This window comes from Chelmon rostratus, chromosome 16 (genome assembly GCF_017976325.1).
Source record: "Chelmon rostratus isolate fCheRos1 chromosome 16, fCheRos1.pri, whole genome shotgun sequence".
Taxonomy (NCBI): Eukaryota; Metazoa; Chordata; class Actinopteri; order Chaetodontiformes; family Chaetodontidae; genus Chelmon; species Chelmon rostratus.
Genome location: NC_055673.1, coordinates 2,424,634 through 2,710,331, shown reverse-complemented (window position 1 = coordinate 2,710,331; position 285,698 = coordinate 2,424,634). Strand labels below are relative to the sequence as shown.

General features: G+C 43.0%; 11 protein-coding genes, 1 long non-coding RNA gene, 2 pseudogenes and 4 gene segments (V, D, J or C); 11 read left to right on the top strand and 7 right to left on the bottom strand.

Annotated features, from left to right (window-relative positions):
* The first annotated feature begins 4,649 nt into the window (after nucleotides 1–4,649).
* Nucleotides 4,650–14,571, top strand: LOC121619701 (C3a anaphylatoxin chemotactic receptor-like). Of its 2 annotated transcripts, none has more exons than XM_041955563.1 (3): nucleotides 4,650–4,825; nucleotides 10,093–10,270; nucleotides 11,139–14,571. In XM_041955563.1, exons 2-3 carry the CDS (start codon nucleotides 10,100–10,102, stop codon nucleotides 12,030–12,032), a joined length of 1,065 nt encoding a protein of 354 aa, XP_041811497.1. In that variant the 5' UTR covers nucleotides 4,650–4,825; nucleotides 10,093–10,099; the 3' UTR covers nucleotides 12,033–14,571. The 2 variants fall into 2 exon arrangements, with proteins under 2 accessions (XP_041811497.1, XP_041811496.1); XM_041955562.1 differs by lacking the exon at nucleotides 4,650–4,825 and adding an exon at nucleotides 9,332–9,434.
* Nucleotides 14,572–28,241: 13,670 nt separating this feature from the next.
* Nucleotides 28,242–37,896, bottom strand: LOC121619527 (chitin synthase chs-2-like). The gene is made up of 22 exons (XM_041955303.1): nucleotides 37,868–37,896; nucleotides 37,028–37,163; nucleotides 36,662–36,850; nucleotides 35,670–36,549; nucleotides 35,082–35,265; nucleotides 34,796–34,885; nucleotides 34,202–34,360; nucleotides 33,911–34,085; nucleotides 33,685–33,786; nucleotides 33,429–33,570; nucleotides 33,092–33,292; nucleotides 32,871–32,986; nucleotides 32,575–32,743; nucleotides 32,226–32,405; nucleotides 31,817–32,095; nucleotides 31,519–31,696; nucleotides 31,392–31,426; nucleotides 31,216–31,280; nucleotides 30,748–30,858; nucleotides 30,444–30,658; nucleotides 30,262–30,352; nucleotides 28,242–29,595 (listed from the first exon to the last, which is right to left on the bottom strand). The coding sequence occupies exons 1-22, from the start codon at nucleotides 37,891–37,893 to the stop codon at nucleotides 29,470–29,472; spliced, it is 3,849 nt and encodes a 1,282-aa protein (XP_041811237.1). The 5' UTR covers nucleotides 37,894–37,896; the 3' UTR covers nucleotides 28,242–29,469.
* A 10,422-nt stretch (nucleotides 37,897–48,318) lies between these two features.
* slc39a7 (solute carrier family 39 member 7) lies at nucleotides 48,319–54,618 on the bottom strand. Its single transcript, XM_041955875.1, has 8 exons — nucleotides 54,497–54,618; nucleotides 53,029–53,596; nucleotides 51,983–52,151; nucleotides 51,438–51,515; nucleotides 51,168–51,302; nucleotides 50,932–51,045; nucleotides 50,112–50,308; nucleotides 48,319–49,772 (listed from the first exon to the last, which is right to left on the bottom strand). Exons 2-8 carry the CDS (start codon nucleotides 53,584–53,586, stop codon nucleotides 49,518–49,520), a joined length of 1,506 nt encoding a protein of 501 aa, XP_041811809.1. The 5' UTR covers nucleotides 53,587–53,596; nucleotides 54,497–54,618; the 3' UTR covers nucleotides 48,319–49,517.
* Nucleotides 54,619–55,361: 743 nt separating this feature from the next.
* On the top strand, nucleotides 55,362–69,652 carry LOC121619993 (annotated as a pseudogene).
* A 36,387-nt stretch (nucleotides 69,653–106,039) lies between these two features.
* Nucleotides 106,040–115,080, top strand: LOC121619093. 2 transcript variants are annotated; one of them, XR_006007511.1, is made up of 3 exons: nucleotides 106,040–106,433; nucleotides 113,221–113,283; nucleotides 114,564–115,080. It is a non-coding gene; the product is annotated as an uncharacterized LOC121619093 (long non-coding RNA). The 2 variants fall into 2 exon arrangements; XR_006007510.1 differs by lacking the exon at nucleotides 106,040–106,433 and adding an exon at nucleotides 112,988–113,023.
* Nucleotides 115,081–126,237: 11,157 nt separating this feature from the next.
* LOC121619092 (major histocompatibility complex class I-related gene protein-like) lies at nucleotides 126,238–130,033 on the top strand. Of its 2 annotated transcripts, XM_041954687.1 has the most exons (7): nucleotides 126,238–126,376; nucleotides 126,537–126,803; nucleotides 127,848–128,108; nucleotides 128,251–128,574; nucleotides 129,001–129,102; nucleotides 129,318–129,335; nucleotides 129,478–130,033. In XM_041954687.1, exons 1-7 carry the CDS (start codon nucleotides 126,328–126,330, stop codon nucleotides 129,525–129,527), a joined length of 1,071 nt encoding a protein of 356 aa, XP_041810621.1. In that variant the 5' UTR covers nucleotides 126,238–126,327; the 3' UTR covers nucleotides 129,528–130,033. The 2 variants fall into 2 exon arrangements, with proteins under 2 accessions (XP_041810621.1, XP_041810623.1); XM_041954689.1 differs by lacking the exon at nucleotides 129,318–129,335.
* A 3,854-nt stretch (nucleotides 130,034–133,887) lies between these two features.
* LOC121619992 lies at nucleotides 133,888–136,688 on the top strand. The segment is given in 3 exon segments: nucleotides 133,888–133,931; nucleotides 135,327–135,382; nucleotides 136,215–136,688. Coding segments are annotated over 3 exon segments (438 nt in total).
* Nucleotides 136,689–137,502: 814 nt separating this feature from the next.
* LOC121620052 lies at nucleotides 137,503–138,207 on the bottom strand. The segment is given in 2 exon segments: nucleotides 137,503–137,936; nucleotides 138,153–138,207. Coding segments are annotated over 2 exon segments (360 nt in total).
* A 3,810-nt stretch (nucleotides 138,208–142,017) lies between these two features.
* LOC121619991 lies at nucleotides 142,018–142,621 on the top strand (annotated as a pseudogene).
* A 3,867-nt stretch (nucleotides 142,622–146,488) lies between these two features.
* Nucleotides 146,489–146,962, bottom strand: LOC121619989. The segment is given in 2 exon segments: nucleotides 146,489–146,820; nucleotides 146,911–146,962. Coding segments are annotated over 2 exon segments (384 nt in total).
* Nucleotides 146,963–147,142: 180 nt separating this feature from the next.
* On the top strand, nucleotides 147,143–148,605 carry LOC121619986. The segment is given in 3 exon segments: nucleotides 147,143–147,158; nucleotides 147,326–147,403; nucleotides 148,151–148,605. Coding segments are annotated over 3 exon segments (429 nt in total).
* A 1,650-nt stretch (nucleotides 148,606–150,255) lies between these two features.
* LOC121619589 (pro-opiomelanocortin-like) lies at nucleotides 150,256–151,881 on the bottom strand. Its single transcript, XM_041955402.1, has 2 exons — nucleotides 151,755–151,881; nucleotides 150,256–150,783 (listed from the first exon to the last, which is right to left on the bottom strand). Exons 1-2 carry the CDS (start codon nucleotides 151,872–151,874, stop codon nucleotides 150,256–150,258), a joined length of 648 nt encoding a protein of 215 aa, XP_041811336.1. The 5' UTR covers nucleotides 151,875–151,881.
* Nucleotides 151,882–155,979: 4,098 nt separating this feature from the next.
* LOC121619813 (angiopoietin-related protein 7-like) lies at nucleotides 155,980–162,167 on the top strand. Of its 3 annotated transcripts, none has more exons than XM_041955717.1 (6): nucleotides 155,980–157,413; nucleotides 158,266–158,500; nucleotides 159,347–159,451; nucleotides 160,736–160,952; nucleotides 161,307–161,502; nucleotides 161,644–162,167. In XM_041955717.1, exons 1-6 carry the CDS (start codon nucleotides 156,781–156,783, stop codon nucleotides 161,788–161,790), a joined length of 1,533 nt encoding a protein of 510 aa, XP_041811651.1. In that variant the 5' UTR covers nucleotides 155,980–156,780; the 3' UTR covers nucleotides 161,791–162,167. The 3 variants fall into 3 exon arrangements, with proteins under 3 accessions (XP_041811651.1, XP_041811650.1, XP_041811649.1); XM_041955716.1 differs by having other exon boundaries at nucleotides 159,317–159,451; XM_041955715.1 differs by having other exon boundaries at nucleotides 158,266–158,521; nucleotides 159,317–159,451.
* Nucleotides 162,168–163,304: 1,137 nt separating this feature from the next.
* Nucleotides 163,305–166,076, bottom strand: ndufb9 (NADH:ubiquinone oxidoreductase subunit B9). The gene is made up of 4 exons (XM_041955747.1): nucleotides 165,945–166,076; nucleotides 164,734–164,926; nucleotides 164,330–164,443; nucleotides 163,305–163,719 (listed from the first exon to the last, which is right to left on the bottom strand). Exons 1-4 carry the CDS (start codon nucleotides 166,031–166,033, stop codon nucleotides 163,588–163,590), a joined length of 528 nt encoding a protein of 175 aa, XP_041811681.1. The 5' UTR covers nucleotides 166,034–166,076; the 3' UTR covers nucleotides 163,305–163,587.
* Nucleotides 166,077–166,330: 254 nt separating this feature from the next.
* tatdn1 (TatD DNase domain containing 1) lies at nucleotides 166,331–172,134 on the top strand. The gene is made up of 12 exons (XM_041955656.1): nucleotides 166,331–166,409; nucleotides 167,653–167,718; nucleotides 167,795–167,844; nucleotides 168,298–168,361; nucleotides 168,523–168,666; nucleotides 169,367–169,409; nucleotides 169,883–169,968; nucleotides 170,059–170,099; nucleotides 170,280–170,356; nucleotides 171,267–171,337; nucleotides 171,602–171,728; nucleotides 171,858–172,134. Exons 1-12 carry the CDS (start codon nucleotides 166,331–166,333, stop codon nucleotides 171,958–171,960), a joined length of 951 nt encoding a protein of 316 aa, XP_041811590.1. The 3' UTR covers nucleotides 171,961–172,134.
* A 486-nt stretch (nucleotides 172,135–172,620) lies between these two features.
* rnf139 (ring finger protein 139) lies at nucleotides 172,621–181,905 on the top strand. The gene is made up of 6 exons (XM_041955266.1): nucleotides 172,621–173,143; nucleotides 175,364–176,019; nucleotides 176,303–176,450; nucleotides 176,547–176,653; nucleotides 177,368–177,619; nucleotides 178,767–181,905. The coding sequence occupies exons 1-6, from the start codon at nucleotides 172,981–172,983 to the stop codon at nucleotides 179,547–179,549; spliced, it is 2,109 nt and encodes a 702-aa protein (XP_041811200.1). The 5' UTR covers nucleotides 172,621–172,980; the 3' UTR covers nucleotides 179,550–181,905.
* Nucleotides 181,906–183,341: 1,436 nt separating this feature from the next.
* tmem65 (transmembrane protein 65) lies at nucleotides 183,342–212,478 on the top strand. Its single transcript, XM_041955523.1, has 7 exons — nucleotides 183,342–183,927; nucleotides 203,519–203,563; nucleotides 205,385–205,452; nucleotides 205,583–205,637; nucleotides 209,017–209,059; nucleotides 209,446–209,551; nucleotides 210,550–212,478. Exons 1-7 carry the CDS (start codon nucleotides 183,663–183,665, stop codon nucleotides 210,673–210,675), a joined length of 708 nt encoding a protein of 235 aa, XP_041811457.1. The 5' UTR covers nucleotides 183,342–183,662; the 3' UTR covers nucleotides 210,676–212,478.
* A 2,352-nt stretch (nucleotides 212,479–214,830) lies between these two features.
* Nucleotides 214,831–269,223, bottom strand: LOC121619361 (protein MTSS 1-like). Of its 2 annotated transcripts, none has more exons than XM_041955022.1 (15): nucleotides 268,969–269,223; nucleotides 260,648–260,709; nucleotides 258,287–258,360; nucleotides 234,370–234,454; nucleotides 232,916–233,007; nucleotides 231,650–231,724; nucleotides 231,303–231,314; nucleotides 227,511–227,668; nucleotides 227,284–227,391; nucleotides 226,368–226,465; nucleotides 225,062–225,287; nucleotides 222,360–222,602; nucleotides 221,462–221,629; nucleotides 221,046–221,205; nucleotides 214,831–220,939 (listed from the first exon to the last, which is right to left on the bottom strand). In XM_041955022.1, the coding sequence occupies exons 1-15, from the start codon at nucleotides 269,038–269,040 to the stop codon at nucleotides 220,284–220,286; spliced, it is 2,289 nt and encodes a 762-aa protein (XP_041810956.1). In that variant the 5' UTR covers nucleotides 269,041–269,223; the 3' UTR covers nucleotides 214,831–220,283. The 2 variants fall into 2 exon arrangements, with proteins under 2 accessions (XP_041810956.1, XP_041810957.1); XM_041955023.1 differs by having other exon boundaries at nucleotides 221,046–221,202.
* Between the last annotated feature and the right edge of the window lie 16,475 nt (nucleotides 269,224–285,698).

Sequence of the window (285,698 nt, the reverse complement as noted above, 5' to 3'; positions counted from 1 at the left end):
CCCCACAGAGGTTAAACACCTGGAACTCCCCAGCAGTCAGTTAGACTGAAGGATGAGAGGAGAAATGTTTCAGCTGCCCCAGATTAAGCCCTCTTTGAATAAATGTACTCAACTCCTGCCAGCTTATGAAAAACTGAAATATTAATAGGATATGGATATTTTCCACTGAATATCTGTCAGTGAGATTTCTGCCTCTAGCCCAAAACAGCGAGTGAAAAATAATGGTTGCCGCCGTTTGGTGGAGCCGTTTCATTAAATTTAATCAAACCTGATGTGTAGCTGGACATTTGTTTTTCTGCACACTGAGGCAAGGTTTCAAAATCTGGTGAGTCACAATGAAACAACTTCTCTGTAGGCCACCAGAGGGCAGTGTAAGCAGGAGAATCAGACGTACACACACATCTGAGCCACCAGAGGGCAGCACCAGCAGACCTACTGACTGCTGGAAATCTACTACTTAGAGTCAGCAGACGTCAGTGTGACTAAACTGTGGATCAAAATGACCACATGTTTCAAAAGAACAGCTCAAACTCAACCACCACCAAACCTCTGTGTGTTTACACTCAATTCTGTGCATGCTGACATACTAAAAAGGTCCTAACTGGGCCATACGACACACTGATCACCAGTTTTCCCTCCTCAATGACCTCTGTGAGACGGCGGCAGGTGAGGAACGGGGACAGGTGGCACAGAACGCGGAACATTTTGGAATTGTTTGGGACGATGTGGCATTTCAGCGTCTCTTTCTGTCACAGTCTGGTTTACGGCGACTCTTTCTTTCTTTCTTTCTTTTTCCTTCCTTTATCTCAAACAGTAAATCCTCTAACCATCACAGCTACATACCTTACGCCAACCTTTACTGTGATCTTAATCTAAACTTTAATCCTAAAAGTTTTAACTCCCAAACGTCTTACTGAAAATGTCCTCACTCTAAAGGTCTAAAACTCTGATTGGTCCTCACAAAGATAGAACTAGAAGAGCGCACACACATGAGCTCACATGCATAATCTAACATTTAACATTCCTGAACGAAAGCTTTTAATTTTCAGTCGATACCATGAATTCACAACTTGAATTACTTGAGATTTAATTACAAATCTTAAAATAGAAGGTTTAACATAAATGAATACTAAACATGTACATACACACACATACGCAGAGCTGCAGCCTCTGCAGAGTTTTATTGAATGACTTCTCGCCATGTTATGATGATATTTCTGTCGTGACCTTTTGCAACATGAAGAGGTCACGATCCATGTTTACAGTGACCCCATTGGCTGATGGGACAACGAAAGAAGGAAGTGATTGCGACATTTGTCAGAGGGGGTAGGAAAGGAGGACAAAAACCACACTATTGCTCAAACCTTAAACCGCATCATCTGAAGCGAAAGCTCCGTGTCCTGAACCCATGTATCCGATCAGTCACTCGTTTTCACTCGAAACACATTTTGCATTGTGACGCACTTTGGTTGCAAAACGGTGAACACAGGTGGAAGAAGCTGAGCACACCTACGCCGCAGCCGTCCTCCTTCACGCATCGACTCAAAAATTTTTTGTAATGATGTGATCAAACCAGTTCACCAGAATATAAACCGTCCCAGAGTGCACAGATTGTCACACCGTGGTGAGGTTTGTATCGTCTTGGGTTTGTTGTCTTGTCAACCCTGTTTTATTTTGAAAGTCTAATTCTCCTCCCGTTTCAGAGCACTTGCCCTTCCTCATGTGTCACCATTGTGTCTGCCCTGATTACCTATTGTCTCCACCTGTTCTCCATTACCCTCCATGTGTTCAAATAGTCTGCGTCTCCTTTGTCTTGTGCCAGAGTGTCTTTGTCCGTAGGTCGAGTCCTCCACGCCAGTCCTTGTCCTTGTCCACAGCCACAGTATTCTTCCACGTAAGCCTGTTTTCCCTCTTTGAGAGTGATTTTTGTTTGTAAGTTTCATAGTTTAGTTCCTTGCCTTCTTGTTCCTTGTTTTTGTTCATTTCATGCCATAGTCCTCCTTATGAGAGTTTTCTTTTGTTTCTTAAGACATTGTATTTCATTGTAAGCTTTTTGCCTTCTCGTTCTTTATTTTGTTCATAGTAGTATCTTAGCCCTCGATTAGAGTGTTTTTTGTTTCATAGCCATTGTTGTATAGTCTGTTGTAGATCCTCTTTTGTTTCACCCTAGTGTATTTAAGTTTACTAGTTCTCCAGTCCGAATTCCTCCCTTTTGGAGTGTTTTGTGTTTGATAGCCTTTTGAGTTTCTTCCTCCATTAGGAGCGTTTTTTGTTATCTAATTTCTTACTTTATTTAGTGAGTAACTTCTGCTACTCACTTCCCTAGAAACATCATAGTTCAATTTCATAGCCTGTTTGTTTGGTCACTCTTTGAAGAGATCTGGTTATCGTGCTTAATAAACTTGTGTGCTGTGAAAACTCTGCATCTGAGTCCTCTATCGAGTCCCGGCCTGACACAGATGAGTTTAATGATGACACCGGCAGAACAGAGACCAGAGCAAAAGAGAGAACCTGTTGAACTACAAAGTTTAGCTGAAGTGAAGTTCATCACTGTTTTTACTGTATGTTTACTTTTGTAAATGCATCTTCCCTTTTTGCAGAATTGCAAGTCTGCAAGTGTTCGTGAGCCTCGCTGATCCACTGGAGGACAGCGAGTCACGGTCACGTTTTGCCTCACGTAGGCGTGAAAAGTATACACATGCACGAAGGTGCAGTATCACGGTGGGAGGAAGGACGAAGGTGGTGTAAAGAGCGAGAAAGTAGCCCAGGTGGTGGACCGCCACACAGCAGACTGGGGTTTGCATCCCATGTGAGAGCAGTAGTCACTTTTGATTTTTTTCAAGGACATAATTACCTTGACATCATTTCCAGAACCTCATCAAGAAGTTTTGGTGCCTCAGCAAGCTTTATTTTGAAAGCCTAACCAGATGTTGCACATGCTCACACACAGGTGACGCTAAACCTGCAGCACGGTGTCACGGCTGGATCAGGCACACCAGATGGTTTTTCCACTGTTTCTTTACAAGACCACGTTGCCTGTGGGGTAGATGAAGTCCTCCAGCCTGACTAACTAGTCCTAACTAGGTCAGGACTCCTTTTTAAGGCACCGGGTACCGCTTTAGCATCACTTTCCAACATTTCCAACACGACCCATTGTTACTCCCAACACGTCAAGTTCAAAGAATGAGGGAAGCCCGCACATGGAGGAGGTCCGGGTGGTCAAACTCAGGACTTTAAATCAGGAGGTTCGTGTCTTGTGTCAAACCAAAAGTGAAGGTTGATTTATTTGTCAGAGAAGTAACGTAGCTTAATGTGCGTAACTAACATACTTATTTCAACCATGATCTTTTGCTAAACTTGTTGCCTGAACCTAAGAAAAGTGCGACTGTTTCACAACAATAACCACATGGTTATTATTGTCCCAGCAGCTTTTGTTTTTTACGACTGCAACCGGACGTTGTGTATTTATTATTGTTAAAGTGACCGTGGAGCCCTGCATGTTGAAAAATGATGCTAAATGTCCTGAAGAGTCCACATGGGACGAGTTGGGAGTGAGACTGTGTTGGCTTGACCGGCACAAACATGCAATACTAATAATACAGTATGTTCTGTAATATTTCTTTTTCAGAATGTAAAATGTGTTCATTATGCACATTAGAAAAGCTTTTCTGTGGCTGCGTGCACTGAACGCTGTTTTCCATGTGTGTCATGGCTGCTCAGTACTGTTTACTGGCTGCACAGATTTTGAACAAACATAAAATGGTTTAGAGGCTTTGTGAAGATTTGGTTTTGTGTTTACAGTTTTGAGAAAAGGGTGGAAAAAATGTGGCTTTCCAACTGTGAAAAACTGTAATTACACCTGAAGTAGTGAGTGAGTAGAGACAAAGAACTCCTTTTGTTTGCTGAGGCTAAAAACTGAAAGAGCCTGAAGTTTGACCTCCACACTGTCCACCACAGGGCTCGATATTCTACTTTTTTGAACGCAAATCCATGAATTTATCTGCATTTATGCTCAATAATACAAACTGCTGAATATTCAACGAAAAGCTTTGAAAATGCTATTTCTAAACGCTAAATGAAACACTGACTTTGACCATTTATTTGTCCTCTTTATGATTCGTACGTCAGAGAGTTTCATCAGTCGCTCTTTTGTGGTTTCTTTCTTTTCCTGTCTTTGCTTTCTATCACTTGGCCTCCCGAGCAGAAGTGAACCCTGTCAAGAAATGAGTTCATGTTGTGTTGGAACAATCGTCGTTAAAAATAACCTCCCTAGAAACAGTGACAATTAAATAATTAAATAATTGGAATAATGAGGACGATGACATGAGGTCATCTGCCCTCTTCAGAGGACTCTGATTGGCTGAGGAGACCGAGGGGTGGAAAAGTAATAACTGTCTGATTGACACGAGGTGGAACTGTGTGTTTAAGCATCTGTGTGTGTGTGTGTGCGTGTGTGTGTGTATGAGAGACAGAAAAAAAGAGAAGCAGCAAACAGGAAGGCAGAGACAGACACACAACATAAGAGGAGAGAGAGAAAGAGGAACGGAGGGTCGTGTGTGTGTGTGTGTGTGCGTGCGCGTGCATGTGTGTGTGTGTGCAAGAGAGACATACAGACAAACAGAGGACACACACACACATCCAGCTTTTTGCAAAACCACTTAAAGAGGAGATCTTTGCTGTGCATGAAAACACACACACACACACACACACACACACCCACACACACACACACACAGCTGACGAGGATGCGTCTTCAGTTCTGTCTCTGACCGCTGAGACTGAAGCAGCTGACCTCAGTGCTGAGACATCAGTTCAACATCTGCAGGTAAGAAATCGGCTCGTTTTCCACTTTCACACACTGACCGACATTACTGTTGTGTTCCTGACGCTGAACTTCACACAGTCAAACTGTCTCAGTGACTGTGAAGCGCTGACAAACGCACGGATTCAGCTTTTGCTCGCGAACCTGAAGGCATCACTTTGTCAACCAATAAGCACTAATTTGGTGATTTGGAGGTCAGAAGACATCACAGCTGTTGGTTACATGTCACTGTCAAAACAGTAGACGACTGTATTTTCAACATGTGGTTATGAGCTGTTTTACAATAAAGTTGTTGGCATTAGGAACTTAGGAACTGTGGAGAAACTTCGTCATATCAGCATCTCTTTCAGGTTTTTAGACACGAACCATTCTTCAGGATTATACTTCTGACACTTGAATGCATTTTCCTGCTAATTTGTTTGGTTTTACATGTTTGTCTTATTGTGAAAGTTGAAGTGATGGGCTCCCACCACAATGCACTTGTATGTGAGAAGTTGGACTGATGCAGCTCGCACAGCGGTTGGAGGTTTGTGGGAGGCGAAGCTGGTCTTGTGGTGAAGGCTAAACTTGGTATTTAATGGCTCCTCACCTCCTGCGTCGCAGTCTTTTTGGAAAAGCTAGCAAAACCATAACCTAAAAAGTCGTTTATTAACCTAATTTAAAAAGATTAAACCTGCAGGAGAGCTCACGCTGAGCTGTGACCTCAAACAGGATTTTTTGACCATCAGGTTATGCAGATTTTTTTCTCTGCAGCTTTTCAAATGACTTTTACCTGAATGTGAATAAATTCTCAAACTGACCATCATAACATTGTACTGTAAGAAATGTACAACCAAACAGAGCTAAATTATACTGACGTTTAGATGGACTAAAGTATGTCCAACAACAAAAAGATGCCCAGCCCAGGCTTACAAGGCAGACTATCAGTTTCCATGTACACAGGTGTGAGAACAAACACGCGAATTAGCAGCAAACATGAACGGTATATACCTTCTTACTTGACATGCATCAAAACTTTCCCACTCGGTCCAGCTTCTCAGGTTATCATATCAAGTAGCCAACAATAAATGGCAAGAGAGGCTTTACATGGATGACGGCAGGGCTGGCAGCACGTTTGCATTGAATATTCATTTCCAGTAGACATGAAAACAGACCCTGCAGACTGCTGCATGTCGCTCAGGCTTCATCTCTTTGCACACATCTGTATGAACACGAACTAAAAATCTGAAGTCTGAATGACACAAAGCCGCTCTGACAGATAGATGCAGGACCTGCTTTGGACCAACACCCGGACCGAGACCCTTTGGGGAAGGGCGGTGCCATCCACGACCTCATTAACTCCGGCAGCTGCTGTGGGGTCGAGGACGTTTCTTGTTTTTTTTTTGTCTTTTGAGGTTGGGGGAAGCTGTAGCTGCACTTTCTTCTTCTTCTTCTTCTTCATTTCCCCTTTTTGAGCAGCCTTCCTCCTGCACCTGCACCTGCAGAAACGGCCTCAGGTCTTGTCAGCTGGACTGTTTTCTTTTCTTTTGAAGCTCCACTGACTTTGCGAACACTGACGAGGTCACATTCACGACACATCGTCTCTCTGTCCTCGGCGTCCTCAAGCAGAGTTTCTAGACATCTCATTCGGCTGAGGTTTACTCTGTACCACACTTCACCGAGTCATCTGGCTGGATTTGGCCACATTGGTTTGATGTTTTCAGGTCAGATGTCACTCTGTGTGTCCCTTAATCTGATACATCTCCAGCCTGTGGCTGCCCATCATGGTGTGAACTGTCTTTGACTCCTTTTTGTGCAGAAACATGTCAGCCACTAAACCTGATGGCACAGCTGCTGTGCTTACAGTTGACCTTTAAACATTTTCACAATGGAATTTTCAGCAAATGGAACGTTTTTGTCATTAAATTAGAAATTAGGAAAAGGTTGTGACAATATGTGCTCAAGACAAAAAGATTAGATCTGAGCATTAAAAAAAAGCTCAGAAATGCTGATTGTAATTCCCTCTCAAGTCGAAATCACGAAACCAAGTCGTTCTTTTCATTACGGGCTTTTTAATCACACAAAGAGCATGATAGTGTGCCATGAGAACTGGTGGACATACAGAAAGAAATAAATAGAAACATTCCCTAAACATACATCAAGACAACACGCAACTGTATTGTCACCTGACTCAACAGAAATCCGTCAAGTTAGATCTATAAAGTGTAACAAAATGACGGTAAAAATTAAATGTACCTCATTGGCCGCTTTCCCTTGAGAGAAAAAAGCTTGGTCCAAATGGTTTCAATCAACAAGTTCCGACCCTTAAAAGTAACACCCCTTCAACCCGCGGCAGCAAACTTTGGTTCCTATCTCAATTAAGATATGTCCCCCATATCAAACAAACAAAGAAAATACATGAAACAAATGAAATGTTACCTTTAATATTAAACTATTATTAAACTATTGTTAGTAGAAATATATATATTTTTAACCTAATATTTATTAATCTATTTTTTCTTTATTTATCCTGACTTCGATGGCAGCTACACTGATAAATGTTGCTTATTTGTCTTTTTACATGGTGTAAAATGAGACAATCATATCTCAGTAAATGTCAGTTTTAGAACATATTTATAATCATCATAATTAAAATAAAGAGAAGAATTTAGTTCCATTATCTCTGCTCACGCTCATCCTCAACAAAACAGGTGTGAAGTCTCAGGCTTTTATCTTTGGAGGCACTTAGAGGTACCGCGACCTGGATGACTTCTTTTCCATCCTGTCTTAGAAACGTTCAAAGTTCATTCTTGACCGTGAAAGCAGCAGCTGACAGATGTAACAAATACTGTATAATGCCATCAAAATACAATCAACTCTGCACTTCGTTAGTCAAATACAAAAATAGTCACAAATAAAAGTACATAAAGCTGCTTCTGGGTGACTGGAGATGAAATTGATTCATCTTTTGATCTAACTTTAGGTAACACTTTGATGTGAACACAGACGCGTTGCATTAGAGGTTGTCGAGGTTTATTGTTGTCAACCTCGTTTAGAAGCTCAACTATGATGCAAAAGTTCCCCAAGAATTGGTGAAGTTAACGTGGTGTGAACTTCTCTCTCTCACACACGGAGCTGTACTTTAATGCAACACACACACACACACACGCAGAGACACCTTGGCACATTCTCAGACACTGAAGCACTGTGACTCAGCCGGGGTAAATCTGACTCACACACACACATGTTCATTCATACAGTCCACTAAAGTCTATTTTCACAGCATCAAATGAAGATGAAGGCCTGTGATCAGAAAAGTTTGCTCACAAGATCTGTCACAAGGGGTGAGTGTAGTGTACCCCAACGCAAAACTGCGTTTGGGAAGTCATCATTTTCTTTCATTGCTATGACCCGATGGACATCATTTCATGTAAAAGTCCCCACGTTTTTTCACATCGTGCCAAGCGTTGGCTACTGTCGACTCAAGAGTGCACACACTTTTAAATTGTGTGTGTGCGTGTGCATGTGTGCGTGCGTGCATGTGTGTGTGTGCATGTGCGTGCATGTGTTTTGTTCTGTCAAATCTGCTTTTATGCCTTTCTGGCATGATATTTGCTCCACTTTGACCAGGATCATAGGAGTTAATGTTCCAGTAGACCCTGGACTGTGTTTGTTGGACTGAACTTAACAAGTATACGCAGTTCTCTAAACAATGCACAACTTAAATTTGTGGAAATTGCTCTATGCGTGGCCAAGAAGTGCATTGCGGTGTCATGGAAATCTGATTCCCCTCTCTTCATAGACAGGTGGTCTTTTGAGATGAATAATTGCATTCCCCTGGAAAAAATCACATATTGTCTCAGAAAACAATATAACACCTTTTTAAAAATTTGGCAGCCATATTTAGATTATATGTCTTGCACCAAATAATTAATGTAATCATTTGTATTGACTTTACACACTGACCCCTTTTTTTTGTTTTTTGTTTTTTTGCTGCGGGGGTGACGAGTAATTTTACCCTCTTGTTTGTTATGTCTGTATACTGTTGGTATATCAGCATGTTTGTGTATGTTTCTATATGTTGCATATAAAAAAAACTGAAAATAAAGTAGTTAGTAGTAGTAGCTATTTATCTCTCCTATATATTGTACCTCTGCCTTGCTCTACGATTTTATTAGCAATTTTTCTTTTATGTATTATTCCATCAACCTGCCCAGGGACTACAGGTGGAAATTAGCAAGTTGCTATAACCTGGCACAATGCATATTCTCTTGTTGTACAGGATTAATGTCTTATTGTGCGCTGTCCCTGTTGAAATAAATAAATTAAATTATATTACATTACTTTAAGAGGCACCGAGCTCCTCTTTTAAAGCTTCCACTGTTTTTTCCTGATCACGACTGTCGGGCAGTGGAGTTTTGTTTTTAGTGTGGTGAAATCTTGTGTGTCATGAGATGTCTTGGTTGAGTGTTTTTAGCAAGAAAACAAAACAGGAAGTGACCCAAACCCACGCTGCAGTCATGAACGTATAAAATAGAGACCGTCTTTGGTTGAGCATGAGCCTGCACTTCTTCTCCTCATCGCTGTGCTGAGCAAAGAAAGAAAACTCCTCCATAATCCGCCGACACGCGCTGTAAGTAATCCAGGAGTTCAGTGTGTTACAGCAGAAATGGGACTTTCTGTTTGGTGGTTGTTTTGACCTGCAGAGAGTCGTGATTGGACCACAAGTTCAGCTGCATTTCTGCGAGTACAGAGCATTTTCTATTCTGGATGAAAACTGTATTTTACTTGCACATTTTGTTCAATCTGGAGATCAAAATGTTGTCTAAAGCAAAAAATAAAAATAAAAAATGGACAAATTAATGACTTGCGTGCACAAATTGGTAACTTCTTCGCTCAAATCTACAATTTCTGACTTCAAACTGTTTAATTTATGTATGCATTAGCTTCCGTATGCTAACAGAGAACTGATCATGGAAAATCTGAATGAGCTGCTTTGGTTTAATACAGATTTATTTGGCCTTTGGTCGCAGACACAGTGTGTAAATATACTTTGGGTATTTAAACACAGTGTTATCTTCGTGGAATTATTCATGAACGCTGCATCTGTTTGTTCGCTTGTGCTCAAATATCACGTGAGGGAAAAACTAGACGATTCAAGGGAGCGAATGACAAAACTTTGCACACAAATAATCAAAAGTTTGACCTGTTTTCAGGCTTTCAGGTCATCCTGGTACGTTTTCTTACTATTCTGGGTGACGGTTTGTTTTTCTTGTTTCTCTGTTTTCCAGCCACACGATGTTTCAGAATGACTCTCCCATCCTCAAGGCTTCCAAGAGTGAGCAGGCGACAACGGTGGACGTCGACGCCATCATGGACAACGTCTCCATCGTCCTCTACACGCTGACCGTGGTGCTCGGCATCACCGGGAACTCCATGGTGATCTGGGTGGCCGGATTGAAGCTCAAGGTGCTTACAGAGCGTGGAATGAGCTGCAGGAAGAAATGATTCCCTGAAGCTCATCTTCATGTTAACCATGCAAACCTCTAAACACTGCGTTTCCTTATTTTGGTCCATAATTATCTCTGACAAGAGAAGTCAAATGAAAGTGAAAACGATGCATTTCTGCTGCACAAACCACTGTGAAATTCCCCTCATTTCCTAATGTATGTGGGATGTTATGATATGATGAAAGCCAAAAGGCACAGCCCAGCGGTTCATGTCTTGATAAGGCCGCAGCCTGGTGCTCCGGCACAAAAAGGGAAGTCTGCCCACACCGGTTTGAAAAATGGGTCACAAAAAAGAAGAACAAACAAAATATTTTTAAAATTGTGAGTGTGGGAATGAAACTGAGTGTTTCTGCATTGTGAACAAGAACTCTGTTAGTCTGGCCAGAGGTGCTGGAGTGGAAACGTCCCAAAACCAAACAAAGAGTCACTGTCTGGTCTCTGATCTGGATCTGGACTCCCACAGGCTCGGCGTTCCCGTCCTGAACAGGAATCTTTCAATCACCAGTCTAAAGATATCGAGTGTCTCTCCTATTAAAGCTGCACGCACACGAATCCAAAGAACATGAGAAGTCCGAAGCTTGGCAGATGCACTGTGCCTGGTTACGGTTGCTAAGCTGTGATTGGATAATCACTATACAGGGGAGGGGTTTAGCGAATGTTCTGTCACTTTAAGATGAACTGCGGCGTTTTTTTAAACCTAACTTTTAATGTTTCTGTCTACATGAGAGTAAAATACTGAAAGTTCTCCTTCAGTTCTCCTCTTTTCCTTCCTCTTCACTGTCTTTCCTCTTGTCTAACCTTTCTTTAATCCTCTTCTTCCTCCTCAGCCAAATGTCACCAACGTGTGGCTGGTGAATCTGGCGGTGGCGGACCTGATCTTCTGCTTCACGCGAGTCTTCTCGCTCACTAAGAAGCTCTTCTTCGACCACTGGCCCTTCGGCATCTTCCTCTGCAAGTTCAACGGCTTCTTCAAATACGCCAACATGTTCTGCTCGGTGTTTCTGCTGGCTGTGATCAGTTTGGACCGAGCGCTCTGCGTCTGGCAGCCCATCTTCACCAAGCGGCGGCGCACCCTGTGGGCGGCGAGGGTGGTGGCTGTCTGCGTGTGGGCCGCCGCGATCATCTTCAGCACGCCGTACTTCATCTACCGCCAAGTCCACATGGGGAAGAACAACCTGAGTAAGTGCTCTGTGGACGTGAAGGAGGCGGCGCAGGGGGACAACAGCGCTAAACTGGCGCTCTACTCCATCCGCTTCCTGTGTGGCTTCATGCTGCCTTTCGTGGTCATCCTCACCTGTTACATCCTGGCCGGGGTCGGAATCCGACGCACCCGCCTGTCAGGGAAGTCCCGCCCCCTGCGTATATTGGCATCGTTAGTGGTTGCGTTCTTCCTGTGCTGGGCGCCGTACCACTGCCTCCTGCTGGTGAAGATGGTGGATAGTAAGAACCCAGTGGTGAAGATCTGGCATCCCATTGCGTCGGGCATCGCCTACTTTAACAGCTGCGTGAACCCGCTGTTGTACTTCTGCATGGGGCTGGACGTGAGGGGGCGGTTCAGGCAGAGTCTGGCGGGGGTGTACAGGAGGGCTCTGGCGGATGACGTGGACGGACAGACCACCCAGTCCAACGAACGCTCTGTGGACGACAGCACCGGGTCGAAACACAGCACGGTGGTGGTGGCAGGAAGGAGCCAGACAACAGTGGACGTAGCTAAACTCTGAGTCTCTCCCAAAGTTCCCTGAACACATCGTGAGCATTTAAGGGCCACTTCTTCATGTTTTAACACATTAAAGTCCAAGTGAAATGGAAGTTGGTGCGTCTCTTTGTTAAAAGAGAGACATGTTGATAGAAAAACACTCAAAAATGAGACACATTTGGCAAATAATAAAAGATAACGGAACAATTACCACAACTACACTGTTTCACTGTCTTTAAGCACTGCTGAACATTTTCAGCAGTGAGTCGTACAACACCCACATGGCCTCAGATGTTAAGGTGTTAGCTGTATACACAGTTGTACATTTGACCCATTGGTACATAAATTGTGTGTTCATATTAGTAGTATAAGTACTGACAGAGTGTGAATGTTTTATGAAGTACCACGAGCAAGATCACAGGTGGTGAATTAGATTTTTATTGTAATTTAAGTTAAAAGAATTGCTTTCTGCAGGAAAACGTGTTCAGAGTTTTGAGAGAAGCCTTTGCTTTTCATGAAAATAATGATGGTGACGTGTTGTGTGATGGATCGTCTCTTTCAGACTTGCAGAACCGCTGGTCCTTTGAGAGCTAAGACTTTCTATTGTAGTCTAGAAGTTCGAAAGTGTTTTTTTTTTTGTTGTTTTTTTTGTAGATCTTCATTCAGTGTGGTTTTGTTGAGCAACACAGCGAACTTGTTGTGTGTGTATTTAATTTGGAGTTGAATTTGTCCAAAGCGCTGAGCTCACAGAGCAGAGACTGACTGGATGCATGTTCTCAGAATGAACCCGCTTCATATGATGGACCGAGGTCAGACTCATATTTTCCTGTTGTTATTTGCTGCATGTGATTGAAGCCACACATGAAAAGTGGAACTGTGATGAGTCTGGGGGGAAGGAAGGAAGGCAGAGGGAAGTGAGACTATTAAAAGGAAAGTCAGTCTTCACACTGTCTGGGGCTCGGGGGTCACACTGGTGGGGGGATGAATCAAAACTGGGCAGTGACTCCACCGCATTTTGCAAAAGGGTTTTGAGTCTACCTGCAGCCTCAGTGCAGAAGAGGTTTATGGCTTTTCTGGGTGAAATTCATCAGTCCTTAGCAACCAGCCCATAAACCACAGCTGGACCTGCTCTGCCTGCTGGGATTCACATTAGTGCAGTCAGGCTGTTTGTCCTGAACTCACGGCTCTTTAGGTTCTGCTCTGCTGTTTACTGTCGCAGCAGCATCACGATGGATGTTAATGATGTAAACTCACAGTGTTTAGTCTCTGATTTAAAGTTCACGGCGATGATAACTCATAAACTTAATCTACTTTTTTCGTTGTAAATTTCTGTAACGCTTCTGTGACGTGAAATAATGTGGAGATTATAGAGAATTGTGATGTGAACATAAAAGATTTTCAAGCTGCAGAAATCGTCTTGAAACTGTTCAATCGAAGAGAAGCTGGTGGTCCAACATAATAAAAGAGTGTTTTCTTATGGTTGACAGATATATTAATGTTAATTCCACAGCCTTAAACTACTCTCCAAAACAAACACTGAGACAAAGATGTCTGCCAACTCAGCTTATCACATATTTCCACATTTGTTATGAAGAGAATATTTGGCCTTCCGACATACGAAGATATCAGAGTTCAGCCTTTGGTTTGACTCAGTTCCTCCTCTGAAAAGCTGAAATGTGAGACAATATAAAGAGATGAAAAAGAGGATGTGACCTCTCCGATCTGCATCGTTACCAAACATTGTGAAACCACAATTCGAGAGCAGAATCGCTTCGGTGGCTTTGCTGCAGACACCCTGACGAGTCACTCTCTGCCTTTTATTATGCCTCAGGGCTCCGTCGAGGCCTCACTTTGGCACTACAGTTATTTAAGATTACATTACTACATACATTAAAATTTGCATGAAATATATGACAATGTGAGGCACCCTCCCTCCTTATTAGATGTCCTGCACATGCACATACTGCCACCTGCGTGTGAAGCAGTAGATTACAGTTTCTATTCAAGGTAACACGCACATTCACAGCTACGTGAAGGAGGCAAAACTCAACTCACATTTCTGTCCAAAATGTGTCTCAGTAATAATAAGAAGAAGTTTATTTCCGGCTGGTGTCAAAATATCTGTGAGAACTCGAGGTACAGGCTGTTTTTTCAGTCAAATACATGCAGCTGTTCAGTTTCAGGTATGAGTTGAAGTTGAGTCAGTCAGTCTTTGGCCTGAAGCTGAAGGTGCACCAAACTTAATTTGAGATATCCTAAAAAAAATGTGTGAAAGACACAAACTCCACAAATGAACAAAGACACACAACATCAACGAGATGTGATGTTAATTTTCTTAGTTTTGAGAGACATCAGACTCTCACACACATTAAAAACCGGACACAAGTCAACAAGTCCTCCTCCGAATGAAACTGCCTTTGATTTAAATGTTGCTGTTCGTTAAAGGAATTTCTTCTTTTCCTGCTAATCATTTCAGTCACAGTTAGTTTCAGATTACAGTTTGTTGGAGGAAATTATTTGTGCAGGTTTAGCTTTTGTTGTCAGCACTAACGCAATAAACATTAAAGGACGTTATTCATTCTGACTCTGTTTAAATTAGATTTTATGTTCAATTTCCTGTTTGAATATTTAAATCACCATCAGAGAAGTTCATCACAAAGTGCTTTAATTACAAACAACATATTTTAAAATGTAACTGACAGCCTGTGATGATCCCAGCTTTTCACAAACCATCATTGCTGATTATTATAAAAACAGGTAAAAACACAGAGAGTTAAAAATATGGTTTCTTCACTGTAATTCACAGTTTGTCTTGCAGAGCAGCTCATCTTCCTGCTTTAAACTCTGTCTTAAAGGCATCGTGTGAAACACTCACAGAGAAAATAAACTATAAAATCATCAAAATGAAAATTGGTGCAAAGTAAAAATAAAAATCTCATCAGTTTGTCTGCTTCACGTTGCTCGTATCAGCCTTCATAAACTTATAGTTCATCTCATGTTGTGATGGAAGCTCTCTCATCAGTTTTATGAGCATCACGTTGTGACAAACTGGGTCATTAAAAAGGTTTTAGAAAAACAATCTTAACTAAATTAATTTAAATAAGATAATATTAAAGATCTTTTAAGTGTTGCGTACAGCTCCTGGACTCGCGTCGAGCAGACCTGGTAACAGGAAGTCGTCGATGTCATCGCGTTCGCCATCTTTGACCTATCAGGAATGAAGATGATGAGCACACAAGAATGCTGCACCGCCACACCCACAACAAGACGGCATTAATGACCTGCCAGCAAACCTTCCAGTCTAACCGTAGCGTTAGCAGGGCGGGGTGGTCATGCTAAGCTGTAGCTAATATAGATGTACCTCCCATTTGAATAGGTCATTTCTTTAGCTGACACTTATTATTAGGGACACGGGGCAACGTCCCGAGTCACTGGCTCCTACAGCTATGAAATAGCTGCAGGAGCCAGTGACTCGGGGCGTAGCCCCGAGTCACTTATTACTATCCCGCGCGTTTCTTCTTCTTCTTCTTCTTATTAGGGACACGGGGCAACGTCCCGAGTCACTGGCTCCTACAGCTATGAAAGCTGCAGGAGCCAGTGACTCGGGGCGTAGCCCCGAGTCACTTATTACTATCCCGCGCGTTTCTTCTTCTTCTTCTTCTTCTTATTAGGGACACGGGGCAACGTCCCGAGTCACTGGCTCCTACAGCTATGAAATAGCTGCAGGAGCCAGTGACTCGGGGCGTAGCCCCGAGTCACTTATTACTATCCCGCGCGTTTCTTCTTCTTCTTCTTCTTCTTATTATTTTTCATCTTCCTCCAAGTTTTCGTCCTCAAACTCGTCCCACAGCTTTGAGAAAACCCTCGCAAATTATATATCAAAACGTGCGTATTGTTCGGGATCGGTGTGCTATTACTTTTCTCAAATTTATCGCAGTTTTTCGCGTCGTAAGACGCGAAAAACTGCGATAAATTTCCCATAAGAAATGAATGGGACGGGCGAAAAAAACAAGATTGAAATTGGAGTTTTTCAAACATCTGTAGCTCAGGCATACATTCACCGAGAGACTTCATTTCAACTTTAAAATGTAGACCCAAGTCTGGTCTATTGGTGTGTTCATCCACATTTTGATTGGTCCTATAGTTTTTGATCAGTCACTGTTCAATGACAGTGATCGTTTGGCGGGAAATTTTGAGATTATAATGGGTGTGTATTGCGCGGAATGTTCGTGCTAGAGTGCGTGCTAGAGTGGCACAGAGTCTAAAAACGATCTGAAAATCTTCTCTTTTTCTCGTCGCTACGGCCACAAATTACACTCTACACGCATAATTTTGGGATCAGTTTGTAGACAAACTTGTCCTCTTTCGTGTGATGTCCTCGAAAAAGCCGAGAGACTTACTGAATTTAAATAGTGAGACGTTTTGTGCAGCCAGCGCCCTCCTGTTCTCCCATTAAGTCCCATGTTAAAATTCAGAGCTGTTTTGTGAGCAAAGCAGAAATGCCTCCTGTCTTTAGATCGCCATAAAACGAAAAGTTGTTGTGTCAGGAATAAAACGAGATGATGGTCGGACTCAGGAAGTTCTCGGGAGTCCGATGATCTATAGTACACTCTGATACGAGGTACGGTTCTCTCACCAGAGGATTTAGTTCAGGAGGTTCGCCGAACCCAAATCTCACTGCATACAATACAAACTCCTGTTCTCTGAGTCGCAGAGTCTTTTTAAGTCGACCATTTTGTCATTTTTCTAAAGAATATCTGGACATAAAACACACGTACATCTGGCCCAGACTTGTCCGCATCTCACAGTGTAATCGTTTTTTTGATAGCAGCTACGGTTTTGACACAATCGCAAGTTGTTCGGAAGAAACCGACAGCGAAAAAGCCGCTTTTCAGTTAACAGGTGTAACTGTCATTTACACACACACCGGTCAATAACCCACGCACACACATCTGCAGGACAACAAGCCTGAGAATGATTATCTTAACGAGCTCAGTCAAAACAAGGGCATTGTTTGAAAACAATCTCCGTCCAACAAGCAGTTAAACTCAGCTTCAGAAAGCTCTTTGCCAAAGAGGTTGAGACAGTAGTCACACAAATGCAGAAGTTACACAGGCACACACGCACACACACACACACACACACACACACACACACATTCAGACACATATATACTATACACATCTCCATGTTGGAGCTGGTTGGGCTGCTTGTGTAGTTCAAGCAGACACACACACACAAACAGACAAAGACACACACATACGCAGTCACACACAATGACAGATACATAAACACACACACACAGACAAATGCATAATGAAAACCCCATCCCCCCGCCCCCTTGTTAACGCCGTTAGCTCTATTAGCTCTGTTAGCACAGTTAGCTCTGTTAGCGTTAGCGCCGTTAGCTCTATTCGCACCGTTAGCTGTTAGCTCCGTTAGTGTTAGCTCTGTTAGCTCCGTTAGCATTAGCTCCATTCATGTTTATTGATTCAGTTCATTAATTCATGTTAACAGAGACATGAAGCAGAGGAGAGAAGCAGACACAGACAGCTGAGGTGATCAACAGAGACAGACAAGGAGAAAGCCACAGAAACACAGCTGGGACCAGTTCATTAATCAGGGACTGACTACCTCTGATACCTGCTCTTTCCTCAAATTTCAGCCTTTTTCAATTGTCCGCTGCTTCGCCATAGTTTCTCCTAGAGACTTCATTCAAACTTTAAAACGTAGATAATTTTGTCGGCTCAAAATGACCCTCGGCACATTTTGATATCTCTTACGGTTTTCGAGCTATGACCATCGAAGGCCGACGTAAGACGCAAACAACTGCGATAAATTTCCCATAAGAAATGAATGGGGAAATTTCCTCAAATTTCAGCCTTTTTCAATTGTCCGCTGCTCGGGCATACTTGGTCCTAGAGACTTCATTCAAACTTTAAAACGTAGATAATTTTGTCGGCTCGAACACACCCCGTGTCCCTTTCAAAATTTCCCAGAGGGAATTTTCTAGTTATTACTTATTATAGCTGCCACTAACTGTGCAGCAATAAAACAACATGACTTGAAAGTCCAAGTGGGAGTTGCACTTTTATATCATAATAAAATTTGCACATAAATACATTTTTTATTGTGATTAGCTTCTTTAAATACTTTTAGCTTCTTTTCAGGTTTTTTATATCTTAGTTTAAGCTCTCAGCTTCGGTCGTGACTGACAGCACCGTGTTTAATGATCCAACCCAGTGCAGTTCACAGCTAGTTAACAGCTGTGTCTGTCTCCATTTTTATATTTTATATTTATGTGACTGCTGCCATAACTCATGTCTACATGCACAAGAACAGGAAACTGAACTGAACCTGAACCTACAGTGGCTGATGAGACACTTTTAAATAAAGTAAAACACCAAATGAAAAAACAATATGCCAACCACGTGGATTACAGCATGTCTCTGCACAGTGGGACAGTAGTACCAGCAATAATAGCAGTGGAAATAACAGTAGCTGTAGCAGCAGCAGAAGTAGTAACTGCGGTACAAGTCGAAATAGTACTAGAAGTAATGGTGGCAGTGCAGTAGTGATAATGGCAGTAGTACAGTCATACTACCAGCAGTGGTGCAGGCAGCAGCAGTAGTAGTAACAGTAGTATTACAGCAGCTGTATGTACCTGTCGCCGTCGTTTTTGCTTTTCAGACTTGGACTCTGTGTCCAGGAAAGCCACGAAATGGATCAGGGTGCAGACTCTGAAAAACCACAGAGCGAGAACGTTCAAAATCAATAACTGATCAGGAACATCGTGTGAAGGCGTTTCTCACTGGATTAGATCTGATTGGTACCCGTGGTACAGCATGGCCATGAATTCCACATTTGCGCCTGCATCCCAGAGCCCTAAATCCTGCACACTGATTAAAGGTTTTCTAAACATTTGGAAGATTTTTTTTTTTATCCAGTTTTATTTACTCCAGCCTAATCCTAGTCTTAAACTAACCAAAATCAGAAATCCATATCAATAATACCTTAACTATTTAACCCCAAACTGGAACCTCACACTCCGAGACACACTCAAAGCCCATACTTACTGCTTCCGCGTTTCAGTCGTCTGGATGTCAAATCGAGTGTTTAGAAGCAGCGACTGCTCTATAAATCCTCCCTCATACAGGCTCCTGCTCAACAGGTCCTGAGTCCTCTGGATGCGATACAGACTGAGGTACCAGAGGTGGACAGTGGCCAAAACAAGGCCGAGCCACCAGGACAGCGCTGAACCTCAGCAAAGGTGATGGATAAAAGGCAAAGGTACCGCAATAATTGATCTGTGACAGACTTATTTCATGGCACAATGAAGTCCTTTGGTTCACTGGTCACCATGTCTGTCAACTCTGTCCCATGTAAAGCCGACAGTGAACCTACCTTCTTTGTACTGGACCTTCATCATCATGTTAGGTTTAGTAAAAGATCAACGGAATAAGTCAACACTGACTTTGGGTTTGACACCGGACGTGAACAGCAGTCTCCTGGGCGACAGTCCTGTGCTTGTTTGACACATCCATCCACCCAGCCTTCCTCCATATGCAGACCTGCTCTTTAAACCACGTCACCTGACTTCCTCCTTTGCTCCCGTCTTAATTGCTCCAGCAACTAGACAGATTAAATGTAAATATGGGTCAGATTAATGTATTTACAGTGATTTTGTCTGGTGAGGACGGCCTGCTTTCTCATCACAATGTAACTGTTCACACTAATAAATGATATTTGAGGCTTGGAAGAAGCAGATCAGATATTTCAGCTTTAAACCATTTACTGATTATAAACAAATAATTAAATCCATTAAGACACAAGTCGCAAAGCTTTCCTAAATTAAGAAGGGAATATGGATTAGAGCATCAAGATTTTTAACATGTATTTCCAAGTCAGAGACTATTTTAAAAAAAGAAATAAAGCCAGACCTACCAGGTGAACCAAATAAAGTGATTGTGGCTCTATGTAATGCACACAAGAACAAATTTGGAAGAGTGATATCCGAATTGTACCAAGGTATGTTAGCAAATAGAAACACAGAATTTTGCTGGAAAAACATTGTGAGATTTTTCATCACATCGAAAATGAAAAAGGGACGATCACCTGTTCAACCGAATGTGGGTCACACACATATTTTTTGGTACTGAACCAAAATAACAAGATACTGGAATGATGTGTGGAAAGAGATGAAAAAGATATTAGGCTATGAGCTGTCTAAAACATGCATTGTACTATACTTAGGAAATGTAACTCGAGAAAACATCCAAGACAGAGACTGGTATCTGATTAAGATTTTACTGGCAGCTTCCAAGAAAGCCATCACAAGGAAATGGTACAAAGAAGACCCCCCTACATGGAGGAACTGGATGGAGATCATTGATGAGATAAACGTTATGGAGAGACTTGCACATATTATAAAACTGCAACAATCATTATGCGAGAGCAGATGGGAAAAATGGACTGTCTACAAAAAACAGCATGAAGACTGAAAGTAATTTTACTGACACTATGTTCTATATTTGTTGTGTTGTTTAAATGAGAAGATCAATAAAATATAAGTTCAAAAAAGACACAAGCTGCAGTTATTGTCTTCTAGAAACTGGATTTGATTCAGTTAGCAGTAACTTAACGAGCTCTGTGACGTTAAACTGATGTTCCAACTGTGTAATTACACGATTTGCATGAAAGCATCATTTTCTGAGACAGTTTTCAGCTTTTTGTACTCGACCAATGTAAAGGTTTCTGGAAGTGTGAAACAGTGCATGCAGCAGTGTCCATTAACTATCATTTGTCTTATGTGCTGTTGCTGCTCTCTGGTGGCGTCTGGCTGCGTGAGCTGGTGTGTGAACGTGTGTGTAACAAACAGGTGTAATAGTGTTTGATGTTTTTATTCCAAACATAATGTAAAAGTAAGGTATTCTGGAAATTATAAGGTTTAGTAGTATTTAAGTGATATATGTGCACAAACGCCAATCAAATCAAAATTGTAAAAGTAATGTTATCGATGTTAAAGTAAGTGGTGCTAACTTAAGAGCTCTTGGGAACCAAAACAGACGACTGTCATTGCTGAGCTGAGCCAAATGACGACTAAAAAGATCCAGAATTCACATAATGGTTTGGAAAATCCACAACAATGAGCCATATGAAGCCCTAAAAGGTTCAGAGTATACGATGTGGTGATCGAGTGGCTGAATCCAGCAAAGGAATAAGTGCTGTGTGTTGACTCTCTGTGGACGTGACCTTACAAGGTCTTTTCCTTCCAGTTCAGCGGATTAATGAAGACCGATGACGTGATGAAGGTTTGTTCGTGACAGTCGTCAGTTTACTAATGCAAACAACATATTGTTGAGTGATATAGAGCACATCTCACAGGTGATTAAGACGCTGAAAACAATAAGAAAACAATAAAGGGAAGGAGCACGCTACATAAATACAACACAGTTACCATAGTTTCATCTGGAGTGCGATGTGATTTGTGATATACGTGCGTCACATAGACAAGCAGCTGTCACGCGATTTTGTTCACAAACTTGCTGCATAGTTTGTGTTTACCTGGAGGATTAGAAAGGTATTTCTTGGCCTTCGCAGCTGCAATGTAAACATGAGAAAACATAGTGACAGTTGAAAAGGTTGCTGCCGTGTCGCCCCCAGCGTTCAGGGACTTCACGCATGCTGAAGAATACTTGGAGGAGCATGAAAAGGCGTAGAGAAGGGAAGGTTCATCAGAGGAAAGGGAGAAGGAAAAGTGTGGAAATAATAGGTGAATATGACGAAAACATAAAGAACAGAAAACGTGTAAAAAGGGAGCGAGATCAGGTCAAACAGGTCCAGAAACAACTTCTCATCAGATAATTGTGTTTCTGAGGCGTCTTCTCTTTGGACTCATGTTAAAAGAGCATAAAAAGAGGCAGCATCTTGATTTTAGATGAGGAAAAGAGTGATGAGCTGTGTGGATGTGAGTGTGAACAACCCTGATTTTTGACTGCTCGCCCAGCAGAGTTAGACCCAGCGCAGCGTCTTGCAGGCAGCGACCCTCCTCCCTGCAGCTCTGCAGACCTGCTGAGCAAAGACTGAGACTGATTATTCAGTCATTTTGTGTTTGAATATTATTTAGGTTTGATTCAAAGTAATCTGTGATAATCTGTAGTGATGGTCGAATTTGTCTCATCACCGCCGTCACACGTTTGTGAGCTGATTACATTTACACACAGAGAATAATTACTGTTCAGATGAGACATTTATTCACTCCGGTCAGACATGATTTATAAATGATCAGGGCTGATTTGCAGGAATAACTTGCCTCAAATTACAACAGATTACACTTTTGTTCTGACCCTCAGAACTGGTAGCAAACGTCTCCCAGAAGACCTGACAAACCTGCAGGTGTTTCACCTCGAAACCGTTCCTGCTTCCCAACCAATGAATAATACTTAAAATCTGCTTACATGCAAGGTTTGTGTTCACCTCGCAGAAGCTGGATTTGAATGTTCCAGTGTTTATAAAGGCACAAAGCATCTGCATAATTACATGTTGTTTTTGGAACATGGCAAAACTCTTTAGGCTTAAACTTACAACCCGAGGCGCCTTCGGTGTGTTTGTGTGGGGTGTGTGTGTTGACGCATCAGTGAAGCTTGTCAGGTTTTCTAAGATGCCTTCATGATGAGAGGGTGTGTGCATGTAAACGTCAGCGCGAAATGTGATATGCAACACTTCAAAGTACTTTATTGCAAATGTATTATAAATTACATGTAACACTTTAATAGTAATAAAGCGTACTGATGAAAAGTAGACTTATTAAGTCATCTGTAAAACTCTGTTAGCAGCTTAATTAAAGTGTTATTTTATTTAATTTATTTTAAGTATATTGAAGTATTTTTCCAACTCATTGGTGATATATAATTGTACTGCAAGTGTGTTTTGAATGTTCATGACTCCTGATTTTAAACTTTAATTTATTGTACTATTTGCACTTCAGGTATACTCAAGTATTACTCAAGTGGTACTCAAGGACTACTTGAGTACACTTCAGTGTACCTGAAGGTAACAAACACAAAGTGTACTTACTACGTTCTTCTAAAAGTATCATTCAAGTATAACATTTTTCAGCTGGGATAGAAACAGTTCAGGCTTTTTACTGGACTTTTTCACATGTTGTGCAGCCTTTGGGCCAAAGTGCTGGTCCTTTAATCAGAGCGCTCACGAAGAATAAATCTCATAAAATGAGAGCAAAAGTATTAAAAACAAGTCAAGCTGGAAATGAATAAATATATCTGCGATGCAAGTTTCTTCTCCATTTTCAAACAGTGCTGGTAATTCTAAAAATGTGCCAAATATCCATATTTAAAGAAAGTTTGTTGCAACAATGCAAAAAGAAAGATGGTAGTTCACAGCTGCCATTTATAAAATAACAAGTATCAGCAATGTACACTCACATGCTATAAACATGAGCTGCTTGTGTTTGTAATGAACTGTTGGCTGATGTGATAACGCAGAAGGATTTTGGATACTGAACAATGTCTTTACAAAACCAGGAAGCCACAGCAGGTGAGCTAAGGGCAAACCAGGTGCTGGCATCTGTTTCATAACTTTAAAAAATCAGTTTAGCTACTATAAACAGATCCGAAGCCTTTTACATGAGCCGCAGCACGCTTTTCCAATATGCTTAGAAACAAATCCCTTAATTACAGGTTTCTGTCATTTCAGCGTGTGCGTCTGCAGAGTCCCACGCCCTCAGAAAACACCCAACCTGAACACTCTGAGGCACGGCCCCAACCCTCAGCTTCACCTTTACAACAAGGTCAGGTTCAGGGTTGGACAACTACGCACACAACACGCACACAACCTGAGAGCGAAACACGGAAAATCAATGAATACAGTCCAAAGAAAAACGAAGATCACTGCGCGTTTTTCTGTTTTCACAAGATTTGTGGATTTCTGAAAGGTCCGACACGTTTTTCTTTTTCATGCCCGGATCAAAAAGTTACTTTAGTGTATTAGAACTATAACTTAAGTATAGAAATGTCAGTACGAGTACACTTTTACTTCTTGTGCTTAATTTTAAATATGTTTGACATATACTTTGATGTCATTAAGTTCTACTTAAATGTCTTAAAAATGAATAAACTAATTCTGCAATACTTAAAGTAGGATAAAAAGTCTACCTTATTGTAAGTGTATTAGAAATTGTACTTACAAATACTTTCAATAGTAATAAGTAAGTGTACTTATGAAAAGTATACTTATTTTAATTAGCAGCTTAATTAAAGTGCACTTTTAATTTCACTTCATTTGAAGTATATTTAGGTGTATTTCCAACACATTGGGGATATAATGCTATTGTACTGCAAGGTACTACTTGAGTACACTTAAGTGTACTTGAAGGTGACAAACACAAAGTGTACTTAGTACATTCCTCAAAAAGTTTAATTTACGTATAATATTTTTTCGCAGTGGTGATCAGAGGGTGAGTACAGATGTCAGCAGACGACAGGCTGGTTCAGTAAAAGTCATATCGGAGCATGTTTCAGAGACGTTTCAGCTTCGGCTAAACTCTGGAACACTATGGCAATCCCACATTCAGTCTCCAAAATGACCACATCTGGTCTCAGAATAGGAAGAAAAACTGTGATTTCAAGCAAGAAAGCAAAAGACAGACGGACCCTGAAAACACACATTTCATTTTCCCAGCTTCGGGAGTATTTCGTGCATCTTTCAGCTGTAACCCGTGTTGACTCAGTGACACACCACAAGATGGCATTGACCGACCTCAGCCTGTTCAACACCCCCCTCAGAGGCAACTGGCCGCCCACATGGCGTGCCCGTTTGTGATGGCGTCAGTGAATGTGTTGTGTGTGTTTTAGATGCGCATACATTCAGTTTTCCATTGTTGAAAGAGGACTGTTATGAATTCTTAGTTTAGTGTCTCTTTTGTCAGATGCGTCTTGCCCGTCTACATTTGCGCTGCGTTTGTCAGCTGCTCTCCACATGAGCTCTTAATCACACATCATATTACCAAACAAGATCCTCAAAGTAAAACATCCAAAAAATGTGGGCATGACAGTCGAGGACCTGTGATTTCTGTCTGAGTAATTCAAGAAGGTTCCAGCTGTGAAGGAAAGTTATGTAATGCAGCCCCTTTCAGACACACGGTAGGAGTTAGTTGTTAGTTAGAAGAAGGTGAATGTAAATAGCGTCGAGCTATTAAATGCACAATCACTCATTTTGCTAAGAGTGCAGCCCCCCTGCAGCCGCCTCACCAACAAACACTGCAGGAACTCATGAGGTCTCTCAGCCCCAATCAAACGTTTGCATGGCACGATTCTGCAAACCACACACATGTGAAGGTTGTACGTTTCACATGTATCATATGACGTTTACAATGGGTATTAAAGTGGCGTAAATGTCTATGAGCTGAGTTTGTCATGACAGCTGGATGAGACCACAAAACCAGGTATCTTAACGAGGCGTCGGGACATTTTCTAGCCGTGTTTGTGGTAACTAAACTGGGTATTTTAAGCCAAAACGGGAACTTTTCGTAATCCAAACCAAGTGGTTCTTTTGCTGAATCATCTTTCGTGACAAAAAATGAGGCTGATGAGAAAACTGTGGGCCAGAAAACACTTTGCTGAGCTGTCACATGGCAGTTTTGAATAATGAATACATCCACTGCATATGTACATCAGATAATAACCAGTTTAGAGAAAAGACTAAACATGGCTGAAGAGGCAAAGCTGGTTAATTCATGTACTTCTTGAAAACACCTTTTTAAAGTGAACTGATGTAATTATAGCAGCAATGAAACCAGTTGTCTCCTGCAATGAATTTTGCTTCCTTGTAGACGTGCAGGTGTCTCTCTGTCGGACATTTACACAACTGGACCATCAAGACCGTAAAGTGCACAGAGAACAGTTGGTCCTGACTGCAGAGCAGCTTACTGAGCCCGCCTCTGTTTTTCCCCATCGCTCTGCAGACGACAGCATTACAAGCATTACAAATGAGCATTAGCATTTAGCTCACGGCACTGTTGTACAGCCTCGCAGAGCTGCTGGCAGGACCGTACACGCTTAGCCTTGTAGTTAAAACAAATTCTTAGCATCTACCAAAGTGATGCAGTATCATTAAAGATCAATTCCAGACACGTTTTAAAACGTGGAGGAAACACGTATAATACAAACTGTTGGTGACGTCAGAAGTCCTGCTTGCAGGCCCACCTCTGTGAAACTGGATATTCAGTGAGCACTAAACTGTCTGAAGCTCAAACAGTCAACTGTCGGAAGAAGGAAAACTGCTTTTAGCAGAAGGAGGACCTTAAATCTTGAACTCTGGTGTCCATTGCTGCACTGTGGCTTTTACATTATTGATTTGCACACATCATTTATTCTTCATTGTGAACAAATGCATGATCAAACCAACGATTAAAGGCAGGTTTCCCAGCAGACGATTCCCGCTCTGAAGTATTCCAGTATTTTGCAGAGCTGGATCGAGTCCAACAATACGAGGAAGTTGTGGAGCCTGCAGCAGAGATAATCTTACATCTGATATAAGAAACATACCAGAGAGGAACAAGAGGGGAAGTCACTGTTATGTAAACCTCTTGTTTGGCAAACCTGTGTTTGAAATGTGATGTCACATGATTATTAAGGAGCCAGCTGGGCACTTTGAACAGCACCGACTGAGACATCAACCGAGATCAACAGCATGACGCAGAAAACTAGCAAATCACAAAACAACGACAGGAAATGTCCTTAAAGAAGAACCAGACAAAGAATCTCTTAAACTTAAACTTGTGTTTTTAACCTCATTTGACTTTTAATCGCTGAACAAACAGGTTTTCAGATGTTTCTGGAAGTTAGCCAGGTTTGCATGCCCAAATCCAAAAGGTTCACAGGCGTCCTGTACATGTTGTGCTGTTAATAAAAAGGTTTCTGTGAAATTAGAGTGTGCAGATAGATAGAAAAAAAAAAAGCTGGGGAGGGTACACACCAGCCGAAGGAACTTTCATAACCTGGTAACCAAACTTTCCAAACCAAGGATTTAAAAAGCACAATAAGTGATGTTAATACGTTTCAGTAAAACCCTTAGATACAGCTTTTTAAACCCTTTATGAAGGGTTTGGACAGTTGTAGTGTAGTTTGTTGCTGTACGAGTGCGAGGCTTGTAGCTGTTAGCTCGCTAGCTTTACACTGAAGCAGCCACCAACACGCACACACATGCACTGCACTCCAACGTGTAACTCAAACACACACACACACACACACACAAACACACACGTATAAAAATGGCAATGACACGCTCCACCACTTCTCCGCCCCCCTGCTCATGGACGGAGAAGTGGTGGAGCGTGTGGACAACATCACGTTCCTGGGCCTCCACATCACATCTGATCTCTCCTGGTCCACGAACACCTCCCGCCTGGTGAAGAAGGCACAGCAAAGGCTCTTCTTCCTTGGGAAACTGAAGCGGGCTGGACTCTCCTCTCAGTTGCTCGTCAGCTTCTACAGGGCCACAACTGAAAGTATCCAGCTGCATTTGAATATATACATTTTAGTATATTCAGCTTTTTTTGGTATATTTTTATTTCTTAGCATATTTCTATTGCATTAATTCATAATTTTACTGCATGTTAGTTTATTTTATTCTATTGTCTCTATTTTATTTTATTATCTTTCTTTCTAACACCGGGGTTGTAATGCAAATTTTGTCCATGCTCAATGACAATAAAGGCAATCTTGAATGACAGGTGGCCAAATAAAATGCACCCTTAGCTTACAGAAAATTCCAGATTTCTCCAGGTTTTAACATCTAACATAGGTTTAGTCCTTTTAATGCAGAAATGTTGCACTTTTATCCCAATTTATATCTATTCAAAATTACTATTGAGAATTCCCAGATTTATTTTCCCGCTTACTGAAACCGCGCTGGCACCGAAGCTTAATTCATACATGTTTTAATTAAATCTGCGGTGTGCTCTGCTAAATTAGCACTACACGCCTATTTCGAGGATTAGTCACGCGCAGCCACCTGCACCGCAGCACAGGAGCTCCTGTAAACTCTGTTTGTCCTCTGTTGTTTGTTAATTTTATTCAATTAGAGGGTGTGCATAAGTGCCACATTTTTCCTACAATCAAAAACTGTTGTTCCAGTCTTACAAATCACACAACCAGAGGAATTCATGCAGACGTCCTAATAAAATACAAAATAAGAGGCTGATAGTCCTCAGAGCGCAATGAATCACCAACATTTTATTCAACCAACAACAAGAACACAGTTTACTGCAGTTTAAAAGCTGCAGTGTACCGTATGGACATATAGGAAACATTCATATAATAGAGTTTGATGTGTTATATGTGCCTGATATGGATGTATGTGGTTAATCATTTTCACAAATACATTTCTCTCACCAACACTTTATTTGTCTTTTCTTTAATGTTTCAAACATAAAACGATTTCACAAACTACAGTATTACAGCATTAACAGTGTTTAATTTGTCTCCAGCAGTTAACAGCTAAGTCTCCGAAAACTATTCGTATTTTTTCAAACGTCACCGCAAAGTGTTTTACTGAGAAACAAGAACACAATGCAACACAACACCACCTGTAACAGACGATCCATCGACACTCATAAACAGGTAGAACAAGACAGCAAAGAAACATAATCTGACTTTAACTTTTGCCTTCATTCAAAAATAAATATTAAAAGAAGATCATGAGTGCTTGCTACAGTTTGACGCACACAACACCGCTACCATCGCTGCTTTTTGACCCATCAGAGAACAACTAACGATACAGGAAATACACAACAAATATACCCGTTTTTTTCTTTTCATTTGATGACTGTCTGTGGGATTGTTTGTGGAAAAAAATTTATTAAATCTTGTGCAACAAAGAAAATTCCAGAAAAATCAAACGAGGGTAAAATAAGTTAATTGCAGACAGCAGCTGTAAATATACTTGATGAAGATGACGCCATGTCTATTTTAAAGATTCCCTGATTTATCACTTCCTTCACTTTTTTCACAATAAAAACACCTTCATCGGTTTGGCTGTGACGGTCTCATTTCTCGTCACACTGTCGATCATTTCTGAACTTCATTAATTCCCTTTCAGTTTAATTATATACAGAAGCTGCAAACTCAAAGAGCACTAAGATTCATAGAACGGCGTCACTTCAGATCCTTCATAAATAACATACAGTATTGAATTTACAGACCTGATTTTTCCATTTGCACACACACACAAACACACAAACACACACAAAGATTTCATAGGTTGTGTTCTTCTTTCTTTTAAACATAATTTCATCTTGAACTCATTTGTTCGCTGTGAAACACTTTAAAAGAGTTTTATAAATACATTGCACTGGACTAAATGTAAACATAAATACAGTGGATATTTAAAATATATAGATAAAGTGCTAAAATTGGTAAAAAGGTTGCGCCCAGAGTCTGTTTTCACACCAGTGTCTCCCCATTATGATTTCTGGTGTACCAGTTCAAGGTAAACTCATCATCGCTATCTTCATCTTCAGATTCCTCTTGGAAGGTGGAGGTGGAGTCAGCCTGAGACACAGAGTTCCTCTGGGGGAAGATTGAAGGAAGTTCAATGCACATAAATACCGACACACCCAAACACAAACATCTGGCAGGTGACTAAACTATGGACGGTATTTGCAGGGTTTTCTTTCCTGTTACCGGCATCTTATATAACACAGGTCTGAACAGGAGCATGTTATTTATTGCATAATCTATGAAGGTTCCCTTAAGGACGAACACGACTGACATTTTTCATTAAAACAAGAACGACGCAGCATCGACTTTACTCCACAGCTGACTGCTTTTCTGCAACATTATGCCTTCATTGAAGTGCTCCTGCCTTCCTCTCAAGTCCTGTTTTGTCTTTATCAGTAAGATTGTTTGAGCAGGTGAGATACAAAAGGGATAGGAACCTGTGACCTATGTTTTGTTGGTGGGACAGTCACATGTTTGACTTTAATCACTTTACTCTTTTTGAAAAGTTAGTTTTTATGTTGAGGACCTGAGTGATCTCTCCATTAGTCTGTGTTTGCAGCCAAATTGTGTTTTTCTTCACGATGACTATCACTGCTATCATTGCACTCTGCATTGTGCTGTGTTTGAATGGTTGTAAGGTTGTATGGATTATTATCGTCAGTAGTCTAATATCATGGCAAGCTGTTACTATAGTAACTGCAGACTCGCTGCAGAAGCAGTAGTTGTTGTAAATACCTTTTTGCCTTGTTGGTCTTCTTCTTTTTCAGGTTTTTGCTCTTTGGGCTGTGTGTCCAGAAAGGCTACGTAATGTATCAGAGTGTTGACCCTGGATGAAAGATAGATTTTATGAGAAGGTTAACAGATATTTGAACATCATTAAAATCGCATCTCTGCTGAGGGGAAAAAAAAGTGGTCACCTGTGGTAGATCATAGCCACGAACTGGATCACGACCGATAGAGCGAACCCCAGAATGAACATGAAGGCGATGGGATCGATGCTCACGTCTTCTCCGGTGTACTCGAGGTCGAGGCCGAGCTTGGGGAGCTTGATGGAGAAGGAGGCCTCGAAGATCTGGAGGGTAAATGTCGCCACCAGCCACAGGGCGTTCATGATGAAGAAGGCGAAGTTTATCTGAGTGCAGTGAGAAAGACAGGATTAATAAAAGGAAGTGCACCGTGGTCCCGTTCGATATGCGCCGTAGTTCAGCTCTCCACACCTACCTTGTTTCTCAGTTCCTGCAGGTCACTGGCCATCTTTTTCTGTTTCTCTTTGTCTTGGACCAGAGGTTGCAGGTACCTCTCCTGAAGCCCTTTCCAGAAGTCCACCTCGTCCTGCAGAGAAACACAGAAACCCTTTCAATTAATTTTCATATAAATGTACTTCACATTGAAGTTGTTTAAAACTCATCCAGGTAAGGCAGGAAACTAGCTCTCCACGCACTTCTAGAGAAGATTTATGTAGCGTGTGTCAAGTGACCTATTTGTAATAATCATAAAATAAGACATTGTTAGTATTTGTTTAAAGCAGCAATGCCTCAATGTCATGATAAGGTCAGGATTCACCGCGTTGGACAGCTGAACATGATGAGCATCATTCTGATGAATAATAATAAATGCTTGGCAGTGACAATTAAAATGTGATTCAGGGGCAGATAATCATGCGAACCTGACGAAACAAGACATACACACCTGGTCAAGTGAGTCCTCCTGCAGTTGCATGTCAGTGGACACATTCTGTAGTTGCGTGACCCAGCCTGGAGGAAGAAGCAGGACAGGAAGGCGTGAGATAAAGTCGCACTTGCAAGCGAGATGGAGTATTTTGCAAATTAAATCTTGCTGATTTTTACAAAATTGTTTGGACTTACATTGGACAGGAACTTCAACGGCACACTCCACTTGCCTGAAACACAATCAGAAAAATTTCTAGTATCGTCTCACGCTTTGCAACACTGACACATTACATTAGAACAAATGTGCCACCTTAGATTTTACCTCTGTTCTTGCTCTTGGATCCTCACGTCTTCCACGATAGTGTTTTGTGGCTGGGGCTCAGGCTGTGGGATCAGGCTCTCTCTCTCCTGGCTTGCAATGAGCTGCCCTTCTCCAGATCTCGGGCTGGGTTTCTTACAGCATTTAATCCACGAGAAGAAATCCTGGAAGGTGCTTTTGGCTGAAAGAGCGGAGATCAGCTTCAGTTCAGTCGGCACAAATAATAATACTGATTGTGTTGCGCTGTGAGTGGGATGACAATAAACATTTTTTTTTTTTTTAGTTTCAACCTGGCATCTACCTTTCTGGCCTGTTGTTTGCGGGGTGGTGGCTTGAGGTTGGACAGCTCCGGCAGCAGGTTTCGTCTCCCGTGTTCCCCAGGACACATTGTTCATGTTGACCATGGAGTAGATGGTGAGCAAGAGGTAGGCGCTGGGGATGCAGATGATGTAGAGGAAGCCGTGGAACACCAGCTGGATTTCTTGAGGATGCAGTAGCGCAGTTATGATGTAAATCATGGCCATGGCGATGACGAAAATGCTGCTGGGTGTCAGAATGGTCTTGTCCTTCACCATGGAGCCTGAAGAAGATAAAACAAGAGTTCTTAGGATTAAGGCAGCTTTAAGCAGCTACTTTAAAAAATGTTTTACTAATTCCAAACAAAGTAGCTGCACATGTGCCTGCATAAGTGATGTCTGACTATAACTTGCCTACAATGGACATCGTCACCACCAACATGAGGAAGGCGTATATGATACTCAAGATTGCTGCTATTGTGATCTGAGTGTCCGCCTTGAGTTTGAAGCAAAGACCCAAGTAGATGGCAGGAGGTATCACAGCCAGGACCAGGGCAGCGCTGGAATGCATGCTGAAGATGAAGGTCAAACTACCTGGAGGCCACGATAGAGGAGACATATACACAGGACTGAATGTTACAGGCTCTTCTCGCCTTTTACTTTTGCATTTATCTCAGAACATCTGAAACATTGGTAGGGAAATTATACATGAGGTGAAGACTAGCAGGCCTCAAAAGTTCACAAAAGATTGCAAAACACCAACCTGCAATCAGGAGGCAGATGGTGGCGGGGGCCAGGATGGCTGAGGTGATGGCAAACAGCTGGTAGAACATGAAAGGTTTGGACATGGACGGGTTCCTCTTGGAAATGATGCTGGTGGAGCCAAGAATATCCACCACGTTCGCCATTGTGGATGGTCCCCATCGCCGACGCTGATGATGGCAAATCATCTTTAGCATGACTGATGTGAATTTTCAGTACAACTTGTGAGCAATGAGGAAATCACTTTAAATTGGATATATCATCAGTGGAAAGCTTCTGATCAGCTGCAGCACTCACCTGGTTGAAGAGTTCTTTGAAGTCCTCAGGTGCGTTGGTGTAGGCGTCAGAGGCCGCGTTGTACTCCACTCTCCATCCCTGCTTCAGCAGCAGAGTGCACAGCCAGCGGTCCTCACCTGCAGGGAACAGAAAATGTATTCGTATGCGAGAGGAGGAGGGATAGACCGAATGCGAAAGCTTTCACCACAGGAAAGGAAGTCCTATCCAACAACGTCAGTCACCTTGGTCATACTGGATGTGGTGAATTGGCTCCATGGACTTGGCGGAGTATCTCTTCATCACGTTGTCGTCCATCAGCGCCGCTGCTCTGAACAGACTGAAGCAGCCGGGGCTGCACAGCACGCATCCGAACACGTGCTCCGCTGTCTTCTGCAGCCAGTGACTGACGGCGTACTCGAACTTCTGGAACCACACTGCAGGACCTGTAGAGCAAGTATTGTGTTGTATTATAAACCTAAACACTTTTATCAGTCCAATGCAAGTCTCCGTTCATTTTTTGGCTTCAGTCTTGCATTTGTTTTTGTTATTTTCATTTCCTCAATTGTACAATGCACCAACCTGATCCAGTGGGGTGAATCCTGCCACACGCTGCCCCGACACGTGGGTACATCTTCAGACGATCGATGAGCAGTGTCACAGCAGCCGGCTGGAAGTCTGTGTCTCCATCTAACGCCAGGAGGTAGGTGTTTTGCTTCTCTTTCTGGGGGATCAGGCACAGTTTGTTTTGTTTGACATTTAAGTTGTATTGAGAAATGCTGAGGATAAGCTCATCAAAACCAAAATCCACAAATGTGTTCCATTTCTTTTGTCTCACCTCGACCTCTGCTTTCAGCTTGCTCTCATCCTCTCCCTTCTGCCACCGTCCGTAGTATTTGGTCATGAGTTTCCAGCCCAGGAGATAGTAAAGGTACATGACCTGGACAGTTACAAAAGTGTTCAGGGATTGTTGAGTTGTCACACCTCATATCTAAAAATGAAATGAACTGTAAACAGCAGGCGTAAATGTACCTTCTAGAGTCTAAAAGTCATTACTTTCCTACCTGAGACCATCTCTTCTTGTGGCGGATGCGTTCTTTGTCCTTGTAATGAACCACGATATTGTTCCCGTGTGGCATGGTGACCACAAGACGACCTCCGTACGGTGTCTGTATGATCTTCTGATCAGGGATCTGCTGCTGCTTTTTGAAGAACTTGTTATCGATGTTTGTGAAGATGCTGGTGACGGAGAATGAGAGAATACTAAATGTAAAATCTGTTTCTTGGTGGTAATTTTGAAGACCCAACACTAAAACGCCCTCTAACTGTAGACCATCTTGAAACATGTTCCTCACCCATAAACTTCTTTGAGGATTTCCACAAGATTTGTGGCATATTCGTTGAGGTGACACCCCCCACTCTCATCATGTTTGAATGCATCATCAAAGTAGACATGGGCTTCAAAGGTGAAGTCATGGAGCTTTGGGTCTTTCTTTGGTCTGTACTTGTCCAGTCTGCAGTGTTCAGAGAAAGATAAAGATGAACTGAGGAAATCCTCTGTGATAAAATGCATTTTGGGGTCATTAGGAGTACACTGCTAAAACTTGCTGGACACTGGACACAAACTCTTGGAAAATAAAATCCTGTGACAGCAAAAAACTGAACCGACCAAATGGCTGAAGGAAAATTCCCTCTACACGTTGAACTTGCACTCTAATTAAGCAACTATTTCTTTTCATTTTCCACAACAGGAGGCGCTTCTTCAAAGCTCACATTCACTGTAAGGCAAGAAACTGCATTCGTGCTGTCTCTACCAGATCAGTTCAGATTATTATTGTTCAGTTCAGAACTCCATGTGACCCCAAAAATAATTCAATTTAAAATAATTTACTCAGGGGAATCAAGAGTTACAGGAATTGTACGATGATATAGCACACTGTGTAACTCACCTGAAGATTGAGATGATGATGTTCATCATTTCATCGTAGGTCTCGTGCCACATGGTTGCGCACAGATACAGCATCACCGTTTCAATTTGGCTAGAAGTTTACATAAATTTCAGAAACATTTTAGAAGCAGTTCAGAGGTCCAGGTGACAGTGGAATTTAACAGCTTAGCCTAAATTTTCAAGCCAAATCCAAAAACGCCTTGGAGAACCCACAACTTTGCTTCAGATAATTCTTTTGAAGACCAGAATGGAGGATTCTTTCTACACACACACCAAAACACACTTACTTCTTCGTCTTGTCTTTGGTTTGAATGTCGAATCGGGTGTTGAGGAGCAGCGACTGTTCGATAAAGGGTCCCTCATACAGCCTCCTGATGAATAGGTCTTGAGTCCTCTGGATACGATACACGCTGAGGGACCACAGATGGAGGGTCGCCATCACAAGACTGAGCCACCAGGACACTGCTAAGCCTGAAGGAAGATTAGCAAACACATTAAACAACAATTGTAACTTTAGATACTGAATGAAGCAGTGTGTCCAGAAAAATGCTGTACTAAATAATAAAATAGCCACGTTGTTCAGTTCCAATTATGTTTAAAATTGAAAATACACACAATGTTCTGGAGGTTGGATTTTTTGTCTTTAAACAAAGCACACACCTGAGCAGTGGGGCTAACAGGTATGTGGGGCAGGGTGTGGTAGTCTCAATGACTTCCCCATTTTAGCCTACATGCAAACAAACTATACTCTGAGTTCTTTTGGCCCTACTTTGAATAAACACATACCAATAGTAAATTAATCCTGATTCTTGTGTATAATATGTATAGCTCATGCCAAATTGCATTGTAACTTATACCAGGCTCTACTTCATTACCTGTCAGCAAGCCGATGTCAAGCATCTTGGACATGTCCAGGAAGCACAGAGTGTGTGTAACGTCCAAAACCAGTTCTGGGAACACACTGCCGTTCATGCTTTGGTTTCTTCCATCCACAGCTACATTGCAGTAGCCTGTGAAGTTGATGCTTGCAGTCCCCTTCAGACTTGTTCTGTAGTCCTGATAGTAAACGATAACGGGGATGACAAGCAGAGCCATGACAGCCAGAGAGGCCAGGTACAGAGGCACGACGAAGCATCGTCGCAGGGCGTGCATCTTGCAGGCTACCAATGCAAACCAGTGGCAGAGCACAGAGGAGACAAGCTGAACCCCGATGATGATGGCTATAATTCTCGTCTCACGCCTCGGGATGGACTTCACGATGTCCCAGTCCATTTTGGCAAGAGGGACGTAGGCTCCGAGCACGCAGGCGGTCACCACGATCCTGAGCAGGCTGGACAGGATGTGCAGCATGTTCTGGCCCTTTTTCATGTCTCTGCACAGGTTCTTGAGGAAGACGGAGCTGCTGTTCTTGCTGATTAGTCTGAAGTAGTTCTCCCACCAGTTCAAAGACACCAAGAAGGACCCACCAACAGCCAGACCTGCCCAAGTGGCCATCTTGGTATTAGTAGGATCCTTCATAATGTATAGGACGAGGAAGAGGATGTAACCGAGGAGAATGAGGATGAAGGCGGTGATGGATGGCAGCAGGAAGCGGTTCCTTTCCTTGGCAGTGCACTGAGCGACCACCTGCAGCAGCGCAGAGAAGACGGCTACACCGTTCAGTATCGTCACGTTGGTCACGATGTCCAAGTGCGGCATTGCTACGATGGTGAGAATGGCTGCACCCAGAGACACCAAGAACTCAAAGAACAGAACCTGTAGAAGAAGGGATTTCAACACGGCAGTAAATCAGACGATCAAAATACCTGCTGCTTCTTGGCATCAGTCAAAGATGAGATAGGAAAGCAATCGTTGAGGCTTGTCTCACCATGGCAGTTGTTGCTTTTCCTGGCAGCTTTGATGTTTTGTAACATGCCTTCCAGATGCTTTTGAGGAATATGAGGACGCTGGAGGCGATGAGACAGCAGCCGATGCACAGCAGAGCGACAGGTTTCTGGTCATCTGGGAGGGTCTTTGTGCCTTCGTTGGACAAGGTGACGAGGAGGAGGAAAGAAGTCTGGAAGAGAATTTAAAAAGTGTTCAAGATTTTATCAGTACCACCTGTCAACGAAGTAATCTGCCATTTCATCTCTAATTCAAGCGTCACCTCTCAAGCGTCTACCTGTGGTCATCTTCATCGTATGAACATCACGTGAGCGCAGTATGTATAAGAAATGTATGAAAAGTAGCAAACCTTGCTACACAGAGCCAATCCAAACACGATCACAGCGACGACAAACAGAGTAATGATTTTCAGCAGTTTGATCATTTTCCATGGCGTCTGCTCATCTTCAATGATCGGGACCTCTCGGCAGGTGTCCCACGGCCTCCTGAGTAAACAACCAATTATACATTATTACATTATTATGATGAGATAGATAGATAGATAGATAGATAGCAGAAATTCTTATGTATAGTATATCATATATAACAGAGTAAAAAATAATGGCTATAAATAATAATAATAATACATTTAATTTCTTGTGCACTTTTCATCGGCAGGATCTCAAAGTGCTACAAAGTTAAAAAGTTTGAAAAAAAAAGTTAAAGCAATGCTTAATGAAAGCAATAAACAGGTTAAAATCAGTTCATAATCAACATTCATAGGCCTTTCTGAATAAAAAAGTTTTCAGGCCTGATTTAAAAGAGTCTAAAGATAAAAGATTAACAATTAAATTTTCAAAAAAAATACTTTGTGAGGACTTTACACAACAGCAACCCACAAAATGTTGCTTTCCACACCAGGATCATAAAGATTTTAATACAGCACAGTTCTAATTCCATAAAATATGTCTTCGTATAAGTGTTTTAAGCTATTCATTTATATCTAAATACTGCTTATGAATGACCTTAATGAATAGATGACCTTAACAATAACTACAGAAAAATATCAAATTACAAACTGAAAATTAAAGGGTTTACTGATATTTCATTATTTTCACATTATTTCTAATAGATATGCTGGAAATTAGTTAAATAAATTCATTTGTATAACTGAAAAATAAATGCATATTTAATATTAATGTGTACCTACTTTGGCATATCTCTCTCTTCCTCCATGATGGTTGCAGCAAATGGATGCCCTCTGGCTGAACATCTGTATTTAAAGGTAGGCAGGTACCTGCGTGACTCATCGGGACAGCTTGCGGCTTAGCCAAGCCCTGATCACACCCAAAGCGTGCACAGAGGAGACTCCACCAGAGCGTGAGCGTGACTCGAGGAGGACGCGGAAGTATGCGGTTAGGTCATTTTAATGAGAAATCCTTACAATAATAGTAGCAAGGAAACTAAAAGTCCTTGCTCGCAGGTATCAAACACAGGTGTCAAATGTCTTGTTTCTGTCTTTGTTGTGTGCTCGGGGTCTACACGAGGTGCAGCTTTAGGTCTCAGTCAGTGTTTGGGTGTTTGGGGTCAGGGTGGCACCTGAGAGTCTGCAGGTCTGACTGAGGTGGGGACAAAGCCAGGAAGAGGACAAAGGAGGGATTGACAAACAGCTGGTTTAAGCCGTACGTAACATACGCACTGATCTTGTGTGCTGCAGGTTGATAGTGGCACTAGAGAAAAACAGCTCCCAGAAACAAAGAATTCATCCTTTGGGGACCATGAATATCCACAGCGAACAGTTTGGGTAATTCTTTGTCGAGATCTCCACATTTTGACCTCTTGACCCTCTTGGGAGTAAAAACATCCTCAAGAAATGTCATGAAAATGTGGTCTGTAGTCGTCTATATGAGTAAAGGTATTTAATTTTTCAACAATTAATCCAAACCAGGATGTGGCTTCAGACCACATGTCTCTGGTTCAGAGAATCAAACCTTTAAAAACACACAGAAATGTAGTTTTGACTTTAAAATGTGACTTAAGTGTTTTCTAAAAATCTCTAGTGTGGATTGGTCTTTGCCAAAATTCCACTGGCGAGACTAAGAGATAATCAGGTCTAACATAGCAGGTTCTGATATGATCAGACTCATGTATTTATGGTTTTTATCGACAGGACTTAATCACCCACCTGAAATGAGACTTGGTGTTTGTCTTTGCTGACAGACACACAACTCTGCTGCTCCTACAGACTTCAAACGCACCTCGAAAAGTCATCGAAATCCCTTCGTTAACTTTCTAATTAACGTTAATAACAGTCTCGTTCAACGTATCCCTGCATTACTCAAAACCTCAAGAGGAATATTTGTAATTCACGGCAACGGCTTGAAAGGATTTCTGCTAATGTGGCACAAACGTTCACTCAAGGATGAAGTGATTCAAATTTGGTGTTCCAAAGTGTGTACCCTAATTATGCAAATGTCTCACAGGATGAAATGAAGTGATGACATTTTATATCCAAAAAGGTCGAAAGTCGGCTTCACTGTGACACCATAATGCTGTGCAGAGACACTTTTCTGGCCGTTATCCTGCAGCGTCACTCAGGAGCAGAAGGCAGATTGTGATGCTTCACGTGTGCTCAGACACTGAGGTGGTGACTCTAATCTTGGGCGTCCACCTTGAAACTGAGCTGCTTGCACACACCTTCTGCGCTGCAGGAATAAACGTGTGTGTGAAGCGTCCACGTTTACAGTGTGCAGCTTCTTTGCAGCAGCGGTGAGGAGGTGGTAATTCCAGATTTTCAAAAGTCTGAAACTCTTCACGTCATTGGACCCTGCAGTAAAATCTGGTTTGATATGCAGTACAATTTGTTTTAGAAATTAAAATACTGCAAAAGACCTAAACTTAACAAGGCGTCTAATTATTGAGTGTAAAATGTTCTTGTAACTGCTGAGCTCCTCCAGGCGCCTGCGGGGTCTTCGGATTAACTGCGGCTCCACGTTCCTTCATGGTTCTGTTTGTGATGGGCAGCAGTTCGGAGCACGTTCATCACAGGACTTCATTCTTCGTTGGTGATGAAAACTTTTATCGCCTGCCAAAGAAAGAGGCAGACAAGGAAAGACAACCTCCTCCTCACACAATTAAAAAGAAAATGACTGACGCGCTCCTTTGAAAAACAACATTATGAAACTAAAAGGGACGTTAGCGTAAAGAAAGTAAACGCAACAAAACCAAAAACTCTGCTCAGAATGCTCTGCTCTGGTATTTGAGTTATTCACCGTTACTACGCTTTTTAAAAGTACTTTGAAATACCACTTTAAGTATTGCAGAATGAATATTATAATTTTTAATACATTTAAGTAGAACTGAATGACGTCGATTTAGAAGAGCACTTTTTGAAGTGTGTGTCAAACATACTTTAGATTAAGCACAGAAAGTAAATGTGAACTAAATGACGTCTCTGTACTTCAATCAGGTTTCTGACACACTGAACTACTTTTTGACCACATGTTTGGTTTTGGTGACACATTTTGGTGTGGTAGCTCTTCTTCGTAGCCTTCGTCAGAAACCACTGGATCAGCATGTCTCAAGGCTATTTAGGTCAATAACAAAACACAAGGAAACTGGAGAAGAATTTACAGACGGGGAAAATAACCGTCAGGCCACTTCCTCATCTTTCAGATCTGACATCGTGCAGATTTTCATTTGCTTCCTCGTTGTTCTTCACTCTCCCCGTGACTAAATCAATCAACGTTCGCTGCATCTGGATGGCAGATTGGCAGGTCCTTCATGATGTGATTACCGCAGACATGACTCTTTTGGCTCAGATACGCAGAGTTCTCTTCCTCTTTTTTAAGGGAGTGTACAGCAGCAGCTTTAAGTCTTTGCAGCAGTAACATCTCCGACGATACAAGAAAACAGTTGAATTAGGAAAAAGATGAAAAGGAAAAAAGAAATGGAGAATCCCTGACTGTCTCCAATACCGTCCTTTACAGAGTACCATATTTTGGGTTGCACAGTCATAACTAGACAAATCCGGCGGCGCCAAAATTTTGACAGTGGCACGAGGGGGCTGCTGGTGTTATCTATACCACTGTTTCTCAAGCCTGGTCCTGGAGTACCACTGCCCTGCATGTTTCAGATGTATCCCTGCTCCAGCACACCTGATTCAAATGAATGGCTCATTATCAGGCCTCAGCAGAGCCCAGTAACGAGCAGCAGAGCAGGGCAGCTGGTGCAAAATCCCTCTTTATTTAAATTTGGTGGGGGCTAACCCTTTAAAATTGAAATCAGAGGTGAGAAGAGACGTTTGTCCACAAAAGGATCTAAAAATTATGTGTCTCCTATTCACCGTTTGGAGTTTATGGCAATCAAAAAAAAGAATTTCAGGCAATTTCTCGCTGCCTCTCACACTCTAGCTCAGGGGTCTGCAACCCGCGGCTCCGGAGCCGCATGTGGCTCTTTCATCCCTCTGATGCGGCTCCTGAAAATAATTAATGAGAATTTATTTAAAATATATTTGATTTTAGTTCGTTCATTTTGAAAGAAATCGCTCGCGCTCACAGATGACAGCTTACGATCCTGCGTAAAGATGCAGGTGACGGCGCACAGCCCGTCAGTGCGCTGAGGGTCAGGAGCAGAAATCACATTAACCACGTTTGATTAATATTTTAATTGCCTATTATTTAGCATATATTCATATTTTTTCATTGTTCAGTGAAATAATCCTTTTATTATTCAGGCTGACAGCTGACTGCACGCGCCAGTAAAAGACTGACAGCACGCAGAGAGTGGACGGTATTTTTACCTGCTGCCGGTGGAGAATTTAAGTTCGGTGTTTTTTTCATAAATACAAGAAGGACTGAAATAGACATGGAGAATTTTACTTGAAAGAACCTTCAACCCAACGTCTTTTTGTCGGACTTGAAAATGTTGCACGCAGAAATGTCATTTGGTTTTCTCTGCAGTTGTTCATTGATTTCATAAACACAACACATTATAGTTTGTTTGTACATAGTATAAAGGCAAAAAAAAACGTTATCTGCAGCGTTATTTTATTTGACATGTCAAAAGGGTTTGTGGCTCCCAGTGTTTTCTTTACTGTGGGAAACGGGTCCAAATGGCTCTTTGAGTGGTAAAGGTTGCCGACCCCTGCTCTAGCTGATGACATCACCCACTGTAGGGGCACAAATTCTGAGTATTTTTTGAGAAACTTTATGGTCTTCAGATGGTCAGGGATGGAAAACCGTAAGAGATATCATTTTCAGCTGACAAAATTATCTACGTTTTAAAGTTTGAATGAGGTCTCTCTGAGAAAGTATGGCGAGGCCGCGGAAACTTGAAAAAGGCTGAAATTGAGGAAATTCCCCATTAATTTCTTATGGGAAATTTTTCACATTTTTTTGCGAATAACTTTGCGAATTATTAAGAAATCCTGTCATAACTACAGCGCACACCATTCCCGACTGAGCCGCACGTTTTGATATATAGTTTGCAAGGGTTTTCTCAAAGCTGCGGGACTAGTTACGTGCTAAAATTCTGGCGGAAAATGAAAGATAAGAAGAAAAAACGTGAGAGAGTACAATAGTGGCCGAGTGGCTTGTGCATTGCCTCGTGCCACTAATTAGGATATCAGTATGCTTTTTATAAAAGAAGATGCATCAATAGAGATTTGCTGCGTATGCAACAGCCTCCTGAGGTCGTATCTTCAGGATTTCTTTGTGAGAAACTTTAAAGTTTTCATTCTACAACTGCAGACGAATGCGAGCTAGTTCTGATAATCAGTGTCTTTATCTTTGCGTTAGCTGAATTACAATGAAAAGAAAGGATTTTGGTGTTATTATTATGTTCCTGAACTGATAAATGGCTGAACATGATGCGAAAAGTAACTTAGTAATAAAATGTCAAGAATTTTGTTTTGTGTTGAGCAAAACATTTATTTGGAGGGTGGGGCTGTGCTGGTGGAGTATCTGGGTCACTGCCCTCCCTTTGAGGTTTTTACACGTGCCTACAAGAAACCGCTGCGACATCCAACAAGTACACAAAAACATGTATGAAGTCCAACCTTTCAAGGTCAGCGAGTCAGCGAAGGTGCAGCATCACACACATTCAGGATGAATAAATGCATGACCCAGTCCGTCATATACGTCCGTCCATACAACAAGACTCAACAATTCCCTGCACATCGCGCAGTCTTTCCGATCACGTGACTGTGAAGAGGTATTCCAGAAGCCCTTAAGCCGTTAACCTGCCGACTGACTGCTATGACAGCTGGCTGAAGGCTGTCGTACCTGAATCTGACGCTGAGCAGCTGATTATATGAGACATTTCTTCTAAAGTTCAGAGACTTTTTTTTTTAACCTTTGCTGCTTGGAGACTTTCAAACAAACAAACAAACTGGAGTAAATAAAAATAAGTTTGACATCTAGAACCCTTCAGAACCACATGCAGTAAAATGGAGATGTTTCCTTCTTGGTAACGTGGACTCAACTTTCATTATGACTCACCTTGTAATATTAACAGACTAACACAGTTTATTTTTAAAGGCCTTTTAAAGGATGTGGAAGTGAAAGAAGTCACAGCAGCTCCACTGCAGCAGCTGTTTGCTCTCAATAAACACGTTAATGCATGAAGCTGCAGATCCAAACATTTTCAGTATGTTTGCACTGTTGCTGTTTTCCGTTTGCATCAGTGACATTTGACTCGTCAGCGATGTTTAAACTATGGTTTGACTCATTCAGTCTTTGCACCACTGGTTATTGTTAGTGATGACGGGTGTGCAGAGGACTGCAGCGTGCATTGTAGCTGATGTAAATCAGTGACGCTGTAATACGAGGCAAACATTGATGTCACGCTAATAACATGGTGAGAATTAAATGTCACGGTGATGCTTTAGCTTCCCACACTCCATCGCTTCTTTATGCCTTCCAGCACATGATGTAAATGTAACCAGCTTTTTTCTTGAAAAAAAATCTGCAGAAAATTAAAGAAAAAAAAATGCATTAAAGAATTCACTGATATTTCATTATTTTGGTGTAAATGACCTGGAAAACATGCAGTCTTCTTTTTTTTTTCCAAGACATTTTAGCAGCCTGAACCTCCTTTCAGCAATGAAAATGAACATATTTGAAGTCTGAGGACAGAGGACACACACCACATTTTATATTTTAGTGCAGTTTCGAGTATAATAATTTAAAAAAAAAAATCCTTGGGAGAAAATGCTGGGAGCTTTTTTTATGCAGAATTCCCTGCAAACACACTCGATTTATTAAACAGCATAAAAACGCTACCAGATTATGACAGATTGTTGATGTAGATGTAGATATAGATGAAACTGAGCTCTGAGCTGCCTCGAAGGCCTGCACAAGCTGTCAAATTAGAAAATGTTTTTGACGGCTGTGTACAACTACAATGATTTAATGTTAGCAAAGCAAACAGTCATTGAGGCATGCAGCGGGGAAAGCTGTGACCTATTACATCTCTCAAATTAATGACTCATTCTCTGTGCTTTTAGTGGGGAATCTTTAATTATAGGTGTGCATTTTGGTTACGATGGGGTGGAGCAGGCACTCAGATGTGCTTCAGTGGAAATATGTAGGGTGGACGTCGCAACTGGGCTGGACAACAGTTAATTGTGGTTTTGTTGTTTTGTTTGTGTAGATTTACTGGCTGTTGTTAACTTAAGCTTCAGCTTTAAAGCCTCCAGAATTTTAAACTCCAAGTTAAAGCTCGTCAAACAGCCGGAAACTTGTTTCGCCACAGTTTGTTTGCCCTCCAGTAAAAGGTACAAAGCTGCTTTTAGCACCTGTTAATCTCCTAAATGTTTCAGCTGAGTCATTCCCTTCTGATTCCAGGACAGGCACAAGTTTCTGTGCTGCTCCGAACTGAAGCTGATGTTTCTTTGCTCTGAATTGGGCGAAGAGCAAACGTTTGCTGCATCCCATCCACAAAAAAAAAACAACATTTATGAGCATTTATCAAACACTTGTTTTGATCTCATCTGTGATTTTCACCATTTTCAATCTTTGCAAAAAGAAATTTAGATATTTCTAAAATAATCTCTTTGCACGGACAAACTACTTTTGAATAATTCTAATCAGGGCTGTCAACAGACTTGCTGGGGCCCGGGGACAAGAGACCATCATAGGGCCCCCAACTGTAGCCCTAATTCTCTGGCTTCTTGTCCCCCTTTTAAAAACTTCATCATTTTTTCTCGTTCACCTCTTTGATCTTCCTCTCTTTTTCTTTGTTCTTTTCATTTCTGCACACCCGATTTATGACGACTCGCCACGTTTGGAGTTTATAACAATGATAGATTTACGTAAATTTCCCGCTTCAGGGCACGTATGTGGCGTAGCCTTAAGTGCGCCAGAGCGGGGTTAAGACGGAGGGTAGGGGTGTTGTGCAAAAAAAGGAAAATATATATATTTGAAATATTTAATATGTTAAAGTTTTTAAGTATATGTTGAGTAGAAAAAAACATTTAATTCATCAGGCAAGGATTTAAGTAAAATGAAATATGTGAATGTAAAGTAAAATACATTACCCCCCCCCCCTCCCCCCCCAATAGTAATTATTCCAATAATTAGGCTAGCATTGGCCGCTACTCTGTGAGGCTGCACTTTGGCACTTTGATGCTTTAAGCTAAATGCTAACATCGACATGCTAACATGCTCACAGTGATGTTACTATGCAGGTGTTTGGAAGGGAAATCTTTTAGTTTAGCATCAAGTTAGCATTAGTTAGCATGCTAGCATTTAGCTGTGAGAGCTGAAGCTGACGGGAGCGTCGTTCGTTTCGGGCTGATCATGTGATCATCAGTGATCAGCAGAGTGGTTCATCCCGAGGGGAACATGCATGCAGGAGCTTACTTTTTGTGGCTGAATGTGCTTATTGGAGTCGCTTTGGATAAAAGTGTCAGCGAGATGAGTGTGATGTTGTGTAATTCCTTGTTGAGATGTTTTTGAGTCCGGACCAACGTGCTGGACTCACCCGGCATCCCACAAACGTGACCACCCAGAAGGCCGAGCTGCGAGCACGACTTTGCGTCAGATCCACTTCTTTGCTGCACGGTGTGATCAGGGTTACATACTTCACACCTACTTAACTCCAGAACAGCCTCTTATGTAACTCGGGCTGATGGTGCAGCGCGGCAGCCGGCAGCTTTGTGTTTGCACGCGAAAACATGTCAGTTATCTGATGAAGATTTCTATACTGTAACACTCGCAGGTGAATTCCCTGTTAGTCCACACGATCACTTCCTTGAGTAGTTTCTTTTCATGCCACTTTCTTCTTCTACTTCACTGCACGTCAGAGGGAAATGCTGCACTTTTCACTCCGCTGCAATTATTTGGCAGCTTTGGTTTCAAAAACCTTTTGCATTTAAAAAAGCGTATGAAGAGTTAATAAGATATGATGATTTGTTATTCCCAAAAGTACAGACAGGTGCAACCAACTGCAAAGCAAAGGCCCATCGTACTCCTGCTGTTTTAGCTCAAACCGTCTGGATTTATCTACCGAATCTACTGAATCTTGTTTCAGGCCTGTTTATCATTCCCCTCTCTGGGCTTTGTCTTTTGTCCTCATTGGAAATGTATTTTTACCTTATTCAGTTTTATTTTTGTGTGTGTGAAGCACTTCGCAGCTTCCTGACTTACAGCTGAAGCAATCAGACAATCAATTATCCGATTGACAGGTGATTAATTGGCAACTATTTTAAGAAAAATGAAGTCATTTTAATGGAGAAAATAATCAGCAGATTCATCCAGAATGAGTTCTGTACAAGTGTTACCCAACTTCAGCAGCCAGATCTGCTTAACATGAATCCATACCTTCTAATAATATAATGATATAATGAATAACAGTAAAACAGTCTAGAGTACTATTACTTTTAATACTTTAAGTACATTCTGATTATACTTACATACTTTTACTGAAGTAACATTTGCAATGCAGGACTTTCAATCGTACCGGAGTATTTTTACAGCGTGTTATTAGTACTTTTACTTCACATGCCTTCAGTCAGCATGTAACACTGAGCTGTGCACCGTCACTGCTGCGCTGCTGCTGCCTCCACATTCACCTGTACTGTGAATTTAAGATGTTGTTTGCTCAGATTAATCATTAAAACCTTGAACGTCTGGATTGTATTAAGACATCAAAGTGAAATTCCTCTCATCTGTTGGTCAGGTTTACTGTATTTTGTCACTTTAGGTAATTATCCTGAGGCGTTTGCAGCTGCCAAGAAACATCCACTTTGTCTTTTATTGGTTGTGACAATGTTTCGTCCATGAATGATGTTCCGCAGGTAGAGCTGAGGATGCAAGCACACCTGTGTAAATACATACATGCACACACCTGCCTGTGTATGTCAGCATCACATCAAACTGACACTAAAATCGACATCTTCTCTCAAAGTTGATTTGGGCTTTATTGTTTTTGGAGCGTCTGGATTCATGGAAGACGCTCTCGACTCTTCTCCCCGTCTGTGAGACAGTTTTTGTGTTTGTTTTTTTTTTTTCACTTTTCTCTGCTCCTCGCGGCTCTCTGACCGTGAAAAGAAAGAAACTGCTGCTTTCAGAATCAGGAAATAAAACAAGCTGACTCGAAACAGCTGATCAGACAGAGGCGACTGAATGTTTGATCTACTTTTAGCAGAAACACATGAGTGAATGTCTCATGAGTCACTTTGTGTTAACCAGGTCATCTTATTCACATTGCACATGCTTTAATTAACCACTCATTAAGAACAGGAAACACATGGACACACCTCATTCATTTTTGATTTATTGGTTTCTTGTAAGGTGAAGGCTTCCACTGAAATAGACGTGTGATGAGGGGGGTTTCCCATTGGAAGCATCAGTTTTATTTATTAGTCATCAGAAACTTTGCCCATCCCGTTTCACGTTTTTCCTGAGAGATGGACTGATGACGCTCCTCTGTCCTGACACACAAGGAAATAAACCAGATAAAAGAAAGGTCAAATAACAACTGTGCAAACTGCACAAGCACCTGCACACCTGTGCAGCTGCACACCTGTACAGCTGCAGGTGTCTGCCTTCAGTCTGAAAGCAGTTCTCCAGATGTTCCAGATGTTTGGAAACTGGATGTTATTTGACGCCATGAAGAGAATAAAACAAATCTTTCATACGACTGAACTGATGTGACAGAAGCTGCATTTTGACTCCTGCAGCTTTCTGCCACCTTCACACGGAAGCGGCGTCTTCTCTTTAGCTACCTGTTCTAATTATCCAGGACTTTTAGGTATCTGTATTTAAATCATTGCTTTTAGCAAAGTATTTCATCTGCTGGCTTTAACTCCAGCTGTTTATTCATCTTTCAGCTGCCTGTTTCTGACTTTCCTCACATCATTGCGTTGTTTTTAAAAAGGAGGTTTCATTGAACTGTTTAGAATTTTTTTTAACATGCACCATGTGACCAGGGTTCATAATGCAGAATTAAATGAACACAGAAAGATTAACTTGATAGGAAGTAAGAAAAAATCGGAGTTCTGATGAAATGCTTATTTCTTTTGTAGTTCTGGACAGTTTCATCTCTTCAGGACAGTACAAGTTATTCAAATTTACTGTCTGAGGGGGGAATAATTCTTAGTGACGAAGGGTCACAAGCAAAGTTGGCATCTGGTGCTTTACACCCAACTCTTCTTCAGTCCTGAAGACGCTTGAAAACCTTGTTCAGAAACACCTGAGCTTTCTATTTTTTTCAAACTACACTGGAGCCTCTGAAAATGTCTTTTTTCTTGTTTTGATTACGTTTATGTTCTAAGTTAGTTTTATTTCAGATTTATTTTTTTAAAATCACAAATGGGTCTCTTAAGGCTTTCTGATGCGTGCAGCATGAGACTCCCTCCATCCTTAGAACCGGTTCAGTGAGAAACTTGTGATACTTGTCTGCATGATAAGGATCAGGTGAACTGTTTTCATGCTCCTGCATTCTTTCTGCAAGCCCTCGGTCTTCCTCTTTCACAGCAAAGTCAAACACCATCTGATGGACCTCTTGCGCCCTCTTGTGGTCAGAACTGTTTATAGCAGATACAATCATGCCACTTGGTTTGAGTTTCATCCAAAGTAAAACAGGCCATTAAACCAGTCAGACTTATCTCACATTACGTTTTTAAGTACGTGTCTTTAATTAATTGCTGAAAAGTAAGATTGTGTCACAGATGTTAAATCTTTCCTTTCATCAAGATTTTCATGACTTAAGAGTAAACATGTTGCATTTTAAACACATCTGTAGAAGCCACAACATTTTTATTCTGTAGAGTGTAAAAATCTTAACATTCAAGGTCTCCAGAGGAAACTGAGCAGGTCACTGTTGAGCGGAAATGACCCGACTCTGAAATGTAGTTTTACGGACCAGCAAGGACGTGCAAAAATGACAGACAATTTGGCGTCGTGGCTCAAAGTGGATCTACTTTCAGCCACCTGAGGCCGGATACAGCTGTCAGTTTAAGCTGCAACAGAACAGTTGCTGAATGGTCCACGTGCTGAAAGATGTCACCGCCTGTCGTGATGGAGGCCCTCAGCGAACAGCGGTCCTCAAAAACTTTCCCAGCGGGTTGCTCCTTTGCAGCGTCAGTCTCAGAGGCCAAAAAAGATCGACACAAATCAAGGATGGGACCATGAACTGCTAAAAAAAAAAAACACGTAACGACAAAAATGTTCTGCTCGCCATCAATGGGTGGTGTTAGTCCCAGAACAGAATTAATATAAAAAAACAGAAAACACACCCCTGACAAACAATAATCCACTTGAACTCTACTTAAAACCGCCATTTTTCTTAACCTTTTTTGACCGTTTCCCTCCTTGTCTCACTCCGCGAGGAGCTTCTGTTCACTCTGCTGCGTCTCACTCGTACTCGGCGATCAGCACCATCATGCCGACTCCGAACAGCAGGGCCAGAATCTCCATCAGAGACTGGCCGAAACTGGAGCGGCCCGCCAGCAGCTCTGGGAGCACGGTCACTGTGGCGATGTAAACGAACCCGCCGGCTGTGAACGGCAGGATCCAGGCGGTCGCCGCGGCGCCCACGCCCTCGGCCAATAGGGAGCAAGCTGTGCCTGCAAGAGCTCCCAGGGCTGTAAGCAGCTGTAGACACATAGCCTGATGGGAAAGAGGACCAGCATTACTTCTTGGCATTTTGCTGGTTTCCTTCTTAATCTTTCATGCAATTTTATAGTTTTATTAAAATATTTCTTAAATAAATCGACATAAAAAAAGGGACGCTGGGGGCTCGGTAACAAACTCAAGGAGTTGGATGTTGTGCAGTAGAGTTATCAGACCACATGTCTGTCCTGCAGGGTTTCACACTGTGTTTTATACTGAAGGTCTGAAGGAAAAGTCAGTTTCCATGAAGCTGCCACAACACTGGGCCACTAAACTGGAAAGATTCTTTATTCTTATTTCTGACTCTTAGAAACTACAGCTCGAGTAGTCCACTACCTTTCTTTTGGTGCAGCCAGACTGGACAAGGATGGCAAAGTCTCCGATCTCATGCGGGACCTCGTGCAGCAGGATGGTGAGGGTGGTGACGGCGCCAACCGTTGGACCAACCAGAAACGACGCTCCGATCGCCAGGCCGTCTGTGAAATTATGTGTGAAGTCGGCCGCGAGGTTCAGGTAACCTGACACCTTGATGTCTGTGTGGGCGAGGAGGACGGAGAGTAAATGGAGTTAATAGAGTCACGGCGTTTGACGCTGGAGCTCATAATGTTCTGATCAGACAGATCAAATATCAATTTGCTCTTAAAATGAAAAACATCTAAATAAAAGCTGCATCTGTCATGTCTGCAGCGTTTACTCGATAAAACATTTAGAATACATCACTGACCAGTATAAAGTAGAAACAAAACTTCACACTGAGTTCCTTTTGGAGCAGGAAGATTGTTTTAATATTTGATATTTGACTGATTCTGTAGTGAAAACAGCTTTTTGTGACGTTTGAAGTAAGCACTGATTTGTTCATTTGCAGGTCAAAAGGTTAAAAGCAGTGAGCACCAAGGCTGCACAATCCTCTATTAATGCAAACATTTTCAAATGATCAGTGTGTCCTCAGGTAGATTGAAACCCAGAGCGTTGGTGTTGTGAGACCCAAACCTGAGCATAAACCCATCTCTGCTCTGCTGAAGCAGCCGTACCACAGCCAACAAGTGAACTGCTGATTATCTGCTGATGTCTTTATGTTGTAAACACTGCAGTTTAGTAACTAAGCTGCTGGGTGTCTGATCACAGGTAGGTCTGTAGAAATCAACGTATTGCTCACCTGTGCTCTTCTGCCCCTCTTTTTTCTGCACATTCTCGTCTTTACTTCCTTTCTCCTCTTTCTTCTTCTCTTCCTTTTCTTCTTCTCCATCGCTGTCTTTTTCCTTGGGAGCATCTGAAAATGTTACATACAGATCGAATCAGCTGCAGATCGGCTACTGAGATCACGAGTCGTGACGACACCAGCTGACAGATTTTGAATATTCTGTCTGGAAGAATTTCAGAACAGCAGCATACCGTGCGAGTGGCTGTGGGAATGTCCGTGGCCATGCCCCCCCTTCACCAGACGCACAAACTTCTCTACAACCAGGAAGGCGATGATCCCACCGAGCACCCACAGACCCACTGACATCATGTGACCGTGGGCAGCTCCTGTGCAGATACAGATACGGGCTTTTGTTTCTTCGTTTTTGTGAATTTATTCGATCGATTTCCGCCCCCCCTTGAAGAAACAACATGAGTACCAACTGACTACTTAAAGTAAGAGAAAAGGCAATTACTGTGTACCGTGGGAGTGACCGTGGTCATGTGACTCTTCACTTTCGTGGGAGTGTCCGTGATCCTCTCCGTGGTGGGAGTGGGGCTCTGTGCAGGAAACAGACGGAAAAGTCAAGAATACAAACTGGCGATCCTGCAGCCGTGCTCTGACGAGCACGTGTTCGTCGTCGTCGTCAGCAGCCAACTGGAAACTTTGTTTTTGGTATCGGTGGCGGCTCTGAACATCTGAAGAACGAAGAAACTTCGCTTTCCTCAATAATTTTTTTTTTTTTTATGTATTTAGAACTCCAAACCTCTCAATAAAGCCCACAGAGGCTGAGCTGCTCCTGATATCCAAATGCTCCAAAAGGGTCTGAATTAATAAATGAGCATTTGATGGACCACAGGGTCGTATTTCAAAGGCTGTGAAAACAGGACAAACTAAACAAGCCTCGACACAAAGTGAAAGTGAGCTATGAGAGCAAAGAGCAACGTTAAGATGAGCCATGAGGGAAGAGCTACTGAACGAGAAAGACAACGAGAAAAAAACAGGTTTCTGCGGATCGACGGCCTACCCAGCGCGTGCGGTATGAGGTGGAGGAAGGCGTCGCCCAGCAGTCCACCTGAGGCGAAGCTGAGCAGCACCTTGAGCAGGTTCTGGTGCTGGTCGCTGTTGGACTGAACTGGGATCAGAAACAGGATGAGGAAAGGAGCCGCGCTGATCAGCAGCGTCGCTCCGATAGCCTGCAGAGGGGATGGAGGGAAGTTAACTTTTCATCAGCGCCTCGCAGGAGAGAAGCGTCACGCATGAAACAGGCAAAACAGGAAATAGAAGAAAGAAGTGGAGGAAAGGCAGTGATCTGTATGATCAATCAGTTTGGATCTGAGGTTACTGATCAGTACCAATAACTCAAAATGATAACATGAAAAGCCTGCTCGCTCCTGAGAGGCTTGTGGAGGAGGATAAAACTGATTACTCACTGACCCCCTAAGGGCTTAGATGACATAGCAAGGCCAAACGTGGCTGCATGCCATCGGGCTACAGAACAAGAAGTACACTGATTTATACGGAAACTGGCAAGTAAGAAGTAAAAGTAAAATGGGGGGGGCTTATTCTTGCCAAAAGTGAGATATATCTGCTCGCTAAATATGTAGCTAGAGCCAGGAAGTGGTTAGCTTAGCTTTGCATAGAGGCTGCAGCTAGCCACCTACCAGCACCTCTAAAGCTCGTTAATTAACATATTACATCTCGTTTATTTAGTCCAAACAAAAAACTAAGTGTTAAAATAAGGTGAGGTGTGCCTGACTACGTCTTGGCCAGATGGCGTGACTTCCTGTAGTTTCAGAACATTTCTGAACCTTTTAAGTCTTTCTGGTTGAATTGTTCAGTGCTGTGAAGCTGAATGGGAGGAAACAGAAACTCAGACCTGAGGGCTGCAGAGTCTTATCTAGTGTGACCCTGAGGAGCACCACTGTGACCCTGAGGAGCACCACTGTGACCCTGAGGAGCACCACTGTTGGTGCTGTAGAATAATAAAATACTGAGCATCTCTCTCACAAGTCTAACGTTAATACTCCTGCCCACATTTCAATCAGGCATTTTCCCGTTCTATGATCACACCTGTGTCCACATCTCCACCACGTCCCTCTTCTCGGCCTCCCTCTTCACCCTCTCCCCGCCGTGTGAGTGCCCGTGTCCGCTATCCTCTTTGTGCACCCGGACAACGTCCTCCTGATGAGCGTGCCCGTGTCCGTGATCATGGGAGTGTGCGTGTCCGTGATCATGGGAGTGTGCGTGTCCGTGATCATGGGAGTGTGCGTGTCCGTGATCATGAGCGTGTGCGTGTCCGTGATCATGAGCGTGTGCGTGTCCGTGATCATGAGCGTGTCCGTGTCCGTGATCGTGAGAGTGTGCGTGTCCATGGTGCTCCTCCTCAGGGGGAGGGAGGTTGGCCTCGGCGCTCCACTTGCTCGCCCCGTGGAACATCTTCACCTGAGCGCCGTGAGAGAGATCGTCTTCTCCGTGGGAGTGGCCATGGTGATGGTGGCCGTGGTGATGGTGGCCATGTCCGTGTCCATGGTCGCCATGGGAATGGCTATGAGCGATGGTCAAATGGGAGGCTAACAGGAGAACTGCAGATGTGACCACCGTCAGTGCCAGCAGACGTACGCAGCCCATATTATCCCCTCTGACAAAGAGAAAAGTGAAGAAGACACAGAAGAAATTAAAAACTCACAGGCTGTCTGATGATTATTCTCAGTTTATGCTAAACTGCAGACAAAAGCTGCTCTGATTTTATTGAATTTGTGGGAAACTGTGGCCACCGCTCAACAAAACTTCAGGCACACAGCTGCAGTGTTTTGAAATGACCTCAAGAGCTTCTCTAACATCGTAGAGACCAGCAAATAACACACACCAGTGCATCTTCAGCGAGACTGGGGTGCGTTCCCATATGTAGAGCAACCCTTCCTTCATCAGATCAGCCACTTTGTATTATTGTGCCAACACAACAGGTATTTAAATTGAGCTGGAATCCGGCCACTGCAGTGAGTCACAATGGGCCGTTGCTAATCAAATACAACAGCAGGATGTGTGGCTGTGCAACACATCTGGCAGTCTTGTGCTACACTGATGTTATGCTATGCTAAACTCATTCATTTGCTGCCCTGCCCTGATGTAACTGTTGTCATACTGCGTGCCGTGTGTACAGTATTAGCAGTCATCGACACCCGCTTATATGTGCGGGTTGTTTCATAGCGTGAACTGTAAGGACGAAATCTTCGCTAGCTAACTTAACAGTCACTCATTTGCATCTGACTTAGCTTCGTCTTGCTGCTGTTTATTTGCTGGCGGCTTCACACATCCGATGCGGATATAAAGCGGATAATCTCTGAGCTTTGAAGAGTGTGAGCGCCATCCTCACAGTAAACAAGAAAAGCCCCGCTCATCAAACAACGACCACTGATCGCCGGTTTCTCTAACTTGTAGCCCGCTAGCCGGCTAGCTAGCTAGTAACCAACTTGCTAACGTTTTGCTGCTGCAGGAAAACGCTGCGATAAATGCTGAAAAACAAACAGTTCATTCTCACCGGGTTGTGTCAGATATCACTGCCTCCGCTGGATTACTCTGCCCTGCGTACTAAATGTTCGGTTAACCGCTGATACTTCTGTCTGCGTTGATGCTACTGGTAAGACGTGGCATTCACTCAAGTATACTCAGCGAAATCTCGCGGGAACGCATTCCATTCCAAGTGAGCATCCTTCTGTGCTCCCTCGGCGTCTCTCCTTAGATTTAAAGATATGTTTGATTTTCCATGAGACGATTGAAATGCTATGTGTACTTATTTCATAATACTCTTCAAAACTTTAGCACTCATACATGCGAGAATCGTTCAATTTGTGAAGATGTAAAGAAGACACATGAGGGCTCATTGGAAACATCGCGAGATAAATCCAGTGCTTTGACTCATCTCTTGGCAGTGAGCAGGAGCGCTTTGGAGGAGTTAGAACCGGATCTGGGTCCGTTTGTGTGCTGAATTATAACTGACACCGCAAATAAGTAAATAATAAACGTGTGTTATCTGGTTCGCAGTGGATAATATTTTTATGAATATATTTGGTATGTTTGGTATCTATCGAAACATCACAATTAGTATTTTGTAAAAACATGTTTTGCTATGCAATTGGAAAGTTGCTACATGCAATGTAATAGCCTCTATAAAATTTTCATATTTCAACCTTTTATATTACATAAGTCCATAAAGGAATTAAATCAAGCCAATTTTACTGAAAACGCTGCGAGAGCTTTACAAGATACTGTGTGTGTGTGTGTGTGTGAAGCATTCAAGCTGTACAACAGAGACGTGCCTGTGAATATTCAGACAGAGACGTTTTTGAAGATCGCTTCAATAAAGCTGTATAAAAAAGAGGAGAGGGGAAACAGACACACTTCCTCTTCCTCCCGCAGGGAAAACCCGACCGGAGCCGAACAGCTGAAGCGGGTCGGTCGCGCCTCCTTGATCACAGTATGATGGAAAAGTTACTGTTGTTGCTTCTCTTGTGTCGCGTTTCATCACCAGGTAAGATCGCATGTTAAATCTTTACTTGGAGCTCTTTGCATTTTGCTCCTGCGCGGCTGAAACGCACGCTCATTTACTTTCACTTTCATACCGCTTGATCAAACGATCGGCCGGACCCCCCTTTCGCCTCAGAGCTGCCTTAATTCCTCGTGGCATCGATTCAACTGGTGCTGGAAACATACTGACATGACAGCGTCACGTGACTGTCTCCGTGAACTCGGTGCTTTGTTCACGCTGATCTCTTCTCTCCAGGTGTGATACTGCTGCAAGAGGCAGCCAGAAACAGGGCGTGGTGCACAATGATGGCAATAAATATTTGACAGTGCCTGACGTTTGCATGTAATGCTGAGACTGAGAGCAGAGAAAACACGACTTTAGCGCACATTTCAGCACCATGGACAGAGAGCGGGTCAGGTGGTCATTAGTCATTTGTTCACACTTCTCAGAAAATAAAGAAATTCAGTGGATGAGATGCTGATTTCTTCTTTCTAAACAAAAGGCCTGTGAATATTCTCATTCATCCAGGTCATTGTAAGCTTTAGGGCATTCAGTCGTTCGCAGCTGGACCTCGTCAGTTTGTCTTAGAAGACGTTTCGCCTCTCATCCGAGCAGGCTTCATCAGTTCATGCGCACCAGACTAGACAGGACAGCTCTAGTCTAATGAAATGGTGTTAGGTTCAAGTATTTATCCTTTGAGTGACGCCAACCCCCAAACCAAGGATGGTATCCCTCTATTGTGAGGCAAACGATCCCCCATTAAGGCGGGGTAGGGTGCAACCCTTGGGTGTCGACGACAGTCTGCCTCGTTGTCATTGGCAGGCTCCTTGAGCCATGCGTGAATGGCTTTGTTGTTTGTTGTCAGATGCTAAATTTTTGAATCTCTTTGGGAGAGATGAAAGGACAGCATTGTATGTGGGAGATAGGTGGTGTCTCAGACCTCCCCCTCTGTTCAGAGACGGCTTCTCTCACCCCTCTTTCAAACCATCTGTCTTGTCTGTCCAGAATATGCACATTTTTATCCTCAAAGGAGTGTGCTTCCTCCTTGAGGTGCAGGTAAACAGCTGAGTCTAGACCTGAAGAGTTAGCCCTTCTGTGTTGTGCCATGCGTCTGCTCAGTGGCTGTTTGGTTTCCCCAATATTCAAGTCTGTGTTAGTGTTAGTGTTACTCTGACCACACGAGCTGAGTCTTCAGTAGGCCCTGTAGTCATTCAAACATGCACACACTTACTAGATAAAGGGCTGTGCGGGGGAGGCTCAGGGAGGTCTCAATGCTGTTTGCAGGTTTATTTTAAAGATGCAAGTTGGTGGTTTGAATGAAAATAATTAAGCTGCAGGATGGTTTGTGTGAATAACACAAATGCTAATGTGCAAATGTACCCAAACAGTGCAATTCAGTTAAGATTCTAATGAAGCAAAGTAACTTACAGATCACCGTTGATGCAAGACTTATCCCAGATTGAACCACTAGATGTGCACAGTATACAGCTCTAAGCATGAAGCAGTCACAGGCCTTTCTGCAATATGCTTTGACAAAGCCAGCAATGTGTAACTGCAGTACAATCATCAGTCATCAAATACAACATCAGGCTGCTGCCGCTCACTGGACATTTTCTCTTTCTGTGTCTTATTTTTGTCTTTATGTTTCTGAAGCAGTCAAACCAGCCCGTCTGGCACCAACAGCCTCACAAAGTCATTTAAACCACCTTTCTTCTCCACTCTGATGCTCGAGTGTCTACATACCTAAATGAACTGAGTTGCTGCCACATGATCGGCTAATTAGATTTTCGTGTTAGCGGGCAGGTGAACAGGTGTGCAGAGTGGCCGGTCAGTGCATATGTTTGAACAGAATCATACTGAATGCATCATATTCACGATGAGTGTGATGATGATGAGTGTATATTCTTACTGAATGTGTAAACCTTGTTTGTCCTGCAGTGAAACACTCCCTGAAGTTCTTCTTCACTGGGTCTTCTGCAGTCCAGAACATTCCCGAGTTTTTGGGAGCTGCAGAGGTTGACGGGATCCCGGTGGGTTACTGCGACACCAACAGAAAGATCGTAGAACCAAAGCAGGAGTTGGTGAAAGCATTTTTCGAAAACGATCCTCAGCACCTGGAGTGGTACAACGGAGAGTGTTTTGAGAATCAGCCGAACTTTTTCAGAGCCACGATTCACAGTTTGATGCAGCTCTTCAACCAAGGAGGTACAGTATGTACTCTGTTATATTTAGTTTTTACTTTATACTCAGTGTTTGAGTGAGCTCCTGGATATCTGCTGGACGTGTTGATCACTTCAACATGACTAACTAATCCAGGACTGCAGGTGTCGCACAGGTGTGTCTTATTTTTTGTCTTTATGTCTTTATTAGAAAGCACCGGTTAAGAGATGTCCATGATTGGCACCTTAAACCCTAAACCATAGTGTGACCCACACTGTTGTGACAGTTTGATGTGCACAGAAGACAAGAAGACAAAACCACTTGGGTTTACTGCTGCTGGAAGTGCAGGACAATATCTGCCACTGTAACAGAAGTGTTGGATAGAAATTGGGTTTAATCACACAATGCACAATATTTCTAAGATCATCTTTCCGTTGGAGATTTTGTCTGTACATCATTATTAATCACAGTCTGTGTTTCTGTGTCAGGTGTCCATGTTTTACAGAGGAGGGATGGCTGTGAGTGGGACGATGAAACCGGACAGATTCATGGTTTTATGCTGTACGGTTATGATGGAGAAGACTTCATATCATTCGACCTGAAGACGTTGACATGGATCGCTCTGAAACCGCAGGCTGTCACCACCAAACTGAGATGGGATGCTGAGAAAACGAGAGGAGCATACGTTGAGGTGTTCCTCACTCGGCTTTGTCCCGAGTGGCTGAAGAAGTATGTGGCCTATGGAGAGAGCATTCTGCAGAGAACAGGTACGATCACATGACCTGATGTAGTTTCATGGACACAACAATGTTCATACAGCCTGCTCAGACTGACCTGCCATTGTTTTATCACTCCATCAGTTCTGTGCTGACGTTACTTTCCATCAGAGCAGAGTCTGTGACAGTCAGAGCACAGTGAGCATGAGTTCTCTCTCTCTCTGCAGAGCTCCCCTCAGTGTCTCTCCTCCAGAAGACTCCCTCCTCTCCAGTCAGCTGCCACGCTTCAGGTTTCTACCCTGACAGAGCCTCACTCATCTGGAGGAAAGATGGAGAGGAGCTTCACGAGGACGTGGACCTCGGAGAGATCCTCCCCAACCACGATGGAACCTTCCAGAGGAGCACTGACCTGAACGTTTCATCAGTCACACCTGAAGACTGGAGCAGGTACGACTGTGTGTTTCATCTCTCTGGTGTGAAGGACGTCGTCGTCACCAGACTGGACCAAGCAGAGATCAGGACCAACTGGGGTAAGACTGGTGTTGATTCGTCCACTTTGGGCTAACAGGGTAAATCTGGTTTACAACTTGGGTCTGGTTTTCAGAGTTTTGACCATCATTTCTATCAGTATATATCCTCAATAATATAACAAGCTTCTTCTCTGTAGCAGAGCAAATCAAAGTGTTACAGGAAACCAAAACTGCTGTTCAAGTGAGTGAAGGTCAGTCGACAGGTCACAGAATTCTGGGCCCAGCAAACCAAACTACTGTCATATTAATGAAGAATTCAGGCTGTAATTGGCAGTTTTCCGTCATTCTGTGAGCCACCGTGGTGATTTTATGTGGCCCACAGCACGAGGCTGCAGACAGCAGGACACAGTGAAGGGAGATGGTTACATGGGCGAGAAGTTGGAGGTGAGCAGCCTGCAGCTCTTTATCTATCAGCTCACTGTGGCTCCTTCTTCTTTCATTACTCGCTGCAATACTTCAATCTGATCCGCTGTTCAAAAATGTTTGTTTTGTCGAGGCTTCTTCGGTGAATGTTAGCGGTCAATGCAAAGCTCACTGACAAACACATTGTGTTTCCTGTGTCTGCTTCTTAATAGAAGTCAACTGGTGATTTGCCTTTTAAATGCTTTTAATGTGAAGCTGCAGCATTAGCAGTCATTTTATACAGCGTTTTTTTTTTCTAGAAATGACAGACACCAATAATACTGCAGGCATATATATCATCAGAGGGCTATAGGCTCAATCACCAGTGTAACCTCATTCAGTGATAATGTCTGAACAGACATTTGTATCAATGAAAATCATCTACATTCTCACTTTAAATATGAAAGTGGATTCTTTAAACAAACATTCATCTGCTTCCAGTGCTGGAGACAAAGTGTTAATGTTCAGTTTTGGTTCCAGGTTCTCCCTCAAAGGTTCCTGTTGGTGCAGTTGTTGGAGTTGTTGCAGGACTGCTGACACTCTGCATCGCTGGACTCCTCATCCGGAGAAGGAACAACAATTACAGTGAGTGAAGCCTTTTTCACAGGAGCCCTGAAAGTGAGACAAAAACATTATGGTGATCTGATTTGGTGAGGCGAATAAAAAAAGCTTTGCCAGGACCATTTTTCTAAGTTGTGGCAGTGAGAGTGGCACCTCAAAGTCTTTGTTGTTGTAATACTCGTTTCGGCCACAAGAGGCTGAAGTACACCACAACTCACTGTCACATCCGATTTAGAGCATTGGGGTAGTGGCGCACTTCGGCCTCTTGTGGCTGAAATGAAATGTTTACTGTTGGATTTAACGTGGAGGCTCAAGTCCAGGATCAAATGTTACAGGACATATTTATTCTGAAAATATAAAAGTATTGAAATGTGTGAGCTGGCAGATGTTCAGTAACTTAAAAGCCCAAAGAGCACAGTGGAGGTGTCCATCACATGTAAAGTTCCTCCCCTACCTTTATACTCTACATCTGTGAAATTTTGTTTCTCCAAAACATGCAAATGTGTTTTCTTTTTGTCTGTTCATGAATTGTGATTTGAGTTTTAATACTGTAATCTCTCATCTGTCTTTCAGGATCCAAACATGCAAGCAGTAAGTTTTGCTGTATTTGTTGTATTGTTTTTTAATTAAAATTAATCAACATGAGGTGTTTTCTCATGAGCATTAGTAATCAATCATTCATGTCCAGTCCATCTCTCATTTATAATTTTATCATTTCAAATTTAGACTCTTCATCATCGTCATCGAACCAACCTCCAGCTGCTGACTCAACACAGTGAGTTCAACAGTGTTTCAGCTTTGCTGTTCACAGAACAGTCCACTGGCATACAGAACACTTTTCACCCTGTATTTCATGTGCAGCTGATGTTTTTATTCACAGACTTTCTGCATCAGAAAGAATCTCCTCAGTCCATCCGTGATCCCGACAGGAAGCAGATGACAGTGTGTTCTGTCACATGAGAACATGCACACATTTGACTTCTGCTAGAGCAGAAATCAGTAGTGGAGGAAGTATTCAGATCCTTTACTGAAGTAAAAGTACCAATACCACAATGTCAGAGTACTTTATTACAAGTCCTGCTTTTAAAATCCGGCTCAAGTAAAAGCAAGTTATCAGCAGAATGTTCTCGAAGAATCAAAAGTAAAAGTACTCGTTCTGAAGGAAAATGTCCAGGGAGTGATATAATATTACAGCTGGAGCTAATTTTTACTACTTTATATACAGTCAAGTAGTTTAGCTGCTCCCAGCTCTGGGGTTGGGTCCCCTGTAAAGGGGCCGAGAGCCCTCAGAGTATGAAAGAAATAACAAATGTATTTGTTTTTGAAACTCTGAACCTTTTTGTTTTTTGTGTGAAATATTTGATATTTTCACCTCTTTGGGCCTCAATCAGTCATCGTATGTTTTTAATTCAAAATCTTTATCCGAAAAGTAATTCTGAATAAAAAAACACAACATTTCCCTCTGAAATGGAGCTGACTGGAAATATAAAGTATCTAAAAAAATACTTCAGTGAAGTACAATTACCTCAAAAATGGAGTACAGAACTTAAGTGAACTTAGTAACTTTCCACTACTGACAGATACAGAAATCGCTGACATCATGAAGTTTAATCATGTCCAATATGAACTCCAATAAGTACCTGATCAGTTATTGATCTTGTCATGTATTGATCAGTGTTGACAGACTCCCAGTGAGGATTAGAAGAGGACTCCAATCACGTTACTGTGGCAGAAAAACTGTTACTTCTTTTCTAGAGAGAACTTGGTGCTAATTTGTAAAAGACATGGCGTGGCTGCAGGTTTTTGTTCCAACCAGTCAAGAGGTCAGCGAATCATCAGCTGGAGACTGAGATCAGCTGATTAAATGAGTCCAGCCTGGTGGGCCCCCCCTGGTGGAAATAAATCTAACAGTTTATATCTAACAACAGCGACAATTTACAACACTTTGGGAAGGTTTTCACAACAGCAGACAGCAGAGTTTAACACCAACACACTGTATGTGAAAGCAGCCACACACTCAACATTGAACTAATGCATGAGAACAGCCGGGACATGACGAGGGCGAGACGGCACCTGGACGCGGACTAGAGATGTGACCCACAACCAGTTCTCCATAGTTTAGAATGATGCAGCGCAGTGAGTGTTTTTGCATTTACACTCGTTTCATTTCTCCTTCTGTCTGATTTTTAGGAAAGTGACCAGAATGAACCACTTCAGTGATTTTTTTTTTCATCTTTTCCTGTTTGATGTTTGGACTTTTGAAACACACTAATGGAGAATGTGGAAGCAGAATCATGAGTTATCATTGTACCTGTTCTATTTTCTGTTGTTGTGTTCTCCAGTGAGCTCTGATGGAGGTCCCACTGAGTGAGTCCAGATGAAAACAGATGTTCTGTGGAGGATAAACACAGGATGGGCGGCCTGGATGTCCCGTGTGTGTCTGTCCACGTCTTCAGGAACACGACACATAATTATGGCTCCTTGCCAATTGGTCGAATGTTGAGTAACTTTTCTTTGTCTAGAAGACGGCGATGAAACATGGAGACTGCTGCCTGTGAATGACTTTTCCTGACTGTAGTTTTCACTCAGGTGTGTTTCTTTATTGCAGCTACATTAATAAAAATATCTTTAACTTACAACCATCAGTGACAAGACTCTGCACTAAACCCCAGCTGTAAACTCTCGTCTCTTCATTGTGTAAGACAATTCTGGAGTTTTTACATAAAAAGCTGAATGACTTACACCAAGATGAATGACTGACCTGCCCGCAGGACGTGAAACTGCTTTTTAACTTTTAAATGTGGATGAAGTCAAATCTTTATCTTCTGTTTTTTAGCTGCTGTTACATTTTATGTGTGTTCATTTATGTTCCCTGTTTTTTACGATCTGTTATTTGAAACACATGCACTTTACTCTGTGTGTGTGTGCGTGCGTGTGTGTGCGTGTGTGGCTGAGCTTTGCATCCCTCCTGCTAATACAGGTGATTTACACTTACCTTCCACAAACTAATAAAAGTGTGATGGAGCTCTGATTGATGTTTTCTGTTGGTTCATTTTTGAGTTCAGTCATTTAATGATCTGTGAGGTTTGTGTCGACATGTGATGTGAAAGATGTTATTTATGGAAGAAATCACAAACACACAGGGCTGATGGAAAAACTGTATGAACAACTATGTCCAAAGTTCAGTGTGTGGAGCTTGTGCACACTTATTGTGGCCTCTATGAAGTAGACACAGAAGTTTTCATGTACTTTCAAACCTGTTTTATGAACTTCTGTATTGGATCAAACGTGTTGCAGCAAATGGAGCAAAAACCTTTTAAAACCTCTCCGGTGTGTTTGAATAAACTGTCCTTTTAAAGCTGTTTTTCCAGGTAGAAACTGGATCTTGGTCCAGTGTTGAAGTCCTTGTCAGCCTCTGACAGATATGCAGGATGTTTTGATGCTGAACCTGTCAAAGACAAGTCCAGGCCAGTCCAGACCAGCACTGATGCTGCTCTGCTTCACTTGTTTTTGACAGAATCAAACTCTGTCAGCATAGAAAAATATGAAAAATATGACCATTCAGTGCAGGATGAGGCTGATTGATACGATTGACTGTGATATTTTAATCAATTGTCTTGAACAGTTTTTTGGTCTTTCTGACAGTGTGTTAAACTGGTTTCAAACGATGTCAGAAATATGACATCTGGTTTCAGTGGCGTGCAGTGGCCCAGTTTTTGAAAAACGCGCACTAAAGTGCCCTCTTGGACTCCAAAACGCGTGCTAAAGTGCCCTCTTGGGAGCCAAAACACATGCTAAAGTGCCCCCTGGGAGGCAAAACACGCTCTAAAGTGCCCTCTTGGATGCCAAAACGTGTGCTAAAGTGCCCCATGGGAGCCAAAACACACGCTAAAGTGCCCCCTGGGAGCCAAAACACGTGTTAAAGTGCCCTCTTGGGAGCCGAAACGCATGCTAAAGTGCCCTCTTGGGAGCCAAAACGCGTGCTAAAGTGCCCTCTTCAGTGGCGAGGATGTGCTATATGTGCCCTTTTTTTCCTTTTCGCCCCTGCCCTTCAAAAAGTCTGTGCACGCCACTGTCTGGTTTGTGGTTGCAGGGAGCTGATTGGTCCATTACTGTTCTCATTATACATGCTGCCACTTGGTGACGTCATTAAAAAGCACAAGTTTCAAGTTTTCAAGTTTCCATAGTTTTGCAGATGACACACAACTGTACATCTCTGTCAAATGATGCTGCGGCTACAGACTCCATTAGTAGCTGTCTGTTGGCAATAAATAAATGGATCATCAATAATTTCTTCAAGTTAAATGAGAACAAAACTGAAATTCTACAAGTCAGCCCCAAAACAAAAAGAGATATGGTTTTTATTAATCTAGAGAAATTACACTCTTGGTGTTCTCCCAGACTCAGGTCCAAGATTCAAGTCCCACATCAACAAGGCGCCAAAAACTCAGAAACAGCTAAATATGATCATTTCTGAATCCAAAAGATGCTGAAAACCGCTTCATGCCTTTATTTCAAGCCGACTCGATTACTGTGAGGCACTGAAGAGAAGCACTGAGAGACTTCAGCTCAATCAAACCTCTGCAGCTCGGCTCTGAACCAGAACCAAGAGGAGGGACCACATCAGTCCAGTTTCAGCTGCTCTGCACTGGCTTCCTGTGACACTCACAGCTGATTTTAAGGTCCTCCTTGTATACAAAGCCCTTAATGGACCAGGGCCAAGCTACATTGCTAACTCCCTCATTTATCATCCATTATCATGCTTTATTATATTATTTATTATTTACTATAATTTATAAATTGTGTATTTTATGGGATTTGTGCATTCTGTGTACTCTCCTTTTCACTTCATTTTATATTCAGTTTTATTTTCCATCTTATGTTGCGCATTCTCTTTATTCTAATTTCATCATTCTTTGCATCTTGTTTTTACTATTATTATCAAGTGGGTTTTATTTCTTTGCCATGACGAATAAAGTTTGTCATGGTTATTATTTAGCTGTCAACATGAATGAAACTTCTTTTATATTTTCCATCAGTGAGAACCTGTTGTGTCACATTGCTTCAGGTACAGACTGAATCCCCGCCCCTCTTTCTCCAGCAGAAGAACTTCTGGACGGAAGACGGACCAGCGGAATTTAATCCGCACGTCATCATCAAAAAAGATGAAAAAGTTATTTTTGTTTCTTGTCTTCTGTCACGTGTCATCATCAGGTAAGAACACCTTTTAAATCTTCACCATAAACTCTCTCATGTCGTGGCTGCAGGATACAGTCTTTACTTTCACTTTTACCTCAGCTGGATCCCTGCAAACCTTACATGGATCCGAGTGTTAACGGCAGGTGAATGACACAAACTCCCTCCTGAAATAGTCAGACCTGCAAACCAGACCAGCAAAAATATGTTTGAAGTAATCCAGCACAGCAGGAGGCAGATTGCTGGATGTTCTATGAGATGGTCTTTTTATTACTTCACGTATAATCACATGTGTATTATGATTCATATCTATTATCTAGTTGAGTCAAGGTTCAGTCGTCTTTGGCCTTTTTTCAACATCCAAATGTTTGTCTGGATGAGACTTTTTGTTTTAATTGAATCATCATATTTATGATGAGTGTATATTCTTACTGGATGTGTAAACCTTGTTTGTCCTGCAGTGAAACACTCCGTGAAGTTCTTCATAACTGCATCTTCTGGAATCCCAAATGTCCCAAAGTTTGAGGCAAATGTTGAGGTTGACGGGATCCTGGTGGGTTATTGCACCACCGACAGAGAGATTATTGAACCAAAACAGGACTGGGAGAAAAAAATAATTGAAAATGATCTTCAGCAGCTGGAGTGGTACTTTGGAGAGTGTTTTCAGAATCAGCCAAAATTTTTCAAAGCCACGATTTGCACTTTGATGCAGCTCTTCAATCAAAGTGGAGGTAAAGTATGGATTATGTTACATTTTACTTTTTACTTCATAAACTGTTCTGCATCCCAGTTGTAAAGTTACCTTCGCAGTTATCAACTGAATCCAGCCCGCCGAACCGTCCAATACAATCATATGACAGCCCCATGATAGAGGCTTTGTTACAGCCGTGTTTGTTTTAAAGTGCTCCATAAATTAAGTTTCCTTGAATTGAGTTAAGGCAAAATATCTTCGGGTGGTTAACTGTGGTATAGGTGATAGGAGCCTGGCTGATAAAGGCTAAAAATGCCTTCAGTTTTGCAATAAAATAAAAAATACATATAGAAACAATAAACAACAAATAATAATGTTAGGCCAAAATGTGAATTTTATTTCATTTTATTTGAGTGTCCAGCCCCCAACATGTCTGAAAAAAACTCCATGAATAAATGCTGTGGTCGCTGGAATGGTACCGTTTCAGCTGATGGTAAAGACTTGTAATGTTTCCCATCTTCACTTTCAGCACTTTGGCAAAACATAGGATGTAAAACAAACATCAGGTTTGTTCAACAGGTGTTTGAGAAATTGGTCATTTTGGCTCCCTTTTATTGTGCTTATGAATAATGAGCTTTGTCGTCATTACATCCACCTTTGTCAGCAGTAGCAGATGTCACATGGAAAGACGAGCAACTGAGACGCTGCCTGAGCTGTAACTGATGTCTGGATTTCCAGCTCTTGGGTGTTAAATACTCAAACTTTTCCAACATCAGTATCTACGTATGCATGTCCAGATTTGTCTGCATATTTACAAATCTCAATACAAATCTGAATACAGTTTCTTTTTTAATCATTTAACTGATCACACACACTGATTCTGAATACACATTTGCAGATTTCTGAACACATTCATGCATCTCAGTATGTGTTTCTTGTGACGGCAGTGCAGACCGCCAGAACAAGGAAGCAAGAGGTTGGAACCAGATGCAGCAGCGTTAGTGCAGGTCAAGCTATTTATTAATCACAAAGGCAACAACAAAAGGCTTAGAGGAATGGTGTAACAGGCAAAGGGCAAATCCAAAGAACTAAGTCCAAATAGGCAAACAAATCCACAAAGGGAGCAGAAATCCCCAAATCCAAAGACAAGCAAGGTCCAAGGAAAAAACAAAGCAAGTATAAAAAAAATACTGGAAAACAGGAAAACACTGGGAATGCTAGAAAGAGGCTAGAAGTGAAAACACTGAAGAAAAGAAAATAAGAACAACAAGAAGAAATCAACAATTACAAAGATGGGAAGACACAGGAAGTAAAGGAAAACTTTCAACATTTAACTGGAAATAACAAAACCAAAACCATGACACATCTTTGACACATTCACAAATCTGATAACACACAAAGGGATCGAGATCCAGTTACACAACTGTGACAAATCATCAAAATGTTTTCATAGTTACGCACATACACAGGAGGAAAATTAAAGGTATACATCCACCACTGGAACAGTAATAGTGGATTTAATCACTCATCACACAATGCAACAATATTTTAAGATCATCTTTCCATTGAAGATTTCGTCTGTACATCATTATTAATCACAGTCTGTGTTTCTGTGTCAGGTGTCCATGTTTGACAGAAGATGAGTGGCTGTGAGTGGGATGATGAAACCGGAGAGATTCGTTGTTTTATGCAGTACGGTTACGATGGAGAAGACTTCATATCATTCGACCTGAAGACGCTGACATGGATCGCTCTGAAACCGCAGGCTGCCACCACCAAACTGAGATGGGATGATGAGATAACTAGAATAAATAACATTAAGACTGAGCTCACTAAGACTTTTCCTGAGTGGCTGAAGAAGTATGTGGCCTATGGAGAGAGCATTCTGCAGAGAACAGGTACAATCACATGACCTGATGTAGTTTCATGGACACAACAATGTTCATACAGCCTGCTCAGACTGACCTGCCATTGTTTTATCACTCCATCAGTTCTGTGCTGACGTTACTTTCCATCAGAGCAGAGCCTGTGACAGTCAGAGCACAGTGAGCATGAGTTCTCTCTCTCTCTGCAGAGCTCCCCTCAGTGTCTCTCCTCCAGAAGACTCCCTCCTCTCCAGTCAGCTGCCACGCTTCAGGTTTCTACCCTGACAGAGCCTCACTCATCTGGAGGAAAGATGGAGAGGAGCTTCACGAGGGCGTGGACCTCGGAGAGATCCTCCCCAACCACGATGGAACCTTCCAGATGAGCGCTGACCTGAACCTTTCATCGGTCACACCTGAAGACTGGAGCAGGTACGACTGTGTGTTTCATCTCCCTGGTGTGAAGGACGACGTCGTCACCAGACTGGACCAAGCAGAGATCAGGACCAACTGGGGTAAGACTGAGATCAGTATGTGGACCTGGACTGGACTACAGATGTTTTGACCAAAGTATTTGTTGTCACTTCAGATGTGGACGAGTTGTGAGGATGTGAACTCTTGGTTCTGATTTTCAAATCTTATCTTTGAGCTAACAGGATAATTCCAGTTTGCAGCTTGTGTCTGATTTTCATACTTTTGTCATTTCTATCTGTTACGATGACACTGAACTCATCAAAGTCATCGATGATGTCGGGGACACAGTGACGTCACTGCTCACTCGAGGTGTGAATGTTGTGTTTTGGCTTCAGTTCCTCCCCCGGAGTTTCCTGTTGTTGCTGTTATTGCAGTTGTTATCGGGCTGCTGCTGCTGCTGCCGCTCTTCATCGCCGGACTCTTCATGTGGAGAAGGAACAATAACGGTGAGTGAAGCCATTTTTCCTCCACTGTTGGATTTAACACGCAGTTTCATGCCGAGGAGAACATGTCAAATTTATTCTGAAAGGATAAAAGCTTTGAAAAGTGTGAGCTGGCTGATGTTGAACACAGTAAAGGTCCTGAACAGATGTGCTGTATACAGTCTGTCAGTCAGTGGAACAAACATGTTTTCTTTTGTGTCCTTTCATATATTCTGATTTCACTTTTAGTACTTTAATCTCTCATCTGTGTTTCAGGGTTCAGACCTGCAAACAGTAAGTTTTTCTTTCCTGTTTATTTTGTTGTTTTATGATTATGTTTGAATTTGTGTCTCTAAATTTCAAATTAAATTATTTCACTTCATTTCTGCTTCAAGCTTCAGACTCTTCATCATCGTCATCAGACAGAAATCCAGCTGCTCAGCGATCACAGTGAATGCGTCACTGTTTCAACTATGCTGTTCACACAACAGTTCACTGGAATGATGTCCAGTTTTCATCCTGTATTTCACGTGCAGCTGATGTTTATAATCCATCCATGATGACTGCAGGAAGCAGATGGTACTGGGTTCTGTTGTATTACTCCACGCACACATTCGATGCCTGTTAGACCAGAAATCAACAGAGGTGGAAGAATTCAGATCTTATACTTAGTAAAAGTACCAATACAACAATGTAAAAATACTCTATTACGAACAAAGTCCTGCTTTTTTAAAAAGGGAAAGGGAAATCTTTAAATGTGTTATTTATCAATCAAACCTTATTTCTATAGCGCCTTCCAGCATCCAAAAGGAGCACAAGGCGCTTAACAAAGAAGAATAAAAACAACAAATCAATAAAATAAATAAAATTGTTAATTGATTTATTCACTGGTGTTATGATCTGTTCTTTTCTGAAAAGCTGCATTAATTGACTTTTAAGTCGGGTTCTGCAGCCCTCCTATTATTACACATCTGATTCATGAATACCATCCATAAAATTATGGTATGATATGGTACGATAAGCCAGGCCAGTCCAGAACAGCACTGATGCTGCTCTGCTTCACTTTCAACAAAAGATCCAGAAATGTTAACTGTGGAATGAGGCAGATGTTGATGACAGATAATTTTAATAAATATCACATATTAAAACAGCCATTCGTGTAACGATGTGACATTATTTGCCACAGTGTGGTGCAGTGTCGTGTAAAGTGTGACAACAAAGCAGCCTAACTCAGAAATGTGTTTGTCCTCCAGTGAAGCACTCTGTGAAATACATGCTCACTTCGTCCTACGGAGTCAGAAGCATCCCAGAGTTTGTGGCCGTCGCAGTGGTTGATGAAGGCTCCTGCCTCAGGTGATTTTTTGTTGGATTGACTTTTTCTAACAGTATCTCCCTTTTGTCTTGCAGCATTGCATTATGAATAGTTTTATCTTTTTGTAGCCTCCATAGCACATTAGTGGTTATTTTTGCAGGAATTGCATGAACACAGAGATAATTTACATCTCTCAAAGCTAATTATTGACGAAGCTGTTTGGTAGGCTTTACTATGAGTACAGTTGTCTGATATAGTTATGACCTGAAACCTGCTTTTAAAACATTTCAGTGGCTTCTGCATGTGGCTATAATATACCACAGCGCAACAGCAAACCAATATATGTTCTTGTTGTGGTGTTCTATTTTTTTTAACAGGGTGCTGTCGTCTATATCAGGGGTTCTTAACCTTTTTGACCTTGAGGCCCAATTTTTATAGCACAAAGTGGCCAAGGGCCCATAAAATATTTACACTGTATAGGTTTAATTGACCTCACTCACGGTTTGATTTGTATTCAATAATAAACCAAATCCACTCACAGTTTAACAACCTTGCCAAATAAAATGATATGATACAATGGGATCATCACAAAGACTTTTATTAGACATGTGTATGTAAACCTGCACACACATCAAGCCTCTGGCACAAATCAAGCCGGGACAAGAAATTTTTTTAAATGATCAAGTCAGGCTTTTTAATTAAAAAAGGACCAATATTGACATTTTACTTATAATAAAATAAATAATAATAAAACAATAAAACAATATATAAACAAAAAGGTGACAAAATAAATACATTCATACATTATGTTGCTGTTTCTTCCTTGAACTGAGATGTTCAGTTGGTTCAGCAGTGAAAACATTTTCATTCTTTCAAGAAGTTGATGCTGTATGTCTGAGGCCATGTCAGCGATGCGGTGACTCAGTGTCGTTTGTCATCAGCTTCTTTGCAGCGGCCTCTCCAATCATCTCACGGCACATATCAACAGCGGCAGGCAAAATCAACTCCTCCGCTGTGGTGAACGCCTTCTTGCTCTGTGCCACACGTCTGGCTACGAGGTAGCTGGCTGTCAGTGCACATCTGGAGCTGCCAGTCAGTGACACGACCGACCTTTTCTGCATCTGCAGCCCACTTTCGTCGGGTGTTTGGTCTGCAGATGCCGCTGTAGTTTTGAGGGCTTTAGTGCCTCATTTGACAGCGTTAGCCCACAATCCACACCCTGGGCTCTGGGCGCTGCCTCAGTACCTCCGTTTACGAAGCCGTATTTTATATAGCCAGGATTGTACCGACGCACAAATTTACTCTTTTGTGGGGGGTCGGCACGATGTTCGTCATTTTTCATTTTTCAAAACTTCTCCATACTCTTCCGTCTTCTTCTTCTTCTTTTGGTTTTGATTGGCGGCTGGCATTACTTTCACGTCTCTGGTGATCACACCTTTAATATTCTGTGTTGTTCCTGGGATCTGTTGCAGCCACTCTCCCAGTTTGGGGGTTACTGCCCCCAGTGCCCCGACTACCACAGGAACCACGCTAGCCTTGACCTTCCACATCTGTTCCAGCTGCTCTTTCAACTCTTGGTGCTTCTCAATTTTCTCGTGTTCCTTCTTCCTGATGTTGGCGTCAGCTGGGATCTCCACATCTATGATTCCAGCGGGGTATCTGATGACTGGTATTGTGTACATGTCGATGGCTCGGACCTTGTTCTTACCATTCAGCTGACTTTTCAGGACCTGCCTGTGTGTGTGTGTGTATATGCATATATATATATATATATATATGAGAGTTTTTTTTTCCAAAACCAATTAGCCTTTGGGGACTACTGAGAGTGCCCAACTGCTGTATGGTTATGAAGAGGATAGGGAAACCGGAGCACCCGGAGAAAACCTCACCACCAGGCAGACAACACACAAACTCAGAAAGGCTCAGCACCGGGACGGGGCGCCTCATGTCCGAGTCCCATTCCGTACTTTAGTGCAACATTGCCTCCAGAACTTTCTGAGCCGATTTCGGCAGCCCACGGCTTCATTTTGATGCCTTTGGACATGATTCCTGTTTTGCAAAGCTTGTTGCTCTCTGACCTTTTCTGTCATCTTTTCGATTTCTTTTGTCAGATTGTTATTTTCAGTAATTAGAGCCTTTTTCACGTTGTGCATTGATTCATAAGCTTCCTTGCGAGTATTGTCGCCTTGGATATTCACTCTGAGCTCCTTCATCTCTTCACAGAGCTCTACATTGTGCATTTTTAAGGTTTCAGTGTCATACAGCAGTTCACTGTACTTCTCATCAAACCGTTTCTTTTCTGTGAGTTTTGAGTGGAGGACTTTGAATTTTTTTAGAAGCTCTTCATGTATTTCCAAGACTGCCTTTATTTCTGACTTGAGGACTTTGGATTTATCTTTCATGATTTCACAGTCGGCCAGCTGAGCAGTGATCCTGTCAATCTCTTGTTGTATATTGGCGTTTTGTCTGCTTATCAGGTCCATTTCCTTCATCTCCTCCATACACACGTCGTGCCAAACCTTATGATCATCGTACTTTTTGTCGAGCTCCTTGAGTTGTTGTTGCAGTGCGTTGCTTTGCTTGCTCATGACCTCTTTTGATGCTTCCAATCCTTTCTGCATTTCCTGCAAAACCTTTTCGCTCTGCGGCTCTTTCCAGTGCTTCAGGATTTTTTGTTCCAGAATGTCGTGTTGTTGGCTAATCACTTCTGTCGCTGCTTTCAGGGCCTCATAGACTTCATGCAAAGCTTTTGTATTTTGGGTCTTCTGTTGGACCTCGTCTTGCATGGAGTCATTTTGCAGCCTCGTGGCCTCGGTTGCATCCACCATTGCGCTACACATTTCCTGGGAAGCGGCTTCACTTCGGAGCTTGTGAATCGCCTCAATTTGTTGCCGTAGTGCCTCATTTTGATGCCTTTGGCCATTATTCCTGTTTTGCAAAGCTTGTTGCTCTCTGACCTGTTCCGTCATCTTTTCGATTTCTTTTGTCAGATTGTTATTTTCAGTGATTAGAGCCTTTTTTACATCGTGCACTGATTTATACATTTTCTTCCAAGTATTGTCGCCTTGGATATTCACTCTGAGCTTCTTCATCTCTTTCCAGAGCTCTACATTTCGCTGTCTTAAGGTTTCAGTGTAATACAGCAGTTCATCGTACTTCTCATCAAAGCGTTTCTCTTCTGTGAGTTTTGAGTCGAGGACTTTGAATTTTTTTAGAAGCTCTTCATGTATTTCCAAGACTGCCTTTGTTTCTGACTTGAGGATTTTGGATTTATCTTTCATGATTTCACAGTCGGCCAGCTGAGCAGTGATCCTGTCAATCTCTTGTTGTATATTGGCGATTTGTCTGCTTGTCAGTTCCATTTTCTTTATCTCCTCCCTATACATGCTGTTCCAATCCTTTTGATCACCGTGCTTTTTGTCGAGCTCCTTGAGTTGTTGTTGCAGTGCGTTGCTTTGCTTGCTCATGACCTCTTTTGATGCTTCCAATCCTTTGTGCATTTCCCTCAACACCTTTTTGCTCTGCGCCTCTTTCCAGTGCTTCAGGATTTTTTGTCCCAGAATGTCGTGTTTTTGGCTAATCACTTCTGTCGCTGCTTTCAGGGCCTCGTAGACTTCATGCAAATCTTTTGTATTTTGGGTCTTCTGTTGGACCTCGTCTTGCATGGAGTCATTTTGCAGCCTCATGGCCTCGGTTGCATCCATTATTGCGCTACACATTTGCTCGAAAGCTTCTTCACTTCGGAGCTTGTGAAGCGCCTCAATTTGTTGCTGTAGTGTCTCATTTTGATCCCCTTGGCCATTATTCCTGTTTTGATAAGCTTGTTGCTCTCTGATCTGTTCCGTCATCTCTTCTGTTTCTTTTGTCCGATCGTTATTGTCAGTGATTTGAGCCTTTTTCACGTTGTGCACTGATTCATAAGCCTTGCGAGTATTGTCGCCTTGGATATTCACTCTGAGCTTCATCTCTTTACAGAGCTCTGCATTTTGCTTTCTTAAGGTTTCAATTTCACACAGCAGTTCACTGTACTTCTCATCAAAGCGTTTCTCTTCTGTGAGTTTTGAGTGGAGGACTTTGGATTTTTTTAAAAGCTCTTTATTTATTTCCAAGACTGCCTTTTTTTCTGACTTGAGGATTTTGGATTTATCTTTCTTGATTTTGCAGTTGGCCAGCTGTGTGGTGATCCTGTCAATCTCTTGTTTTATATTGGCGTTTTGTCTGCTTATCAAGTCCTTTTCCTTCATCTCCTCCATACACACGTTGTGCCAAACCTTTTGATCATCATACTTTTTTTCGAGCTCCTTGAGTTGTTGTTGCAGTGCGTTGCTTTGCTTGCTCATGACCTCTTTTGATGCTTTCAATCCTTTCTGCATTTCCTGCAAAACCTTTTCGCTCTGCGGCTCTTTCCAGTGCTTCAGGATTTTTTGTCCCAGAATGTCGTGTTGTTGGCTAATCACTTCTGTCGCTGCTTTCAGGGCCCCATAGACTTCATGCAAAGCTTTTGTATTTTGGGTCCTCTGTTGGACCTCGTCTTGCATGGAGTCATTTTGCAGACTCGTGGCCTCGGTTGCATCCATTTTTGCGCTACACATTTCCTGGAAAGCGGCTTCACTTCGGAGCTTGTGAAGCGCCTCAATTTGTTGCCGTAGTGCCTCATTTTGATCCCTTTGGCCATTATTCCTGTTTTGCAAAGCTTTTTGCTCTCTGATCTGTTCCGTCATCTTTGCGATTTCTTTTGTCAGATCGTTATTTTCAGTGATTTGAGCCTTTTCTACATCGTGCACTGATTCATGAGCTTCCTTGCGGGTATTGTCGCCTTGGATATTCACTCTGAGCTCCTTCATCTCTGCACAGAGCTCTGCATTTTGCATTCTTAAGGTTTCAGTGTCACACAGCAGTTCATTGTACTTCTCATCATAGAACTTCTCTTCTATGTGTTTTGAGTGGAGGACTTTGGATTTTTCAAAAAGCTCTTTATTTATTTTCAAGGCTGCCTTTTTTGTTGACTTGAGGACTTTGGATTTAACTTTCATGTTTTTACAGTCGGCCAGCTGTGCAGTGATCCTATCAATCTCTTGTTGCATATTGGCGTTTTTTCTGCTTATCAGGTCCATTTTCTTCATCTCCTCCCTATACATGCCGTGCCAAACCTTTTCGTCGTCGTACTTTTTGTAGAGCTTCTTGAGTTGTTGTTGCAGTGTGTTGCTGTGCTTGCTCATGGTCTCCGTTGCTGCTTCCAATCCTTTATGCATATCCTGCAAAATCTTTTCACTCTGCGAGCTGGGCTCTTTCAAGTGCAAGTTAAGGATTTTTTGTCCCAGAATGTCGTGTTGTTGGCTAATCACTTTTGTCGCTGCTTTCAGGGCCTCATAGACTTCATGCAAAGCCTTTGTATTTTGGGTCTTCTCCTTGAGCTGTACCCTGCCTTGCGCCTTATCCTGGACCTCCTGAATTTCTTGTCTCAGCGTCTTGTTCTCTTGTTCAATGGCCTCTTTTGCCATTTTCAGAGAATCACACATTGCACCCAAACCCCTTTGATTTTGGGCTTGGGGCTGGTTGAAAGCTCCTATGTCCACTTCCATTTTGTTACCTTGGTCAGTATCAAGTATCAAGAGTTGGTTGTTCATTAAAATCTATGGCTGAGATCACGATATAACAATGTATGTTGGTCAGTATCAAGTATCAAGTGTTGGTTGTTCGTTAAAGTCTATAGGCTGAGATCACGATTATAACAATGTATGTTGTTGTTTCTGTAGTCATATGAGCTACAGTGTATTCATGGCTCATCCACTAAAGCCATTCTGACATCACAGATCAAAGAAATTCTGACAGCTAAGCCCCGCCCCCAAGCGTGACTTCAGCGTAGCAACCGTTGCTAGGCACGAACTCCTCTGCCTGGTGTTCTCTTCTAAATGCTATTTATATAATTCTAAATGAGGATACGATTCACAAAAAATAAAAATAAAAAAAAATCGATATTTGATTTGTTGTCTTTGTGCTTTTTTTTCCAATTAATTGTGGGGGTTTCAGGGTTTCTATTTACATTTTACACAGCGTCAATACACTGTGTACTTTTTTGGTCTAAAACAGTGTTTTAAGTTGGATAAACTTAGAAATATAATTTATTGACATTTGAAGCAATAATATCAGTTAGCACAACAAAGCAAGTCAGTTGTGTGCTCTAAAACAATTTGGTTGGTCGGTAATACTTATATCTTTAAGTTGGAGTTCAATACAGTTCTGCAAACTCGTTATTCTTTGTTGTGAAATGCGGGAAAGCCAACTTTCCGAGTTGGCACCCTTGAAGTCTCACTCTCAATGTGGCTGTGCTGCCTCAAGCTGGAGTCCACACAGGTAGGCACCCGTTAATTAAATTAAGTTAAAATGATACGGGAATTTTATTCTGAGTTGTGTTGTGCCGTGTTGTACATTTGTGACGGAGTAGATCTATAGATGTTAAATTATGGCAAAAAAAAAGGTGCAACACCGCCATCTATTGGCGCAGAAGTCGGCTTGGGTACTGCACAGAGAAAAGTGGACTTCACTGCACGCAGACGTCCTGTTGCATGGTCCGGGATAATTCATTATTTTATTTAACGTTTCAGATGTTTATACTTTATCTTTACTGTGTCAAGTGCTCACCGTGACCTGCGCTAACTGTTTTGAGCACTTACTGTGAGTTATAAGACCGTAAAGTTATGTTTAGAGATTTGTTAATGATGCTAAACTAGCTTAAATGTTCTCCCTCGTGTCCGTTGTTGTTCAGATTGTCCCGAGACTGTGATGCTAATATTCCCATGCCACTGCGGTGCTGTATGCTGTGCTGCAGGTAATATTTTGTGTATCTTTTATGTAATTTCACATGATGTTTCATTTTGTACATCAGTCTGTGTGAGCACCCTTTTTATTTGTTCAGATAAAACGCTCACATTTGTTCATCCAGATGTTGAATGTGTTCTTAAAAGATATTTTATGTCATAAAAAAATATATGAGGATTGTTCACTTGTGACTTACAAAATAACAATATACACTATGCGATCACACAAGGATGTTTTTATTTTATTTTATATGAGCAGATTTCAGTATTTTATTTTAGTGTTCGTTGTACTGCACAGAGAAAAGAGGACTTCACTGTGATTGTCCCGAGACTGTGATGCTAATATTCCCATGCCACTGCGGTGCTGTATGCTGTGTTTCAGGGAGGAGCGGTAATAAAAACCCCGTAATCCACCTGGTCGTTGTCTGTGGTCTGTAGAAGCAACAGTAGTGTGGAGCTGCATCTCACAGATAGCTGTGACCCGTCACACATTGTTTGATGAAGCCCGACACATTTTCAGCATTTAAAGCGTTTTCCGTTATTAGCAAAAGCTAACGTTAGCGGCTAAGTGATGCTAGCAGCGCTGCATCAGTTAGCCGCTAACTTGTCTGGGCATATTCTGACTGGTTGGTATTGTGTCAATTCATGTTCGATAATATGTTACAGCCAGTAGCCATTAGGGTGTCAATGACAATTCAAAATTGTGGTCGCAACATTAGCTGACATTTCATGGCGGTGTTACGAACACTCGTACCAACTTAGCACATTGTTTCTGGTGAGGACCGCAGCGCAGGTGAGCAGCAGGGTGGTTTGACAGCAGGGAAAGAGCGAGCGGAGCAGGAGTGGACCCGGACATGGAGCCGGCCACAGGCTGCTGTGCATTTAGTTTGCTGTCTGCCTCTCTGCTCAGTTCTCTTTACCGTCTGCTGGTCTCAGTTCATGGCTGTGTGTTGAGACAGTGGAGGAGCGGAATGTGAAAGCTATAGATATTTTAGCTTGTCCTCCGGACTTTAGCCGGTCGCTACCGGAGGTTTATTACAGAAAGTGTTTGGGTTCCAGTCCCGCAGTGTGTGCGTGTGTGAAGTAGGCTGCAATTATTTTAGCGTGTCCTCCGTATTTTAACTGGTCGCTAACGGAGGTTAATACATAAAAAAGTGGGTTACAGTCCCACAGTGCACCCCTTCATTTGTATAAACCTCAACAGCAAAGCTCTCTGTCCTCAGACTGATTTAAACTGATAAAATGTTTAAAATTTCTACTTTACTAATACCCAGCAAATTGTTATCTTTGTTTTTCAGATTGAAATTAATGCAGTGCAAGTTCACCCACGCCGTTGAAGCTGTTCTGCTGAAACATTATGGGCTGCATCACAGAGCTTCAACCTGGCCTTGCATCCACAGGGACTGCTGATGCACTTTCACAGCCATTAGTGCTTTGAAATTTACTTGGCCCCGTTGGAAGGGATTTGATGCTGGTACAGTTTTAATAAAACAAATGTTTTGAATGTACATTTTGCATCTGTATTTATATATTTGATTAGAAGTTATTGGTCCTAACTTAAGTTATAAAGATGAGTTACATTATGAACTATTGCAGTGTGCAATTTTAAATTCTTCTTAAATTATTCTGCTATACTAACTGAACCAAATTTAAGTGGATTATGTGTAAGAGTTATCACAATATAAAATTAGTTAGTACAATTTATGGGAGAGTTAGCAGAATTAAGGATTAAAAGTTATTACGAGGGCTGCACGGTGGCTCGGTGGTTAGCAGCGTCGCCTCACAGCTAGAAGATCCCCGAAATCACAGTGATTTCTGTGTGGAGTTTGCATGTTCTCCCTGTGCAGCGTGGGTTTTCACCGGGTTCTCCGGCTTCCTCCCACAGTCCAAAAACATGCTGAGGTTAATTGATAATTCTAAATTGTCCATAGGTGTGAATGAGTGGTGTGCATGGTTGTCTGTCTCTATGTGTAGCCCTCTGGTAGGCTGGCGAGCAAAAAAAAAAGCAAAACTTAAAATATTTAATTTAATTAACTAACTTTTTATCAACGTTTGTTGCCTTGAAATTTTGAGTTCACCCAACTTTTCTTTTTAACTGGATTATATCTTATAATTTTTAATTCAAACAAAGAAGTAAACAGTCAGTTGTGACAATATGGGGGGAAAAGACAGAGGCCTGGCAGAGGCCGATCAGTGTTCAGTATTTCCTGGGGTGAAACTCCCCAGGTGGAGTAGTCAGGTTCTGGTGGCCTCCACCCACACAAACAAACAAGTGATTGGTGGAACCTGCAGTTCTCAGATCTGACTGAACTCTTCTGTCTGTGTGCCAGGAGCTGCCCTTTAATACATTTAACTGACAGAGGGACAAATGTTGTTTATGACCATTGAACTAACATAAAGGGAACCTGGACTTCACTCCACAGTTCACCCCCAAACTGAAACTCAGCATTTCTTTGTATCAGATTTAAACAAATCTTGTTCTGCTCGTTCTCTCTGCTGATCGGCCTTTAGTTCTGCAGCGGAGGCCGTTTCCTTCCTATTAATACATCCCTTAAATCCTTTTGTGACAACGTGCTTAAGAAGATGAAGATATGTTCAGCAAAATGTTCTTCATTTATGCTTGACTTGAAATGACCAATAAAAAGTTTGTTTTCTGAGCGATCGATAGAAAATGTCGCTGCTTAATTTGCTGCAGCTGTCAGGAGGAAAAGTCTGTTCTTCCAGTTTGAAACTGGATCTTGGTCCAGTGTTAAAGTCCTTGTCAGCCTCTGGAACAGATATGCAGTGTGTTTTCACACTGATCTGTCAAAGACAAAGCCAGGCCAGTCCAGAACAGCACTGATGCTGCTCTGCTTCACTTTCAACAAAAGATCCAGAAATGTTAACTGTGGAATGAGGCAGATGTTGATGACAGATCATTTTAATAAATATCACATATTAAAACAGCCATTCGTGTAACGATGTGACATTATTTCTTATTATTTCTGTCAGGCTCAGTTTTATTCAGTGGCTCTCATGCTGCACCTGAAGGGTGGAGTCACAAAGACAAATATTGAATGATTTATAAAACATTGTTTACAAGACGAAGAATAACTTGTTCACTGCCTGTAAGACTGTTTAGTGGAGCTCGACCCACCTGTCCTGAACACATGTCAGCATGTCCAGAATCATCCATCATGTCAGAGTGTCAGCAAAGCAGCCGGGCTGTTGTTGAAGCACTTTACTGTGACGTTCATAATGTTGTGTGATCCTGCAGATCAGACAAACTACCTGAGGCAGCAAGAGCGTCAACAGTGGCTTTGACAATATTCATGTTCACTCATAGAAGATTCAGAGTCTGAATCATGAATGAATCACGAGAACATCAGAAAAGTAGATTTTCTATTATTCGTCCTTTAGAATCAGCCTGAGCATGAAACGGACCTCAGACTTACTGCTCCTGTGGTCTTTCACAAACTAACAAGCCGACAAGTTTTATTCAGGCTGGAGATTTTTGAAGTGATTTCTGGTGGTGTAAGAAGTTACTCAGACCTTCAAAGTGTTAAGTCAATACTACAGAGTAAAAAAGCTCCGCTACAAGTACAAGTCCTGCATTCAACATCTTATTTAAGTAAAAGTAAAAAAGTATCACCATCAAAATATACTTAAAGTCCCAAAAGTAGTTGTTTCATCTGTAATAATAAACGTGCATCATAATTTATGAGTTTATTTACATTTTACTGAATCTGTAAAGGACCGAGAAACAAAAGTGATCAGATAAATGTAGTGAAATAAAAAAAACAGGCTACAATATTTGCCTGAAAAATGTAGTAAGATAAGTATAAAGTAGCAGAAAATGGAAATACTGGACTTCAGTGCAGTACTTGAGTAAATGTAATGAGTTACATTCCCCCACTGCTGATTTCAGGTCTGATCTGTTCTTTTAGTCACATTTCTAAACATGTTTTAATTTTCGATCGATCTTATTTCTGTCAGTTACATTCTGGTGCGACAGCACATCAATAACCAGCGCTGGAGCAGCAGTCATCAGGTGTTTTTCATTCCCGCTGGGTGGCACTAAAAGGCGAGTAACAGAGGAAAGCATCCCATCCGGTTACACACACACACACACACACATACTGCAGTGATGCTACAGCTGCAGTTACCAGCAGTGGAATGTAACTAAGTACATTTACTCAGGTCCTGTACTTAAATACAAATTTGAGGGACTTGTACTTAAATATTTCAATTTTATGCAACTTAATTTGCTCAAGATTCCACATCTACAGCAGTAAAATACAAAATACACATTAAAGCAGCAGCAATATTAATCTGAAACCACCAGAAATAACAGTAAAACACTGACATGGAACATTTTTTACACAACAAGTGTTTTCACTTTTACTTTGAGTACATTGTGCTGATAATACTGAATGCAAGACTTCAGTGAGGTATTTTCAGTGTGGTATTAGGACTTAAGTGAAGGATCTAAATACTTCCTCCAGGGCCGACGAGTAAACGTGTCTCCATTATTAGTCAGTTGCCTTTATTATTAACAATACTTCACTTCTGTAAATAATACTCAGAGTCATATCTAGGTATTCTTCTATGTACATATTAAAGCCAATGTAAGCAGCAAAAATGGAAAAAATTACTTGACATGAGAAAATATCTTAATTAAGCAGAGGAAATAGTTTTTGTGTAAATGAAGAATATGCTTTCAGGCTTTCTGAGGACGGACAGGGTCCTAAGAGAAGCTAAATAAATGACCTGTAGAGCCTGGTGCCATGTCAGAGGCTTATTAATGAAGTTATGGGTGCATAAATTGTACCCTGTACCTCTCAAACTGGAGACCAGGACCACCCATTAATCACAGACTGCCTTCATCACATTAAAATCAGTAATTCCATTGATTTTTTCAACCTATTCCACATGAGGAAGCTGCACAGCAGAAAGAAAGAGGCCAAGCTCAACATAAATAAAAGGTGTTTTGTGTGATGGCAGGACGATGCCACAGTGTGGTGCAGTGTCGTGTAAAGTGTGAAAACAAAGCAGCCCGACTCAGAAATGTGTTTGTCCTCCAGTGAAGCACTCTGTGAAATACATGCTCACTTCGTCCTACGGAGTCAGAAGCATCCCAGAGTTTGTGGCCGTCGCAGTGGTTGATGAAGGCTCCTGCCTCAGGTGATTTTTTGTTGGATTGACTTTTTCTAACAGTATCTCCCTTTTGTCTTGCAGCATTGCATTATTATTAGTTTTATCTTTTTGTAGCCTCCATAGCACATTAGTGGTTATTTTTGCAGGAATTGCATGAACACAGAGATAATTTACATCTCTCAAAGCTAATTATTGACGAAGCTGTTTGGTAGGCTTTACTATGAGTACAGTTGTCTGATATAGTTATGACTTGAAACCTGCTTTTAAAACATTTCAGTGGCTTCTGCATGTGGCTATAATATACCACAGCGCAACAGCAAACCAATATATGTTCTTGTTGTGGTGTTCTATTTTTTTTAACAGGGTGCTGTCGTCTATATCAGGGGTTCTTAACCTTTTTGACCTTGAGGCCCAATTTTTATAGCACAAAGTGGCCAAGGGCCCATAAAATATTTACACTGTATAGGTTTAATTGACCTCACTCACGGTTTGATTTGTATTCAATAATAAACCAAATCCACTCACAGTTTAACAACCTTGCCAAATAAAATGATATGATACAATGGGATCATCACAAAGACTTTTATTAGACATGTGTATGTAAACCTGCACACACATCAAGCCACTGGCACAAATCAAGCCGGGACAAGACATTTTTTTAAATGATCAAGTCAGGCTTTTTAATTAAAAAAGGACCAATATTGACATTTTACTTATAATAAAATGAATAATAATAAAACAATAAAACAATAACTTAACAAAAAGGTGACAAAATAAATACATTCATACATTATGTTGCTGTTTCTTCCTTGAACTGAGATGTTCAGTTGGTTCAGCAGTGAAAACATTTTCATTCTTTCAAGAAGTTGATGCTGTATGTCTGAGGCCATGTCAGCGATGCTGTGACTCAGTGTCGTTTGTCATCAGCTTCTTTGCAGCGGCCTCTCCAATCATCTCACGGCACATATCAACAGCGGCAGGCAAAATCAACTCCTCCGCTGTGGTGAACGCCTTCTTGCTCTGTGCCACACGTCTGGCTACGAGGTAGCTGGCTGTCAGTGCACATCTGGAGCTGCCAGTCAGTGACACGACCGACCTTTTCTGCATCTGCAGCCCACTTTCGTCGGGTGTTTGGTCTGCAGATGCCGCTGTAGTTTTGAGGGCTTTAGTGCCTCATTTGACAGCGTTAGCCCACAATCCACACCCTGGGCTCTGGGCGCTGCCTCAGTACCTCCGTTTACGAAGCCGTATTTTATATAGCCAGGATTGTACCGACGCACAAATTTACTCTTTTGTGGGGGGTCGGCACGATGTTCGTCATTTTTCAGTTTTAAAAACTTCTCCATACTCTTCCGTCTTCTTCTTCTTCTTTTGGTTTTGATTGGCGGCTGGCATTACTTTCACGTCTCTGGTGATCACACCTTTAATATTCTGATGTTGTTCCTGGGATCTGTTGCAGCCACTCTCCCAGTTTGGGGGTTACTGCCCCCAGTGCCCCGACTTCCACAGGAACCACGCTAGCCTTGACCTTCCACATCTGTTCCAGCTGCTCTTTCAACTCTTGGTGCTTCTCAATTTTCTCGTGTTCCTTCTTCCTGATGTTGGCGTCAGCTGGGATCGCCACATCTATGATACCAGCGGGGTATCTGATGACTGGTATTGTGTACATGTCGATGGCTCGGACCTTGTTCTTACCATTCAGCTGACTTTTCAGGACCTGCCTGTGTGTGTGTGTGTATATGCATATATATGTATATATATATGAGAGTTTTTTTTTCCAAAACCAATTAGCCTTTGGGGACTACTGAGAGTGCCCAACTGCTGTATGGTTATGAAGAGGATAGGGAAACCGGAGCACCCGGAGAAAACCTCACCACCAGGCAGACAACACACAAACTCAGAAAGGCTCAGCACCGGGACGGGGCGCCTCATGTCCGAGTCCCATTCCGTACTTTAGTGCAACATTGCCTCCAGAACTTTCTGAGCCGATTTCGGCAGCCCACGGCTTCATTTTGATGCCTTTGGACATGATTCCTGTTTTGCAAAGCTTGTTGCTCTCTGACCTTTTCTGTCATCTTTTCGATTTCTTTTGTCAGATTGTTATTTTCAGTGATTAGAGCCTTTTTCACGTTGTGCATTGATTCATAAGCTTCCTTGCGAGTATTGTCGCCTTGAATATTCACTCTGAGCTCCTTCATCTCTTCACAGAGCTCTACATTGTGCATTTTTAAGGTTTCAGTGTCATACAGCAGTTCACTGTACTTCTCATCAAACCGTTTCTTTTCTGTGAGTTTTGAGTGGAGGACTTTGAATTTTTTTAGAAGCTCTTCATGTATTTCCAAGACTGCCTTTATTTCTGACTTGAGGACTTTGGATTTATCTTTCATGATTTCACAGTCGGCCAGCTGAGCAGTGATCCTGTCAATCTCTTGTTGTATATTGGCGTTTTGTCTGCTTATCAGGTCCATTTCCTTCATCTCCTCCATACACACGTCGTGCCAAACCTTATGATCATCGTACTTTTTGTCGAGCTCCTTGAGTTGTTGTTGCAGTGCGTTGCTTTGCTTGCTCATGACCTCTTTTGATGCTTCCAATCCTTTCTGCATTTCCTGCAAAACCTTTTCGCTCTGCGGCTCTTTCCAGTGCTTCAGGATTTTTTGTCCCAGAATGTCGTGTTGTTGGCTAATCACTTCTGTCGCTGCTTTCAGGGCCTCATAGACTTCATGCAAAGCTTTTGTATTTTGGGTCTTCTGTTGGATCTCGTCTTGCATGGAGTCATTTTGCAGCCTCGTGGCCTCGGTTGCATCCACCATTGCGCTACACATTTCCTGGGAAGCGGCTTCACTTCGGAGCTTGCGAATCGCCTCAATTTGTTGCCGTAGTGCCTCATTTTGATGCCTTTGGCCATTATTCCTGTTTTGCAAAGCTTGTTGCTCTCTGACCTGTTCCGTCATCTTTTCGATTTCTTTTGTCAGATTGTTATTTTCAGTGATTTGAGCCTTTTTTACATCGTGCACTGATTTATACATTTTCTTCCAAGTATTGTCGCCTTGGATATTCACTCTGAGCTTCTTCATCTCTTTCCAGAGCTCTACATTTCGCTGTCTTAAGGTTTCAGTGTCATACAGCAGTTCATCGTACTTCTCATCAAAGCGTTTCTCTTCTGTGAGTTTTGAGTGGAGGACTTTGAATTTTTTTAGAAGCTCTTCATGTATTTCCAAGACTGCCTTTGTTTCTGACTTGAGGATTTTGGATTTATCTTTCATGATTTCACAGTCGGCCAGCTGAGCAGTGATCCTGTCAATCTCTTGTTGTATATTGGCGATTTGTCTGCTTATCAGTTCCATTTTCTTTATCTCCTCCCTATACATGCTGTTCCAATCCTTTTGATCACCGTGCTTTTTGTCGAGCTCCTTGAGTTGTTGTTGCAGTGCGTTGCTTTGCTTGCTCATGACCTCTTTTGATGCTTTCAATCCTTTGTGCATTTCCCTCAACACCTTTTTGCTCTGCGCCTCTTTCCAGTGCTTCAGGATTTTTTGTCCCAGAATGTCGTGTTTTTGGCTAATCACTTCTGTCGCTGCTTTCAGGGCCTCGTAGACTTCATGCAAATCTTTTGTATTTTGGGTCTTCTGTTGGACCTCGTCTTGCATGGAGTCATTTTGCAGCCTCATGGCCTCGGTTGCATCCATTATTGCGCTACACATTTGCTCGAAAGCTTCTTCACTTCGGAGCTTGTGAAGCGCCTCAATTTGTTGCTGTAGTGTCTCATTTTGATCCCCTTGGCCATTATTCCTGTTTTGATAAGCTTGTTGCTCTCTGATCTGTTCCGTCATCTCTTCAGTTTCTTTTGTCCGATCGTTATTGTCAGTGATTTGAGCCTTTTTCACGTTGTGCACTGATTCATAAGCCTTGCGAGTATTGTCGCCTTGGATATTCACTCTGAGCTTCATCTCTTTACAGAGCTCTGCATTTTGCTTTCTTAAGGTTTCAATTTCACACAGCAGTTCACTGTACTTCTCATCAAAGCGTTTCTCTTCTGTGAGTTTTGAGTGGAGGACTTTGGATTTTTTTAAAAGCTCTTTATTTATTTCCAAGACTGCCTTTTTTTCTGACTTGAGGATTTTGGATTTATCTTTCTTGATTTTGCAGTTGGCCAGCTGTGTGGTGATCCTGTCAATCTCTTGTTTTATATTGGCGTTTTGTCTGCTTATCAAGTCCTTTTCCTTCATCTCCTCCATACACACGTCGTGCCAAACCTTTTGATCATCATACTTTTTTTCGAGCTCCTTGAGTTGTTGTTGCAGTGCGTTGCTTTGCTTGCTCATGACCTCTTTTGATGCTTTCAATCCTTTCTGCATTTCCTGCAAAACCTTTTCGCTCTGCGGCTCTTTCCAGTGCTTCAGGATTTTTTGTCCCAGAATGTCGTGTTGTTGGCTAATCACTTCTGTCGCTGCTTTCAGGGCCTCATAGACTTCATGCAAAGCTTTTGTATTTTGGGTCTTCTGTTGGACCTCGTCTTGCATGGAGTCATTTTGCAGACTCGTGGCCTCGGTTGCATCCATTTTTGCGCTACACATTTCCTGGAAAGCGGCTTCACTTCGGAGCTTGTGAAGCGCCTCAATTTGTTGCCGTAGTGCCTCATTTTGATCCCTTTGGCCATTATTCCTGTTTTGCAAAGCTTTTTGCTCTCTGATCTGTTCCGTCATCTTTGCGATTTCTTTTGTCAGATCGTTATTTTCAGTGATTTGAGCCTTTTCTACATCGTGCACTGATTCATGAGCTTCCTTGCGGGTATTGTCGCCTTGGATATTCACTCTGAGCTCCTTCATCTCTGCACAGAGCTCTGCATTTTGCATTCTTAAGGTTTCAGTGTCACACAGCAGTTCATTGTACTTCTCATCATAGAACTTCTCTTCTATGTGTTTTGAGTGGAGGACTTTGGATTTTTCAAAAAGCTCTTTATTTATTTTCAAGGCTGCCTTTTTTGTTGACTTGAGGACTTTGGATTTAACTTTCATGTTTTTACAGTCGGCCAGCTGTGCAGTGATCCTATCAATCTCTTGTTGCATATTGGCGTTTTTTCTGCTTATCAGGTCCATTTTCTTCATCTCCTCCCTATACATGCCGTGCCAAACCTTTTCGTCGTCGTACTTTTTGTAGAGCTTCTTGAGTTGTTGTTGCAGTGTGTTGCTGTGCTTGCTCATGGTCTCCGTTGCTGCTTCCAATCCTTTATGCATATCCTGCAAAATCTTTTCACTCTGCGAGCTGGGCTCTTTCAAGTGCAAGTTAAGGATTTTTTGTCCCAGAATGTCGTGTTGTTGGCTAATCACTTTTGTCGCTGCTTTCAGGGCCTCATAGACTTCATGCAAAGCTTTTGTATTTTGGGTCTTCTCCTTGAGCTGTACCCTGCCTTGCGCCTTATCCTGGACCTCCTGAATTTCTTGTCTCAGCGTCTTGTTCTCTTGTTCAATGGCCTCTTTTGCCATTTTCAGAGAATCACACATTGCACCCAAACCCCTTTGATTTTGGGCTTGGGGCTGGTTGAAAGCTCCTATGTCCACTTCCATTTTGTTACCTTGGTCAGTATCAAGTATCAAGAGTTGGTTGTTCATTAAAATCTATGGCTGAGATCACGATATAACAATGTATGTTGGTCAGTATCAAGTATCAAGTGTTGGTTGTTCGTTAAAGTCTATGGCTGAGATCACGTTATAACAATGTATGTTGTTGTTTCTGTAGTCATATGAGCTACAGTGTATTCATGGCTCATCCACTAAAGCCATTCTGACATCACAGATCAAAGAAATTCTGACAGCTAAGCCCCGCCCCCAAGCGTGACTTCAGCGTAGCAACCGTTGCTAGGCACGAACTCCTCTGCCTGGTGTTCTCTTCTAAATGCTATTTATATAATTCTAAATGAGGATCCGATTCACAAAAAATAAAAAAAAAAAATAAAAAAAATCGATATTTGATTTGTTGTCTTTGTGCTTTTTTTTTCAATTAATTGTGGGGGTTTCAGGGTTTCTATTTACATTTTACACAGCGTCAATACACTGTGTACTTTTTTGGTCTAAAACAGTGTTTTAAGTTGGATAAACTTAGAAATATAATTTATTGACATTTGAAGCAATAATATCAGTTAGCACAACAAAGCAAGTCAGTTGTGTGCTCTAAAACAATTTGGTTGGTCGGTAATACTTATATCTTTAAGTTGGAGTTCAATACAGTTCTGCAAACTCGTTATTCTTTGTTGTGAAATGCGGGAAAGCCAACTTTCCGAGTTGGCACCCTTGAAGTCTCACTCTCAATGTGGCTGTGCTGCCTCAAGCTGGAGTCCACACAGGTAGGCACCCGTTAATTAAATTAAGTTAAAATGATACGGGAATTTTATTCTGAGTTGTGTTGTGCCGTGTTGTACATTTGTAACGGAGTAGATCTATAGATGTTAAATTATGGCAAAAAAAAAGGTGCAACACCGCCATCTATTGGCGCAGAAGTCGGCTTGGGTACTGCACAGAGAAAAGTGGACTTCACTGCTCACAGACGTCCTGTTGCATGGTCCGGGATAATTCATTATTTTATTTAACGTTTCAGATGTTTATACTTTATCTTTACTGTGTCAAGTGCTCACTGTGACCTGCGCTAACTGTTTTGAGCACTTACTGTGAGTTATAAGACCGTAAAGTTATGTTTAGAGATTTGTTAATGATGCTAAACTAGCTTAAATGTTCTCCCTCGTGTCCGTTGTTGTTCAGATTGTCCCGAGACTGTGATGCTAATATTCCCATGCCACTGCGGTGCTGTATGCTGTGCTGCAGGTAATATTTTGTGTATCTTTTATGTAATTTCTCATGATGTTTCATTTTGTACATCAGTCTGTGTGAGCACCCTTTTTATTTGTTCAGATAAAACGCTCACATTTGTTCATCCAGATGTTGAATGTGTTCTTAAAATATATTTTATGTCATAAAAAAAATATATGAGGATTGTTCACTTGTGACTTACAAAATAACAATATACACAATACGATCACACAAGGATGTTTTTATTTTATTTTATATGAGCAGATTTCAGTATTTTATTTTAGTGTTCGTTGTACTGCACAGAGAAAAGAGGACTTCACTGTGATTGTCCCGAGACTGTGATGCTAATATTCCCATGCCACTGCGGTGCTGTATGCTGTGTTTCAGGGAGGAGCGGTAATAAAAACCCCGTAATCCACCTGGTCGTTGTCTATGGTCTGTAGAAACAACAGTAGTGTGGAGCTGCATCTCACAGATAGCTGTGACCCGTCACACATTGTTTGATGAAGCCCGACACATTTTCAGCATTTAAAGCGTTTTCCGTTATTAGCAAAAGCTAACGTTAGCGGCTAACTGGTGCTAGCAGCGCTGCATCAGTTAGCCGCTAACTTGTCTGGGCATATTCTGACTGGTTGGTATTGTGTCAATTCATGTTCGATAATATGTTACAGCCAGTAGCCATTAGGGTGTCAATGCCAATTCAAAATTGTGGTCGCAACATTAGCTGACATTTCATGGCGGTGTTACGAACACTCGTACCAACTTAGCACATTGTTTCTGGTGAGGACCGCAGCGCAGGTGAGCAGCAGGGTGGTTTGACAGCAGGGAAAGAGCGAGCGGAGCAGGAGTGGACCCGGACATGGAGCCGGCCACAGACTGCTGTGCATTTAGTTTGCTGTCTGCCTCTCTGCTCAGTTCTCTTTACCGTCTGCTGGTCTCAGTTCATGGCTGTGTGTTGAGACAGTGGAGGAGCGGAATGTGAAAGCTATAGATATTTTAGCTTGTCCTCCGGACTTTAGCCGGTCGCTACCGGAGGTTTATTACAGAAAGTGTTTGGGTTCCAGTCCCGCAGTGTGTGCGTGTGTGAAGTAGGCTGCAATTATTTTAGCGTGTCCTCCGTATTTTAACTGGTCGCTAACGGAGGTTAATACATAAAAAAGTGGGTTACAGTCCCACAGTGCACCCCTTCATTTGTATAAACCTCAACAGCAAAGCTCTCTGTCCTCAGACTGATTTAAACTGATAAAATGTTTAAAATTTCTACTTTACTAATACCCAGCAAATTGTTATCTTTGTTTTTCAGATTGAAATTAATGCAGTGCAAGTTCACCCACGCCGTTGAAGCTGTTCTGCTGAAACACTATGGGCTGCATCACAGAGCTTCAACCTGGCCTTGCATCCACAGGGACTGCTGATGCACTTTCACAACCATTAGTGCTTTGAAATTTACTTGGCCCCGTTGGAAGGGATTTGATGCTGGTACAGTTTTAATAAAACAAATGTTTTGAATGTACATTTTGCATCTGTATTTATATATTTGATTAGAAGTTATTGGTCCTAACTTAAGTTATAAAGATGAGTTACATTATGAACTATTGCAGTGTGCAATTTTAAATTCTTCTTAAATTATTCTGCTATACTAACTGAACCAAATTTAAGTGGATTATGTGTAAGAGTTATCACAATATAAAATTAGTTAGTACAATTTATGGGAGAGTTAGCAGAATTAAGGATTAAAAGTTATTACGAGGGCTGCACGGTGGCTCGGTGGTTAGCAGCGTCGCCTCACAGCTAGAAGATCCCCGAAATCACAGTGATTTCTGTGTGGAGTTTGCATGTTCTCCCTGTGCAGCGTGGGTTTTCACCGGCTTCTCCGGCTTCCTCCCACAGTCCAAAAACATGCTGAGGTTAATTGATAATTCTAAATTGTCCATAGGTGTGAATGAGTGGTGTGCATGGTTGTCTGTCTCTATGTGTAGCCCTCTGGTAGGCTGGCGAGCAAAAAAAAAAGCAAAACTTAAAATATTTAATTTAATTAACTAACTTTTTATCAACGTTTGTTGCCTTGAAATTTTGAGTTCACCCAACTTTTCTTTTTAACTGGATTATATCTTATAATTTTTAATTCAAACAAAGAAGTAAACAGTCAGTTGTGACAATATGGGGGGAAAAGACAGAGGCCTGGCAGAGGCCGATCAGTGTTCAGTATTTCCTGGGGTGAAACTCCCCAGGTGGAGTAGTCAGGTTCTGGTGGCCTCCACCCACACAAACAAACAAGTGATTGGTGGAACCTGCAGTTCTCAGATCTGACTGAACTCTTCTGTCTGTGTGCCAGGAGCTGCCCTTTAATACATTTAACTGACAGAGGGACAAATGTTGTTTATGACCATTGAACTAACATAAAGGGAACCTGGACTTCACTCCACAGTTCACCCCCAAACTGAAACTCAGCATTTCTTTGTATCAGATTTAAACAAATCTTGTTCTGCTCGTTCTCTCTGCTGATCGGCCTTTAGTTCTGCAGCGGAGGCCGTTTCCTTCCTATTAATACATCCCTTAAATCCTTTTGTGACAACGTGCTTAAGAAGATGAAGATATGTTCAGCAAAATGTTCTTCATTTATGCTTGACTTGAAATGACCAATATAAAGTTTGTTTTCTGAGCGATCGATAGAAAATGTCGCTGCTTAATTTGCTGCAGCTGTCAGGAGGAAAAGTCTGTTCTTCCAGTTTGAAACTGGATCTTGGTCCAGTGTTAAAGTCCTTGTCAGCCTCTGGAACAGATATGCAGTGTGTTTTCACACTGATCTGTCAAAGACAAAGCCAGGCCAGTCCAGAACAGCACTGATGCTGCTCTGCTTCACTTTCAACAAAAGATCCAGAAATGTTAACTGTGGAATGAGGCAGATGTTGATGACAGATCATTTTAATAAATATCACATATTAAAACAGCCATTCGTGTAACGATGTGACATTATTTCTTATTATTTCTGTCAGGCTCAGTTTTATTCAGTGGCTCTCATGCTGCACCTGAAGGGTGGAGTCACAAAGACAAATATTGAATGATTTATAGAACATTGTTTACAAGACGAAGAATAACTTGTTCACTGCCTGTAAGACTGTTTAGTGGAGCTCGACCCACCTGTCCTGAACACATGTCAGCATGTCCAGAATCATCCATCGTCGTCAGAGCAAAGCAGCCGGGCTGTTGTTGAAGCACTTTACTGTGACGTTCATAATGTTGTGTGATCCTGCAGATCAGACAAACTACCTGAGGCAGCAAGAGCGTCAACAGTGGCTTTGACAATATTCATGTTCACTCATAGAAGATTCAGAGTCTGAATCATGAATGAATCACGAGAACATCAGAAAAGTAGATTTTCTATTATTAGTCCTTTAGAATCAGCCTGAGCATGAAACGGACCTCAGACTTACTGCTCCTGTGGTCTTTCACAAACTAACAAGCCGACAAGTTTTATTCAGGCTGGAGATTTTTGAAGTGATTTCTGGTGGTGTAAGAAGTTACTCAGACCTTCAAAGTGTTAAGTCAATACTACAGAGTAAAAAAGCTCCGCTACAAGTACAAGTCCTGCATTCAACAGCTAATTTAAGTAAAAGTAAAAAAGTATCACCATCAAAATATACTTAAAGTACCAAAAGTAGTTGTTTCATCTGTAATAATAACGTGCATCATAATTTATGAGTTTATTTACATTTTACTGAATCTGTAAAGGACCGAGAAACAAAAGTGATCAGATAAATGTAGTGAAATAAAAAAAACAGGCTACAATATTTGCCTGAAAAATGTAGTAAGATAAGTATAAAGTAGCAGAAAATGGAAATACTGGACTTCAGTGCAGTACTTGAGTAAATGTAATGAGTTACATTCCCCCACTGCTGATTTCAGGTCTGATCTGTTCTTTTAGTCACATTTCTAAACATGTTTTAATTTTCGATCGATCTTATTTCTGTCAGTTACATTCTGGTGCGACAGCACATCAATAACCAGCGCTGGAGCAGCAGTCATCAGGTGTTTTTCATTCCCGCTGGGTGGCACTAAAAGGCGAGTAACAGAGGAAAGCATCCCATCCGGTTACACACACACACACACACACAAACTGCAGTGATGCTACAGCTGCAGTTACCAGCAGTGGAATGTAACTAAGTACATTTACTCAGGTCCTGTACTTAAATACAAATTTGAGGGACGAGTAAAAGTGTCTCCATTATTAGTCAGTTGCCTTTATTATTAACAATACTTCACTTCTGTAAATAATACTCAGAGTCATATCTAGGTATTCTTCTATGTACATATTAAAGCCAATGTAAGCAGCAAAAATGGAAAAAATTACTTGACATGAGAAAATATCTTAATTAAGCAGAGGAAATAGTTTTTGTGTAAATGAAGAATATGCTTTCAGGCTTTCTGAGGACGGACAGGGTCCTAAGAGAAGCTAAATAAATGACCTGTGGAGCCTGGTGCCATGTCAGAGGCTTATTAATGAAGTTATGGGTGCATAAATTGTACCCTGTACCTCTCAAACTGGAGACCAGGACCACCCATTAATCACAGACTGCCTTCATCACATTAAAATCAGTAATTCCATTGATTTTTTCAACCTATTCCACATGAGGAAGTTGCACAGCAGAAAGAAAGAGGCCAAGCTCAACATAAATAAAAGGTGTTTTGTGTGATGGCAGGACGATGCCACAGTGTGGTGCAGTGTCGTGTAAAGTGTGAAAACAAAGCAGCCTAACTCAGAAATGTGTTTGTCCTCCAGTGAAGCACTCTGTGAAATACATGCTCACTTCGTCCTACGGAGTCAGAAGCATCCCAGAGTTTGTGGCCGTCGCAGTGGTTGATGAAGGCTCCTGCCTCAGGTGATTTTTTGTTGGATTGACTTTTTCTAACAGTATCTCCCTTTTGTCTTGCAGCATTGCATTATTATTAGTTTTATCTTTTTGTAGCCTCCATAGCACATTAGTGGTTATTTTTGCAGGAATTGCATGAACACAGAGATAATTTACATCTCTCAAAGCTAATTATTGACAAAGCTGTTTGGTAGGCTTTACTATGAGTACAGTTGTCTGATATAGTTATGACTTGAAACCTGCTTTTAAAACATTTCAGTGGCTTCTGCATGTGGCTATAATATACCACAGCGCAACAGCAAACCAATATATGTTCTTGTTGTGGTGTTCTATTTTTTTTAACAGGGTGCTGTCGTCTATATCAGGGGTTCTTAACCTTTTTGACCTTGAGGCCCGATTTTTATAGCACAAAGTGGCCAAGGGCCCATAAAATATTTACACTGTATAGGTTTAATTGACCTCACTCACGGTTTGATTTGTATTCAATAATAAACCAAATCCACTCACAGTTTAACAACCTTGCCAAATAAAATGATATGATACAATGGGATCATCACAAAGACTTTTATTAGACATGTGTATGTAAACCTGCACACACATCAAGCCTCTGGCACAAATCAAGCCGGGACAAGACATTTTTTTAAATGATCAAGTCAGGCTTTTTAATTAAAAAAGGACCAATATTGACATTTTACTTGTAATAAAATGAATAATAATAAAACAATAAAACAATAAATAAACAAAAAGGTGACAAAATAAATACATTCATACATTATGTTGCTGTTTCTTCCTTGAACTGAGATGTTCAGTTGGTTCAGCAGTGAAAACATTTTCATTCTTTCAAGAAGTTGATGCTGTATGTCTGAGGCCATGTCAGCGATGCTGTGACTCAGTGTCGTTTGTCATCAGCTTCTTTGCAGCGGCCTCTCCAATCATCTCACGGCACATATCAACAGCGGCAGGCAAAATCAACTCCTCCGCTGTGGTGAACGCCTTCTTGCTCTGTGCCACACGTCTGGCTACGAGGTAGCTGGCTGTCAGTGCACATCTGGAGCTGCCAGTCAGTGACACGACCGACCTTTTCTGCATCTGCAGCCCACTTTCGTCGGGTGTTTGGTCTGCAGATGCCGCTGTAGTTTTGAGGGCTTTAGTGCCTCATTTGACAGCGTTAGCCCACAATCCACACCCTGGGCTCTGGGCGCTGCCTCAGTACCTCCGTTTACGAAGCCGTATTTTATATAGCCAGGATTGTACCGACGCACAAATTTACTCTTTTGTGGGGGGTCGGCACGATGCTCGTCATTTTTCATTTTTCAAAACTTCTCCATACTCTTCCGTCTTCTTCTTCTTCTTTTGGTTTTGATTGGCGGCTGGCATTACTTTCACGTCTCTGGTGATCACACCTTTAATATTCTGTGTTGTTCCTGGGATCTGTTGCAGCCACTCTCCCAGTTTGGGGGTTACTGCCCCCAGTGCCCCGACTACCACAGGAACCACGCTAGCCTTGACCTTCCACATCTGTTCCAGCTGCTCTTTCAACTCTTGGTACTTCTCAATTTTCTCGTGTTCCTTCTTCCTGATGTTGGCGTCAGCTGGGATCGCCACATCTATGATACCAGCGGGGTATCTGATGACTGGTATTGTGTACATGTCGATGGCTCGGACCTTGTTCTTACCATTCAGCTGACTTTTCAGGACCTGCCTGTGTGTGTGTGTGTATATGCATATATATATATATATATATATATATGACTCTCATATATATATATATATATATATATATATATATATATATATATATATATATATATATATATGAGAGTTTTTTTTTCCAAAACCAATTAGCCTTTGGGGACTACTGAGAGTGCCCAACTGCTGTATGGTTATGAAGAGGATAGGGAAACCGGAGCACCCGGAGAAAACCTCACCACCAGGCAGACAACACACAAACTCAGAAAGGCTCAGCACCGGGACGGGGCGCCTCATGTCCGAGTCGCATTCCGTACTTTAGTGCAACATTGCCTCCAGAACTTTCTGAGCCGATTTCGGCAGCCCACGGCTTCATTTTGATGCCTTTGGACATGATTCCTGTTTTGCAAAGCTTGTTGCTCTCTGACCTTTTCTGTCATCTTTTCGATTTCTTTTGTCAGATTGTTATTTTCAGTGATTAGAGCCTTTTTCACGTTGTGCATTGATTCATAAGCTTCCTTGCGAGTATTGTCGCCTTGAATATTCACTCTGAGCTCCTTCATCTCGTCACAGAGCTCTACATTGTGCATTTTTAAGGTTTCAGTGTCATACAGCAGTTCACTGTACTTCTCATCAAACCGTTTCTTTTCTGTGAGTTTTGAGTGGAGGACTTTGAATTTTTTTAGAAGCTCTTCATGTATTTCCAAGACTGCCTTTATTTCTGACTTGAGGACTTTGGATTTATCTTTCATGATTTCACAGTCGGCCAGCTGAGCAGTGATCCTGTCAATCTCTTGTTGTATATTGGCGTTTTGTCTGCTTATCAGGTCCATTTCCTTCATCTCCTCCATACACACGTCGTGCCAAACCTTATGATCATCGTACTTTTTGTCGAGCTCCTTGAGTTGTTGTTGCAGTGCGTTGCTTTGCTTGCTCATGACCTCTTTTGATGCTTCCAATCCTTTCTGCATTTCCTGCAAAACCTTTTCGCTCTGCGGCTCTTTCCAGTGCTTCAGGATTTTTTGTCCCAGAATGTCGTGTTGTTGGCTAATCACTTCTGTCGCTGCTTTCAGGGCCTCATAGACTTCATGCAAATCTTTTGTATTTTGGGTCTTCTGTTGGATCTCGTCTTGCATGGAGTCATTTTGCAGCCTCGTGGCCTCGGTTGCATCCACCATTGCGCTACACATTTCCTGGGAAGCGGCTTCACTTCGGAGCTTGCGAATCGCCTCAATTTGTTGCCGTAGTGCCTCATTTTGATGCCTTTGGCCATTATTCCTGTTTTGCAAAGCTTGTTGCTCTCTGACCTGTTCCGTCATCTTTTCGATTTCTTTTGTCAGATTGTTATTTTCAGTGATTTGAGCCTTTTTTACATCGTGCACTGATTTATACATTTTCTTCCAAGTATTGTCGCCTTGGATATTCACTCTGAGCTTCTTCATCTCTTTCCAGAGCTCTACATTTCGCTGTCTTAAGGTTTCAGTGTCATACAGCAGTTCATCGTACTTCTCATCAAAGCGTTTCTCTTCTGTGAGTTTTGAGTCGAGGACTTTGAATTTTTTTAGAAGCTCTTCATGTATTTCCAAGACTGCCTTTGTTTCTGACTTGAGGATTTTGGATTTATCTTTCATGATTTCACAGTCGGCCAGCTGAGCAGTGATCCTGTCAATCTCTTGTTGTATATTGGCGATTTGTCTGCTTATCAGTTCCATTTTCTTTATCTCCTCCCTATACATGCTGTTCCAATCCTTTTGATCACCGTGCTTTTTGTCGAGCTCCTTGAGTTGTTGTTGCAGTGCGTTGCTTTGCTTGCTCATGACCTCTTTTGATGCTTTCAATCCTTTGTGCATTTCCCTCAACACCTTTTTGCTCTGCGCCTCTTTCCAGTGCTTCAGGATTTTTTGTCCCAGAATGTCGTGTTTTTGGCTAATCACTTCTGTCGCTGCTTTCAGGGCCTCATAGACTTCATGCAAAGCTTTTGTATTTTGGGTCTTCTGTTGGACCTCGTCTTGCATGGAGTCATTTTGCAGCCTCATGGCCTCGGTTGCATCCATTATTGCGCTACACATTTGCTCGAAAGCTTCTTCACTTCGGAGCTTGTGAAGCGCCTCAATTTGTTGCTGTAGTGTCTCATTTTGATCCCCTTGGCCATTATTCCTGTTTTGATAAGCTTGTTGCTCTCTGATCTGTTCCGTCATCTCTTCAGTTTCTTTTGTCCGATCGTTATTGTCAGTGATTTGAGCCTTTTTCACGTTGTGCACTGATTCATAAGCCTTGCGAGTATTGTCGCCTTGGATATTCACTCTGAGCTTCATCTCTTTACAGAGCTCTGCATTTTGCTTTCTTAAGGTTTCAATTTCACACAGCAGTTCACTGTACTTCTCATCAAAGCGTTTCTCTTCTGTGAGTTTTGAGTGGAGGACTTTGGATTTTTTTAAAAGCTCTTTATTTATTTCCAAGACTGCCTTTTTTTCTGACTTGAGGATTTTGGATTTATCTTTCTTGATTTTGCAGTTGGCCAGCTGTGTGGTGATCCTGTCAATCTCTTGTTTTATATTGGCGTTTTGTCTGCTTATCAAGTCCTTTTCCTTCATCTCCTCCATACACACGTTGTGCCAAACCTTTTGATCATCATACTTTTTTTCGAGCTCCTTGAGTTGTTGTTGCAGTGCGTTGCTTTGCTTGCTCATGACCTCTTTTGATGCTTTCAATCCTTTCTGCATTTCCTGCAAAACCTTTTCGCTCTGCGGCTCTTTCCAGTGCTTCAGGATTTTTTGTCCCAGAATGTCGTGTTGTTGGCTAATCACTTCTGTCGCTGCTTTCAGGGCCTCATAGACTTCATGCAAAGCCTTTGTATTTTGGGTCTTCTGTTGGACCTCGTCTTGCATGGAGTCATTTTGCAGACTCGTGGCCTCGGTTGCATCCATTTTTGCGCTACACATTTCCTGGAAAGCGGCTTCACTTCGGAGCTTGTGAAGCGCCTCAATTTGTTGCCGTAGTGCCTCATTTTGATCCCTTTGGCCATTATTCCTGTTTTGCAAAGCTTTTTGCTCTCTGATCTGTTCCGTCATCTTTGCGATTTCTTTTGTCAGATCGTTATTTTCAGTGATTTGAGCCTTTTCTACATCGTGCACTGATTCATGAGCTTCCTTGCGGGTATTGTCGCCTTGGATATTCACTCTGAGCTCCTTCATCTCGGCACAGAGCTCTGCATTTTGCATTCTTAAGGTTTCAGTGTCACACAGCAGTTCATTGTACTTCTCATCATAGAACTTCTCTTCTATGTGTTTTGAGTGGAGGACTTTGGATTTTTCAAAAAGCTCTTTATTTATTTTCAAGGCTGCCTTTTTTGTTGACTTGAGGACTTTGGATTTAACTTTCATGTTTTTACAGTCGGCCAGCTGTGCAGTGATCCTATCAATCTCTTGTTGCATATTGGCGTTTTTTCTGCTTATCAGGTCCATTTTCTTCATCTCCTCCCTATACATGCCGTGCCAAACCTTTTCGTCGTCGTACTTTTTGTAGAGCTTCTTGAGTTGTTGTTGCAGTGTGTTGCTGTGCTTGCTCATGGTCTCCGTTGCTGCTTCCAATCCTTTATGCATATCCTGCAAAATCTTTTCACTCTGCGAGCTGGGCTCTTTCAAGTGCAAGTTAAGGATTTTTTGTCCCAGAATGTCGTGTTGTTGGCTAATCACTTTTGTCGCTGCTTTCAGGGCCTCATAGACTTCATGCAAAGCCTTTGTATTTTGGGTCTTCTCCTTGAGCTGTACCCTGCCTTGCGCCTTATCCTGGACCTCCTGAATTTCTTGTCTCAGCGTCTTGTTCTCTTGTTCAATGGCCTCTTTTGCCATTTTCAGAGAATCACACATTGCACCCAAACCCCTTTGATTTTGGGCTTGGGGCTGGTTGAAAGCTCCTATGTCCACTTCCATTTTGTTACCTTGGTCAGTATCAAGTATCAAGAGTTGGCTGTTCATTAAAATCTATGGCTGAGATCACGATATAACAATGTATGTTGGTCAGTATCAAGTATCAAGAGTTGGTTGTTCGTTAAATTCTATAGCTGAGATCACGTTATAACAATGTATGTTGGTCAGTATCAAGTATCAAGAGTTGGTTGTTCGTTAAAGTCTATGGCTGAGATCACGATATAACAATGTATGTTGTTGTTTCTGTAGTCATATGAGCTACAGTGTATTCATGGCTCATCCACTAAAGCCATTCTGACATCACAGATCAAAGAAATTCTGACAGCTAAGCCCCGCCCCCAAGCGTGACTTCAGCGTAGCAACCGTTGCTAGGCACGAACTCCTCTGCCTGGTGTTCTCTTCTAAATGCTATTTATATAATTCTAAATGAGGATACGATTCACAAAAAAAAAAAAAAAAAAAAAATCGATATTTGATTTGTTGTCTTTGTGCTTTTTTTTTCAATTAATTGTGGGGGTTTCAGGGTTTCTATTTACATTTTACACAGCGTCAATACACTGTGTACTTCTTTGGTCTAAAACAGTGTTTTAAGTTGGATAAACTTAGAAATATAATTTATTGACATTTGAAGCAATAATATCAGTTAGCACAACAAAGCAAGTCAGTTGTGTGCTCTAAAACAATTTGGTTGGTCGGTAATACTTATATCTTTAAGTTGGAGTTCAATACAGTTCTGCAAACTCGTTATTCTTTGTTGTGAAATGCGGGAAAGCCAACTTTCCGAGTTGGCACCCTTGAAGTCTCACTCTCAATGTGGCTGTGCTGCCTCAAGCTGGAGTCCACACAGGTAGGCACCCGTTAATTAAATTAAGTTAAAATGATACGGGAATTTTATTCTGAGTTGTGTTGTGCCGTGTTGTACATTTGTAACGGAGTAGATCTATAGATGTTAAATTATGGCAAAAAAAAAAAAGGTGCAACACCGCCATCTATTGGCGCAGAAGTCGGCTTGGGTACTGCACAGAGAAAAGTGGACTTCACTGCACGCAGACGTCCTGTTGCATGGTCCGGGATAATTCATTATTTTATTGAACGTTTCAGATGTTTATACTTTATATTTACTGTGTCAAGTGCTCACCGTGACCTGCGCTAACTGTTTTGAGCACTTACTGTGAGTTATAAGACCGTAAAGTTATGTTTAGAGATTTGTTAATGATGCTAAACTAGCTTAAATGTTCTCCCTCGTGTCCGTTGTTGTTCAGATTGTCCCGAGACTGTGATGCTAATATTCCCATGCCACTGCGGTGCTGTATGCTGTGCTGCAGGTAATATTTTGTGTATCTTTTATGTAATTTCTCATGATGTTTCATTTTGTACATCAGTCTGTGTGAGCACCCTTTTTATTTGTTCAGATAAAACGCTCACATTTGTTCATCCAGATGTTGAATGTGTTCTTAAAAGATATTTTATGTCATAAAAAAAATATATGAGGATTGTTCACTTGTGACTTACAAAATAACAATATACACTATACGATCACACAAGGATGTTTTTATTTTATTTTATATGAGCAGATTTCAGTATTTTATTTTAGTGTTCGTTGTACTGCACAGAGAAAAGAGGACTTCACTGTGATTGTCCCGAGACTGTGATGCTAATATTCCCATGCCACTGCGGTGCTGTATGCTGTGTTTCCGGGAGGAGCGGTAATAAAAACCCCGTAATCCACCTGGTCGTTGTCTGTGGTCTGTAGAAGCAACAGTAGTGTGGAGCTGCATCTCACAGATAGCTGTGACCCGTCACACATTGTTTGATGAAGAAGGCGACCGACACATTTTCAGCATTTAAACACAAACGGGTTTTCTGTTATTAGCAAAAGCTAACGTTAGCGGCTAAGTGATGCTAGCAGCGCTGCATCAGTTAGCCGCTAACTTGTCTGGGCATATTCTGACTGGTTGGTATTGTGTCAATTCATGTTCGATAATATGTTACAGCCAGTAGCCATTAGGGTGTCAATGCCAATTCAAAATTGTGGTCGCAACATTAGCTGACATTTCATGGCGGTGTTACGAACACTCGTACCAACTTAGCACATTGTTTCTGGTGAGGACCGCAGCGCAGGTGAGCAGCAGGGTGGTTTGACAGCAGGGAAAGAGCGAGCGGAGCAGGAGTGGACCCGGACATGGAGCCGGCCACAGGCTGCTGTGCATTTAGTTTGCTGTCTGCCTCTCTGCTCAGTTCTCTTTACCGTCTGCTGGTCTCAGTTCATGGCTGTGTGTTGAGACAGTGGAGGAGCGGAATGTGAAAGCTATAGATATTTTAGCTTGTCCTCCGTACTTTAGCCGGTCGCTACCGGAGGTTTATTACAGAAAGTGTTTGGGTTCCAGTCCCGCAGTGTGTGCGTGTGTGAAGTAGGCTGCAATTATTTTAGCGTGTCCTCCGCATTTTAACTGGTCGCTAACGGAGGTTAATGCATTAAAAAGTGGGTTACAGTCCCACAGTGCACCCCTTCATTTGTATAAACCTCAACAGCAAAGCTCTCTGTCCTCAGACTGATTTAAACTGATAAAATGTTTAAAATTTCTACTTTACTAATACCCAGCAAATTGTTATCTTTGTTTTTCAGATTGAAATTAATGCAGTGCAAGTTCACCCACGCCGTTGAAGCTGTTCTGCTGAAACACTATGGGCTGCATCACAGAGCTTCAACCTGGCCTTGCATCCACAGGGACTGCTGTTGCACTTTCACAGCCATTAGTGCTTTGAAATCACATCTTTCAAGATGACACAGGACTGTCCCCAGGCAAGAGAACTTATCATTTCAGTGCTGGTTGTGTGAATACAAGGACATTTGCTGTAAAAAGAAAACATTAATTCATTTTTTGAAAGCGGAAGTTATGGCACTCAGTAACCGTGTTAACAGATTTCTTAGTTTATGCTGGTTCTGTATGGTCATGGATATATGACGAATGTTTGAACTTTTATTCATGCTGGTTCTGTGTGGTCTTGGATATATAACTGATGTAGATCTTTTATATCTCAGAGTTTACAAGTATGCAATGCAGCGCAAGTTGACTGCTCGGACTGGGACAGATTAGTCTCATTAGTTTGCATTTACTTGGCCCCGTTGGAAGGGATTTGATGCTGGTACAGTTTTAATACACTGTCAGCAAAGACAAATCCAGCAAATGTGTACACAGAGAACAACGGTCCCCTGATTCATCGTTGATGTAACAGAAATGCTTTTATCTGTCATTACAACACTTTGCTGCTGTGTGGTTTCAGTTTATCTGTCTCATATCCATCTGGCAAAAGTCTGTATTCAGTGCAGTGAGGAGAGCATTAACATTAAAGACCTTATGAGGATATAAAGACAGAGAGATGGGACTCGGTTTGACTTTGCCTACTCCTCTGTGATCAAAAGGCTGTTTCAAAAAGAAACAATGTCTAGATTGTGTCAAAGGAAACTGATCGTCGGGCTTGAACCGTGTCCCCATTGTTTTTGAGAAAGCTGGGGACTCCTGCTCTCTCACCTTTCTTGTCAGCCTGCTGGTTCATTCTTAATTCTTAATCAGATCAGATCAGATGCTGCTGTATATGCTGTGCATATTGAATACTTGTGCTTGGACAGTACTGCATACAGTTTGGAGAAAGCATGTAGAAAAAGCTCAACATGGAGACAAGTGTAGCAGGATACTGAAAACATCAACTGACATTTCTGTCACTGTCACTGCGGGAGAAACGAAGGGTCATAACAGTTTTCTGGGGTCGTGAGAGAGGACCATGTAGACATGAAAGAGAGGGTAACTCTGGAAGAGGCACACCTTAAATGTGTTCTTTATCAATCAGTCAATCAATCAAACCTTATTTCTAAAGCGCCTTCCAGCATCCAAAAGGAGCACAAGGCGCTTAACAGAGAAGAATAAAAACAACAAATCAATAAAATAAATAAAATTGTTCATTGATTTATTCACTGGTGTTATGATCTGTTCTTTTCTGAAAAGCTGCATTAATTGACTTTTAAGTCGGGTTCTGCAGCCCTCCTATTATTACACATCTGATTCATGAATACCATCCATAAAATTATGGTATGATGGAACCCTAATTTATGTTTTTTGTTTGTTCACTTCAGTTAAGGTTTGTGTAGACATTCTCTATGTGTGTCACACCGCGGTGAGGTCTGTCTCGTCATGGGGTTTTTTGTCTTGTCATTTCCTGTTTTATTTTGAAGGTCTAACTCTCCTCTCGTTTCAGAGCACTTGCTCTTCCTCGTGTGTCCCGTGTGTCCGCCCTGATTACCTATTGTCTCCACCTGTTCCTGATTACCCTCCTCGTGTTAAATAGTCTGCGTCTCCCTTGTCTTGTGCCAGTGTGTCTTTGTCTGTCGGCGATTCACTGCGATTCATTGTAATGTGATGGGAAAATTTTACTTGACATGAGAAAATATCTTAATTAAGCAGAGGAAATTGTTTTTGTGTAAATGAAGAATATGCTTTCAGGCTTTCCGAGGACGGACAGGGTCCTAAGAGAAGCTAAATAAATGACCTGTAGAGCCTGGTGCCATGTCAGAGGCTTATTAATGAAGTTATGGGTGCATAAATTGTACCCTGTACCTCTCAAACTGGAGACCAGGACCACCCATTAATCACAGACTGCCTTCATCACATTAAAATCAGTAATTCCATTGATTTTTTCAACCTATTCCACATGAGGAAGTTGCACAGCAGAAAGAAAGAGGCCAAGCTCAACATAAATAAAAGGTGTTTTGTGTGATGGCAGGACGATGCCACAGTGTGGTGCAGTGTCGTGTAAAGTGTGAAAACAAAGCAGCCTAACTCAGAAATGTGTTTGTCCTCCAGTGAAGCACTCTGTGAAATACATGCTCACTTCGTCCTACGGAGTCAGAAGCATCCCAGAGTTTGTGGCCGTCGCAGTGGTTGATGAAGTTCAGATTGGTTACTGTGACAGCAACAGACTCGTACCACAGGCAAAAATGGACTGGTTTGGGTAACCAGCACAGCTTCAAGGATTCCGCTGAGAGTTTGATGCAGCGTTTAAACCAAACCAGAGGTATGTTCACTTTTTACTACCAAAGCACTTCGAACTGCAATTCTTGTTTGAAAAGTGTTTTATAAATAAAGGTACTTGTTGACCTGGAAGCACATCCACTGCACACCCTGCATTAAAAAAGACAATCTTTGATGCAAAGTTAGCTGCAGCTTGCTGCGGTTTGTTTTGTAAAAGGAGGTTTGGCATCAGCCACGAGGTTCTCGGTGGAATGCAAAACCCCAAATTTAGTCAGCATGTGAGGTGTATGATCAGATGAATCAAATATCACACATATGTTAGATTAAGCATGATAAGAGGTAAACTGATGTTTAAACTGCAAGCCACTCTCAGTCGTGGTATGTGAGATGACACAGGACTGGCCAGCAAGAGGGAGTCCTAATGTGGAAATGTATACTTAGGGGACTGTTCAGATCCCCAACAGAGGTGGACATATATGGGTGAGAGTGGAGTAATGCATTCCTCAGTTAGACGATGTACAGAACATGGCCTTATTTGTGAGTTAGGTAAGATGTGGGTGGAGTAAGACAAACCATTATGCTATATATTGTATTGTCTTTATGATAACGGCAGAGTTTTTCTGATCTGACCCTGAAGCTCTCTCAGATGGCCGGCATCTGATCTGATACTGCTTGTTATTAAAGTTCTCTTCAACTCAAGCTTTTATCAGCGGAGTCCTTTCTACATCATCATCACACCACTGCTCAGCAGGACCTGGCTGATAAACATCACATGTTCCAAAAAAATCTGAAAAAGGTAGCACATTCCAAGTTTTCAAGTCATAATACTCACATTTCACGTGTTCATTTGGCTCACATCACAATAAAAATGTTTGTGCCTTCAGCAGAGATTTTAAAGTGTACAGGTTCAATTCAGTAATACACACAAAGGTCAAGTTACTGCACAGCTGGGACCTCATTGTTAAGGAATCAAGGGTAAGAACACCCTTTGGTTCTAGATGCAGGGATCAATCACAAGTATGTAGTTAAATCCAGTGTAAACTCATCATCATTGATTCACTATTTGGACCTGACACTAGATGGCAGTAAAGGGACACTGAGTGAAACCTGTTCATTGGCCATTGTAGGATGATCTCAAGGGTGATCCTTTATTCCTGATTGGTCAGTGGTCACACAATTAGTTTGCAGTCCTAACGAAGCTTTTTAAGCTGTCCGTTGTCTGTTGAGTGTCTCTTATTTTTGAAACACAGTGATTATGTTCAGGACAGGAATTAGTCGATTTTGGATTCTTTGTTTTTGGGGTATTGATCAGCCTAATAATCGACTAGCTGACTATGCTGTGAACTATCCACACTATTCCCTTCCCCCTTCAGCAGTTCATGGTCTGCATGTTAAACCCTGAGCCGAGGGTCGACCAACACTGGTATAACCTTGTACAGAATGGTTTGAATGTGCACAGAATACAAGAAGACTTATATAATCTTATGGAATTTACAGAACAATGCAATCATAACTGCACAGAAATTGGGTTCATATAAATAAAAGTGCCCTCTTCTCTTGAATCATAAGATGATCAACTTTCCACTGGAGATTTTCATCTGTCCATCATTATTAATCACAGTCTCTGTCTCTCAGGTGTCCACATTTTCCAGAGATTGAGTGGGATGATGAGACCGGAGAGGCCAATGGCTTAATGCAGTACGGTTACGACGGCGAAGACTTCATATCATTGGACCTGAAGACGCTGACATGGATCTCTCCGAACCCGCAGGCTTTCGTCATTAAACTGAGATGGGATGCTGAGAAAGCTGGAATCACATACAATGAGAATGACCTAACTCGGATTTGTCCTGCGTTCCTGAAGAAGTATTTGGCCTATGGGAAGAGCTCTCTGCAGAGAACAGGTAGAATCACATGACCTGATGTAGTTTCATGGACACAACAATGTTCATACAGCCTGCTCAGAGTGACCTGCCATTGTTTTATCACTCCATCAGTCTGACTTTACCTTCTTTCTGATCGTTTTCTGTTCTGGTCCTTATCAGACATGACTTTCCATCAGAGCTGAGTCTGTGACAGTCAGAGCACAGTGAGCATGAGTTCTCTCTCTCTCTGCAGAGCTCCCCTCAGTGTCTCTCCTCCAGAAGACTCCCTTGTGTAACGGTGTGACATTATTTGCCACAGTGTGGTGCAGTGTCGTGTAAAGTGTGACAACAAAGCAGCCTAACTCAGAAATGTGTTTGTCCTCCAGTGAAGCACTCTGTGAAATACATGCTCACTTCGTCCTACGGAGTCAGAAGCATCCCAGAGTTTGTGGCCGTCGCAGTGGTTGATGAAGGCTCCTGCCTCAGGTGATTTTTTGTTGGATTGACTTTTTCTAACAGTATCTCCCTTTTGTCTTGCAGCATTGCATTATTATTAGTTTTATCTTTTTGTAGCCTCCATAGCACATTAGTGGTTATTTTTGCAGGAATTGCATGAACACAGAGATAATTTACATCTCTCAAAGCTAATTATTGACGAAGCTGTTTGGTAGGCTTTACTATGAGTACAGTTGTCTGATATAGTTATGACCTGAAACCTGCTTTTAAAACATTTCAGTGGCTTCTGCATGTGGCTATAATATACCACAGCGCAACAGCAAACCAATATATGTTCTTGTTGTGGTGTTCTATTTTTTTTAACAGGGTGCTGTCGTCTATATCAGGGGTTCTTAACCTTTTTGACCTTGAGGCCCAACTTTTATAGCACAAAGTGGCCAAGGGCCCATAAAATATTTACACTGTATAGGTTTAATTGACCTCACTCACGGTTTGATTTGTATTCAATAATAAACCAAATCCACTCACAGTTTAACAACCTTGCCAAATAAAATGATATGATACAATGGGATCATCACAAAGACTTTTATTAGACATGTGTATGTAAACCTGCACACACATCAAGCCTCTGGCACAAATCAAGCCGGGACAAGAACATTTTTTAAAGGATCAAGTCAGGCTTTTTAATTAAAAAAGGACCAATATTGACATTTTACTTATAATAAAATAAAAAAAACAATAAATAAAAAAAAAGGTGACAAAATAAATACATTCATACATTATGTTGCTGTTTCTTCCTTGAACTGAGATGTTCAGTTGGTTCAGCAGTGAAAACATTTTCATTCTTTCAAGAAGTTGATGCTGTATGTCTGAGGCCATGTCAGCGATGCTGTGACTCAGTGTCGTTTGTCATCAGCTTCTTTGCAGCGGCCTCTCCAATCATCTCACGGCACATATCAACAGCGGCAGGCAAAATCAACTCCTCCGCTGTGGTGAACGCCTTCTTGCTCTGTGCCACACGTCTGGCTACGAGGTAGCTGGCTGTCAGTGCACATCTGGAGCTGCCAGTCAGTGACACGACCGACCTTTTCTGCATCTGCAGCCCACTTTCGTCGGGTGTTTGGTCTGCAGATGCCGCTGTAGTTTTGAGGGCTTTAGTGCCTCATTTGACAGCGTTAGCCCACAATCCACACCCTGGGCTCTGGGCGCTGCCTCAGTACCTCCGTTTACGAAGCCGTATTTTATATAGCCAGGATTGTACCGACGCACAAATTTACTCTTTTGTGGGGGGTCGGCACGATGTTTGTCATTTCTCAGTTTTAAAAACTTCTCCATACTCTTCCGTCTTCTTCTTCTTCTTCTTTTGGTTTTGATTGGCGGCTGGCATTACTTTCACGTCTCTGGTGATCACACCTTTAATATTCTGATGTTGTTCCTGGGATCTGTTGCAGCCACTCTCCCAGTTTGGGGGTTACTGCCCCCAGTGCCCCGACTACCACAGGAACCACGCTAGCCTTGACCTTCCACATCTGTTCCAGCTGCTCTTTCAACTCTTGGTGCTTCTCAATTTTCTCGTGTTCCTTCTTCCTGATGTTGGCGTCAGCTGGGATCGCCACATCTATGATACCAGCGGGGTATCTGATGACTGGTATTGTGTACATGTCGATGGCTCGGACCTTGTTCTTACCATTCAGCTGACTTTTCAGGACCTGCCTGTGTGTGTGTGTGTATATGCATATATATATATATATATATGAGAGTTTTTTTTTCCAAAACCAATTAGCCTTTGGGGACTACTGAGAGTGCCCAACTGCTGCATGGTTATGAAGAGGATAGGGAAACCGGAGCACCCGGAGAAAACCTCACCACCAGGCAGACAACACACAAACTCAGAAAGGCTCAGCACCGGGACGGGGCGCCTCATGTCCGAGTCCCATTCCGTACTTTAGTGCAACATTGCCTCCAGAACTTTCTGAGCCGATTTCGGCAGCCCACGGCTTCATTTTGATGCCTTTGGACATGATTCCTGTTTTGCAAAGCTTGTTGCTCTCTGACCTTTTCTGTCATCTTTTCGATTTCTTTTGTCAGATTGTTATTTTCAGTGATTAGAGCCTTTTTCACGTTGTGCATTGATTCATAAGCTTCCTTGCGAGTATTGTCGCCTTGGATATTCACTCTGAGCTCCTTCATCTCTTCACAGAGCTCTACATTGTGCATTTTTAAGGTTTCAGTGTCATACAGCAGTTCACTGTACTTCTCATCAAACCGTTTCTTTTCTGTGAGTTTTGAGTGGAGGACTTTGAATTTTTTTAGAAGCTCTTCATGTATTTCCAAGACTGCCTTTATTTCTGACTTGAGGACTTTGGATTTATCTTTCATGATTTCACAGTCGGCCAGCTGAGCAGTGATCCTGTCAATCTCTTGTTGTATATTGGCGTTTTGTCTGCTTATCAGGTCCATTTCCTTCATCTCCTCCATACACACGTCGTGCCAAACCTTATGATCATCGTACTTTTTGTCGAGCTCCTTGAGTTGTTGTTGCAGTGCGTTGCTTTGCTTGCTCATGACCTCTTTTGATGCTTCCAATCCTTTCTGCATTTCCTGCAAAACCTTTTCGCTCTGCGGCTCTTTCCAGTGCTTCAGGATTTTTTGTCCCAGAATGTCGTGTTGTTGGCTAATCACTTCTGTCGCTGCTTTCAGGGCCTCATAGACTTCATGCAAAGCTTTTGTATTTTGGGTCTTCTGTTGGACCTCGTCTTGCATGGAGTCATTTTGCAGCCTCGTGGCCTCGGTTGCATCCACCATTGCGCTACACATTTCCTCGGAAGCGGCTTCACTTCGGAGCTTGCGAATCGCCTCAATTTGTTGCCGTAGTGCCTCATTTTGATGCCTTTGGCCATTATTCCTGTTTTGCAAAGCTTGTTGCTCTCTGACCTGTTCCGTCATCTTTTCGATTTCTTTTGTCAGATTGTTATTTTCAGTGATTAGAGCCTTTTTTACATCGTGCACTGATTTATACATTTTCTTCCAAGTATTGTCGCCTTGGATATTCACTCTGAGCTTCTTCATCTCTTTCCAGAGCTCTACATTTCGCTGTCTTAAGGTTTCAGTGTAATACAGCAGTTCATCGTACTTCTCATCAAAGCGTTTCTCTTCTGTGAGTTTTGAGTCGAGGACTTTGAATTTTTTTAGAAGCTCTTCATGTATTTCCAAGACTGCCTTTGTTTCTGACTTGAGGATTTTGGATTTATCTTTCATGATTTCACAGTCGGCCAGCTGAGCAGTGATCCTGTCAATCTCTTGTTGTATATTGGCGATTTGTCTGCTTATCAGTTCCATTTTCTTTATCTCCTCCCTATACATGCTGTTCCAATCCTTTTGATCACCGTGCTTTTTGTCGAGCTCCTTGAGTTGTTGTTGCAGTGCGTTGCTTTGCTTGCTCATGACCTCTTTTGATGCTTTCAATCCTTTGTGCATTTCCCTCAACACCTTTTTGCTCTGCGCCTCTTTCCAGTGCTTCAGGATTTTTTGTCCCAGAATGTCGTGTTTTTGGCTAATCACTTCTGTCGCTGCTTTCAGGGCCTCGTAGACTTCATGCAAAGCTTTTGTATTTTGGGTCTTCTGTTGGACCTCGTCTTGCATGGAGTCATTTTGCAGCCTCATGGCCTCGGTTGCATCCATTATTGCGCTACACATTTGCTCGAAAGCTTCTTCACTTCGGAGCTTGTGAAGCGCCTCAATTTGTTGCTGTAGTGTCTCATTTTGATCCCCTTGGCCATTATTCCTGTTTTGATAAGCTTGTTGCTCTCTGATCTGTTCCGTCATCTCTTCTGTTTCTTTTGTCCGATCGTTATTGTCAGTGATTTGAGCCTTTTTCACGTTGTGCACTGATTCATAAGCCTTGCGAGTATTGTCGCCTTGGATATTCACTCTGAGCTTCATCTCTTTACAGAGCTCTGCATTTTGCTTTCTTAAGGTTTCAATTTCACACAGCAGTTCACTGTACTTCTCATCAAAGCGTTTCTCTTCTGTGAGTTTTGAGTGGAGGACTTTGGATTTTTTTAAAAGCTCTTTATTTATTTCCAAGACTGCCTTTTTTTCTGACTTGAGGATTTTGGATTTATCTTTCTTGATTTTGCAGTTGGCCAGCTGTGTGGTGATCCTGTCAATCTCTTGTTTTATATTGGCGTTTTGTCTGCTTATCAAGTCCTTTTCCTTCATCTCCTCCATACACACGTCGTGCCAAACCTTTTCGTCGTCGTACTTTTTTTCGAGCTCCTTGAGTTGTTGTTGCAGTGCGTTGCTTTGCTTGCTCATGACCTCTTTTGATGCTTTCAATCCTTTCTGCATTTCCTGCAAAACCTTTTCACTCTGCGGCTCTTTCCAGTGCTTCAGGATTTTTTGTCCCAGAATGTCGTGTTGTTGGCTAATCACTTCTGTCGCTGCTTTCAGGGCCCCATAGACTTCATGCAAAGCTTTTGTATTTTGGGTCCTCTGTTGGACCTCGTCTTGCATGGAGTCATTTTGCAGACTCGTGGCCTCGGTTGCATCCATTATTGCGCTACACATTTCCTCGAAAGCGGCTTCACTTCGGAGCTTGTGAAGCGCCTCAATTTGTTGCCGTAGTGCCTCATTTTGATCCCTTTGGCCATTATTCCTGTTTTGCAAAGCTTTTTGCTCTCTGATCTGTTCCGTCATCTTTGCGATTTCTTTTGTCAGATCGTTATTTTCAGTGATTTGAGCCTTTTCTACATCGTGCACTGATTCATGAGCTTCCTTGCGGGTATTGTCGCCTTGGATATTCACTCTGAGCTCCTTCATCTCGGCACAGAGCTCTGCATTTTGCATTCTTAAGGTTTCAGTGTCACACAGCAGTTCATTGTACTTCTCATCATAGAACTTCTCTTCTATGTGTTTTGAGTGGAGGACTTTGGATTTTTCAAAAAGCTCTTTATTTATTTTCAAGGCTGCCTTTTTTGTTGACTTGAGGACTTTGGATTTAACTTTCATGTTTTTACAGTCGGCCAGCTGTGCAGTGATCCTATCAATCTCTTGTTGCATATTGGCGTTTTTTCTGCTTATCAGGTCCATTTTCTTCATCTCCTCCCTATACATGCCGTGCCAAACCTTTTCGTCGTCGTACTTTTTGTAGAGCTTCTTGAGTTGTTGTTGCAGTGTGTTGCTGTGCTTGCTCATGGTCTCCGTTGCTGCTTCCAATCCTTTATGCATATCCTGCAAAATCTTTTCACTCTGCGAGCTGGGCTCTTTCAAGTGCAAGTTAAGGATTTTTTGTCCCAGAATGTCGTGTTGTTGGCTAATCACTTTTGTCGCTGCTTTCAGGGCCTCATAGACTTCATGCAAAGCCTTTGTATTTTGGGTCTTCTCCTTGAGCTGTACCCTGCCTTGCGCCTTATCCTGGACCTCCTGAATTTCTTGTCTCAGCGTCTTGTTCTCTTGTTCAATGGCCTCTTTTGCCATTTTCAGAGAATCACACATTGCACCCAAACCCCTTTGATTTTGGGCTTGGGGCTGGTTGAAAGCTCCTATGTCCACTTCCATTTTGTTACCTTGGTCAGTATCAAGTATCAAGAGTTGGCTGTTCATTAAAATCTATGGCTGAGATCACGATATAACAATGTATGTTGGTCAGTATCAAGTATCAAGAGTTGGTTGTTCGTTAAATTCTATAGCTGAGATCACGTTATAACAATGTATGTTGGTCAGTATCAAGTATCAAGTGTTGGTTGTTCGTTAAAGTCTATGGCTGATATCACGATATAACAATGTATGTTGTTGTTTCTGTAGTCATATGAGCTACAGTGTATTCATGGCTCATCCACTAAAGCCATTCTGACATCACAGATCAAAGAAATTCTGACAGCTAAGCCCCGCCCCCAAGCGTGTCTTCAGCGTAGCAACCGTTGCTAGGCACGAACTCCTCTGCCTGGTGTTCTCTTCTAAATGCTATTTATATAATTCTAAATGAGGATACGATTCACAAAAAATAAAAATAAAAAAAATCGATATTTGATTTGTTGTCTTTGTGCTTTTTGTTTCCAATTAATTGTGGGGGTTTCAGGGTTTCTATTTACATTTTACACAGCGTCAATACACTGTGTACTTTTTTGGTCTAAAACAGTGTTTTAAGTTGGATAAACTTAGAAATGTAATTTATTGACATTTGAAGCAATAATATCAGTTAGCACAACAAAGCAAGTCAGTTGTGTGCTCTAAAACAATTTGGTTGGTCGGTAATACTTATATCTTTAAGTTGGAGTTCAATACAGTTCTGCAAACTCGTCATTCTTTGTTGTGAAATGCGGGAAAGCCAACTTTCCGAGTTGGCACCCTTGAAGTCTCACTCTCAATGTGGCTGTGCTGCCTCAAGCTGGAGTCCACACAGGTAGGCACCCGTTAATTAAATTAAGTTAAAATGATACGGGAATTTTATTCTGAGTTGTGTTGTGCCGTGTTGTACATTTGTGACGGAGTAGATCTATAGATGTTAAATTATGGCAAAAAAAAAAAGGTGCAACACCGCCATCTATTGGCGCAGAAGTCGGCTTGGGTACTGCACAGAGAAAAGTGGACTTCACTGCACGCAGACGTCCTGTTGCATGGTCCGGGATAATTCATTATTTTATTGAACGTTTCAGATGTTTATACTTTATATTTACTGTGTCAAGTGCTCACCGTGACCTGCCCTAACTGTTTTGAGCACTTACTGTGAGTTATAAGACCGTAAAGTTATGTTTAGAGATTTGTTAATGATGCTAAACTAGCTTAAATGTTCTCCCTCGTGTCCGTTGTTGTTCAGATTGTCCCGAGACTGTGATGCTAATATTCCCATGCCACTGCGGTGCTGTATGCTGTGCTGCAGGTAATATTTTGTGTATCTTTTATGTAATTTCACATGATGTTTCATTTTGTACATCAGTCTGTGTGAGCACCCTTGTTCAGATAAAACGCTCACATTTGTTCATCCAGATGTTGAATGTGTTCTTAAAAGATATTTTATGTCATAAAAAAATATATGAGGATTGTTCACTTGTGACTTACAAAATAACAATATACACTATGCGATCACACAAGGATGTTTTTATTTTATTTTATATGAGCAGATTTCAGTATTTTATTTTAGTGTTCGTTGTACTGCACAGAGAAAAGAGGACTTCACTGTGATTGTCCCGAGACTGTGATGCTAATATTCCCATGCCACTGCGGTGCTGTATGCTGTGTTTCAGGGAGGAGCGGTAATAAAAACCCCGTAATCCACCTGGTCGTTGTCTGTGGTCTGTAGAAGCAACAGTAGTGTGGAGCTGCATCTCACAGATAGCTGTGACCCGTCACACATTGTTTGATGAAGCCCGACACATTTTCAGCATTTAAAGCGTTTTCCGTTATTAGCAAAAGCTAACGTTAGCGGCTAAGTGATGCTAGCAGCGCTGCATCAGTTAGCAGCTAACTTGTCTGGGCATATTCTGACTGGTTGGTATTGTGTCAATTCATGTTCGATAATATGTTACAGCCAGTTGCCATTAGGGTGTCAATGCCAATTCAAAATTGTGGTCGCAACATTAGCTGACATTTCATGGCGGTGTTACGAACACTCGTACCAACTTAGCACATTGTTTCTGGTGAGGACCGCAGCGCAGGTGAGCAGCAGGGTGGTTTGACAGCAGGGAAAGAGCGAGCGGAGCAGGAGTGGACCCGGACATGGAGCCGGCCACAGGCTGCTGTGCATTTAGTTTGCTGTCTGCCTCTCTGCTCAGTTCTCTTTACCGTCTGCTGGTCTCAGTTCATGGCTGTGTGTTGAGACAGTGGAGGAGCGGAATGTGAAAGCTATAGATATTTTAGCTTGTCCTCCGGACTTTAGCCGGTCGCTACCGGAGGTTTATTACAGAAAGTGTTTGGGTTCCAGTCCCGCAGTGTGTGCGTGTGTGAAGTAGGCTGCAATTATTTTAGCGTGTCCTCCGCATTTTAACTGGTCGCTAACGGAGGTTAATGCATAAAAAAGTGGGTTACAGTCCCACAGTGCACCCCTTCATTTGTATAAACCTCAACAGCAAAGCTCTCTGTCCTCAGACTGATTTAAACTGATAAAATGTTTAAAATTTCTACTTTACTAATACCCAGCAAATTGTTATCTTTGTTTTTCAGATTGAAATTAATGCAGTGCAAGTTCACCCACGCCGTTGAAGCTGTTCTGCTGAAACATTATGGGCTGCATCACAGAGCTTCAACCTGGCCTTGCATCCACAGGGACTGCTGATGCACTTTCACAGCCATTAGTGCTTTGAAATTTACTTGGCCCCGTTGGAAGGGATTTGATGCTGGTACAGTTTTAATAAAACAAATGTTTTGAATGTACATTTTGCATCTGTATTTATATATTTGATTAGAAGTTATTGGTCCTAACTTAAGTTATAAAGATGAGTTACATTATGAACTATTGCAGTGTGCAATTTTAAATTCTTCTTAAATTATTCTGCTATACTAACTGAACCAAATTTAAGTGGATTATGTGTAAGAGTTATCACAATATAAAATTAGTTAGTACAATTTATGGGAGAGTTAGCAGAATTAAGGATTAAAAGTTATTACGAGGGCTGCACGGTGGCTCGGTGGTTAGCAGCGTCGCCTCACAGCTAGAAGATCCCCGAAATCACAGTGATTTCTGTGTGGAGTTTGCATGTTCTCCCTGTGCAGCGTGGGTTTTCACCGGCTTCTCCGGCTTCCTCCCACAGTCCAAAAACATGCTGAGGTTAATTGATAATTCTAAATTGTCCATAGGTGTGAATGAGTGGTGTGCATGGTTGTCTGTCTCTATGTGTAGCCCTCTGGTAGGCTGGCGAGCAAAAAAAAAAGCAAAACTTAAAATATTTAATTTAATTAACTAACTTTTTATCAACGTTTGTTGCCTTGAAATTTTGAGTTCACCCAACTTTTCTTTTTAACTGGATTATATCTTATAATTTTTAATTCAAACAAAGAAGTAAACAGTCAGTTGTGACAATATGGGGGGAAAAGACAGAGGCCTGGCAGAGGCCGATCAGTGTTCAGTATTTCCTGGGGTGAAACTCCCCAGGTGGAGTAGTCAGGTTCTGGTGGCCTCCACCCACACAAACAAACAAGTGATTGGTGGAACCTGCAGTTCTCAGATCTGACTGAACTCTTCTGTCTGTGTGCCAGGAGCTGCCCTTTAATACATTTAACTGACAGAGGGACAAATGTTGTTTATGACCATTGAACTAACATAAAGGGAACCTGGACTTCACTCCACAGTTCACCCCCAAACTGAAACTCAGCATTTCTTTGTATCAGATTTAAACAAATCTTGTTCTGCTCGTTCTCTCTGCTGATCGGCCTTTAGTTCTGCAGCGGAGGCCGTTTCCTTCCTATTAATACATCCCTTAAATCCTTTTGTGACAACGTGCTTAAGAAGATGAAGATATGTTCAGCAAAATGTTCTTCATTTATGCTTGACTTGAAATGACCAATAAAAAGTTTGTTTTCTGAGCGATCGATAGAAAATGTCGCTGCTTAATTTGCTGCAGCTGTCAGGAGGAAAAGTCTGTTCTTCCAGTTTGAAACTGGATCTTGGTCCAGTGTTAAAGTCCTTGTCAGCCTCTGGAACAGATATGCAGTGTGTTTTCACACTGATCTGTCAAAGACAAAGCCAGGCCAGTCCAGAACAGCACTGATGCTGCTCTGCTTCACTTTCAACAAAAGATCCAGAAATGTTAACTGTGGAATGAGGCAGATGTTGATGACAGATCATTTTAATAAATATCACATATTAAAACAGCCATTCGTGTAACGATGTGACATTATTTCTTATTATTTCTGTCAGGCTCAGTTTTATTCAGTGGCTCTCATGCTGCACCTGAAGGGTGGAGTCACAAAGACAAATATTGAATGATTTATAAAACATTGTTTACAAGACGAAGAATAACTTGTTCACTGCCTGTAAGACTGTTTAGTGGAGCTCGACCCACCTGTCCTGAACACATGTCAGCATGTCCAGAATCATCCATCGTCGTCAGAGTCAGTGTCAGCAGTGGCGTGCGCAGGGGGGGGCCCAATTGTTGAAAAACGCATGCTAAAGTGCCACCTGGGAGCCAAAACACACGCTAAAGTGGCCTCTTGGACACCAAAACACGTGCTAAAGTGCCCCCTGGGAGCCAAAACGTGTGCTAAAGTGCCCTCTTGGACACCAAAACGCGTGCTAAAGTGCCCCCTGGGAGCCAAAACGCGCGCTAAAGTGCCCTCTTGGACACCAAAACGCATGCTAAAGTGCCCCCTGGGAGCCAAAACGCGTGCTAAAGTGCCCTCTTGGACACCAAAACGCGTGCTAAAGTGCCCCCTGGGAGCCAAAACGCGTGCTAAAGTGCCCTCTTGGACACCAAAACGCGTGCTAAAGTGCCCCCTGGGAGCCAAAACGCGTGCTTAAGGGCCCCCTGGGAGCCAAAACGCGTGCTTAAGGGCCCCCTGGGAGCCAAAAAGCGCATTAAAGTGCCCTCTTGGATGCCAAAACGCGTGCTAAAGTGCAACCAGGGAGCCAAAACACGCAAAATGCATGCTAAAGTGCCCTCTTGGACGCCAAAACGCGTGCTCAAGTGAAGTCCTTTTCGCCCCGGCCCTTCAAAAAGTCTGTGCACGCCACTGAGTGTCAGCAAAGCAGCCGGGCTGTTGTTGAAGCACTTTACTGTGACGTTCATAATGTTGTGTGATCCTGCAGATCAGACAAACTACCTGAGGCAGCAAGAGCGTCAACAGTGGCTTTGACAATATTCATGTTCACTCATAGAAGATTCAGAGTCTGAATCATGAATGAATCACGAGAACATCAGAAAAGTAGATTTTCTATTATTCGTCCTTTAGAATCAGCCTGAGCATGAAACGGACCTCAGACTTACTGCTCCTGTGGTCTTTCACAAACTAACAAGCCGACAAGTTTTATTCAGGCTGGAGATTTTTGAAGTGATTTCTGGTGGTGTAAGAAGTTACTCAGACCTTAAAAGTGTTAAGTCAATACTACAGTGTAAAAAAGCTCCGCTACAAGTACAAGTCCTGCATTCAACATCTTATTTAAGTAAAAGTAAAAAAGTATCACCATCAAAATATACTTAAAGTCCCAAAAGTAGTTGTTTCATCTGTAATAATAAACGTGCATCATAATTTATGAGTTTATTTACATTTTACTGAATCTGTAAAGGACCGAGAAACAAAAGTGATCAGATAAATGTAGTGAAATAAAAAAAAACAGCCTATAATATTTGCCTGAAAAATGTAGTAAGATAAGTATAAAGTAGCAGAAAATGGAAAGACTGGACTTCAGTGCAGTACTTGAGTAAATGTAATGAGTTACATTCCCCCACTGCTGATTTCAGGTCTGATCTGTTCTTTTAGTCACATTTCTAAACATGTTTTAATTTTCGATCGATCTTATTTCTGTCAGTTACATTCTGGTGCGACAGCACATCAATAACCAGCGCTGGAGCAGCAGTCATCAGGTGTTTTTCATTCCCGCTGGGTGGCACTAAAAGGCGAGTAACAGAGGAAAGCATCCCATCCGGTTACACACACACACACACACACAAACTGCAGTGATGCTACAGCTGCAGTTACCAGCAGTGGAATGTAACTAAGTACATTTACTCAGGTCCTGTACTTAAATACAAATTTGAGGGACTTGTACTTAAATATTTCAATTTTATGCAACTTAATTTGCTCAAGATTCCACATCTACAGCAGTAAAATACAAAATACACATTAAAGCAGCAGCAATATTAATCTGAAACCACCAGAAATAACAGTAAAACACTGACATGGAACATTTTTTACACAACAAGTGTTTTCACTTTTACTTTGAGTACATTGTGCTGATAATACTGAATGCAAGACTTCAGTGAGGTATTTTCAGTGTGGTATTAGGACTGAAGTGAAGGATCTAAATACTTCCTCCAGGGCCGACGAGTAAACGTGTCTCCATTATTAGTCAGTTGCCTTTATTATTAACAATACTTCACTTCTGTAAATAATACTCAAAGTCATATCTAGGTATTCTTCTATGTACATATTAAAGCCAATGTAAGCAGCAAAAATGAAACATTTTACTTGACATGAGAAAATATCTTAATTAAGCAGAGGAAATTGTTTTTGTGTAAATGAAGAATATGCTTTCAGGCTTTCTGAGGACGGACAGGGTCCTAAGAGAAGCTAAATAAATGACCTGTAGAGCCTGGTGCCATGTCAGAGGCTTATTAATGAAGTTATGGGTGCATAAATTGTACCCTGTACCTCTCAAACTGGAGACCAGGACCACCCATTAATCACAGACTGCCTTCATCACATTAAAATCAGTAATTCCATTGATTTTTTCAACCTATTCCACATGAGGAAGCTGCACAGCAGAAAGAAAGAGGCCAAGCTCAACATAAATAAAAGGTGTTTTGTGTGATGGCAGGACGATGCCACAGTGTGGTGCAGTGTCGTGTAAAGTGTGAAAACAAAGCAGCCCGACTCAGAAATGTGTTTGTCCTCCAGTGAAGCACTCTGTGAAATACATGCTCACTTCGTCCTACGGAGTCAGAAGCATCCCAGAGTTTGTGGCCGTCGCAGTGGTTGATGAAGGCTCCTGCCTCAGGTGATTTTTTGTTGGATTGACTTTTTCTAACAGTATCTCCCTTTTGTCTTGCAGCATTGCATTATTATTAGTTTTATCTTTTTGTAGCCTCCATAGCACATTAGTGGTTATTTTTGCAGGAATTGCATGAACACAGAGATAATTTACATCTCTCAAAGCTAATTATTGACGAAGCTGTTTGGTAGGCTTTACTATGAGTACAGTTGTCTGATATAGTTATGACTTGAAACCTGCTTTTAAAACATTTCAGTGGCTTCTGCATGTGGCTATAATATACCACAGCGCAACAGCAAACCAATATATGTTCTTGTTGTGGTGTTCTATTTTTTTTAACAGGGTGCTGTCGTCTATATCAGGGGTTCTTAACCTTTTTGACCTTGAGGCCCAATTTTTATAGCACAAAGTGGCCAAGGGCCCATAAAATATTTACACTGTATAGGTTTAATTGACCTCACTCACGGTTTGATTTGTATTCAATAATAAACCAAATCCACTCACAGTTTAACAACCTTGCCAAATAAAATGATATGATACAATGGGATCATCACAAAGACTTTTATTAGACATGTGTATGTAAACCTGCACACACATCAAGCCACTGGCACAAATCAAGCCGGGACAAGACATTTTTTTAAAGGATCAAGTCAGGCTTTTTAATTAAAAAAGGACCAATATTGACATTTTACTTGTAATAAAATGAATAATAATAAAACAATAAAACAATAAATAAACAAAAAGGTGACAAAATAAATACATTCATACATTATGTTGCTGTTTCTTCCTTGAACTGAGATGTTCAGTTGGTTCAGCAGTGAAAACATTTTCATTCTTTCAAGAAGTTGATGCTGTATGTCTGAGGCCATGTCAGCGATGCGGTGACTCAGTGTCGTTTGTCATCAGCTTCTTTGCAGCGGCCTCTCCAATCATCTCACGGCACATATCAACAGCGGCAGGCAAAATCAACTCCTCCGCTGTGGTGAACGCCTTCTTGCTCTGTGCCACACGTCTGGCTACGAGGTAGCTGGCTGTCAGTGCACATCTGGAGCTGCCAGTCAGTGACACGACCGACCTTTTCTGCATCTGCAGCCCACTTTCGTCGGGTGTTTGGTCTGCAGATGCCGCTGTAGTTTTGAGGGCTTTAGTGCCTCATTTGACAGCGTTAGCCCACAATCCACACCCTGGGCTCTGGGCGCTGCCTCAGTACCTCCGTTTACGAAGCCGTATTTTATATAGCCAGGATTGTACCGACGCACAAATTTACTCTTTTGTGGGGGGTCGGCACGATGCTCGTCATTTTTCATTTTTCAAAACTTCTCCATACTCTTCCGTCTTCTTCTTCTTCTTTTGGTTTTGATTGGCGGCTGGCATTACTTTCACGTCTCTGGTGATCACACCTTTAATATTCTGTGTTGTTCCTGGGATCTGTTGCAGCCACTCTCCCAGTTTGGGGGTTACTGCCCCCAGTGCCCCGACTACCACAGGAACCACGCTAGCCTTGACCTTCCACATCTGTTCCAGCTGCTCTTTCAACTCTTGGTGCTTCTCAATTTTCTCGTGTTCCTTCTTCCTGATGTTGGCGTCAGCTGGGATCGCCACATCTATGATACCAGCGGGGTATCTGATGACTGGTATTGTGTACATGTCGATGGCTCGGACCTTGTTCTTACCATTCAGCTGACTTTTCAGGACCTGCCTGTGTGTGTGTGTGTATATGCATATATATATATATATATATATATGAGAGTTTTTTTTTCCAAAACCAATTAGCCTTTGGGGACTACTGAGAGTGCCCAACTGCTGTATGGTTATGAAGAGGATAGGGAAACCGGAGCACCCGGAGAAAACCTCACCACCAGGCAGACAACACACAAACTCAGAAAGGCTCAGCACCGGGACGGGGCGCCTCATGTCCGAGTCCCATTCCGTACTTTAGTGCAACATTGCCTCCAGAACTTTCTGAGCCGATTTCGGCAGCCCACGGCTTCATTTTGATGCCTTTGGACATGATTCCTGTTTTGCAAAGCTTGTTGCTCTCTGACCTTTTCTGTCATCTTTTCGATTTCTTTTGTCAGATTGTTATTTTCAGTGATTAGAGCCTTTTTCACGTTGTGCATTGATTCATAAGCTTCCTTGCGAGTATTGTCGCCTTGGATATTCACTCTGAGCTCCTTCATCTCTTCACAGAGCTCTACATTGTGCATTTTTAAGGTTTCAGTGTCATACAGCAGTTCACTGTACTTCTCATCAAACCGTTTCTTTTCTGTGAGTTTTGAGTGGAGGACTTTGAATTTTTTTAGAAGCTCTTCATGTATTTCCAAGACTGCCTTTATTTCTGACTTGAGGACTTTGGATTTATCTTTCATGATTTCACAGTCGGCCAGCTGAGCAGTGATCCTGTCAATCTCTTGTTGTATATTGGCGTTTTGTCTGCTTATCAGGTCCATTTCCTTCATCTCCTCCATACACACGTCGTGCCAAACCTTATGATCATCGTACTTTTTGTCGAGCTCCTTGAGTTGTTGTTGCAGTGCGTTGCTTTGCTTGCTCATGACCTCTTTTGATGCTTCCAATCCTTTCTGCATTTCCTGCAAAACCTTTTCGCTCTGCGGCTCTTTCCAGTGCTTCAGGATTTTTTGTCCCAGAATGTCGTGTTGTTGGCTAATCACTTCTGTCGCTGCTTTCAGGGCCTCATAGACTTCATGCAAAGCTTTTGTATTTTGGGTCTTCTGTTGGACCTCGTCTTGCATGGAGTCATTTTGCAGCCTCGTGGCCTCGGTTGCATCCACCATTGCGCTACACATTTCCTCGGAAGCGGCTTCACTTCGGAGCTTGCGAATCGCCTCAATTTGTTGCCGTAGTGCCTCATTTTGATGCCTTTGGCCATTATTCCTGTTTTGCAAAGCTTGTTGCTCTCTGACCTGTTCCGTCATCTTTTCGATTTCTTTTGTCAGATTGTTATTTTCAGTGATTTGAGCCTTTTTTACATCGTGCACTGATTTATACATTTTCTTCCAAGTATTGTCGCCTTGGATATTCACTCTGAGCTTCTTCATCTCTTTCCAGAGCTCTACATTTCGCTGTCTTAAGGTTTCAGTGTCATACAGCAGTTCATCGTACTTCTCATCAAAGCGTTTCTCTTCTGTGAGTTTTGAGTCGAGGACTTTGAATTTTTTTAGAAGCTCTTCATGTATTTCCAAGACTGCCTTTGTTTCTGACTTGAGGATTTTGGATTTATCTTTCATGATTTCACAGTCGGCCAGCTGAGCAGTGATCCTGTCAATCTCTTGTTGTATATTGGCGATTTGTCTGCTTGTCAGTTCCATTTTCTTTATCTCCTCCCTATACATGCTGTTCCAATCCTTTTGATCACCGTGCTTTTTGTCGAGCTCCTTGAGTTGTTGTTGCAGTGCGTTGCTTTGCTTGCTCATGACCTCTTTTGATGCTTTCAATCCTTTGTGCATTTCCCTCAACACCTTTTTGCTCTGCGCCTCTTTCCAGTGCTTCAGGATTTTTTGTCCCAGAATGTCGTGTTTTTGGCTAATCACTTCTGTCGCTGCTTTCAGGGCCTCATAGACTTCATGCAAATCTTTTGTATTTTGGGTCTTCTGTTGGACCTCGTCTTGCATGGAGTCATTTTGCAGCCTCATGGCCTCGGTTGCATCCATTATTGCGCTACACATTTGCTCGAAAGCTTCTTCACTTCGGAGCTTGTGAAGCGCCTCAATTTGTTGCTGTAGTGTCTCATTTTGATCCCCTTGGCCATTATTCCTGTTTTGATAAGCTTGTTGCTCTCTGATCTGTTCCGTCATCTCTTCTGTTTCTTTTGTCCGATCGTTATTGTCAGTGATTTGAGCCTTTTTCACGTTGTGCACTGATTCATAAGCCTTGCGAGTATTGTCGCCTTGGATATTCACTCTGAGCTTCATCTCTTTACAGAGCTCTGCATTTTGCTTTCTTAAGGTTTCAATTTCACACAGCAGTTCACTGTACTTCTCATCAAAGCGTTTCTCTTCTGTGAGTTTTGAGTGGAGGACTTTGGATTTTTTTAAAAGCTCTTTATTTATTTCCAAGACTGCCTTTTTTTCTGACTTGAGGATTTTGGATTTATCTTTCTTGATTTTGCAGTTGGCCAGCTGTGTGGTGATCCTGTCAATCTCTTGTTTTATATTGGCGTTTTGTCTGCTTATCAAGTCCTTTTCCTTCATCTCCTCCATACACACGTTGTGCCAAACCTTTTGATCATCATACTTTTTTTCGAGCTCCTTGAGTTGTTGTTGCAGTGCGTTGCTTTGCTTGCTCATGACCTCTTTTGATGCTTTCAATCCTTTCTGCATTTCCTGCAAAACCTTTTCGCTCTGCGGCTCTTTCCAGTGCTTCAGGATTTTTTGTCCCAGAATGTCGTGTTGTTGGCTAATCACTTCTGTCGCTGCTTTCAGGGCCCCATAGACTTCATGCAAAGCTTTTGTATTTTGGGTCCTCTGTTGGACCTCGTCTTGCATGGAGTCATTTTGCAGACTCGTGGCCTCGGTTGCATCCATTTTTGCGCTACACATTTCCTGGAAAGCGGCTTCACTTCGGAGCTTGTGAAGCGCCTCAATTTGTTGCCGTAGTGCCTCATTTTGATCCCTTTGGCCATTATTCCTGTTTTGCAAAGCTTTTTGCTCTCTGATCTGTTCCGTCATCTTTGCGATTTCTTTTGTCAGATCGTTATTTTCAGTGATTTGAGCCTTTTCCTACATCGTGCACTGATTCATGAGCTTCCTTGCGGGTATTGTCGCCTTGGATATTCACTCTGAGCTCCTTCATCTCGGCACAGAGCTCTGCATTTTGCATTCTTAAGGTTTCAGTGTCACACAGCAGTTCATTGTACTTCTCATCATAGAACTTCTCTTCTATGTGTTTTGAGTGGAGGACTTTGGATTTTTCAAAAAGCTCTTTATTTATTTTCAAGGCTGCCTTTTTTGTTGACTTGAGGACTTTGGATTTAACTTTCATGTTTTTACAGTCGGCCAGCTGTGCAGTGATCCTATCAATCTCTTGTTGCATATTGGCGTTTTTTCTGCTTATCAGGTCCATTTTCTTCATCTCCTCCCTATACATGCCGTGCCAAACCTTTTCGTCGTCGTACTTTTTGTAGAGCTTCTTGAGTTGTTGTTGCAGTGTGTTGCTGTGCTTGCTCATGGTCTCCGTTGCTGCTTCCAATCCTTTATGCATATCCTGCAAAATCTTTTCACTCTGCGAGCTGGGCTCTTTCAAGTGCAAGTTAAGGATTTTTTGTCCCAGAATGTCGTGTTGTTGGCTAATCACTTTTGTCGCTGCTTTCAGGGCCTCATAGACTTCATGCAAAGCCTTTGTATTTTGGGTCTTCTCCTTGAGCTGTACCCTGCCTTGCGCCTTATCCTGGACCTCCTGAATTTCTTGTCTCAGCGTCTTGTTCTCTTGTTCAATGGCCTCTTTTGCCATTTTCAGAGAATCACACATTGCACCCAAACCCCTTTGATTTTGGGCTTGGGGCTGGTTGAAAGCTCCTATGTCCACTTCCATTTTGTTACCTTGGTCAGTATCAAGTATCAAGAGTTGGCTGTTCATTAAAATCTATGGCTGAGATCACGATATAACAATGTATGTTGGTCAGTATCAAGTATCAAGTGTTGGTTGTTCGTTAAAGTCTATGGCTGAGATCACGATATAACAATGTATGTTGTTGTTTCTGTAGTCATATGAGCTACAGTGTATTCATGGCTCATCCACTAAAGCCATTCTGACATCACAGATCAAAGAAATTCTGACAGCTAAGCCCCGCCCCCAAGCGTGACTTCAGCGTAGCAACCGTTGCTAGGCACGAACTCCTCTGCCTGGTGTTCTCTTCTAAATGCTATTTATATAATTCTAAATGAGGATACGATTCACAAAAAATAAAAATAAAAAATAAAAAAAATCGATATTTGATTTGTTGTCTTTGTGCTTTTTTTTCAATTAATTGTGGGGGTTTCAGGGTTTCTATTTACATTTTACACAGCGTCAATACACTGTGTACTTTTTTGGTCTAAAACAGTGTTTTAAGTTGGATAAACTTAGAAATATAATTTATTGACATTTGAAGCAATAATATCAGTTAGCACAACAAAGCAAGTCAGTTGTGTGCTCTAAAACAATTTGGTTGGTCGGTAATACTTATATCTTTAAGTTGGAGTTCAATACAGTTCTGCAAACTCGTTATTCTTTGTTGTGAAATGCGGGAAAGCCAACTTTCCGAGTTGGCACCCTTGAAGTCTCACTCTCAATGTGGCTGTGCTGCCTCAAGCTGGAGTCCACACAGGTAGGCACCCGTTAATTAAATTAAGTTAAAATGATACGGGAATTTTATTCTGAGTTGTGTTGTGCCGTGTTGTACATTTGTGACGGAGTAGATCTATAGATGTTAAATTATGGCAAAAAAAAAAGGTGCAACACCGCCATCTATTGGCGCAGAAGTCGGCTTGGGTACTGCACAGAGAAAAGTGGACTTCACTGCACGCAGACGTCCTGTTGCATGGTCCGGGATAATTCATTATTTTATTGAACGTTTCAGATGTTTATACTTTATCTTTACTGTGTCAAGTGCTCACCGTGACCTGCGCTAACTGTTTTGAGCACTTACTGTGAGTTATAAGACCGTAAAGTTATGTTTAGAGATTTGTTAATGATGCTAAACTAGCTTAAATGTTCTCCCTCGTGTCCGTTGTTGTTCAGATTGTCCCGAGACTGTGATGCTAATATTCCCATGCCACTGCGGTGCTGTATGCTGTGCTGCAGGTAATATTTTGTGTATCTTTTATGTAATTTCTCATGATGTTTCATTTTGTACATCAGTCTGTGTGAGCACCCTTTTATTGTTCAGATAAAACGCTCACATTTGTTCATCCAGATGTTGAATGTGTTCTTAAAAGATATTTTATGTCATAAAAAAATATATGAGGATTGTTCACTTGTGACTTACAAAATAACAATATAGACTATACGATCACACAAGGATGTTTTTATTTTATTTTATATGAGCAGATTTCAGTATTTTATTTTAGTGTTCGTTGTACTGCACAGAGAAAAGAGGACTTCACTGTGATTGTCCCGAGACTGTGATGCTAATATTCCCATGCCACTGCATTTGACAGAGATTCACATCCCTGCCCACTTCATCCCTGCCCTGAGTACCAGCGGAGACACTCCCTCCTCCCTCGTCGAGGAAATCGAGTGAAGCAGCTCGCTCCTTTACTTGCTCCTCTTTAACAAAACAAAATGAAAAAGTTATTGTTGTTGCTCCTCTTCTGTCACGTTTCATCACCAGGTAAGATCACGCTTTAAATCTCTACTTTAAGCATTTTGTTCCTATTTGGCTCAAAGACACACCTGCAGTTTGGTTTCACTTTTACCTCCACTTCAGACGCCTGTATGTAAGCCGTGTATCTGTTTTTACACTGAACGTATGAACTGTGTTTGTCCTACAGTGAAACACTCCCTTGATTTTTCCGTCATGGCCTCTCGTGGAGTCCCAAACATCCCAGACTTTGTGGCTGTCACACACATTGAAGACGTTATTATGGCTTACTATGACAGCAGCTTGGCAGCACCACAACCCAGACAAGACTGGGTTAGAAAATTAACAGAGGAAGACCCTCAGCACTGGAAAAGGGCCGTTCAGGAGTGCAGGAATTACCAGCACCACTTTAAAGCTGAAGCTGACACCTTCAAACTGCACTTAAACCGAACTGGAGGTATGTAAAAAACAGGCTTTTTCCTGGTTTGCACTAGATAAGATCAGAATACCTCTGCTGCAGAAACCTGTTCCTGACGACAGTTTGATCAGACAACATCACCGCCTGGTGTCTTAAACTGTGCAGCAGGACTGGCAGGACAACATGGTAAGACTCTGATACAACCAATACTGTTTTTAGTATCAATACGAACATTAATGGACCCAATAACAAAAGATGATGATGTCTTGATGGCTTGACGTGTGATAGATGGCCACCAAAGTCTGCACAAACTTTCATGAGGATGAATCTGACTTTTAATCCACGAGCAGCTGTGAAAGATCTCAGCCTTTACCACCTGGATCTGCGCAGACAGTCGTTGTTCCTCGAGGATCAGTACTCTGATGTTGGTGATTGAACGTTTCCCCCATCACTACGGCTCGAAGTGAAATGTCAGCTGTTGACCATGAGATGTGTGACAGACATTCATGCTCACTTTGATGATCCTCTTAAGGAGAATCCTCTGGGGCGCCATCATCAGGTCAATTTGTGCAGGAAAACTACAGACATCAGCCTCGGCTGTACTTTGCGTTTCGTGCTAATTAGCTAATGTTAGCATGCTCACATGCAAAATGACGGTGTACAAATACTGACACAACAAAATGCAAAACATGACGAAACAAACATAGACACAAACGAGAGGCGTCATTTGGAGTAATTTCACATGCATGTGACGATGTTATTAACAGAGAACAGTAAATGAATGCCTGATATTTGGCAGATTAATTGAACTGAAAATGAAGCTCATTAATGATATGATCACTTCATGAATCATGACTAGGGGTTTTTCCTGCATAATAACCCAAAGGCTGCTTTTCATAATGGAAATAATCAACATTTCTGATCTATATCACATTATTTAACAACTTGACTTGTCTTAACTTGACTTCCTTTCGCTGAAAATGGAGCCCTGATTAAATTTCTTCCGATAATTAGCTGATGACAGTGCGCCTCTGCTTGTGATGCGTGCAGGATTTGACTGCAGTCTCGATCTCTCTCTCTCAGGTGTTCACATTATCCAGGAGTCTTTTGGCTGTGAGTGGGATGGTGAGACTGAAAAGGTAGATGGTTATAACCAGTATGGTTATAATGGAGAAAACTTCCTCGTGCTGGACGTGGAGACTGAGACATGGGTCGCTGTAGACCCACAGGCCGAACTCATTAAATCTTCTCTAAATACACATTGGAAGAACTTCCTCACCAACGAGTGTCCTAAGTGGCTGAAGAAGTATTTGAAAGATGGGGAAAGTTTCCTGCAGAGAGCAGGTAGGGTCACATGACCTGACGTACACCTCTTCTGCTTTTGATTTACAGGAACTTCACAACAAATTAAATGACAATATTTCTAAGTTCAGTTTGTTCAAAAGTAACGGGAGTTGCTTGAGGTTGTTTTCTTCTTATTCTGCAGAGCTCCCCTCAGTGTCTCTCCTCCAGAAGACTCCCTCCTCTCCAGTCAGCTGCCACGCTTCAGGTTTCTACCCTGACAGAGCCTCACTCATCTGGAGGAAAGATGGAGAGGAGCTTCACGAGGGCGTGGACCTCGGAGAGATCCTCCCCAACCACGATGGAACCTTCCAGATGAGCGCTGACCTGAAACCTTCAGCGTCTGAAGACTGGGGGAAGTACGAGTGTGTGTTTCATCTCTCTGGTGTGAAGGACGACGTCGTCACCAGACTGGACCAAGCAGAGATCAGGACCAACTGGGTCAAAACCTCCGTTAGAGGAGACGAAGGTGAGAAACCCACATTTCATATCATTTTAACATTTTTTAACATTTCACTCAAATAATTCTGCTGCCTAGATTTACTCGTCCTCCTCATGGATAAAATATCTGTGTGGCTTTCTCAACAATGTCGGCAGTCAGTCTCAGTTCCGGCACATTTAAACCTTCTGAAAGGTCTTGTCAGAGGTTGCAGCTCATCTCAAAAATTACTTTTAAATACGTCTGATTTAAACAAAAGAGTCAATAACATAAAACAACATGACTTCATTGTGCTTCCATTTGAATACTGTTTATTTGTGCACACACATCAAAGCTACTGTCATATCAATGAGACTGTATTGACTCCCCTGAATCTGCTGAATAACTGGACGGATGCAGCTCACCTCCACGCGTTGTGATGATTTTTGTGTATTTGTGATGTTTCTTGCTGAGCAGGGGGGCCCGGTAACATCGGCATCTCCGTCACTGCTGCGGTGCTTGTTCTTGCTGCCGTCGCCGTCGCCGCTGTTGGATTTTCTGTTTACAAAAAGAAGAAAGGTGAGAGACTCAGAGGAGCCGAGCTGAGGCTTGTGTCCACACTGCAAAACTGAAGCTACATTTAATACTGCAGCATCTGAAGCAACCAGCAGCAGAAGCTAAGGCTCAGAGTACAATATGAATCTACTGGATGATCATAATATGAAGAGCTGTGAACAGAGAAGGACACGGCTCTGATCGTTTAAATCGTGACTAATCTTTTCTTCTTATTTCAGCCAATTGGCCTCCACCTCGTAAGTGGAACTTATTTTATTCTCTAATCTCTGATCGGACATGTTCTTTGCTGCAGATTAAATAGGTTTAAATGCTATGTGACATTTCTCAGGTAGTTCAGTGCAGGATAAAAGGACTAACAGTCTGTTTCTGACCTTCCAGCTGCTGCCGACAGCGCTGAGCTCTCTGAGACACTGAATCCAGACGCGTGAGTTGTCATGTGGGACAGCAGCAGGGCAGGAGATGCTGCGACGCGACAGAAATAAGGCAGGGACGCGCTCAGAAGCCTTCACATCGGACGAGCATTTCATACATGCTGTCAGATAAACAAGCCTGGAAATACTGGAAATGATGCCATTATTTTACATTACAAACATATGATTCCTGGTTGGAGCACAAAGAGGTCAAGAGCACTGATGCTTCTTCCTATTGTTGTGGTGGAAGAATGAAAACAGCTGTTTTGAACACTTTTCTGAGTTTCCCACCCTTCTTTCTACATTATTTCCCTGGATATATGTTGTATCCCTGGATATATTATATGATAAAATGTTTTCTTGAATGGAACGCTTGCCTTGTGACCAAACTCTGCTTCTGTCACACCGCGGTGAGGTCTGTCTCGTCATGGGGTTTTTTGTCTTGTCATTTCCTGTTTTATTTTGAAGGTCTAACTCTCCTCTCGTTTCAGAGCACTTGCTCTTCCTCGTGTGTCCCGTGTGTCCGCCCTGATTACCTATTGTCTCCACCTGTTCCTGATTACCCTCCTCGTGTTAAATAGTCTGCGTCTCCCTTGTCTTGTGCCAGTGTGTCTTTGTCCGTCGGCGATTCACCCGAGCCTGTCTTCCCCGTTCGTCCTTGCCACAGCCACAGTCTTTGTTCAGTAAGCTCTTGTTTCCTCCTCATGAGTGTTTTTTTGTTTGTAAGTTTGATATCTTATTTTTTTTAGCTTAGTCCTCAGCCGAATTGTTTTCCTCTTTGTAGAGTGATTTTCTGTTGTTTCTGTTTTAGTATTTAACTTCTTGTTCCTCCGCTTTTTAGGAGAGTATTTTTGATTTCATAGTTTTCCTTACCTAGCTTCGTTTCCCTGTATTCATAGTCTATAGTGTTTTCCTCCGTCTGGGGTGTTTTTTGTTCCTTCTTTTATTTGTCATAGTGATTTCTAGTTTTTCCCTCATAGTGAGCGTTTTCTGTTCTTTGTTAATTTCTTATTCTTGATAGTCATAGTTATAGCCTTAGGCCTAGTGTAATTTTATAGCCCATTTGTTTGGCACTCATTGATATTTACTTGTTGTGCATTTTTATGTGAATGTCTGAACATTAAGATGTAAGTATACACACACACACACACAGAGTATTAGGGAAAGTAGAGTTGTATTCAAAGCAGGCAAGTTTGGCTGTAGTATGAATTTTCTCTGGATGAACTTGTGTCTTAATGTTTTTTCATGTGGTTTACTTGTGTTGCACTGTTTTTTGTTTTATTTTTTAAATAAAAACTGAATAATGAATATTTTTCCAGCTGTAATTTCTTTGTATTATTATTGTTATTAATAATAATTATATTAGTAGTCGTAGTAATACAGTAATGAGCTGTTGAATTCGTCACAGGAATGTACTGTAATTCTAAATACAGCAAGGTACTGTAAAAAATACAGTAATTTACTGGCGAAGCTGCTGCCAGTAAATTACTGTAAATTCACAGTGAAAAGTTTTACAGTGTAGAAACAAGACAGAAATATTAATGCATACATACTGTAGTGTTGGAAGATCTTTTACTTCAGTTAAAAGAAACACTACCACAATGTAGAAAAACTCTTACAAGTCCTGTATTCAACATTTTACGTCAGTAAAAGTATAAAAGTGCTCATCGAAATATTCATTATGTAAGCAGAATGGCCCATTTCAGAATAACTTATGCTATATTATTGATTTATAATTATTGATGTATTTACACACGCATAACTTAAATGTAGCAGCCATGGAGTCATGAATATACTGCATATTAGCATGTGTTAGCATGCTAGCATATGTTAGCATGCCATCTTCATCCAGCTCTGTTAGGAAAGTCTTTCTGGTGTCACATTGCAGTGTGCTTTCAGGGTCCATCAGGACATTATCATTATTATATCACATCATTAGGACTGGGAAATTGTTCTCTGCATTTCACCCATCACTGTAAACACACACATGCACATGCAGTGAACACACAGGAGCAGTGGGCTGCCGCATCAGGCGCCCGGGGAGCATATGGGGGGGTTAAGAGCTGATGAAGGGGGGAGGGGATACTCCTTCACACCCAAATTTCTCTGCCAGTCCGGTGGGGGGAATCGAACCGCCGACCCTCCGGTCACAAGCCGCTTCGCCACGGCTGCCCCCCATCATATAAATGTTCTTTGCACATCAGTGGGACAAGAAGAGAAGACGAATGACACCAGAAAAAGTTTGTCACCTGAATAAAACTCATTCTACTATCTGATCATGTTGAGACTTGATGTTAATCAGCCGGGTTCTGCTGAGCAGTGGTGTGATGATGATGATGATGATGAAGGAAGGACTCAGCTGATACAGCAGTATCGGCATCAGATCAGATGCCGGCCATCTGAGAGAGCTTCAGGGTCAGATCAGAAGACTCTGCCCTTAACATACAGACAACACAACATATAGCATGCCGTGTTGTCTTACTCGACCCACATCTTTCTTCTCTCAAAGACCAGATCATGTTCTGGGCATTGTCCCACTCAGCCATGTTTTCCTTTGCGACAACCTGTATCTACCTTCATAGGAGGTTTACTTCTTTACTTTATCTACTAGCCCCTCTATAAACATTACCACCTCTGGTTTCCCTTTTCCTGATCTGACCCTCCGTGGTCCTGCGTGGCCTCAAATACCACAACTAAGAGTGGTCAGCATTAAAACACCAGTTAACCCCTGATCATGATTAATCTGACATATATTTGACATTTGATTGATCTGATCATATACCTCAGGCTCATATGAAATGTCGCATAATTCTAAGTGAAGTTAAAACACACAAAAAATCAACAAACTGGTACATTACGGATTCCTGTCGGCAAAAATATTTTATAGTTTGGCTTTTTGGACAGCGCATTTATGAGTTATTTTACCATATTGCACAGTGGCATCTACATTTAATACTACTGAACAAAAGTAATACGTGTGTAATAATAACACACAGGCTTCCTGGACACAGTTAAACTGTTGACTGTTATTATCGTGATGGCGATCTGGGGGGGACATAAGCCTGACCACAGAGAATGCTTATGTACAGGGTCCAGGATTTTGTGCTGTGGCGTGGACTGTTGCGGTGCTTCGGCCTCTTTCTTCACGGGCTGCAGTAAGTTTTCCAAACCACCAGATGTCACTGTGCTGTTTTGTCTGAAGCCACAAAGCTCCATCAGGCTTCACCCACCCATCGCTGGTTCTGGTTCTGGTTAACGAAGCCAACAAATGTGCAAACAGCAGCTTTGTGGCTGGACTTTTACCACAATACTGTCACCACAGCCCAGATTCCAAATCGGAAAATTAAACAGGAATTGGATCAGATGATATGTCGATGACAGTGGACTGTCTGTCATGATCAGACCAAGAACTGTAGCTGTCCTCAACATGTCATGATGTTTCCTCCTCACTGCTGAGAGCACTGACCCACTTATTTACACATTCACAGGTAGAGGATATTTATTTTTTACAATGATGAGTGATGAATGAATGCAGGTCGAACATGTTTAGGTGTTTGTCATTTAGAGGTTAGTTCAGTAGTGATGAAGCATGAGAGGATCCTGAGGATGAGCATCTCAGACAGGCTCGTGGAAGGTCTTGGATGTGTGAGCAGTGAGTCTTCATCAGTTCCAGTTGGACAGATTTCTTGGTCTCAAGTTCATGTAGTAACAGCTGTGAGCAGTAATGTGAGTTTTCTCAAGGTCTTCATGCTGCACTTTAACAACTTCTCATCCATGTTGACTGAGAAGTTGAGACTGAAAGTTGATGTTTGACAATCAAAACTGTTTCACCACAAGGTCCATTTAGTGTCTGTTCTGGAGCTGTTGATCAAATTCTGATCTTCCTCAGCAGATCAGCAGTTCACTCAGGTGTCGTGGATTATTTTAACTGTGAAGCTAAAGTACAGGAAGGACAGGGGAGGAGGGGACTGAACCCCCTCTCCCTCATGATGGTTGTGTGCCTGGTTTCCAAAGTGTGCATCAGACTTCTCTGTACATTTAATAGGAAGTGAGAGCAGCCAGGAAACATGCTTTAATTCTATGATTACGATTGTTGTCTACAGACGGGAATCTAATGAGATTGTGATGTTTGATTTCAGTTACAATCAGATTTGATGGTATTGAAAATGTGCTCACATGCTGGAAATACAGATGCCTGTACCGCTCTATGCAGCTGAGGGAAGAATGAAAAATGCCAACAGAGGACATAAGGACATTAATGTCTTGTAAACGTTGTGCTAAAGGTCCAGTGTGAAGGACTTTGTGGCATCCAATGATGATGTTTCAGATTGCAACCAGCTGAATGCCTCTTGTCTCACCCTTTTATTTGCAAGCGTGTATGAATCCTGACGGTGGCTGTGAAACTTGGGACAAACGTGAAAGGTGAGAGCCAGTGTCTGTTTTGTCCGTTCCGGGCCACTGTAGAAATGTGGCTGTGCAACATAGCGGTTTTCATGGAAGAGGATCCGCTCCCTCTGGATGTATAAAGAGCTCAATATAAGACAACAAAAACACATTTGTTATGGTTCTTATTTCAGGTGATTGTACTCATATTGAAACATTATTGTTAATATTAAATTCCACTTCTGCCAGTTGATCCATATAAATCTTAACAACTGCTTCTTCTATGAAAGTCAATGTATTATCACAGCAAGAGACGATGAAGTGTGTTATATTTTCAACTAATGGTGTGTGTGTGTGTGTGTGTGTGTGTGTGTGTGTCCTCAGTGAAGTGTATCAGTCTCTGTTGTAGCTTCCAGCTGCAGCAGTCAGTTCAGTTTCTGTTCAGTCTGACTGAGGGAGGTTTTTGTACGACTTTTTTTCACTGTGTCAACAACCTCTGAGTGTTGATGTATTGAATACTCTGACAGTAGTAAACTGCTGCATCTTCAGCCTGGACTCCACTGATGGTCAGAGTGAAGTCAGTGTTTGATCCAAAGCCTCTAAAACGACCTGGAAGCCCTGAGATTCTCTCATTGGTATAGCGAATTAGCACAGTAGGAGTTTCTCCATCTTTCTGTTGGTACCAGTGTAAAGACTTCCCAGCATAAACCTTTGGACTGGTCTTACACTTGATGGTGACGGAGTCTCCCACAGCAGACCTCACTGCTCCAGGCTGAGTCACTGTGAACTGACCGCTGGACTCTGAGGATACAGACACACGTCACGGTTTTGTCGGCTTCATTTCAGACAGACGGACGTTCATAGAGGAGAGGACTCTGATCCTCTGGACTTTACCTGTGAAGCAGCAGCAGAGGAGAGTCCAGGTGAGGACCCAGATCAGAGTCATGTTTTTGATGAGGAGGATTTCTGTGGCTTCTGTTGTCATGAAGGACAGCTGTCAGTCATCCAGTGTTCAACCCTCAGGACTATAAACTCTCCCAGAGCACTGGAGCATGGTGCTGCTGATGCAAAGTGGCTCTCTATGGAAATGCTCCGACTCACTCCTACAGGGACTTGGATTACTGTGATGATGCTGTTTATCAGTGGATCAATCACTATCAGAGCATTGATAAACAGTCAGTGAGGACTCTGGAGTCATTTTCTCTCAGGATGTTTTGTTTTAATTTAATGCGAGAACAAATTAAATGTGACTTTTAGAAAAATGTAAAAATAAAAACATGAGATGAATTCTGATCAGTCGTGTCACAGTTTGATCAATACAAGATGAAATAGTTCATTCTTTCAACAGCTGGAAGTGCTCATGTTGAGTTTGTTGTGTTCACAGTCAGAGAGCTGTGTCTCTCTGCAGTGAGAGGTTTTTGTACGACGACTCAGTCAGTTTGTATCACTGTGGTACACGTTCGGTGGAGGAACCAGACTGGAACTTGGAAGTAAGTTTCTGCTCAAACATTAAATATTGATTCATCAGTAAATGTTTGAATTCATGTGTCTGAACATTTGCAGTAACTTGAACTTTTGATCGGACGGATCAAAATCACTTTAAAGACTCAGTTTTATTGTCCGTTTCTCCTGTTTCACCTTGAAGCTGAACTCAAAGCAGCTTCGCTCAACTTCTCTTGAAACGTTTCATTTCATTTGTGAAATGTGAACCGTTTGAAGTGTCGGAACGATGAAGCGACAACACTCGTACTTTTCACACGTGTGTAAATTTGCTCTTTGATTCTCATTTTTTGAATTTGAGTAAAAATCATTTTGAATGAAGATGAAAATGTTCAAAATGCCTTTAAATCTCTAATGATCGGCTCAAACGGCTCAAAATGTCTTTTTGAAATAATGTTGACAGCTCTCTGATGGTCCTGGCTTATTTTTGGCTGATAATATCGTTGGATCTCATCAACTTCTGAGAGTTTCCACAGTAAATGTTTTTGTATAAATGTATCAGGACTCTGAATGAAATCACAGACGACTGAAAATATCTTCAAACTGTATTTTCCTGTTTTCTTCAAAAAGTCTAAAAGAGGTTTTTGTGTTTTAAAATGTCAATCAGATTGTTTTATTTCTCGTGCAGTTTGATATATTTCAGGTCATATGAGGACTCTTTCTGTGCTGATGTGCATGAGAGGTTTCTTAAAGGGAAGTGAAACAATGTGTGAGTGAGTGACTGGTGGAGCAGAAAAACCACCTGACAGAAACTCTCACACAGTAAAGGTGTTCAGGTGTCTGGTGTTTGATTGACAGCCGTGTGGTCCCCGTGTCTCCTAGGTGACGTCCGTCCCACCCTGACGGTGCTGCCCCCCTCCAGTGAGGAGCTGCGGCAGGGGAAGGCCACGCTCATGTGTCTGGCCAACACGGGCTTCCCCTCAGACTGGACTCTGTCCTGGAAGGTGGACGGCAGCAGCAGCAACAGCAGCAGCAGCAGCTGGGAGGAGAGCAGGAGCCCCGGGGTGCTGCAGAGGGACGGCCACTACAGCTGGAGCAGCACCCTGAGGCTCCCTGCAGACCAGTGGGGGAAGGTGGGCTCTGTGACCTGCGAGGCCACCCAGGGCTCCCAGACTCCTCTCTCAGAGACGCTGAGGAGAGACCGGTGTTCCCAGTCCTGACCTGACTCACAGAGGCTCTACTGCTGGTTTTACTCTGCTCTGCTTCCTGTCTCTGTCTGTTATTTGACAAGTAGTATCAGTAAAAGTATTTAGCCGATTGTGCTACGTTCAGTGTTTGCAGACAATAAAGATGTGTTCTTCAAATCACTTGTTTTGTATTTGTCAGAGCGTTTTCAGAAATGTGCTCTTAATAGTTGCAGTGACGCTGTTCATTACAAAAAAGTGAGTGGTCAAAAAAGTATCTTCTCCTTTTTTAAGGATTTTGCAGATTATGTGTCAAATCACGTAATGTGTATCCATATACACTGACTATCAAAGGAGTTTAGAAACTCTCTAAAACTGTTATTACTGAAGTGTCTTAATGATGAGAACTGCCATATTGTAATTGCTTTAGGTGTATCTGCACTGTCCTTCAAGTAAAATTACAAAAGCATGAAAAATATTTTCTAAATCTGAAATGAATAGCAGTATATCGTCAGCAAAAAGAGAAACCAAATGATCGGGATCTTAAATTGATCCCTGAAACTATTTACATCCTGCTTCTGCTGAAGATCCACAAACACAAAGACAAATGAAAGATGGAAAAAGACTGAAAGTGTCACTGGATTACACACTTCATAAATCATTTTGGTCCCAATCATGAAATGCATTCTTGTTGGAATAAAAAATATACAAATTAAAAAAATTAATAAAATGTTACTGACATAACATTTTATAATTTTATCAAGAAATATTTGAGATTATATATAGAAAGAGATAAAACTAATATTTATTTTGTGTCCCCATGTCATTATACTCCAGGAAATAAACTTATCAAAGAAGTGTAATCATGCTTCAACAGTATCATCAGTATCATCCTGCTGCTTTAATGTGCAGCAAGATGTTTCAAACCCTTTTTGAATGAATACATTAAAACTAAATGTTGTTTTATGTCCAGTATTTTTAGTGTTCAAATATTCAAAGTAGATTATTATGAACTATTTATTTTTAGTAAAACGTTTAGTTTTCGTTTGAGAGCAGCTGTTGATTCAGATCAGTTCCTCTCCAGCTGAGGGAAGTTTTTGTACGACGTTGCATCACTGTGTGAACGGGAGGCTGTTACTCTGCTGACAGTAGTAAACTCCTGAATCTTCAGCCTGAACTCCACTGATGGTCAGAGTGAAGTCAGTCCCAGATCCACTTCCCCTGAAACGACCTGCAACTCCAAGCTGACGGCTTGTAATTTCATAAATCAGGAGTTCAGGAGCTTCTCCAGGTTTCTGAAGGAACCAGTGGAGGCAGTTACTAACACCTGAACTGGTTTTACATCTGATGGAGACAGTCTGTCCTGGAGCAACAGACTGAGATTCAGGAGACTGGGTCAGGGTGATTCGTCCTGATGAACCTTGAAATCATGAGAGAGACGAGAAGGGTTATTGAGACAAATCCAGCCTGGAGGGAGATGATCACCATCAGAACAAAAGAACATCATTTCTTTAACATGGAGAATAGATGGAAGGAGGTAAATGCTGCTTGTTTCAATGTTTCTCCATCACAGCAGAACATGATTGTGGTGAAGCTGGTTGCATCCTGAAGCCAAGTTTTCAGAAGAGAGTCTCACCCTGAACCAGGAGCCCCAGGGTGGCCAGCAGGAGAACCAGTGAGCTCGTCATTGTGCTGCCTTCACAGCCACTGATCAACACTGGCCTCTTAACGGCTGGGAGCAGACAGGCAGGACACATATGCAAACACACAGAGTCAGTGAACTGTAGCTGTCCTCAGCATATCACGCTGCTTCCTCCTCAGTGTTTTCACCATTTAGATGTTTCACGACACAATGGGCAACGGCAGAATGGTCAAAGCAAGTACAGCAAGTTTATTCAGTTTATGACAACGTTTTTACATTTTTTGTTGTTCTTTAAATACATTTGACAAAGCAAGAAAGAGTGTGAGATAAAATGTTCCATAGCAGTAAATCAGTCCTTATAACGATGTTTACTGAGACGGCACATATTCATCCAATCAGAGACGAGGACAGCAAATAATATTTGCAAACAGGGAAAATCAGATGAGAGAGAAGATGGGAGAGTTGCTTTCTTCACTGAAGACACTGTGATCTTAAAGAAGGTTTTGCATATAGAATCGGGGATCATCGTCATATAAGATCATTTCACTCTGCTGTTACTGTGAGCAGATGTTTGATGCATTGTAGGATGCATTTCCTACTTTATTGTTCAAGTTTTATTATTAACATTTTCAGATGTTTCTGTGTCACCGTCTTTTTAATCTACCCTCAGAAATATAGATGTCAAAAGTCTAAACACTGTTTCCTCTGTAGGATCAGAATATTTCTTTTCACTTGTGTGAGGGGTATTTCTACACATAGAACTCAATTTTACTCCTTAAATACATTTTCTCACATTTGCAGTCATGGTATTTCTGCTTGCTTGGTGTATCTTTATGCTGACAAACATTACCCTCATAAATCCATTAAGTAAATAACAACAAAATACAGCAGCAGACCACTTTCTGCCTCATACACACAGCATCGTCCAGGTTTTCAGACGTCTGTCCGGGAGATTTCTGCCTCCACCAAAACAATGCTTTCACTTCTCCTGCTCACAGCAAAGATAAAGTTTTTTAAAACAACAACAGCTGGATGGTCCACAGAACGCTGTCATGCAGACACATTTGGGATAATTCATCACCCCCTTGTGGACAACTGTGGAAAAAGCTTCTGTTTCCCAAACCGGTGGCTGGGACACAGATGCAGTTCATCACTTTTCTTTCCTTGATGAAGTTTGGATTAAAAACAGTATCCACTGCACGAATATTGTATTTTGTCTGCAACGTATTTGCAAGGTTAATATTATCGAATATAAACTGTTGAATTGTGAATTGTGAATCAGTTTCACTCATCGTCTGCAATACTTTACGGATTTGCTTTGGTTTATTGTTTGTTCAGGCAAGTTTGAATGTTCACCACCACAAAATATTGTTTATTGTGCCAGAGCTGCTGATCTCCTGTGGACGCTTGGAAGGAAATATTCGATCGTACTGGGAGTACAGTGGTAGTAGAACAGTGTACAGCACTGTGAGAATGTACTTATGTAAAACTCTTCCTGGTCTAATGCTCTGCTTCAGTTTTACAGTTTGATCAGAAGGAATCCAGCAAAGAGTGAGAAACTATTCCAGCCTGCGCTCTGTTGGCTCTAAAGGAAGTGAAACACACCTGCTGACAGGTATCAGGGAAGCATCTGCTGAATATTTTCAAAACAAAGCTAAAAACTTGAGCCTGACACTTTTGCTCTTTGCCTTGCACATACGCACTGCTGCACTTATTCTTATTTTATGTTGTATTTTATGTTGTATTTTACTTGATTTGATGCACTCTATGGACTTTATTTAACTTTATTCTATTTCTTGTTCTTCTGGGTTTTATTTTCTGATTATTTTGGTTGTTATTCAGTCTCTTTATTCTATTTCCATCCTTCTGCTATCTTATTTTTACTATTATGATGAAGTGGGTTCATTCTCGATCTTACATGACATTAATTTTCTACCCCTGTTTTTATTTTCATCCTGGCTTTTTCATGTGAAGCACTTGGTGCATGTGACTTCTTTGCTGTAAAACACTGTTTAAAAGATGCTTTACAAAATGAATGAAGTAGTTCATCATCTTTTGAATCAATAAAAACATGTTATTGTGTGTTATTAATCACAAAGATATGATCATCTCTTGATAAATAAAACTGATCTTTTTGCATGTGTTTGTGTGTGTGTGTGTGTGTGTGTGTTTTCAGTGAAGTGTATCATCTCTGTTGTAGCTTCCAGCTGCAGATGTCAGTTCAGTTTCTGTTCGGTCTGACTGAAGGAGGTTTTTGTACGATGATTTTTCACGGTGTATACACATACTGACCGAAGTAATACTGCGCACCCTCACAGTGGTAAACTCCGGCATCTTCAGCCTGGACTCCACTGATGGTCAGACTGAAGTCAGTCCTCGATCCACTGGCTATAAAGCGACCTGGAAGCCCTGAAGCTCGAGTGGTGCCGCTGTGAATGATCATTTTCGGAGCCTCTCCATCTCTCTGTTGGTACCAGGTTAAACGGAGATTATCCCAAACAAAAACACTGTAACTGGTTTTACATGTGATGGTGACGGAGTCTCCCGCAGCAGACCTCACTGCTCCAGACTGAGTCACTGTGAACTGACCGCTGGACTCTGAGGATACAGACACACAAACATAAAGCGGCGTCACGGTTTTTTGGGCTTCATTTCAGACAGACGGACGTTCATAGAGGAGAGGACTCTGATCCTCTGGACTTTACCTGTGAAGCAGCAGCAGAGGAGAGTCCAGGTGAGGACCCAGATCAGAGTCATGTTTTTGATGAGGAGGATTTCTGTGGCTTCTGTTGTCATGAAGGACAGCTGTCAGTCATCCAGTGTTCAACCCTCAGGACTATAAACTCTCCCAGAGCACTGGAGCATGGTGCTGCTGATGCAAAGTGGCTCTCTATGGAAATGCTCTGACTCACTCCTACAGGGACTTGGATTACTGTGATGATGCTGCTGATCAGTGGATCAATCACTCTATCAGAGTATTGATTAGAAATGTGCTAATCTTCATCTGTACGTGGCCAAATTTCAGTGGGAAAAAATTCTCCCAGTGTCGTCAGTTGTGTAAATTCTCTGAAATGTTGCCTTCATCAATGTTGCTCTGACATTTCAACAAAGTCACTTTCTTTAAGTTTATCATGAGTCAAAGTGTCGTTTTTAAGGCTGACGTTCTAACGTTCTGAAGCATTCTGATAGTTCCACTCTTAACCTCATCACTGTCACAGTCAGAGATCTGTGTCTGTCTGCAGTCAGAGGTTTTTGTACTGTGGCTCAGTGAGTTTGCATCACTGTGGTACACGTTTGGTGGAGGAACCAGACTGGATGTTAACTGTAAGTACATTTAACTTCTTTAAAAAACAAATCTAGATATTTTGTTTGTTTGTTTTATTTTATAGCTGTAGATATTTCTGCCATATTTAAACTGATCATTGGAATTAAACATAATTCTAGTTCTTCTTGAATGCATGAAATTATGTTCTCAGACTAAACTGTCCTTCAGTTAAACATCACGTTTCAACTGGAGTTTAAATTTCAACCGTTTCAGACAAAAAATAATTTTTAGTTTCAGCAGCAGCACACCTGGCCAGCTGTCTTTTATACGTCTGAAAGATTTAAATGTTTCATGCATTTTAGGTCACACAGGAATAACTTCGAACGCTGTACCAGATCAGCAGTTAAAAGTGTTGATTTTAAAGAACAAATCAAAGTCACACCCTCGAGTTGTTAAAGATGCTGTAAAACAACGTAAACCTGAGCTTCTTTCATGTTCAAAACTCTAAATTTGTAGTTTTTGTTTGAACACTAACAGAAGAACACGATGCCGTTTTGAACTTTTTGTCTTGACCGTTTTCATGGTTCGGCAGTGATGCCTGTCTGTTGCTATGGTTACTGGGCTCAGGGAGGGAAGCGAAACACTGAAGACCAACAGAACAAGAAGCCTCCTCCGCTGCAACCAGGTGGATCGACTTTTGTTTACCTCACATAAACTTTATTAATCTCACTTTCTGCAGTGGGTCGAATCGTCCCCACCCTGACGGTGCTGCCCCCCTCCAGTGAGGAGCTGCAGCAGGGGACAAGGGCTCCCCCTCAGACTGGACTCTGTCCTGGAAGGTGGACGACAGCAGCAGAAGCAGCAGCAGCAGCAGCTGGGAGGAGAGCAGGAGCCCCGGGGTGCTGCAGAGGGACGGCCACTACACCTGGAGCAGCACCCTGAGGCTCCCTGCAGACACGTGGGGGAAGGTGGGCTCTGTGACCTGTGAGGCCACCCAGGGCTCCCAGACTCCACTGTTAAAGACACTGAGGAGAAACCAGTGTTCCCAGTCCTGACCTGCCTCACTGGGACTCGGTGACTGGTTTTACTCTGCTACTGCTCACAGTCTGCACTCTGTAACACTCTCTCTCTTTCTTACTCTCTTGTACGCTTGTTTTAATGTTAATCGTTTCAAGATTTCAAAATAATAAAAAATTCACTAAACCAGCAGTTGCCATGAGATTTTATTTCTGCATCATGTCTCAGCTTTGCCGTTAAAGAACATGAGATCAGGAGTCACAGTAAGAGAAAAACTGATTGCTCGATTATTTTTAATCCTCTTACAATTGATCAAATATCCTTCAACACTCTTCACTTTTAACTGCTGTTATCAATCAAGTCTAATTTTGATGATTCATATGTAAGAAGGGCTCGACCGGTTCCTGGGAATGATCCGAAAACTTGAGATTTTCCTCAAAATTGATAATGGTGCATGTGAGAGCTTGTGTATGTTCATCTCTGTTTGTGTGTGTGTGTGTGTGTGTGTGTGTGTGCGTGTGTGTGTGCGTGTGTGTGTGCGTGTGTGTGTGTGTGTGTGTGCGTGTGTGTGTGTGTGTGTGTGATGGATGCCTGAGCAGCGTCTCTCTACAGTTAGAAGTTTTTGTACGGCAGCTCAGTACGTTAGCATCACTGTTGGACTGATTTCTACACAAATTGAATTGAACATTGTAAATTAAGCTTTAAATGACGTTTTTGGATGTTTGTTTTTATTTTATTTTCCACCTTTATTCATGGAGGCGAACTCAGAGCATCTTAAGTGAGCGTCTGATTGTTGTCAGTTTATTTTGTGGACCTGTTTTTGTTTCCATTTAACGTGAAAGTGAAGGTAAAGTCAAGCTTTTGGATGATTTTGATATTTTACTTCCAGTGCAGTCTGATATATTTCAGGTGTGATGATTCTCTCGGTGCTGATGTGCATGAGAGGTTTCTTAAAGGGAAGTGAAACAATGTGTGAGTGAGTGACTGGTGGAGCAGAAAAAACACCTGACAGAAACTCTTTAAAGGATGAAAATCAACCCTCACACAGGAAACAGGTCCAAGTGTTTGACAGCTGTGTGGTCCCTGTCCTCTAAGCTGACTGCAGTCTCCTAGGTGATGTACGTCCCACCCTGACGGTGCTGCTCCCCTCCAGCTCAACAGGGGCTTCCCCTCAGACTGGATTCTGTCCTGGTGGGTGGAGCAGCAGCAGCTGGGAGGCGAGCTGGGGTGCTGCAGAAGGCTGGAGCACCACCCTGAGGCTCCCTGCAGACCAGGGGGGCAAGGTGGGCTCTGTGACCTGTGAGGCCACCCAGGGCTCCCAGACTCCACTGTCAAAGACACTGAGGAGAGACCAGTGTTCCCAGTCCTGACCTTCACTGTGAGGGAGCAACTTACATGTAAATGTAGAGTATTACTTGAGTTCACGAGCTGCTCTTTGTTCACGACCTGGTTTATCAGAGGGGTTTTCTCCTTCTGGGTGTTGCACGTTCGCTGATAGAAAAAGCTCTGCTCATGGCTCAGTCTGACGGTGACCCCTAGTGGACAAAAACTGCATGAACTAAAGAGACTATTCAGCTTGTGTTCGTTCTCTAAGTTAAATTCATCACCTTTAGACCACTGAAACACTCAGAAAATGCATTTTTATTTCCACAGGACACGTGATTATGTGAGACGACCATGCAAAGTTAAAAAAAGACCAAACTTACTTCATATAACTGTACTTATAAAGTCTGTGAACCAGTCAGGATTAAACAAGAGCTGCGTGTGGATCAAGTAATAGCAGGCTGTCATGTGAACGTTAACTACTACTGTCTATTTATAATGACATTTTTACAAAGATGACACATTACTGGCTAGTGATAAAGACAATAAGAATCCAATGGGGAGTTTTTCATGACAAATATTTATTGGACATAACTGGGAGGAGGCACAGGGAAAAATACAAAACTATACAAATAAATGCTGAGTTGGATATAATAATTGAGAAAATACATGATAAATTAGTGAATCTGCAGCGTTCAAATCGTTACCTTCCAACTGCACATGGACATGCAACCATCTTCATCTTTAATGGTGTCACTGAATGTCATTTAAAAAAACACTGTAACATGCACTGCTGCATGCATGAGAGTCTGAAATCCTGACTTTCTACTGGGCTCCAGTGCAGCTACCACTCCTAACTCTGCCTCCATGTACATTGTAGCTGTGTGGTTTACAAGGTAAACAGGTGAACTAGACAGGTGCATAGACATTTTTCATTAATCAAAACCATGGAACAGCAATATATACTGACAAAAAGCAATGGTATATGGCAGATGGTTCCTATTAGCAGCACTGGACCAAATTTGTTTGAAGGGGTCTGCTTAGATCCACAAACAGAAGTGAAGACAGGCTCTCTTTGTGCAACCTGAAGGCTGGCTGTGAGATTTATTGCACAAAATCCTGTCTCACACTCAGCAGACGCGGGGATTTGAGCGGGACTTGCTATGCTTCGTCTTTCCAGTGTGATGCCCTGTGTGCTGCTCTGCAGTTTCCGGACTCTAGGGGGCTCCACAGGCTCCCTGGCCAGCTCCCCGAGCGCTTTAACCAGGCTGTGTGTTTCTTTTTCACCATAAAAGTCAAGGTCTCCTACTCACCTGCCTAAAAGCACTTTTCAAGAGAAATGAGCTTCTGGACTTAGTTTAACTGCAGTAAGAGCTTGATTAGACTGGAAACCACCAGTCCATTAAAGTGAGCCTTGTTTTCCCCATTTTTATGTGTGTTCCTGTTTCCATTGATTCTGACACAGTTTTGATTTAACATGTTTTGAGCCATGTGACCCTGAGATTTCTGCCTCCATTCCAGTGCAATGCAGGTGAACGAAATTCCATGTGTGGCACTCAAAGCAAAGATAAAGCTTTTCAATTATTTGTGTCCAACTCAGTGGAGGTGAATGGACGATCCACCGAACACAGCCGACACACAACTGAGGAAATAGTCCCTGTGAAAAACGCAGCGTTGGGCAAACAGGTGCAGTGAGCTAAGCTAGCAGTTGTTTCTACTTCTACAGCTAGCCTACCAAAGAAAAACAAAAGAAAAAGCAAGAAAAAAACATGTGGTCCACATGACAACAAAAGGCAGGTGTGGAGAGTTTGTGTATGTTCATCTCTGTTTGTGTGTGTGTGTGCATGTGTGTGTGTGTACACCTGTGCTTGCATGACTATGCTCAGTTTAGATATTTGCACTTTATCAACAACTGTTGGGTCCAAATTCAAGAATTCAGCTCAAACCGGAGTAGTCAAAGAATAAAACTCTCGACTCTGTCAGGATCACTTCCTCACCGTCCTCGTCCTCTGTCATATTTCCATCAGACAAACTCAAGGATTGGCATGTGGGGTCACCTCCAATTAGCTGCAGCGACCAAAACCATCTTTTCCCACAGGCTGTAAACATGTTTATTTCTATGGGGGTCTATGAGGATTGACTGGCTTTTCGAGCCAGCCTCCAGTGGCCATTCAAGGAACTGCAGTTTTTTGGCACTTCATTTTCAAACTCTGGAGGTTGATAAAAACATTTGGTTCATCCTCTCATTTGCGGATAAAATTGTGTTTGTTAGTGGTGACAAATCCTAACGTGGTATGTCCTGATGGAGAGAGGCTGTGAAGGTCGACTTCTTTTATTCTAATATTTTTAATTAACCATAAACTTAAAATAAATAAATAAATCTGGATGAATATAGGTCCAATAATTATTACTATTTGCTTATTTTATTTTTATTTGACAAGAGTGTGTGCGTGTTTGTGTGTTTGTGTGTGTGTGTGTGTGTGTGTGTAACTGAAGATAAAAGTTGCATTGGCAACAGGGAAACAACAGATGATTTTAGGTCAGTGGTTGAAACTTGGGTTAGTGTTAGAAAATTAGGGTTTAGATGACTCTCCAAGTGTATGTTTGTGTGTGTGTGTGTGTGTGTGTGTGTGTGTGTGTGTGTGTGTGTGTGCAGTCTCTGCTCTAGCTTCCAGCTGCAGCCTCTGTTTAGTCTGACTGAAGGAGGTTTTTGTACGATGCTTTTTCACTGTGTGTACATATTTCGGCTGCCGCTGTCATGAGCACTCTGACAGTAGTAAACTCCGGCATCTTCAGCCTGGACTCCACTGATGGTCAGAGTGAAGTCAGATTTTGATCCACTGCCAGTGAAACGACCTGGAGTCCCTGTTATTGGCCTGATAGCATCAAAAAGTAGCAGCTTTGGAGATTCTCCATCTCTCTGTTGGTACCAGGCTAAATACTGGTAGCCTCCATAAGTATAAACATCCTGGCTGATTTTACAGCTGATGGTGACGGAGCCTCCCAGAGCAGAGCTCATGGCTGCAGGTTTAGTCACCGCGACCTGGCCTCTGGACTCTGAGGATACAGACACACAAACATAAAGCGGCGTCATTTCAGACAGACGGACGTTCATAGAGGAGAGGACTCTGATCCTCTGGACTTTACCTGTGAAGCAGCAGCAGAGGAGAGTCCAGGTGAGGACCCAGATCAGAGTCATGTTTTTGATGAGGAGGATTTCTGTGGCTTCTGTTGTCATGAAGGACAGCTGTCAGTCATCCAGTGTTCAACCCTCAGGACTATAAACTCTCCCAGAGCACTGGAGCATGGTGCTGCTGATGCAAAGTGGCTCTCTATGGAAATGCTCTGACTCACTCCTTCAGGGCCTTGGATTACTGTGATGATGCTGTTTATCAGTGGATCAATCACTCTATCAGAGTATTGATTAGAAATGTGCTAATCTTCATCTGTAAGTGGCCAAATTTCAGTGGTAAACATTTTTGCATTGTCGTCAGTTGTGGTGAAGGTGTCATTTGAGAAAGACCTGAGCTTGTGTGTCACAGTCTGAGATCTGGGTCTGCAGGGGTTTTTGTACTGTGGCTCAGTGAGTTTGCATCACTGTGGTACGCGTTCAGTGGAGGAACCAGACTGGAAGTTAACTGTAAGTAAGAACCCTAACTTTATATTCAATCTGTTTCTCTTCTACTTCGTAGCTGCAGACATCACTGCTATATTTTAGTCGATCACTGAAATAAAATAGAATTTCAGTGCTTCTTGAATGCGTGACGTTAAATCCTCAGATTAAAATATTCTTCAGTTAAATGTTGTGTTTTCCAGCTGAAAAGATTCCTTGAAAGCTTTTAATTTTTATGCCCAAGTGTGCTTGACCAACCTTGTTTTCTCGGTTTTACTTCTCAAAAAAAACATTTTTTTTCACATTGTCACACAAGAATAGCTTCAGTCATCACTGTTGTGAGTACCGTGAGTACCTAAATCAGCAGTTGACAAAATTATTTTATTGAACAAATCAAACTCACACCATCTTTTTTATTTTAGACATGAAATCTTAAAGATACTGTGAAAAAAATTTTAAAGTTGAGGAAATATATTTTTTTAACTTTCAGAACTCAAAATTTGTAGTTTGCTGTTCAACCATGAATGCAACAGACGAACCAGATGCCATTTTTAACTTTTTATGTTTAGCACTGAAACCTGACTGTTGTCAAGGTTCATCAGTGATGCCTGTCTGTTGCTATGGTTACTGGGCTCAGAGAGGGAAGTGAAACACTGAAGACCAGTTTCATGCAATCTAAGAAACACCAACAGAACAAGAAGCCTCCTCCGCTGCAACCAGGTGGATGGAGTTTTGTTTACCTCACATAAACTTTATTAATCTCACTTTCTGCAGTGGGTCGAATCGTCCCCACCCTGACGGTGCTGCCCCCCTCCATTGAGGAGCTGCAGCAGGGGAAGGCCACGTTCATCTGTCTGGCCAACAAGGGCTCCCCCTCAGACTGGTCTCTGTCCTGGAAGGTGGGCGGCAGCAGAAGCAGCAGCAGCAGCTGGGAGGAGAGCAGGAGCCCCGGGGTGCTGCAGAGGGACAGCCACTACAGCTGGAGCAGCACCCTGAGGCTCCCTGCAGACACGTGGAGGAAGGTGGGCTCTGTGACCTGTGAGGCCACCCAGGGCTCCCAGACTCCACTGTCAAAGACTCTGAAGAGAGACCAGTGTTCCCAGTCCTGACCTGGCTCACTGGGACTCAGTGACTGGTTTCACTCTGCTGCACTGTCTCTCTCTCTCTTTGTCTTCAGATCACTTTTTGATGGCTTGCAGTAACGCTGATATCCTCTGTGTGTTGAAACAATAAAGAACATGATAGTAAAACAACATTTGTGTCCATTTTTGATGATCTTCTGAATTTTCAATTCATTCAACTCTTTGATTTATGAGCAAATATCTGGAAAACTAATGACATTCATCACTTGCACTTTGTGTTTCATGCTAATTGTCAAACGTTAGCATGTTGGCACTAAACTAAATGCAGAACATGATAAACAGCATGCCTGCTACACATCAGCATGTTAGCATTGTCATTGTGATCTGTCACGGGACTGCAGATCAAAATTTACTGTCTGTTTTAATATTGCACACCATCCGTTATGAACAACATCTTAGCATGCTAATGTTAGCGTTAAAATCAAAGCATTGCCATGGCTAAATGTAGCCTCACAGAGGCACGAGCTGCAGGGTCGTAGTCTTAATATCAAGTTCAGTCAAGTGAATTTCCAGTTTCCTCCTGTTTAAAATTATAAAGCTTTATATATTACCAGTCTGTATGTTAGGAATTCATTTCTGATACTATAATCATGTAATTAGCAAGGAAAACTATAAACAAGTGGCTCAAATGTCCTCCAACTATTTGTAGACATATGAGATATTAATCAAACTCTTCAAAGTTTATGTGTTTTCTAGATAGATAGATAGATAGATAGATAGATAGATAGATAGATAGATAGATAGACAGTGAAAACCATGTCTCATGTTTTATGTTTGTAAAATCATATAAAATTATTAACATAAATTAATGTATAAAACAGTCGTTTCTCATTGTCTCCCTCAGTTTGTCTTTCTGTGTGTCTCTTTTCTGATGCCTGTGGGTGGGGGTACAGACGGGCAGGAGAACAAAGCTTTCTACTGGTCTTTTAAGTGTCTGTTAAAGGTATGTTAAGGTGGTGGGTGTGCAGCCCCCAGCCAATAACAGCGCACAGACTTTGAGCTACCGACAAATCCTGCAAAGTATGACTTCAATCCGTCCAAAGAGAATTGTCTGATTGTCTGTCGGCTGAAACAGCCAATCGAGACTGTGTTCGATCATTTATTCAAAAACCTGAAACAATTCTGACAAATAACATTTCACGGTGCTGCAAAAGCTCAAGTTGTGGGTGAAGAGATGCAACAAACTGTGTGATTTTTGACACAGGAGATGTTTGGTTAAATCCTTTATCCTCCCAACAGTAAACGTATAATCATGAAAACAATCATTCCAAACCTTAAACAAGTGGTTTTAGTTTCCTGAAGCTAATCAAACCTTAACGATAGCAGCGGCAAGAAAACAAGACCGTCTCCAGGAAATTATCCATCAGTCAATCCATCAATCAACTGACGGAAAAACAGTTTTGATAAAAGTCGATTTCTGAGCAAAACAAACAAACCAAAATGGACATTTTTCACTTAGACTGACATTTTATTGACTAAACAATTATTTGAGATCAAAATCAGTCAATTAATTAATAATAATGAAAAATGACATAATTCAGCCAGTGATTGTGTTTCTCATCAGCATGTAAATTAGTAATTATTAATTCGTAATTAATGTCATTTTCGAGGAGACCTCAGATCAGAAAACGCTCATGCGGGTCGTTCTGGATTGCAGTGACGTATTGTTTCCTTATTGGCCAATCAATCAGCTTCTCGTCCATCTGTCTCCTTCTCCTTTCTCCTTCCTCTGTGCTCTCACTTCTGCTCCCGTCCATCTTTGTTGACGATGTTTCTGAGGAGCGTGAGCAGCGGCCTCCGGCTGCGCTCGTCCCTGCTCTTCACGAAGCCGCTGTGGCGTTTCCTGTCCGGCGGGCCGCTCCAGCGGAAGTGCTTCATCTTGTACGTGCCGTCTTTCTTTTCGTAGACGTCAGCCGGGGGCTGCTCCTGCTCCTCCTCTGCCACCTCCGGCACCTTCCCCTCGTCCTCTGTCGCTTTCATCTTGCTGGCAAGCTCTCGTCTCCTCATCTCCCTGGGGAAAACCTCGGCCGAGTCCTCCTCCACGCCGTTGGAGGTGACCGGGCGGCGCTTTCGCCCAATAGGCTTCCCCCAGCGGAAATGCTCCATGGAGTAGGAGCTCTTGGCCTGAGGAGAGGAGGAGGAGGAAGGTAGAGAGGAGGGAGCAAGAGACCTGGCGCCTGATTGAGGAAGAGGTCGCAGGTGGGCATCGCTCAGGAAGGCAGGTGTCTCAGCGGGAAGGTCGGAGCAACAGAGCTGGATACACTCCTGCAGGAGAGGACAGAGACGGATGTTTAGATGGAGTGGAGTGGAGAGGCTTGTAGCTAATTAATCAACTCTATGAAAGCCTCTTTCAGCTGCTATAATCAATATTATAGCGATAGCTAATAGGATGTCAGCCTTTTCTGCCCTCTAGTGGTCAAAGTGCAATCTTAAACAGGGGTGTGGCATGTGATTGTGATAGCTCGGCTCGTTTCCTTTTGTTTCAGGGAGTTTGCTAAAAATATCAATACCGCTCTCATATCTCAGTAGTTGTCTTAGTTTACTAAATGACTCGTCAGTAACGACTGAAGCTCTGGTGGTCGACGAAAGCAGGGAACGCATTCAGCCTTTGGTTGAGATCCTGGATGGAGAGGCAGGTCGGACTGTGGTTCACTTGTGAGGAAACTGGATCGGCGAGACTGATTGGTTGAAGTTAGCCGCTGACACACAGTCAATATAAAACCATGTTTAATTAAATCTATATGACAATGACTGGCAGTGACTGGACTTAGACTCTTTACATATCGCACACAATATGGTTTTATCTGTAGACCGTCAACACCAACTGAGCAAGACTGGAACAGACCAGGTCCAGTGTGTGTGCCTTTAAAAGCCGGAGTTTTTTAGCAACCAGCGTGATAGCCAGAGATGCTGTTTCCAAAGTCGACATTTTTATTTTCTGTCTGTATTAAATAAATGAGACGATAACATGAGCTGCACAGGTGTTGATACTGTGGGTATCTTTTAGTCTTTATGCTAAGCTAGGCTAACAGCATCCTGACTCTTATAGTGGGCTCACCCCAATCTCATCCGTAGTTTTCTTTTATTCTTCACATCAGAGTTATATCATGTATTGTGGTTATTTCTGCATGTTCAACTGGGGACAGAAGTCATGTTGCCCACTGGGAAAAAGCTGTTTTGGTAAATAATGAATAAGTGTGTGTGTGTGTGTGTGTGTGTGTGTGTGTGTGTGTTACCAGCATGTTGTTCTCAGCGGTGACCTCCTGACAGCTGGGATGCTCCAAGCACTGACAGACAGCTTCGGTGGTCACGCCCACCACCACCACGGCAACCGCCAATAACCACACAGGACGCATTCCCCTGATGGCCAATCAGAGACAGCGACACATGCATGACGGCATTTTTATCAGTGCAATATACATATTAGTCAGAGTAATTTCAATTCAATTCATTTATTTTTAATTTGTATTTCCAAAGCCCATTTATGGTTTTTATTGGACATAAATTATCCGTATTATTATGCAAATAAACCCATACAATAAATAATACCACTTATAATAAAAAGAAATATGATGTATTTTCATAGATTAAAATAATGAAAATGAAAATTCATAATCTACCAGAGTAAGAAGAAACTGTCTGCTATTCTTCTGTTTTATTTTGTAGCTGCAAAATACATTTATTATTATTATTATTATTATTATTTAATTATTACTATAAAATTATTTCAACACAATTATTATTGCTTTACAAATACGAGCACAATACATAAAGTCTGTAGATCTGATATTTCATTATGTACACTATTACTGTCTTGTTTATTTTGTTCCTGGTTTGATATTTATACGAATGTGTTTTTTGAATAATTTGATGGGCATAATAATGTACTTACTATTAATTATTAATTTACAACATATCAAAAAGAGACACAATGTAGACAACAGCATGCATATATAAAAATAGTAATTATACTGGTAATTATAGCAGTATTAGCCTGAATAATATGTATTTATTTGATGTTATAGATATATTTTATTTAAAAAGATCCAGAATGAAGAACATAAGGTTCAAGGCACAAATTAAAAAAAGTGATAACATAAAAACAGATAATGAAGAAACTCACCGTGCTGTCCTGTCTGTCTCTTTCTGTTGTTTTCTGGTCGTTCGGCTGTTGGACAGAGATTTCTCTTGTTCCCTTTCGTCCCTTCAGCCAATCAGACGATTTTATATGTTGTCGACCAAGGACACACACACGCACTAAGACACACACACACTCGCTCAGATGACGTCATTGCTTTAAATCTCCCATCATTCCCTCATTCATGCTTGTAAGCACACACTCCACCACCACCACCATCATCATCATCATCATCATCATCTCTCCAATGGAAACCTCCGAACTCGAGAAGCTGACCTTTCTGTGAGTGTCAGCTGCCACACAAACGGCTCCATGAGGCTGTAATGAGAAAACGGAACAAGGGGTGCAGAGGGTGTCGGCTGGTCCACCACCGTGGTCCAGACTGAAATATCTCAACATCACTTGACTGCAGTGAAATCCATGGTCCCCAGAGGATGAACCCTACAGAGCGCCACCATGACGTTGATATTTGTGGTGATTCATGATAAATTCTCATAACTTGTTTTTATCATCATCATCAGGTCAAAACATCTAATACGTTGGTTTATGACCAAATATCTGCAAGACTAATGACATTTAAAAAAAATAATCTTTTTATTTATTTCACTTATTTTATTTATTTAATTGTTGATTTTATTCTTCTGTGTTAAGCGCCTTGTGCTCCTTTTTGGATGATTAAAAAGGCACTTTAGAAATAAAGTTTGATTGATTGATTGATTGATTCCCATCAGACTCAGCTAAACATGCAATCATTCACATGAGTCTGACGGTGCTGCTGCCAGGTAGACTCTTAACTTTTACTGTGTATTAGTTTTATTCAATCGGTCTCGCCTTATCTTGGGCCTTTGAAATATGTTTATGTTGTCAAACAAACATTGAGCAACCCACAGAGGAACCACGTCATCCTTCAGCTTGTCTTCAGGGACAAACATGTAATCACACACAGCAGAAAGAAACACTCCATGTTAATCTTCCTTCTCCACCTCGCTGCTTGTGTCGCTGAGTGTTAAATGTCAGTCGATATATTAAGCAGATTAACGCCGAACCAACATGTTGTCATGGAGGGAGAACGGGATTCAAACCTGTGGGTGAGAGTCTACAGTTACACTCACTCGCACCTGCTGCACAGCATCTTTCCACTGTCTGAGCCCTCAGTGTGACTAATGATGGATCTGAAGGGGATTGACTTGTTTAACGGACCACCAGGGAAAAAGGTGAACGAGGATGAACTTAATTTTTAAAGCTCGGTGTCCATCCAGGAGCCTCGCTTTAGTACTCTCAGACTACTGGGACCCTCACTCTGAGACCCTTCATCCACCAGGAGCCTCTCTTTAAGACTCTGAGACATCAGAGTCCAAAAAGGTTTTTGGTCTCAGGACTCCTGACAAAGATGGTGTTGAAAGAAATTAAAGATGATCAAATCGATGCTTTGGACGTATGTGTTCGCTCATAGCATTAGAGACAGAATGTAGTTTATTTAAAGACAACTGAGGCCGAAGTTCTTTCTTTGACTTGTTCAGTTTTTACAGTTTTTGTAACGGGACAAAGGGAGGCAGGCGGGTAAATATAAACCCATTAAATTCAGTCTTTCTGTGCTCTTGTCCTCACTGAACAAAAACAATGAATTACACTGAATTATACATGTTAAGTTTGCTCACGTTTAACTACCTGAAATAAATATTTTAATGACTCACACTGAGATTCCTTTATTGCCACAATCAGGAATGCTAATGAGTGCTAAAATGCTAACAGGTTTACATTTACCAGGCATAATTATGTTAGTTTAGCAAGTTAGCATATGTGGCACCTGTAAGGATAATATTATTTTGTAAGTCATTCTTGAGTCTAGTGTTTCAATATTATGTTTATTTCTAATTATCAATTAAGCTTTGTGCACCACACTCACCACTAGGTGGCAGAGTGGGCAGTTTTGGGGTGCAGTACTACATGACAATCCATGAGTTCAATTGTGTCGGAGCCCAAAGAGAGAGCATGTGTGCGGAGATGAATGGGGGGTGTAACACATGCAGTCATTTACTAATTAGCACTAAACACAAAGTGCAGCTGAGGCTGATGAGAACGTTGATAGTTTAGCAGGCGTTTTTTCACCTGATGATGGCGGCAGCTGAAAAGTTCATCCTTAGGGAAACGGGAATGTCTGTGCCAAATTTCACATCGCTTCATCCAACAGTCGTTCAGATGTTTCACAAACACACAAAAGTGAACCTGAAGATTCACAGTATGTTTTCAGTGTATTTTCAGTGCTGAACTAATTTGTGCATTAGTTGCATTACAGTTACTGCTTCAATACAGGAGCTTTTTATAAAGTCTTAATAAAAGTTTCTGAGCAGAGCTGTGGCAGATAGATCACTGGAACCCCTGTTAGCTGCACGTCACAGCCACCGACAGCTGTCAGTCAAACGTCAAACCACAGTGAAATGTGCCAAAGTCCACCTGAAGCTGATCTGAGGCCTCAGCTGGATCTTCCACAGGACCAGTGTGTGACCATGAGTTGCAGATGTGTGTCCAGATACAGATCAGTGTATCTGACCATTTCCTCCAGTGACACCTATTTGTGTTATTATTTCTCATTCTGTCTCTTTCATTTGCTGTGTTATACCAATTACTGTAACTCGTGGTCATATTACTCTAATCCCTTTATATGTAATCTATTACCTTCCAGGCGAATAGCTGTCAATCCCTTTAGAGGATTATCAGGATAAGATGTCATACCCGGTGCTGAACACACACACACACGCACACACACACACTCTCACACACACACACACACACCCTCCTGGCTGTTCTGATGCTTTTCCATTGAGGTGAATTCAGCGCTGTGATGCTGCACAGGTCGACAGGTAGGTCATATTCATACTCTGTAAGCTTCAGTATGGATATAAAATTTCTGTTAACCAAATGATCATTTTAGCTGATTTGCTTCAGTGAAAGCGTTTTTCATTCCTGCTGAGCATTTCTCTAAATTCATCATGGGGTTTTAGTTTGATTGGTTTCCACTGATTACAGTTAATTTCAAGAAAATCTGCTTCAAAGGGAAATGCTTGCTGCAGGAAGTCACTGACAGCTGACATGTGTTCACCTTTAGTTTTCTTGTGGCATGTTCATGATGTTTTAATGCAGCTGAAAGCAGGTTGCTGTTCATCTGCTGACACTCAAAGCTCGCATGTCAGAGCGTCCTTGAATGCACCAACAGGAAGTGTTTTCATGGACCTCATTGTCTGATTCTGAGTTTCTGTTTGACACAAACTATTTTAATTTCGCCACTTTTTAAAAATTAGTTTAAAGGTTAAGGTTAAGGTTATTTTTTTTCTGCTGCTGTTTGTTCATGTTGTTCAACATTTCTTGGACAAATGTCCTTCTAATGAACTCAGCCATGTCTTTTTTTTAACTTGAAAAGGATCCCACTATTGATCAGAAAGAATTAGACAGCTTGAAAGGATCCAGCACATTTGTGGGATTCTTTGGGCACATACATGGATAAAAGTTTTTGGAAACTTAATGTGAACTTTGTTTCAGCTCTTTAACTGTTTGTTTCCAGCCTCAGCAGGAGACTCATCCAGCAGGTCAGAACCGTTCCTTTGACCTGGCTGGGATCTCATCAGGATCTGGACCAGTATCCTCATCTAAAACTACTCTTTTCACCTCAGTGAGGTTTCTTTTTTCACTTCAAGGTTTTTTGGTTTTGAATCATCAGAATGATGCAAAATTGCTTCTCTCACCAACTACAGCGCTGTCTTCTGGGCTGAACATGAACTCTCTTCCACTACAGTCCAGGGAATGTTGAAGCACTGGACCAGGTTAAGCACCTTCATGGAAACCTGGCAGGGATGGTAGAGTCTGAAGGGTTCCAACCAGTTTGTGTTCAAGTCAGGATTAATGAACAAAAATGTAATGAAATTCATCTGGACGTTGTTTTAGTTCTTCTGAATCTTAGCCTGAACTCAAGCCTAACTTGGACCTCTGGAAGTCTGGGCCTCATTTTGCTGCTATGACTTCTGACTCCAAAGTCGATGCGGTAAATGAAACAGCTTCTACCAATGACTTCACTCGAAGTTGCGATGGATAAAGGTCAACAATAACCAGGAAGGGCAGGAAGTTGCTGAATGTTCAGGATGAAGTGGCGATCCATTCTACTGACTTTTGTCTTCCTGATTGGCTCATGTGGTGACTCTGCGGCCTCTGATGAACACCCAGACGTTGGACACGATGAGGATGTACATCCCAACACCCTCACAGAAACAAACGCAGATGTGCTGGACATGGATATCCTAACAAGCAGGAATGTACCAGACACAAGCGTTGAAACAAACTTAGACATACGGGACATCACGGACAACTATGAGGACGCTGACTGGCATCCTCCTTCCTCCCTCCTGGAAACACACCTGCCACCGGACGCCCCGCCGGTGATACGCAGCGGCGACACTGGTGTTAACAACAGCATCAACAAAACCTTCAACCGGACCATTGGTGGTTCATCGGCACAATGTGGTGAGTACAGCAGCCAGCTGACATCTAGCGGCCAGTGCCGGCTGATGGCAACGCTGCCTCCAGTGCCGGTGGGAACGTCCCCGAAACGCTGCCCGGATATGTTCCGCTGTACAGACGACATCTCAAATTGGCTCCACGAGAACCAGAACAGGAAGGAGCAGCTGGAGGAGCTGAGGGAGACCATGTCAGAGCTGCAGGAGGAGCTGAGGAACCACCAGCATCGAGTCAAGACCCTGGAGATGCAGGTATGCAGCTGAAACTTTTCTAAAGGAATATTGAACATTTTTGGAATTACGCTTCCTTTGTGTTAATGGCTAAAACTGAATGGAACATTATAGCGCCACCACCTGGCAAACTGTTTGTAGCTTCATTTATGTACAGGATTTGATATTCAAAAAATATGCTCACCGACATTGACAGTAGCAGTGATAATGTTGCTCGTTCTTACATGCAGGTCTTTATTAAAATAAAGCAAAAGATTATTGAGGCAGGTAAAACACAATGTCCTCCTTTCTCTGTTTATCTCTGCCTGTCTTCATCTCTCTGTTGGTCTTTATCTCTCTGTCTTTACACCCACTAAGTCCTCCTTAACCCAGAAGGCTAACAGGATTAGCTGCAGGCCTTTTGGCTGGGGCGCTGCATCCTGGGTCTGACTGACCCAGACAACATTTTTCTGGGCTGCAGTGTCCCCGGGCTGCCCCTGCTCAAAATCAAAGACTGCAATCTCACTCTTTGACATGGCGCCTTTGTTTGCTGCTTAGAGTTATTACGAGACTTAACAGAGCTGTAGACCATGTCTGTGGAGATTCTCATTCATCCAGGTCATGGTACTTCTGAGGTTTTTCAAAAGGGCAGCTGGACTTGTTTGTAGTTCTAGGAGACGTTTCGCCTCTCATCCAAAAGGCTTCTTCAGTTCACGTGTAGACCATGTTTTCCCTTCGAGTTTTAAGTGGCTGAGCTACTTTTAAATTACATGTTTGATGTATTAGTACTGAAAGATTAGCATAGCACACGTTGTAGATACCCGATTTTCTTAAGATCATCTCAACTTCACAATTTCTTTACTGCTTTATTTCTACATTTACCTTTCCACCTAGGCTGAAGACAGTGTTGGTATAAACTCAACCTTTGAGCACCGGCTTCGTTCTCTAGAGTTGCGTCAGACCAAGACCGACATGCTGCTTCATGTGCACGGTGCATTGCTGCATGAACTGCAGGTGCAACTCAGCAACCTGTCAGCCGCCGTGCAGCGTCTGAGCCGCAACATGGGCTGCACCATCAACGTCATCAGAACTGCGCCGCTGCTTGGCATTCAAGACACACTGCCACCAGGTATACATGAAACAAACAGTGGTGAGTTGCATGCTAACCTTACTACCACAGGCCAACACAGGCTAAAAACACAAAGGTTAACATAGACTTACATAGCACAGGCTAGCACATTAAGGCTAGCAACACACAGGCTAACACAGGCTAATTCATCCAGGGAGCAACACACAGGCTAATACAGGCTAGCAGCACAGGCTAACAACACACAGGCTAACTCATTAAGGCTAACAACTCACAGGCTAACATTGCACAGGTTAACACAGGCTAACGCACTCACACAGGCTAGCATATTAGAGCTCACAACACACGTGTTAATAATGCACAGGCTAACATAGATAGGCTAACACACACACAGGCTGACACTTTAAAGCTAACACACACAGGCTAATAACGCACAGGCTAGCTCAGGCTAAAATGCATAGGCTAACACACATACAGGCTAACACATTAACGCTAACACATACAGGCTAATAACGCAAAAGCTAAAACAGGCCACACAGAAACAAAGGGATTGATCTTTATCAAACTATGACTCACATCCACTCAGATTTAGTAGCTCTATTTATTTATCTATCTTGCTCTTGACAGTTACTTACGAAGATTCACGGACCATCATGCACTGCAGTTGACCCACGCAGTGTCTGGCAAAAAGGCTAATTGGTTTTTGCTAATGATGCAGTTCACAACAGCAGCACAAACTCAACAACAGCTGGTAGTCTCACGAGGTTTAGTGGACTGTTTGATCGCTTCATGATGCTATGTGAAGCCCTGTCTCCCTCGCTCTGTCTCTGTCTCTGTCTCTCTGTCTGTCTGTCTCAGATGGACAGTACCTGTCTTTTTGTCCATCAGACTGTGCATCCCTCTATCACAATGGTGTTCGTCGTTCTGGAGTTTACAACATTGTCCTGTCGCCGGGCGCCACGCTGCCTGTCTACTGTGACATGGAGACCGAGGGTGAGACACACTGTACACTGTAAGCACACATCAAACATGTCATACAGTATATATGCGGCACACAGTGGTTTAAAGGGGGTCGCCAGTTTGATTCCCCCCACCGGACTGAGAAACCTTGGTGCGGTGGAGTATCTCCTCCCCCCTCCATCAGCTGGCTGATGTGCCCTTGAGCAAGGCACTTAACCCCATGCAGCCCACTGCTCCTGTGTGTTCACTGCATGTTGCATGTGCATGTGTGTGTTTACAGTGATGGGTGAAATGCAGAGAATAATTTCTATTCTCTAAGGCTAACACACACAGGGATCAGTAAAGTGAATAAAATAAAAAAATAAAAAAATAATAATGAAAAAATAAGGTATGGACACAAAGGACACAGTGAGTCTGTATCTTCACTGTACTCTATGTGTATAAATACATGCACAAGATGATAAGTGTAATTAGACGATACTCATGGTTGGGCCAAAAAGGAGTTGCTGAGCATTTCTGTGGAGAACTATGACCCCTCTGCGTCCCCCCTTCAGCTCTGTGTAGCATCTTTCAGCTCATTGGTTTGGTTTGACAGCCTGCGACGTCAGTGTTTTGGTTCAGTCTCTCTGCTCTCATCAGTGTTGTTTTTGACCACAGCAGGCAGCTGTTTTCAGTGTAAAAGCTCTAGAAACCCACCGTTCACTCCCTGCAAACAGAGACACAGCTGGTGAACGTGAAGTATTTAGCAGCTATATAAAGAGCCGGGTATTTTCCCCCAGGAGTTGGTAGGGACCAAAAACAGAGCTAAAAGAGTGAAACCTACACAACCACCACTCTGCACCACTGCTGAATGTGTAAAAAAGCTACTTTTTCTTAACACAGTTTCCACATCACATTGGACTAGCTGATTTTAACAACAGTAGAATATCAGTAGATTCTTTCATTGACATGAAATTTGTATTAGTTGATTCTACTGACTTTGAATTAGTACATAATTAGGGAATACTACCGACATTAGACCTCTTATAATTGATTATTTTATTTTATACCATGATCAAAACTATAAAAAAAATCAGACAATTTGTATTTTCATGCGTTTTGCAGTCAGAATCAGAAGTTTTTCATTCCATGGTACCACCTGAGGGTATGACTAATACCTGGAACACTCCACGTCATTAGGTTCTGATGCAATTGCAACGTTGTTCACTACTCCAGTAAATAGGTATTGAATGGTAAATGAACCTTACATACAACTTTGCACCAGGAGATATTTCTTTCCTGTTCAGCTCATAGAATGTGTACATGTGCGTGTCCCAGGTGGGGGCTGGACGGTGTTTCAGCGGCGGCGCGACGGCTCTGTGAGTTTTAACCGCGGCTGGTCGGAGTACCGTGGTGGCTTTGGCGAGCCCCGAGGAGAACACTGGCTGGGAAACCAACAGCTCCACCTGCTGTCCAACCATGGCCACTACAGCCTCCGCATCGACCTGCAGGACTGGAGCCACGCCCACAGACACGCCCTGTATCACACCTTCAGGTAGACAGACAGGTAGAAAGAGATCATTAAAGCTGTGTATACTGAAACTGAAGGGCTGACTGACTGACTGACCTTGTTGTAATTACAATTCAGATGTTGACGTGTGCAAAAAAAGTCTAAAACTAGTATTTATAATATATTCAATATGACATGACTGTGGCTTGAATATCTTTCAGCTTGATATATGTAACCATCAAGTCAGCCAGAGATAGAACGTATAAGACTGGAAAGCTTGACAGACATAGCAACAGTAGCTAAGTTGTGCAGGTAGTGAAGGATCACTTAGCATCATATCCATTATCATGTTAATACATTACAGTTAGTTAATGGCTTCTTCGCCTCCTCCTCCTGCAGGATAGAGAATGAGGAGAACCAGTATCGCCTCCATGTGTCGGGTTTCAGCGGAACGGTGGAGGATTCGTTTGGTTGGTACCACGACCGGCAGGGCTTCAGCACACCAGACACCGGCAACATCTGTGCCGAGATCAGCCACGCAGGCTGGTGGTTCCACCAGTGTTTCTATGCCAACCTCAACGGCGTCTACTACAAGGTAGGACGGTCTACAAGAATACAGCATGAGACACAGCTGCACTGTGCACAAGAACAACAACTGACATTAACTTCATGTTGAAACATGACTGTTGATATGTTGAATAGACATGTTAATGTTGCAGTTGTGTTTTTGCACCAGGGGGGGCGCTACTCTTTGAAAGCTCAGAACTTGCTCGGGCCAGACGGCATCGTCTGGTTCTCCTGGAAGGATTCAGATTTCTACTCTCTGAAGGCGGTCACCATGATGATACGGCCACGCAACTTCAGGCCAGGCCTGTCGCCATAGTGATGGAGTGTTTGAGCAACAAGTATATCAGTCTGAAGCCCTGCTAGCAGCTTCCAGTGCCTGCTAAAGCTACCAGAAATGCTCACTAGTAAGGGCTGTGTGGCTGCAGGTTTTCTTTCCAGCCAAGGAGGAGCAGACCAGGCTGGAACCAATTAATCAGCTGATCTCAGTCTTCAGCTCATAACTAAGTGATCCCTTGATGCTGATTGGTTGGCCTGGTGTGTTGGAAGGAAAACCTGCAGCCCTTTATGGAATTGGTTTGACATGCCTGCACTAGAGGATAAAATATGTATTAGTCCGCTGCTGAAAGTAGTCCCCAACAAACATGCTATTTTGTCCTGTGTGAGTAAACTGTACATTTGCTGAAGCTTTTTTAAATAAATTACTGAGCCTTTTTTAAAAATAAAATATATTTGTTAAAAAAATCATCAAAAATCATCATTCAATTAAAGAGTGGGTAGGAACCAATAGAATAGAAGCTGAGAGCCACAGGCAGGGTAGGGACGTCAGAAAGTACTGAGAGATGGACTGACAAAGTCAAAGCGGTATTTTACATGATCACAAATTCAATTGTCCCTCTGTTAAAGGAGCAACACTAACAGGAAGTGGTCAGATAAACAGCTCCACCATCCATTAGGCTGCTGTTCATCTCAAAGTCTGATACCTGGACACTAATTACTTTATTTCCAACAACTGTCATGTCACACATTTAGAAGCTGAGGCCATTTAAAAATAAAGTAACACCGGGCTGTAATCAATACTGACTCATTGTGCCTGGAAGTCTGTTACACCAGTAATGACACAGTGATGTCAAAGTGTGATGACCAGACCCTGAGTGCACCTGACAGGCCACGCACAGCCTGGCAAAGATAAAACACCTGTGCATGCACTCAGGGCCTTTAAGGCACTGACTTGGGAATACCTGGCAGAGTTAAATAAGAACAATGCCACTCTCATATATGCATGTTAAATACTATACAGATTAAATAAAAAAAATATTAAGTGTTAACAAGAGAGCTTTAGAGGTGCAGGGACACAAATATTTGGATTTGTAGATGGAGTCAGGTGAACAGGTTGCCCATTTCCACTTTTTTATGCTAAGCTAACCGGAGCCTGTCTGGCTGTACCTTCATTTTTTAATTTGTTTTCACTTCAGGTTATGTGATTCTTTATGTATATATGCAAACACAATGGTTTTAGTGTAATTTCATGAGGTGCAAGTGTTCTCTCTCTCACATACACAAACACACACACGCTCACCTTTATCCTTGTAAGGACACTCATTGACATAATGCATTTCCCTGTCCCTCTGACCTTAACTGTCACAACTAAATGCCTAACTATGACCTAATTGTAATATAACCCTTAAAACCAAGTCTTAACCCTCAAGCAGCCATATGACACACACACACACACACACACACACACACACACACACATACACACACACACACACACTTGAGATATCTGAAGGTATGCCAATATGTCTCAATATAAACACACAACCGTGCTTTTCATCATACATTTATTTACTGGAACAGTTACAGGTATTAAGTGACTCATCTGTATCTCAAAGTCACCAACCTCCTGAATGAGTGAATTCAGTGAGCTGGTTGTTTCTCAGTCATGCAACCTGCACAGGTGAAGCTCCTCACAAAACGACTCTAATAAAACATTCTTTACAGACAGATGGTTCAGTAAGAGGTCAGCTAGTCTCCGAGCTGCTGCTGTGTGGTTAGGGGAGTTTTCCCTCAGACTGCGGGGGTGACCGAGGTGGAGGATGCTTGTGGAGGGTGCTTATGAAGGGCGATGCCTGGGGCGGGTGACTTGCTGCCACCACAGAGGAGGGAGGTCACCATCCTTGCGGGCAGGAGGGAGGGCTTCAGTCTTGGGGCCCCCGGCTGGAATCTCAGCCTGCAGCTGAGCGACCTGGAACCAGACAGGAGGGGAGAAAAATTTATAACAAGGGCTGCAGTTAAAAATTATTTTCATTATCAATTCATAGATTATGTTTTTGTCTATTAAAGGTCTGGGAAAAGTTCTCAGAACCAAGGGCTCATTTTGTTTTTCTGAAAATAATCCTTAAGGCTGCAAGCATTGATTATTTGCATTATCAATTCATCTTGTTTTCAAGGTTAATTTATAGTTACATTAAAAATGACTCGGTTATTAAAATAGTTGGTGAGCTTAACTCTAGTGCCACCTGGTGGGGATAACTGATACTGTTCCCTTACAGTTAACAAACCTGCAGTTGAAACAATCCCTCTGCAGGGTCTCAAGGATCAAGTACAGTGCAGACACATTTTCAAAGGTGAGTTGTTTTTGACGTAAATCCAGGTTACTTTCTGCAGTGTTAGCCTATTCACACCAACAATTAACACAAGTTTCTTTGGGTCATTCCTGAAGTGTTAGATGGATGACAGGGTAGTACTGTTATGCATGGAGAGAATACTGTAATACAGCACAAAGAAGAGGTGAAGGGCACCCTGGTGGTGTGTAAAACATGTCCCGCAGACAGACAGGATGCTGCACAGCTCACCTCTTTGTCCCAGCTCTGCAGTCTCAGTTTCTTCCACTGCTCTCTCTTGGAGAAGTAGTCGGGGTACATGGCCTTCTCTGAGGGGTGCCAGAAGTCCAGCAGCCACTCTGGGGACTACAGGAACAAAACAGAGTTCAGGACTTTCATCACGTAACATCACGCATTTCCATATCATGATACATGATAACAATCTAGTTGGGATCCCCTTACATGACAGCCAGTGCAGCACTTTCTCAAGTCACAATGTCCTACACATCAATATGTGTCACACTTTTTTGATCAATAGTGTGATCAAAACATTGCTCAGCCCCGGAACTTTCTCAGTAATGTATGAGAAGAGATTAAAAAAGGGGATTTTTTTTCTTGGTTGCTATCCAGATAAAACTCATGAAGCCACGCCTCACCTTGTAGCACTCATATCTCTCATAGGAGGTCCCTCCAGGAGAGTCGGGGAAGATGTAGGGCTGGGGATGCTGACTAGACCAGAACTCCTCCTCTCCTGCCTTCAGCAACATGGTGGCCTTCACCATATCCTTCTCATTCTTGTTTTCATCGAAACGAGCCCGCATCAAGCAGGCATAGAACCGGTATTTGTCTCTATAACAGGAAAACACAAACAACAGTTAAATATCTTAACTCATACGACTGACTTAAGATGGATAACAACAATAATGAAACAACACTAATAATAATTTTTAAAATCAAAGTTACTTATCTACTCAGTTAAGTAACCACAACTTTTACTGGCATCAAAAAGCTATGTGTAACATGTGTTGACCATGAAAAACACGACATAGATTGTTCATTACTGAAATGTTTACTTTTTAACTCTAAAATGTTAGCATCAAAATCATATCTTGGTCACAATTCTTAAATGTAAGGGATCCTTATTTTAAAAAGTTATATATTGTTGTCTGTTTTTTAAACTCTAAAATATACACACTGGCCTCAAATTCCAGAGTGGTTCAGGATTTAATGGACTTTTTCTGTCTTCTCTTTAATGTGACTGCAAAGATGCAAAGTAATATCAATAACAAATCCCTTAAGTTAAAGATGTACCCTTAATGTGTGACTTAAACCGTTAAGTGATTAATTGCATCTGAATTCATGACTATCCTGTTAACTGAGCGTGAATAAATCGTGCAGGACCTGATATAAACCTCATGACTTTGCTGTGTGGAGCAAACTTTTACAGAACATCATAAACAAATAACTAACCTTTAAACTAAACATTACTTATGACAATTTCCGGTTTTATCCATTCACAATAAATAGACCCCCTGTCGTGAGACGGGAGTCAAGTTGATGTTATTGCTCCAACTTGACTATTCACCGATTTCGACGCTAGCTGGCGCCCAGTAAAAATGTAACTTAGCAAATTATCTTTGACCAATATAACTTAATGATTAAAATGAACAGGGCAGTGTCATGGATACAGTCTTCTTTAATGGACAGTACTGTTTTGTGGAGCTGACTGACTTGAGGAATGAGTGACCTGGCTAGCAGCGACTAGAGGTTAGCTTAGCTGTTAGCTTAGCGGCACAGCACTACAGTAGCTACATGCTCTATTTTTCACTATTCGGCATTGATCTCAAACGCAGGCAGCCCCTCTTACCTAAAGACGCACCATGACTCCAGGTGTCTCAGTGATTTCTTGTAAAGCCGCAACACTTTTTGCTGGTGAGTAAGATAGGCAGAGGCCATTTTCGCCGTCCCCTGTCACCTTCTCGCCGAACCGCGCGGAGGATTCTGGGAGCTATCGTTCGATTGGACGGAACAACCGTAAATGCCAACAAAATGCGCAAACTTTTAATGCGTCTTCGTCGTTTTTTCGCTGGTCAGGATTTAATCGCAGGTCTTAGTGATTGTGTCGAAATAAGAATATATTGGCTCTATGTTATATATCACACAAAACCTGCATAAAGTGGAAAAGTACCCAAAAGCGAGCTATTTCAGTAACATGGCCTCTCTCTACCATAGTAATTAAGGTACTGTAGCATTATGGGATTGGTGGGAGCTGCATGTGTGGTTCTTTTTAGAAGTTTTTCTCGTGCAACCATGGCTCAGCACAAATTCATTGGTAAGACACTCGTTTTAATGACTAGATTAAAAAAGCATGAAGAGAGCGGAGAAGAGTGAGTGTCACTGCATGCTGGTGGCTGTAAACTGACAAGCCCACACGTTTAGTTAGCATGGGAGCTACGAGTTAGCTGAAAATGACAACAGAGCAGTGACAGAGCTTTGCAGCTATGAAGGAAAATGTCAGATGGTTTGAAAGAATCAAACCCTGAACCTCGTTCAGACCCATAGGGAATCTGAAGCCTTCACCTGGCTGCAGGCCGGCAGGGTTACAGGTTAACATGCTTCAAAAATGCTTCCTGTTTCACACGTTTACAAGCACCTGAGATGAACTGGTGCAAACAACCCTCACAGACACACATCCCTGTCATTCAAATGTCAATCGATTAATCGATTCGAGTCAGTCAACAGCAAATTAATTGGCAATAACTTTGATAAACCTCAAGTGAAGTTTTTGGTAATTTATTATTTTTTAAATGCTGTTATTGGCTTATATCAACTATTGAAATCTTTGAATTTTTAGATTTTCATGTTCAATATTGTACAAGAAATTGATCATCATAGGATGGTCTGTCCATTAGATGATTAGAAAATTACTGTCACAGTGACAGTTAGAAGGCATGAAATTGGAATTTTTTTTTTTGGTCATTTTACAGGCTAAACAGTCATTTAATTGAAAAGATAATTGACAGATTACAGAGATAATCCTTAGTTGCAGCCCAGAAGATTATGTGCTGAAAAGACAGAGCTCTGTTCAATCTGAACAAAAAGTCAACAAAATGCTTCATAAAATCCCTCATATTCTTACTACAAACATCAGTACTTCAGTGTATCAGTCATGACCCACACAATGTTCCACACAGTGAGTGACCATGAAAACACCAGTACAATGTTTCGCAATGGAAAAAATAATTGTCAGATTAATTTATTGATAAAATTATTTTTAGTTGTAAAGGAAACATACAGGATATTGACCAATAACACTGTGGTAATTACTGCAATAATATTATTTTTATTGTCCATCTTAACTATTAGATACGTGGTATCTGTGGGGAGCTATATCAGTTGTGTAATCATTTTATGTCACTGTATCAAAGACCTAATTACTGAAGACAAGATATCCCAGCAGGACGTTGGTACCGGTGTCACAGTCCAGTAACGGTTAACGGTTGCAGCACTGAATCACAGGAACATGTTTGGTGACATGTTGCAGTATTGACAAATTCCAGCCTCTCCCTCTCCAGATATCGGCGTGAACCTGACAGATCCCATGTTTAGAGGACTCTACAGAGGGAAGCAGAAACACGACGGTGAGCATCTTTCCTTATTGTGACTTGTGGGCTGTTGAGACAAATTAACCTGAGACCAGCTGTGATTTCTTGACAGATGACTTCGATCAGATTGTCGACAGAGCTCTTAAAATCGGGGTTGACAAGGTAAGACGGGTGTCCATCACTTTAAGTGCACTTATTCAAGTTGTCCTCACACAAAGAGCTTTGCAGTGCTGGTCAGTTGGTCAAGACTTAAACATCTCAACAGCTGTTGGATGGATTGGCATGAAGTTTAGCACAGACATTCGTGGTCCCTGCAGGATAAATCCTACATACTTGTGTTGACATAAAGTTCACGAAAAATGACAAATTACAAAAGTTCAGTTTATGACAAAATACCTGCAGAACTAATTCATTCCCATCACCTCAGCCATACTTTGAATTAGGTGCTAATTAGTATATGTTAGCATGCTAATATGCTAAACTAAGGTGGTGAACGTGGTAAACATTATACCTGTTAGCATGCTGTTGTTAGCACCTCTGTCTAAGCATGGCTGTAGACTTGTAGTGTTGTGATTGCACACTGAAAAAAGCGTAATACCTGTTGCTTTGTTGCAGTTTATGATCACAGGAGGAAGCCTTGAAGACAGCAAGGAGGCCCTTAAACTAGCTGAGAGCAGAGGTAATAATAACTATGACAAACGCCTGTTATGGAATGCCACCAAATGGTTTGTGGTTGATTTTCAGTGTCCATGGGCCTTCTAGAATAATCTGCGTGATGCTTTTCTCTATTTATTCATTCATTCATTCATTATATTTAACAAGCTCTCGACTTTATTGCAGATGAGTTTTACTGCACTGTCGGCTGCCATCCCACCCGCTGCAGTGAGTTTGAGCAGAAGGGTGTATCGCAGTACTTCTCAGGGCTGAGGGAGCTGGCAACAGCCCACAGAGGAAAGGTGGTGGCCATCGGGGAGTGTGGGCTAGGTGTGTACTGTTAGACCGGTTGCATTTGTGCAGTAATAAAAAAAACAGAGCACAAGTAAGAATCAGAAATTATTCAGATGATTATCCACAAGAAATGAGTCACTTCTGGTTCACGGCTTTTCCCCCTTTGAGCCTCGTGCTTACTCTATAGTCTGTGGATATGTTATGTTCAATAATAAGATAAGATGAAATAAACTGTTGCAGCAGCACAAAAACGAAACAGTGAAGACAGATAAATAGAAATGCTAGGAAATAAACAGGAAGTGAAACATTCTAATTCTAATAATATTACTGCTGCTGCAAATAAAGTGATACAAGAGCAATTCAAGTCAAAGTTCAAAGATAAGCAGTATGCATGCAGCCCCCCCCAACAGTGTTTCACCATAGTGCAGCACCGTCACCTTCAAAGTGGTGTAATAAGTCAGCAAGATACAATATACTATATATCACCATATGTGTATCGTATAAGAGGATCACTTACAAGTTATTACACGTATTTCATCTGTTACATTGAATGTATAATGTAACATATTTAATTTACTATTTATTTATATGTAAGGATAAGATTAATGTCATACAAACTGTGATATATAATAAAATATGATGCAGTATAGAGTGGCTGAGTGTGGAAGTTGGATCTAAGTATTTCTATTGTTTACTGATATGCTGATACTGTGTGTGTCTTTTTTTCTTCTTCCAGATTTTGATAGGTTGGAATTTTGCCCAAAAGAAACTCAACTCAAGTAAGTTTGCTTGTCTCGATTGTGTGTTAAAAACTGCAGCACTACTTTGATAAGTACCTTTGGCTGGTTGTGATGTGTGTCTGTGAGCTGTGAGCAGTTTAACCAGAGACTTTCTGAGGCATCTAAGGCTGCCCAAGCATAGAGGTAAGAGTGTAGAAACAGGTAAAAAAAAAAAAAAAAAAAAAAAGAAGCCTATCACAAGTTCTCACAGTGTCCAAAACTCAGATATATTCAATTTCCTTTGATGTCAAACAGAGAAAAACCTGGAGAAGCTGGAAGATGAAATATTTTGGTGTCTTTGTTTGATAAATGACCTAACAACGAGCGATCTTCAGAATTGTCGTCTGTTGATTTTTTTGTTTATCGACCTCTCGATTATTCAGCGAACTGTTTCGTGTGTAACAGACAGCGCAGTCCTGAAATATCCTTCGTTCGGATGCACTCTTCATTTTCTCCACTCTGCTCTGAAACAGATACTTTGAGAAGCAGTTTGAGCTGGCCGAGGAGACCCAGCTGCCCATGTTCCTCCACTGCAGAAACTCCCACCAGGAGTTCATCGGTGGGTTTGTGCACCCAGGACCCGATCTGGTTCACGAGAGGGATTTTTTTGTACAATCATTTTACTGTTTCTTTGTCTCTGTTTTGACAGGCATCATGAAGAGAAACAGAGACCGCTGTGTTGGAGGAGTGGTGAGGACATTTGTTGATGCTCTCGACTGATCAGAAGTATACACTGTATGCTGTTCTTTAAAGTTAACTAATGGATAGAAATTAATTAACAAAGTAAGAAAGTACGTAAAGAGCTAACACAGAATGAATGCACTACAGTTGGAGATGATCCAGCTGATTCCCTTTAATTTTCTCCTTCAGGTCCACTCATTTGATGGGACTGCAGAGGACGCTGCTGCCCTCGTCGAGCTCAACCTCTACATTGGAATAAATGGCTGGTGAGAAAATTTTCCCCCTGAACCCAAAGACTTGACCTGACATGAACCACACCTGGGCTCAGTTCCACCTTACGTTTGACTTGCCACCTGTCCGAACACAAGCAAAATATCTGATTAGAGCTCATCATGTTCAGTCTTTCAACAAACGACCAGCTGGAAGCTTGTGGATCGACTTGGAAATTGTTCAGATTTAAAAAAAAGTCATCCATCATATTTTAACAGACTTCTATCCTTAACTGTTTTTGGACCAACAGTTCTGGGGGCTCCCTGAGAGGACCTGACCAATGGGGGGCTCTCTCAAGAACTATAGACCTTAAGTGGCCATTAATAATGCAGGTTCTCAGCACTATGTACTGAGATATGAAATAGTTCTCATTTAAGAAACAGTTGCCCAGGCAGAACAGGTGTTCAGTTCATTAAATTAGATTGACTTTTAATTAGAATCTCGACCTCTCGAACAGTACTGACCGTTAACGTCCACACAATGGACCAGTTCAACGTGTGGCCTTGCAGGTCAGCCCTAACCATGGTTTAACTTTGTCCTGTGAAAAATATGTGCAGGCGACCAGCAGAGACATGATGATTTCAACTAGCCGTGCTGTGTTTGTTAATATGAAAGGCACTGTTTTATTTATAACTTTTATATATATTATATATTTTATGTATTTCTGTTTTCTTAACAAAAAGTTACAGATACAGTCCAGTGAATCAGCCCCTTCTCCTCTCAAGGTTTCATTACCGAGACTGCTCAGCATACACTGGTTCAACTTATAATGGTTTAATTTCCAAAAAACACACCCTAACACCTAAAGTGTTAGTCGCTGATAGAGTTGTAGCATAGCTCTGTGGTTCACACCTCAGTTTTTGACAGGTCGTTGCAACTTCAGCTGTGTTTATTTCTGATTTTCAGTTCCTTGAAAACAGAGGCCAATATCGAAGCTATGAAGTCTGTCCCCACTGAGAGACTCATGATAGAAACCGGTGAGTTAATGAAGGCATTTGACAAAATGTGGTCACTGGATGGTGAAAGAAAAGAAATGACGGTGGAATTGTTTCTGATATTCCAGGTAAATAGCTCCAGAATCATCACATTACAAAATGAGATTACATTTCTTTTCAGCACAGCATTGAAGCGCATTCACAGTTATGAGACGTTCGGAGCCAAGTTGACGTGTTTTGTGGCTTCATCATTAAATTAAATTTAAACATTTGATAATGCATTATTAATCTCCTGCTCCTCCCCAGATGCTCCGTGGTGTGGCGTGAAGAACACTCACGCAGGCTCCAAATACATTAAAACTACGTTTCCCACGAAGAAGAAATGGGAGGCGGGGCACTGTCTGAAGGACAGGAATGAGCCCTGTCACATCATGTGAGTAATGTCAGGGTGAAGGTCGAGGCTAGATTCTTTTTACAGCTCATCAGTTTCCAGGCGAGCAAACATCAACGTTTTTCAACCCATCAGCTAAGCTGATGCACAGATTTCACTTTTTGTCTCCAGACAAGTTCTAGAAGTGATGGCAGCAGCGAGGGAGGAAGACCCGCTGGAGCTGGCCAACGAAATCTACAGCAACACCACCAAAGTCTTCTTCAGCTCCAGCTGACGACGAACCAGATGAGGGTGCTGAATGTATGTGTGTGTGTGTGTGTGTGTGAGAAAAGTGAAATAGCTTCTAATCAGTCGTCATAAATAAAATAAAAATTAAAAAATAAATATGAGTTTTTCATGGGACAATATCTTATTTTCTGTGTTTCATGTACCTCTAAATTAATTTCCTGTTGTTTTTTGTTTTTTGTGTTTTTTTTAACACAAAAGTTAAGCCATAACTAGAAGGTTTCCCTACGTTATTTGAACTGAACAGGTGCTTTGCTTGTTATCTTTAAACATATTTCCGCTCATGATTTTCAATTATTATTTGACATAAGGCTATCCGTGGGATTTAGTACTGTCTCCAGGAAAATCAGTTATCATGTTGAATGTTGAATCATATATGATACAGTAAGTCTGTAAAAATATTTTTTACCAAAACTTTATTAACCAAAATATATTCCCATTTTACATTTGTAAGAAAACAAGTGTTGACTCAGACGTATAAAAGACATGGAAGAAAAAAAAATATTTAAATGTACAGTCTGTTTTTGTTTTTAAATGATTTTAGAGTTTATCAAAAGACGTTCATATCTGTGAAACATGCAACGTCAACTGCCACACCCTCTGACGTTGACAGGTACGTCACGTACGTCGGAACCGACAGCCACGCAACTTCTGCGGTCGTCCCAAAGCAGAAGGAAATGGCTAAACCAGAGATATCCTGATGTTTTTCATCATACGAGACGGAACGGGATCTGAGGAGAGCTGTGTTGTGTAACCGCTGGTGGCGATAGCACTCTTGATGGGAGCAACCGGACATTAAAAAGAAGAAGAAGAAGAAGAAGAAGAAGCAGCAGCAACAGGAGGTTGAGCTGGGCGGACATGGCGGATGGCAGCAGGTTCCCAGCTATCAAATAAACGCCAGGCGAAGCGGAGCCGAAGACGCGAGGTCACTGTGGAGGACCTTAACTTATTTTAATGTTACATGGATAGTCGGGACTCCCCGGGACTGTAAGCCCTCTTCTGAAGCCGTATGGCGTCCACTCAAGCCCGGATAGGCCAGCAGGCCTTGGCGGTGCTGGATGTGGCTCTGAGAGTTCCCTGTATCTTTATTATCGACGCCATTTTTAACTCTTACTACGACCCTGGTTCAGGATGGGCTGGTGCCATGGGAAAGGTGTTGGTCAGAGTCATGGGTAAGTCTGTAAAAGTATAGAGTCCACCACAGGAGCCTCACATTACTGTCAGTAGCACACAACAAGCTGACATCTAAGTTAGCTAACTGACGCCGCGTTAGCCATGACGTTAGTCAGCAATGTGAAGCTATGTCACCTGTCAGACCGACCAAAGATTAATCAGCTACCAGCTGTAATATCAATACCAGCCAGATTGATCTGACACTGTGCTTAACGAGTTTATCTCAAAGGTAAATCAGTCTGATTTGACGTTTAAATGTCACTAGCTAGCCGCTAACGTCAGTTACTTCATCACAGGTGTCGTGTACAATCTTGTACAATCTGCTGGAATCCAACGGAAGTCGTCCTGGTAACAGCGGGACGTTATGGCAGTCCGTCATTCTGCCTGTCTAAATACGCTTCTTCATCCCTGTAACTCTGAACAGAAAGCTGTTATATTGTCTGAATCGCAGTCTGAACTCTATCACTTAAAACTTGGTGGAGGCACAGTGATATGAGCAAGAAGCACTGGAGTTGTAACGAGCAAGTATTTTCATTTCATGCACGATTAATGAATCATTTAGTCGATAAAATCACAATCACAATTTCCCAAAGCCCAAATTTTCTCATCTAAATGTCTAAATGTTTGTCTAAGCAGCAGTCCAAACCACAAGTATACTCGGTTTGCTTTCATAGAAGATTAAAAAACAAAACCAGGAAACATTCACATTTGCAGTCTCATGCGCTTCCAGTTTTCTTCTTCACACATAGCCTCTCATGAAGACATCTCATTTGACATAATATTTTTCTCATGTATCATGTGATTACTTTTTCTCAGTGCCTTAACACCAGTCTACGATAATCATAGCTGTTTTTATTCTTCTTGCAAAGAACAACCTGCTAAGGCTTCTCTCTGCAGAGTGTTGAGTCTGTAGCAGGAAACACTGTACACAGACAAACAACTACAAGGTTACATAACTCTCCGTTTGTACAGCGGGTTGACCTTTGAATGGCTCAGCCCCCATGAAAGTCCTCTTGGTGTTAGTCAAGAGCTCTGGCTTTGGAGAGGCAAGGGGCCAAATAAGGTGCCTTTTAAAGTGGGTCTGCCAACAGCTTCATGTTTCCTCAACCTATGATTCTTTATGGTTTGTACCAGCAGGTTTGCCTGAAATAAAACTACAGACAAGACTTTGAAAAAGTGCTAGAAAGTGAGAAAAAACTGAATATGAACAATGGTATTTGATAAAGGTAAATTGAAGACATCCACAAACGCCACTTTAACACCAAAGTTCAGTTTAATCAATGAACTCTTTACATAGCTAATCCAAGGTTAGCATAGTCCTCGACTAAAGCTTCTTAGTTAGAGGTAAACATTGGAAGAGGCCTAAGGTCGAGGTGGTAATGTGTACAAGGGTATGGAAAGAGTCAGGTGATCACATATAGTGCTGAGACATCGTGATCACTGATGAAAAATTATTAAGACATTTGACATAGCTTACTGCTGCATTGCCATAGTGATTGCAATGCTGTGAAATAGCAAGGACCAGCTGACTGGTTTAGCTCACCCACAGCCAATCAGATTGATTTCAGTTCTGTGACGATGTTCTTGTCATTCCAATCATCCATGACAGGGGCAGGTGCACACATACGCAGTAGCTCTATGCTACACTGTTATGTGTGTTCTGGTGTTTATTTTCTCTGTTCAGGTTTGTGTGCTTCCATTTTTCTTCACGTGCACACCTGGGATATGCCAAAGCTTTCTGTCTGTTTGTTTGGTGAAATGTTAGAGTGTTTGCTTTGCCCTACAGTTGAGCAATTAATCAGATTAAATTTACAGTTATGGTTTTGGCTGTCAGCAATTATGAAAACCAGATAATCAAGGTAAAATGATTATTGTGCCGCTTTCCGGCTCACAATGACGCTCTCGTTTTGCAGTGATGATAGTGTGTGTGTAAAGTGCCTAGAGCTGACAGTGTCGCTGGTCACCAAGCGCGTTCAATACTAAATGAAAACACGCAAATAGAACCGGATAAAAGGACACAGTGAAGGCAATCCACAGTTACAAAGACAGGACTTTTTCAAAGTTTAATAATGGCGTGATGTTTCCAAAGTCAGTATTAATCATGTTCAGTCATCATGATTCTGATTGTTGCCATGACGGAGCAGCCTTACTTTGCCCTGTTGCCAGTCTTTGTGATGGGAATAGTTTAGCGTTAATTCGCTGTGTCTCGTGTGTCCCAGGTGTCCTCATCTCCAGCGTGGTGCTGCTGCTCTCCCAGAAAGCCTTGTTCAAGTTCTACACCCTCTTCTTTGCTGTTCTCCTCGGCATGGCGGCGGTCCTCTTCAACTACTACGCCACCTCCCACATAGACTTCTACAGCGCCTACTACAAAGCAGCCCTGGGGTTCAGGCTGCTGCCCCGAAACGGGCCGACGCTGTGGCTGGGCATGGCCGCAGTCCAGCTCGTTTTTGGCATTGGCTACGTGTTCCTGCTCAACCTCCAGTCGGTGTTCGCTGCGCTGGTGGTTCTGGACATCATGATACCTCTGTGGGGGCTGATGATTGAGCTGCCGGCAGACGTCAGGCAGCTGGTGGCTGTGTTCTCGGGCCTGGCGCTGGCACTCAACACGGCCGTGTGCCTGGCCATGAGGCTCAAATGGTTTTACTACTCGTGCCGGTACGTCTACCTGCTCGTACGACACATTTACAGAATCTATGGGCTTCAGCTGCTGCTCGAGGACACGTGGAAGCGGATCAGATTCCCCGATGTGCTGCGGGTGTTCTGGCTGACCCGGGTCACAGCCCAGGCACTGATCCTGGTGTACGTGGTGCGGGCGGTGAGGAGGGAGAGCGGTGACGCCACCGGCGGTGTTGCTGACGGTAGCTCCGACTCACAGGTAAGACCAGAACCATTCAGTCTGCTTTTGATCTGAGTGTGTATTCCTTCAAACAAACCGATTGGAAGGTGTTAAAAAGTCTTAGATTTCATCTTTGCACTTCTATAAACATAAAGTGTGATTGTTGCAACAGTGGATTGTGCCTGCAGGAGGCCGTTTCATCCTTTTTTGTGGTGTTTTAGTCAGTGCCATCAAACACTGTCACCACTGCACTACAGCGGTCTTATAGCAGCAGTTAGAAGTAATGGTGACATGTGTAACTGTGTGACTGCACCGATTTCAGGGCTACCTGCTGAGCTGGGACGTGTTCTGGGATCTGACGAGTAACCTGATCATCTCCGGCTGTGATTCCACGCTCACTGTTCTGGGGATGAGTGCCGTTATCTCCTCTGTTGCACACTACCTCGGCCTCAGCATCCTGGCCTTCATAGGTACGACTGAGTGTTTGGACGGGCTTTTTGAATCTGCCATACCGGCCGTGAGAAGGCTCCTGAAGTTTGATGTTTTGTCTCATTTTGACACTTCAGGTTCGACGGAGGAGGAGGACAAGCGTTTAGGCTTCGTGGCTCCTGTTCTGTTCTTCATCCTGGCTCTGCAGACCGGCCTTAGCAGCCTGGACCCTGAGGAACGCCTGGTATGTCACTGCAGCATTCATGACGCCATCTCCCCAGTTGATTGCCAGATCGATTATTCAGCTGGGTATAATTAGTGGATGCAGAAAGGGGGTCATGAACACAGCTGTTGAGGAGACAACAAAAGTTTCCCATTTGATCCTGGATGTTTACCTTCATCGTTCATTCTTTTCTTTTTTGCTTTCCTCCTTTGTTGATGCTGACGTCCTTCACCTTACCCTCCAAACCACCAGTAACAAGAGCTGCTTAACCCCTCTGAAATATCTGCTTTTAATACATGATAATAACCTCCTCAAGTGTGAGCATGTCTATTTAAGTTTATTATGTGGAAAGTTCTGAATGAGGAATTATTATATTATTACTTCTTTCTCCTCTCATTTTGCTCCGGGGTCTTTTTTATTTAATGATGTTTTTACTTATATCTATTGTATGAGGTGCTTAAGCCAGCACTTATAACTACACAACCTGTTTGCTTATTTGAGGCTTTATTATAGACAGTAAAGAGACGATGGGAAAGCCTCACTTCTAACTGACATTAAATAGGTCTTAAACTTTCTGGGTTGATGAAACTCGCAGACACATCTGGTTGATTTACTGAGAGATTAGATTAGATTAGATTAGATACTTATCATGACTTGAGGGTGCAGTCTCTCTGGCTGGTTATTATCTCGTGGTATTTGTCAGTGTCTGAAAGCCTTTCTCTCTTTCATTTGAAGGTGCGCCTGAGCCGGAACATGTGCCTTCTGCTGACGGCCATTCTCCACTTCATCCACGGCATGACCGACCCCGTCCTGATGTCTCTCAGCGCCTCCCATGTCTCCTCCGTTCGCCGCCATCTTCCTGTCCTGCTAGTGTCCCTGGCGCTCTTTGTGCTCCCTGTGGTGCTCAGCTACGCCCTCTGGCACCACTACGCCCTCAACACCTGGCTCTTTGCCGTCACCGCCTTCTGTGTGGAGCTCTGCCTCAAGGTGAGGATGGAGAATAAATTTGTTGGGAAGAACACACACTCTGATTCGTCCTGTTAGTTTTCATCAGTCTGTGAGTTTGAGTGTTTTTGCCTGCTTCCTTCTGTCCCATCTTTTCTGCCTTAAAGCTGAATTCAGATATTTTCCAAAATGCCATTTAATAGTTCTTTATTTTATTTGTTATCTGTGTCAGCTTGTGGGTCAGTCACAAAATCTAAAACTTGGCAAAAAGCACATTTGACAGAAGAGTCAGCTGTATAGTGTCTAATATAGTTTTTTTGCTCCAGTGCTGTATGAGTGTAGTTTTCATATACAGTGACTGTTGAGTGCATCACAAACTGGCTATGCTAGGCAGCGCTACATCACCCGTACCACACGCAAAATGCACCTTTGTTGTGATCAGAGGTGTGATGCTCTACTGATGGCGACAATACCGCAGCTTTCTATTAGTGCAATTATCGCTTTTTCCAACGGACACTGTGAGCACAGCACAGCTCCCTGTCTACATGAGCAGGTTTATTCTAATTAGCCACACGGGAGCGTCAGGCTCCTGTCTGTCTAGCTGTAGCCCCCGCGGCTATGACTTGCCAGTTTTATGGTGCTGAGTCGTAACGATTAGTGAGAGAGAGCGAGAGACGGAGAACGTGGATTTTACGAGACTGACAGAGGAAACTTCCTGCCTTGTTCATGCACATAATGTTCTCTTTCACAGGTCAGCTTCTGCGCTGCCTGTGCTTCAGTTTGTTGGTAGCACAGTAGAGATGGTGCACGGAGGGCAGAGTGGTGCTAGTGCCTTGTTAGAGTCCCAATACAGCAGTGTTAAAACTGTTGGCTGTTATGTTCAGTCAAACAAAGTTTCAAAATAGTAGTATAGTATAGTAGTATTTCAGGAAAGCTTGTTGATTTAATAGATGCACATCTTCAGTTGAGAAGTTTCTGCTGTTTGGCAGTGTTGATTCTGTGAAGGACAGTGTGTGAGCTGACATAAGAGACAGCAGACACAGATGTGTTGATGTGCATCATACCCTCCTGGTGTGCTCTGCATCACTGCTTCAGTACATTTCATTAGCAGTGCTGTAGCGTCTGTTCGTCCCCTGTACAGCACACAGTACTGTATTAGTGTCTAACTTGTTTCCCTCCCTCCGTCCAGGTGGTGGTGTCACTGACAGTCTACGGCCTCTTCATGGCAGACGGCTTCTCCAACATCCTGTGGGAGAAGCTGGACGACTACGTCTACTACGTGCGCTCCACGGGCAACATCATCGAGTTCCTGTTTGGCGTCATCATGTTCGGAAACGGCGCCTACACCATGATGTTCGAGTCCGGCAGCAAGATCCGCGCCTGCATGATGTGCCTGCACGCTTACTTCAACATCTACCTGCAGGCCAAGAACGGCTGGAAGACCTTCATCAACCGCCGCACGGCTGTCAAGAAGATCAACTCCCTGCCCGAGGTGCGCGGGGACCAGCTGAGGGACATCGAGGATGTGTGCGCCATCTGTTACCAGGAGTTCGCCACCTCGGCCCGCATCACGCCCTGCCACCACTACTTCCACGCGCTGTGCTTGAGGAAGTGGCTCTACATCCAGGACACGTGCCCCATGTGCCATCAGAGAGTTTACGTGGAGGAGGAGAGCCGAGACAGAGCCGCCTTTTCTAACAACAACGGGGGCTACGCAGCGCCGCAGGACGCCGCTGCTGCAGCCCCGCCGGCACCAGGGGAGAACCAGCACGGGCAGCCAGCCGCCGAGCTGCCGGACGACGGAGCGGCGGCCGGGGTCCAGGCTGCGGGAGGATCCGGGGAGCTCGACAACGAGCTGCTGGAGGACAACGACAGCATAGAGTACGACGAAGATGAGTGGGGGACTCAAAATGGCAGCACGCCAATAGAGGAAGACTATATCAATGATGACACAGACTCCACCGAGGACTGACAAGAAAAGATCTATAGAAAAGAATATACATATATCTTTATTATATTTAAGTTAAAAAGAATTATAAAACACAACTTCAGCATCTTAATTGAAAAATGTCAGGGATGTCGTTCTGTTTTTTCTTGTTAGTTTCTTTCCGTTTGATTTGGGTTTTACTCGATAAGGGCTCGTGGAAACTGCTGCTGCGTGTGTGAGCGTGCGTGCGTGCGTGCGTGTTGCATGATGTAGACAAAAAACTCACTGTTGAACTTTTCTTTTTGGATTAGGTTATTAAAATAAACAAAAAACTAGCGAAGATCCTGACACACACAGCTGTCTTAACACAGTTTATTTCCCAATGCCTCAAAGCTGACACACATCAGTAAATCAAAATGATCGGATTACCTGCAGCATATTTCCTGGAGATTCTGCACAGTGTGTGTCTGCCTTGTTGAGAAAGCTGTGGAAGTGTGTTTTTGCCCATAGAAAAGAAAAGAAAGAAGAAATGAATCCACACTTCAGAGTTGTTTCGATTTTGTCTCGTATGCAGCCCTCGTGTATTTGTGTGTGTGTGTGTGTGCGTGTGCGCGCGCGCCTGCCGACTTTTAATGTGCTTAGACGATGTCTCAAAGATGCAGTTCCTGTTCCCTACTGTTTTGTTATCGGGGAAACGCTCCAGTTTGTCAGTTTATTAATGACAAAATTGTGGAGCGACTAAACAAATTCCAGCTTTAATCAGTCTGTGAGATTCGGGAGTTTTGAGCACTGAAGCTAAGTTTTGTATGTTAGTGTTTGAAACCTGCTGTCACAACTTTATCAAGCTGTTTTTATCCAGCCAACCAATGATTGGCTAACAGTCTTCATCAGGGCTACTCGTTTGTTACGTCTCGCTGGACTTTCGTTTCTTAGTAACATCAATTTCACTCACGATTCGGGCCCCGCTCGCTCCTGAAGTATTTCTCTTATTAAACCAGCCTCGAGTGCTCTCAAACCCTCAGTTGCAGATTGATCACAGCTCCAGTTTGTGGCACACATGTCCGACATTTTTGTCCTTAACGAACTTCAACAGAAGCTTTGTGAACTTGTCCACAGTGAGAATGAAGGCAGGAGAGTGAAGCAGTTTTCTATCAACTCTGCACCGACCAGAGCAAACAGAGAGGTGTGTGTGATTAAAAACAAAAGACGTGCTACTGTAATCACTGATATACCTCTCTCATTAATTACTACTGGTCTCTTGTGTGACCTCGCTTACATTTGTGTACGTTATTGTACATATATTAAAACAAAAACGTGCGCATATTCTCCCTCATGATAAGAAGAGTTTTTCTTTTTTTTTCAATGATTCGACTTGCTTCGTGTCTCTTCACAGAAATCAGTATTTAGTTTGGTTAAAAGCTCGTCACAGACCCAGAAATTGTCGTTTGTAAGAGCGCTGGTGTGGAGCCAAAAAAAATGTAAAGACTTATCGGTTAAAATGATTATTTCTCAATGCTCTTCAATTTATGTCACAGAAACGCTGCTTGAGAGGCCACTTGTATTGTCTACCGGGTGCTTGTATTTCTTTTAAAAGGAAAAAAGTACCAGAATTTGTTTTGCATGTCGATTATTAGTCATGCTATAAGAGCAGATATGGTGGTCATATGGTTGAGTAAATGCACCTTTTTGTTTCTAATCACCGGTACAGACAGAAGCTTCCTCGCTCTGCCCACACCATGAAGACGGCACCTTTCCGAAGGCTCAAACTGGGCTTCTGGTCTCAGGGTCCCACTGCATGGCTGGAAGAGTATTTTCAATAAATTATAAATAAGAATTTCTGGGCCTAAAAAATCTAAAGGAGCTGCGGAAAAGAAGAGACATTTTAGTTTGTATTTTTTCCTTTTGGTTTATTAAACCAACAAGCAATGGTTACCCAGCAGCAAACGTCCTACTGAACACCGATCCGACATCTTTAAACTACTGGCATGAAACTAAGACCCAGACAACATTTAGGAACCATGTTTTCACCGTATTTGGCCGTGCAGATTGCTCAGTGACTACAGAGGTCTTCATTAAGAGTTTGTATTGAAAAGCTTTCAAGCACAGCTCCTGCGAGTATTACATTGTTTAGACTTTCACAGCCTGAACGTCTTAAGGGTTTGACTACAAACTCGTGCTCATTACTGTTGTAATTACTGGTTGCAGAAAATAAGCTGCAAGGAATCGCGAAGTTCTTGTTGATAATGAGAAAAATATGAGCTCTAATTTGATTAGAAAGCTGTGCTTTTTGACATGTTTCAGCCATGAAGGACTTTGATTATTAGTGTGATTGTTCTGAAAGCTTTTCAAAAGGTAAAAGCTGTTCATTTTGCCTTTTGTTTTAAAAAGAGATTTATGTAAATAAAATCATCTTTGATATTGCGTTTGGATTGTATCTCAAATATCATTAACATCACAGTCAAGCACGTATTTGACACAAATTGCTATGACGATCATGTACTTTCCACAGCACAGACTTGTGTTTGGAGATGCAGTTGACTCATTAGACCAGTAGATGGCGCTGTTTCGCTGTTGTGTTCATTTCTCTGTTATTGTAGTTTAAATTACAGTTAAATTACAGACTGACAGCTTCTGCACTCCCAAGAAGGATGATGATGATGGAGATTCGCTGAAGTTTGGGCCGCCTCCACAGCAGCACAGTTTTGAAATTATTTCGAATGAATCTGTGATATTCGTCCAACAAGTATGTTTTAAAATGAGATTTTTTTCAGTAATTACTTACATGGCTGTCAAAACTTTGCAGCTGTGGGTTAAACTGGCAGTGTTAGGGCTAGAGCAGACTGAACAGTAGAAGACAATAGACATATAACAAGTAAGCTGGGAGTGCATAACATTATATGTCTTGCTGTATAATTGATAGTTGCACTTTTGGTGTTTTGTCCTGGTTTAAGTTCCCTGCACACCTTCTGATATGTTCAGCTTATTGGACAACAGATGGGTGGGTTTTTGCTGAGGTAACCAAATGCCATGTGCTATTAAAGGCCCTTATGATGTAGGGTTGTCCATGGAACAACATGGACGCATTTCAACCATTGTGCCTAGATCACACTGTGAGAGACGTCCACCGACACCTGGTTTAGAGCTTTGGACACCAAAGACTGCCGTGTCAAAATTCTGACAGCGTCACACATTTAGCGCCCATAGATATGCATATATCCTGTTAGCATGTATTTATCTTTAGCTTTAGTGGAGTAAAATTCATTTAAAAACTGACAGGACTATGCCCAAATCTCTTTAATGCTGCATTTTCAACACATGAAAATGGCACAGATGGATCATGTGCGTCAATGTGATTCAACAGGCATTCATCACTCAATCTGACAGGCCAAAGTGTGATAATATTTTACAGTGAGACAGACTGCATCCAAGATTTGATGGACTCCCCCAGCTATACAAACATTTTATACAAAAGAAAAATCAGAAGGTTTAACTGAGCTCTGTGTGACCTTCCAGCTAAAAAAGTACAGATGCTTTGTATGAAGCGACAGGCCCAAGGGGTGATTGGTCCCCACAGGGTTAGTGTTGTACCTGTTCAGAAAGGTGAGTCATTCTCCTGATGGAGGTGTAGAGGACAGATGAGTGAAAACACTTTCAGTACGCAATTTTTTTAATGTGGTAACTTGGGCTCACGTGGCAATGTTTTTTCTCAGTGGATTTAATATGAATAGCATAACCGGAAGCAACATGTTTTATTTTGAAAGTTGCCACCGGAAATGCTTTTAATTCCGGCTGACTTGACTTCGCTCCGTTCTTGTTGAGCCTGAGCTGGAAGTTCATGTGCCAAACTCCTGAGAGCCGCGTCTTAAAAGATCATGAGACGGTTTGGACGGCGGACACCTCGAAAAGAAGATATGTACGGCTGCTTTAAAGTTCACCCGAGTTTCCGAGAAACGACCGACACAACTCGTCGGTTTATTTTCAACTAAGGTCGAATTTAGCTAACGTGGGAGGACCGCACAAGAAACAACTTGTGCCCGAGCCGAGCCGTACCTGAAGCGGGGAGACGACGACGGAGGTCGGCGCCAAAAGAAGCGTTCAACACAGCAGGTTTTACATTTTACAGACCCCGAGTAGTCGCCATTTAGAGTAGTCGCTGCAATGCTGAAACTGTGCGTACAGAGAGCTCTCCCACCGGCGGTACAGAAGTTGCCGCCGGGGCTGAGGCGGGCACCGGTGGCGGTGATAGCGCCGAGGCTGCCGGGAACACCGAGCCGCTGTTTGGGAACACACGGGAGGAACGAGCCGAGGGAGCCGCTCAACTCCCCCAAGAGAGCCAAAGAGTTTATCTACCGCCTCCAGCCGAAGGAGAGGACGTGTTTACTGAAGGAGCTGCAGAGTTTCGAGTCCATAGCCATCGCTCAAGGTAAGAAACCGCGCGGGTCAAAGGTGACAGCCTCCATAAGGAGCTGAGAATGAGTCACAGGTCGGAACGATGCACCGGTGCCTTCCCGCCCCCATGACGGCCCATGTTGATGTACTATTATTTCCCCCGAGGTGCATGTGCAGGTACTGTTGTTTAAAGGAGCTCAGTGAGGGGTGGCCACCATCGCCCACCTGAGCAGGGTGTCTTTGTTCATGTCAAAACTGGCAGACTGTTGGCCTTCAAAGGCACATGATGGACCACACCTGCCACAGGTGAACCAAGTGTCGCTAATTTGACTGGTTCATGTTTGAAGTTTAACTGTTAAAATGTGGCTCTTTGGGAACATCAGGTGGCAGCTATAGAAACTGCAACACCAGTGAAGTGTTACCTGTCAGGTAGTGATGAGAGGTAAGACTTGAGGCACCTGTACACGAAACAGGTACAAACTGAGCAGAGAGCGGCCAAAGCTAAGATTGGGTTGCTCTCCAAGACCAGACAGACAGACTGCAGTGATTTCCACACCATCACAGTTCTGCATATGTAACTTATACTAAGTGTGAGTATAGCATACACTGGAGTTAGACCTGAACCAATGGCCTATGTGGCAATTAAACAAAATACCACATATACCTACATCTTACAACATGGCAGTAAAACAGTACAGCTCTGTTAGCATGTGTGTTTCAATGGCTGGATCCAAACAAAGGTGTTAATCTGTGTCCTGCAACAGAACTGCAAAGTTTAACATGTTCAATTTAACATAATCTAACGTTGCCATATTTTATTTTTTATTCAAAGATGAAAGCTCCCTCATCTCTCTCTCTCTACATATATATATGTGTGTGTGTGTGTGTGTGTGTGTGTGTGTGTGTGTGTGTGTGTGGTTTCAGACTGATTCCTCTTTTTTTGTTGTGTCTGTCAGTAGGTATGATCAGGGAGATGAGTGTGAAGTATGTGTGTGCATATTTCCTCGTTTGAGTCATCGGAGGGTATTTCCCGTTTGCTTGAAAGGAAAAGAAAAGAGTGTCATTGTGACCCAGAGTGACTCATCTTTGAGCAGAAGAAAGGACTGAAATAGAAAAATCAGCTGCTGAATCGGGAGCAGAAAGATCTGAATAATGTCCTCAGAGCGTCTTGAGGACTCTCCAGTTCCTGCAAAGGGCTTAGAAATTCAGAAAAAGATCCTTGATAACAAATTAATAGTTCTGGACTTTGAAATGTGTTCAGCTTGGATTAAGTGACGGACGGGGGCGACCGCAGATGTGTAGACGACACTGTCACTTCACAGGCTGCTGCACACGGAGCCCCTGCAGTCAGCTCAGCGGGCGCTCGGCGGCCTCGCCGCAGTTGGATGGTGCTGAAGTTTGAAAATGCTGCACGGCCAACATTTAAAGAGCTTCAGTTGTGGCTTCAGACCGGCTCCCCGTCACTTTGTTGTCTGACACGTTGTTCTCATTAGCACTGTTCACCCCCTTTGGGGTATTATGTAAGATGATGTGTAAGATGTTTTTTTTTTTTATGGAAATTGTTGCCCTCTTCTGGCTGCTGATCTATACGCCTACCATGCACCAGCATCTTATGCAGGAAATGGATTTAGGGATGTATTTGCAGCATTGACTCGCCTTTGAGACACGCAGTCACAGAGAGGCTGTCGATGTTTGAATGTGTCTTTCTGCACAGGTACGAAAGCTGCTGAAGCCGTGTTGATTCATTAAAAATCTTTATTATGCAACACCAAAATTTCTCAGGAGAGTGGACGGAAATTTTTAAACAACAATGGAAAACAACAAATTCTCCGCTCTGGAGAGAATATGCATGGAAAAATGTCATTCGCTATTTCTGTACTCCACATCAAAAGAGAACATATTCACATCAGATGTTGGAGATGTTGTGGAAGCACAGAGGCCAATCACTATCATATATTCTGGTGTTGCCCTGTTGTGACCCCATTTTGGTTCCGTGTACATCAAACTCTAGAGACTGTGTTTTCAACAAAAATAACTTTTTGTTTCAGTTTGTTATATTTGGTGGATTTACAGGAACTAGAATGGAGGAACAAAGATAAATATTTACTGAGAATACTACTAGAATGAAGAAGTAGCTGAAGAGGGAGGCACCCAGTCTAGATGAATGGATTGATACAGCGTGCAGCATCTCTGTAATGGAAAGAATTACGTTTAATTTAAGAACACAAAAAGAGGCATTTATTGACAATTGGCAAAAATGGTTGCTGGCAAAAATGGGTGCTTTTGTCTCAACCATAAAACCGGATTTCAGGTAATTTCAGACTGTACTATCAGAATACTTATATTCTCTTAACTGGAGGTGATTACTAGTCCACTTATGTATGTTTTTATTTTCTCCTTGGTACTTCTGTACTCACCTGTAGGTCTTCATGTTGATTGTTTGACTGTTTGTCTGTTTACATGCAAAATCAAAAACCAATAAAAAGTAAATGACAAAAAAAAAAATCTTTATTATATGATTATCAAACCAGAAACACGCCGCAGAACGAATCACAGATTTCTCGGCTGATCGTTTTATGCTCGTCGGGTTTGGGCCGTATTCTCCCCTCCAGCTGAGCGGCTTCGGGTTATATTCCCAGTGAGCGTCCTGACTTTTTCAGCCCCAGGAAAGTTTTAAAGGTCGCAAATCTGCGGTCCTGCTGTTTTATTTTGTTTCCAGCAGAAGCTGTTAATGTCAGCCCGGCAGCGCAGAGCGATGAGCTTCTCTTGAGAGAGTTTGACCTGAACAGCTGATTTCCTTTTATTACAGGAATAATCACAGTTCACCTTATTATACTCATAGACATTAACTGATTGGACACTTTGACTTTGGGGTTTCTTTTCAAGTTTACTGCATCTTTTATTAGTAGAATTAAACAGGCAGACAGATGATTATATTGTCATTGAGACTTACTTCAGTTACAGCCTGAAACTATCTGAAATAAGCAATTTCAACATGTGAAATTATTCACATTTGAGTTCACACACTCAGAGATTTGGCTCAGACTTCAAAAGTCATTTCTTATTTCATTACACAATAAAATTTCATGACATGTGACACATTTTGCAGCGTGGAAGCTCACTTACATGAGTAATAACATCATTTTTGAGCCTTAATCCTCCCAAGTTGCCGTCGTCGTCGTTGTTGGTGAGACACAGGGACGCTCAAAGCTGCAGTTTCAAAGACATTTGAACACATCGTCTGAGCTGGCAGAGGGAAAACTCTGCTGTTGCTCTTCTGTTCTTCTTTGTCCAAGCGAGGGTCTGAGGACAGACTGTAATGCTGTATAACGAGAGTAACCAGGTCATTGTAGCCCATCTCACCATCTGCTTGGATTTCCTGCTTTAACCTGATTCTTCACAATAGTACAATATATCTTTTTTTGTCCACCATGGTGGAAATCGTCCATTTTTTCTTCTGTGTATGCAAACATCGTCAAAAGTAAAGTAAAGTAAAAAAAAATGTGTCTGCGCTTCAGAGTATTTTGTGTTTTTATTAAGTGGGACAGTGTTGGTCATGGAAGCAGCATCTCTCCTCTGCAGCACATTAATTGGACAGCCAGTGCAGGAATGAGTCCTCACTAATAAGCAACTGTCTGACCCCCCTCCACTGACCCCCCCCTCCCAACCTTTACTTTTACTATTAATGAGCTAAATGCCATTGGAGAAACAGTAAGGGAATTAGAAACGTTTACTGCTGAGCTGTGAAACATTTTCAGCCCAGCAAGTCCGTCTGACGCCGAGCTCATTAAAACCATTACATCTACATTTCACACATTTAGCAGATGCTCGCACCTCGAGCGGCTCATTGTTACCGTAGAAGCAGAGAAAGATGTGAGGTCACCTTCAGCTGAGGTTGTATGATTCGCTGTGAAAGTCCAGGACTCTGGTGGTTATGCACGCTGCTGAACTGGATTGCTGACGGTTGTTAGTGGATTGCAGTCGACATTATTGTGAGAAATTGCTGTAGAGAAATGTGTTTGAGGGAGTTTGAAGACAGTTCCACACTATCGACAGGGGTTTACTACATGTCCCCCGTTGATCCTCAGTGGTCGTATAGGGGTCAGTCTGGGAATATATTTCCTTTACTCCGCTGTGTTTAGTCCACCTCAGCCTGCTAGCTCCTTTGCCACAGCCAGGCTCTTCATGCCAGTAAGGATGAGTTTATAAATGTATTGATGGGCTCCAGTGGGGGGTCACTGAATGTTGACACCCTGATTTATAAAATACCATTACATGGATCCGATCTGACTCCAACTCTTATTGGCAAAACCTTCTAGTAGCAGATTGTGGTTTTTAGCCGCCCGTTTGTCTCTTTCGCCGGTTAAAACGATGAACGCCATCAGCCGCAGGTCATAGCAACTGCTCCTAATTATCATGAATTCATTTACTTGTCTGTTGTGAAAGTGCTCTCTGCGAGAGTCTGCAAGCTGGCGTCTGCACTCGGCCGGAGATGTTTTGTGAGGGAGGAACCTCTGCTCTGTTGCACAGCCTGATGCAAGTCTTTTTACTGTTTCTAAGGGTTTTGTTAAGTTAAGTTGTTTCTTGTGAATTTATTGCATCATCAAGACCTCTTTAGAAAGATCCAACTCTGCTGTGTCCCGCCTCAGCGTTTCTTTTTTTGTGCGTGCTGAATCACGTTGTGTAAAATTCGCCTTTTCTTTCCAGAAAAATTTCAACAATCCTGGCAAGTAATTCTAACATTTCATGGGACCTCAGAGACTGGAGGCCATAACTGCTTGGCCAGACAAAAATGAGTCTCCCCAGTTAGTTGAACATTACTGAAACCTGAGAAACACCTGCAACAGCCAGAATGAGTTCATATCCAGGAGGGAGAAAAACAGAATATACCTGAGAAGACACTTACCCTCCTCGTCTGCACGCTCAGTGTAGACATCCAGGAGTATTGAGTGGTAACAGTGTGCTTCCTCTCTGCAGTAATTTGTCTAAAATGTCACTCTGCTAATACATCGTTCTCACTAATGATGCTCCTGAGATTTGCTGAACTGGCTGTTGATGCTGTCATCACGTGAGAAGCCACCATGGAGAATGTCTTTCTGACCAGCGCTCATTCATCCGTCCTCTCTTCCTTTGGAAAGACCGTGTGCGTGTGTCTGACAGAGGCCGCTGATGCAGTGTGACACGTGTAAAGGTCTGCTGTCACACCTTTCAGCCTGCATCAGTTTAACGCAAAAGTGAGACTGTTGAGAGCGCTGAGACGATCGGACGGCGGATCCTTTCAACATTTCCTTCAAGCTGAGCTGATCATTGGCTGGAGCTCAGTGATGATCAGCATATTCAAGCCCCGCTGCGTTTTTTAATGAATGCTTAGATTACTCACAAACATTTAGTCATGACTATTGTTTACTTCCTGCTTCTGTCAGGTAAGAGTCTGATAAGCTCAGAAATAGAGAAAAGCATTGAGGCGTTGAGTGACTACTGGCTGGAATTCATCACATTTTCCGTGTTCTGTGAAGTATGGAAAGTGAGTTTTAATGAGTTTCATGAGGCCACTCGACGATGCAAACCTCTCAGTGCACGAAGAACCTCGTAAGCTCTCCCTGAAACGCTTCTCACTTTATAATGTGCAGCTAATTTTGCAGGAAATGCACCGATACCTGAAGAAAGATGACTGACGTGTAATTGTTATTCATAAGTCTGTCCCAGACGGGCAGGACGTCCCACCAAGTCCAATTAAAACGCACGATGAAAGTGCGGATCTGCAGTTCCTCGAGTGGCGGTTTGACAGAAAAGTAAAGGGCTGTGATGTAGATAATAGCAGGGCTTTCTGGGAATGTTTCACTGTTGAGATTAAACTGGTTCCCCAGATATTCGAAGCTAAAGTTGTTGGATCTCACGCTGCCAAGCAAAGTAGGTTGAGTTAAATTGTGCCACAATCCTGTAGATCAGTGACCTAATGCAGGCTGTTTGTCACGATTATCTGCAATCACAAGACTGAAACGTCAGTATTGGATTCTGAAATTGAAAATGGGGCCTTCCAGAAATGAAACCCACCTTTCTGCAGCTGAAATGTCTCAGCACCAGCGTGTGTTCATCAGCCGTGACTTCACTGACCACAGATCTGTGCTTGATACGTTTGGGGATGTTGATTTTTAGTGGTGATCAGGCTTTTGTAGCATATTAATGAATCCAAATCCAGGTTTAGCTGTTAAAAAATGCAGCTACAGCCTGGAAATGAGCCGAGCAGCAGAGGATACGACATGTTATTGAATATGAATCTTACACATTGAACGTACGGGTTCAACTCACTTTCTTCACACCTGAATTATCATATTTTTCGTATTGGTATGATATGCAAAACTGACCCAAAGAAGCGCCAACTCTGTCAGTCTTGTTGACCTAGAAACACACACAGTCCACTGGTGGTTGCAGAGGGTTGTTACAGTGATGATGCAGAGCACATTTCATTTTTTTTGCCTCGTTACAGAATGACCCTCGGTCAGCTACAGCAGCTCATAATGCTGGTAAGCACCAACTAAAAATGAGAAACCTGCAGCCTAAATGATTTCAATATCACTCTGTACTAATAACAAGACACCCAGGAGAGAAGAAGCTTTGATAACAGACTCCTCAGCATCACACCTTATTGAATATCAGTATTTTGCCAGCTGGGAACCAGATCCAAACTGGAGCTGGTCGTAGAATCCCAGCCTAGTGCTGTTTGTTCTGTTCAAACAAACAAAGCACCTCGAATGTGCCTCATTACACTATGAAGATTAAAGCAGGATTATTTTACATAAGGTGTTGTGGCTCAACACTTCAGCATCGTTCATTATTGTTATTCAGCACGCTGTGACAGGACTGTGAGGTTACATTTATATCATGTTCAAACAGTGCTGCAGTTTGTGCTGCAGCTCGCTGCTGCCTGTCTAATGCATCGCAGTCACCTGTGAATACTTCACTGTAGCTTATAATTAACCACCAACGGCTGAACTTGTGACACACCCGGTGAACCGGCTCATGGTTCAGGCTGCAGGGTTCAGGCTGCAGGGTTCAGGCTGCAGGGTTCAGGCTGCAGGGTTCAGGCTGCAGGGTTCAGCGGTTTTATCTGTCGGCCCTTTTAATCTGGACAAAATGCTTCTCTTGCTCTTTCTGGTGCTACAGCTGGAACACAAACTCGCACCATACTCTTTCTGCTGAAAAATGCAGCTGTTACATAACTTAAAGTGCAACCAAGTCCAGATCCTGCACGCGTTTGTCTCGGAGTTGATGCAACAGAAGGGCGAGGGAGTGTAGGAGGTGATGTAGTGTTTGATGCAGAGGGTCAGGGGTCATGGGAGGCTCTGACTGACCACCACTCAGCGCAGCGTGGACAGAGTTGTCGGGCAGGTAGTCAGAGCGAAGCGGCCATGAGAAGCTGTCATCTGTGGCCCTCTGAGAGAGTCACTGTGTGGGTACCTGGAGCTGCTGTGTGTTTCAAAAGTCACCTTTATTAACGTCATGTGTACAATAATCTGTCTGATTGTGTACAATGAAAAAAGTTTTTTCTATACTCTGTCTGCCTAACTCGTTAGATTTTAAAATGATAAAGACGCCTCTGGGTGCGGGGCTGTAGTTGACACCAAGACTAAACTGATGGATGTATTTTCATCTGATATCATAAACAAAGTGACACGATGGCAGTCAACTGCAGAATCTCCTTGGGCTTATTTCTTCTTGGCTCCTGTGCAGACACATTAATCGTCCCGTAGATTGGATGTTCGGTGGAGAAAAGGATTAAGTGTTATATGATCGTATTCGTCTTTGGATCGAGTGCTGTTTGCCTTCTTCTCTTCTGGTGTGTCTCTGCGCAGTGAACGTTTCCCACCAGCGACGATAATAGATGCCTGAAATTAATTCAGATAAATAGTACAAATCTGCAGGGAGTTCATTAGTAGGAATAGGACACATCCCTGCGCTGCAGCAAGCAGGGTGCGTTTTTTTTTGTTTTGTTTTATTTGCATGCAAACCCTGCTGGCTGCAGCTGCAGGTATTTACAACGATCTCATTTCAGATAGAAGTGTGGAACTGAATGAAGCAGATGCTGATAGACAGCGTCGGTTTATGAACTTGTTAACTGTGACTCATTCAGTGTTATGAATGGGGAACTGCAGGCTACCGAATGATGGAAACACAACATAACCCCGATTCCAAAAAAGTTAGGCTGCTGTGGTAAACATGGATAAGACAGAATGTGATCATTCGCTCATCCTATTTTTATATAAACTCGAGTGGAAACAGTATAAAGCCAATATATATTTAAAGTTTTACCTCATCAACCCAGCAACACATTTCAAAGAAAAGAAAGTTGTGTAATGCTCCAAAAACACCTGTTTGGAACATTCCCAAAGGTAAACAGGTGATTGGTAACAGGTGATTGGGTATTGAAGGATAATTTCGTTTTTTACAACCTGGACTTTATTTGTAGCATTAAATACGACCATTTAGACACCCATTTTGAAGAAATTAGCCCCAGAGGAGCGGCGCGTATATCCGTATAATGCGAGTACTCGGGGCATCCATGTGCAGCCTCTATATAACGCATAATCTGCGGCGAAACTCGTTCATATTCCAATATTTTGTTCTGATATGCTGGTGCTATTCCCCTCTGAGCCCGTGGTGGCATTTTGGGACTTTTGGGACACGAAAAAGGTCTCCACCACAGCCCGGTTTAACATTGCGCGGAAATCCTCCAGTGTTGTGATACAGACATTTATTGACACATCCAGACGCGTATCTCCTGGCCGCAAGTCCCACTCTGAGCAACAGAGACATTCCTCCTCTGTTGTCATCGATGAACATTGTCCACAATGTTGGTCTTTGGCCAGCTGTTCCTCTCTCTGCCTCCGCGTCCTCCTTTCAACGAGCTCCTCGTCCGTGTACTCTGGCTCAAAACGGTAAGGACGTCCATCGTAAACAAAGTCATCGTCCACCACCACCTGAGTTTCCTAGAGATGCTGGATGTTGATAACATGCCACCACGGGCTCAGAGGGGAATAGCACCAGCATATCATAAGAAAATATTGGAATATGAACGAGTTTCGCCGCAGATTATGCGTTATATAGAGGCTGCGCATGGATGCCCCGAGTACTCGCATTATACGGATATACGCGCCGCTCCTCTGGGGCTAATTTCTTCAAAATGGGTGTCTAAATGGTCGTATTTAATGCTACAAATAAAGTCCAGGTTGTAAAAAACAAAAGTTATCCTTTAAAGGGGCGTCCTGGAAAGGCTCAGTGGTTCATAAGCGAGCATATAGCAGGAAAACAAGGAAGCTAAACCTGCATACGTTCAGGTACAGGTATTCACCTTCAGTAAGTGACTGATAATGAATCCAGGTTCTCTAAAGTGCTGTCAGACCCCTGCTGCTGCGTGCCTTTCATAGCCTCAGTTAAGTAGCGATGTGATTGACGTGACTGATGCAGCGGAGACTTCACTGCACCTGCGCTGTCAGTGTAGAGAATGAGACAGGTGTTTATCCTCCATACACCTGTAATAACAGTAAGTCCTGCTGCAGTGTGTGCTCTCAGCCGTCCGCTCAGTACACAATCCCTGCCAACACACGTCAATCGTACCCGGCGTTGTGGAAGTGAAGCAGCTATTTCCTCGGAGACTCGAGGTGGTCTGTGGAGGACGTGGTTTGAGGTGCTCGGCAGCACCTGGCAAGTTTGAGGAAGATTACAGGTGAGGTGCTGTTTGACTGGAACATCAATTAGACCTTTGCTTCAGAACTTGAACTGCCCCGTTAAACCGGCGCCTGAGCCCACCAGGTCGACGGTGGCGTGATGACATCACTTTTAGCTGAGCTGGTGCCGCCTCACGCAGGGAGATGGAGATGAGTCTTCCCGTCATCTCAAAGCGAAACAGTGAGCGAGGAAGAGGAGGATTGAGGTGAAGAAATGCAGAGAATGGAGAGACCCCATGTGCTGTAAAACAGAACTTTGTTTACTACTTCACATGAAGTTTTACCAGCTTTCCATGAAGTAATCACATATAGCAACAAATACCTTGAATATACAATCTGTAGGATTTTATGAAAGCGAACCCTGTTTTTAATTAAGCTCTTGGATGTATTCACATCAGTAATTATCTGTGAGCAGCAGGGATTCACAGTGTAGTATTAAACCATACTATCACCTCAGTGTAACCACAGATATCTCCAAACCAACCAGACCTGACAGCGTTGATGTCAAGTGACACTTCACTAAACGATGGAGAATGATATGAAACGATGAGCTGAAATCAGTGATTAATAATTCATAATGTTTGTTGTGTGGGATGCAACACAGTATTTTAGTGTCTGCCAGAATCTGATCTGGAGGAAGAATATTTCAGACTCTGAAGCGATGAGATCAAAAAGAAGCTGTGTGAATAAATGAACAGCTGCTACAATTAGACAGAAGTAGAAACTGCAACGATTAGTCGGCTAATCGATTAGTCCATCAGCAGAAAAAAAAACAACTTAATTTGGCAATTGATTAATCATTAGAGTAATTTTTCATGCAGAAATAGCAAAAGACTTGACTGAACAAGTCATGTAAAGAGTTTGGAGTTTGGGAAACATTTCAGTATATTCTGTTAATTAAACAAACAATCAAGAAAATAATTGTCAGATTAGTTGATGATGGAAATAATCGTTATAGTTGGAGCCCCCAAACCCGTGCTCTTGTGTGGGAGTGGGTGACCCGGCCTAAATCTTCACGGTATGTCTGTGGCAGTCTGGTGGACAGAATCCATGTCATGAGCAGGATAACACCCCGAGTTTCTTTTCCACAAATGTTAAACGAGCTCCGTCAGTGTTGTTTTGCCTTTGGCGTCATCAGTCGCAGCTCCGGCGGCTCTCGGCACAGCCTCGTCTTCACCGAGAGATTTAATCAGAGTCATATTTCAGCGTCGACGTTCATCAGACCGAGCTCGTCCAAACTGAAGAACGTGACGTCCGGACGGTTTGACGTGGGAAGTGCATCAGCTGGAGGTGACTAGTCTTCTTCAAGGCCGCCATTTATTTTTACTCCATGTGAAGTTTTAATATAAACGTCCAAGTGATGGTTGAGGTGGCGCCGGGTTGGCTGGTGGGGGAGGCGCGGCGTCTGGCCGTCGGCTGGTGTTAATTCCACTTTGTGTGAGCTGAGTGTGAATGACAGCCAGTGTTGCCTGGATACTCGTTAGGACAGTCTGTCTTCTGCCATACTTTGATTTCCCTTCGATTAAAGCCGAAGCAGCTGCTCACAATAACTGTGATGGAAGAACAAACTTGGACTGAAAACATCTCAAAAGTTTGGACTCTGAGTTCAGCTGAAAGACGAGTTCAGTAGATTTTAGTAGTAATTAAAGGATAACTTTAGTTTTTTACAACCTGGACCTTATTTGTAGCATTAAATACGACCATTTACTCACCCAGACAACTTTGGTGGCATTTGGAGTCGTTTTGAAGAAATTAGCCCCAGAGGAGCGGCGCGTATATCCGTATAATGCGAGTACTCGGGGCATCCATGCGCAGCCTCTATATAACTCATAATCTGTGGCGAAACTCGTTCATATTCCAATATTTTGTTCTGATATGCTGGTGCTATTCCCCTCTGAGCCCGTGGTGGCATGTTATCAACATCCGGCGTCTCTAGACAACTACCTCTGACGTGGATGATGTCATTAACAAACGCCGGGCGCTGCGAGCAGCCAGCCACAACACGGCTGACTCTGCGGCGGTCGGCTACGAATACGCAATAACGAACCATAGCTGTGCCAAACTACAGCTAAACTAGCCGACCGCCAGCTCAGAGGGGAATAGCACCAGCATATCAGAACTAAATATTGGAATATGAACGAGTTTCTGCAGAGTATGCGTTATATAGAGGCTGCGCATGGATGCCCCGAGTACTCGCATTATACGGATATACGCGCCGCTCCTCTGGGGCTAATTTCTTCAAAACGACTCCAAATGCCACCAAAGTTGTCTGGGTGAGTAAATGGTCGTATTTAATGCTACAAATAAGGTCCAGGTTGTAAAAAACAAAAGTTATCCTTTCATTATGAGCGTTCGTGTGTTCATGGGCGAGTCTGAAAACCTCGTCTGGTAGATCCACACGCTGCACGCAGATTTTATTTTGACAAAGAAGAAGTTTTAATAAGCCTTAATCAGTGATTTGTTTTCACCTCATTATTCAGTCTGACATTTGTTGACATTTATCATTTGTCCTAACCTAATCAGCAGTGGCTGCAGAGCTGCATCTGTCCCATCAATAAGTTTGTCTGCTGGGAGCTTTTCTGTGATTCAGATCCTTCCAGTTATTTCCTCTGTATGTATTTTTAAACATAGTGTTGGTTGTCTTTGTAAGGTCTGGTGATTGATGTGCTAATTGCGTGACCGTGAACTGATTTTTGTTGTGGATGTGAATGAAAGCAGCATGCACCGCTCTGCGCACGAGGAATCGAGGGGAAGGTCCACCTGCTGCCGAAACTCTGCAAGAGCGCAAACGATGTTCTGCAGTGAAGCAAACGTCACAGCGAACGTCGTGTTTTCCATGTTTGAGTCGATGTGATGAGCAGCAGATCCTTCAGTGCTGCAGACCAGTGAAGTGTTCGGTAATGAATAAGGACAGAAACGTTGCTAATGATAATAAAGCAATGTTTTTTTTCTTTTTTATGATGTTCACATCCCCATCAAGTGTGAGACAGTTTAATGTGTAAATGCTTGTTGGCACACAGTGAAATTAATATCTGTGTGTGTCGATATCATCATTTTAAGTGATGTTTTATTCAGGATTATTCCTGTTTAATCTCAGCAAAGCCTCCAACTGTGAGCTGTCATCGGTGTGAGCTCCTCAGGTGTGCAGTTTGTTCGTCAGGTGTGCAGTTTGTTTGTCAGGTGTGCAGTTTGTTTGTCAGGTGTGCAGTTAGTTGCAGATAGCAGCTTCACTCTGTTAATCAGCAGACAGACGATGCAGCAGCTGCTGATGTCTAATTATACAGTATACACACACACACACACACAGTCAGCTTATGTTTGGTTTAATCACACACTGACATATGAACTGTGTTACACTCACACTGCCGCCGTTGTGTCCCTACATTGAGCTCTTTACTAATCTGACTCCAGATCTGCTGCTTTTGGCAGATTGTGCAGCGATATTAACGCTCGCCTGTGTCAGTCAGACCTATTTCTGGACACGTTTTCCCAGGAGTCAAAGTGTTTGTACTCACACCGCAGTCATTAGGAAGTCAAAACCAGAAAGGGTGGAAATGGGTTATTCCCACCGCGTGGCCTGATATTTTCAGCAGCGCATTTGAAATTAATATTCTTCTTTCAACAAGAAGAAAAGTCAGCAGCCACTCCAGCGTCCCTGCGAGGCTGCATCACTTATTACCCAGCACAGAACAACAGAGACCGGTTTGCTCCTGCAGCTCTGCCTCCAGTACAGAAAATAACGTTTGGTGTGAGAGAGCAGCAGAGGAAAGTGTCCAGTTTAGGACTTGTGAGACTTGTCAGGCTCTATCAGAACTGTAGGAACTGTAGTGTTAGTATAACTCTTGAGTGGACTGAAGTGGCAGCATTGGCAGCACAGCAGTGTTCTGCAGTCAGGGGTGAGGAGGACTCTCTGTGCCATCTGTCATTTGTCTTTCTCGTTGCTGTTTTTGCCTCATTTATCCAGAGTGGAGTCACTTGGCATGTTTTCATGTAAATGTGGTCCAACTTCTAGTGGAATTTGCTGAGGAAAATGCTAATTGAGAGGCGTTTCTCTTCCCTGAATACGAGCGTGTCGAGCCTGGACAGACGGTGCATTAAAGCAGTTGTTTTAAATTAATTTTTTTTTGAATGTGCAAATTGAAAACATGCACAAAAGACAGTTGGGTGGAAACACTCTTCATCACACTTCATCCTGCCCATCGAGGGATCGAACCGGTGACCTTTCTCTCTCATATATCATGTTACTTAATCCCACTTGACCACTCTGGTCATAATTTCTACATCCTTCCCATAATTCCCCTCATTCTGCCAACCTCTCTGGGGTCCAGGAAATGTCCCTTCAGGACTGTGATGTGTGGTTTGATGGTTGGGGATCAGCAGAGTTGGTAGCGTTCATCCTCTGAGGACCATGAATGTCTTTACTGGAGTTTCAGTGGTTATGGTCTCCGCTCAGACTGTCCTCACTGTGCTCTGTTGATGCCGTTCGAGGCTTCTCATTAAATTTGTGCTCTTCAAACCGCTGAAGCACTGACACCGAACACTGAAATCGCTTTCCCAGTGAAGAAATTGAGTTTTGTTTCTGTTTGTTTACCACCAGTATCAAATAAATGGTAATGAGCTGTTCAGATCACATTGTGTTTAATCAAAGCCTCGGCCCAGCTTCTCAGAGAGACGGGAGGTTTAATGAGCTGCCTGCCAGCAGTTTGGAGAAGCGATGGATGTGGAGTCATTTCGCTGGCAAATAGTTTTGATTAATGCGTCTTGAGTTAATTATCCAGCTCCGAGATTTCAGATCTGCTCTTAGTGGACCTCTCCGGCTCCAGAAATTGGCAGATGGGTAGTATAATGATTCTGCTATCTGTGGGATCAATTAGTGCTTTATAATTAGAATCAGTGTGATTTAAAAAGTGTAACTGGTCTGTTGATGTTGCTGAACACTCACTAAAAATTGCTAATAAATAAGATATGAATGAAGATTGAGGCAGACCTGTGTTTTAGTTTTACAAATGTATAATCAGCACATTAGTGGAATAAATCATTTTTTATGTATGAAATGCACCAGCAGCTCCATGATGCAGCACTCCCAGATCCTCTCATTCAGATTCAGTGGACTCCCGTCAGACACAGGCTTTCTGTGGACATTAATGTAAAGTGAGGGTACATGAGGGTGCACTTTCACTGTATTTACAGGATTATCTTAAAATTAATTGTTTGCAATTTTCCCCTTTTTCACCAAAGTAATAAGGATATATAAGTAGAATAAATTTGAATCAAGTTAAATTAAAATGAATGTGTAGATATTTAGTAAGGGACAATGCCCGATGAGGTGTCCATTATCAGAAATGAAGTCCATTCATTTCTGATAATGGACACCTCAAAGGGCATTATCCCGCTTATACCATGGTCACTTACGAAAAAAAAAAGTTAAATCAATTATCGTTTTTATTATTATTATTATTACCGTAAAATCCTTTTTTTTTTCACAAGAAGCGGCTGAGCGGACTATTTAATATCTCTCGTTGTGACGTGTTGCCAAGGTAACCAGCTCTGGCCACAGAACCTGCAGCTCAGTCGGCCGCAGCTCTTATATTAGGCCTGATCAGTGGAGGGAAGTGAGATGATTGCTTAACGTTATGTTACGTTACAAAGCATCATTTCAGAGGACAAGTGCACCTCTTACCGCTCGTGTTTGTCCAGAGGATGATGCGAAAATTTGTTTCAAAGAATCAAAGTCCACAGAAAGTTTCCTAAATCGTTTTTACCAAATAGGTTAAATGAAACTATAAAATCACTCATGTTTTGTCTGCTGTCTTGCCGTTGTGATAAATAAACTGTGAAATAACGTATGTTATGTAATAATTTAGAACAATCAGGCTATTTGACCGGAACTTCTTTTACAGGTGTCCTATAACACTTTTTCAACGGACACCCTGCAGCCAATCAGAATCGAGTATTCACCCAGACCATGGTATAAATATTTATATGCACCCCTTGTTAAATCAGTGAAGAATCTTACATTAGTATTAATTCACATGGTAACTGCACATTTTTGATTGCATTCAAATGTGCAGTAATTCCCCCTTTTTCACATAAAAATCCTGATTTTACATCTGAGTGGATTGTCAGTGGATTTCATGCAGATGGTGCAGCTCAAAGGGCCGAGCGTGGTGTGAAACTCACTGTGTGCAGTGTGGCTGTCAGGGTTAGCTTGAACTTATGGTGGAACAGGCTGCAGGTCTTCAGGCTTCATAGGAAACCTCTACTGCTTCTCTTCCTTGTGTTGCTGGTTTTCAGATCCTGGTCCAGAGAGACATTTATATTTCACTCAGCTGAACTTGAACAGAATCCAAAGTTTCACACCGTGATTTAACCGGAGTTGACTTTAAACAGGCCGAAGCAGAAAAGTTTGATGCATCGATTAAAGGAAAAGTGCAACTGAAACAGATTCTGCAAGTAAGTCATGTGACTTAAAGGCCCGCTGAAGAGATGAAAACATTGGTCGTTGGGGAGTGATGAGGAGACTGTAACCTTCCTCACACGAAGATATGAAGTTGTAATTTTGATACCTAAAATTTACACACCCCAGTGAGCCCGCGTGTCGCTTCCTGGATGAATGTTGTTGCTAAGCGATAGTGCTCACTGAGCGGAGCAGGATTTGTTGCCTGGCAACTTTAACTTGTGGAGCATTGAGCGAGGAAGAGTAAGAAAGCATCAGATCCTCGTGTGAATCTGACAACACAAATCTGTCTGACAGTCGGGGGCTTTAACTCGGTTTTCTCTGCTGAAGGAAAGAAGCTTCAACCTTTGACTCCTTCGTTCACTGTGAGCGCAGAGAGGTGAGGAGAGAAGGTGGGTTGAATGAAGATGGTGGGTATTTTTTATCTTATGAACACTTTGTGTTTATGTAATCAGTTAAAAAAGACACACAGTTTGATAATCGTTAACCGTTTTCAAGCCAAAAGGCTGAATTCTTGATTTCTCCAGCTTCTTAAATGCTTGTCTTGGTCTCACATTGAAGCAAATTTAATATTTTTGGGCTTTGAACTGTTACTCAGGCAGAATATTGATATGTTGATGGGCACATTTGACTGTTTTCTAAAGTAAACAGTTAGTCAACAGCTGATTGCTAATGAAAACAGTAGAAGCAGCCCAGTCTTCTTGATCAGCCACATGAGTGACAGGCGGTCAGTGTTCAGACGACCCTTCTGGCACTTAAAGTAGTAAAATTAACAGGTGTATTTAATGCTGAAGCCGGTGCTGTTGTCAGTGAAGAGCAGCAGAGACTCCTGCCCTGGTTTGTGTTTGGAAGGAGCCTCCAGCTCCTGGATCCTAAATCAGGCTGACCTTTCCACACGAGCTGGTTCCTCAGGGAGGTGTGTTTCTGTCCGCGGTGCCGCTGCCTGTTTTGAAAGATGAGCCTCGCACACACACACTCACACTCACACACACACACACGCACACACACACACATATTATGTTAGTACTCTTGGTGCCTCTGCGTTTCTTTTCCCAGAACTTGGGCAGAAAAGTTGGTGGAAGTTGTGCGAGACGAGCTCGTTAATGCGCAGACACACGCAGGCAGGTCGCAAAGCCAAGGACTCGGCACATTAATCTTTTGATATAATTGATCTGTTCCTGTAATTGGTCTCTGGCCCAGAACGCTCTCTCCGGTGACCCACTTCTCTGGAGTCAGATCAGAGTCTCCCCCGGGGGCCCTCGACACACCAGCTCCAGTCTGCGGCTTCTCCACGTGTCGGTTAGATTAGAGCGTAAACCGAAGCAGGATGTGAAACGTCTCTTGTTGTGATTCAGACACATACAGGTTATATATATATTAGGTGATGATATTCTCCTTTATTGTTTATTTTTTTGTGTCTTTACGGCATTTTTTTTAATCATTTGGATGATGCTTTGCATTTTTCTGCTCAGCGCAGATGCAGGCAGGATATTTGCATGAATTCCCTTCAGTTGGAGGCTGATTTCCACATCCAGCGGTCGTGGAGCAACATGATCATTCATTTTCATTTTCTTTGTGTCCACCTGATGAATGTGAGCCCTCTCTTTAACTCTGCCTTTGTTTTCCAGCGTGTCTTTAACAGCTGTTTGCAAATCAGATTTCCTTCCATACCAAGTCTGGAAGCAGAAAAAGCTGATTTTAAAGAGCAGTTAGAGCTCTGCTGTCTGTTCATGTGTTCCCGTTTGCTTCAGATGTTTATATTTACAGACCCAGTACTTGCTGAAGGTTGTAGGCAGTAGTTGAAGCAGATGGCAGTAAGCTTTCATTGGACCTCGGGTTGTGGGGCGCTCTCTGCTCTGAAGCCTGTTGAGACATCATTATAATGAGCCCGCTGTGTTCACACTGTGTTCACACTGTGTCCGTCCTGCTGAGGCTCTGACAGTCCCGAGGTTGTCTGGTTTAAAACATTGATCGTGGCTCTTTAGCCTCGGCGTCATCCAGCAGTCACATGCCAGCACACATGCAAGGTGGAGACGCTGGAATCGACACCGTGCCAATACACCACCTGAGTTTCTTTGCCGATACCAAACAATGCTTGTTTCATAATTTTACTTTGAGAAATCTACGTTTTTCTACAAATCCATTTGTAATATTAAGCAAAATACACCAACCGTCTCGAAGGCGTGCATGTTTTCTCACTACAAAGCAACTCTTACAAGAACTTCCCCCTATTTGAGACACAGCAAAATTCTGATTTAATGAACGTGCCTCCTCGCAGAGTTGGCAAACGAGACCAAGAATCTGTCCAAGAAGTTTTACAGCTTTTGGTTCTTGACAGTTTTTGATGTATCTGACGTGCAGGCTGCAGAGGCCGGGGATCGAACCCCCGACCTTCTGATCATGGACGATGGCTCTACCTCGTCACGGTCGCCCCTTGATGGCTGATCGCTGCTGCGATTAAACTCTCCAGAGTCGTTAAAATATTTTTTCATTAAGTTATGTTTGTCTGAGACGTGAGATGAGATGTTGTTTGAAGGTTGAGACACTTTAGATGAACTCCTGGCATTTAAAAACAACACTGAGTGGCTCTGTGGGGGCGCCGTTATTAAAGGTCAACATCTTTGACTGAAACAACACATCTGGTCTGATTTTAAAGAAACTTAATGGGATGGTGCATTTTGGTACTTTGGTGTTGAAACTGTGAGAACTGTGAACCACTGCAACTTCTGTGTACTCAACTTTTAGGTCCACACATTCACTTAACTAAGTTATATTCTTTTTTACTACATTGGCACATTTCATTTTCATTGGTATTTTTTATTGTCCACTGGTATATTTTATTCTGTCGGTACATTTCACTTCCATATTTTATTGTTTATTGTTTAGTATATTTTATTGCCTTAGTATATTTTCATTCCGTTATATTTTTAATTGCTTTACGAATATTTTTACTGCATGTTATTTAATTTTATTGTAGTTATCTTAATTTTATTCTTTCTAATCTTCTTATCTTTCTTACTATCTGTTCCTAACATGGGGGTTGCAGTGAAAATTTAATTGACATGTTCAATGACAATAAAGACTCTTGAATCTTGAATCTTGAAATGTTTAATGTTGTGGCTGATTACAGGCCAAACGAATCATTCTGAAAGTCACACTCGTACGTCACGTTAGTCATTTCCTTCTTTATTTAATATTTGATTCCATTTGAAGAGGCAGAAATGAGCAGGAGCTGTGCATGTTGTCGCCATGTGACCCTCATGGATGGAGGTTTGGTGGAGCTGGAGAAGGATGGAGATGCTGTTTTTCCTCCCTGTGTGTGGGAGCGTCGACTCAAAGCGCAGACTGAACATCAAGTCTCCATGTTGCTGCAGACGCTTGAAGTCTAACCTCAGCGGTTAACGAGCCGACGTTTGATGTGTTTTGATGTTTCATCTTCGCAGAGACCCTGGAGCCCTCGCCGCCGACTGCAGCCCAGATCAGATATGGTGAGAGATTAAATCTGACACACACACACACACACACACACACACACACTAATCCTCTATATTTTGGAAACAGATTGCAATGTGAAATCCCTCCATCAGTGTTTTTAAGATGTTAGAAGGCTGTTCGTTTACTTTTACGTTCAGTAGTTGATCATTTTTTTGAGGTTTTATGGTGGGAAGCAAAACTGCTTGTCAGCTACTGAGCAGACTGTAATTAGCTCTGCTGATTTTTCTTGACTTATCACTCCATCAAATAACAGTTTGATGTTTAGACTGAACAGAACAGAAATAACCTCGGTTCAATAACTGACCTCATAATCAGACTCCACATCGACATTTTTCTCTTAGCGGAACTCACAAGTCATTTCCAAAACAGTTTTTATCCACAGTGGGGAAACTTTGGAGCCCAGCAGTTATCAAATCAAGTGAAAACACAAACCAAGAGAACAGATCAGTTGACCCACGGATCAGTAAACTTGAGCATGGATTCATAAGCTGAGCACATTCTTTAAAGGGAAATTTGAAGGTAGTTCTGGGACATCCGTTTGGCTCTCAGTAAATGTAAATGAAACCAGTACATGAAAGCATAGATCAACTGGTGAAATAGAGAAAATTATGCCTTATCATGTGCACAACATTGTACAAACCCCCTTTTCTTAGTCCAGAGCACAGAAATCATAGAGCCATACATGCCAGGTCCCTATGCATTTTTTCTTTTACTGTTTTCTTGTGATAACGACTTATTATTTCGTTATCTCGAGATAACAAAGTCTGTTTTCTCGTTTTAAAGAATTTCGTTATATCGTTATAACAGAGACCGTTTTCCCGTGATAACGAATTAAATTATTTGGTTCTCGGCCTCCGTATAGCCTACAGGAGACTTGTTGGGCTTAACTCGGGTGACTGCGGTGCTGCATGTGAAGCCGAGAACCAAATAATTTAATTTAAAATTTAAAATAACAAAATAAACTAATTCGTTATAACGACAAAACAGACTTTGTTATCTCGAGATAACGAAATAATAAGTCGTTATCACGAGAAAACGGTAAAAAAAAATTTTCTCGGCTTCCGTAGTCGAGGACCAACATTCAGTCAATCAGCAAGGATTTCCGACTTTATAACCCTTTTCTGACAAAGTGACTGTTTTAACAAACAGTCTGAGCCTCAGAATGAACCACACTGGAAGCGTTATGGCTCTAAGATAAGATAAGACTTTATTTATCCCACACTGGGGAAATTGAAAAGTAGTAGAACAATATAGAAGATGGCAAACGTTAGCTTGCTAGCATGCTAAACTAAGATAATGAACATGGTAAACATTACATCCGCTAAACAGCAGCATGCTAGCGTTGTCACTGTGAGCATGCTAGTGTGCTAACATTAGCATTTAGCACCACTGTGCCTCGGTACAGCTTCACAGAGCTGCTAGCATGCCTGCAAACTCTTTTTTTGGTGCAAGTTAAAAATGTCAGAACTTCCTTCCTCCTCTTATATAAAATCTGCACTAATAATCAAACAGGATGTGGACTAATGATTCATATTGGACCAAAACTGTCTGCACACCATCGCCTTGATTGGAAAATAAAAACATTTTCTTTCCTGTCAGTGGAAATACGCACCTAATATTTGTTAAATGCATTTTTAACTCGGTGCTCATATGATGAAAAACCACATTTAAAGAAAACAAGTGTTTATTAATGCAGGAGGCAGGTTGATGAATGTGCTCAGTGCTGTTTACTGACAGCAAAGTGCAGGACAAAAGAAATCTTAAATTTAATCCGTGCTGTGTTTATTCATTTTCTTCTCTCTGCTTGTTTGCAGTTTTGTTCCACAACGCCCTCCCCTTTGTTGGATTTGGTTTTCTTGATAATGCCATCATGATTGCAGCAGTAAGTGAATTTATTTACAGAGTGCCTGGCAGATTCATTCATTATACATCACATTTTCTTCTGTCTGCTTGTTCTTCTCGTGATAACACTGAGTCTGGATGAACTCATCTCGTTCTCGTCTGTTCTCCAGGGAACACAGATTGAACTCTCTATCGGAGTCACTCTGGGGATCTCCACCATGGCTGGTAAGAACGTACAGAGGAGCAGAGCAGGCAGCGTGCAGTCGAGCCGCAGTGATTCATGATTAATTGATGCTTCGAATGAAGCATCGACAGTTTTGATTGGATAATCATTTATCAAAGATCTTCTGGTTGCATCATCTCAAATGTGATGATTTGTTTCTTCACTTTGCTTTTTGCCTCTGTGAACTGAATCCGAGTATTGACGGACATTATTGAAAGCAGAGCGTCTTCTGGGCTAATTGACGAAACACCAGCGACGAGTGTTTGACTGTGAGCTCGAGGTCTGTCTGGAGCTCCAGCGGTCTGAGCCTCGAGGCCTGATCCCAGGCGAGACCGTCTCACTTCACACACACAGAGTTTCACAGTTCTGTAGGATGAGACGCTGCAGTGACTCAGTTTTTGGATTTTATGCTATTAAATGTCAGAAATGACTGCCTCTCTCCGTCTTATATCTTTTGGACAAAGAAATTAGTGTGCAGTCGTCTTCTTGGAAATTGTCACACACTTATATAGATGTGATTAATTTCGAAAGTAATGATAATGAAATAAATTACAGCTTCGCACTTAATACATCTGTTTGTCAATAAATTCCCCCCAAAACTAATGACAAATACAAGACTTAATCCAACTGTGACTGATAAAAAAGACACAACTGAGGTTTTTAATTAAATTTTAAGCATGTGTGTAATAACTTCCTGTCAGCACTACAACGACATGTAAAACCACATTTTATAATTAAAAAATCATCATCATCATCATCAAGATGTCACAATTTAAGTAACATATCGAACAAGAATCACATTTCTGTTGCTTACATGTTACTTCCACCATCCAACATCACACAGTACAAGCCAGCCCTCACACCGCGTGATAATGACATTTTTAAAAGTCACATTTTAAAACCGCCAAGAAAAATTTGATGTGATTTCTACTGTATAATTTTATTAAAACAATTCTTAAAATCATCAAAACTATCATCAGAAAGGTAAAAGTTAATTATCTGCAGGTGTTTAGAGCAGATTCATGGACAGAAATCTAATTTTCCTGAGAAAAGAGTGAAAAGTAATATTTTTAAAATGCACTGATTTATTGGTTACAGTTTGGACTTCATAAGGAGGTGATGAGGGCGTCCTTTATAAACCGCCTTGTCACCGGAGTCCCCCCAGGTGTTACTGCTTTAGTCCATCAGCTGTCACCTGGAAGACATTGCTGTTACTCCTGTAGCTCAGGTGACGCCGCCAGCTGTAAATGCAGGTGAAATCTCTTTTTTTTTTTTTTTTTAAACACACAGCTCATCAGTTGTCCTGGATATTGCTGCAGTTTATTGCAGCCCCTCCGGCTATCATCACGGCTGCTGTTCGGGGTCTCAGTTTGGGTCTTTATTACCCTGTGAAAACCATGAAGCGACTGGAGCCTGCCTCCTCCCTCTTTTCACCACCAGATTATTCCGTTTCCATGGATACTTGGCTCCAATTTCCTCTGCAAAGTGCAAATCAAAGGCTGAAGACGGGCTCTAGATCAATAGCTCTGCTCTGATGCCTTTATCCATCCAGGGCGGCTTTATGTTTGCTTCATTGTCATCCATCCTGCAAAGATGCTCAGCCGGTTTACTCATTCCGATTTTTAATTTTTTTATTCGAGGGGAGCTTTTATGTCTGACTTCCATTTTATCAGCCGGCATTCGCTGTCGCACACAATCTTTGTCAGAGGTCCTCCGTCGCCAGGAAGGGCGAGGGAACTCATTAAACTGTCCATCTGGAGTTTTAGCTCCTGCAGGAAACTCTGCTTCAGGCGTCGTCGCCGTCGATGCTTCCAGTGATCGACCGAAGGCAAAGCAAACACGTCCTCAGCACCTTTACAGTCTTAATGGCCACGGACAAATGTGTTTTCTACCACGCTGTCAGCAGTCCCCAGTGAAACTCAAAGCCACAGCGTGAATTATTCATAGCTGCCAAGCGTTGTTGATGGACTACATTAACTGAGGTTGTTATGAAGCAGATTTTGCTGACAGTAAAACCACGAAGGCAGATGGAGGAAGAAGCTGACTGGTGTCTTGGTGGTTTTCCAAAGGTGCTTTTTGATCCATGAAAACTTTCACACCTTCGCTCACTCCCACTGACTCGCCCATTGTTTAGCAGCTTTGATCCTTTGTTGGACTCCACTCGCTGCGTTTCTTCTGTGTGAATATGCAGAGATGTATGTGGGCCACTGTGGGGTTTAGGTATTTATCGATTCGTTGTGTATGTCTTGTGTGGGTGAGTTTCATAAGTTGTCCTCAAATGGGGTCATGTTGGAGGGACGACAGGCTCTAATTTCAGCCTCAACCTCATTGGATCCCGTAGATTTTAACTTCAGTCGTCCATCAATCTGTTGAGCACTCTTCTGAGTCCAGGACGCAGTTGCAGCAAGCCAAGCAAGGTAACCCGGACGTCTCTCTTTCCAGCACGTCCTCCAGCTCTGTTTTAGTGATTCTGAGGACTTCTAAGGCCAGATGGGATCTGTAAGACCATCACGACCCCGAGGTCGTCAGACATTCTTTAGAAAACCTCTAAAAGGAGGCATCCAGATGTGTGAAGCCCCCCTGACCGTATGATTGACACGGACTCGTCAACGCAACGTGTCGGCCAACCGCTTCTGAAGGCGAGGAAGAATGAGAGGTGAAAAGCCGCCAGTCATAGAGGGGGACCGCCTGTCCTCGAAGGTGTCCTGAGGCCCAGGACACCCTGCCTGTGACGGCTGCCGCGCTGAGCGGCCGCGGCTCACGTCGATGTCAACGCTGCGGCCAAAGATGCTGCTGTGGAAGCTTCAACAGCTCATGGCTGCACAGTGGAAGTGTCTGACCTCTACGGCATGAAGTTTAACGCCACTGCCGAGGACGTCATCCGTTAGGCGGAGGAGACCAAACTGGCCTGGGAGGCGGGCAAACTGTCTGCTGACATCACTGAAGACAGGCCTGCCTGCCTTTACGGCGCTGCTACCGCTAGCTGCATCTTCGAGTTTGCCTTTGATAATGATGGATGATGATGGATGATGATGATGATGATGATGACGTGGTTTTTGTTTACCCACACCAGAAAAAATACAACCCTCCACCTGATGGTTTTATCCATGTCAGTGACGTTCCACACATACACACATTGAACCTGTAGTGAAAGGCTGGTATGATTCAATATCAGCAGAGGTTTTTCAGTCTGTTTGTGCTGTGAATCACATTCATCACATGACTAAAGTCATGACAAGGTGACAGATAAGTTTCCTAACTGATGTTGGAACACTAAAACTTCAGTCACACCCTTCATGATGTTCTCTGAGTTTTGTCTTTGTCACTCAGCGTCGTCAGAGCAGCACAAATCAAAGTGTTTTCCTCTCTGTGTCTCTGCAGCGGCGGCTCTGGGGAACCTGGTTTCGGATTTGGCAGGTCTCGGGTAAGCTGCTTTATTAACTGTCTCTGAGGGTTCAGGTTTTATTTTGGGCCATTGAAGACTGGTGCGGGTTAGACCAGTTCAAGGTGCCGTCAGTGTTCGCTGTTTGTTTAAATTAGAACAGTAATTGAATGAACTGAGGCTCCTTTGTGTCGTTGTTTTGCTGTGTGATTTTTTTTTTCTCCCTGTGGTATAAAATGTCCCATTCATTACATTTAATTTGTTTTTTCTTATAATACTTTTTATTTCCCCGCCAGACTCACACTTGCTTGAATTTGGTGTGTGTTTGCGTGCTTTGAACCGGTTTGTTTTACTCTTTCAACCTGAGCGTGAAGCAAACGTGTTCATACACACATGAGAAAACTGCATGCATGTGTGTGTGTGTGCAGTCTTGCAGGTTACGTTGAGTCTCTGGCTTCCAAACTGGGGATGCAGGTTCCAGATCTGACACCCAAACAGGTGGACATGTGGCAAACCAGGCTCAGCTCTCACATGGTGAGTTTTTATTTATTTTAGCTCTTTTTGGAGGATTTCTTTGGCTTTTGTTATACAGCCAGCAAGTAGAGAGAAGATGTTGATCTCCAGTAGCGGCTAATGCATGCCATTAACAACAAGCACCCTTCATACACATCAAGCATGAAGGAAAGTCTGCAGCTCTGAGAGAAAACACGTAGCGAGACTCCATAGAAACCAATGTCAGCATCTGGAAAAAGTGGTGGAAGATCAGATCTATCCAAAGCACAGCTGGAGTTTAGAGCCTATAGTGTTGTGACGTTCAAGAACGAACTGGTTCTTTTGAACGGCTCGTTAACATGAACGATGGGAACCGAGTCGCAGCTGGGAACCGTTCTTTTTTTTTCTGAGTTACATGGGGAGGAGCGCGGTGCTTATTAGATATGCAAATAGCATCACGCCACCTTGTGCACGCTGCCTTCACGTGAGTGCGCCAGTAACAAAAAAAAAAGCAAAGCACTGTCAAAGCAGAGTGATGTGGCGCCACCCTGTGGAATATTTACAGACTTTAAACTATAATCCACACATGTCAAATAACGTTACAATTAATATTTCAGAATAATTCAAACTCATATTGGTGGGATATCTAAATTCATTCCTCCCAGTGGTTATTTCCAAGATAAAACGAGTTAAGGCCAGACTGCCTTCTTAAAACTTAATAAATATAAAAATGAGCCAGTTTTTTGAGCGGCTCTTTGAAAGGAACAGCTCACCAAGATCGGGCTCCCCTCAAAGAGCCATAAATCCCATCTCTAACAGCTTATGAGGATGCAGCACCTGCAGCCGATGAGCTAAAGGTACCTGAATCTGAAATATACATTTCACTGCAGCAGCCACTTAAAACCTGTCTCAGAAGGCGTGCGTCTCCTCCGGAGCTCTCCCACATCAAAGTATTTTCAAGAATAGGTTTTATTCCAGAGGTTGTTCGTGGGATAACGAGTGAAGGCGTGATGATACGATCTCTTTCTCTTCTGCTGCAGGGTAAAGGCATCGGAGTGTCCATCGGCTGCATTCTGGGGATGTTCCCGCTGCTTTTTCTGGGCGACGATGAGGAGGACGACAAAGAAGCAGAACCCCGCGGCGACGCGCCGTCGCACTCTTCCTAACGAGCTGCACAACACCGTCACACCTACAGACTCAATACTGCTGATGTCCACTCTGCTCAGGCAGCGTTCACACTCCCTCGGCCTCGCGACGCTCTCAACATACTTGTGTAAATTCACTGGCTGATTATTGAGCTGCATCACTTCTTTTTCTTTTCACGCCGTCTGCTCCATCAACATATGACGTCTGCTAATTCAATATGGCGGTTTAATTGGAGGAGTCATCACATCTGATTCTATCATCGTTCTGTGTTTCAGCTTCATCTCTTCACATTTTGTAGGTGTAACAGCAGCATGAGCACAGGACGGTTAGAAAGTTGGCAAACTGACTCAGCAGTGTCGGCTCTATCTGTTCATGTAGGTTATTTATAAGGAACAGTGCAGCTGCCTGCACACTGAGGCGCTTCAGTGTTACACTGATGGTTTCTGCACAACTAGAAACTGACAGATGCAATCAGACAAGTTTATAACACTATGAATTAATTCATCTTTAAAGCTACAAATGTTCAGAAGCTCCTGTGTACCTGAAGTTCGCCACCATTGGTCCTATCAGACCAAGTCAGTGAGGCTGTAGTGAGAGAAATAAACTGAGCAACAGTGTGATTTATAGCTTCTGAAAAAGCTAAAAAAAGTTGAAATGATTTCTCTTCAAAGCTTTTCTCGGATCAGCTGGTTTTGGGCTTGTTCGGTGCTCCTCTGCACCGAAGGCGTCCAGACACTCGGATCATGTGATCAGAGCTGCACGGCAGGTGGATGAAATGTTTCACAACCATCTAGTTTTTTTATCAGAGGGATCGATGGTGTTTGATCTGTTCTTCTCTTAATGAGGCCGGTTGTTTGTCAGTGGAGTCCAGTCTTTTATTTCCGTCTCAGTTTTGCCTCGCTGTTGTGAACGCTGTCGGAGTAGCTCGCAGGATGGGAGGAGCTCACCTGTCTCACCACCTGTGGACAGCATCTGGGGTTTGGATTCCTCCTCTTTGTAAAAGTCATCTTCAGCTGCTGATCACAGCAGGTGTTAAACAGCCTCTCCTTTCCCTCGGAGGGCTGGTGTGAGGTGGTGAGCTGGTTTGCCAGGCAGCAGTGCAGGAACCTGCAGGTGAGACTGGTGGTTGTTTCCCATCCTGACAGCAGAAACACAAACATACAGACGCACTTATCTCACACGTGTAGCAGCTTTTCCTCTTCAGCTGACAGTTTATACGTTTGAAGGCTTCATCTCTGAAACACAAACGATTCTCATAACATCAGCTGAGCAAACACTCAGTCCCTGCACTGAGAGTCATGTGCATCGAACAGTGTAAATAAAATAAAGGAACAGTGTCCACTGCTACCTCGATGGGAATATTTTAGCTGTTTTGCATGAAGAACTGATGTAGCTCCACGATCAGACTTTTTATTTCCGTATTTGACAGTTTTTAATACGCTGGAAGTCTTCGGATGTTTGGACGGGTTGATGAACGAAGCAGAAACTGAAGTTGCTATTTTCAGTTTTTTCTCCGCCGCCGTTTTCTTTTCTGTCTCTTTCACTCCTTTCTCTCTCGCAGACACTTTTCTCGGGTCCAGCCGTCTGTGTAATTACTTTTTTAGCTCGTGTTTCGTCAGACTTGAAGGTCCAGATGGTTCGGATTTGCCACATAAGAACGTGGAGTCCAAAACATTTTAACCAAGGAGGTTTTCACCGATCTCTGTGACTTAAACTTCTCTCTCTCCCTGTATCTCTCTCTCTCTCTGTCTCTCTCTCTCTCTCTATGTCTCTCTCTATATATATATATCTCTCTCCCTCTGTCTCTCTCTCTCTCTCTCTCTCTCTCTCTGTCAATATCTAATCTGTCTCTCTCTCTATCTCTCTTTCTCCCTGTATCTCTATCTGTCTCTCTCTTTCTCTGTCTCTCTCTTTCTCTGTCTCCCTCTTTCTCTATATCTCTCTATCTCTCTCTCTCTATATATATATATAAATATATATCTGTCTCTCTCCCTCTGTCTCCCTCTCTCTATATCTCTCTCTGTCTTTCTATGTCTCTCTATGTCTCTCTCTATATATATCTACATATATATATATATCTGTCTCTCTCTCTCTATGTCTCTCTCTCTCTGTCTCTCTCTCTCTCTCTCAGCACATATTCAAGGTGCTTTTTGTAATTGAAAATGATATAAAACAGTGACGTCTCACATTTTAGAGGGTGGAACTTGTTTCGATCGACTGATGGACTAAATGATTCAGTACTTAAAGTGTTTATGATGCCTCTTTCTGCTGTATCACACTACTGTTCACCATGGAAACTAACTCATTGTTATGATGCTGGAATTTCATACGCAGCCTTTTCACAGCAGGATGTTTGTCAGTGAGGAGAATTAACCTTCATATTTAAAGAATAAACGAAGGTGATGTTGTTACACAGATGTTTACAATAATTGAATCTATAGTTGACTCGAGGGACGGTAAAAGTTCTCTAAACACTTGTGTTGTTAGAGAGGAAATGCAGCGAGCTTCTTGTTATATTATCAGTTATCATTTCACAAAGTCAACAGTTAACTGGTGAGTGTCTGTTAGGGAGGGAAAAGTGGAAGAGTGACTCGTGTCACAGCTGGTTTACGGACTTTATTTCCTACACAGGCCAGAAAATGTTATTTTGATGCCTTAAAAGTTTGGAAATTGCCAAAACTTTGGGAAGAATGATTTAAACTCAGCTGTTATTTAACAGATTCTGATATTTGCTGCAGGGAAATGTTGATCTTTAGAGGGACGAGGAGCTCAAATCCCTTCACATCCTCCAATCAGAACGAATTAAAGGCTGGAAAAAAAAAAAAAGATTGTAAAGAGCCGAAGCTCCGAGTTCACACCGACTGGTGACAGAAATGTGTGAACAATATTTTAATGAGTGTTTGGACTCGGCTGCGGGAGATATTTATGTTTGTCGTTGGATTAGCCGTAAAAGCCTCGAGGGAATTTAGTCTCATTAGAAGAGAGATTTCTTGTGGAGGAGCAATACGCCATCTGTTTCCATCATGTGGGAAACTCGTCACTAATTAGTAACAATAAATGATGTGTTGTCTTCAGGATGATGTTTGTAACCGTGGACAACCTGCACTTGTGTTTTTGTATCATCTCATGTTTGTATCATGTTTAGGTATTTTTATGTTCTTTGGATGGTTTTCCAGCAGATCTGTGGGCGAGCAGAGTTTTAGTTCTCTCTCCTCCTGATGACATTTTGCAGAATTTCATTCTCTGAGGAAACGAATAAGAAGAGAAAAGAGGCTTTGAAGCATATGAACAACACTATGTAACCTTTTGAAGTGCGTCAGTTAAAGGAATGCTGTGTTGTGCTGCCATCGTGTGGACAATCTGGAACTGCAGCAGCTGTCGTGCACTGATTCATGTATGTACTATAAAACTGCTGATGTCGAAGGATTGATTATGCAGTATGCATTTGGCAACATAATGTGCAATTCAAGATAATAAAGTTTGGAGTGTTTACCTGTGGCTCCGCTGCTCTCTGAAGCTCTTTTTCTCTCCTCGCTGGCAGCTGAAGGGCCCTCGAGCGAGGCAGTGAAACTCCTCCTCATCGCGCCTGACGGAGGAAGGCTGAGGTTGTGCTGAGCAGCTGTAAGGTCAGACTGTGCAGCCACACCAGTAAACTACAGTCACATCCTCTGCTGAATGCACCAAAGGCCTGAACAGAGGTGGAGCGTCACCAAGTATATTTACTCAAAGGGCTGCACTAATTTTGACGTACTTGTACTTTAGTAGTATATACATTTTACTACATCTCAGAGGGAAATCATGTACTTTTTACTTCACTACATACAGTATATTTCACAGTATTAAGGACATGATGTGCTGCTGTACTATCAAACTACCCTATATAAACTACCCTATAAAGTATTTAAAATACTGATGGACAACATTAAATGATCTTACATGTATTCATTAGTGATGAAAACAGTAATATTCTCATATTCTTCCTTTATCTGATGCAACAGTTTAAAACAAAATAATGCAACAGGTTAAACAGGAATCTACCTGTAGACTAAATATTTCCTTCTTCAGCCTCGTCTCATTAAATGTAGCTGAAAAATTAACCTTAGATCTAAAGTATAAATCAGTGGCGTGACAGACAGGAAGAGGAAACAAACCACAAGAACCGCTGGTCATCGGATGCACATCGTATGCTACGATTTTATTATTTAGCCAAAAACAGCTGGTATACATAGAAAATAGGAGACAGTTAGTATTCAAGACCTGAACATTAAACATAAAGTACAGGATTCTCAAGAGCCGGAGGTAAACAAAGCAGCCGGCCCACAAATAATAATACAAAAAAACAACAGGTTGCCGTTACTTGTAGAGCCACAGACAGGTGTGTGTGGCTCAGCAGGAGAGAAGTGTGATGCCTTCTGGGTAATGAAGTTCAGTTTTTAAAGTACCCCTCTCATGTACTTAGAAATGTAGTAAAACCTGTTAATGGATTAATCGATACTCTGTTTTCTGCTAACAACACTTTCACCGGCAAACGTAACTTATGATGCGTTCCAGGCTGGTGGGAAATTTCAGTGTCTGAGTCGACGCAAGTTTTACATTCATGTGCTGTTCTGATAAAAATCAAGTAAAACAAAGGAAACTTTATTAGTAGATCCGGTAAAAATTACAAAAAGTCATTCATAAGTCATGTCATTAATGTTAATTAATAGTAATGATTTCCAAATTTTAACTGTTGACATGGTCCGAATGATTTTTTTTTCTTAATATCAGTATTACCCAAGCCCCAAAAATCAGGAACAAGGCTCAGATTAACAGGTTTTACTCATTTTTTTTTTATTATTATTATTATCGTCAGCTACTTTTTATTCCATTAATAAATAATGATGCATTTTTGAGAACGTCCTTCAAAAAGCATTCATCAGTCATTCATCCATGTTTCCCTGGTGATGACTGTAATTTTCCAACCTTTTGGCCACACGCATGAAAAAACATTATACACTTCAGAATAGAAATTAACTGAACTCTAAAGAGCATCATGTGCACATATTTAATTGGGAACATTTTTGGTTCTTTGGGGCATTAATCTTGTACTTCCTCTTATTGTCAAATGATTTCCCTCAATCCCTTCTGCTAAATGGGGCAAGTTCAGGCTGGCTATTGATTTTTGCTGCCATACCTCGAACTCTCTGTGGCTCTCAGGTTTAACGTTTGTCCTGGCTCAGCTGTGGGAAAAGTAGGTTATGAAATTTACAAAATAAAAGCCTTAGTTCCAGCCCTGATCCAGAACTGTACCACCATCCCATGCAGTATGATGGTAGTGGATGACTGTCTCTTGGAAACTGGATATTTCAGTCAGGAAGTTAAAAATACAATCTGGCTGGCAGCATTATTTACTGCAACCATGAAAGTTCTCTGCCTTTCAAAGTCAATACGAACCAAAATGAAGCCCCTCTCGCTCATATTAAATCATGTTTAATTAATTGCCCTTCAGTGTTTGTCAAACATTTTCAGTGCTGCTGCGTGACTGAAATGTCCAATTTCCATGGCGTGGTCATCCAGGATCATACTATGAGTCCAGGATCAGGGCTTCCTTTATTTATTCCAAACAAAAAGAGCACGTCTAATGTGGATCTGTTTTACGTGGAGTGGCAGTAGCTGCAGCGAGTGACAGTTTCACCCAGATTGGTCACATTTACCTTAATAATAATAATTTCAGAAAAACCTCAATGAGAATAAAACGCAATAACAGAGAGGAACCCAGGGTATCATGGAAATTTGGCAACTTGTCTCAAATAAAAGCTAAAGACGTTAAAAAGCGGGACACAGACCTCCACACACACTGAGGACTGGACAGGTGATTTCTTTTAGCCTGACTGGTGTCCTGTTACTAACGGATGTGTTTCCCGATCACTCCTCGACTCCTCAGCGTGTGCTGTCACTCCAATCTTGATAACATACACAGTTACTGAGTCCTCACAGGCTCGGACATTCGGCTTCATACGCTTGTTATCGCATCAGCTACACGATTGTATTCATTGACCTGCGCTGGAAGATGAGCTGAGCGAAACCAGACAGAAACAGACAGGCGTCGGTCATCAAACGGGGCGTCGCACAGAATGTGAAACATGACGGGTGGCGTCAAAAATGCTTTCTGCTCCAGCAGAGGCAGACAGACTGAGGGGAAATGAAAGCTCCGGTAGAAAAAAGTCGACCATTAAACCTTTTGTTCAATTAAAAAAAAGACAACATGCATATTAAATATCTGTTAATATGTTTTATATGTTCAACGGGACAGCTGGGAGTTTAGATGTGTGAAGCCACAAATAAAATGGATGAAAACATTAAAATGAATAAATAGGCTACATAAACAATCTGATTTATAATGGCACTCTATTAAAGGATTTAGTAGCAACAGGGAAGTTTTGTCTATTTCAGCTTGTTACGCTAATTACCCGCTAACACAAGTTAGATTTTTAGCTCATCGGGCTATTCGACATTTAGTAATTACAAGCTATTACAGGTTTATATATTTGTTGTAGTTGTACATGAATATCGGTGCACAGCAGGGACTGTAACCGTCTGTTTAACCACAGCTAACACAGGATTTTCAGCCGGGTCACAAATCTATCAGCCTCATCTGGCGCCATGATGGAGGTCTATGTAGCCGAGATTTAGCACAACGTTGGCTGAAAAACTTCGGTGCCACGTGTGTGTGGAAACGTTCGGTAACATTATTAAACAAACTAAGAAATCTGATGATTGTTCTTATGCTACAGTGCTAGCTTGTGCTAATAACTGCACATTAGCTAGTGTAAAAATTGGATGAATTTCATCACACTACTGATGTGTCGCTAACAATTAGCTAGCTAGCAAAATATGAAAGCATCCAACTTGAAACTTGCCAATGTTAATATATGTTGTTGTAAAGTGTCATTCTCGAACAAACTGAAAAGTCTGCTCATTTAGATTTGTTCCTGTGCTACAATGCTAGCTTCTAAGGGCTGTACATTAGCTAGTGTCCTAATTATAACGGTAATTACCCAACAATTAGCTAGCTAGCACCAATATGACATCAAACATGAAAATTGTGACATGTTCTCTGAATTCTGAGACAAACTGCACGTGCTAAAGAGCTAAAGACCTCCAACATGGCTGCCAGAGAGAGCGTTAAACCACCTGAAAAACGCGTGGTGTTCGATGGCTAGTAAGCACAGACAGTTCAGGACTAAAACAAGCTAAACTCCAGACCAGTTTACCGTATATACCCGTTCTCTTTCCACATGTACACCTACCGTGGTAACTTTGGGCCATTTTCCATTTATGTATTGGGACAGTGAACTAGCAGTCCCTGGATTTTCATTATGGTGGCGCTAATGCTAAAAATTCTCATTGATGATTAATCTGCCATTTATTTTTCTCAATGGCTTGGTCTAGAAAATCTCATAAAAATCCAAATTTGTCCAAAACCTTAAGATTTTCAGGTTACTGTCATGTAATAAAGGCAGCAAAGCTGTAATACGTTTAAATAAAGCAGTTCAGGTAACGGCAGCACACTGTCCCAACACCGAAGCTCTGACTCGTCCACAACCGACCATCAGCACACTGGCTTCACGACAACAGACCAACACGAATCCACATTACTCCAATGACTACGGCTAAGTAGTAACACGGAACCTGCAGGGACGACCTCTATGACTAGCATGGACTTGGAGGTGTATGCTAACACACACGGTGTACAGTTGCTATACAGTTCGTAGATTAGCAACATGCTCACATTAAACAGCGTCAGCGGGACCTGAACCTGGAGGCCAACAGTCCCAGATCAGGTCTGTCTGCAGGAGCACGTGACAAGTTCTAACTTTATATATCTTTGATTTTCAGTTAAAGAATCAAAGATGGGACATCGTTTTGTTTAGCTGACAGCAGACTGAAGGACCAGTGTGCAGGACTGAGGGGGGTCTATGGGCAGAAATGGGATATTATGTTCAAAAAGATGATCATTAGTGTAGAATCACCTGAAAAAAGATTAAGATAATTGTTTACCTTAACTTAGAATGAGCTCTTCATATCTACAGAGGGAGCGGGTCCTCTTCCACGTAGTCCACCATGTTGCACCGCCATGTTTCTACAGTAGCCCAGAACAGACAAACCAAACACTGACTCGACAGAGCCTGTCGTGTTTTTAGTAGCCACTGTAGCTTCTCCTACATGCTTGGAAGCGGAGCGCGAGGTGAGGGGTGTTCAGCTGGTTGCAGTCCTACCCACCAGCCCTTTAATCTAGCAAGCTGTTGGCGTCCGCAGGTCCTGGTCCGCTACTGTTGACGCTGTTACTGAGACGTTATGGACTTAACTGTCTCATAAATCTAATTTAAAAGCCAAAATGATTGTTTATACTGGGGCAAACTTTCAGAACATGCAGGTCAATCTACTGTATGCGGTATTAATAACTGTTTGAATGATTACACAGCACTCTTCAATATGCTACGCTACGTATACAAATACTCCGTCAGTTTGTGTAGAAGCTCCATTTTTCTTTCAGTCGGTCTTATTTCTCTATCAAACATCCCATCTATGTTTTTACAGAAGAAGAAATCCAGCATTATTTCAGTTAAATAAAGAATATTTAAGTTAAATTCAGCACACAGGCTTTTTGGCACCTTTAGTGGAAATGGGAGACTACGGGGATGGAAAAGGATCGTATGACGAACAAAATGTTCAAACACATCAAAATATAAATATGTACATAGAAATAATGATTTGATCTTTTGAAAATACTCCTTCACTCCTTCCAGCTCACCATTATCTCTTCTTGACTTATCCCTACGTCATCTGCTGTCTCTTATTTCCAATACTACACGCTTTAACATTTACGCAATGATTCATTGATGCTACAAGAAGGACCTTGTGCAACTCACTCATGTTCGACAAGGACGTCCTTCCACGCCGTTTCTCTTCTAGCCAGAAGTTGCCCAGGGGAAATGATCTCAGATCAGCATCAGCGTTCACCAGCCGTCCCCTCAGAGGGAACTTAACTGGAGTCAGTCAAGTGGAATACTGACAGTTTAGAAGCTGCGAGAGGCTGCAGGTTTCTTTTCTGGGAGGATGAAGTGCTTCAGTCAGTTTCCCAAAAAATAAAATGTGTCAAGTGGCAAAACTCAACCAGGCGAGATTCTGATCATCCTTCAGCAGGTTTCAAGCAAGACACGTCGACCTTTTAGCCACGTTAGCTTGACTCCCTTCAGATTGCATGAGTTTAGAAAAGAGATTTTCAGATGATGTACGTACACGCTGTGATGCCCGAGTCACTCCTCACATCCAGTTTAGCTCATCCCAAAAACGCCTGAGGCGCCGTCATCCCTCACCTTTCTTTGGCCAGAAGGTGACGCAGCCAAGTTTCTTACCTTTTTAAAACTAATTTTGGCATTTCTGTAATGAACTCTCAGCCCTGTGCTCAAGTATTTCAAAACTGATCCTTGATCAGAGTTGCCGGGCAACTTCCTTCTATCCTCGGCGTGCATTTGATGTCATAGCTCCCATTTGTGTTTACTTAGTAACAACCATTTTGCGGCCCAATTTGCTTAATTTCAGCCGGGGACGCAAAATGGCTCAAGTCACACCGGCCCTTCTCCTCTCAGTGAATAATTGGTGCTGATCGGTCGTTGGTCGTCACTCTCTTGAGCCTGACGCCTCGTCGGATAGCCACCAGGAAGTCCTCCACCTCGCTGTACTCCGTCTCCTCCAGGAGTTCGGGGAGAGGCCTGCGCTCCCACTCTGACACCCGACCGCTGGGCTGCGGTGGTGGGGTGGGAGGATCGGACCCCTCACCCAGGTGCTGGGTCTCCCAGGTGCCGGACCTTGGTGATAACGGCCCACTGCTGCCAGGCGACAAAGGGGTGGTCGGGGGGCTGAGCGGGGTCCGTGCTGTGTGGCCGTCCTCTGATGCCGCCCTGCTGGGGAAACCGGGATGTTCAGGCACAGTAGGGGTCTTGACTGGGATCATGGGGGGCTTTATGGGAATAGGGCCCAAGTTGAGACCCCCAGAGGGCCGTCGCAGGTTGGGTTTGGAGGATGGGGTCCGTCGGATGGTGGCGACCCCCGGGGTGATTACAGCGGAGGGGTTGGAGGGCAGCCCAGCAGTGGAGGCAGGGCGTTTGGACTGGAACATGCGGCGGTAGGACTGACTGATGTCACTGTTTCTGGGGATGGTGGAGGATTTATCAAAGTCTGACGACGGCTGCGATTCACCTTCCTGGTCGGCCCCGATGGAGTAGTAGTCACAGTCCGACACTATGAGAAACAAAACCAACTCTTCAGCACAACGATACGTCTGACAGAAGGTCCATGCACCTGTGATGGATGCTGTGTGTGTGTGTGTGTGTGTGCGTGCGCGCACCTTGTGAGGGGATGGTGTCCTCTGAGCAGCAGGGGGTGTTGGTCTGGCTGCTGTAGCCGCTGGAGCCCTGCAGCGAGTCTCTGCTGGAGCCGTGGATGTCCAGCTGGAGGCCTCGGGCCAGTGCTCGGGCCAACTCCTCATGGGCCTCCCTGTCCTCCTGCTGGGGTAAACACACACACACACACACACACACACACACACACAGACATTACTTTGTTTAGTTTTTGTTTGATTTACTCATCTGACAGCTCAAACACACCTGATATGTCACAACTATTTGTTCAGATTTGCTTTGAATCTCTTTTTGTCACAGTTCCCGAAGCTCTGTCCAATCAAAACGTTGCCAGTAAGTCATGTGACCGTGTTTACAAACTTGTCTGGCTTTCAGCTGGTCAGTGTGAGAAACGCCATCTGACCTTGTGTGATGTCACAGCGTGGCTTCCTTTAACCCCTTGCGGTTCCTCCCCTGGTGCGGTGACTTCAGCGCCCTGGTGGCTGCTGGGATCTGTAGTCTCTCTCCTGTCCTTGCTCCTCTTCAGGGTGTTGACCACTGATTGGTCGTAAGGTCCCGGTTTGGCCCAGTCCTAAACACAGACACGATCCAAAACAATGCAGCATTTTAACGTCACCGCTTTGCTCCGTTACCGTCACTGGGAACTGAATAAGTTTGGCGGTTTTGACTGTTTTTGTAACCTTTGGTTGTAATTTGTCATTAATTTAACATTATCAATTAAGAAATGATTAACAAAAGTCAAACAACAACACTCTCTTCACTATTGATTCTTTGTATTTTTGACAATGATGTGATGAATCAAACTCTGTGTCTCCCAGATTGGTTTCTGTCTGTTCAACTTGTTTTTACAGACCACAAATCAGTCAAAACGTTGTTTTAAAAAGCAGCAGCTTGAATCTCAGCTGCAGCCAAAATTATTAGAAAAACAAGTACAAACATGATTAAACTGGCGACAAAAGTGAAGACCAGTGTTAATGTGGTGGAGAGACAGAAGAGACTTTCTGCAAAGCGTCTGCAGCGTTGTTGTGTTGTCTTACGGTCGGCCTGTAACTGACGAGGCCGACAGTCTGGTGAGGGAATCAGATGAAATAAAAGCGCAAACTGATGAAATGTTTCGTTGTTCTGTTTGTTTTCAGAGTGAGAAAAGAAAGAAAATACAACTCAAAAGAAGAAAGACAGACGAGGCAAGCATAAGATGAAAGAACACGAAATCAAAAGACGGGGGAAGGAGTGGAAGATGAAAGAAGGATAGATAGAAAGGAGGAGGAGGAGGAGGACATCAGGGAGCGTGAGGATCAAACCTTCCAGGACGGGACTCTGGACGATAGGATCATTCCGAGCCCTGAGGGGCCGAGAGGCAGGAGCTCCCCCGATTGGCCGGAGCCTGAATGGGACCACGGCCACGTGGGAGAAACAGACGAATAGGAGGGCGAGGACATGGGAGAGGTGGAGGTGAAGTATGGAGGGTGGAGGTGGGTGTCCTGGGCCTGCAGTGCCACTCCGTGCAGACAGAGGGCAGCGTGATGGTCAAAACCATTTGACAACTGAGGGTGAGCGGATGAGGGAGAAGCAGAAAAACAATCCAAAATTATGATATGAAGACTTGATGCACAGAGGTGGAGGTGAAGGTGCTACATGTAGCAGGAGGAGCTCAGTGATCTGTGTCCTCAAGCTTCTAACCCCAAACACTTCTGTGTGACACACCTTGTGTTTCACGAGCTGCCAGATCCAGATTCTGAGGGTCCAGTTCTAAGCTACGCAGGTGGTCTACAGTGCACATGCAGGCGAGTGCTGCACTGTCATGAGCAGAGATTTTATTCTGTTTTTTTTTTTTTTTACAGGTATGGATCATGAAGGGCTCAGGACGCCTCTGCTAATTCGACCAATCAGCATCAGTCTGACACGAGAACGCTGAAGCTTGAAAGCTCATGTGGCACCTTCACGCAGAAAACAACAACTGTGTGTGTGTGTGTTTTCATGTGTAGACGTTCACCTGTTGCAGCCCAGCGTGGGGCTCGTTGTGTGAGGGTGAGGAAGAGGAGGAGGAGGAGGAGGAAGGCTCCTCAGACTGAGAAGACAAAGGAGAGACACACGACTGCAGCGGAGCCATGCAAAGCACACACAGCCAAGAAAGCCAGAAGAGAGACAAACAGACAGAAGAGCAGAGTAAGCACACCACGTCTCGTGGCAGGTTAGTCCAAAACTCTCAGAGCAAATAAGCACAGAAGAAGAATCAGCAGGTAAAAGCATGAATCACAAACAGCAGCAGAAAGAAAGAAGAAGACGTGATAAATGAAGCAGGTCCAGCAGGTGGAGAGAAGCTGAAGCTTTCACTGAACAATGAAAAAATATGAATATATGCTAAATAATAGTCAATTAAAATATTAATCAAACGTGGTTAATGTGATTTCTGCTCCTGAACTTCACCTGCATCTTTACGCAGGATAAGCTGTCATCTGTGAGCGCGCGGTGTTTGTTTCAAAACGAACAAACTAAAATAAAATACATTTTAAATAAATGCTCATTAATTATTTTCAGGAGCCGCATCAGAGGGATGAAAGCCGCATGCGGCTCCGGAGCACAGACACCACAGTACGGTAGTTTCTGTCTATGCGCCTTATAATGCAGTGCGCCCTATATATGAAAAAAGTTTTAAAATAGGCCATTCATTGAAGGTGACCTCATCAGCTTCATTGATTCACTTTGCCAGGGAAGTGACAAAGTGTTTGTGTGTGTGCGTGTCTGATTTTAGGCCTGGAAAGTGAGAACATTTTGTCAAAGGGCTGTTTGAGGATTTAAAACCAGGATTTAGGATTAAGGTGGGTTAAGAAATGCATTACTGTTATTAATGTCTGCCAGATTTACAGTCATGGAAAAAGTCCTGGAAAACTACAAATTTAGTGTCACAAACTCCTGAAACGTATTTCAGTCTGATGTCTTTGCAGCTAACGTTAAGTCTCACTTAATAATGTGTGGAACAGTTCGCGTGAACGTTTTTTTTACAGTAGAAACCCTTTTTTTTATCCCCTTAACGCTGATTGTCGCGAATTCGCATCACAATACTTTAATCCACATTGCATCTGAATTGCGCATGCATTCCTCTAACTCCGGTTTGTGCATGTTCAACACACACCTAGGAACCTTCTGCAAGCCCTGGTTTCTCGTCGGACCGGTCAAAGTGAAAGAACCCCTAATTGTTGTTAAAATGTACTGGTTGTAAGCCAATATTGTGGCTGTTTTGATGAAATAAATGAATTTTGAATACACAAAAAAAGATGTTTTTACTGCATTTAAGCATTAAAAAAAGTGAACATTGAACCCTGTTCTTGTTGGTGAACCTACCTAAATTTATATCTATCGTATGTGCTACAGAAAAATTAACAAACTCCTCTTAATTTAGGATCAATTATAAAAAAAAATTATAATATAATTCTATATAAATTCAGGCATCAAGGGGTTAAATTTGGGTTAAAGCTTAAACAATTCAGTCATTCTCAGAAAACCAATTAATGATTTTGTTCATTATTTAATTTAGGATTTTCTCCTTTTCTTTGTTTGACATCCTGTAAACTGAATTTATTTGTGTTTTGGACGGATAAAACGAGACATTTGAAGAAGTGACCAATGAGTCTGGGAAACATTTTACAAATGAAACGGTTAATTGTAAAAGAAAAACAGATGATTGAAGATAATTAGTTAGTTTTCTCTGTGTCACCACTCTGCTGCATGAGACCCTGTGGCAGCCGGGGTGACTCAGCACACACACACACACACACACACACACACACACAGCAGCTTCGTGAACGCACCGTATCCTAGCAACCCGGAGGGATGTTCTAACCTCATTGGTGGAAGAAGAGTGGATGAGAATATAACGGAGAGGACAGAGTGTGTGTGTGTGTGTGTGTGTGTGTGTGTGTGTGTGTGTGTGTGTGTCAGTCAGCCAATCACATTAAAACATTCAATCACAGGTGTGTCTGTGTTTTCAATCCCCGATCCTTACCTGTGAGGTTTCCGGAGGCATGGGTGACGGGGATTTGGACTGGAAGGCGTCCTGGGAGATGAAGCCGGAGTCGTGGGAGGAGACTGAGGAGAGGCGGGCCGGCGTCTGCTGGGGGAGCACCGAGGAGGAGGAGGAGGAGGAGGCACGGTAACGGAAATGGGAGGTTGGGGAGTGGCAGTGTGAGCCGCTGGAGCGAGAGTCGCTGCTGTTCACGCTGTTCAGACTGCTGCAGGACAGACGGGCGGAGGAGGAGAGAGGAGTCACAAACACGTCGATCTGTTCGCACATTACGAGCTACGTGCTGCGTTTCGTTCCGCAGCATGATGGAGGTGACAGCAAATTCATCTGTGCTTCTCACAGCACTGAAAGAAGATGCCAGAAAGAACAACTGTTCCAGATCAGATCTTCTTCTCTAGAATCTAAAAACCGTCCTATCCAGACAAACTGAAAGACTTTAGTGTTTGACTTTTTAAAAAAGATGTTTCTTTGGGTGAACTGAGCCTTTAACACTGTGACACAGCAGCTTGGCATCATTAACAGCTTTTCAGGCACAGATGCTCAGTTACACTTCAGATGCCTGATGTGAAATCTACTGAAACACCTGGTGATAAACGGAGAGACTTTGTTCACGTTAGCTGCTGCGTCTGCCATGTTTTATCTGCATCTTTAATAAAGCTATGTGAAGTTTGTTTTTTTTTTGTATCTGGGCCGATACTTCAGCTGAGTACTGGCAACAGTACCAAAACAATGCTGGGATGGATAATTTAGTTCTGGGAGTATAAACATGTTTTAAACCTTTTTTTGACTTGGCAAACAGCCAACATTTCTTTCCTGTGTGAAAACCAGAAGAAAGTCTGTAACCCAAGCATACCCTTGCTGAATTCTGCCAGACCACAGCCTGCTTTACAAGACTAGTTCTTGGGAACTAAACCAACACAACGACCCTCTATGATTCTTTGCAGCTGAAACTCTGCTGTTATTAAGAAACCATGAGAATAATCCTGATCAGGACTCAACAGTCTAAAGGAGAAAAGTATCAGCTGCAACTCTTCCTTCCCATTTAACACTAATGGAACAGAAAAGATGACTTATCAAACAATACTTCTTCCTCTTTAAAGAATCTAATATCAATCAAAATGTTTTTATTCAACTCATCAGACATGAGTGACTCAGTAATTTGTTTGTGTTGCCAACGGCTGCAGTTCCACCTGAGGGCCACAGGGAGGCAGTAGAGTACAGGCTGGACAAAACATGTAGCAGCTTGTTGGGGAGGTTTGGCCAGTTTGCTGTAGCCATGGTAACCAACCTGCACATGCTTGACTTCCTGGACACGGTGGTGCTCGGTGACGAGGGTGGAGTTTGGTAGGACCAGGTGCACTCGGAGCCCTTTAGGTCTACGATTACCTGGAGGGAGACAGAAAGAGGAGGCTCACGGTCTGCGTGTGGATCAGCAGAGGTGTGGCAAACCATGATACATCTCAGGAAGGGGAGGCAGCGTCTGTCCTAGTCTGTTCTCAGCGGGGGGGTGGTCACCACAACTCACCAAACCAGAGCAAGAGCTTGTGCTCTGTGGGTATTCAGCCTCACTGAGGTTCTGCCTTTTCACTACAACCTGTCAAACACTACTGTGTGAGGCAAATCCTGATGTTTGGGAGTTTAAAAAATCCAAAAACAGCATAACAGATGACAGTAATTGTTTCTTCTTTAATATAAACATTTAACATTTATTTCTGTCTGTAAACAGATAATAAGATTAAAAACTACAAACACAACGAGGGCAGTTCCTCAAATACCAGAAATCAACACGAGATTTCAACATGAAGTTCTGAGCAGCCCAACAACAGGTGTGACAGAGGGTTAGTGCCACTTTTAGAAAAAAAAATAGATTAGGTTGCTTCAAGTGTAAAATATCATGTTTACAGCACAGAGCTAATGTTCCTCTGAGAATGAGATTACTGATGAAACCTGTAACTTCACTTATCTGACACACAAAACACAGACTGCTGTCATCTATTTATTATGAGTTTGAGTTTTTTTTCCCTCAGTGTGGCCCCAGTGAGCTGCCGTAGTATTCCTGCAGGACGTCAGTGTATGAAAATGGGGGCTTTTTTTAAATAAAGACCGCTGGTAATGTGTAATTATGTCAGAATATTATTCATTTGACCACATGAGAAAAAAAAAACAGGACAGAAAGAGGACTGGACCAGTTTAGACAGTCGCACCTGCTCGCTGGAGGCCGGCAGCTTGTGTGGGTCCATCGTTAATGTCTTCAGGTCGTCGGTCAGAGTCTGGAGGTGAGTGATCTCCCCCAGCATGGACATCTCCTCCTCCTGAGACACACACACACACACACACACACAGAGGCTTCAAACTCCACACCTGAACCACTTCACTGCAGCGGACGTTTACTCGGCCACGATTTGAAGCGGCGAGCGGATGTGTGACTGACCACGACGGGCCTCAGCATGGAGACGAAGCAGCAGAAGCGACTCCTCTCCTCCACCAGCGCCTTCCTCACCGCCTGCTTCTCCGTCTCCTCCAGCAGCAGGTATTTATCGCTGACGTCCTGCATGGCGCTGTCCAGCTGAGGCTGGAGGTCCCCGCGGCCTGAAGACACACACACACGATCATAATTACATGTAACACTGCATCACTGGACAAAGGTGACACAGAAAAGCAAAATGTCCAAACAACCCAAAGATATTTACGTAACTACGTACGATGTCTGAGAAAGAGAGAGAAAAGAAGCAAATCCTCACATCTGAAAGCTAAAACCAGAGAATATTTCTGCAGTCTGCAGCAGATGCTTACATTTAACGACCGTCAGAGAACTTTAATTAAAAAGTGCTTTAGAAAACTTCACGGCTGACAGAGACACGTGTTTTTGTCGTGCTGCAGATGTTAAAAAAGCAGAAAGTGAGGAAGAAAGGCGGGAGGAGGACTGACGAGGCAGCTGACTTTGTCTCTGCAGACGGATTATTGTCTGTGAAATCGTATATTCACCGAACACAACGTGAGTCACGGAGGGAACGGCCTGTTCGGAGACTGCAAACACTCGATCGCTTCAAAACAATAGCTCGAGCCGCCCACAAACCATTAACCCACATTAAAGAATTAAAAGAGATTTCTCCCCGTCCCAGCCCCTGGCATCCAGCCAACGCTCCCCCCACACATGATGATGATGAAGACATCTGATTACAAAACACTCACATTTGAAATTACAGAGAGTTTCCTCAGAGGACTGCATTTTATTTTAAACCCTGATCAAATTCCTGTTTGTTTGTTTCACTGCTGAATATGCGACTAAGCGTGAAGTCGTTGCATTTATGTTCTTCAGGACGGAGATCGAGGATCTCGCTGAGCACAAGTTTGTGAGTGGAGAAGAGCATTAGAAAAGTTTTAATTTTAAAAGTCAACGTTGACTGTGTTAATGAAGTAATCATTTTAACCAAAACCTCAATCTGTTCCCAAACTTAAACGAATAGTTTTGGTGTTTAAACTTAACCAAAATGTTTCTCAACAACCTTTATTTTGAAAGTCTAACCCCATGCATATTTATTAATGCCAGCTCGACCGCCTACTGGCTCAATAACCTCAACAGATAACTATAAATCCATGTCAGGAAAACAAGACTGGGGGTTTACGGCCGTGCTGGCAGCTCTGTGAAATGCTAATGCCAGCAGGCTAACATCCTCACAATGCAAACACTGTGAAGCTAGGCAGATATAACATTTACCTTACTGTGACATGTTAGCATGCAAAGTACAACAGACGTGGTGGTGCTACAGGAAAAGACAGGCGAACTCCAGAGTCAGAGGGATTCATCCTCTGGGGACCTTGAACCGTCAACCTTTAATTCTACATATTTTAACTGTTGTTCAGGTGATTATATGTATACGTGATGCTGCAGGTGGGGAAGGGAAGTTAGAAAGCATGGAGACGGACTAACACACTATTATTTGTTGGGATTTGTTCACAATGAGAACAGTGAAACCACATTTGAGAAAAAATCATTTCGTTACTGATCGTTTTTTCACAACAGCGCTCTGCTGAAGACCTCTTCCTCTTTGGTAATCTCATCATCTGTTCTGTTCTTCAGGACAAACACAAACATGTGATTAAAGTTCTTTATTCCTCCAGTGAGATCCACGGTCGGGGTCTGCGGTCGGCTGATCGATGGACGGAGCTCCGTCCCTCTTTAACTGAACTTTTCCAGGCTTCAGCGATGAAGAGAGAAAAGAGGCTGAGGGTTCCTTCGAGGGACAGGAATGTGGTTTCTGGTTTAACCTCGAGTTCGAGCAGCGTTGGTCTCACATTTTGTCTCTCTTCTGTCTTTTCTGTGTCCGTGTTACCAGGTTATGCAGGACATCAGATGCGTTTACATGCACAGCAGAAACACTGTGAAACCCACAACTGCATGCAGGAGATTTCTCAGCTTCCTCCAAACTCACTTTAGATCTGTGCTTTACTTATTTATCAGATTACTGATCGGCTGCTTCCTCCTTTCTGTCAGAGCATGACGTATTTAAACTTTCAACCACATCATGACTCTTGTACTCAGACTAACTGGTTACCACGAGGCTGCTCACAGTGAACGACACAGAACTGATAACTTCTTTTGTTCACTGTTGATTCCAATCAGGTTTTATTCAAACACAACGCTGCGTCTTCAGAGACAGAGACAAAAAAAAGGCAGCGCTAACTTCCTGGAGTTCTACTGTAAAGAGGAGAACGACGAAGAAGACGCAGCACGTCAAATCCTCCTGCAGCAGCATTAAAACAGGCTACAGTTTCAGCAATCGCAGCTTTAAACGCATCTGCTGATAGCAGTCATGAGGGAAATCAGATCGTAGAGCTGTTTGAGCTGCAGACAGAAATCCATCCAACCGTCCGACAGCCAGATCGTAAAGGACACAAACCAAAACTCTTCACTATGTGACGATCACCTTCATCATGCACGTGTGTGAGAGGATGAGTAGAAACCCAGTTATGTGTAGAAATGGCTGAAAAAAAACAGGACCTTGGTGCACAAGCTTTATTGATTCCCTCTCAGATGTTTTCCTCTAAGTTCTCCCTCCATCTTTAATCCCGTTCAGAGCGATGTCTCCGCTCCTCCATCACTCGCTCAGAGGTCTTCCTTCCCTTTAACTCCCTCTCTCCTCTCACATTCATTTCATTCCAACACGAGCTCTCCCTCCCGTTTCCCTTCTTTGAATCTCCTTTCCCTCGTAACACTCGTTCCACTGCGGAGGGAGTTTCCTCTCGTGCAGTAATAACAGGCTGGAAGGGCCGAAGCAGCTCCGCCACATCTGAGGTTCCTCTGGGGTCAATCCCCGGTCCTGTTTATTCAGTCTTAAAGGCTCAGTTCTGAGCTGGAAGCCATCAAGTCCTTTGTCGGCAGGATCAACACGCTGTTGTTTCCACTCATAATAAAGCTTGTTTTAGTGCGATGAATCAGACTGGAACTGCTTGTTCTAAAAGCAGAGGGGCTGTTTTGATGTTTACTCGCGGTTCTTTGCAGCTCAGCGGGCAGAACAAAGCAAAAACACTGTCGTACAGCGTCCAGCCTCTCGTCCCTCTGCCTCCTCCGAGCTGTCCGTCACTCCTTCAGGCTGGTTTACACATTACTCTGTGATAAACCATCTAATACTCTCCTGCTGCATGCTGTCACAATGCTACAGTAATGCTGCTGTATGTTATGCTAAGCTACACTCTAGCCTGTTATGATATGCTTTGCTATTCTAATATCTGCTGGATGATGTCGTATTTATTATTTGTCATTTATTGTCTTGTGCGTTCTTGTGGTCGATTGTGTCACATTATAAAAGAATCTGTCCTTTGAGGACTCGCGCTTCGCGTGACTCTGGGGTTTTGTTGTGTTCGGGCTTCGCCACGCGAGTCACGCAAACTTCTGAACAGCGTGGGAACATATTTCAGCCGACGCCAGCGGGCGGGACGTGACGTGGAGATGCAGATGTGTGACGGAGCTGCAGGTGTCGGAGTGACGGGATGAGACTAAACCGCCAGAGGTTTCTGACTGGTGGCTACATGCACGACCTGCTCAAACCAGGAGCTTTTCCAAACAAAACCAGCAGTCAAAGGTCGGACGTCAGAGGCTCCACGTATCCAAAATAAAACACATGACAGAGAAGAGGAAGGAAGTCGGGCAGCAGAGGTAGACGAGCGAAGAAGAAGTGTTTGTTTTAGGCCTGGCGGCGGGCTTGTGTGTAGAATAACTTACCGAATACATCAGCTGGACAAAGCAGAGCATGATGGGACACCACAGGAGGCAGATTGTTGGAAAAGGAAAAAAAAAAGATGTTAAACATATTAATTAACCAACATTAATTATATTAACTTTTAAATCCCCATGTTTTCATACACTCCTCCTCTTAATGTTACATCACTTAAATACCACTGAATTATCTCATGAATCCCACTAATCGTTTAATTATGGCTGACTCATACCGAACCAGCCCCAGCTCTTTCCACAGAGTGCGTCATTACAGAGCGAATCTGAAGCATGTTTCTTTTTGCATTGTGGAGCTAAATGACACCCCTGGATGCTAACTGCTCGTGAGATCGAACCTTTCTTTGCTTTCTTCTGCAGCTTCAGAGTGTCTGAAGACCTCTTCTTGATCTCCTGACGGGCCTTCTTGTACTCTGCAGAGAAACACACAGACCGCGGCTGTGAACGACCTGCATGGACGCAGAAACTGTCCCACATAGACACATGCATGCAGAGAGGTCCGTGAACACATCACAGACATGTGACACGCATACCTGATGCCTAAACTGCTCTACAAGGCCAAAAATCAGCAACCACACATCTGATCCAAACCGAGTTGATGGGGGTTAGTTAGCCTGAGCTAAAGCTAATTTAACCACCTATTCCCAGATCTGGAAAATTAACTTTGATCTCTCAGTAAACAAGTTTATTCCACAACATAAGAGCAGCCAAGACTTTAATTGTAAAGGAGAGGAGACCTGATGAAGTAGTCCTGCTAAATGCTAACTAGCCTAGCTTAGCAGAGTAGCTGTCACATCTGCTGCCTCTGACTCTACTGGATGAGTCCATGTGGTTAAACTTAAGAGTGATTTATTAACTAACTCATCAGTGCAAATGGAGACAAGAACATGTGTTACTGCATTTTCTCTGCAGCCTTTAGACTTTCCAAACATGAAGTTCAGTATCTACGTGTGATTTATGTTTAGAGTAAGATCTGATTATAATAAACATAAAGGCAGAAAATTAAGGTTTTACAGCCTGTACATCTGTTACACAGCTCAGCTGAGACCCCTACAGACCTTTTTTCTTAGCATCACTGGTTAATACCGCTCTCTGCCTTTACGATGCAGTTACCTGAAATGTCCACCAGGTGCATATCGGTGACGATGCGTCATTGCTCCGTCCTCCACGAGTCAGATCTGGTTTATTTGTTCACTTTTCCTTGATAGTTGTGCTTCCACCATGCCTGAACAGGCTGCGTCGTTTGTGTTTATTGTTGATGTGCGATCAGGAGTCTGCGCAGGGTGTTTTATTTTGAAAATTTACCGGATTCTCTAGGCCGTTCATGTGCCTGACTTCCTGTCTGGATCGATCTGCTCTGTGCAGATTGACGCGTCATCTATGAAAAATAGACTCTGCGCGTGTAAAGTGTAGATACGCTTCTGAAACAGAGAGGCTATGCGCCCGGTGGAAATGCACTCAATGACTAGAATGGCAGCGATCAGCTCTAACAGACGCGTCGCAGACGGGATGCGGACGTTAGGCGCCCGGTGGAAACCGGGGGGAGGCTGTTGTGCCTTTAGACAGGTGTCTGTGCTTCAGAGTGTGTCTCTGCGTTTGTGTACCTTTGGCGTGGTCTTTGTCCAGAGTGTTGGCGACTCTCTTCCACTCCTCCATCTGCTCCTGTAGAGGATTGATCAGACAGTCCAGAAACACCCTGCCAACACACACACACACACACACACACGCACATGCACGCACACACACGCACACGCACACACACGCACACACACACAGTCTGTTAGAGCTGCAGGGACAAAAACAAACTGCCACAACGGAGATTTTAGACTTAATTTTAAGGTTCAGGTCAGAGTTAGTCTTCAGGGAACGAACATGAGTCGATGCTACGAAACAAATGAGTGTGAACGGCTACAGAGGTTTTTTACTGACAAACAGTAAAGAAAAACAACAACAAAGAAAAAAAGTGACATTTTGAGTGTGTGTGCATGCCAGATTTAAATGTGCATGAAAACAGCGGATCACACCTGGTCTGGAGAGAGTTTCTGCCTCACCTGAGTCTCGTTCACCAGGCGGACAGATGAGAGCGACAGGCACACGGGTGTGATGTTTGGACTGATCTGAGCACAGAGCAGCACTGTGACAGCGGTAATCCTGTGAGTCCATATAAGATCTGACTCACCTGAGTCAGCCTCAGTTATTACCGTGAGCTTGAAGAAGTAAACTTAACGAGCAGCTGCGTTAAGATGCGGGACGAATTTTGAGGCTTCTGCCCTGAGCTTCGCCTCTCAGGCTCCTTACAGGCTGCTCTGCCTCACAGGTGGAGGTGGTTTCAGGTAATATTCTTGTGAAAAGATGCTCAGATTAAAAATGTGAACAGCAGGCCAGCATGCAGTTCTGCTTATACAACAGGTGTCTTGTTTGTTGAGACATAACAGGGACCCTTGCAGCAACGGTTTCATACCTGACGCCCCGCGTTTGGGCTGTTATCAGGCTGAAGTTGTTAATTGTGGTTCCAGTCAGAATGAGGAGAATGGACACCCAGAAGGCAGAATGGAGGGATTGTATATCCCATCTGCATCATATAACCAGTGTGCTTCCTGTTTACATGGTCCATCTATACCGTGTCTGTTTACTGAGTCAGCTGGAGGTCTCATCTTCTCATTTCTGTCTGACTGACTCGCTCCCTCCACACAGGAAGAGTTAATGGACTCATGCAGAGAAAGGAAGACGAGAGAAGAAAGGAGGAGGAGGACGGGGTGAGGTTTTCAGGAAAAGAGCGGAAAGAAAGATGAGGAAGGACAAAAGGGAACGATTTTATTCTTCAAATGATTGAAGCTCACAATCACAAAAACAAATGAATGAATAATAAAACTGATCATTGTTCTGAGCCACAGTAATAATGTGGTGAGACGATATCAAAGACTGAACAGGGAGAGAGCAAGATGGAGGATGGAAAGCTGAAGCAGGAGGAAGAGGAGGAGCAGGTTGCCATGGAGAGCTGGGAGGAGATGCTACACCTGTTAAACACACACACACACACACACATAGATCTACTCACATGGAGAACTGGCGGAGTTTGGCCTCGATGCTGCGGTGCCTCATGCACATCCTGGTGAGAGCTGAACCGATGTCCCTGGTCCCTCCTGAAAACCAACAGAGACACAGACGACGGTCTGTTTACTGGAAGCTCTTCCAAACGGGTGAAAACACCCAAAACCGATAAAAGTCCACCACTGAAAATACATTTTAGTTTGCATTCTTCATTCTTCAGTCTGAAATCCAAAATCAGGTTCGCTCACAGTGAAAAATAAAGACAAACAGAAAACAGCGCTCAACAGCTGAAGCCCCTTTCACACACACGTCATTCTGCGAACGTGCCGACGATTTCACGACATAAATACGAGTAAATAATCTGCACATCAGTTGAATTAACTTTAAAATACAGTCCAACACGTTGTTGCCCGTTGCTCACGGGCACTCCAGCAGGGTGGAGGCGAGCCTGTTTGACAGCTAACCATCGGTGCAGCAGAAGCTCCGCGGGCACCCGGAGGGACCAGATGGTCGTCCTCTCTCTCCCCCAGACAGAACACTCCCTCCTGGGGAAAAGTTCAGCAGACCTCAGCCTGTCGGCATGGAGGTCCGCTGCCGCCGCCAACACACACTTCATCAGTTTTAAAGGAAAATACAGTTATTCTATCTTACTGATGTCTGACAGTCTTATTTTACCAATATCTAGTATTGATAATTGTGTACAGTTACTGTTTGAGGTTAACTTTGTGTAGGTGCGTTAACAATGTCAATGAAGGGACCCCATAAGTGAAACATACAGGCGAGCATGTGTGTGTGTGTGTGTGGGGTGGGGTAGCGAGCACTGCATTGCACCACTGACACCTCCTCCTCTCCTCCTCTTCATCTCTCTCTCACCTGATCTCTCCTCTTCTTCCCTCTCTTCAGCCTCCTCAGGCTGAGATTTGATCGGAGGACGATGCGAGCGTCTGTGCGTCAGGATTGATCGTTTACAGGCTGATTGACGATCAGCTGTTGAGGTTTTTGAGTCCTTCTGACTGTAAAACATTTCAGTTACAGATGCTGAAAAACTGAAATCAGCTTCATGTTCACGTCATCACTGTGGTGATCTGTCAGCTCCTTGTTTTGCTGCCCCGCTTCCATCTATTTGGAAAATCTGGGTTTATTGATTCTGGTCTTTCGAGGCCACCATAGCTCAAAGCGAATGGAGAACAGAAACTAAATTTAGGATTAAGGTGTTAATGTCGTAGCTGTGACGCCTCTGTGACGTGCAGCCCCAGGATCATCATCACATCGGGGCTGCAGCAGCGATAACATGACCCACAGTGGTGGAAGGTAACTAAGTACACTTAGTTCAGCACAATTTTAATGAATTTGTACTCGTATTTCCATTTCAGGCTACTTTACTATATTTTAGGGGGAAAAAATGTACTTTTCAATCCACTATATTATTTCTGGGACAGATATAGTTACAACTGACTTAAGATTTTTAAAACATTTGATAAACGAAACACATTCTCAAAGACTAAACCACATTTTCCAGCTGTTTCAGACGTCTCTGATTGGAGATAAAGTCCAGAAAACGTCCAAATTCATCCTCGATTCGTCATCGTTAGAGGAAACTCTTCCTCCAGTCTCATTGGACTGTATCTGTCTGTCTTCAGCTTCATCCACATCATCAGATGAAGTCTGATTTCCTCACAGGGTCTTCAGCGCACTCATTGGTTCACTTATATTAAAACCCTTCAGCAAACGTTTGCGAGTTCCTTCAGGTTTTCGGGACATTTCTGGCCTCTGTTGATACTGATCCTGGTCCCGCTGGGCCTCTGGGACTGTGCTTGCTTCGCCTTATCTGATGCTTCAAACCATTTTTCAGCCGAACATTTGCAGCGAAACGTCTTCTTCAAAACACCATCTTCACTTTTCCTCTGGTCCTCCTTCACACCATCTCTCTCCACCATTCCCACCCCGCTCTCTTCACACATCGTCCCCCGCTGTCCTCTGGTTTCCCACCAGTTCTTACATTGGCGACCCTCCTCTTCCTCCCCTCTTCTCACCTCCAGACGAGGTGTTACCTTCTCTCTTCTCACCTCGTCTCCTCTCCTTTGAGAAACAAGGTGTGATCATTCTGTATCCGTCCAGGCTGAAGTCTCCTCAGCCAGCAGGGCGATGAGACACTGCGGAGCTTCTAAAGGCTGCCATTATTCAGCTGTGTTTGTGCTCCTGGATTTTTCTACAAAAACCTGCTAAAAGTTGAGTCGTACCTGCTCCGAAGCTGCACCCAGGCATGATTTCTACAAAATTTAAAGCTTAAAGACACGAACAAAAGTGCAAAGTGCACTTTCATCGGGCTGCTGCAGCTCTGCAGAGGAAAATTGACTTCCCAGACCTGCATGACTCAAACATTTTGGGCCTCGGCGTTGCCCGGGCGCGTCTCCACAGGAGCTGTGAGGCCGAGCTTCTTCACCTCTCACCACCCCGTTTAACCACAGCAGTCACAGAAAGTGTGAATGATCCCGCAGAGCCGCGGCATTTCTTATTTCTCTTGTTTTTAGAAGTCAACGCCACTATAATTAGGTGTCACCGCTCACATGCAGGCCAAGAGCTGCAGTTAAATACTGATGCTTTATAAGAAGCTGCTTTCAAAAGTCCAAAGAGGCTTGATTCAGAGACAACAAGCTTAATAAATTACTATACAAATTAGTTTGTACTCATTTTAATATTATTCTAAATGAAGTGATATAACCGTAAAGCATCAAAATGTCCTGATTTTCACCACAATTTAAATAATAATTCTAATATTATACTTGTTTTGAGCACTTATAAAGAAGTTTTTCATGTTCTGTCCCGCTCATTATTACCTAACCTGATAAAAAGGCATGAACAGTTCACCACATGTCTCACACTGATTCGTCTGTCTGTGTGTCAATCAGTCAACATGTCACTGTCAGGGCGGTTGCGAGCCTATGAGTCATAGGAAAGCATCACAGGCTGCGATGCTTTCAACTGTTTCTGACAGAATGCTAACGATTAGCTGTCACCCAAAGAGAAAGTCGGTCTCTTCTGAAGAGCTCCAGGAGGCTACGAGTGAGCTGCGTTCGTGGCGTCCGTTGTGTTAAAAGCTCAGTAGGTGTGCAAAGCAGAGGAATAATTTCATCCTGATGAAAATACTGCATACATTAAGTGCATGCATGTGTGTGTGTGTGTGTGTGTGTGTGTGTGTGTGTGTGTGTGTGTGTGTGTGTGTGTGTGTGTGTGTGTGTGTGTGTGTGTGTGTGCATGAATGAGCATCACAGTCAAGGGTTCAGGTTTGGGGGTTTGGTCGCAGCCTCAAGCTGGAAACTTGAGCTTTAAACTGAGCAAAGCAGGAAGATCACTGCTGAGTGTGAAGGTGATATGATGTGATTCAACATGATGGCATTCTCCCCCCGAGAAGCTGCCTGGACAAGTCTCAGAAGCTGCACTTCAGTTTTCAGTCAGACGAAGGTAAAAGTGTCTCTAACTGCATCAGATTTAGAATATTTGGTGATCGGTTTGAATCACGATTGGTCCACTGACCCGACAAACTGTGCACCAAAAATCAAACTAAACGCAAAATGCAAAAGACAGATGTTGGCACGTTCACCAAAATTTAACTTGATTCAAAAAGATTTGCACAAGTTATTTTAATGTGCTACTAGGCCTACAAACCTTTTGAAAAACAGCTGGAAAGAAAAGAACAACTGAAGACGGTTAAATAAAGCACAAAAGTAAAACAAACGTGAAGCTCGACCAAAGTCATTCAAATTAAATGGATCTAAAATGCTGAAATACAGAGCAGAGAAGCTCAGATTCATGAAAACTGACGAGCGCTGCATTGATAAAAGCATACTGCTAGTATTTATTTCGACCACTACAATGTTCAAGTTAACAAATCACTTCAATCAGTTGAAAAATAAGTTTTGTAAGGTTTGGTTTTCCAGTGAATTCATCAGCTTACTAAGTATTCTACACTTGCATACTAAAAAATAGAGAAGGGACATTAAAATCGATTGATTTGAAGCTTCCATCCTGGCTTTAGCGGACTTCTGCAGGGTCACGGTCAGTCAATTAGTTCCTGGTCAATTCAGCTGATTGACCCAACTATGGACTTCTCACTCTGGGCCTGCGTGTGTGTGTGTGTGTGTGTGTGTGTGTGTGTGTGTGTGTGTCTGTCTGGCATTGAGACCCAATTGACCCAATTCAGTGGGACAGAGCGGCGTCTCTGTCTGACCTGCAGCCGGTTCACTCTGATCTCGGCCGCAGCTGCAGACCGAACGGCCTCGAGGCTCCTCCGCAGCTCATCTGCATGTGAGACTGAGCACGAGGCGTTCAAACCCTCAGAGGAAGTCCGGAAGATCACGGCACCGCGCCGGAACGAGCGATTAGTCAAAGACCAAACAGAAGCGCCGCTTAGAGAAATGAAATAAAAAGCGTCTTTTACTGCAGAGACGTCATGAATGAAGACGTTTCAAAGTTCCCATGAAAATATTCACCTCCACAGTGAGATCAGAACAGGATGTTTGTGCAGAACAAACTGTGAAAATGTTGATTTAAACCGTGAATCATCTGATCAAAGAATATTTAAACCAGACTACAGACCTGACTCTTACACGTCTTTATTCTGCAGGTTTACAGGTGTTGTTGATAAAATTTGACCTGTGGAGTGTGTGTGCAGACATTCTTCTTCCAAAACCTGGCGTCTACATTACCCACAATGCAACTTGGCCGCTGACAATCAGGCAAGATGGCAGGATTTCAGCTGTAGACCAACCAAAGCAACTTCAGGCCTCTTAAATACGGACGTTTACACGGTTTGTTTTGCTTTGCTGGTTTCAAACCGGCACTGTTGCAGAGATATGACTGACATCACGATGTGGAAGGTGATTAACACACCTATTTATTATTACAAGGAGCACACGCACGTATATTGCTCAAATCATGCCAAAATGAACGACACTATTCTGAGATATTCATGTTTTCTTGTGGATTGTCTGTCTTGCCTGCGCTGTTTTCTAGGCTCTTCTGGTCTGAACAGGAAATGCATTTGCAGCCAACATAAGATGGCCTGTTGTGATTGGTCCAGACTTCACTCGTGATTGCAGCCTAATAAATGCTGACTTTTACTTTCTATTGTGTATTTGAATTGAATGAGCGCTATGCTAGCAGCTAGCCTCGAGCCGCTGGCTTTAAGCAGAGAAGAGAAGCAGCTGCAGAGGTCTGGTCAGCTCACTTCTTTCTAACTTCACACCAACAGATTTGTTTTGTTTTCAAACTTGAAGTCTTCAACCGACACCGGTTGAAGGCTAAGTGTAAAACAAGCCAAATGAGCATAACATCAAATTGCTCCAATGTTTTAGCTTCTTGTAAAATGTTCTCATCATGCAATTATTAAGACTCGACTGCATCACTCGGTTTGAGGGTGAACTACAGTGAAGAAGCAGGAAGCAGGCCTCCAGCAGCAGAGACCGAGTGTGACCTGAATTTAAAACCCGTGCAGAGCATCCTGACCGATTACTCCGAGACAATGACCTCAGTGTGGAGCGGATCTCACAGCCCTCGACGCCACGACCGGCCGCCACGTCGAGCTTCACGGTGAGCGGTAGTGACCTGGAAGCCGAGAGCGGGATGTAAACCCGACTGGAACGTGAGCTCATCCCTGCAGGAGCTGCTCGCCACAAACACTGATGGAACTGGGCTGAAGAACCAGAGCAGCTGAAGACACACACATACGCACGCACGCACGCACGCACGCACGCACACACACACACACACACAGACAGCAGGGCAGGCAGTAAATCACTGTCCTGTCGTATGGGACTATATTTCTTGTCTTGTTGCTACAGGGAGGTTTCTACTGGAGAGCTATTTTTGAGAACTGGAGCATGAGGGACAAAGACAGCAGAAGAAGACGAAGGAGGCAAAGAGGACAGAAGACAGGATGAAATCATGGATAAAAGAGGTATTGTGTTTAGTCTCGGTCCTCGCAGTTCAGTGGTCTCTCATCCTGAGCATCACCTGTCACTCAGACAGTGTAGGCGGGACTCAGCCTGTTTCTGCTGATGTAGTTTCAGTTCCTGCAGGTGGCGCTCTTTTCTTTGTTGGTTCAGATTTAGTGGCTATAGCAGCTCCAGCTACACTTTTCTTCTTCTTCTGTTTAATCCTGATGATACACACAGGTCGAAAGAAGCGAGGTGCTCGTTAACAAGTGAAACCACTAAACGCAAAGAGAGTAGAACTCCTTTTTAATGAGCTAAATTGATCGCGGCCACGTCAGTACAGGATTATATTTAGATATAATGAATCTGGAGAAATTCCTGATTCCTCCAACTGTGAATTATAACAAGGAAGCTGAGTTTTTCAGCGTCTTCTTTATGTTTCATAATCTCAGTATTCATAAATCAATACAACATGAGATAGTAACCCAATCAAAACCCAGCAGCACAAAACCCACGAAGAAGAAACACTCACATACTACGCACAAAATGCAGCATGTTCTCATTAGTGTTTATTGAACGTCTCTTTCATGTTTACGTGTGTCCAGTCGTTTAGTTATGAGGACGTGTTGCCAACATGTTTAGTAACATCTGGATTTATCTTTTCGGACGCACTGCTCAGCGTGCAGTTATCACATGACTTCCTGTGAGCCTCCTCGCCGCTTTCAATTTAGCATCATGCAAAGGAAGAGATGCAGCCTCCCAGTGATCAGGGTAAGTTAGCTGTGCGTCCACAGACAACGACGCGACCAAACGATGAACTAAGTTAAAAGATATCTTACGCTAAGCTAAATGAAACCTTAAACTTCCACTTAGATTGAAGCGCCATTGGCTGTTATGTTGTTGTCGCCACTACTGCATTGCATTGTGGGACATTTATGTGCGTGCATACTGTAATATCTCTCTATGAATAGTCTGCATTTCACGAACGATTGGTCTCATACAAAGGTTTGAACATATTATATAATCTCATGCATGTTAGTTGGAATTTCGGACCCAGTCGACATCACAAGTTCCACAAAAACTTAAACTCTTAATTTTTACAGTCCGCCGAAGCATGATTGGCCGAACAGGAGGTAGAAGCAACCAATCAGGTAATACGGCCGGCGTTAAAACAGCTGCATAGCGTTGCATGGTGGTTGCATCAGTCGGCATCGCTCTCCCTCCCCGTCTCCAAACAGCCAAGGTCACTTCAGCACTTCAACACGTCTCACATGTCAACAAGCAGCAGAAGTGTCGCTGCTGTCAATCTCTTTAATGCCGAGGCACGAAATACCAAGTTACAGCTAACGGCCCACGCGACGGAAAGGTCACACTGAGCTCAGCTGGACACGAGGACAGACGGCCAAATGGAAGAACGCCGACTTATATCTCACATCAGCTCCTGCACGACGCACAGAAACAGTTTCTTCATAACTCTTATTGATCAGACTCAATTTACAGCTTCTGTTTTCATCATCAGCTGCACATCCAATCATAATATTCCAACATCCAACTGTGCACACTTTCATATTGATATAGGCAGACTATATCATAAAAAGTGATATAAGGTTCCCCTTCTTATTTATGGCTGCGAGGGCTATTTGTGCCCTGAAAGGAGACTGCAGGCACCACTCGGACATAAAGACTCCACCTCTCTCCATGTTTCCCACATAAAGTGTAGATGAGATTCAAATACAAAGTGGGTTTGGGCATTATTTTTTTACTTCATTGGCAGAAACAGAATCAGCGCCTTGCTCCAAACATTACATCCTCGTCACATGACACATTAACGAGCCCTGAAGCCTTTTGGCCTTCAAAAACTGGGTTAAAGTACATGCGAGGTGGGAGTTTTTGGCGAGACCCGTTCGAGGAGTAAACAGAATTCCTGGCAGCTCCTCTGGGGTTGACCAGGTCGTACAGTCCTGGAATACCACACACCAGACCGGGGAGGGGAGCAGTCCAGAGATGCCTGGCAGTGGAGGCTGCAGTCTTAAGATGCCTTCTGCAGGGGTGTGTGTGTGTGTGTGTGTGTGTGTGTGTGTGTGTGTGTGTGTGTGTCACAGTACAGTTTTAGGATTCTTTAAATAGGCGTCCTGGGAATATCTCTCCTCTCTGATTACGTCCTGGAGTTCAACTGAAGTATCGTTTGCTGCTGTTGGGATTTCACTATCATGCATCTGTGTCGCCACACCTCCTACGTGGATCCTTCAGGAACTGGAAGTTTTAGGATTTCTTCTTTTCAAACTCAAATTGTTGCATTTTGTAAATCCATGTTTGATTTCGGAGACTCAGGTGTGTCAGATCAGCTGCAGACAGCAAACAATCTGTAATCAGTCTGCTGTCGGTGGACAGTTTGGCACATTTTGTCTGCGTATCTTTTCACCTGTTAGCATTTTATCTGTCATCCTGGTGGGACGGTGGGGTTGTCATGGACACTGATAACTGTCAATCATCAGCAGTAAGACAGCTGCTGTCCTGTCAGCTGCTGCGACCTCGACTCAATGAACTGCTGCAGGAACACGAAGCACAAAAAAGACACTTGCAGGTATATTTTTGTGTTTAGTGGCTACATAACAATGTTTGAGGGGATTTTAAACATTTTTCACCTTTTCCAACGTGTTATATTCACAAAAAAAAACCAAAGTCAAGACTCCTGAACAGGTGGTGTGCAGATGCATTATTTCAGAAAAACGTCCCATTATGACCTTTCAGAGGTTCTTTGCACTGAAGAAATCTGACCTGGAGAATAAAGTCATAGGTGCAGCCAGAATTAAGGGGAAAAAGTCCAAAAGATAAGAATAAGAATTAAGAGTATTTCAAGAAAAAGGGGAGAGGGAAGTCTGGGCATCCCTGCTTAGACTGCTGCCCCCGCGACCCGGCCCCGGATAAGCGGAAGAAAATGGATGGATGGAGGTTATTTTGTCACGGTATGACGTCACGTTGAAGACATAATTTCAGTATTACTGTGACTTTTTCCTTCAAAAGACAGAATGAAACTTTTATCTAAAAATGTTATTTTTCCTCTAAATTCTCAGATACATTCTCACAACAGACCAAAAGTACGGCTGCAAATAACCAACTAATGCACATGTTGTTTAACTCATTTAATTTATTAAAGGTCTAGTCTACAAGAGATCAGATTAGATCATGAAAAATGCCCATAATTACCCAGAAGCCCGAGGAAACATTTCAAATCACAGGTTTTGTGCAGCCAACAGTCCAAAAGATGAAGCTTTTCAATTAACGTTAATGTAAAACAGGAAAAAAGCAGTGAATCACAACATTTGTGAGGCTCGACTTAAAACTTTGAGAGCAGCAGCGCAGAGAAAAACGTTTAACTGAGGTTATGATAAAAGTTTTAAAAGTGTCGCTTGTCTTTGCACGTGCACAGCGCAGCATCACTTGTCTTGTTATCACCTCCGTGATTCCTTGAACCTTTGCACACACGGCGGCAGATTTATCAGCCTCTGTGGAGCTCGGGGGGGGAACATCTGGGGAGATATTCGTGGATTGAGATCAACACTTCAGTTATTTCTCCTCCTCTGGCAGCTGAGAAAACAGGACCAATGGCTGAGCGGCTCAGAGGACAAACTAACCTCTCAGCCATCAGGCCTTTCACACACACACTGCTCCGCGACTCCCTCACACACAGGCGAGGCAGGTGGAAACATGTTTCGATCGACAGAGGAACTGGAATGCAGAAACAAGATCCCGCTGATATCAGAGGCTCTTTAATCCCGACATTTTAAAACAGCGTCCGGCGCTATCGTCCGCGGCCTCGACGGATTTCGGCCAGCACGGGGACTCTGTGAACTGAGAGTGAAACAAAGCAAAGTGAGCGTTTGATTCGTTTGACCCGAGCTGCTGCCAGCCCCCCGAGCAAAACCAGAGCTCTTATTTCACCGCTAATCTGCAGTCTGAAAACGTTGGCAGGCTGACTGTGTACACCCACTGCCCTCTGTGACTGCGTGTGTGTGCGTGTGTGTGTGTCAGAGAGCTGTATCTGAATGCTAAAAGCTTGTGTCACTCACACCTCGCCTGCAAAGACGCTGATGCTGCCTGGATTGCTGCAGTCTCGATGCTTTGCTGGGTGAGAACGAGGGAACGCTCCTCGCTGCAATTAGACCGCAGGAAAACCCAGCAACCAGCTGAAGTACTCAAACTGGTCCACAGACAGGCCAAAAACAAATAACTTCCAGCTAATCTACAGTTTATTTACTCAATCTCAGTTTCTGTGTAAATTCAAGGACCCTGCTGCTGTGTCATGCTGTGTAAAATAAGATCCAGGAAGTCCAGTCTAAGTACCAGATCCATGAGTTAGAAGGCTTATTAGAATCAAAAGCAGAACAGCAGTAAGTAATGCTTTGAAACTGGATTTCACGAAGTGGAAACGCATCATCTTACATCGTGACAAGCAGAAGGAATACAGCAGTCCTATTTCACAAATTTGTGTTATGCTTACAGTCACGGTACACTTTATTTTCTACACACTGCCATTTGCTGTAGATATTCTTTGGTGCAATACTTTTCATTACTACTGTTTACTATTTTGCTATTTTATTATTATGTATATCATTTTTTACTGCTCGCTATTTTGATATTTTATTATGTATAGTTTGTTCTTTATAGTCTTATTTCACTGTGTGTAATGCTGCTGCTGCACTGCAATTTCCCAGCTTGGGATAAATAAAGTATATCTATCTATCTAGCTATCTATCTAGCAATCTATCATTCAGGCTCCAAAGTGACCCATGAGCGCTTGCACGTATTTGATCTGCATATGCTGGAAAGAATGCATCACTGAAAGAAATTTCCCATTTGACCATTTCCATCGCTGCCAGTTATTCCACATTAGCAGCAGCAGCAGCACACAGTGGTAACATAAAACATGCGGGAGGCAGTACGCACACTGGCCGCTAACTCCTCCCAGCTGAATGCACGGAAGCTATTAGCTGCTTCATACAAGACTACGCTTTATTGAAAATATGAAGCTGCCTGATGGGTAACACTGAGCCAGGAGCCGATACTGATGACAATCAATCACCCCCAGTGAGGAGACATTAGGTACTTTCTCCTAAGCCAACACAGCTTTAAACCGAGCTTCCTCCAGCAGAACTGTGCTGTTTCAGCCTGGTGGTCACAGTGTGAACTGCAGGTCACATGACGCGAAGAAGATATATTGTCATGCAAATTTCTTTTACAGCAATGAAATAATTAAAAATTCAAAATTATTCTTTGTATTATCGCCATTATGTAGCTGCACTGTGTTTAAAGGCAACAGCCTTGTTGGAATATTATCTTTGTGTCAGCCGGATTCATTGCTCTTGAGTTCAGTGTTTACTACATCCAGACTTCCAGATCCTCCACATCATTAAGTCATCTTGCAGTAATTTGTGCAAAACAAAATGTGTCACTGTTCAAAAGTCTTAGCTGTAGTTATCATCAGCGGCAGCGAGACGTGTTGACAGTAAACAGCAGTTAGTGGAGCGCAGAACAGAAGCTTTCAGTGTGGAGAGAAGAAGAAGAAGTGAAGCAGACAGAGATAATAACAGTGTGTTGTCAGAGTACAGTAGGTGAAGAGGCTCTTTGTAGCTCTACCTTATCTCCATACACACAAGGCAGAGCACTTAACGTTAATTACAATAACGTGCGCACACACACAGCCACACACACACGCACGCACACACACACGCACAGTTTGAGACAGTCCAGCTTGTTGGTCGTCTGCTATTTAATGAGCTGTAATCTATTCAAAAGACCCTGAAGCAGTGTGACAGCAACTGGTACGTACACACACACACACACACACACACACACACACACACACACACACACACACACACACACACACACACACACACACACACACACACAGCTGACTACAACATCCTATCAGAGACTCCTCATGTGACTGTCTCAGCAATAAAGCCCTAAAAGTCCTAAAGGAGCGTTTTTAAGTTCAGTTTCACGTGTGAAGGATGTTCATTTAAAGTGTCACATCTGTGCTGAGTGCAGTTTCCAGGAGCTAACATCTCATTTTATTTAACCTTTTCTTACAGCTCAAGCTTGATGAGCAGGAGCAGCTAAATATAGCAGTTTACTGCAAAACAAACAGTAAGTTCAGCTGACGACAGCTGAACTGTCAGTGAAGACGCTGAGATAAAAAGCCATTTTTTAACATAGAACTTTGGTCTGTGGCTCATCATGGTACTGAGCATGACGCCATGTTGTGTCAGTAATGAACTCTGTGGGAGGTCTGTGTTTACAGCAGTGTTTTTGCTAGAGTACTCAGGTGTGTGTGTGTGTGTGTGCATGAGTGTGAGTGCGCATGTGTGTTACCAAAACTACCAAAGGCCTGTTCAGGCAGCTCTCGCCCATCTGTGATTGGCTGTTGTCTGTTAAGCCAGACACACTTTGATCCTCCCTGGAGACACACACACACACACACACACACACGCACACGCACACGCACACACACGCACACGCACACACACACACACACACACACACACACACAAACACTCTTATTTCTCTGCCAGGATGTAAACCATCACCTCACAATGAAAACAGTCCAGTACAGAAAGTCTGAGTCAGATCTGACTACTTAAAAAAAAAGTGTTAAACATCTGCATCATTATTACCATTACTATGGTAACGAAACTGTAACGAAAGCTAGCTGAGCTTTAGCACAGAAGTTATTATACTATATTAATTATACAGACACAATGCCAAATACTGCACTACATTTACTCTCCTTTCAGCTCTGGTTTGTTCTCCTCCGCTTTGTCAGTCTTTTACACCGTACAGTCTCCCGACTGCACAGGGTGATAATGTCAAAACTATATTTTGACTCACTTCCTGCATATACTTATTCGCCGTATATTGGAAGCGATGCAGAGCCGCTTTGGACAGCCAGAACGCGACGCAGCCGGAACGTAACAATGTGACAACGTGACGCAGCCAAAACGTGACGCAGCTGAAACGTGACGCAGCTGGAACGTGACAATGTGACAACGTGACGCAGCCGGAACGTGACGCAGTCGGAGCGTGACGCAGCTGGAACGTGACGCAGTCGGAGCGTGACGCAGTCGGAGCGTGACGCAGCTGAAACGTGACGCAGTCGGAACGTAACGCAGCCGGAACATGAGAATGTGACAACGTGACGCAGCCAGAACGTGACAATGTGACAACGTGACGCAGCTGAAACGTGACGCGGTCCTGCCCGGGGGAAACAGGTCCAGTTGGAGGATTAAGTGAAGTCGTCTGAGAGTGAGCGAAGCAGGTAGCAGAGTTCATGACGCAGCATGACAGTGTCGTTGTGATTTATTTAACAGCTATTCCACCTTTCCAAATGGCTCCGACCTCCTGCTGGTAGCCTCCACCTCCAGAACCAGAGCTCTGACGGGGGACGGGTGCTGCTACCACTGGTGAGTAATCAGAGAACAGTTCTTCTCATTCTTACATCTGTCTGTTTCTCTCCATCGCTTCATTTCTCTCAACAGAAAGTGAAAATAAATAAAAACAAAACTCCATGAATTATAAAGCTTCTATCGGGACCACCGGCCAGCAGCTGAGAGGAAATCCGTCCCCCCTTCCTCGTCTGTCTCCACAGAGACCTGCACACAGCCCGAGTCCAGGCCTGCAGAGGGAGCGCTTCATTATTCTTTCTCATGCTGCCTCAGACGGGTGGGGTCCCGTGGCTAATTAGAAGCAGTTTGTGCAGGAGATGAAAGGAACACACACACACACACACACACACACACACACACACACACACACACACACACACACACACACACACACACACACACACACACACACACACACACACACACACACCTACCTGCTGGGCGCCCCTGGTTAATAATTCAAACACAACCTCTGTCTGATTCACAGACATAAAGAATTTATTTTTTGTGAGCTTCACAGGTTAGAATATTTTTTTTCTTCCCTTATCTGTTATTTTTACGTTTTTTTTTTTTTCCAAGATGCTTTTAAAGCTCATGGTTAAAGTTGACACTTGTTTCCAGTGAAGTATGAGAAATACAAAATCTCACGTTTTCAGACGGTAAGAAAAAGAGCCTCGTTCAGGTTAGTGCAGCATTTGGAAACTCAAATTGTGCAGAACAATTATTAATATGAAGGTAAAACATCTAATCCTGAATATGAAATTCTAACAGTACTGATGGATGGATGGAAATATGGTGCATCTCCCACAAAACTCCCTCAGGAGATGCTGTTATCCACTGAAAAATATCACCATTCATTTGCATTAATTGGATGTACAGCAGGTCTGCATGGCTGTGTGCATTCCCTCCATATGCTCACTGACTGTGTGTGTGTGTGTGTGTGTGTGCGTGTGATTCTTACACATTTTCTGTGACGTCAAACCAGGCTGCTGCTGTTGCCATGGCAATGCTATACCATAATGAGGCCCTTTAAGACAACAGATTGCAGTGGTTCTGCTCCAACAGGACAACTGACAAGAAACATCTGGGGCCTCATTTATGAAACTGACTTCTGATCAGTTTTATGTTTAGACATAGCCAAACTGTCCAGGCTGTAGATCCTGAATCTGGTCTTGGACTCCAGTCCGGTTTGGACCAGCAGAAAAGGCTGAGTCGTGTGTCACAGTGTGAAAGATATTTATTCATTTTGCAATGAGAATTTTATCCAATCATTCACCACTGAGGCTAATTTACGTTGTCGCAGGTCTCGATTTACTTTCCTTCCTCCTCAGATCTGCAGTATTTTTACTTTGCAACCTAATTTTTGCTCGGCCCCCTCCTCTAATTATTTTTCAGTTAGTGACTTTCTACATTTCCCAGAATGCTTTTCAACACTGCGTTTTCTCACTGGTTGCCATTTACTCAGTCTCCAAACCATCCCGAAGCTATTCTGGTCTATTTTCTACATGTCTGAGTAGAGCTCCGTCTCAGTTTCCTCCTCTTGGATTGATTTATTATTCTTTTAACCAAGAAAAAGACCATAAATCAAAGCCGTATCGCGACATTCAAACATTCAAAGGTGGACTTAAATCACCCCACTGTCACAGACAGACTACATGTCATGACCGGTATTTTCATGTATAATTACAGTAATAACAAAGTGCTTCACATGGTCGAACCAGTTCATCCCAATTTTACAAAAAACATCTTGTCAAATGTCAAACCTGCAGGCAGAAACCAGGGCGTAATACTCCTTCTCTCCAGGAGTCAATCATGCATCATCTCAGACGGATGACTGTAACTCGTCTATTCAGGACTTCAAGCCAAAAACGATCTTACACCTTCAGCTGAGACACAACAGGATCATAGCGGTCCAGTTTCAGGCTCTTCACTAGATCAGCTCACTGGTCACCTTGAACACACCTCATGGTTTAGCTGCCTGTTATATTGCTGAATTGCTGCTGAAGGAGCTTGATGAGGAGTTTGGAGCTGAACCAGAACAGTCAGTCTGGTTTTACAGTAACTTTAACCTCCTGATCGAGTCCAGTTTAGGCTTCTGACATCATCCCTCTTTATATAATATTTCCTGTGATGTCTGCTGATTAAAGTCGGCTCCAGTTACAGCTGCTACTCTTTCTCTGAGTGTTTCTGGGCCCTTGGATCTGAAGTTTTAAGGGTATTTCGGTGCTTTTTGAGGGTGATGAATGAATCACAGGAATTAGATGTTGGCAAATAAATATTAAATTTTTAAATAGAAATAAATAAATAAAAGCCACAAGTTTCCAATCCAATCGTGCCTTTTTTCCTTTTCTTTCAACGAAATTCTTCTGGAAATTAAAAACTGCTTTTGAACTCAACACAGCTTCCTAAATTATCTCGAATAACAGTGAAAAAATATTTTTCAGATCTTTTCATATAACATCTCTCATTATCATATAATATATTTCTATAAAAAAAACATGATATAAGTTTATAGCACATGTAAATTACAATGAAATATCAGACGAAACGATGCAGGATGTGCACGAACAGCGAGGAGATCAGGTTTGGATTAGAGGCCTAATTTAAAAAAATCACAAACAGCAAGTCAAAGAGTCATTCCAACGATTCATGTTTTTATTTGTGCTGTTTTTCACATCTGTCCAGCTGTAAGTACTGAAGCTCTATTAATTTCTGACTCCCACATGCAGTATCTCTAACAGCGGCCTGCAGAGGAGTCACGTTAACATGTGAATATGACAACTGAACACATAAAATATGAACTAGGTGAAAGTGCATGTTCATTTAATTCATGCAGGAATTTTAATTTGACACATGTTTCATGATCTGGTCCTGAACCCTGTTAATTATTGATCCTACTGGGTTTGATTTGATCTGTGATCAAGTTCTGGTTATAAAGGTTTAAAGGTAACACGTGTTTCTCTTATTTCTGTCTGAGTTCTTCTCTTTGTCTCTCAGAACATTTGCAGGCCACAGAAATATCAATGGTGTGCCGCGACCTCTGACCCCTCATCTCTTTATTGCTGGTTGTCATTTGAATCCATGGAAGTTATTCTACTCCTGATACCACTGCTGATTCTGTAGAGAGCTGAATGCCAAAAATGTAAAACATTTCAAACACCATCAGCACTTCTGACCAGCCTGTATGTTCTGTAAAGAGCTCAGGATGAAGCTCAGAGGGAATGTGAGACGGTTTTAAGTAAAGCAGAGCTCCGGTTTCCTACAGGACCCTGAAGTATGGGGGCACATAGATACTGTGTGACGGCAGTGAACTGAAGGCATCAGCAGCTTCATTCAGAGGGCAGGACAGAGGGAAGCTCACTACATCTCAAATTTGACACACAAACCTCCAAATCTCCAGCTGTGTTTACGTGTGACCCAGCAAGAAAGACTTTGAAGTGGTGTCACAAATCTCCCAGAATCCCCCCGGCGCCATCATGGAGATCAGTTGGAGAATTGCATTTGACTGAATCATCTCTATGAATGTTCAATAAATAGCCTCTCAGCTGGAAACAAAAACCAAGCAGAAACCTTCCTGACCTGAAAATGAAGCCCAAAAACTGTAGTTCCTTGAATGGCCACTTGAGGCTGGCTCCAACAGAATTCTCACTTGTTTAAATTACTTTATTTTGAGTGACAGGTAGCCGCTAGATTTCAGCGACCAGGCTTCATTTGGCCCACCTCAGCTCCACCCACGCTGAGTTGGCGGAGCTGGCGGAGTCACTGAGCTTCACAATGGCTCAGAAACAAGCAGGACAGAAACAAGGCCGAGTGTGTCAGAGCCTTCTCTCGCCAGTTCCACAACTTTTACGAAAAGTTGACCAATAAGCGCATCGAGCGGTCGTGACAAAAACATGATGTAGCATCTGATTCCAGCGTAAAACTGAATGAAGCTTGAACGCAAAGCCAATTTTCTCTTTGCTTTATTCATGTTTTAATGTATGAGACTCCAACACTGTTTGTCTGCATGTCGAGAAGTCTGGAAACAGCTGAACGTGGACTTTTGGGGGAAGTTCATGCCTGAACATGGAGTCTCTATCTGACCTTGATGAAAACACTAAACACACGCTGGCGTGTGGACACTGCAGATATGACATCACTCACCTGCGACCGAGATGATATCATTAAATGACGAGCTGCCAAAGGAGGCCATCTGTGAGCTGCTGAGGACTCAACCCCGACACACACACACACACTGCAGATACAGACTGCAGCAGCATCCACAGGGACTCACTTCACCACAGTCAGTCTAAAATCCCCGACACACACCTACAAACTGCTGCAGACGGTTTCTAACAACCTCACACACACGATCCAAAACACAAACTTTCCTTCACTTTCCGTCACACTGAGGACAACGCAACTCCCGTTCTCCTTCATTTAAAAGAAGTCAAAGCTGCAAGACAACAACAGGAAATGAACTACGATTCCCACAGTGCACTGCAGCCAGGAACGCCCACCCACCATGCTGCTATGTTGCTGCAGTAGAGGTCGAGCATGAATTCAGGAACTCGCTTGAATGTGGCGATTTATCACTTGTAAGGACACAGTTTTTAGTTGCAGCTGCAGAGGCTCATGGGTAATGTAGTGCCATTCAACATAGCAAATGATTTTTTGCTGGACCTCAGTGAGCAGCAGATTTGTGATAGTGGTTTTGGAGCGAGATGTTTAACTATCACATGTGAATAAATAAAGGTTTTCTGTCACAGTGAAAACACGTTCTGGTTGATTAACATTAGATGACGCTGCACGTGTCTTCACCGGGAGACGGAAAGAGCCGGACATCAGCTCAGCAGAGCACCAGCGGGAGTTTTTATCCTGCAGCTTTCTATCAGCTCCATATGCTCACACAGTTTAAGCACAACCACCAACATGTTGGGACATTTTAACCTGAAAACAACATCTGGCCTCGGGCCTTTTGTGGCTCATAAGTGACTACGGTTTTTACAGCCGGCAGTTAGGCGGCGATACAGAAGCTCTGATAACACATGACTGAGCTGGGCAGATGGATCGAGGCGTAAAAAACTGTTTCCACTCTCATCTGGACGTCAGAGCCTCCACGAGGTTTCCAGATGTTGTTTGATGAAGCTCCAGGACTTTACAAGGTGAAACAACAAAAAACAAACATTTACACAGAAGAAGGCCTTTAACTAGCAAAACCGTGTTTTCTACCGCCACGCAAGGTGCTGACCCCCATGTCAAGAATACGTCATCATGTGAACAGAAGGAGCCGAGAACCCTGAAATTAACAGACCTCCTGAGCCACAGCCGACCCATTATTGATTAATCTGCTGATTTTATTATCCCTTTCATCTATAAAAGATCTGAAAATATTCTCCCAGAGCCTCAGTTCACATCCTCAGTTACAGTCTATGAGCCAAATATGTTTACTTTACTACCACAGACAACAAATAGAAACAGCAAATCCTCACATTTGAGTAGCTGGAACCACTTAAATTTCTTTTTTTTTGCTTGAAAAATGACTTAAATGTTTATAAATGTAAAAATTGTTCCCAAATTCTTCCCTGTCAATAGACGTAATGGTTTCCTGATGACTCAAACATCATTTTATCAATTTTCATTTCATCACTGCACACAGAGCAACACAGGAAAACAGCATGGCAGACTCTATGAACTTAAACAAACCAAGTCTTGTCTCAGAATGACCAAACTACAAATCTAACTGCATGGAAAGAGAGAGCAGTGATGGGAGAGGAGGGCAGAGCTTTTTGTTTCGGTTTTATTTGTTGGTTAATTGATAAAAATATCGTTAGATGAGTAAAAACAGGGACCACAAGCAAAAGAATAATAAAGTTTAAAGGCAAGTTTAAAAGATAGAAAGATTTGACGCAAACTAGCAAGTTCAATTTTTTTTAGCAGTACCTGAACGCACCATCGAGCATGCCTTCAGCTGTATTTTCTTGTGGCTGAAATGTTTTTTTCTCACCTGCCTCCTTTTCTCCTCACCTCATCCCTTCTTTCACCTCCTGTCGCACCTCTTCATCCTTCTCTCTTATGTTCTCCTCCTCCTCCCCTACTCGCTCCTTCTCTCACAGTCTCATCTCTCCTTCCTATATTCTTTTCTCTCTTCATCTCTCAACAACTCTTCATCCTTCCTTCCATGTTTCCTTCCCTTGCTCCTCTCCTCCTATCTCCTGCACGTTGCTCCTCTCTTCCCTCTTTGTTCCCTCTCCTCCTCCTTCCTCCTCTCATTTCTTATTATCTCTCCTCCTACGTCTTCCTCTCCTTCCTTCTAACATACTGTTACTTTCTCTCTCCTCTCCTTCCTCTGAACTTCCTGTTCCCCCCTCACCTTTCTACCCCCTCACCCTCTCCTTTCCTCCCTCTCCTCCTCCTCCTCCTCAGTCCGACCCAGTTACCAGGTGTTGACATACTGACGTGGCCCCTGCCAAAGTGACAGAGCTCACCGGCCCTTTAAGGACGAATTCCTCCCTGGAAGCAGGTTGCTATGGTAACCATGGACCAACACACAGGCACACGAACAGGTAGAGCGATGAAGACGCCCGCTGTGTCTCATCTCCATAGTGTTTGTGAGTGTGTGTGTTGGATATGACCCTCAACACTCAACAATGAGGAAAGATAATCAGGTGTGGACCCACCTGGAGCTTTTCTCTCATTTAGTCTTTTGTGTTTAAGGGAAAATAAAATCTCATTTTTCTGCTTCTTTGCACAGAAAAGCAGAAACGAGACTGAAAGTCAGAGTTTACTTTGACCTCTACCAAGGTCACAATTCATGATTTCAGCCAAGCAGCTGAATCATTTCGTCTTCAAATTGTTTAAACTGAAGACAAAACGACCATAATCAGTCACGAGAATTCGTGGAGGCTCCACCATTTACCTCCATTTTATTACGTTATGAGAAACCTTCGTAATTATGGGAACAAACGGTAATAAAAAATGTAGGTGGTGGATTTATTATACTATTTTAATTTCAAAGCCAAATGAACAATAATCATAATTTAGGATACAAATTATTCCCAGTTGATTGACTAATCCATTAATTAGTTGCTACATGCAGGATGTAATAATCAACAGAGTGCAAGTATGGTGGGAGTTTCTACAACATCTCACACGGTGAATGAAACTCTACATTAAAAGTCTTCCAGCCTTTCTGTTATTTGTAGGCTTTTATTATGAAAAATCTGCAACATGCGGTGTGGTAGCAGATTTTAAGATAAGATAAGATAAAAAAATCTGTTCTTTTGCTCTGACTGAATCCTGCAGTGATTTCCATCTTGTTGCCATGAGCACCAGCAGCAGCCGGCTGGACATGACAGCCAGCAGCCTCCTCCCCCTCCATCCCTCCATCCATCTTTTTGCATCATCTCTCCCCATCGCCATCTGCCCTCTATCTTCTTTCTGCCTCTACCTGCTCTTCCTCCCCTCCCATTTGCCACACATCGTCCTCTCTTTGCTGTTTGTTGTACTCCTTTATATGTTAAATTTCACACACTTTCTCCGCCTTCCAACACCACTTCCCTCTGCTTCTCACTTTTCATCCCTCCACCCTCATATGTCTCTCCATCCCTGTAGAAATGTAACATACAGGGATGGAGCTGAACGCTGGTGTTCTGGTTAGAACTCGATCAGAATTAAATAATTCAACACATCTGCCAGAGCTGACCGACTGTCTGCTGGTTGAACAAGATTAAAGCTCAAGACATGAGAAGGGAAGGGGTCTATTTATCTGTCTAAAATGTTCCAAATCATCATCATGAGCTTCTTTAAATATGAGATTTTCTAAAAGCCTTAAGGAGCCTGATGTTACAACCGTCAGGTTATATTCTAACCTTTTAAGCACGAGACCTTTAATGTGAAGCAGTTCCTACCCACAGACTGCTGATCAATATATATTTTGATGATTGTAAATTTTCTGAAAAGCTAAACAGTTCACAGATATTTAATACTGTAAATCAAATCCCTAAAAACAATCAATATATTTAATCGCATTGATGTAAAACTCACATCAACAGAAAATCATAAATCTGTCCAGCTCACTGATGCCCCCCCAGAGACACTGAGAGGACAAATACAAGCTGGACCATCTATGAGGGTGAGCAGATTCATATCATCTCACAGAACGTATCATTATATTAACCAACTCTGCGTGGGTCGAGACAAGCATCAGCAAAATGTTAATTTGCTTTCTTCCAAAATATCATTTTTCCCACAAAACATCTGCGACAGCATCACTGAACTCTTGACGGTTATTCTTGGTTTGATAAAGACAAAGTCTACAGCGACTTCTAGCACAGGGTGTTCAACATGCAATCAAAACGAGGCTTTCGTTGCCTGAACTCAACCACAGATGCTACAACGAATGCAGCAGGAGCAGGACGGTGGACGAGCTCAGAGGGGGAGGGAAGTCAGGGAAGGTGGGGCGTGGCTCCGCAAACCTCTCATTCATCCCCACAGTTCCTGAAGGAAACCAATAATTCTACAGACTGCTCCAGGTGTAGCATCTACTACACACACACACACACACACACACACACACACACACACACACACACACACACACACACACACAGTCAATTACAGAGCGGCTGTGACCCAGAGCCCTAGAATCACCATGACGTTGACTGATTGTTTCCTCGGCCACTGTTGTCAATGTGACAGTGAGTCACCTCGACAGGAAGCTGGCCTACATCCCACCGTGGACACACACACACACACACACACACACACACACACACACACACACACACACACACACAGTAAACCTTAAACAGAGCGCTTCCTGACACAAAACACACAGAAAGCCAACCAGAGAGATAAAAGCCGAACGCTGCAGGAACAACAACAGGAAGCTCACACAATCGGACAAACACACGGCCGAGGCGCGCTGCCCATCAAGGCTTCCTGCTTCATTTAATCAATCCAGGAAGAGACCTCTATTGATGTTCCAGTCCAGCGATCAGGAAGACAGCCACCTCTGATCACTGGTCAATCATGGAAAAGCACAAATCAATAGAAAACGTGCAAACCGCCTCACAACAGTAGCAAGAGTCGGGCTGTCAGAATGTACCAAAAATGATGTTTGAATGTTCCCTTTAATAAAAAAAAAAACATTCAAACATCAAATATTTGCGCATTATGTCCATAAGAGGGGAAACTAATACAAGGAGAGACAAACTACTTGTATATTATATCAAAATAAACTTCATTTAAAAGATCTACACACCTACACGTTACCGAATAAACAAATAAAACAACGTCCTCTGCTGTGTCGTTGAATTACGCGCTTGTTTGAGCTTGAGCTGCATTTCAAAGTGCGCAGTCCTGAAGACTTCAGTGTCCCGGACAAACACACATATGTCACACTTTAGCTAATTATTAACCTTGTTGTTCCATGTTTTGTGACAAAGTGACTAATAGAGAGAACAATTTTTGAAGTTTTGTCAGCCGGCATACACGAAACGATGCAATTTAACCCCACCAGGTGTTTGTGCACCATCAGTCTACGTCCACTAAAAGTGTTTTTTCAACTGAGAGACTCAGATTGTTATAACGTGATAACCTGGTGGAAAGGATCCGTACAGAGATACCTTCTTGTTAAAGACTACGATCCGTTTTGTTTAAGCAGAAACAGCCAAAGCCACCAGACTCCATTCACAGAAACACTGATTTTATCATCGTAAAACACGATTCATTCAAACACGACTAAAACAAAATAAAACTCTGCAAAACCTTCTTGGTTCATCTTTCACTGTTACCAACAATCATCACCAACTGTGGTTTGGTTGAAATAAACTCTGAATTCACTGAATCAGGAGAGGAGGAGGGAGAGAGGAGGACAGCAGAGAAGCAGCGGGGAAACAGTGTGTAGAGCAGGAATATTTAATATTTTCACATCTAACTCAGGAATTATTATCACAGGACATTATGACAGCAGAGACTTAAATATGTCGGACTTCAACTGATTTTCAGAGTAAAAATAGCTACTGGACAATGGAAACTGGTTTAGTGACTCCAGTCCATCATGCAGCTGCTGAGTGGTTTGATAACACGGTCAGCATCGAGTCTGGATGATGCTGTTACCGAACTGTACTGCCAGTTATTTCTTAGCTGACATCACACAATGACTGACTTGATAAGTCTGGAGACATTTTGATCTTCAATTCTGAAACGTGTTAGCCAGTGAGTTTGTTTATTGAGTCAATATAATGATGTAAAGAATACAAAATACAAATCCCTCACTGTTTCACCGTCCACCCCTGAATATATCATTTATTATTGTTTATTTATTATGGTTTGTCTTGGATGAGCATTTTAGAGACGACAATGACCGCCACCAGCCGGGATCTCACCACAGGTCCAGTGACTTTCATCATTTATTCAGCTTCATCACCAGCAGCTTAATTTCTGACCACAAAAACCACAAACAGCAGCTCTGAGACGCTACAACCCAAACAAACACACTCGCAACACGAGACAGCAGGAAACACCCACCCCAACACGAGACAGACACGTTGACACGTACCTCGGCTGTTGGTTGCAAGGTCGGCCACCTTCTGGAAGGCGTCCAGGAAGGCTGCTACCGCGACGACGGTGGTCCTGGGAGACACAACAGAGGAAGGTTTGGATACAAACGCTTAAGTTAGACTTAGCTTCTATGTTATATCTTCAGAAAATATAATATCTTCATCTTAATATGGATGTAAGAAAGTTTCAAGTGTCTGCAGGCTGATTTGCAGCTGATCAGCAGAAGTGGAGCGCACGTGTGATTTATAGAGAACAGGGTAAACATGCAGAAGCACTGGCACGGTCCTTTAATCCCACAGACACAAGTGGTGCCAACAAAGCCATGATGTGGCGTGGTGAGGAAGACGAGGAAGGATGCAGTCAGTGTTGGTAATCAGCTCCGACCTCTGGTGACCTCTGCTCCAGTGCAGAATCTCTGGCGGCTGCTGCTGATCCATCTCACTGATAATGACTTTATGGTGGCATCATTAATCTCTGCCAGCCGCAGAAGGTTAATTGAGTTGTGCACATGTGTGCGAGTGTGTGTGCGTGAAGGTGGATGTTGGTGGGTGGTTAATAGCTGGAAGGAGTGAGTGTGTATATGTGTGTGTGTGTGTGTGGAGGTGTTGTCCGTGATGAATTAATGTCTAAGTGCATGTTTGCAGTTTGTATGTGCACGTTTCTCAAAGTTAGATGTTTGTGTGTGTGGATGACCTTCAGCGGCGTGTGTGTGTGTGTGTGTGTGCGTGCGTGCGTGCAGAGCCAGTGAACCAGAGCGGCGGGGACGTGGCGACTGAACAGGAGAGGTGAGCCTGACATTTAAACACTTAATGATACAGACTGATTGGATTTTCATGAGCTCAGGTTATACAAACTCCCAGCATGTGTGTGTGTGTGTTTGCGTGCACTACCTGTGCACACGTTTCTCTTTTTTTTTTTTAAACGTCACAGAGAAATGAGAGTCGGTTTTAACAGACTCTGCAGCAAAAAATGAAGGGAGCATCTGAAACAGCAGCTACAGGCGTCTGCAGGTGATGTGTTCAATGACCGCACTGCAGTTACTGGTGAATGTTATTAGCTCGCTTTCCCTGCTAACAGTGAAAATGTTGGCTGTACGAGGCGACTGTGCATCAGATCCTTCTGGAAACAATGAAGAAACAAGATATCTCTGAGGCCAGCGAGGCTACACGACAATCGGGAGCGGAATAAGCACTCAGTAGCTGCGTTTCCATCAACGTGTTTTTGAAATATCGCATCGAAAAGTTTGATGAAAAGGACTAAAGTCTTGACGCTCGTTGAGGTGTTTCTTGACTTTTTGCTAAAAGTGTTAAAGCGCTAAACGAGAGATTTACTGAAGATGTTCTGACACAACGAACCAAACTCACATTACCGATCAACTGTTTCCGCTACAAAACACAGAAGAAGAAACTGTTTCCGCTGTCGTCGTCTTACCAGATATTCCCATCACGCTCCTCCTCTTCATCATCTTCGTCTCCGGACAGCGTGAAACCGTGGTCGATACCGGCGGACATGACTGAACAATCACAACTTTCCCAAACAGAACAAATTCCTGCAGACTTCTCTCTATTTTTCTCTCCGGCGTTTACGGCGACTGCTGTTTTTTCCGGTTTTCGACATTCTTCTTCTTCTACGCTCTTTATTGCAGCCATGCGCAACGTAGCTTATACCGCCACCTCCTGATGAAACTACGCTTTGCGTAGCCCAGTTTATTCGCTCCAAACCGGTTTATGGACACTCGCCTAATTCACATTTCCTTTGTATTTTCTTTTTTTGCGACATTTTAAAATATAATTTAAAATTGTCTTGACAATAGATGGAAATGCGGCTCATGTCACGACAGGGCAGAACCACAGATTCAGACAGCCGGGGTTTCATACGTCACAGACCTGAGGAACCAATCACGATAACGCAGTCAGGCTGGAAGCTCACGTTATCAATTACTGATACTTAACGATGAGAGAGAGATACTTCACATACATCATCATTCCGATACGTTGATTTATGGGCGACCCTGTACAATTTACACAGTCAGTCACTTTCTGACTGGCTGAATTACCTCTAACCACCTGCCAATGTGCGTGCAGTCGAAGGTGAGCGGCTCCGCTCAAGCTGCAGGCGAGAGGCGGAGGGGTGGGCGGAGCTGCATATTCATAGATCCATACATACTTAATGAAGGCAAATGTGTGGAGTTGTGGCATGAAAGCTGCTCCTAAATAATACAATGTACACCTTTTTCTTCTGTTTTTTTCAATGTGATGCATGTTCTGTGTGTTGACCTCTCTCAACTCTACCTGTACTGAACAGAGCTGAAGACACACCTGTGTGTGTGTGTGTGTGTGTGTGTGTGTGTGTGTGTTACCTGAGCTGTGATTGTAGCTTGCTGGCCTTGCTGATGAAGTCGTCCCAGACCGGGTAGCTGCCCTGAGGAGAGAAAGAGAATATCAAACAAGTGAGCCGGCGAACGTACGAACATGGAGTAATAATTTTATTTTTATGGAATATTTATAAAATTCTGTTGTTATAAAATCAGAATTATACAAACTGCGTTCAGTGTTGATTGATCATGTCTCGTAAATGGCCTTCAATAAGACGGGCACACAGTTTCTTTTCATATTAATGTGTATTGATTATATCCACACTCAACTACAAAACAGAGCATAAAAGTTGTGCCATGTACCGATCGTCAGGCTCAACCAAAACACATTAATCCTGAGCGTCAGATGCAGCAGTGAGCCAACAGACAACAAGGAGACAGATCAATGCCAGGGATCCATACACCACACCCACCCAGCCAGTCTAGAGGAAGCCAAACAAGCACCCCCAGGCATGCAAATCCAGTTTGGGTCCACCGACTGGCTTTAATACGAGACAGATACAAAGACTGAGAAGCCAAAACGCTGCAGTGCGGTACTGCTGGATGTGTGTTCAGAAAGTAGGCTGCGTGGAGGGAAACACTGAGCCACTGCAGCCAAACACACAAAGACACAAGAAACTGGGGTGCGCTTCGAATGTCAGCAGGAGTCCCCTGATGTTTTAGGGGCGGGTGGGGCTTTTCTACTGCAGCGAAACATCTGAGGCGTCTTCCCTCACTGGATTCTGGGGTGTAGACTCAGATCTGTTTCACCGGTTTCAATGAAATACATGAAACCCAAATTCACAAACACTGCAAGAAATTAAGAATTAAAACACATTTTAATTTTAATGCAAATAATGTTTGAGAAGTTTGTCCCTCACATGGCTGCTTTTGAACAGATTCTATGTACAACATACTAAAAGGAAAGACAGGATGACTTCACAATATAATACAGCACAATAACACGAATCAGCATCTGTGCCACAGCCAAAACTGAGCATTATACACTGTTTTTTTTATGTTTCATGGGATTTTATTTTTTTTTAGAAAGCATGCTGTGATTGTGGTTCTAAAAAGCCCAACACAGATAAATTAAGATTCCTTCCCTGTAGAAACAGGACCCTGTAACACTAAAGTATGTGGACGTCCCTGACGCTTTGTGTACTTTTTGTACACTCACACCTTGCCACTGCTCACACCCCAATACACGACCAACATGGCTTCACATGCAATGGCTTGTCGACACCAGACGCGTCTCAGCTTCACTTCAGTCAAACATCTGACTGAACCGAGTCCAAGTCTTTGAGGCATTATATTGACATTTGAGATGTTGGACAGATGTTTAAAGGACAGGCTCTGAAGTCTATTCTCATACAATTCTCACATGCCATATGTAGGTTGTGAGCGTCACTGTTAGCTCTAATTATTCCTCCTGTCCAGACTGGCTGTGAAAACACTCCCCTGTGCCACCACTACACTCTGAGAGACCAACAACTAAATCCATGTTCTGAAGTTCAGCCACATTTAAAGTCACTTTACTAATTCTCCATATCCCAGACAGCAACTGCTGGGACAAAGATGTGTCTTACTGTCTTAGCTTTAGCTACATTTAAGAATGCATTATTACAGAACAAGGACTGTGGATTTTTCCCTCATTTCTTGTAGTGTAGTTGAATGACAACGAGCAGATTTCTTTCACGACCAGTTTGGAAAGGAGGGACAGTTACAGAGACCAGTATCTGTAACAGCTGAGCCGAGCCGAGCCGAGCCAAGCCGAGCCGAGCCGAGCCGAACTGAGCTGCACTGAGCCAAGCCGGGCCGAGCCAAGCTAAGCTGAACTGAGCTGAGCCGAGCCGAGCTGAGCTGAGCTGCACTGGGTGTGTTCAGCTGTTTGCGAGAGTGATGCGCAGCGTCATCGCCCGGCTACCGTTGCCATGGCAACGCTGCAGCTGCAGATGCAGAGGGGTTCTCAGACAGAGGAGGATTTGTGGGGAGGGGAGAGTCACACGTGCATGCATCCTCACCCAAACACACACACACACACAAATTTTTTTCCGTGTCACACATTTGCCTTCTTTGTTTCTCTCACTCTCTCTTTCATGTTCAACACACAGATATTTTTTGTTCCTCTTTTCCTCTTTCTTTCATGTACGCACGCTCAATCTTTCCATCTCTCGTGTCATTTAATGTTCCTGCTCTTTATCACTCATGAATCATCTCCTCTCTATTACACTGTGTGTGTATATATATATATACCCACATCTCATTACATCCCCTCTCTCTCCACCTCTCTCTCTCTCTCTCAGGGTCGCTGCATCAATCAGTCACTGAGGACATAAATTGTCACCGTGGCAACAACCGGAGGCGGCAGCAGCAGCAGCAGCAGCAGCAGCCTCTGCTCTGTCCCTGTGAGGAACTGCACAGGCTTTAAACCAAGACATCCCAGTTTCTTCATCAGTGATTGTGTGCGATAATAACACAGATTTCAGCTTGATTTTTGTGGTGTTCAGCCTGAGGAAATAAGGCTTTTCCAGCATTAGAACAGCATCTACCTTCTCTCCAAAGCTCCCCTGATGGATTCAGACTGGGGATGTTGCACTTACTTGAGCAGCATCCTAAACCACCAGGCCACCAGAACACCCTGATGGTCAACATCATACAGCTACATGGAATATCAGTGTGACATATCAACAAAACCCAGTGAAGTACCCGACAGGATTTCAGATAGTAAACACATCAGAGAGCAGAAAAAGACTCACGTCAGCCAGAGTTTAATGTCAATAACAGGCCTCACTAAAAAAAAAAAAAAGTGACCCATTTGGCCAAGGCAACAAAGCCAATATAGCAGCTCTGTCCGTGAGGTTTCCATGACGATGTCGACACGGATACACAGCAGCCCCCCCCCTCCAAAAAGAGACCAGGATTATTTTAGCTCAGAGGTGATTAAGACGACGGCTCAGTCCAAGATAAATGGTGATTAGAATTCAGCTAATACGCTCAATGGCATTACTTTAAACCAAACACACACACACACACACAACCAGACACAACCACACACACACACACACACACACAACCAGACACAACCACACACACACACACACACACACACACACACACACACACACACCCCTTGAACCCTGGTTGCTCTGTAGCAGTAACAAGGTTAAAGAGCTACAGCGGTCTCTGCACAGTTCAGTTAGCATCACAGTTGTTTTCACAGATGTTCGACACAGTTTAGAGTGTGTGTGTTTTCAACAGAGATATGAAGTTGATTTTTTTGAGTTTAACATTTATCAGCGCTGCAATTCGTTCGAATACACTTCCTGTCTGACTCAGTGGAGGTACTTCTCATTTCTCATGTCAAACAAGCTTGGAGAGATTTGTATGAAATAACATATATTACTATTGCTAGATAAAATGACATAAATACATATATCTAAGTAGCTGTTTCCACATCTAAACAAGCTTTGGTAAACCCACGGTACACTACCTGCTGAACGCCAAACAGCACAAAGACAAAGGTGATGACTAGCTGCAGAAAGTGGAGCATTTAGCAGCTATAAGTGAATATTCGACACCAACATGACTCGAACAGGATAATAATGGTGCTCTGTATCTGCTGGATGTGTAAGTGGGGAACAGTTTGCTAAAAGACTTCACTGAATTTCTTGGGATCTCCAATGACTTCATCAAAACAGAGGCCACTCTTCCTCTCGTCCGAATCCACACTACGTTCACAGATTAACTGTGAAATCTAATGGTGTTATGTCAAATGTGTGTGTTTCTGAGTCTGTTTGAGAGCGTCAATTAAACACTGTAAAGATGCTAATATGGGCTTGTTCCAAATCCACCGCAGCCACAGAAAGCCTGCAGTTCAGTGTCTGTTTAACGGGGGGAAAACACTATAAAAGACAGTTTAAAGGCAGATGTGGAGCAGCAGCTCGCAGTAGAAGAGGATGAGCCAGTTTCCTCCCCCAGGGAAAAACATGCAGATCGGTTCCACTTAAACGGATCAACAGTAATGTGTCTGCTTCAATTTAACCAGCACAATGATGTGTGAATGATGAACAGCACACGGCCAGACACGCACACATGTACACGGCGGATATACGACATACCGACCGCAGGTGAGCTCGACCTCCTGAGAGGAAATGAAAATTAGAAGGAGCAGCAGAGCTGGTGTTCTACATGAATATCAAAGTGGTTTTTACAGAAACACTAGGAGGCGCTGTCGTGTCTTTTTTAGAGCATCTCTGCTCGGTTACTTTACTAAAGACATAAAAAATTGAGGGTGTATTTACAGGTTAAAGTGCTGAATTTCCTCAAATAAAATCCTTTCCTCAATTAAAGTTTGGTCTCAAATAGAGGCTGGGGGAGGGGCACCACGGGCGGATAAACTCTATTTCCTTTACTTTGAGATAGCAACTTCAACAACATAATCATGCTATGTTCAGCACCTTATTGTTCTGGATTACTCACCTGAAGTGGTATAACCTGATTTCAGTCACTGTGGGTGTATGCGTGTTAATGTCTCAGCCAGACCGGATGGCAGTAGCTATATTAAAAGTGCTATTGTGTAAGTGAACTTTGAAAGTCCAGGAGTCCAGAAAACGTTTCACAATAAGAGCCTTGTGAAGAAATGGATTTTCTGTCCACAGAAATGCTAGAGGGCTTCTAATATGACGTGGATACAGGAAGTGTTGCGTTTGTATTAACAGCGTAATGCAATAACTTTAACAGGCAAATGGAAGCGGATTAAAATGAGGTTTTTAAATATAGTTATTAAACAGAGGGAATTAGAAATAAAGGCCTGCTTCAAATAAAGGCCTGTTAAATTTTTCAGTGAGGTAACTTTAGGCCCCAGTCACTATTTAAGGAAATGCTGTAAGCTTTTTTGCAGAATTTTCAAAATAAAATAGTTGCATGTTGTATAGATTAAATAATTATTTTCACTAACTAAAAGTAGTGAAACGTTCCACAGTCAGAATTTCTTAGAACCCTTGTTGACGCCTTTAAATTACTAGTTTCATCCAACCAACAGTCCAAAATCCAAAAATATTCAATTCACTCTCACAGAGGACTGAGACAACCAGCAAACCTAAAGGTTACAGAAATAAACTTGTTACTGGAAGGTCGCCAGTTCAATCCCCCAGACCGGCAGAAAACACGTGGGTGGGGAAAGCTCCCTTATTACCACCACTGAGGTGCCCACGAGCAAAGCCCTTAACCCCAGCCGCTCCAGTGGAGCTGCTCAGAGGAGACTGGTTGTACTGGTCAGCTTCCAGGTGTGGATGTGTGCAGCTGTACGAATGTGATGGGGCCACACCTGCACAAGAGAGGCTTCCACTATAGCCAAACTAGTTTATAATTAATAATTAAGCAACTAATTCTTTCAGCTCTGGTATGTTGAAGGTTTAGAAAACTAGACCGGACATTTTGAGTTATCACTTGCTGCGACTATGATAAAATTTACATAACTTTTTTGCACATTTTTACAGCATTAACGGGTACAAATATATGTCAATAGAAATTAATCTTTCTCTTAGTCTTAATCTTGAGCTCAATCACAGTAAATGAACTGGTTTTGAGACAGTCTGCGCTGGTTTGCTTTAAATTATGGCCTCAAACATCCTTTTTCTGCTGCAGGAACCTCACACAGCATGAAGCCTTTGTCACAGCTTCTGTTTTTGCTCTCGGGCTCCGGTCAGGAGGTGGTTTAAAGTTCTAGCGACTTTTCTGGCAGTGCTGTCGATCGTGATCGGTCGCGCAGATGTGCGGTCACAACAAAGACCACTAGAACAATTTAACGGTCGTTTAAATTCCATCTGTATCAACCAATACTGAAAGAAACACACAGTCAAACAGTGCAAGGAGGACAAAAACTGAAGATAGAACAAAATCATGGCCAAAGTGGAGCAAACCAGAGCCCTGGATGGTGGTTTGGGATCCTAACCAGCCACCAGCAGGGTCCTGGATTCTCTATTAACACAGAAACTGTGATCTTGTGTTTGAAAATCTGTACACTTAATTTATAATCTGTCCCTCAATCACGCAGTTAGAAAACAGCTTGTAAAAATGCTTTAAATGATCTGACTTCTGCATCGCAGGTGGTGCAGTCTAAATGTTCCTGTTTAAAAAAAAAAAAACAAGGTGAAAACGAGTCGAGTACCAAAGCCTGACAGGTTCGTACATGTTACAAGAAGCCCCAAGTTACAGGCTGGTGCAGCGGAAAAGGGCTGTTGATCTATTACTGTTTCACATCTCATCTCTAAATGTTAGAGATTTTAAAAATATCTATTATTAGTGACAAGAGAGCAGACATTTTGACTCCATTAACCCAGAGGCTGTAAAATGTTCTCACGGTAAGTGACGGTAAAATAAGGACTCTCTCACCTGACTCTACAGCCTGAACGTACAAACAGACAAAACCTGAGCATGTGAAACACAATTAGAAGCAGCAGGAGTTTCCTCCACAGTGGCAACTCGAGTCTGTCTCCACCCACACATGTTAATGCTAACAAGGGAAAACCTGCATCTGGCTGTCTGTGAGTCACGAGCATGAATAAAACATCAGGCTGTCTTACAGTGAGGTGCGTTTTATTCAATTTACATGACTCAGTCGGCAATTAGAGATCATCATTGTGTTCCTGTTTGTTGTTCTGAGAAAGTGTTGCCTGATAGATCTTCTTCCTCTGAGCCATTGAGCTCCATTAAAAACACATCAGTGAGCCTCGCTGTTGCTCTGACATGTTCCCTCATTACCATGAACACACACACTGTAGCTTATTCTGACTCTCTCACACACACACACTCACGCTCACACACACTCGTGATGCAGCGTCGCTCACAGCTCCAGTCTGCAGCAGCCATGTTTGTGAATTCAACACATTTAGAAAAAGTGTGGAAGCAGCTGACTCATTTTGGTACAAACGAGCATCTTAAAGAGCATCAACTTGTTACGCGTTTCAGTGCTTTTCCACAAGAAGATGAAGAGAAAATAAGTGCCACTGAAACAGATACAAGGAGGAGTCCGAACGAGACGAAGAGGAGTCTGAAAACTGACAGAACTGTATCAAAGGAGGAGGCTGAAAATGCTGAAGAGAGAGAGAGAAAACAAGGGAGAGGGAGAAGGACGAGGACGAGGACATGAGAAGAAAGAGGAGCAGAAGGATGGGAAGATGACAGGAGGAAGAGGAAGAGGAGGGCAAGGGAGGTGGAGCACGCTGAAGGAAAAAAGATGGCAGGAGGAAGAGGAGGGTGACAAGGACGGGGACAGAAAGAAGAGGAAGAAAGAAGGAAGAGGGTGTGGCCGATTTCCCAGACCTCCCTTTGTGAACCAACCACACTACACCTGTTAGAAACCACCTGTCTGTTTTTACGTCACCGCGGAAACAGGTGTGTGTGTGTGTGAGTGTGTGTATGTGTGACACTGCAGTCTAATCTTCAGTATTCACCAGAACCTGCATACACTCAACCCACACTTCACACTCACACACACACACACACCTGTAGGCTACAACCAGCCAGAACATTAACAGTCAAAACTGACCCAAACACAGTGTTCATTTATCATCTGTATTGATGATTTAGGGACAAATGACCAATAACACAGGATGCACATGCAGGTGTGTGTTTGTGTCAACCTTCACGTCATTTAGGGTCACAACTAATTAGTATTTTCATCATCAATTAATCATCCAATCACAGAGAATGTCAGAGAAGGGTGAAAAGTGTCCCTCAGGATAAAGTCTCTGCGTGACCATCAGCCCACAACCCCAAAATATTCAGTTTCCTGCCACATTAGACAAAGAACAGCAGCCAGTGTTCCCGTTTGATCAGTCAGTTCATGATCCTGAAGATCACATTCAGGCACGAGCTCCAGCTCTGCTGCAGCACTTCATGTCTTCTCCTGAACAGATGAGTCTTACAAACCACATTTCACATGTTGACCTCTATGAGTCCATCCTCACTCTGTCCCTCTCATAACTAAAAGCCTGTGAGAAATGACTGAGGTTTGGTGTGAGGACACTGATCTGTCCCTCTTCTCCTGTGCCTGTTTGGTCTTTACAGTCGTTTCAGTGCAGAAAGCTGCAGGCGGTCACATCCTGAGAGCCCGAACACACCCACCTTCCTCCACCCTCCCCTGGATAATTAACAAATTAACGATGACGCCTGGAAATGTCCGATAATCAGACGGAATCAAATGTGTGGTTTCCCGGTTTGACGCAACAGGATCCACGGAGGGATCTGCCTTCAACATGTCATGCGTGTAACACTGATTTCAATCACAAATCAGATGAAATAATAATGTTCCTTCATGTTACCTTCATGTCTCCGATGACAGTCTGGAAAAGCCCCCCCAGCGCGCTGCACTCCCTCTCCATCACTGTCTCCATCTTCAGCGGCGTGAACGGAAATTACAAGCAGTCACTCGCAGCTTCTGTGGTCCATAAATGAAGCGCCAGGAAACAAATGAATTAACGGGGGGGGGCGCGGATCGGTGCTGGACTCGCGCTGCAGGGTTTCCCCGGCTGAAGGAGACCAGTAGGCGGACAGAAGCAGCAGCAGAGCCCGCGGTTAGTTTCCACTCAGAGCGGATAAATCCATGTCTGCAGGAGGAGACGCATGTCGGAGCTGAGACACACTGAGGGCAGGAAACGGCTCGACGCGGCCGGAGAGACTCGGATCCGCACGGAGATCTGCTCTACCGGCGCTGCTGGGGGAGACGCGGAGCGGGAGCGCGCCTGGACGTGGACGCGCGTCCGCTTGGCCCCGCCTTCACGCGAGGAAGCTTTTTGTTAATGGGAATGAAGTGAGGAGGGGAAGGAGGAGGAGGAGAGGAGGAAGGTCCAGCGGGGTGAAATGAGCCAAATAAGAACCAGGTCCTGGACACAAATCTACAAGACAAGTCCTGGAAAGAAAAAGAGTAAAACAAGCAAAGATTGATCCACAGTAATCGTAAAAATAAACGCCTGTTAAAAGTCTTCAAATAACACGGAATTAACGCAAGATGGGAAAAAACTAATGAAATAATACAATCAGGAATTTACAAAACAAGTCAAAAAATGAAGAAAAGGAATGAAAAAGAGGCATCGATGTCAAGGGAAACTTATGACCCTAAATATCTTAAAATGTCATGAAACATATAAAACAGCAAGAAAACAAATGTCAAAAAATATAGAATGAAATAGATACATATTATAATGTAGTAGATACAAAATTAACAAAATAATAATCAACTATGAGACGAAATGAAATAAAAATGCTGTAAAATGATGTTTGTAGGAATCTCTTAATATGAACTATTTCATTTGTAACAATAATTTTGAAATTATTTAGTTGACTTGTTCACATTTAACATCCTTTATAAAACTTTCTAATTACAAACTGAGTCAAGTATAAAATGCAGTTTCAGTGTGTGCTGAACCCTTCAGCAGCTGATGCAGTCTGAACATCTAAACAGGTTGGATTTTTTCAGAGTATTTAATGTTTATTTTCACAGAATGAAACACAAGAAATTATTCTTTCTTTATTTCTGCAGGTATAACTACTGGCTGAGTGAAATCACTACTTGACAAAGTGGTTTTAATCATTACCTCATTCATGTTAGAGAGTAACCTGACACACTTTAACTCTCTGTGATCAAATGTAAAACTGCGACGCCACCTAGTGGACTCTTCCTGAACTGTTTGGAAAAGATGAAAAACTTTGACTCAGAAAATGACTTTTCTCTAAGTTTTTTGTCAGATATTGGAGAGTTTGACCTCTTGCGCTTTTAACATGTATTATTTATTATTAAATAAACCATGTGAGAAGTTGAGGAGAGGAAATGTTTCCTCAGTGGAAAAGTAAACAACTCGTCATCTGAAATTTGACAAGAGAGCCCAAGAGCTCACAAGCCCAAAATTCTACTTTAATCTTTAACAATGCATCATCTTTTAGACTCTTATCATTGTGCATTTATGTGAGTTTTTAGTCTGAAAAGCAACAACATTGCTAAATAAACGTTAAATATTAGAAATACTCAAGTACAAGTAGCTTAAATTGTACTTAAGTTTAGTTCTCGAGTGAATGTCTGATCTCTCCATCATGTTGCTTGCATTCCAGTGCAACACATGTAGATAACTTTACTGTCCACGTTCAACAAGAACATAAAACCGATGAAGAAAAATCACTTATTTCATTCTTTCCTTGTCAGGAAGAATAAAAGCAGTTAAAGTGAAGCCTGAGCAGATGGAAGCTGCAGCTCAGTGACAGTATGAAGCTCAGTCACATCAGACTTTGGATGGATTGTAAAATCAGCTCATTATTCATAACAGGTGGACAGAAACAACACAAACATCACTGAATTGTTTAACCTTTCCTTTTTACAAGCCAAATATTGTTGTGTGAAGCTGATTTAATGTCTCTGATCTTTACTTCTAATGTGTTCTTGTCTGTCTCATTGTGATAATTCGCCCATCAGCTTCTGATTTCATGTGAACTTCAACATGAGTTCTCAGTGCTGCGGGTCATGTAAGCTGCAGGACACCTGGTGGTAGAACCCAGTCAGTGCACCTCTGCTTGTAACCTGAGGAAAAGCTTCTCTGAGCCAGATGGACTGACAGCTCCTTCAGACCAAAGAGCAGGACAGAACGTTAAAGTACTCCTGATGTACTACTGAGATCAAACACCTGAAATGTAACTTTAAAATAAACTAACAAAAGAAACGGCCGCACATTCCTCCTGTGGCGTTTATTGAATTTTGTCGTTACTGCACTGCAACTCTTCGTCTTTTTAAACTGAGGACTCTGCTGGTATCTGGAACAGCTCTTTATCCAAATGAGCCACCAGCTTCTACAAACAGATAAATAATCTCACTGTAACTATGTGATGCACTCAATGATACCATGAAACCCAAAAACATCCATCCTGCACTCCGGGACGCCTTGTCTCAACAGGAAATCCATCAAATTAACACAACAACACAAAGTGCTATGTCATTTTTTCTGTACTGTGTGTTTGTCACCATGTCGAAAATGTGTTTTGATCCACAACTAATCAAACTAACAACTGGGCAAAATAGTAAATATGTCTCTTCCATGTATTTTTTGATGCAGATTTGAATCCAGGTGTAAATTCTAAATCTGAACACAACACATTTAGAGGATTGTTCATTATTGGCAACTCACAAGATGCTTTAAAATGCTGTTTCAGAGACTTTGGTGTCCCTCCACAGCAACGGTGAACAACCATGTGTTCCACTACAGAAGCTGAGAGGGAAAACCTGCACACATTTGGCCAAAAGTGAAGCTTTGGGAGCTGGAGCGAAGCCAGCAGGGCTGACCAGGATCAGATGGTGAATCTGGCAGAGCTTCAAACAGTCAAAGCTGTGTCATTTTAACCACACAGACTCTCTGCTTAATGACAGGGAGCAACAACACACACTGAAAGTCAGGCACAAAAAGCAGCGCTCTGTGTTATTATCTCCCCAAACAGGACAAGACTAAACTAATAACAGCAATCAGAGAGAGGGGGGGGGAAAGAGGAAGAGAAGAAGTGGGAGGGAAGCAAAAAGACGAGGAGCCGGAGAATCATGATTCACAGCATGTTAAATCGAGTTCACAAGGTTTTTTTATGAGTCTCATCATGAGAGTATGACACTGCATTTCCAGAGTCATTTTTTTAAGCACAGAGCTCAGACTAAGAAACCGACATTCACTTTTCAAACAGCATGAAGAAGAGACGTCAGCGCCTCATCTCATCACATCTCATCACCAGCCGATCTCTGGCTGTCTGAAAGAATAAAAGAGTCTTCAGAGGGATAATAAAAAATATATATCAATAAAAATGTGAGACTCAGCAGCATGATCTGCATAGTGATTAGTATAAAAGTACATGCAGTTTGTAGCAAATAGGTAAAAAAAAAAAAAAAAGCTAAATTATAAGCATGTCCTTTAAAAGATGAGGTCAGGACTCGAGTCCAAAAGTCACATTTTAACTACTGAATTGAGATAAGTCAAAGCAGTACCTTGAACTAGATGCTAACATCGACATGCTGGCAATTTCTCACTTACAATGCTAATATAATGGTGTTAATCAGGTATGTCACCTTCTTGGTTTAGTGTGCTAGTATGCCAACCTTACAGATTAGCACACAAATTTTGCATGTATTTGTTCATAAAGTATTGGACAAATTTAAATGTTAGACCTGCTGATAGCACAAAATGTCATGGCAATCCAAATTCAAGTTTATATTCTGTTGCTGTGCCTTGCTGCTTAGTGTTACTTTATTCAGCTGTGTGGGATCTTTTCCTGTGTATCTTGAGCCAGAAGGGGGACCAAGCAACACTGGTAAGGTTGTCAAAGTCTAGCTCTCAAGCTTAAAACCTATAGCAGTGGTGTAGAAAGGCCGCAAAAGTAATCTGAACAGAAAGCATCCTCACTGGCCATAAAGCAGCTGTTTGCTGAACTGAATTCCAGATCATGGCAGAGATTCTGCAGACTCAGTTTTGACTCTTGGCGCTCATCCTCTGAAAGCAACCACCTGCTTGGCAAACTGCCTGTCCCCAGTTGGTGTTAGCACCAATCCAACCGTTCTGTGCAGCTGGGTAGAATTGAAACTGTCATGAGGGGAAAAGCTTTGCACTTCTGAACTGCATGAAGTACAGGAGTTGTGCCAAGCCGCTGACAGAATTATTTAAGGTCAAGTGCTAAAGTCATGCTTTGTGTGATTTACTGGAACACCAAGATCTCAAGACACTCATTTAGTATTGGACATTACTGTGAGCTAAATTCCTGTCCAACATTCAAGAACCACAGTTGAGTACAAAAATTTAGGTGCATGTTTGATATTACTGTGCAGCATCAATTCAAAGCATGAATGACAGCCATAGACAGAAGAGTTCCAATTTAGTTCCAAGTACTTTATTGAATTTCACAAAAGCTGATGCTAGAATAAACCACTTCCAGGAGGAGCTCAGGAACCTGAAAAGAGAAGCACAAGGTTAGAATTGCATCTTTAAACAGTTCAGATGAAAAGGCACCTGCATGTTGATTTAGACTACGCAAAAATCCCTCACAATAGAACATGAGCTACATTGAAACAAGGCTGTTGAAACAAATAAAGTGCAACCTGACAATTACAGTACCTCATTTCGAAGTCAGTTGTATACCGGCACCATGCGCTGCCACTCGGCAGGGTACACAGGTGCCATTGGAATAGGTCTAGAACTTCTTGGAGCATATCCCCTGGGTAAGACAAAGCCAGCTTTCCTTTGGGTCGGCTGCTGGGGCTTGGCCGGGTGGGTCGGCTGCTGGGGCTTGGCCGGGTAGCTCGGCTGCTGGGGCTTGGCCGGGTAGCTCGGCTGCTGGGGCTTGGCCGGGTAGCTCGGCTGCTGGGGCTTGGCCGGGTAGCTCGGCTGCTGGGGCTTGGCCGGGTAGCTCGGCTGCTGGGGCTTGGCCGGGTAGCTCGGCTGCTGGGGCTTGGCCGGGTAGCTCGGCTGCTGGGGCTTGGCCGGGTAGCTCGGCTGCTGGGGCTTGGCCGGGTAGCTCGGCTGCTGGGGCTTGGCCGGGTAGCTCGGCTGCTGGGGCTTGGCCGGGTAGCTCGGCTGCTGGGGCTTGGCCGGGTAGCTCGGCTGCTGGGGCTTGGCCGGGTAGCTCGGCTGCTGGGGCTTGGCCGGGTAGCTCGGCTGCTGGGGCTTGGCCGGGTAGCTCGGCTGCTGGGGCTTGGCCGGGTAGCTCGGCTGCTGGGGCTTGGCCGGGTAGCTCGGCTGCTGGGGCTTGGCCGGGTAGCTCGGCTGCTGGGGCTTGGCCGGGTAGCTCGGCTGCTGGGGCTTGGCCGGGTAGCTCGGCTGCTGGGGCTTGGCCGGGTAGCTCGGCTGCTGGGGCTTGGCCGGGTAGCTCGGCTGCTGGGGCTTGGCCGGGTAGCTCGGCTGCTGGGGCTTGGCCGGGTAGCTCGGCTGCTGGGGCTTGGCCGGGTAGCTCGGCTGCTGGGGCTTGGCCGGGTAGCTCGGCTGCTGGGGCTTGGCCGGGTAGCTCGGCTGCTGGGGCTTGGCCGGGTAGCTCGGCTGCTGGGGCTTGGCCGGGTAGCTCGGCTGCTGGGGCTTGGCCGGGTAGCTCGGCTGCTGGGGCTTGGCCGGGTAGCTCGGCTGCTGGGGCTTGGCCGGGTAGCTCGGCTGCTGGGGCTTGGCCGGGTAGCTCGGCTGCTGGGGCTTGGCCGGGTAGCTCGGCTGCTGGGGCTTGGCCGGGTAGCTCGGCTGCTGGGGCTTGGCCGGGTAGCTCGGCTGCTGGGGCTTGGCCGGGTAGCTCGGCTGCTGGGGCTTGGCCGGGTAGCTCGGCTGCTGGGGCTTGGCCGGGTAGCTCGGCTGCTGGGGCTTGGCCGGGTAGCTCGGCTGCTGGGGCTTGGCCGGGTAGCTCGGCTGCTGGGGCTTGGCCGGGTAGCTCGGCTGCTGGGGCTTGGCCGGGTAGCTCGGCTGCTGGGGCTTGGCCGGGTAGCTCGGCTGCTGGGGCTTGGCCGGGTAGCTCGGCTGCTGGGGCTTGGCCGGGTAGCTCGGCTGCTGGGGCTTGGCCGGGTAGCTCGGCTGCTGGGGCTTGGCCGGGTAGCTCGGCTGCTGGGGCTTGGCCGGGTAGCTCGGCTGCTGGGGCTTGGCCGGGTAGCTCGGCTGCTGGGGCTTGGCCGGGTAGCTCGGCTGCTGGGGCTTGGCCGGGTAGCTCGGCTGCTGGGGCTTGGCCGGGTAGCTCGGCTGCTGGGGCTTGGCCGGGTAGCTCGGCTGCTGGGGCTTGGCCGGGTAGCTCGGCTGCTGGGGCTTGGCCGGGTAGCTCGGCTGCTGGGGCTTGGCCGGGTAGCTCGGCTGCTGGGGCTTGGCCGGGTAGCTCGGCTGCTGGGGCTTGGCCGGGTAGCTCGGCTGCTGGGGCTTGGCCGGGTAGCTCGGCTGCTGGGGCTTGGCCGGGTAGCTCGGCTGCTGGGGCTTGGCCGGGTAGCTCGGCTGCTGGGGCTTGGCCGGGTAGCTCGGCTGCTGGGGCTTGGCCGGGTAGCTCGGCTGCTGGGGCTTGGCCGGGTAGCTCGGCTGCTGGGGCTTGGCCGGGTAGCTCGGCTGCTGGGGCTTGGCCGGGTAGCTCGGCTGCATCAGTGGACCAGGCCTGTAATTGGAAACACTTCCAGCTGGACTGTAACCATCTACTTGCCTACCATAAGAACTCCCAACATGTCCTGCACTTGGTGCAGCAGCAGGCCTTAGATATGCAGATGAAGCCCTTTCAGAGTAACTGGGTCCATAGCTACCCAGATGACCTCCAGGCTGTGCAGAGCTCTCAGTGTAAGGAGCTGAAGCAGGTTTGTGTCGGTCTTCAGTCACTTTAAAGTGAGGTGCAACACCACTGGAGCCTCCAGCTCCATAGGCAAGAACTAAAAAGACATTTCACATCAGTATGAAATCACTAAACGAAACTGCATGTTCTGTAGTTTGAATTCTTACCATCTGCATGCTGCCCAAATGCCAACAATGAGAGTAAGAGCACCCTGAAAAAGAAGAACACATGAACAAAACAAAACCAGGAGAGTGAGTGAAATACCTGCCAAAACAGAGAAAAGTCATCTTACCTCACACAACATCCAGAAGCCATTTTTCTGGTAAAGCTGAAGCCAAACAGCCTTCTCAACATGTGCTGCTGGTGGCCAAACAAAATCAGAAACTATCGTTCCAGCTTCCTGACTGCTGTTCACACAGTGGCCCTTTTCAAGTGTCCCACGCTGATGGACCAATTGGAATCAGGTTGGTGGTGTTCGATCTGGCCACCTGGGCAGGTGTTTGCACTCAAGCAATCAAGCTGCATTTCATTTCTGTCAGATAAAAACTCTCCAGCTTCTCACAGCAGTTTGTAGATCTGCCTCAAGGCTCTATTCACCCAAATGACTCAATAAAGAAATAAAAATCACCTGCTGCTTGTGGTCTCTGGGCATGTGGAGAGTTTCTGCTGTCACTGATGTACATTGTTTTATTTATTTAAATTTCCCCTTCAGAATAATAAAGGTTATTATTATATACATCTGTTGGAAAGACTTAGTTGCTTTCTTATTTAAGTTTTTATCTAAAAACAGCAACATTAAACTGTAAGTTTCTATTAGATTTAGATTTAAAATTGTTTCCACCTTCCGTACAGCCTCAAGAATGCAACCATTCATCGAACTCTACAGATACATACATGGATCCACCAGCACATTCACAAACGCAGGCACTCCTGCTGAACTTCACTTCCATACCAGTGACCTGTGACAGTGGATGGGTGGATTACAAAGTGCGGGTTGAGGGGGTGATTAAGGTCAAGTGCTATGTGTGTGGGGCTGCACGGTGGCTCGGTGGTTAGCAGCGTTGCCTCACAGCTAGAAGATCCCTGGTTCAATCCTGTCTGGGATCTTTCTGTGTGGAGTTTGCATGTTTTTTGTTGTTTGCTCCCTGTGCAGCGTGGGTTCTTCCTCCCACAGTCCAAAAACATGCTGAGGTTAATTGATAACTCTAAATTGTCCATAGGTGTGAATGAGCGGTGTGCGTGGTTGTTTGTCTGTATATGTAGCCCTGTGGTAGGCTGGCGACCTGCCCAGGGTGTCCCCTGCCTTCGCCCGAGAGACAGCTGGGATAGGCTCCAACCCCCCCCCGTGACCGTGCAAAGGATTCAGCTGTGTATAGATGCCTGCAGTGGCTGTGCGGTTGAGGTCTTGAAGGTTGGGGGGTTGGCAGGCCAATGATTTTGGTGGCCTCGTGTGTGAGTGTGTGATTTATGTTATGTGTTAGTGATTTTATTTTATTTTATTGATAAATTATTATTTATTATAATTTTATGATGATTAATGATGATTAAAGTGTAAGTGTTCTGGCAGAGATGAGTTCAGCCAGTGTGGCGCAGTTTTTTAGTTCTGCCAGTAGGTGGTGATATACTGCCTGCGTATTAATTTGCCTAGGTTACAACAGCTGATCAGAATGACTCAAGTCAGTAAGAAGTCGGAAGTGAGTCAGATATGTTTAGTTAATGGCCTACAGAGACAGGGGTTAAATGTGAAACTGATTCTCCATCCATCCTTTCTTGTTGCTTTACAGAAAGCACTGCCTTTGAGTATTTACAGTAATTAATATGTTTTAGAAGGTATGTTAAAGGTCAATTTAGTGTTTGAGTAATTTATATTTTTTTTTTGCTCAAAGTATTTTTATTGCCATATTAAATTTATACAGAATGACACTTCAAAGCAGAACTGCATGAATACAATATAACCCCCCACCCCCCGCTCAACAGAGCCCCATCCCTACAACAATATTACTGTACCATTAAGTAATTAAATAATGATCTTATAAAGAATTACTTGTACATACAAATACAATCTAAATCTCATCAGGCAACACCAACCTGTTGTAACATGCCTTTACGTATATGAGGGTTTTTCTTGTTCCAAATGAAGCCTGATATCAGGTGTTTGAGTAATTTAAAGGGTTAGAATTAATGGCCCATTATTTCGGTGATATGGCCTTATTATGACTGTATGTAGCTTTAGAATGTAAATTACTTTCGTTCTTTTTCTTACAATTTGATAATTTCAGTAGGCAGTTTGGCAGTTTATTACATTGTGATTGTGCACGCAGGTGTGTGGAAATGAAATAGGTGGACACTCATGTGCTAAGATCTGCCTCGTCTACATCTACCCCAAAGGTCGCTCTGACAAGAGTCTTAGAGCTTGTGCTGTTATGGATGATCAAAGCAATAAGTGTCTGGCTAGATCTTTCTTCTTTGACATCTTCGGTATTGACAAAAACTCTACCCCACACACTCTCAAGACTTGTGCAGGGGTGTGTGAGGTGACTGGAAGAAGAGCAAGCAATTTCACTGTGGAGTCAGCTGATCACCAACCCAGTCTGCCCTTGCCCACACTTATGGAACGTGACGAAACAAAATCCCAACCCCTGAGGCCGCTTACTTCCATCCTTGCCTCAAGGGCATTGCTGCAGAGATCTCTGCACTTGACCCCTGCGCAGATATCTTACTGTTACTTGGGATGTCATTCAAGCCCACAAGGTGCTCGACCAGTGGATCGGTCCTGCAAACGCTCCATTTGCACAGAGGTTGGCCTTGGGGTGGGTTATCCTTGGCAACACACATCTTGGTGAGGCCCACAAACCTGACCACGTAAATGCCTTCGAAGCAAACATCTTGGACAATGGGTGACCAAGCAACTTCTCCCCATGTCAAAATAGTATCCAGGTAAAGGTTGGTAGCCAAAGTTGTTACAACTCTCCCACTTCTGGTAAAACAAACAGGATAGCTGAGACTGACATGATGGGAGAAAAAATCTTTCAATACACAATTGCAGACGAAAAACCTGCCTATTCAATAGAGGAACAAGCCTTCCTACAGATAAGGAAGTCTACCAGGATGACACCACATCTCCCCAACAATAAACAACAAGCCACCCAGCGCCTTGCCTCGGTTCATGGCACACTCAAACGGCGACCCAAAATGAGTCAGCACTTTGAGGAATTCATGCAAAATATAGCCCTGTCATCTGTCTGTTTGTCCATCATCCTCAGGCACTGCCTCCTCAGCATGGGTACGATGCAACAGTAGAAGAACTGTAAATGCACTGATCCCTGCCTTTACTAACAGTGCTCCCCATTTTCACAGAGTTTGGTCGAACCAATCCCATGACTAGTTGTGTCATTCTCCTTAAAGGATAAATTTCGTTTATTACAACCTGGACCTTATTTGTAGCATTAAATATGACAATTTACTCACCCAGACAACTTTGGTGGCATTTGAAGTCGTTTTGAAGAAATTAGCCCCAGAGGAGCGGCGCGTATATCCGTATAATGTGAGTAATGCGAGCCTCTATATAACGCATAATCTGCGGCGAAACACGTTCATATTCCAATATTTTGTTATGATATGCTGGTGCTATTCCCCTCTGAGCCCGTGGTGGCATGTTATCAACATCCAGCGTCTCTAGACAACTACCTCTGACGTGGATGATGTCATTACCGAACGCTGAGCGCTGCGAGCAGCCAGCCACAACACCACTAACTCTGGGCGGTCGGCTAGTTTAGCTGTAGTTTGGCACAGCTATGGTTCGTTATGGCGTATTTCTAAATTGGCCGAACAACATGGCATTTTATTTTGAGAGAGAGTTGATTAGAATAAAGTAAATTCAGAGGAGGGAGAAAAGTTTGCACTCATGAAGTCAGGCTTATGTGTAAAGCAAACAAAACCACGGCAAATAAACAATCTATACGTGTGTGAGCTACTAACTCAATTGAAAGTTGCACATTTTGTCCTGCAGGCTTTGGCTGGGTCTTCCAGTTTACTTTTGGGACACGAAAAAAAGTCTCCACCACAGCCCAGTTTATCATTGCGCGGAAATCCTCAAGTGTTGTGATACAAACGTTTACTGACACATCCAGACGCGTATCTCCTGGCCGCAAGTCCCACTCTGAGCAACAGAGGCATTCCTCCTCTGTTGTCATCGATGAACATTGTCCACAAGAACACCACCAGTTACCGTCTACTCGTGGACGCGCAGCCGTTTGTTGTTGTTTGGCCAGCTGTTCCTCTCTCTGCCTCCGCGTCCTCCTTTCAACGAGCTCCTCGTCCGTGTACTCTGGCTCAAAACGGTAAGGACGTCCATCGTAAACAAAGTCATCGTCCACCACCTCAGAGTCAGAAAAATATTCATCCATTTTGTGAAAAATAACAGTCGCAAACTACAGCTAAACTAGCCGACCGCCGCAGAATTAGTTGTGGCTGGCTGCTCGCAGCGCGCAGCGTTCGGAAACGACATCATCCACGTCCTAGGTAGTTGCCTAGAGACGCTGTATATTGATAACATGCCACCACGGGCTCAGAGGGGAATAGCACCAGCATATCAGAACAAAATATTGGAATATGAACGAGTTTCTGCAGATTATGCGTTATATAGAGGCTGCGCATGGATGCCCCGAGTACTCGCATTATACGGATATACGCGCCGCTCCTCTGGGGCTAATTTCTTCAAAACGACTCCAAATGCCACCAAAGTTGTCTGGGTGAGTAAATGGTCGTATTTAATGCTACAAATAAGGTTCAGGTTGTAAAAAACTAAAGTTATCCTTTAAGCTCTTGTCTCAAACTTTGCAGTTTCCTCATAGCAATTGAAAAATTTCCATCAGATGTAGTATTGTTGGGGATAAAGGTACAACAATGTTCTCCAAACATTTGACATACTCCTCCCTTATCAGCCAAAATCCAATCTAATGCTCGTCTCTTCTGCCAGGCCATCATACACGTTTCATGCAGTTCATCCAATGCTTTGACAACTTCACTGGTGTAATTCCTATCCAGCGCGAACTTTATGTTGTGCTTTGAACTGCAGGTCCCGTTGGCTGGCCAATGCTATTTATGTCAATGGCAATCTCGCTCTTACTAATGAACAAAGTCCAATCCATCGAGATGACAAGACATTCAGTAAAGTATTTTTTTCACACATCTGACGACTATCTGCAATGGCATATGTTTGTTCACTGAGTAAATGGAGAGTGTGAATGTTTTCACAGCTTTGATTTAATGCCCCTGGGTTTTCATACCACTCTGGTGTCTGCATAAATATAGGAGTCATATTGGCATGCAGAAACCAAGAAATTACCCAAGTTACTTTGCAGTTGACAGCGGTGTTATCTACAGAAACTCCTTTCTGATCTGTTGAAAAACTTCCACGAGCAAAACATTTGTACTCAGCAACTTGATCTGCTTTGCAATTGGTTGGTGGCTAATTTTGTAAGGTAAAAATCCTAAATTCTGCACACTTTTCTCTGAAGTGAAACTCAGGTTAACAGTCCAGATACTCACACAGGAGTCTACATTGCAATCTGCACACAGGAAACCCAAAAAGTGGTGCTAATGACGTGTTGATTAGAAGCAGCGGACCGGTACCGGTACGTGGATCAATTGGTACCGGGCCGCACAAGAAGTGATTAATTATTTACATTTTATTTATTATATGAGTCGGAACAATCTTTTATTTTGAAAAATCTTTTATTTTGAAAAATGACCGGATTCTCTCCGTTACATCTCGGTCACTTGAGCGCTCGAATTTAACCCACAAGCTAGCAAAATGAGTAAATAACATACCTGTTTGGAAAGTTTCTTTGCGAAGAGGAAAAGTCGGTGAAGAGACAGAAGAAGAGAAGACGACGTCCAAGAAAAAGAAAGTTTTTAACAGACAACACTAGCAGTCCGACTGGAAATATGGGTTTGTGGATAGGTGAGTCCCACACACCGAGCCCGCTCTGCATCATGTGACCGGCTCTCTGATGAGGCGATGAAGCCTCAGAACTGCTGCGCCACTTGGATTTAGAATGAAAAAAATGTTGTCTATGTATATTAAGATAATAGAGAAAGAAGTGTGGAATTACGAGAAAGCTGCTAATAAAGTTGCATACGAGTACACAGTGGATTTACGTTTATATTTTATTATATTTACAATATTAACAATCTACATACACATCACAAACACCATAATTATCATAATAATCATCTATTTAATTTAAAGTTGTCGTTCTTAGGGGAGTGGTAGTAATTTTGGGAATCGTCAGTTCAGTTTTTGCTGTAATTATGTTTAGATGTGTCTTTGCTGTGGTAGGCAAAACTGGTGTTGAAGTAGTTAACACTTAATTAGTTCTTGTTGTCAACAGTACGGTTGGAGTAGTTGTGGTTAAACCTGCAGTAGTCCTTGGCACTCAAGCGTTAACATTTACACTGAAGTTTACAGCGAGGGTGGCCAGTTTGCCTGTAGTGGTAGCAGTTGCATTAAAACTGGTTGTTAGTGGTGTGTTCATTCTTTGTGCAGTAACATCATCATTCCCTGCTTTGCTTTTTTCCACTACTTCACAACTTTCCCAAGGGATAGTTTTTCTTTCAAGTTCTCCTCCAGGGCTTGTGTCTATAAATCCTAGCGCACAGGTCTTATTAGGATTAATTACTTTCACACTAATCTCCTCTCTGCTGATTCCTTTGTTTCTGTCAGTCCACATCCGACAATGTTACAACCTGTTAGACCAAGAACACGGTCTCTCTTATATCCACACAACAGATTGCCGTCATAATCTAGTTCTGTATTCTCTCACGTGTTACAACCTAAGCCCCAGCAGTCGAGCTCATGCTCAACAGTGTGCCTGCTGGCTCAAAAAAATCTGATCCACACTTTATGACAATTAGACTGAAATGAACACCGCTGGCATTGGATATGAAACAGTTGAAGCTCTGATAAATGCTGTATCACAGTATTTTAGATGATGCTTTAATACAATATTCCTGGTCTTGTGGAGACAAACATACAGCTAAACTGTAAATGCAGTTGATGGGGTGAGAGACTTACAAATTCTGGATTGGTTAATATTCGCCAAAATTCAATTACATATTCTCTTGCTTAGTGTTACTGTATTTGGCTGTGTGGGCTCTTTCCTGTCCAGCTTGCTTTATACAAATGAGCCAAAAGGGGGACCAAGCAACACTGGCAAGGTTGTCACTTAATTCTAGCTCTTAAGCTTAAAACCTATAGCAGTGGTGTAGAAAGGCCTTAGAAGTAATCTGAACATAAATCATCCTCACCGACCATAACAAGCAGCTGTCTGAACTGAATTTCAGATTTGATTTCTCAGTTGACTCTTGACGCTCATCCAATTTTCTGAAAGCAACCACCTGCTTGGCAAACTGCCTGTTCCCATTTGGTGTTGCTCTAATTCAGCGGTTGTCTGCAGCTGGGTAAAATTGAAATGTTTGTTCTTAAGCTGAAAGTTCAAGTGCTTAAAATCAAGGTACAAGTTTGCTCTTAACCACAAAGTACTGGAGTAGTGCCAAGTCACTGAATGACAGGTTTGCAAAAGGTTAAGCGCTATAGTCATGCTTTGTGTGATTTGCCAAAACCACAAGATCAAGACACCAGGTTTAAGCAGAAGAAACTCATTAAAAGAACCAATTTGACATTACTGTGAGCTATGATAATAGGTGCATGTTTGATATTACTGTGCAGCAACATCAATTCAAAGTTTGAATGACATCCATGGACAGGGGTGTAGTTCCAAGTACTTTATTGAATTTCACAAAAGTTGATGCTAGGATAAACTGCTTCCGGGAGGAGCGCAGGAACCTGAAAAGAGAAGCAAAGGTTAGAATTGCATCTTTAAACAGTTCAGATGAAAAGGAACCTGCATGTTGATTTAGACCAGGCATGTCCAAACTATTCCATAAAGGGCCGTGTGGCTGCAGGTTTTCGTTCCAACCAAGGAGGAGCTCACCAGGCTGGAATCAATTAATCAGCTGATCTCAGTGTTTAGCTGATAACAAAGGGATCCCTTGATGTTGATTGGTTGGCCTGGTGCGCTCCTCCTTGGTTGGAACGAAAACCTGCAGCCACACGGCCCTTTATGGAATAGTTTGGACATGCCTGATTTAGACATACCAAAATCCCTCACGATAGAACATGAGCTACATTGAAACATGCAGACAGTTACAGTACCTCATGTTGAAGTCAGTTGTATACAGGCACCATTCGTTGCCACTCTGCAGGGTATACAGATGCCATTGGCCTAAAACTTCTTGGAGGAGCAGCTCCCCGGGCAAAAGCAATGTCCCACATGCCAGCTTTGGTTTGGGGCACGGGCTGGGGCTTGGCCGGGTAGCTCGGCTGCTGGGGCTTGGCCGGGTAGCTCGGCTGCTGGGGCTTGGCCGGGTAGCTCGGCTGCTGGGGCTTGGCCGGGTAGCTCGGCTGCTGGGGCTTGGCCGGGTAGCTCGGCTGCTGGGGCTTGGCCGGGTAGCTCGGCTGCTGGGGCTTGGCCGGGTAGCTCGGCTGCTGGGGCTTGGCCGGGTAGCTCGGCTGCTGGGGCTTGGCCGGGTAGCTCGGCTGCTGGGGCTTGGCCGGGTAGCTCGGCTGCTGGGGCTTGGCCGGGTAGCTCGGCTGCTGGGGCTTGGCCGGGTAGCTCGGCTGCTGGGGCTTGGCCGGGTAGCTCGGCTGCTGGGGCTTGGCCGGGTAGCTCGGCTGCTGGGGCTTGGCCGGGTAGCTCGGCTGCTGGGGCTTGGCCGGGTAGCTCGGCTGCTGGGGCTTGGCCGGGTAGCTCGGCTGCTGGGGCTTGGCCGGGTAGCTCGGCTGCTGGGGCTTGGCCGGGTAGCTCGGCTGCTGGGGCTTGGCCGGGTAGCTCGGCTGCTGGGGCTTGGCCGGGTAGCTCGGCTGCTGGGGCTTGGCCGGGTAGCTCGGCTGCTGGGGCTTGGCCGGGTAGCTCGGCTGCTGGGGCTTGGCCGGGTAGCTCGGCTGCTGGGGCTTGGCCGGGTAGCTCGGCTGCTGGGGCTTGGCCGGGTAGCTCGGCTGCTGGGGCTTGGCCGGGTAGCTCGGCTGCTGGGGCTTGGCCGGGTAGCTCGGCTGCTGGGGCTTGGCCGGGTAGCTCGGCTGCTGGGGCTTGGCCGGGTAGCTCGGCTGCTGGGGCTTGGCCGGGTAGCTCGGCTGCTGGGGCTTGGCCGGGTAGCTCGGCTGCTGGGGCTTGGCCGGGTAGCTCGGCTGCTGGGGCTTGGCCGGGTAGCTCGGCTGCTGGGGCTTGGCCGGGTAGCTCGGCTGCTGGGGCTTGGCCGGGTAGCTCGGCTGCTGGGGCTTGGCCGGGTAGCTCGGCTGCTGGGGCTTGGCCGGGTAGCTCGGCTGCTGGGGCTTGGCCGGGTAGCTCGGCTGCTGGGGCTTGGCCGGGTAGCTCGGCTGCTGGGGCTTGGCCGGGTAGCTCGGCTGCTGGGGCTTGGCCGGGTAGCTCGGCTGCTGGGGCTTGGCCGGGTAGCTCGGCTGCTGGGGCTTGGCCGGGTAGCTCGGCTGCTGGGGCTTGGCCGGGTAGCTCGGCTGCTGGGGCTTGGCCGGGTAGCTCGGCTGCTGGGGCTTGGCCGGGTAGCTCGGCTGCTGGGGCTTGGCCGGGTAGCTCGGCTGCTGGGGCTTGGCCGGGTAGCTCGGCTGCTGGGGCTTGGCCGGGTAGCTCGGCTGCTGGGGCTTGGCCGGGTAGCTCGGCTGCTGGGGCTTGGCCGGGTAGCTCGGCTG

What these genes read in the sequence shown, in the direction of transcription:
- LOC121619092 (XM_041954687.1), top strand. Translation starts at nt 126,328, where the DNA reads ATGAAAAAGTTATTGTTGTTGCTCCTCTTCTGTCACGTTTCATCACCA. An exon ending in CTGTCACGTTTCATCACCAG is followed by an intron (nt 126,377 to 126,536) that starts GTAAGATCACGC and finishes TTTGTCCTACAG; the next exon opens with TGAAACACTCCCTTGATTTT. An exon ending in AAGTTTCCTGCAGAGAGCAG is followed by an intron (nt 128,109 to 128,250) that starts GTAGGGTCACAT and finishes CTTATTCTGCAG; the next exon opens with AGCTCCCCTCAGTGTCTCTC.
- rnf139 (XM_041955266.1), top strand. Translation starts at nt 172,981, where the DNA reads ATGGCGTCCACTCAAGCCCGGATAGGCCAGCAGGCCTTGGCGGTGCTG. An exon ending in GGTGTTGGTCAGAGTCATGG is followed by an intron (nt 173,144 to 175,363) that starts GTAAGTCTGTAA and finishes CGTGTGTCCCAG; the next exon opens with GTGTCCTCATCTCCAGCGTG. An exon ending in CAGCATCCTGGCCTTCATAG is followed by an intron (nt 176,451 to 176,546) that starts GTACGACTGAGT and finishes TTGACACTTCAG; the next exon opens with GTTCGACGGAGGAGGAGGAC.
- LOC121619361 (XM_041955022.1), bottom strand. Translation starts at nt 269,040, where the DNA reads ATGGAGACAGTGATGGAGAGGGAGTGCAGCGCGCTGGGGGGGCTTTTC. An exon ending in AGGAAGTCAAGCATGTGCAG is followed by an intron (nt 225,288 to 226,367) that starts GTTGGTTACCAT and finishes TCTGTCCTGCAG; the next exon opens with CAGTCTGAACAGCGTGAACA. An exon ending in ACGCTGTGACATCACACAAG is followed by an intron (nt 221,206 to 221,461) that starts GTCAGATGGCGT and finishes TGTTTACCCCAG; the next exon opens with CAGGAGGACAGGGAGGCCCA.
- tmem65 (XM_041955523.1), top strand. Translation starts at nt 183,663, where the DNA reads ATGCTGAAACTGTGCGTACAGAGAGCTCTCCCACCGGCGGTACAGAAG. An exon ending in GGGGATCTCCACCATGGCTG is followed by an intron (nt 205,638 to 209,016) that starts GTAAGAACGTAC and finishes GTGTCTCTGCAG; the next exon opens with CGGCGGCTCTGGGGAACCTG. An exon ending in CCAGGCTCAGCTCTCACATG is followed by an intron (nt 209,552 to 210,549) that starts GTGAGTTTTTAT and finishes CTTCTGCTGCAG; the next exon opens with GGTAAAGGCATCGGAGTGTC.
- LOC121619527 (XM_041955303.1), bottom strand. Translation starts at nt 37,893, where the DNA reads ATGGAGGAAGAGAGAGATATGCCAAA. An exon ending in GAAGAGAGAGATATGCCAAA is followed by an intron (nt 37,164 to 37,867) that starts GTAGGTACACAT and finishes TTGTTTACTCAG; the next exon opens with GAGGCCGTGGGACACCTGCC. An exon ending in GCAAACAACAGGCCAGAAAG is followed by an intron (nt 31,697 to 31,816) that starts GTAGATGCCAGG and finishes CCGCTCTTTCAG; the next exon opens with CCAAAAGCACCTTCCAGGAT.
- tatdn1 (XM_041955656.1), top strand. Translation starts at nt 166,331, where the DNA reads ATGGGATTGGTGGGAGCTGCATGTGTGGTTCTTTTTAGAAGTTTTTCT. An exon ending in TTAAAATCGGGGTTGACAAG is followed by an intron (nt 167,845 to 168,297) that starts GTAAGACGGGTG and finishes GCTTTGTTGCAG; the next exon opens with TTTATGATCACAGGAGGAAG. An exon ending in CCAAAAGAAACTCAACTCAA is followed by an intron (nt 169,410 to 169,882) that starts GTAAGTTTGCTT and finishes GCTCTGAAACAG; the next exon opens with ATACTTTGAGAAGCAGTTTG.
- LOC121619813 (XM_041955715.1), top strand. Translation starts at nt 156,781, where the DNA reads ATGTTCAGGATGAAGTGGCGATCCATTCTACTGACTTTTGTCTTCCTG. An exon ending in TCAAGACCCTGGAGATGCAG is followed by an intron (nt 157,414 to 158,265) that starts GTATGCAGCTGA and finishes CTTTCCACCTAG; the next exon opens with GCTGAAGACAGTGTTGGTAT. An exon ending in CTGTGACATGGAGACCGAGG is followed by an intron (nt 159,452 to 160,735) that starts GTGAGACACACT and finishes TGCGTGTCCCAG; the next exon opens with GTGGGGGCTGGACGGTGTTT.
- ndufb9 (XM_041955747.1), bottom strand. Translation starts at nt 166,033, where the DNA reads ATGGCCTCTGCCTATCTTACTCACCAGCAAAAAGTGTTGCGGCTTTAC. An exon ending in AGAGATATGAGTGCTACAAG is followed by an intron (nt 164,444 to 164,733) that starts GTGAGGCGTGGC and finishes TTGTTCCTGTAG; the next exon opens with TCCCCAGAGTGGCTGCTGGA. An exon ending in TGCAGAGCTGGGACAAAGAG is followed by an intron (nt 163,720 to 164,329) that starts GTGAGCTGTGCA and finishes GTCTGGTTCCAG; the next exon opens with GTCGCTCAGCTGCAGGCTGA.
- LOC121619589 (XM_041955402.1), bottom strand. Translation starts at nt 151,874, where the DNA reads ATGCGTCCTGTGTGGTTATTGGCGGTTGCCGTGGTGGTGGTGGGCGTG. An exon ending in CCGCTGAGAACAACATGCTG is followed by an intron (nt 150,784 to 151,754) that starts GTAACACACACA and finishes CCTCTCCTGCAG; the next exon opens with GAGTGTATCCAGCTCTGTTG.
- LOC121619701 (XM_041955563.1), top strand. Translation starts at nt 10,100, where the DNA reads ATGTTTCAGAATGACTCTCCCATCCTCAAGGCTTCCAAGAGTGAGCAG. An exon ending in TGGCCGGATTGAAGCTCAAG is followed by an intron (nt 10,271 to 11,138) that starts GTGCTTACAGAG and finishes CTTCCTCCTCAG; the next exon opens with CCAAATGTCACCAACGTGTG.
- slc39a7 (XM_041955875.1), bottom strand. Translation starts at nt 53,586, where the DNA reads ATGGGCTGCGTACGTCTGCTGGCACTGACGGTGGTCACATCTGCAGTT. An exon ending in CCTCATACCGCACGCGCTGG is followed by an intron (nt 51,516 to 51,982) that starts GTAGGCCGTCGA and finishes TTTCCTGCACAG; the next exon opens with AGCCCCACTCCCACCACGGA. An exon ending in AGAGGGGCAGAAGAGCACAG is followed by an intron (nt 50,309 to 50,931) that starts GTGAGCAATACG and finishes TCGCCCACACAG; the next exon opens with ACATCAAGGTGTCAGGTTAC.